This window comes from Thamnophis sirtalis, unplaced genomic scaffold, assembly GCF_051295495.1.
Source record: "Thamnophis sirtalis isolate CommonGarterSnake01/CBP01778 unplaced genomic scaffold, rThaSir2_p1.2 scaffold_2, whole genome shotgun sequence".
NCBI lineage: Eukaryota > Metazoa > Chordata > Lepidosauria > Squamata > Natricidae > Thamnophis > Thamnophis sirtalis.
In genome coordinates, this window is record NW_028261382.1 from 22,813,980 (window position 1) to 23,032,635 (window position 218,656).

General features: G+C 46.3%; 8 protein-coding genes across 17 annotated transcripts; 4 read left to right on the forward strand and 4 right to left on the reverse strand.

The window, feature by feature from the left end:
* Positions 1-1,908: 1,908 nt before the first annotated feature.
* Positions 1,909-37,071, forward strand: GLCE (glucuronic acid epimerase). Its single transcript, XM_014055194.2, has 5 exons — positions 1,909-2,177; positions 2,458-2,653; positions 32,256-32,845; positions 33,794-34,039; positions 34,933-37,071. The coding sequence occupies exons 3-5, from the start codon at positions 32,263-32,265 to the stop codon at positions 35,955-35,957; spliced, it is 1,854 nt and encodes a 617-aa protein (XP_013910669.2). The 5' UTR covers positions 1,909-2,177; positions 2,458-2,653; positions 32,256-32,262; the 3' UTR covers positions 35,958-37,071.
* Positions 8,243-22,097, forward strand: LOC148048493 (uncharacterized). Its single transcript, XM_087707603.1, has 3 exons — positions 8,243-8,947; positions 8,988-10,891; positions 22,058-22,097. Exons 1-3 carry the CDS (start codon positions 8,267-8,269, stop codon positions 22,095-22,097), a joined length of 2,625 nt encoding a protein of 874 aa, XP_087563729.1. The 5' UTR covers positions 8,243-8,266.
* A 16,473-nt stretch (positions 37,072-53,544) lies between the features above and the next one.
* On the forward strand, positions 53,545-96,281 carry ADAMTS7 (ADAM metallopeptidase with thrombospondin type 1 motif 7). The gene is made up of 24 exons (XM_014065206.2): positions 53,545-53,721; positions 54,203-54,567; positions 55,669-55,867; positions 59,276-59,463; positions 59,660-59,743; positions 60,303-60,427; positions 60,666-60,815; positions 62,852-62,995; positions 64,451-64,595; positions 68,360-68,452; positions 69,864-70,009; positions 70,858-71,027; positions 71,646-71,779; positions 73,409-73,529; positions 74,010-74,254; positions 78,120-78,261; positions 82,775-82,901; positions 83,239-83,452; positions 84,374-86,029; positions 86,428-86,580; positions 87,521-87,694; positions 88,169-88,315; positions 88,403-88,562; positions 94,541-96,281. Exons 1-24 carry the CDS (start codon positions 53,652-53,654, stop codon positions 94,702-94,704), a joined length of 5,316 nt encoding a protein of 1,771 aa, XP_013920681.2. The 5' UTR covers positions 53,545-53,651; the 3' UTR covers positions 94,705-96,281.
* A 1,880-nt stretch (positions 96,282-98,161) lies between these two features.
* CIAO2A (cytosolic iron-sulfur assembly component 2A) lies at positions 98,162-102,190 on the reverse strand. 2 transcript variants are annotated; one of them, XM_087704401.1, is made up of 5 exons: positions 101,977-102,190; positions 101,713-101,877; positions 101,137-101,186; positions 99,649-99,694; positions 98,162-98,722 (listed from the first exon to the last, which is right to left on the reverse strand). In XM_087704401.1, the coding sequence occupies exons 1-5, from the start codon at positions 102,107-102,109 to the stop codon at positions 98,667-98,669; spliced, it is 450 nt and encodes a 149-aa protein (XP_087560527.1). In that variant the 5' UTR covers positions 102,110-102,190; the 3' UTR covers positions 98,162-98,666. The 2 variants fall into 2 exon arrangements, with proteins under 2 accessions (XP_087560527.1, XP_013920682.1); XM_014065207.2 differs by having other exon boundaries at positions 98,162-98,685; positions 101,977-102,188.
* Positions 102,191-102,249: 59 nt separating this feature from the next.
* On the forward strand, positions 102,250-142,004 carry SPG11 (SPG11 vesicle trafficking associated, spatacsin). 2 transcript variants are annotated; one of them, XM_087704402.1, is made up of 40 exons: positions 102,250-102,475; positions 102,713-102,897; positions 104,366-104,593; positions 105,603-105,798; positions 107,206-107,343; positions 107,466-107,908; positions 108,084-108,229; positions 108,997-109,129; positions 109,405-109,560; positions 111,778-111,953; positions 112,776-112,952; positions 113,257-113,328; positions 113,639-113,766; positions 114,784-114,956; positions 116,062-116,260; positions 116,377-116,580; positions 117,032-117,138; positions 118,314-118,459; positions 118,692-118,844; positions 120,665-120,731; positions 120,866-121,031; positions 121,605-121,810; positions 122,306-122,414; positions 123,503-123,662; positions 124,064-124,297; positions 124,505-124,705; positions 125,051-125,158; positions 126,341-126,497; positions 126,818-127,032; positions 127,347-128,076; positions 129,290-129,432; positions 129,540-129,741; positions 130,079-130,216; positions 130,554-130,687; positions 131,259-131,366; positions 132,647-132,815; positions 134,241-134,329; positions 136,886-137,041; positions 140,467-140,618; positions 140,763-142,004. In XM_087704402.1, exons 1-40 carry the CDS (start codon positions 102,288-102,290, stop codon positions 140,941-140,943), a joined length of 7,173 nt encoding a protein of 2,390 aa, XP_087560528.1. In that variant the 5' UTR covers positions 102,250-102,287; the 3' UTR covers positions 140,944-142,004. The 2 variants fall into 2 exon arrangements, with proteins under 2 accessions (XP_087560528.1, XP_013920684.2); XM_014065209.2 differs by lacking the exons at positions 102,250-102,475; positions 102,713-102,897 and adding an exon at positions 103,095-104,055.
* Positions 141,954-146,605, reverse strand: EIF3J (eukaryotic translation initiation factor 3 subunit J). The gene is made up of 8 exons (XM_014065211.2): positions 146,463-146,605; positions 146,263-146,372; positions 146,063-146,138; positions 145,892-145,983; positions 145,653-145,767; positions 145,256-145,414; positions 143,614-143,687; positions 141,954-142,826 (listed from the first exon to the last, which is right to left on the reverse strand). Exons 1-8 carry the CDS (start codon positions 146,485-146,487, stop codon positions 142,695-142,697), a joined length of 783 nt encoding a protein of 260 aa, XP_013920686.2. The 5' UTR covers positions 146,488-146,605; the 3' UTR covers positions 141,954-142,694.
* A 2,802-nt stretch (positions 146,606-149,407) lies between these two features.
* Positions 149,408-188,742, reverse strand: CTDSPL2 (CTD small phosphatase like 2). Of its 3 annotated transcripts, none has more exons than XM_014065216.2 (14): positions 188,502-188,742; positions 187,392-187,484; positions 173,115-173,324; positions 172,253-172,391; positions 171,066-171,212; positions 170,388-170,606; positions 168,820-168,898; positions 168,342-168,453; positions 168,109-168,195; positions 159,322-159,384; positions 159,146-159,225; positions 158,221-158,347; positions 151,442-151,537; positions 149,408-150,170 (listed from the first exon to the last, which is right to left on the reverse strand). In XM_014065216.2, exons 3-14 carry the CDS (start codon positions 173,316-173,318, stop codon positions 150,105-150,107), a joined length of 1,419 nt encoding a protein of 472 aa, XP_013920691.2. In that variant the 5' UTR covers positions 173,319-173,324; positions 187,392-187,484; positions 188,502-188,742; the 3' UTR covers positions 149,408-150,104. The 3 variants fall into 3 exon arrangements, with proteins under 3 accessions (XP_013920691.2, XP_013920688.2, XP_087560529.1); XM_014065213.2 differs by having other exon boundaries at positions 149,410-150,170; positions 171,066-171,215; positions 188,502-188,741; XM_087704403.1 differs by lacking the exon at positions 149,408-150,170 and adding an exon at positions 150,207-151,070 and having other exon boundaries at positions 171,066-171,215; positions 188,502-188,741.
* An 852-nt stretch (positions 188,743-189,594) lies between these two features.
* GOLM2 (golgi membrane protein 2) lies at positions 189,595-204,744 on the reverse strand. 6 transcript variants are annotated; one of them, XM_087704404.1, is made up of 11 exons: positions 203,898-204,743; positions 202,496-202,550; positions 201,673-201,775; positions 200,814-200,904; positions 200,376-200,514; positions 200,010-200,090; positions 199,154-199,234; positions 198,893-199,051; positions 193,191-193,358; positions 192,329-192,380; positions 189,595-191,553 (listed from the first exon to the last, which is right to left on the reverse strand). In XM_087704404.1, the coding sequence occupies exons 1-10, from the start codon at positions 204,222-204,224 to the stop codon at positions 192,358-192,360; spliced, it is 1,227 nt and encodes a 408-aa protein (XP_087560530.1). In that variant the 5' UTR covers positions 204,225-204,743; the 3' UTR covers positions 189,595-191,553; positions 192,329-192,357. The 6 variants fall into 6 exon arrangements, with proteins under 6 accessions (XP_087560530.1, XP_013920693.1, XP_013920694.1 ...); XM_014065218.2 differs by lacking the exon at positions 192,329-192,380 and having other exon boundaries at positions 200,376-200,511; positions 203,898-204,744; XM_014065219.2 differs by lacking the exon at positions 192,329-192,380 and having other exon boundaries at positions 200,028-200,090; positions 203,898-204,744.
* Between the last annotated feature and the right edge of the window lie 13,912 nt (positions 204,745-218,656).

Below are 218,656 nucleotides of genomic sequence, written 5' to 3' on the forward strand. Positions count from 1 at the left end.
GATTTAGAAATCCCAACAAGATTATAATTTTCCAATATAACACACTTATAAATATCTGAATATATTATGTTGCTTTAACAGATTAAAAACATGAATATTGAGAACTGCAATCACAAGCCAATCATTGTCTTCCTACAATTTATTACAGCCCTTGTCCCCTTGGAATGGACGGCAAAGATGTTTATATGTCAACAAGGTTCCTATATTTACATCTCTATGGTTTCATCTCTCTTAGCTGTGAGTTAATTTCCGTATTGTTGTAACCAGTGTAAAATCATTAAACAGCAATCTAACCTAGAACTAAGGAGGTATTTCCTGACTGTGATAACAATTAACAAAATTTGCAGATGATACCAAGTTGGCAGGAATAGCGAACACTCCAGAAGAGGACACAGAAGGATCTTGACAGACTTGAACATTGGGCCCTAACTATCAAAATGAAATTCAATAGTGGGAAAAGTAAGATTCTATTTAGGCAAGAAAAAACCAAATGCAGAGATATAGAATAGGTGGTACATGGCTCAATAGTAGTAACTGTGAGAAAGATCTTGGGAGTCCTAGTGCACAATCACTTAATGAGCCAGCAGTGTACTGCAGCTGTCAAAAAAGTAAATACAGTCCTAGGTTGCATTAATAGAGGGATAGAATCAAGATCATGTGGTTAGTACCACTTTTTAAGGCCTTGGTAAGGCCACACTTGGAATATTTGCATCCAGTTTTGGTCGCCACAATGTAAAAAAGATGTGGAGACTCTAGAGTGCAGAGAAGAGCAACAAAGGTGATTAGGAGGCTGGAGGTGAAAACATAGGAAGAGGGGGTCAACCTCTTCTCCAAAGCACCAGAAGGCCGGATGAGAAGCAATGGATGGAAACTAACCCACGAGAGAAGCAACCTGGAATTAAGAAGAAACTTCCTAAGAGTGAGGTCCATTAACCAGTGGAACAGAAGTTGTGGGGGCTTCATTACTGGAGGCTTTCATGAAGAGACTGGACAGTCTCTTGTCTCAAATAATTGTACTATGGGGTCTCCTCCTTGAGCAGAGGTGGCTGGACTAAAAGACCTCCAAGGTCCCTTCCAACTCTGCTATTTTGATTCCGCCTCCAGCTCTCTTGACAGGAGAGGTTATTATGCCATCCAGGATTACGGCCTTCAGCCACCCACCCTGGGCCTTTGGCCTAGCGCTGAGGGGAGCGGAATCTGGCTGGTGTCTTTAGGGCGTTTAGCGTTTCTCGATTTGGGCAACTTTTAAGACACGTGGACTCCAACTCCCAGGATTCCCAGACGGCCGTTGAAGTTGCCACGGTTGGGATATGCTGGTGTAGGGCGCCGTGTGGGCAGAAGGTCCGCACCGCCTCTGCCTGCCTGTCCTCGTTCGTAGCGTCACCCAAGGCTGGGTGAACTCTGCCTGGTTTATTCGAGTCACCCAGCCTTTTCGCACCGCAGCCTGGCACAACCCTCCGGGGAAAGTAGGCCTCCCGCTGGAGACGTTTCCCCGGTGAGACAACCACCTCGAAGGAAGCCGCCCGCATGGACTCCCACAAGGCTCCGGGCCCAGCGAGTTCTGTCGCTGAAGAGAGTAGGCTCCGCCCCCAACGCTCTGCGATTGGCCACGGCTTCCTGTGCTGCACCGCGATTGGCTCCCTCTGGCCTATGCTCAAAAGAGAGGAACGGCATTGCCATTGGTTGCGGAGACGGGCGCGCTAGCAATTGGGCGAGGCAGGCTTTAATTGACGGCGCCCCGCAGAGGCCCTCCCACCGAAGTGCTCTCGCGGGAAGTCAGCGGGAAGAGGGCGGAGCCGCTTTCTTCAGGGCCCAGCTGGCTAGGCTGGACAGAGCGGCCAGTGGGGCGGGACGCGCTCCCTCCCTCCCTCCCTCTCTCGTCTGCCTCCCAGCGGGAGGGGCTGTGGCTCGTCTCGGGGGGGGGCGGGAGGTCCGCGTTGCTACGGAGACGGAGCAGCGCCGGCTACTCCCGCCGGGGCCTACCCCGAAAGGCTCCCGCGGGCGGCGGGACGGAGCGGCGCCCGGAGCGGCCCTTTCGATGCGGAGAGAGCGAGCGAGCGGGCGGCCGTGCTCCTGCTCCGCCCGGACCCCGTTCCACTCTCGGGTCATGCGCCGGCGGACGAACTTCCCTTAAGCCCGCCCCGACGGCGTGGAGCGGCCGAGCCACTCGGAGCAAGGTCAGCCTGGCGGGAAGGGCCGGCGGTGTCGCTCGGAGCCTCCGTTCCAGGGCCTGTGGGCAGCGGCGCCTGGGCTGGGCCGGGCCGGGCGTCTCCCGGGGTGCGAGGTCGTTCCTGCCCGGCTGCCGGCAGCCGCTTCTTAGTCCCCGGGAGGGCGAGGAGGCCCGCGGGGACGGAGGCTCTTCGGACCCGCGTTGAGCGGCTGATGGGAACGTCATTTGGGGAACCGAGAGATTGAAAACGTTGCCTGGCGGCCCTTCTTTCCCCCCTGTGCAAGCAGGTCTGCTGAAGGCTTCGCGGGCTCTGCGCCTCTGGCCGCCATGCCCTCGTCCCCCCAGAAGAGAGCGGGGCTCCTGGGGAAGAGCTGCTGGGCTCTGGAGCCGCCCGTTGACGCCTGCAAAGCTCCGTCCCAAAGTTCATCTTCTTACGGCGGCTGCTGCCTGAGGACCAATTACAATAATTCCGAATTTTAGGTGGTGAGTAGCGTGGATCCGCACGATGCCCTTTAGATCAGTGGTCTCCAACCTTGGCAACTTTAAGACCTGTGGACTTCAACTCCCAGAGTTCCTGGCTGAGGAACTCTGGGAGTTGAAGTCCATAGGTCTTAAAGTTGCCAAGGTTGGAGACCACTGCTTTAGATCAATGTTTTTCAACCACTGTGCTGCGGCACACTAGTGTGCCGTGACATAGTGTAAGGTGTGCTGTGGGAAAAACACTTTATATATAGTCAATATAGGCACAGAGTTAAAACTTTTTAACATTTTCTAATGGTGGTGTGCCTCGTGATTTTTTTCATGAAAAAAGTGTGCCTTTGCACAAAAGTTGAAAAACACTGCTTTAGATGAATGCCCCTGCCCTGTGTTGAGGTGGCCTTCGGCCGGGCCCCTGCATGTGGCCTGCTTCCTCCCTGCAACCTTCCTGCCTTGTGATGGAAGGGCCACCATCATTGGCACCTGAAACCAAGTCACCTCTTTGTCCCTGGAGCAGTGCAGCCCTCCCTCAGGTCTTGGCTCTGTCCATGGCCTACTTCATCTCTTGCTGCTTATTGCTTTTGTGCCTAGATTTGTGTCCTGCTTTTTGAAGCAAAGTGCCTTTCACTAGATTGTAAGTGTGACACTTAAAAACAATACAGTCCAGGAACTCTTGCTTTGATGGCTGCGCCATCCCTTTGATCTGTAGTCCTGGGACAGTTAATTGTCAGGTGTCTCGTGATGAGGAAAGAATGTTTTCCCCACTTGCCATAGTGTCCTTTCTTCCTTCCCACTGGGAGGCCTTGGCTTCTCTTGCTAATGAGGAGCCAGTGTATACTCTCTCATCCACCCTGTAATCATTTATAGCTCTTAATGAAGGAGTGAAGGCTACTTTAGACAGTGGATGGACTCTGTCATAGAAGTGGCTGGGTTTTACTGGTTCTTTATGGCTCACATCTGTTGGAACTTCATCTGCGGGAACATACGTTACATGTACCTGTAGCACACAATAGAGTGGCTAAACTATCCCAGCAAGTTTCCATCCATTCTTCCATATTTTTCCTTATTTTTCAGATGAGCTGCTAGTTGGAAATATTCTGCTACACTTTTATGCTCATTTTCAGGAGGAAAGCTATACATTGTTGGTACTATATAGCCAGTGTCACATGACGTTTTTCCCTTTGCGGAGCTGGGAAGGGCGTGGCCTGTACTTGATGTGTCCGGCCATGGGCCCCCAGTTTGACACCCCTGCTGTAGAGGAAACTGAGGCTGCAGTAGCTTCTTGAGGTTTGGGTGAATGATGCAGCCTTGGCAAATAGTGCAGACGCACAACAGGCTTGAGTCTGCTACTTATTGGGGAAAGGATTTTGTGTCAGCTGCTTCCATAGTGCGGTGTGTTTATTTGTAGAATGTAAATTGCAAAAGCCTATAGTGATTAGCAGCTGGCTGATAGCCCAGAAACATGCAAAGCTGGACTAGTAGTGCTTGACAGGAATTTTAGTAAAATAGCTATCCCTGAACTGTTTTTATTATCAGATCCTTTGACAATACAATATTTCCATTTTACAATCCTGATTCTGTCCAAATATTTTTCCTAGCATAAACAATGTTTGTCCTGTGGAATTGTCAGAAATGCCAGCTTGATGTTCTTTATTATAGGAAGCAAATTAAGAGGGAGCAGTGGCATCTCTATCTTACACAAATGTTATTCTTCCTATATGAAACATGGAAATTGATGGCTCACTATCTTTCACAGCATAGATGAATGAATGACTTTCAGGTTGGATATTACCTTAAAGTCATTTCCTTTGCTTCTGTTCCTCTAGTCTAGTTGTAAACTGAAATAAATACTATTTGATAAATCCTAGCAGGAACTTGGCTCATGGGTGCTAAAATAATAAGTTTGGTAAATCATAGTCCCATTCTTTGCAAAATAATTTAGAAGTAAAAATCAGGTAGAGTGTCTTTAGCTGAATCTCTCCTTAAATACTGCTATGTTAATGTTTCTTTCTTAATCTTGGATTTTATGGGATTACAGTTCCTGTTGTCCCAAATCACTGACCATATAATGTATGTTTGGCACCATGAGAGGAAAGGTTTTTGAGTATTTCTGACAAATAGTATTCTGAAGTATTCAAGACCAGTCTTGATCTTATGGCCCATGTGGATGAGAACTATATTGAGTTTAGATGTCTGGATTAGAGAATTTTTGTTCTTTTGAATTCAGAAGCAATCACTAATCAATATACAGTAGCCTTTTTTCTTTTTGCAGCTGAAAAAAAAACCCCAAAAAACCACACCATGAAAGCATATTAAGTTGTCAACTATCCATGTTGTATTATTGAGTTAAATATTAACATTTAGTCATTTTGTTCATAGAAGACAAATTAAGTAAATAAACTACTTCACATAAACCCAGTTTCTATGTAGTCTTCCAGTTTATATACTTATATACTGATACAGAAAGTATCTGTATTGTTAATCATCAGTGCACAATATCCATTTCTGTTGTCTTTCTCTTAGTTTCCAAACCATAGGCAAATAATGGAAAAGAACAGAAAACAAAATTTTTAAATGAAGAATTTCTGTCCAAAAGGGAGCCACTAAACCACATGACAACTTCATATGGACCCATGTTACTTTTGGAGCTCCATCTTCCCAGTAATTCAATCAAGGCACCAACTTGTTACAAAACCACATGTGGATGCTCATTATCCATGCCTGATTTTGTCCTTTTGAAATTCATTGTCAAACTGCAGAGTTTTTATTTGTAATTGACCCGAGTTCGGCAAAATACCATTCAGCCTCACAGCACAGCATAGCATATATATTGAATTATGGTGCTGATGTACCAATATTAATACAATACTGATTTCATGTAAAGTGAAATTCTTCTTCACATAAAGCTACCAATTGTTTTAAGTTCCATTGCAGTTTTTGACCTATTGCAACATGCTTAAAACTATAGTAATGATATGTCTGAATAAATGAGGTTTTAATTAGCCAGTTGTTTTTAAACACATTCTTGTTTAAAGCCAGTCCTTGTGGGGTGCAGCCTATCTCTTGCCAGAAGCCCTTCTTGTAAGTAATGTAAATTATGGTCTAGGAACCCAAAGTTCTCTCAGTGGCACCATCCCTTGAGCCAGTAGTTTATTTTTCAATCCTTTACGTTGGATGTTGACCTATAGTTAGCAGTATCGAAGACCACCTGGGCACCATATTGGTTTGCTTAGGTGCCTTGTTGCTCAGTCCTTGATATTATTTCCAGGCTCTCGGTTGTATTGCTCATCCCAACATGTATCAGGAGAAAGAGAATGATCAGTGGGCCTTGTTATTTTAGTAAGCCTCTGGCAAATCTCTGGTCTTACCTGCTTACCTTCCTCACTAAATTATCAGCTCTACAGATTGCTGTTTCTGTTCCTCTAAGAAGTGAGTTACCTATCACCCACAATGCCATTCATTCATTCATTGGTTGCAGAGCCAAACCAGACAGTTATAGAGGTGCAGATGACAGACTCAATAATTCCTCTGTAGAACTGATTCAGCAGTTCTGTGGGCAGTTTGAGCTTTCTGAGTTGGCGCAGAAAGAACATTGTTTTGTTTTTTGGATGACTTTTTTTTTAATTACATAGACAACAATGGGAAAAGGAGAAGAAAAAAAAGGGGGGGGAACCCCATCATCACATACAATATGTCATTTGATCACAGGTGCATCCCTACTAAGTTTATACATCCCATATCTCTCTGTTGTATATTTAATAAACACCACAATAAGCTAGGGTTTAAAAAAAAAAGGAGGGGGGGGAGGAGGGGAAAGACAAAAAAGACAAAAAAGTCCAAAAAAGAAGGGAAAAAAAAACCATCATCACATGCAGCATGTCGTTTGGTTACAGTTGTTTTAACTTCTGCATCTTCAAATAATATTTACCGTCTCAGATATTTCATCTAATATAACTAAAGGCCTCATTTTCATTCTACAATATATATTCAGTTAACATTACCATTATTTCCCCCCAGAAAGTATACTTCTATTCATTGTTAACCTTGCATTTCATACCTTCAAACAGAGATCTTATTCCTTCATTTTTCAACAAGGCGTCGCTGCCTATATATACCAGTTCTCCATAGTGAGGGGGGAGGAGTATCCAGAATGGGTTTGACCTTATCCTCTCGTGATTGGTTTGAGTCAGATAAGCTCTTTGGGCTCCGCCCCCTGGAAGTGAGCCTGCCCAGTTTTCTGACTCAAAACGATCGTGAGAAGTTGCTCATTCGAGAGCTCCAGGAATTCACTAGGATCTAAAGGAAAATTCATTTGGACCCGTCGAGTTTTGCCTCCCTGCTTCACACACAGCCTCCTCCTGCAGGATTGGGACTGCCACTAGCCCCCCTGGGGCGGCAGGCTGCCCTGGACACTGAGGAGATCCGAAGACTCTCAGTGAGGAGCTTGGCCGGGCAGCAGGAGGAAGGGCAGAAGCCTCTAGCAGGCAGCCCTAACCAGGAGGACGGGCAAAAGCCTCTAGCAGGCAGCCCCAACCGCTGAGGCTTGTAAGTCGCTGGAGCGCTCCGTTGCTCCCCTCAAGGGTTGAGCAACGAACCAGGGCTTTCAAACGCCCTGGAGCGCCCGTGCTGCCTCCACGTGGCCAGAGGATCGTGAGGAAGCCGAAGAAGCTGTTCCTGGCCACAGCGGCATCGGAGGAGAGGCAGGAGGAAGAGAATCCGGCTGGGAGCGCACGTGGCAAGCTCTCAGGAGCTCAAGCCTCGCTTCAGGCACTTTTAAATTTTGCGCCCCTTTGCAAGCCGGTCGGCGCCATTTTGAAGCCGGGAGGACCCACGTGGTCCAAGATGGCTGTGCCCAGCAACTACCAGGAAGGAGAATCCCAGGCAGTTGCAAGCAGGGACTGCAGCCCCACCGGAGGGGCAGAAGAACAAGCACCCAGGTCAGTGGCTTCCCCAGAGACTGCCCAAGGAGGGGGGGGGAGGAAAGGCTAAATGCAAAACCAAGCACCTTTCCCCCAGGGCAGATCCAGAGGAAGGGAGGGGTCACAAGCCCCCCAAGCCCTCTAAATACGAGCGGAGGAGGCATAAGGCTTTAGAGAGACTTTGCAACCAAGCAGCCAGCCATCAGAACGCCCCAGGCAAAGGGGGGGAAAATCCAGGCACTCCCTTATCCAGCGGAGGCTCAGGGGAGAATCTAGCCCTGCCAACAAGGATCCCTATAGACACCTCGGGGCTTTGGGGCTCCACTCAGGGGTGGCAATCCCCTATCACCCCTACTGTGGGGGCAGCCTTGCCTACTGGCTTTCCCCTTTGGGGCAGCCCCCCCCCCTGCTCAGGGGGGCTTCAGCCCCAACCCAGCGCCTCCCACAGGGGCCCCCAACTTCCAAGAATTAATGATGCAGGCTTTTCAGCAATGCATGGCTGCAGCATTCCAGCAGCCACAGCCTCAGGGGGCCACCCTCCCGCCCACCCCCACCCCCTCCCCCCCACCCCAGGGCTCCTGAATTCCCAGAGGCCCAGGAGGAAGAGATTCACAGCTCCTCAGATTCATCCCAGGAGGACAGTGACAATGAAAGTGAGGAAGGCGAGCTCAGAGAACTCAAGCTATCAGAGGATGAAGGCATGCCTCCTCCTAAACCCACATTCACTGGGTTGTTCCAGCCCTCACTGTTTGAGTCCCTGCTCTTCAAGGCCAAGGCAACGGTCAAGCTAGGCAACAGAGCAGCGGAGGCCACACCCCAACGCCAGGGCCTCTCAGCAGAGAACATCTTTGATGAGCAGGCCATCGAGGCAGACACTGTTCCTACGCCCAAGACCTTCCTAGGCCTGATAAGGCGCCAATGGGCATCTCCTACAAAGAGCCCCTCACCCTCCTCTTCAGACAGGATGTTCTTTAATGTGGACCAAGAGCTGGCTAAGCTACTTGCACAGCCCACCATAGATGATCCAATCGTGGCTCTTCATACATCCACCAACATGCCTGGGGAGCCAGAGGATGCCTTGAAGGCGGACGACAAGAAGGCAGACCTCACCTTGCAGAGGGGCCATTTAGCAGCGGCCTGGGCTGTGAAAGCCTCCACCACAGCCTCTTTCATCATCAGATCTTCCTTGCTGTGGCTGCAGGAGCTACAGCAACGCACCCCCATAGCAGATGCCCGGTCACATCAGGACATCAACAGGCTGGCAGCGGCCATCCAGTTCTCATCGGATGCCACCCTGGCTGCAGCCAGATTTGCTTCCAGGGCGATCGCATCGTCGGTGGCATCACGCAGGCTGCTGTGGCTTCGACAGTGGCAGATGGAGGTTCGTCACAAGTGGCGCCTGGCTTCAGCCCCCTTCACAGGGGACTCCCTCTCTGGCTCGGCTCTGGACCGGTTCCTGGTTGAGAACAAGGACAAGAGGAAGGTCCTCGCCACTGCCCAGAAGAAAGGCAGCTTCAGGTCAACTCCATACCCCAGACGCTCCTACTCCCGGGGTCAGGACTCTGGTTCCTTCTTTCGGGGTCAGGACTTCCTTAGGGGGTCAGAGGCAGGTTTCTCAGGAGGCAGGCAGTATCAAGGGGGATTCCCTGCTAGACAGAGGTACCCAGACAGACAGCAAAGAGGCAGGCAACAGAAGCGGCCCTTTCGAGGAGGCGGAGGGGGGCGCTCCTTCCGCAAATATTAAAGCTAGGTCCAGCGTTCTCCCCATTGGGGGGTGCTTAGCACACTTCGCTGACCGCTGGGACCTCACCTCCTCTGACAGATGGGTGCAGAAGACCATCAGGCATGGCCTTTCACTCGAATTTCTTTCCAGTCCCCCAAGCTTCTTCCAGATATGTCCGGTTTCTAAGAACCCGACCCGGAGGCTGCTGATGCAGGAAGCCATCCAACACCTGTTGGAGATCAGGGCGATCCAGCCAGTGCCTCCAGAGCAACAGGGTCAGGGGCACTATTCCATCCTGTTCGTCATCCCCAAGGCCTCTGGGGGCTGGAGAGCGATCCTTGACTTGAAACGCCTGAACCGTTCCATTCGCTATAGGAGGTTCAAGATGCACTCCCTACACTCTATCTTGGAGGGGGTTAGACAAGGAGACTTTCTCACTTCTATAGACCTCACTGAGGCCTATCTGCACATCCCCATTGCCCAGGATCACCGTAGGTATCTCAGGTTCTGCTACATGGGTCACCACTATCAGTACCGGGCCCTCCCCTTCGGGCTGTCTTCGGCCCCGAGGGTATTCACAAAGGTAATGGCAGCGCTGGCAGCGCACCTGAGACAGGTCCCGGTGCGCATCCAATGTTACCTGGATGATCTGCTCCTGCAGTCATCCTCCTTTAGGGGCGCTCTGCGAGACCTAGACATCACCATGACAGTCCTGAGGGACCATGGGTTTACAGTGAACCTAGCCAAGAGTCACCTCCACCCCTCTACTAGTCTGATTCACCTAGGAGCCAGAATAGACACCCAGGCGGGCATGGTCTTCCTGTCACCCGACAGACAGATAGCGCTTAGACAGCTAGCCTCCTCGATAGCCAGGAAGCGCAAGGTGTCCCTAGCCACTCTGTCTAAACTACTAGGCACCATGGTCTCCGCCATTGGCATCGTCCCGTGGGCTCGCCTCCACACCAGAGATCTCCGATGGTTCCTCTTGCCATTCCAGCGAAGGCGCACGAGCTGTTCGCAGACCAAGGTACTTCTCCCGCTAGACGTCTCCCGTTCCCTGGCTTGGTGGACATCCCCAGCGATCACAAAGGGCGAAACCTTCTGGACACCAGACCGCTTGACGGTAACGACGGACGCCAGTCTGAGTGGGTGGGGTGCCCATCTGCTGGCTCAGATGGCGCAAGGAGAGTGGACTCAGGCGGAAGGGACTCACAACATAAACTGGTTGGAGCTCAGGGCGGTCCGCCTGGCTCTGTTACGGTTCCAGAACTCGGTCAGGGGCCAGCACATATTAGTCCTCACAGACAATATCACCACCAAGGCTCACATAAACAGACAGGGGGGGACAAGATCAAGGGCCCTCATGAAGGAGGCCAAACGTCTGGGTCAGTGGGCCGAAAGGAACCTCTGGTCTTTGAGGGCAGAACACATAGCGGGGGTGGACAACACCAGGGCCGACTGGCTCAGCCGGGCCGAGGTGGACAACTCAGAGTGGAGGCTACAGCCTGCAATATTCGAGGAGGTGGCCGAGCGCTTCGGGCGCCCGGAAGTCGATCTGTTCGCCACTCCCCTCAACACTCAGCTCCCGAGGTTCTTCTCCAGGTACCGGACATGGGGGGCGGAAGGGACGGACGCTCTGCGGAGCTCATGGCCCAGGGGTCTTTTGTATGCCTTTCCTCCCTTGCCCCTGATTCCCAGGGTCATACGGAAGATCCTTCAGGAGGGGGCGGAAGTGGTTCTGTTGGCTCCTCATTGGCCCCGGAGGCCTTGGTTTGCAGATCTCCAGTCTCTGTCGGTGGAGAGGCCCTGGAGAATTCCCCAGGAGAGGATATCCCTCAGCCAGGGGGCGCTGGAGCACCCGGATCCTCAATGGCTCCAGTTGACCGCTTGGCGGTTGAGCGGAGCATCCTGAAGAAAGACCTCTTCTCCCCCAGGGTGATAAGGACTATCCAGGCCGCCCGCAGGCCCTCCACAGAGCACATCTATGGCTCCACGTGGCGGGCCTTTGACTCTTGGTGCAACTCCCGGGGGTTCAACCCCATCCAGGCTACGGTGCCTCAGGTTCTGGACTTCCTCCAGGCGGGCCTGGATAGAGGGTTAGCTCCTAACACAATTAGGAGACAGGTCTCAGCCATCTCATCAGTTCTCCTGTGTGGCAGAAACCAGAGCCTGACGCACCACCCCATGGTCAGGCAATTCCTTAAGGGGGCCTCCAACCTCAGACCACCTACGGTACACAGGTACCCTTCCTGGGATTTACACAGGGTATTGGACGCTCTAACGGGCGCCCCATTTGAGCCATTACAAACAGTTTCCCTTAAGTTCCTGACCCTGAAGATGGCTTTCCTGGTGGCCATCACTTCCGCCAGGCGGATATCCGAACTGCAGGCGCTGTCCACCAGGGAGGATCTCTGTGTCTTTCACCAAGATAGGGTGGTGTTACGGCTGGATCCATCCTTCATTCCCAAGGTGTGCTCCTGCTTCCATCGAGCCCAGGAACTGATTTTGCCCAACTTCTGTCCAGACCCTTCTCACCCATTGGAGAGGAAGTGGCACACTCTGGACGTTAGGAGGGCTCTGAGGATTTACCTCAGGAGAACCAGGCCAAACAGGAAATCCGAAGCCCTGTTTGTCTCCTTCCAACCAGGATCCCTGGGTAATAAGGTAACTTCCACCACTATCGGCAGGTGGTTGCGAACCTGCATTGCCACTGCTTACCAATCGCAGGGGTTACAGACACCAAATCATATCACAGCCCACTCCACACGGAGTGCAGCCACATCCACGGCCTGGGCCACACAAGCATCCCTGGCCGAAATCTGCAGGGCAGCCACGTGGGCTTCCCCCTCTCCCTTTGTTAGGAACTATAAGTTGGACTCCTTTGCCTCGGCAGAGGCCTCGTTCGGCCGCAGGGTGTTGCAGGCGGTTCACAGGGCAGGACCCGTGCCTCAACAGGCCTGAGTGGGGGACATATGGCCTCAGGGATCTCCCTCCCTAGGGACGTGCAGGCTTTGGTACGTCCCATTCTGGATACTCCTCCCCCCTCACTATGGAGAAAGGGCGTTGGTACTTACCTGATACGCCTCTTCTCATAGTGGGGGGAGGAGTATCCAGTCCCTCCCTGACTATGTTTTGTACAACTAAGTGTTATGTTCATTGTTTATATTGTTATTTAATTATTGATGTTGAAGACAATAAAAGCAAAAAACTGAATCAAGAGTCTGGAGTGAATGATGCAACGAGTCGGAGAGAGCTCTTCGTCATAAAACTGGGCAGGCTCACTTCCAGGGGGCGGAGCCCAAAGAGCTTATCTGACAAACCAATCACGAGAGGATAAGGTCAAACCCATTCTGGATACTCCTCCCCCCACTATGAGAAGAGGCGTATCAGGTAAGTACCAACGCCCTTTTTCATTTGTTCCCCTATTAGAATTGCTTTATCAGCAGCGAAATATCATTATAGTAAGTTCTTAACCTTATACATTATATCACCAGACCTTATATTAATACTTCATTGTATCATTGTTAGATTATTTCACAGCATAATTATATCATCATTTACTTTTTTCAATTAAGGCATAAATATATCATTTTTCATTTCCAAAGTTTTTTTTTCCTTAGCCACCAATAAAACAAGTCCCATATCTTATAAAATTGTTCATCCTCTTGCTCTCTAATTTCAAATGTCAATTTACTCATTTCGGCACAGTCCATTATTTTTTGGATAACTTCTTCCTCTTTTGGTATTGTTTCGTTTTTCCAGTTTTTTGCAAATGCAATTCTGGCTGCTGTTAACACATTTACAATCAGATATTTTAAGTCTTTGTTGTAGGTTTCTGGTATGATTCCCAATAGAAAGACCTCCGGTTTAAAGTCTATTTGTTTGTGTGTCATTTTCTCCAACCACATGTGGGTTTTAGTCCAGTATCTTTTAGCTTCAGTGCAAGTCCACCACATGTGGTAGTATGAGCCAGGTATCTGATGACATTTCCAACACTTTTCTGATTTATTCTTGAACATTCTTGCGATTCTGGTCGGGGGTAGGTGCCACCTGTAAACATCTTATACAAGTTTTCTCTATATGCAGTAGACATTGTCATTTTGTAATTTTGAGACCACAATTTCTGCCAATTCTCTAAATCAATCCCATACCTAAAGTTTTTTCCCCAAGCTATCATGGTTTCTTTAACTTGTTCTTCATGCAATTTAAACTCCAATAAATATCCATATAGTTTTTTAATTACTTTTTCATCAGTACCTGTTAAAATTTTGTCTAACTCAGTCATTTTGTTATAAAGACCTTTAGTTTTTCTATCTTTATTATATCTAGATTGTATCTGTACATATGAATACCAGTTCATTTCCATCCCTTCTTGCTTCAACTCTTGACTAGATTTGAGCTCACCCTCTGTATTCAATAATTCTGTATATCTAACTGTTTGTTCCTTTTTATATATTATCGGATACGAAAATGCTTCAATTGTTGATATCCAGACTGGAATTTTTAAATAATGTAATCTTTTAACCTTTTCCCAGTTTAACAACAATGCCTCCCTTATGTAATGTCTTCTAAAATAACCATGTGATTTAGTTCCCTTATACCATAAGAAAGCATGCCATCCCAACAGCAAATCGTGACCTTCTACATTCAATAATCTAGAATTTTTTAATGATATCCACTCCTTAATCCACATCAAGTTTGCTGCCTGATAGTATAGCTCCCAATCAGGTAACCCAAAACCTCCTCTTGATCTAGCATCTTGTAGTAATTTAAGTTTTATTCTAGCTTTTTTCCCTTGCCAAATAAATTTCAAAACTATTTTATTTAAATCTTGAAAAAAATCCTTACCCAATCTGATTGGGATTGTCTGAAACAGATATAGAATTCTAGGTAGAATGTTCATTTTAATTGTAGAGATTCTTCCCATCATTGATAAATGCAAGTTTTCCCATTTCTCCAAGTCAATTGCTATTTGTCGTTTTAATCTGGTATAGTTATCCTCTTTAAGAGTGTTACATCTAGGTGATAGATATATCCCCAAATATTTAACCTTATTTGTGTTTTGAATCTGGAACATTTCTGACAACTCTTCCTTTTGTGTTGCTGGGATATTCTTTGTCATGATCTTTGTTTTATCTTTGTTTATTTTCAAGCCCGCTACTTCTCCATATTCCTCTATTCTTTCTAGCAATTTGGGTGCGGTTTCTAATGGATCTTCAAGAATAAAGACTAAGTCGTCTCCGAACGCTTGCAATTTATACTCTTCTCTCTTAATTTTCATTCCTCTTATTTCTTCTTATTCTCTGATCTTTCTATTTAAGACCTCTAGTGTTAGGACAAAGAGTAGCGGTGATAGTGGGCAGCCTTGTCTTGTACCTCTCTTTATTTCAATTGGATCTGTTAGTTCTCCATTTACCATTATCTTTGCTGCTTGTTTCTGGTATATCGTTCGTATAGTTTGAGTGAATTTCTTGCCAAAATTCATCTGCTCCAGTTGCAAAAACATAAATTGCCAATTCACATTGTCAAAGGCCTTCTGCGCATCGAGGAACATCAGTGCCAATTGTTTTTCTGGATGGGCCTCATAGTATTCCAAGGTATTCAAAATCATTCTCATATTGTCTTTAATTTGTCTTTTAGGTAAAAAGCCATTTTGATCTGAATGGATAAAGCCATTTAAATATTTTTTAAGTCTCTCAGCTAGTATAGATGCAAATAGCTTGTAGTCTGAATTTAATAAGGAAATTGGTCTATAATTCTTAATTTGTGTTAAATCAGTCTCTTCCTTGGGTAGTAGTGTGATATACGCTTCTGACCATGACTTCGGTATTTGGCTCTCAGACATCACTTCATTCATGACTTGTAGGAGTGGAAGGGTCAATATTTCTTCAAATGTTCTGTAGAATTCCACAGGTAGTCCATCTGGTCCTGGAGCTTTCCCATTGTTTTGTTTTTTAAGTGCCTCTGTTAGTTCCATCATTGTTATTTTACTTTCTAACATTGTTCTAGTTTCATCTGGTACCTGGGGGAGATTGGCATCTTGTAGGTACTTTTTAACTCGTCCCTCCTCCACCTTCTCTTGTTCATAGAGTTTAACATAGTAGTCTTGTATAATATATTTTTTTCAGTGTTTCCATACTGAATTTCTCCTTGTTTATCTCTTAGTTGAAGTATTTTCTTTGTTTCTCTCTCTTTTTTCATCTTATATGCCAACCACCTGCCTGGCTTGTTCGCATTTTCAAAATAATTCTGTTTGGCACCTCTAATTTTTTGTGCCAGTTCTTCCTTTTCTAATAGGTCCATTTTGTGTTTAATTATGTCCATTTTTATTTTAACATCTTTTTTTTTTGTGGTGCTCTCTGTAGTTCTCTTTCAAGTATTTTATAGTCATTGTCTAGAGCTTTATGCATTTGTCTTTTCTTTGAGTTTCTCTTCCTTGTGTAGTCTATTGTCAAACCTCTGATAACAGCCTTCATTGTATCCCAGAGATTCTGCAACGACGTATCTTCTTTCCTATTTTCTTTAAGGAAAAGGACTAGCTCTTTTTCCATTTTTTGTACAAACTCTTTTTCTTTCAATATAGTGTTATTTAGTGTCCATCTAGATCTTGCCCTTTGGCCTTTCCATTTAATTAAAATTGGATTGTGGTCCGCCCAGGTACTTGCTTCAATCTCAATTTCTTTTATGTTGGAGCTCAACTCCGCTGAGACCCATATCATATCTATTCTAGAGAATGAAGAATGTCTATTTGAGTAGAAAGTATATTGTTCTTTTTTAGCATTTCTTTCTCTCCATATATCTTTTAGATTTAGTTCATCTATCATCCTAAAAAAAGATTTCGGCAGAGGCTTCCTATTTAATTTTTTTGTTTTATGTGTTTTATAGTCCATATTTTGATTCACAATGCCATTAAAGTCTCCCATCATACAAATATCAGCATAGTCTAGTTCCAAAACTTTTTTGTGTAGTTTTTTGTAAAATTCATCTTGTTTTTCATTGGGGGCGTAGATTCCAATTAGGAGTGTCTTTTTGGTATCCATAATTTCCACCATCAAAATTCTTCCCTCTTCCTCTGCATAGACTACTTTTGCTGGGATGTTGCCTTTAATATAAAAGACCACTCCTCTTTTCTTGCAGTTTGCCAATGATGAAAACATTTTCCCAAGCTTTGGTTGAGTAAATAAATGTTCATATTTCTTTTGAATATGTACTTCTTGCAGGCAAATTATGTCAAGTTGTAATTTCTCTAATTTATGGAATACTTTCTTCCTTTTAATTGCCGAATTAAGTCCATTAATGTTAATTGTAATCATTTTTCTTTCTTCCATGTTTATACTTTATATACAGGATTTATCGTTCTAGTAGATCTAGGTTCTCGTTTTTCTTTGCGGCTTCCATTCCCTGTCGCCCCTTCTTTCTCACTTCCACCTACTGCTCCTTCTGTTTTTTCGGTCGTGGTTGCAGGTGGTTCCAGTATTTGTACCGCTGAATCGTCTTTCCCAGCTTCTCAGCCATTTCTCTAAAGTATTCTTCGTAGAAAGCTTCTGCCTTCTCAGTTGTATCTATCCTGTGTCTTTGTCCTTGCCAAGTACATAGTAAACCTTCCGGTATGAGCCATCTGTAGTTAACACCTTTTTTTATCAATACTTTGGTCAGAAATTGATATTCTCTTCTCCTCTCTCTCACCTCTCTTGGAATTTGTTTGAGTACTACAATCTCCTTACCTTTATATTCTAATTTTCTATCTCTCAATTTCTGTAAAATTTGTGATTTAATTGTTTTCTTAGTAAATCTTACATGCACTTCCCTTGGGAGAGCATTTCTCATTGCATATCTTGTGTATACTCTAAAGCTCTCATCAATAGTTTCTATTATTTTGTCCTGGGACATCCCCAGAACATCTATCAAAATATTTGAAATTATCTGAACTAAGTCCTCTCCTTTTTCTTCTTCTATGTTTTGAAATCTTAAAAAAAATTCAGACCTGTCCATCTCCCATCTTAATATTCCACTGCTCTCTTTTTCTACATCACTTAGTCTGATCTCTAGCTTCTCGGTTTTCTTCTCTCCTTCTTGAATTTTATTTTCAATTTTTTGAATTCTGTTTTCGTATTTCAGCATCCAGTTGTGTATACTTTCTACTTTTCCTTCCATATTATCGACTTTTTGCACTATGCTTTGATTTTGTTGTTCCATTACCTCCATTTTTTTAACAAGGGTGTCTAGCTTGCTATCTTTACTGTCGATTCCTGCTTGCATTTTCTGCATCATTTGTATAAGTGTTTCAAAATTGGCTTCCTTCTCTTTTTCATGCTGGGACATCATCTGTGTTGACCTCTGGCCTCCTGCAGGTGAGGAGGCAGAGGTTGATGTAGAGCCAAAAGCAGCTGCTTTTCTACTCATAGCCAATTAGTATTAGAGGGTGGCGGGTTATAAGTATGGTGGATGAAGTACGTAAAGTACACAGAGGAGAGGAGGGAGAGATAAGAAAAGGGGAAAAAAAAGAAAAGAAAAGAAAAGGGAGAAGGGAGAGAAAGGGAAAGGAAGAAAAAGGAACTTTTTCTATTTTGTTCAAAATTTACATTGGATCATCTGTTTTTCAAATATATTTTATTCATTTTCACATTCCATTTTACAGTCACTTATATACTGGATATTTGCTATAAGAAAAGAAATAAAACAAAATAAAAAAGAAAACACAAGTCATCATCATTCACAACCCCACCTGACACTTCCATCTTCCATACACCCCATCTTCCCCCTCCAACTTTCCTTTCCTCCCTCTAACACTCCCATCCTACTTCCCTTTCCCCTCAAACCTTCCTTCTCCCCTTGCTCCTAGCATTCCCCTTACGCCCTCCTTACATTCCCCTTACTCCTTCCTTACTCCTCCCTCTTCTTTCCCTCTACCTCTCCCCTTGGTGTGTTCCTTTATACAACTGTTGTTTATTAATATAATATGATTTAAAAAAAAAACCAAGGAAAAAAAATATAAAGAAAGAAAAGAAAAAAAAGAAAGAACAACCGTATACAAGTGCATTCTTTTTCTTATTGAAACTATATTAACACCCACCCACCCACCCCCCATAAATCCCCATCCCTAATCCCCCCGACTTCCCAGGGCCCACACCTGGCACTGCCCTCTGTCAAACCCCTTCTAAAGTATCTTATGATCGTATGAATTAAAAATAAAAATAATATATATAAAAAAAATAGATAGAAAGAAAATACAAATTATAAAAAGGAAAAGAAAAGAAAAAAAAGAAAAAGAAAAAGAGAAAAAAAGAACTCTTTGTATTAAGCTCAGCCCCCCATCTTTATTTATGTTTAAATAGTATAAATCATTCTATATGTATTTTATTCTCGTCTCTTGCTTCTTTGTTATTTACCCCTACCTCCTGTAGACTCTCCAGTTCATCTTCCTTAACCTTATATTCAGATAAACATTTATACAAATTTGTGCAGACATCAATTTACAATCTAGCTCAAAATAATCTCACCAAACTTTCCCTTCTAGTAAAATTTAAGCAGCGTGGATCATTCCACATATTCAAATATTACTTTACACAAGAATCAGTTTGCATTCTATCTTAAAATAATCTCATCAAACTTTCCCTTCTAATAGGATTTAAACAACGTAAATCATTCCGCATGCATTTTACCCTCGTCCCTTGCTTCTCTGATATTTACCACTATTTCCCATAGTCCCTCCAAATAATCTTTCTTAACCTTATTTTCAAACAGTAATTCACACAAGAGTCAAAATTTATACAAATTTGTGCAGACATCAGTTTACAATCTAGCTCAAAATAATCTCACCAAACTTTCCCTTCTAGTAAAATTTAAGCAGCGTGGATCAAATATTACTTTACACAAAAATCAGTTTGCATTCTATCTTAAAATGATCTCATCAAGCTTTCCCTTCTAATAGGATTTAAACAACGTAAATCATTCCGCATGCATTTTACCCTCATCCCTTGCTTCTCTGATATTTACCACTATCAAATTTATGCAGACATCAGTTTACGATCTAGCTCAAAATAATCTCACCAAGCTTTCCCTTCTAATAAAAATTAAGCAGCATGGATCATTCCACATATTCAAATAATCACCCCACCAGTATCCAATTCCGCTTTTTCTACCGGAGAGAGGTCGCAAACCCCCATTCAATCCACAACTTTGACGAATATTTTGGAATGTCTAAGTCCTCGATCTCCGCTTTTCTGCTTCTCCGAGAGAGGGAGAGCTACCCCCTCCATCTTGCAGCCATGTGGTCTGCTGCTTGCCTTCTCCTTCGGCTTGTCTTTCCTCTTTTCCAAGTGAATCAGGAAGTCCCGCCTTCAAGGTCTTGTAGTAGAAATCTCGAGCCTCCGAAACAGAATTGAGACGAAGTCTTTGATTCTCAAATGTGACCGTAATGCCGGCTGGGGCCTCCCATTTATATTGAATCTGGTGATTTCTAAGCTCTTTAGTTAAGAAAGTATAGTCTCTTCTTGCTTTTAACATCTGGGATGGTATTTCTTTGAAGACAATCAAATCCTGCCCATCAACTCGCAACCTGTTATTGTAGAACTTTTGCATGATCGCGTTTCTGGATTCTTTTGTGGAGAAATATATAATTATGTCCCTCGGGAGCTGTCGCTGTTCCTCTACCAACGAATTCTGGCGATAGATTTTCCGAATCTGCCAGTCAAAATTAAGTCCCGGGCTTCCCACCGCATGGCTGAAGGCTTCAACAAAGGTCTGTTTCAGATTCTCTCGCTCCTTTTCGCGCAATCCTCTGACTTTTATTGCAAATGCCTTCTTGTTAAAGTTTATCATAACGAGCTGTTCTTGAGTATCTCTAATTTTATGTTGTAATGTTTGGATATTAGTAGTCAAATTAGAGTTAGCCTCCTCCAAACTTTCCAATTTATTCTCCATTTCAGCGGTATAATCTGTCAGAGTAGACACGGCTGCAAACGTATTCGCCTCCATTTGGGCAATCTTAGACTTTAAATTATCATATAGCTCCAATACGAATTCTTTAATTTCCTGTTTAAAATCATTAAGCATTTGGAAGAAAAATTCCTGTGTTAAGAATTCTCCAGTAGAGGGCGTAGGAGACAAGGGCTGCGATTTCATAGTAGATTCTTTAAGGACATTCGTAGAGAAACGCTTCGGTTTTGATCTGGGAGCCATTATAAATAGACAAATAAACAGCGCTCTCGCTCCCCTCTGTTTCCAAAAAAAAAGAGTTATTTTGTTTGTAGATTTTAGATAGTTAATAAGGAGTGGTCTGCAGGAAGGTGAAGCCAGCTAATTACATCCCCTATCAATCACCAACAGAAAAAAGTCACCATTTTGAAGTGCGCTTAAACAAAGAAGCCTCTAGGACAAATGAGGCTGGTGTTTAAGATAGTAGTAAAAGCAAAAATCTCTCAGGGGTGGGACCCGCTCGTATTAATCATAGCTTCAAACAACTTTGCTTTGTCCTGAGGGGGGGGGGGTCACCTGTCTAGGGCTGCAAAAAAAGCAGCTGAGAAGAACTGGCTGGAGATAAGAGCTCAGCTTACGCTGGATCTAATCTCCGTCCACAGCCAAAAAAAAAGAAAAAGGCTGTGAACTACGAATAGACCCTAGCCACCGAGCTACTCCCTGCCCCTTTCTAGCCAAAAAGGGGTGATATCTATGATCTTATTTAGATATACAGACCAGATCTCTGAGAGGAGCTCCGTTGAGCCCTCTTCGGCGACAGGCTCTGTTGATGTCCAATTTCTTCAGAGAAGAAAGAAATGCAGTAAGAATACAAAAGAAGATATATAGATATAGATATAGATATAGATACACACACACACACACACACACACACATATATATATATATGTAAAATAGTAAAAAAAAAAAAAAAAGACACCCTCCCTCCAAAAAGGGAAGGAGAGGCGCTTCAGCTACAAGTGGGAAAAAGAAAAAGCAGAAAAAATGTAAATAGTCAAAGGGTCAAAAAGAATGATCCAAAGGTTAAAAAGAATAATCAAAACAGAAAAAAAAAGTAAAAGATCAAAAAGTCAATAGTGATGATCAAAAAAGAAAAAATCAGTGTCGATGTCTCCACAGCAGATGGTGTGAAAATGGTGTTGAGAGATGAAAGAATGCCAACAAGCTAAAACAAATGATTTTTTTCGAACTCTTTCCCCCCCCCCCCCAGATAAAAGTCTTTCCAAGGTCACTCTCAGCTCTGCTGTTTTGTCTAGCAAGTTTCCAGCTGCGTAAATACGTAAATCAAATGCATTACAGGGGGGATTTTGATAACAAAGTTCAAGTCCACAAGATGGCAGTGTTAGCTTGTAATTTGTAGTTTATAGCTTGCTTTGGCCTGTTCCGTGGCGTTTGTTAATTACTAATTGTTAAAATACATCAAAAAGGCTGAAAGGGAACGAAAAACAACAACAACAACAAAAAACAAAAACAGATCTTCAAGGCACTTTAAGTTTAAAATTCAGTGTCCCCATTAGATTCAAAGTTAAAAATATCAACAACAAAAAGGAGGAACACAAGAGGCCGATTTAAATTACAAGAAAGTCCAGCCCGGCTTCCAAAGATTAAAAAAAGGAACAGAAAAATAAACTTCCAAATGGCAACATTTATCACCGCCGCTTTTCTCACTGGTCAGCCTTATTTTAAACTAAGTTTCCAAATTTAGAATGTTCTCTTTCCAACAAGAAAAAAAGATTTAAAACTCACACCAAACGACATGCTTATATCCACTCTCTCTCTGGGCTTTTGCAGTTGTAGTCAGCATCGGCTGATCCGGAAATCACTGGATTAGGAGGGCTTTCCTTAGGTTCCCAGAGATTTTGCGAACATCTCTGGGACCACTGGAGTTCCCACCATGTCACTGTCTCTCCGGGACAGCTTAGATTCAAAACGAATCGTCCAAAATAACCCCGGTATAGATGGTCTCTCAGGAACTGCCTGAAAGTCCGTCTTCTCACTGCTAAGCCCCGCCTTCTTCTCCACGTTTTTGATGTTAGGTATCCATTTTAAATTTCTTGAGATATGACAGAACCTAGAAACTTGAAGGTCTCTACTGTTGATACTGTGTGTTGTTTAGTATTGTAAGAGGTGGTAGTATAGGAGGGTTTCTCCTAAAATCTATTACCATTTCTACTGTTTTGCGTGTGTTTAGTTCAAGATTGTTCCTGTTGCACCACAAGGATAGTAGTTGAACTTCCCATCTGTATGCTGATTCGTTGTTGCATCCAATGAGACCAATCATGGTTGTATCATCTGCAAACTTCAGTACTTTAACAGAGGGATCTTTTGAGATGCAGTCATTGGTGTATAGAGTGAAGTGGAGAGAGCCCTGAGGACCTCCTGTGCTAATGTACAGGTATCTGATGTGATTTTGCCCAGCATCACCTGCTGCTTCCTGTCTGTTAGGAAGCTTATGATCCATTTACAAGTGTGGTCAGGTACAGCTAGCTGATTTAGTTTAGTTAGAAGAATATCTGAAATGTTGGTATTGAATGCTGAGCTGAAGTCTACAAAGAGGACCCTTGTGTAGGTCTTTGGAGATTCAAGATGTCGTAGGATGTAGTGCAGAACCATATTAACACATCATCTGTCGATCTATTTGCTTGGTAGGCAAATTGCAAGGGTTCTAACAGTGGATCCATGATGGTTTTCAGGTGAGCCAACACTAGCCTTTCAAAGGTTTTCATAATTACAGATGTTAGAGCAACTGTTCTAAGTCATTCAGTTCTTTGATGGAGGCACTGGGATGATAGTAGAGCATTTGAAGCAAGAAGGAACATAGCACATCTCTAGTGATTTTTTAAAAATATGGGTGAAGATGAGGGCCAGTTGGTCACCACAAGCTTTTAATCAAGAAGGAGGTATCTTGTCTGGGCCTGGTGCTTTTCATGGCTTTTGTCTGTGAAATAGATCTTGCACCTCATTTTTTGTAATCGCCAGAGGTGGTGGGTCTAATGAGGTGGGGTCACTTGTAGGAGGCTTGGCTGTTGTTGGTGTGTCTGAGATGGGGATTGTGGAAATGGATGGCAGTAGTTTTCTCTCAGACCTACAGGAAAACACATTCAGGTCATCTGCCAGTTGTTGATTTCCTTCAGCCTGGGAAGGAGGTTTGCTGTAACCGGTGATATTTTTAAGAGTTTTCCACATGTTTGCTGGTTCATTTGTTGAGAACCAATTCCTTAGCTTTTCAGAGTAGCTTCTCTTTGCTGCTCTGATCTCCCTTGTTAATATATTTCTGGCCTGATTGTACAGCTTCTATCGCCTTTTCTGTAGGCTTCCTCTTTGGTACAACGTAGCTGCTTAAGTTTTGCTGTGAACCAAGGTTTATTGTTACTGTATATTCTCAGTTTTCTGGTTGGCACACATAGGACTTCACAAAAACTGACATATGATGTTACAGTATCTGTGACTTCATCCAAGTCTGCAAAGGTATCTTCGAAAAAGGGCGTTGGTACTTACCTAATACGCCTCTTCTCATAGTGGGGGGAGGAGTATCCAGAATGGGTTGACCTTGTCCTCTCATGATTGGATGAGTCAGATAAGCTCTTTGGGCAACGCCCCCTGGCCAGCAGGACCTCCCATATTTGACGAAGAGCTCCATCCGACTCGTTGCACCATTCACTCCAGACTCTTAATTCAGTTCTTAGCTTTTATCGTCTTCAACATCAATATTTATATAACTTCATAAAACAATGAACATAAAACTTAGTCGTACAAACATAGTCAGGGAGGGACTGGATACTCCTCCCCCCACTATGAGAAGAGGAGTATCAGGTAAGTACCAACGCCCTTTCTCCATAGTGAGGGGGGAGGAGTATCCAGAATGGGACGTACCAAAGCCTGCACGTCCCTAGGGAGGGAGACCCATGAGGTGCAATGTCCCCCGCTCATGCCAGTTGAGGCGTGGGCCCCGCCCTGTGAACCGCCTGCAACGCCCTGCGTCCAAAGAGGCTTCTGCTGAGGCAAAAGAGTCCAGTTTATAGTTCCTAGCAAAGGGAGAGGGGAAAGCCCACGTGGCTGCCCTGCAGATTCCGGCCAGGGCTGTCTGCGTGGCCCAGGCCCTGGACATGGCTGCGCTCCGCGTGAAGTGAGCTGTGATATGATTGGTGTCTGTAAGCCCTGAGAAGTGTGCCACTTCTTTCCCAACGAGTGGGAAGAGCCTGGACAGAAGTTGGGCAAATCAGTTCCTGGGTTTGGTGGAAGCAAGGGTCCACCCTGGGGATGAAGGACATAATCCCACTCTGTCTTGGTGGAAGAAGCAGAGATCCTCCCTGGTGGACAGAGCTTGCAGTTCATATATCTGCCTGGCGGAAGAGATGGCCACCAGAAAGGCCACCGTGAGAATCAGGAACTTAAGGGAAACTTCGTAAAGGCTCAAAAGGAGCGCCTATTGGAGCGTCCCCTACCCTGTGTAAGTCCCAGGAATGGTACCTGAACGCTGTGTGCGGTTTGGGGTTGGAAGCCCCCTTGAGGAATTGCCTGACCATAGGATGGTGAGTCAAGCTCTGGTTCCTGCCACGCAGGAGAACTGGCGAGATGGCTGAAATCTGTCTCCTAATTGTGTTAGAAGCTAACCCTCTGTCCCGGCCTGCCTGGAGGAGGTCCAGAATCTGAGGCACTGAGGCCTGGCTAGGATTGTGCCCCAGGGAATTATACCATGAGGCAGAGGCCCGCCACATGGAGCCATAGATACGCTCTGTGGAGGGTGTGCGGGCAGTCTGGATAGTCTGCATCACCCTGGGGGGAAGAGGTCTTTCTCCAGGATGCTCCGCTCAAGAGCTAAGCAGTCAGTTGGAGCCATTGAAGGTCTGGGTGCTCCAGCGACCCCTGGTTAAGGGATATCCCCTCCTGGGGGATTCTCCATGGCCTCTTCGCTGAAAGCGACTGGAGATCTGCAACCACAGCCTCCGGGGCCAGTGAGGCGCCAACAGAACCCCTTCCACCCCCTCCCGAAGGGTTTCCCATATGAACCTGGGGATCAGGGGTAAGGACAGAAGGCATACCGACAACCCCTGGGCCAGGGGCTTCGTAGATCATCTGCCCCTTCTGCCCCCCCATGTCTGGTACCTGGAGAAGAACCTCGGGAGCTGAGTGTTGAGGGGCGTGGCGAATAAGTCGGCCTCCGGGCGTCCGAAGCACTCCGCCAGCTCCTTGAAGATTGTTGGCTGCAGCTTCCACTCCAAATTGTCCCCAGTCGGCTCAGATGTTCCCCACCCCTGCTATATGTTCTGCCCTCAGCGAATGTTGTCTAAATTCATAGGCTATCTGAGGTGCTTCTGCGATCTCTCATAGTCGGACATCCCATTCTGAGTTTGTGGTGGGTTCTGGCATGGGGACCAGCCTGTCTGACCCTTTTTTCCCCCGACCATAAGGGTGCTATGATTCTATGGCTAGGATTAGCGCAGAGATATTCTGAATGTAAACACAGACGGAGTTTAATGGGCGGCCACTAGAGTGCATGTAAAGATGAAGTGAGGGAAGCTAAGCTCACAATAAAGGCCTGCCACAAAGGTAAAATAATAATAATAACAAGAACCACCACAACAATAATAATAATAAAATAAAATACAAAAGGGGGCATCTTCCCACCTGATAAAACCAAGAAAGATTAAGGAAACGATAGGTCCCTTGCTGGGAGAAAGTGGCCCGAAGCTGACAAGCAGCAGGGGTAAAGCAGAACTATTTAACTCGTGCTTGGCAACTGTCTTTACCCGAAGGGATAAACAATCCAACCTATCAAGAACAGCGCCCCAAATTCAGATTAGGGACCCAAGATGAGATAGGGAAGAAATGGTAGCCTGTCTATCTTAGGCAAAGTCCAGTTCCCAGGACCGGGTGGGTTACACCCCAGGGATCTGAAGGAACTGGCGGACGAGATCTCCAAACAACTGAAACTATATCTATCAGAGATCCTGGAGTACCAGAGAACCACTATAGAATTGCTGATGTGATTCCCCCCTTCAGAAAGAGAGAAAAACAGCTCAAGAGCCCAAAGCCAACATGGGTTTGTCAAAAACAGATCATACCAGACTAGACATATTGCCTTCTTAGATACGGTGACAACCCTAGTGGACCATAGGAATGCCATTGATATAGTTAACTTGGACTTCAGCAAGTCCTGATAAGGTAGACCATAACCTACTACTAGATAAAGTAGAAGAATTTGGGTTAGACATAGTCACACCAGATGGCTTGGTAACTGGTTGACCAACCGCACACACCTGTACTCCTCAACGGAACTGCCTCTTCATGGAGGGAAGAATGCAGTGAGTGCCCCAAGGCTCTGTGTTGAGCCCAGTACTCTTCAACATCTTCATCAGTGATTTGAATGAGGGTGTTAGGTGTGTAAGCTAACAGTTGGCTTAGCAAAATATATGCCATGATAGTAGTACTGTTTCTTTAAGAACTGTTATCTCAAGCGGTCATAAGAAGGAGCCGGTATGCCGGTTAGCTCTCTGTTTGTTAAATGCTGATTGGGGGGGGGGGGAAGACTCATCAGGTTTGCAGATGACCCCAAGCTGGCAGGAATAGCCAATACTTCAGAATACAGGCTAAAGATACAGAAGGATCTTGATACACTTGAACCTTGGGCACTGCCTAGGAAAATGAGATTCAATGAAGTAAGGTTCTACCTTTAGGCAACGAAGGTGAAGTGCACAGGTACAGAATACCTTGCTCCACAGTAGTAACTGTGAAGGAGATCTTGGAGTCTTAGTGGACAACCCTTTAATATGAGCCAGCAGTGTGCAACAGCTGCCAGAACCCAACACAGTTTTTGGCTGCATAAACAGAGGAATAGAATCAAGCTCCCGTGAAGTGTTCCTCCCACTTTATAAGGCCTTGGAAAGGCCACAATTGGAATTCTGCATTCAGTTTGGTCACCATGATGTAGAAAGGATGTGGAGGCTCTAGGGAGAGTGCAGAGAAGAGCAACAGAGGGGATCGGGACTGGAGGCTAAAGCCTATGAAGAATGGTTGCAGGAATTGGGTAGGTCTAGTTTACTGAAAGGAAGGACTAGGGGAGACGTGATAGCAGTGTTCCAATATCTCAGGGGTTGCCACAGGGAAAAGGCAGCCTGATTATCCTCCAAGGCACCTGAGTGCAGAACTAGAAGCAATGGGTGAAAACTAATCAAGGAGAGAAGCAACTTAGAACTGAGGAGGAATTTCCTGACAGTTAGAACAATTAATCAGTGGAACAACCTGCCTCCAGACGTTGTGAATGCCCCAACATTGGAAGCTTTTTAAGCAGCTGTTGGATAGCTATTTGTCTGAAAAGGTATAGGGTCTCCTGCCCAGGCAGGGGGGTTGGCCTAGAAGACCTGCAAGGTCCCTTCCCCCTCTGCTATTGTATTGCATAGTATTGCATTGCATTGCATTTGCTCTTTGCCTAGTCACCCCCACCCTTGGAAGGCCTTGGGGGAGGGGGGTAATCTCTAACCTGATTGGAGGTTCTTCTATCTCCCCCTGGGAGCTGCAGTCTTTAGCAGCCAGGCTGATTATTCCTCCCCCTCTGTGTTTTCCAGGCTGCCGGGGGCTGCGGGCTTGGGCCACGTGGGGCCCCTCCTCCCCCTTCTTTCCAAATGGCTCTGCAGGGCAATTGCCATAGCCCCCGCCCTCAGAACTTAGCCACAAAAAAACAGCTTTTGCTAAGAGGCCAGCCTACTTCTCAGGGTCTTCTCGCCTCTCCTTCTCCTACTCAAAGGAAAATGCTCTTAAGGGGGAAGCAAGAATTAGCCACAAAAAACACAGCTCTTGCTGGAGCCTCTTTCTGAGGGCCTTCTCGCCCCCAACTCTCTTTCTCCTACTTAAAGGAGAGCGTCCTTAAGGGGGAAGCCTTCTCCTATTACTAGGCAGTTAGAAAGGGACAGAACGGGCTTTTAGGCAAGATTTCTGAAACACCGAAGCCAAAGGTGATCCTCCCCTGGGGGGGGAGGAGTTCTCAGGTTGGGGGGGAGGGTTCTTTCTGCAGTCTTGTGGCAGCTGCCTCTGTGATTCATCTAGGACAGTGTTTTTCAACCTTTTTGTGCAAAGGCACACTTTTTTCATGAAAAAAATCACGAGGCATACCACCATTAGAAAACGTTAAAAATTTTTAACTCTGTGCCTATATTGACTATATATAAAGTAATTTTCCCACGGCACACCTTACACTATGTCACAGCACACTAGTGTGCCGCGGCACAGTGGTTGGAAAACACTGATCTAGGAGGTAGGCTTGGGGGGCGGTATCCACCGCCTGCCTCTAACCTCCTTAATAAGCCTCCTTTTGGCCCTTTGCTGCATCCCCCGCCCTTGGCTAATGCCTCTGCGATGGTTTCTCACCTTTCGAGAGCTCCACAGAGCCTCCGGTTGTGGTTGTTGTTGGAGGGCCGAGAGCTGGGCTCCTGCCTGCCTCTTCTGAGCTGCTGGGGGCCACCATCTTGGACCACGTGGTTTCAAGATGGCCCCCGGCTCCAAATTCAAAAGGCTCCTCTTTGCTGGAGCACATGGAAATGGCTTTTGCAGCTCGCCTCCCCCTGCCTCCCGCAGCTCTTTCTGAGCCTTTCCGGCTCTCACCTTGTCCACTGGTGATAGCTGCCAGCGCAGGCTTTCCAGGGCATTTTAACAACCCTCGTGGCTCAACCCCTGAGGGGAGCAGAGGAGCGCTTCTGCTCCTGAGAAGCCTCTGCATCAAGGGCTGCCTCTAGGAAGCATATATGCCCTCTCCTCCTGCCTGCCCGGCAAGGGTCCTCCCTGAGTGATTCCGTCTCACTCAGTGGCCAGGGCAGCGTGCTGCCCCAGGGGGCTTGTGGCAGTCCAGTCCTTGCAGGAGGAGGCTGTGTGCGATGTAGGGAGGCAGGATTTGCTGGGTCCAAGTTTATTTTCCTTAGTCCTTTGTAAATTACTGGAGGTCCAGAGTGGTGCATCCTTTCCATTGAGTGGGATGAGTCAAATATGGGAGGTCCTGCTGGCCAGGGGGCGTTGCCCAAAGAGCTTATCTGACTCATCCAATCATGAGAGGACAAGGTCAACCCATTCTGGATACTCCTCCCCCCTCACTATGGAGAACATCAGTGCAATCAAGGCAAGCCTGTAGCTTTAGCTACAGTCCTCACTGATTCAATTGTTGGTTTCATGGTTTAAAGTCTTTGACTGTAAGTAGGTACAAGGTGAATCATGTAATGATCAGAATGTCCCAGAGCTTTTCATGATAAAGACTGATAAGCATCTTTTAATGTTGTGTAGCAATGGTCTAAAGTATTCTTGCTCCTAGTGAGACAATTGACATGCTGAAAATATTTGGTAGCTCTTTCCTTAAGTTTGCTTTGCTTAAATCCCCTAAAATAATTGAAAGTGTTTAACTTTAATTGAAAGTGTTTAAAGTATTTAACTTTAGCTCATATAATCTGGTCAGATAGAGTTCGTAATGCATTGTTTACACAAGCTTGTGGAGAAACAGACATAGCAATTAGGATAAATGAGGAGAACTCACGTGGAGAATAGTATGGTTTGCAATTAATAATTAATGTCTCTAAGTCCACATCACATAATTTCTTTTGTATAGTTTTATCCGTTCTTTTTACCCCAATTTTTCTGCAATTGTGTCTGCTCTTTGTATCTGAAACCCTGGGATATATGCAGGCTGCTATCATCAATTGGCTCATTTAGCCAGGTTTCAGTGAAGCAGAGAGCTGCTGAGTTGTAAAAATCAGAATTGCCTCTATTTAAAAGGAGTATTTCATCCATCTTATTGTAAGCAAGTGAGTATAATTTAGTCGGAAAGAGTGAAGGGAGAGGGTTTTTTAATTCTACTGATTTTGGAAATAATTGTGGGAACAGTTTTATCATTTTTTTTTCTTACTAACAGTTTTACTCTTGAGGTTCGTTTTCCCTGGTAGTTTCCTTATTGCTATGTTAAGTTTGGATACAAACTTCTGCCTTTACTGGGACTTCTTTGTGTTCAGGGATGCTAGACTCTGTAATTTCTCTTTTAGCACTGCAATTAATTACTTTGGATGCAGGTATCATTTGAATTCTCCCTGGGCAGGAATACAAACACAGCACAGACTTTGCAAAATACTTTCTCTATAACTTTGTTGTTGTCCATTAATGGTCCCAGTAAATTGAAGAATGGTTAGTGTTTTGCTCCCTCTTGTGGCTAATGTTCAAATTAATATTGTAGCCTTTGGTTCTCTTAAAAAAATTAAAATATATTTTTGTTTAAAAATGAAAAAAAAACTTTTTAAACGTTTCAAAAATTAAAAATGTTGGTTTTTTGCAAATTAAATCTGTTTTTCAATCTGAATTATTTTGTCACTTATTATAAATATTGTTTACTTATTTAAAAATAATTTTAAAAATTGTAAATAATTGTTTGAAAATAAAAAAATTTAAAAAGAAATCTATAAAAATTACTCAATTTGGAAAAAAAACAGGATTTACAGACATTAGCTGTAATGAAGTTACTTTTCCTTCCTTGAAAGGAATGGGAAAAAGTAAGTCCAGGCTTCTCTTCTTTTTTTATTTGTGTTCCAAACTTCACTCAGAGTACTAAAAGGGGAAAGGAGGTGTGCAAGAGTAGGCCAAAAAATTGAGGGGGAAAGGGGGAGGAAAAATGATGTAAAAATGAATAGAGAAAATAATTGTGAGCTGCTTTAAAAATTCTGTTAAAAATTAGTGATTTGCTCCCACTTGTGGCTAATGTTGAAAGCTTGCAGCCAGTGTAGAAAGGGAATAGAAAAAGGAGAATAAAGAACTGCTCTAGTTCTGTGTGTGTTTGTCATGAGTTTCTCCTCCCTGTTTTTGTCACCAGAGAAACTCCCTGAATAAAGTCTACATTTTATCTACACTCTCTGTGGATAAAGTCTATACATCCCTGTTAAAATGCCAGGTTATTGAGATATAAAAAGGATCAGACCAATTACTTCAGAATTCCATCTTTAATATAACTTAAGCTGTACAATTGAATTGAAAAACAAACCAATCTTTGGGGGTGGGGGGGAATAACACCCAAAAAGTCCCACCAGCTTATATATGATATTAAAGGTGGAAAAATTTCTTAAGTGATTTACCTTGGTCTAATATTTTTACATTTCAAAACCTGGCATTTTAACAGGGATATGTCGACTTTCTAAAGGGGTCTCCAACCTTGGCAACTTTAGGACTTGTGGGCGAACTTCCAGAGTTCCTCAGCCAGCTGACTGAGGAATTCTGGGAGTTGAAGTCCACAAGTCTTAAAGTTACCAAGGTTGGAGACCCCTGTTCTAAAGTGTAGTTTACCTCCAGCGCTCTGCACAAGAACAGCAAGAGAAGCACTTATTACACAGCAGAAATTCTGAGGCATCTCTCGAGCCATTTCAAAATCACTCCCTCAGATATGGGATCATCCTATCATTAGAGTCCCTAGTGATTCCCTGCTGTCAAAAATACCTGTTGTTTGCACCAATGGAAATTATTTGCATACTAATAATTTCACTTTTAGGTGACTCTAACATTCTGCCCATGTGCCTGGGACCCTAAAGGAGATGGAGCGGGTGCAAAATAGGTCCTGCCCACAAGCAGACCCTTTTTTGTGGTCCTGGATTGTGTTCTCACTGAAATCTCTGAAGCCAGTAGGTGCCTTTTGAAGATGTGACTAGGTGATCTAGTCCTCATTTTGTTTTTGTCCCTCCTTTTTTCACTGTATGTTATTTTTATATTATTCTTCATGCATTGTTCTAAGGTAGTTTAGATTTCACAAATCCCTGCAAGATTCTACTATGCAAGAAACGGTATGGAATATTGTTAAAATAGTGTTACTGTTCTCTCTGACATGAAGCTGCTGATGCAAAATACTACGTACTCTTTCCCCCAGAGGGATCCCTGGAGCAATCAGCTGGGGCTTGGAACTGTTCAGTTTGCATATTGTTTCATGTGCCCAATCTGCTCTTTCACTCTGACTTTTAATTGAATTGAATTTTTATTTTAGGTATGGTATGAATATGCGTTGCTTGGCAGCTCGGGTGAACTATAAGACTTTGATTGTCATCTGCCTTTTCTTCTCCTTGATCACTATCCTGCTGTGGAATCGGTGCACCAGTGGAAAAATAGCACCTTTCCCGCATGACTTGAGCGGCAGCGTGAAAGCAGATGGATCAGAGAAGCGAGTGGCTGCATCAGAGAGCAGCCAGTGTGTGAACAGACCAGCTAAGCAGCAGAGTGAGGAAGCATCGCCCCAGGAGCAGCAGAAGGCTCCCCCCATTGTTGGGGGCTTCCATGGGAACAAAATCTTAGGGCTGAAATATGAAGAAATTGACTGTCTAATCAATGATGAGCACACTATTAAAGGCAGAAGGGAGGGGAATGAGATCTTCCTGCCTTTCTCATGGGTGGAGAAGTACTTTGAGGTTTACGGGAAAACTGCCCAATATGATGGCTACGACCGGTTTGAGTTCTCCCATAGTTACTCCAAAGTGTACACCCAGAGAGCCCCCTACCATCCGGATGGTGTTTTTATGTCATTTGAGGGCTATAATGTGGAAGTCCGTGACAGAGTGAAGTGCATCAGCGGCGTTGAAGGTTTGTTATTTTTGTTCAAAATATTTACAGATCCATGAGGGTGTAAATATTGATAGCTAAATTTTGATTAAACACTTGTATTAAAACTTTAAAACTAGAGGTTGTTTTCAGTATTGGAAGTCAAAAGAAATAACCTCCAGGGAGTTTTGTTCTTTTTAAAAAAAAACATGATGGATTTTAATAGGAAATTTAATGAACTAGTTGAGATTTATGTTAATTATATTGTTTTTGTTCCACAGTGAAACAAAATAAATGTGACCTTTGAGAACACAGTAAATTTACAATAAGACATCCATGATGTAAAAGTAAACATAAAAAAATCAAGCAAAAGTTTTTTGCCCTCCACAATCCAATGTTTCAAAGCCAATAATGGAGAGGGGGCAACCTCTTTTCCATGGGCAGGTTGTTCCCTAATGCAATCACATAGGAAAGTTGCAATTGAGTTAAGCCAGTGTTTCTCAACCTTGGAGCTTTAAGTCATTCTGAAGGATTCTGGGAGTTGAAGTCCACATTGACTTAAACTTATCAAGGTTGAGAAACATTGGGTTAAGCCATCCCAACTCCCTTAGATAGTATTGCTTGATATCTGCGTACTTGAATAGAAATAGTCTGCACATCTGTCAAAGCTTAAATACAAGAAATTCCACTTTGGCATGCTTATTTGAAACCTTTAAAAATCCATATTGAGCAGTACCCTTATTGGACCAATTGGTGCTGCAACCTGTGAGGTTTAACATTCTCCACAACTGTTAGTCAGACAAGGGCATACAAAAACAGGAGATATGCCTGTTTTGAAACCACAGAAACAGACCAAGCTTCCCCAGACAGCCCCATTGGCAGATTCCAGGAGGAAAATGACCAGTTTGAAGGAAGACTGGGACTTTTCAGGAAGAAAAACCACCCTGAAGTTTGGTGTAGAGATGCACAGAACGTTCTCTTATGTTTCAGGTGTGCCGCTTTCCACGCAGTGGGGACCTCAAGGCTACTTTTATCCCATCCAGATTGCCCAATACGGGCTCAGCCATTACAGCAAAAACCTGACGGAGAAGCCTCCCCATGTGGAAGTGTATGAAACGGCGGAAGAGAGGGAGCAGGGCAGCCCACCAGGCAAATGGATGGTTCCCAAAGGCTGTTTGGTCACGACGTTGCTGGACAAATCCCGATTCACAAATGTCAAGCAGTTTGTTGTTCCTGGTGAGTCAAGTGGACAGCAAGTTGCCTTTCCTTTGGGTAAAGTTCGGCATTCCTGGTCCATGGTTCTTATTCTGGAGGCCCAGAAGGCAAGAGGAATGTACTCAGTTTTAGACGATGTACCTGGACGTCACTTCCCATCTGCACATCCTGTTCCCAAATCGTTGAACTGTCATGAGATTGATGGGTGCATGCAAAAACACACTTGGGACTGCCAAAATCTTCTAATTTGAATGTCTCCGATTTAGCATTGTACATGCCTGACTCCAAACTAATGACATATTGAGGAAGTCACATGATGCTTGATCTCATTGTGGCCTGGACAGCATTCACCATAACCCGTGGGATGACCAAGTGTTGTAGAATCTCTGGTCCAGAAATGTTCCCTTCTGATAATATTGAGGTTGGCAGAGTAAAGGGAGGGAGCACTGTCTGATCAGATAGAGTTATGGGAGGGGGGCCAGCAGGCAGGAAAGAAGAACTTTGGGGAGTTAAGTTGAGGAACAGGTGGAACCTAAAAATTGTGAACAGCAAGCATTGATGAGGCTGGGAAAGGAGATGGTGTGATCCAAGGCCAGAGACACCCATTTGAGCTGTGAGTTGGAAATTTCTAATTGATTTTTACCAATTGGGATATTGCTGCCAGATTTAGCTTTATAAAGCACAAACTTTTTGCCTGGCCTTCATGTTTTTAATGTGTAAATAATGAAGGGATTCAAGCTGATATGTTTATTTCACCCTACCGATTGAAGTTCTTTGGGAATTTGCTGAAACATGCATCTTGGCTGAAGAGCTAATTAAGGGAACTTGTGGGTCAGTCCGTCAGTACACAGGAAAAAAAACCTCTCACTTTGCTTCCTGACCACCTCTGTATTTCTTCCTTTGTTTCCCTTCAGAAAACTCCGAGGGAGCGTCTCTCCAGCTGGGGAACACAAAGGACTTTGTCATTTCCTTTGACCTTAAATTATTAACGAATGGGAGCGTTTCAGTGGTCCTTGAGACAACCGAGAAGAACCAGCTGTTTACAGTGCACTACATCTCAAATTCTCAGTTGATTGCTTTTAAGGACAAAGAGATTTTCTATGGAATCGGAGCCAGGACCAGTTGGAGCACAATCACACGAGATCTTGTCACTGATTTAAGAAAGGGTGTCGGACTCTCTAACACAAAAGTGGTCAAACAGACCAAAATTATGCCCAAAAGGGTGGTGAGGCTGACCGTGAAGGGAAAGGGCTTCATAGATAACATCACTATCTCAACCACTGCCCACATGGCAGCATTTTTTGCTGCCAGTGATTGGCTGGTGAGGAACCAAGATGAAAAGGGTGGCTGGCCAATCATGGTAACCCGGAAGCTAGGGGAAGGGTTTAAGTCTTTGGATCCAGGTTGGTACTCTGCCATGGCACAAGGACAGGCAATCTCCACCTTGATTCGGGCTTACCTGTTGACAAAGGACCATACTTTCCTCGGTTCGGCTCTGCGAGCAACAGCCCCTTACAAGCTCCTGTCAGAGCAACATGGCGTGAGGGCTGTCTTCATGGGCAAATATGACTGGTACGAGGAGTACCCAACCTCGCCCAGCTCCTTCGTTTTAAACGGATTCATGTACTCTCTAATTGGCCTATATGATTTAAAAGAAACAGCTGGCGAGAAGCTGGGCAAAGAAGCAAAGCTGCTCTATGACCAGGGCATGGACTCCCTAAAGGCCATGCTCCCCTTCTATGACACGGGCTCAGGAACAATCTATGACCTTCGCCACTTCATGCTGGGCACAGCTCCCAATTTAGCCCGGTGGGATTATCACACCACCCACATCAATCAGCTCCAGCTGCTGGGCACCATAGATGAGGCCCCCGTGTTTAAAGAGTTCGTCAAGCGGTGGAAAAGCTACCTGAAAGGCGGCAGGGCAAAGCACAATTAAGCCGAGCTGATAACCAAAACCACATTTCCTTGGTCTGCTGTGCTTAGGAGTTGCCATCTTTAAGTAGAAAAGTGGAACTTTGGGAACTGTGTGTCTATGTGTGTGCTTTTTTAAAAAGATTTATGTTTTCAAAGAAGTGGTCCTTAAAACCCCTTTATAATCAATTGCATTCCAGAGGATAAATACTTTAGAGATGGCACTAGAGCAGACGTCCAATGATTGGACTGAATCAAAACTTAACAAGTTTACTTTCCACAGTGATCCATGATGATACTTAATGCAGAATAGAATGTGTACTTCTGATTTCCCCTCTTCTTTTCAGAGAAATTCATTATGGATTCACAATTTTGTTGCCTGGAATTTTGCAGAAAAACAAGAATCCATTTTCCTTTCCTTAAAAAGAAAAAAAGTGAGCCTTTAAAAAAAAAAAGTAGCTTTACAACATAATTTCCTGTTTGCTTGTATTCTCCAGATTGGTTAGTGTGCTGATTATTTTTTTCCCCTTGTTGAAACAATATCAGAATGTTTTGGGTTCTGTATTGAGGGATAAATCCAACAGTGATTTTGTTGTTGTCTGTTTAAAATCTCTTGGGGATGAGACTTCTCCAGGAATGTTGGTGAAGCTCCATGAAAGCAGAGGGAGCTGCAGAAGATGCAAATGGTGCTTGTCCTCTTCTCATTTGCCTCTTATGAGGTCGGCCCCAGACGTTTCTGGTGGGATGGTATCCATCTGTACGTTTGAATGTTTTGTTCTTCGAGCACAACTACAAGCAGTTTGAGTTGATTGCACAAATATTGTAGCCATTTTGACTGTGTCCCTTGATCTGCATTTTTCCACCAAATCTTGATTCCGTTACTCTTTTACATGTAACACTATGGGGTTTTTTTTGTATGTACTGTATATGCAGTTTATTTTCTTGAGAAATTTGAACTGTTTCCTTTCAGACTTGTATTGTTTGAAATACAATGTATGTTATTTGGAAAAATACGTCTCTGATTTACCACAAACGTTTGTTTGTTTGCTTGTTTTCTTTTTGCAGCCTCTTGATCAAGAGAGTGAGTTGAATGTTTTTGTACTTTAAATTATATTATATGAATCAGATATTCATAATGACTACGGTACTTGTTCTACATTTTTCTTCTGCCCAGCCAATTTTCTAAACAGTGCTAGCTGTCTCTTAAACCTTACTAGATGGCAACTGTTATTTAAATTTCTGTTCCTAAAATTCTGCCTAAGGACATGTTCTTGAAGAATTTCCATAGATATCTGGAAATTGTTACTGTGTTGCCAGAGCAGTTCTGTGAAACTCACATGCATCCCTTTACATATTCTGAGTCGGTCCCTCTCTAAGCAGACTGATGGGACTTCCATTTGCGTGACCACTTAGAAGCTCAGGAAGAAAGTGAGTTATGTGAGTTACGCCATCTCTCGCAAAATGCCATTCTCACACTTAATTCTTGCTTATGAGCAGCTTTTCTGTGTTTGGCTGTTTCTGTATAGCTGATAGAAAGTGAATCTATAAATGATTTATTATTATAAGTCATGTTAAGATGCCTGCCTAAGAATCAGCTCAAGAGGTCAGTTTTTTTCATAGATGTTGAAATGTCACTGGATGATATTTTAGCAGATTAGCTAATCTTGACCAAAATTCAGTTTATAAGCAGTTCACAATCCTGTCTAAAATCTTTCCGAGCCTCAGTTCTCATGCAGCAAAACCAGATGCAAAATGGACAGAAACAATAAAAGGTGTATTTTAGTATTTTTAAAGCTATGAACAAGTTCTGACATTAAATTTCTTAGCATATACATTATAATATCAACCTCTCTGTTAGAACTGTTGTGATCATATGATTTCCGACCCCTTCCCAATGTTCATCTCTTTTCATTATATATCACATGCCTCATTTCAAACTTCCATACAGAGCTAAAATAGTTCTCATTTTTAGAAGTAAATCCCCAGGTCCCAACTATAAAGGGTCTTTATTTTTAAGAATCGGTTAAAATATTTTGAGGCAAAATATTCTTCCCAATATAGCTTCCAGGCACTATTTTGCTCCAATTCCCTGAATTCATGTGAGAGAGAGAGAGAGCTGTGTCTGTCTGAAGATACAGATCTCAGAAATCCTGCATGCAATTCTTGGAGCCAAGAATTTGGCCGGAAGAATATATAGACTATGAAGAGGAAGTGAATGTCTTACGAATACAGAATTTCAAAGTGAAAATTTAATATTATTGATGGAATCGACATGTAACTTAATATGTTTTCATTAAGATGGGCACAAATGGTAACATTTTCTGGTTGACAGGATCAAATAATTTTCTTCCAGAAAGTTTCCAGCAGAGCATATCCTCTCATCCTTTTGGCATTCACTACTTTTTCATTCCTCCCACCCCTATCTAGTTCTGTCCAGGAGAAAGCAGGTCCATTCCGTGCACAGAACATTGGTTGCTGCTGGGTTAAATAGCTGGAGAGCTGTAGACAGAACATAGATGGAATCTGGAAATGCTCACCCTTGCTGTGATAACAAAAGAGGACATTATAGGACATTTTCCAACAACTATGTATATATCCAAGCAATATATTAACTCCCCTTATTTTTGCAGTTGATGGCCACTTGGATTTGAAGCAGTGTGTGCAGAGTTTTGGATTGTACCACTTTGTTGATTTGTTAGTGCCTTAACTCTTGTGGCCATTACCCTCATGCAGTAAGAATACTGGACTTGCTCATTCAGTGGCTTCCTCGTGCAACCCTCTTTAGGGTATAGGTATCTTTCTAGGCCCATTGGGATAAAATTTAAATGCGACTTATTGTGTGTATGAAGGTTCGGGGTGGCTCCTTCACAGTCTTTGATTATCAGAGAGAAACCTAAAATTCTCCAGTAATGTTCATCAGGTTGAAACAGGTGGAAAATGACAGGGCTTCCCTTAAAAGATCAGAGGCAGCTGTTGACAAGCTGCACTGACTATGAGCAGGAATCACCATGTATGATGGGACAGATTCACCTTGTATGAGGCTGTCACCTGAACGTGGTATTTTCATTCTTGGCACGCTATTGATTTGTTACACTTGTCAATCTTTGTAAAATTGACAACTATTTGGTAATGCTTGTGTGATGCAGCCAACCATTTTTTTGCTTTGGATTTGACCACTTCTTCAGTGGCTTTTGTGAATTATGGATGGTGGCTGTCACTGGAGGCCGCTTGTTCTCCTTGCTTAAGAAATACCATGTCTGAATTAGGCCTCTTAATTATATAACAAAGGGTGTATGATAAGAAATTTCAGGAGACAAAGTAAATTGGGAAAAAAAGCCAGAAGAGAAGTTATAGGAAAGCCACGACATAGTCATTTCAAGAAACAAGGATTATTCCTTTGTGGTCTCGGATCTTGCAACTTTGCATCACTGTGCAGACAAGTTTGCATTGTGTTTAAGGAGACAGTGGCACAAGCACAAACATCATCACATGGTCATTTCCTGTGCCATTCTTAGTGATTCACTGCATGCAAGTTTTTCATCCTCCTAGTTGTGTGTTCCTTTTGTTTTTACTTCCGTTACATACAGGATTTACACAAATATGCAATAAACTGTTTACAGGATGCTCTTTGAAGGGCAGTGAATCCTTTGTAAAATTGTACAGACTTTGTGGTTTAAGCACAATGTGCACAGGCTAGTTTTCTATATGGCAGGACATGGGGTTTTTTTTTGCAGTAGGAATTATCAGATATATGGAATCAACTCTGTCCTTGTTGCTTTATAAAATTATAAAATAAAGGTTTTTAATGTCTCATTGTCCTTTCATGTGTGCTAATTGTACTGCAGTTCTTTTCATAATGTAAGACTGTCAAAAAAGTGTCAGAAAATAACTTTGGGTCTGGATGCACCAACCTGCTTCAAGATGTGGTCAGATACTGCTGGATTTTTCAGTATAGTTAAGCAGGAAGATTGCACAATAAACACTGTACAAGCCAGCATGGCTTTCTCAGAAAGAGTTTCTTTCAATATGTATGAAACAAGAAAAAAGTGAAGGAAATGATAGGTTTACTATGGAAAAGATGGCAAGAAGGTTATGGCTGCTTAGTTCATTCTTCACATCTATCTTCATGCAAAAGGAAAAAAGGATCCAACTTAATAAAAACAATACCGTAAGACACAGAATAGGATTGCAAGTCAAAATAGGCAGGAAAATGGTAAGACAGCACTTACCCACTAAATGAGTTCAAATCGCCATGACCAGAGGATTCACATCCCAGGGTTCTGAAGACATGATTTCTGAACCACTGAACAAAATCTTTCAAACCACCTTGGAACATTGGGGAAAAGCGAGGATTGGAAAAGAGCTGATGTGGTGCCAATCTACAAAAAAAGGGGGGGGGAATGGACCCAGGAAACTACAAGACCAATCAGCCACATCTATCTTCATGCAAAAGGAAAAAAGGATCCAACTTAATAAAAACAATACCGTAGGACACAGAATAGGATTGCAAGTCAAAATAGGCAAGACCAATCAGCCTGACATCAATACCTGGGAAAATCTTGGGAGAAGATAAGCAATACATTTAAGAAAACCCAGAAATTAGTAAGACAATTACTAGAAACCAGCAGAAGTTTGTCAAAAACAAACATGCCAAATGAACCTTATTGCTGCCTTTGACAAGGTGGACCAATGAAATGCTGCAAACAGTATACTTGGAAATCGTAAGGCATTTGGCAGAGTGGACCACAGCCTACTTCTTGATAAGGTAGAAATGTGGCATATACAATATTATCAACAGATGGATTCGCAACTGGCTGACCAACCACATCCAACACAGAGTCCTCAATGGAACTACAGGGGAAACTGGAAGCATTGTGGTGAGATTGATTGGAAAAATAGTGAGCTCCAATGAGCTCTGCGAAAATCCAGCCGGACAAACGGCTGTCGGGGGGGGGGGGTCTTCGGACCACACCCATCCTGTGGGGACGGGGAAGGAGAGGCATCTCGGATGACCAAGAGGAACCAGCTAGTTAGGTCAGAGAGAGCTCTTCAGACTGATGGCGGGGGTGGTGGCGGCCATTTCTAAATGACCATTCTGAAGCTGGGGCAACCAGACTAAGTTTTTGAGCAGGAGTTGTGCTGGAACAGAGTGTTGGAACCGGGTGAGTGATTGGCCAACTCACAGGTAAAAGAAAACTTTGAATTTGGACTTTAAAAAGGGTCCCAGAGCTGAAATTAATGGCTAATTGGCATTTGTAAAATTCCATTGAGGGAGAAGGATAAAGCGGAAGCTAAAACACCAAAGCTCAAGAAGATTCTTGCTTTTACAATTGAATTTGAAGAAATTAAAAATAATAAAAAGAAGAAAACCTGTGGAAAAGGTTTGTAGATTTAAAGTGTTTTTAACAGTTTTGACATATCAGCTGGTTTCTGTGTGTTGTGGATTTGAGAGAACCATCTGCTGGTGGGAAGAGAATATGGCAATACTTTGTAGAAGATAGAAGAGAAAGTACAGCTGGGAAACCTGACCTTGACCTACTGGAAAAGATAATCTGGAACTTTGAGAACTGCTAAGGAGTGTTTGTTTTGCTACATTTCTTGATTTTGATTTTCTACAGCAAGATAATAAATTTTCGACTTGGATTGGACTGGACTAATATTAGAATTGGACATTAGAAAGGGGGGAAGACTATGGACTTTAACTTCTAATTACATAATTTAAAAGTCTTAAAATTTATTAAATTTGTTAAATTGGCAATATGGAAGCTATATGATGAATTAATTGAGATGCTAAAAAATGCATGTGAAACTTTAAAAGGCAATTAAAAGTCAGAAATCCAGCTGGAGCACACAGAACATGAAACGGGAGAAGGGAGTAAAAAAGAGCATAAATGAAGTACAAGAAAATAATATTGAAGAAAAAGGAACCAAAAGTAAAAAACAGATAATTTCACTGGGATTTGCAGTGGCACAAAAAGGGTAGATGGGGGAATGTCCCCCCAAAAAGAATCAATCTAATGGCAAAGAGGGAAATGGTGGGAAGAGACTAGGAGAAGCCCTGGGGGAAACTACTCAAAATTAAAAATGAGAAAAAGGATTCAGAAGAAAAGATACAATAATTATAAAAATAAAAAAGAAGCTAAGGGACTGGGATAAAAGGAGAAAATAAGAAGTGGTGTCAGCACTCCTTCATTGAATATTTAGGAAAGAAAACCACGAGAGTCCATCGATAGAAATCAAGTGTACTTTTACTAATTATAAATGATTAGAAGCATAGCAAAGCGAAGACTGATTATTTAGGTGCGAAAGCAAGTGATATATAGAATAACCCATCCCCCACCCCTTGGCATCCCAGTTGCAGTCCAATCGTAATTCTCCCAAGTGTCAGGTGTGAGATAACTTCGAAAGGCATCACCAAGATGGAATGTTGGTGCTGTTGGCCTTGGCGGGAACCTCCTCCGCATGCGCAGTCAGACAGGCAGCAGAATTCCAGAATCTTCCTCCAGCACAATTAGTAATCCCCTCCCAAATACCATGCCCCCCCTCCCCGTTTCAATGGCAGCCGAAGCAGCAGCAAAGCAGAGGCTGACATCCGGCCGTCCTCCGGAAAAAAGGCGGTCAGGCCTGGAAAACGACAAAACACAAACAAACAGACGAACAACAAAAAACAGAAAAAGAAAGAAGAGGGGGAAGAGAAAGTCAGGAAGGAGAGTCAATCAGGGTTTGTCAGGATAAGTAGAGTAGAACTGGCAGAGTAGCTGGGGAGCGCGGAGGTGGGACTTGTCCACCCACTCGGCATGAGACGGAGGAAAATGCTTCCAAGCCACTAGGTACTGAATCCGATTCCTCTGCCGAGAGTCCAATATGTCTCGGACCTCAAAATGCTGTTCACCATCAATCAATAGGGGGACAGGTGGCGGGTCCACTGGTGGACGTAAAGACGAGAAACGAACAGGTTTAATGAGATTAATGTGGAAAACCGGATAAACACGTTTGAGGTGCTTGGGTAGCTGCAAGTGAACCGAAACAGGATTGATGACCTTGATTATGGGAAATGGGCCCACGTACTTAGGCCCCAACTTCTTAGACTTTTGCGTAGTTTGAAGGAACTTTGTGGATAAATACACTTGGTCACCCAGCTTGTACTGATAAGGTTGCGCACATTTCTTATCAGCCTGTTTCTTATGCACACGATGCACAGCATCCAAAGTACGAAGTGCCAAAGGCCAAATATGCCTCAACCGCTCACTCCATTCGGAAATGGACGAAACCTGTGGCTGTTCAAGAGGAACTTCGGGAATAGGAACAAAGTCTTGGCCAGATACAACTCGAAAAGGAGTGAATCCAGTGCTGCTATGTACGGAATTATTATAAGCCACTTCGTGCGGCAACAAGTCCATCCAATCATCTTGCTGGTAATTGATGAAACAACGTAAATATTGTTCTAGAACAGAATTAGTCCTCTCGCAAGCCCCATTAGTCTGAGGGTGGTAGGCGGAGCTTAGACCCTGGGCGGAGCCAATGCGCTTAAGAAATTCCTTCCAGAAAACAGAAGTGAATTGTACACCTCTATCAGAAATGATGCGATCAGGCACGCCATGCAACCGGTAAACGTGAGAAATGAAGAGTTTAGCAAGTGCCTTTGCAGAAGGAATCTTAGGGCAAGGTATAAAATGAACTTGTTTGGAAAATAAGTCAGTAACCACCCATATGACAGTGTGCCCCTGGCTCTCAGGAAGTTTGACAATGAAGTCCATAGAAATCTCCTTCCAGGGAGCTACAGGGCGAGCTACAGTCTGGAGTAAACCCTGCGGTTTCACCGGCGGGCATTTAGCGGCTGCACAGACTGGACAGCTGGCAACATAAAGTTCAATATCCTTCTTCAAAGAGGGCCACCAAAATTGCCGTTTCACCAAATGCAGCATCTTCACAAAGCCAAAGTGCCCCGCTAACTTGGAATCATGAGCCCATTGGAGAACAACAAGATGAAGAGAGGCGGGGACGTAAAGTTTCGCTCCAATCCATGGCAAATCGTCTCTCATTGTGCATTCACTTTGATGCTGCTGGAACCAGTCATCCTGGGGAAGGGCCTTTTTGAGATCGGACAGAAAATCTTGAGACACTTCCACCTTTGAGCGTGTCTGTTGCCTAGTAACAACAGGAGCAGCGAGGCTGGATGTGGGAACCACGGGCTGGATAAAGCTGAGCTTAGAGCAGTTGTATTGAGGGAGTCTGGACAAAGCATCAGCCATAAAATTCTTTCCTCCTGGGATGTACTTAAGTGTGAAATTGAAACGATTGAAATGCTGAGCCCAGCGCATTTGCTTAGGGGAGAGGCGCCTGGGAGTCCTCAAAGCTTCCAAGTTCTTATGGTCAGTTCACACCTCAAACGGGTGCTTAGTGCCCTCTAGAAAGTGGCACCACGTGGCCAAAGCCCAACGTACAGCAAATGCTTCCTTCTCCCAGATTGCCCAACTCCTTTCCGTGTCTGTGAGTTTACGGGAGGTGCATGCACACGGTTGTAAATTACCTTGGTCGTTAGTCTGAAGCAAGACGGCCCCTACCGCCACATCGCTGGCATCAGTTTGAACGACAAAAGGCTTGTCCATCTCCGGATGCTTCGGAACCAGTTCCGCGGCAAAGAGTCGTTTCAACTTCTCAAAAGCAGCTTGACACTCCATGGTCCAATTCAATGTCTTGCTAGGCTTAGGTTTAGGCCCACCTTTGGACTTCAACAAATTAGTGATGGGAAGTGCAATTTTAGCAAAAGAAGGGATGAACTGACGATAGAAATTGGCAAAACCCAAAAATTTCTGTAATTGCCTGCGTGTACGGGGCACCTCCCACTCAGTGACCGCCTTGACCTTAGCGGGGTCCATCTCAATACCAGCGGGGGAGATACGATACCCAAGGTAGTCTATCTTCTCCTGGTGAAATTCACATTTGGATAACTTGGCATAAAGTTCAGCGGCTCGGAGTTTCTTTAGGACAGTGCGGACCAACTTGACGTGTTCATCATATGTTTGTGTGTAAATAAGGATATCATCTAAATATATGATAACGCCCTGGTAAAGGTGGTCATGCAAAATTTCATTAATTAATTGCATGAAAACTGCAGGCGCCCCCTGCAGGCCAAAGGGCATCACTCGGAACTGGAAACAACCCAAGGGGCAGTTGAAAGCAGTCTTCCACTCATCCCCCTCCTTTATGCGGACCCTATAGTATGCTTCTCTTAGGTCCAATTTAGTGAAAATACAGCCCTTCCCCAGTTGGGCCAGCATGTCCTTCATCAGTGGTAATGGGTATAGGTTCTGAGCTGAGATGCAGTTCAAATTTTTGAAATTCACACATAATCTGAGGGAGCCATCTTTCTTTTCTCTGAACAACACTGGCGCTGCTACCTTGGGCCTCGCTGGCTCAATGAAACCCCTTTTCAAGTTCTTATCAATGAATTTCCTCATTTCCTCCATTTCTCTAGGGGACATTGAATATATTTGGGGCTTTGGAAGCTTTACTCCAGGTAAAATATCGATGGAGCAATCAGTAGGTCTGTGGGGTGGAAGTTTATCTGAAGATTTTTCACTAAAAAAAACCCTTCAGGTCCCCATACTCTTTTGGAATCTTTTCTTCCCCGTCAATCATCTCCTGGCCCCTGGCGGCCAATGTGGGACTGGAGCCAGTAGGCTCTGGGGCGTCGGCCTCCCCGTCTGGGGCTGTGCTGGTCCGAATACGCAGCCACCCCTCCCTCCAATTAATGCAAGGGTTCCATTTATGAAGCCAGGGGAGTCCCAAAATAAGGGGTCTGTCCATCCCAGGAGCCACAATAAAAGAGATCAATTCTACATGGGTGCCCATTTTCATCTTTAGGGGTTCAGTGTAGAAATGGGCTGGGCCACCCCCTGCAATGGATCCATCGATCTGGCAAAAAACAATAGGGGTTTTCAAAGTCCTCAATTTCAAGCCTAGTTTCTCAACCATTGCAGGATTAATCATACATCTAGAACAGCCCGAATCGAGGAGGGCGGGAAGCCGTTCTGTCTCCCCATCAGGTGGCACCCTTAACTCAGTTGGGATCAACATGGGGCCTTTATTCGAACTCACCCAACGAGGCGAAGCGTCGTCATCGGAGTCATCAGAGGAGCTGGTGGTCACGTCCGCTTCCTCCTCCGCCTCCTGATGGAAACGCTGGGGGGTGTTTTCAGCAGTGAAGGCAGCCTCTTTCTTCCTCCCTGGGGCCTTGCTAGACTTCCCTTCCCTCTTGGTAGGGGGTGGGGCGGTTGCAGGAAGTTTAACGCGGCAATCCATGGCGCGATGGCCCCCCTTTCCACAATGGGAAGCTTCCCTTCCCTTCACCCCTGATGCGGAATGGGGCCCTTTGAGCTGGGGGTGGTGGTGGTTTCTCTGCTTTCTCCTCTTTCACACGTTGAAGTCTAATCAAGTCGAGCTCAACGTCTGCTGCATTTTCATACCAAGCCGCAACTCACTTGGGAAGGTGTCTGTTAACGCATTGTTGGTAAATGTCCTCATTTAATCCCAAGGCAAACTGGTCGAGGAGCGCCTCTACAGACCAACCCCTCATATATGATGAAAGCTGCTGAAACTCCTGAATATATTCAGCCACCGGTCTATCTCCCTGCTTGAGGGCCATAAATTTCACCTTCCCTCTTTTCTCAATCAGTGGATCATCAAATCTCCTCTTTAGTGCAGTCATAAAGACATCAAAATTCCTCAGGAGGGGGGCGTTACATTGGTGTAAGCTGACCATCCAATCGGCCGCTTTCCCTTCCAAAGAAAGTAAAACCATTCGCACCTTCATCTCATCTGTTTCTAAATCGGGCCCATAAATTTCCATATAATTCCAAATCTGTATAACAAAGAGACCCAGGTCTCTGGGATTTCCGTTATATTTTACTGGCAAGGGAGGGACTTTTGCCATTCTGCGTCTTCTGGGGGGGGCCCTACTCTGGCAGCAGCTCTGGCTGGGGGGGGGAGGCTGTTTCTGGGTTTGTTTGCTCCCATCCCCCCTCGGCCTCTTCACCCTCCCTAAATTTATGCATAGAGTACCTTTGTTCAAATTCTTCCGTTTGCTCTCTTTCTCGGGACCTCCGCTCGGTCATAGCTTATTCCCAGTCGGCTGGTTTTTTTCTTTTGTCTTCTTCTGGTAACTCCAGCATCCAAATTCTCACAATCCTCCTTTTGCCCCACTCCTAAAGTCCATCCGGGCCGAACTGCAGGCTCTTCTACCCTTAGTCCAGCTAGCCTTTCAGGTAAAGAGGATTCTGCAGTTTCTCTTCCAGTCTCCTCATCATCGCTCGCTTGCAATGACATTTTTTCTCCGTTCCTTCTTTTGAGTACACCCCCCACGGTAGGTTGAAACCTCCTGGTGGGGTGTGAGTGAGTCTTCGTTTAATGTCAGCACTCCTTCATTGAATAATTAGGAAAGAAAACCACGAGTCCATTGATAGAAATCAAGTGTACTTTTACTAATTATAAATGATTAGAAGCGTAGCAAAGCGAAGACTGATTATTTAGGCGCGAAAGCGAGTGATATATAGAATAACCCATTCCCCACCCATTGGCATCACAGTTGCAGTCCAATCGTAATTCTCCCAAGTGTCAGGTGTGAGATAACTTCGAAAGGCATCACCAAGATGGAATGTCAGTGCCGTTGGCCTTGGCGGGAACCTCCTCCGCATGCGCAGTCAGACAGGCAGCAGAATTCCAGAATCTTCCTCCAATTAGTAATCCCCTCCCAAATACCATGCCCCCCCTCCCCGTTTCAATGGCAGCCGAAGCAGCAGCAAAGCAGAGGCTTACCTCCCAAAGACCCATTAGATCACACAGGGTTGGCCTCCTCCGGGTTCCGTCTACCAGCCAATGCCATCTGGCTACTACCCGGGGGAGGGCCTTCTCTGTGGCAGCGCCGGCCCTTTGGAACGAACTCCCCGCCGAGATTCAGACCCTCACCTCTCTCCAGGCCTTCCGAAAAGCCGTTAAAACCTGGCTGTGTCGGCAGGCCTGGGGTTGATGAGTTCCCTTCCCCTCTCGATTGTGTGTCTGTTGGTTATTTTAAATGCTTGTATTTGTAGTTCTTGTGTTTCCCTTCCCCTCTTGGGTTTGTGAGCCGCCCTGAGTCCCGCTGGGAATAGGGCGGCATATAAATAAAACGAAACCTGAAACCTGAATCTTTGAGAGACCAAGAGAAAATGGTTAAAGTGGAAGGGAACTAAGGTACATATTTGTAGATTAAAGGAAATTGTATTAATATTATTAATGGTGGATAGTTAATTAAGTTGTAAAGGAATTATACTAACATTAATTGTGGATAATTAAGTTAAATGTTTTTAATGTAAAATGTGAACTTGATGTATGTTGCTTATATCAAAACAGACCAACAGATGAAATGTGAAATGGCAATTTGGTTTAACTTTGAAGACAAAGTTTAAAGTTGAAGATGAAATGTTCAAGAGTGGGATGAGGAATTTGAGAAACATATTTAGCGATGGAATTGATGTTACTGTAAGAGATTAGAAATGAAGGGTGATTAGTGATCTTGTTTGTGTATTAAGAAGGAAATAAATTTAAGATAAAAAATATGGAAATAAAATAATATGGCTGAAATTGGAAACAGAGATAAGATGTAAAATGGATTATGTATATGACAGGGTGTACAAGAAAAGACCCAGACAACACTGTTCATAAAATACGTAAAAAATTTGCAGAAAAAGAGAAAACCTTAAAAAACATCTCCCTGGAGTGTAGCATACAGTGGGATATCTCAAGGTTTTGTCTTGGGCCCAGGATTCTTCATAAATGAGAAGATAGAAAGGGGAACTCATCATATTTGCAGATGACACCAAGCTGGGTCAACATTCAGCAGGAACTTGACAGTTGAACACAGCCTATCCTGCGAAATGCAATTAGTGGTGAGAAAAGTAAGGTTTTACACTTAGGCAGAAAAAAAATAAATACACAGGTATAGAGTAGATAATACCATTAAGGCTCACACCTTAATCCTAAATCTTCACCTTAATCCTAACCTCTTAACCCTAACTCAACTGTAGCCATTACCTCTAACCCTATCTCTCACCCTTAACTCAATCCCTAACCTAACCCTAGTCCTTGCTCATCTATTCTTCAATATATTCTTTATTTCATGCAGATCATATTGATAAATCATGATTTTTTGATGCATGATCTATACTAACTTTTAGACAAAGCTATTTAGGTCACTTCTGAAATATTTCCAGCTTAAAATATAAATACATTTTAATATATTTAATATATTAATATAAAATATGATTTCTCAATAGAGAGAGGTATAGAAATATAATCCAATAGAAAAGTATCTGTTTAACAAACCCATGCAAGAACAGATGGGTGGGAGCTACAAGATAGATCTAGCATTAAGGTTTCATCTGTACTTTTTGATATTATACACCTATAATAAATTGGTACTGTAGTAACTAATTTATTAGATACTGTATATAATCCTATGATTATATTTTAACAATTTAATGATGCTCTGGAAGAATTTTGAGGGATAAAACTTGACAAGAATATTTATGAAAATGATCTGCTGGAAATTGCTATTGCTAAATTTACATTGAACTATAATAACTATAAATTTATTTTTATATTTTTTTATAAAATTATAAAATTAAGTTGATCATGAATTTGTATCAAATGATGTACTGTTAGTATTGAACACCTGAGAAATTGTGAAATATGTATAAAGAGGTTTCAAATGTCTGTTGGAAATGTCATTATAAAGAAGGTATTTATCATGTAGCTGGCTTGTGACAAGACAAAGAAATGTGGGAACTAGATTTATATTTCAATCCAGAAAATTCTTAAAATACATATTCAATGGAAATCAGGTTTTTTCCTTTCAGGACTATAGGATGTGGACTTGGAAAAGAAAATGGAACTGCAGTTAGAATTTGATGCTTTCACAAATAGAAAGAGGCATCAAGTCCTCCCAGGGAAGAATGGATTGAGAATCCTTCAGCCTTGGGTGTCCCTTCGCTCAAGGAAGCGATCAGGTTGAAGACATGGATCTCTTCTTACTCACCTGCGAGCCAGCCACAGATTCCTCCTCCTCCATTAGGACCATTTCTAGCAACCCATTTTCAGCTGAGATGGACCATCCCTGACAGCTAGAGGAAGGGAAAGGGGACTTTCTCTGCTGAGGCCTGACCGTTTCCCCCTCCATCCTCTGCACCTCCACTACAGAGCAAGGATACAAATGCCCAGGGATTTCTACCTTTCTAGGTAAAGGGAGTCCTAGACTTAAAAAACATTTGTTTGTTGACCATTGAAAATGAAGAAAGTGATTTACAGCCAGTCTTCACACTTATGACCATTGCAGCATTCCCATGGTCACCTAATCAAATTTTGGGCATATATTTCAACAACTCGCAGCATTTTAGAAACTTCCGAATGCATCCAGTGTGTCTCTATTGCTTGTTGTGAGCGTTGTTTGCAATTGTGCCCTCAGTAGCAGCACCTCACTGGCCAGCTAAATCAATACCAGCTATAAAGATAATGATGAAGGAAAAGGGGGGGGGGTGTTTCCACAGTGTGTAACACAGTTTGATTAGATGATTATCCGCCTGTTTGGCAAAAGTCGTGTGTATTACTCAGTGCAAAGAGAAGAGCTTGGCAAAAAAAGGACAGTCTTATGTCCCCACCCACCCACCCACCCCACCTTACATGCATGTCACTCTTGTCAGTTACAAGGGTGTTTTTTTCAAGAGGCAACTGGATTTTCTTGTTTTTCTTTGAAGACGTTTCGCTTCTCCTCCAAGAAGCTTCTTTAGCTCTGACTGGATGGTGGGGAATGGAAGAATTGCTACTCCTTGCAGACAGCTGGTCATTTGCATCCTTTTAGAGAGTTGTTGAAGCCACTTGGAGGCTTCTCTGTGTCCTCAGGGTCAGCTGAGTAGTGCAAATGACTGTGGAGTCTCCCTGGAACTGCTGAAAGGACTGTGCTGTAGACTGATGTCAGATGATGTTAGACCCCTCCCCCTCGGTTGAGAGGGAGGCTGTTCAATTCTGACATAGATGGCCTCTGTGACCCCTCTTTCAAACCAGAGGTCCTCTCTGCCCAAAATGTGGACTTTGCTGCCTTCAAAAGAGTGGTCTTTGTCCTTTAAATGCAGATGCTGAATCTTGTCCTGACGGATTTGTTCTCCCATGCGACACCATGCATTTATGAAGTGCGGGTTTTGTTTCCCCAATATACAGATCTATGAAATGTCTTCAAAGAAAAGCAAGAAAGTCCAGTTGCCTCTTGAAAAAGCACCTTTGGGACAACCAGGACCCGGATGATTTGAGACTCTTCATAGACATCTTGTCAGTCAGTTTCTAGACCAGTGTTTCTCAACCTTAGCAACTTGAAGATGTCTGGACTTCAACTCCCAGAATTCCCCAGCCAGCGAATGCTGGCTGGGGAATTCTAGGAGTTGAAGTCCGGACATCTTCAAGTTGCCAAGGTTGAGAAACACTGTTCTAGACCATACAATCATAGGCTGGAAGGATTTACTATTTTGCCCCCAGAGCTGGAAAACATGAGTCAGTGCTCCATTCCACCCAGACAAAACAAATGAGCCAAATTATATGTTTACAATCTGAATGTGAAGTAAACCTCTCCTGAACACAGGAAGAGCGATTGCTGAGTAAGCTTGTGTATCTCTTTAGTTAGGCCTTACATTGCCTGCAATTCCATTTGTGCAACTGCCCCTCCCCCAGCCTGTCCTGCAGACCACAATGCAACTTTTGACTAGTCTAGCATATTACTTATCTATTTATTAGACTTGTTGGCCATCTATCTCACCAGAGGTACGTAAGCATAAGAGTAATAAAAACTATTAGGGGGCTGAAGAAACTTCTTGGATGAGAAGTGAAATGTCTTTGAAGACAAAGTTCAGTCACCTCTTGAAAAAGCACCTTTGGGACAACCATGACCTGGATGACTATGGAGAATCTCCATAGACATATTGCAGTATTAAAATTGCATTCTGAGATGCTTCACAAAGGTTCCACCACAAAACCGCGGACGACAAAATCGCGGTCGACGAAAGCGCGCATTTGACGTCATCACAGCGCGACGAAAACATCGCGCTGTGATCGAAAAATGTAAAAATAAAGCGAAAACCTTACCCTAACCCCCCCAAACCTAACCCTAAACCTAACCCTTAACCTAACCCTAAATCTAACCCTAAACCTAACCGTTAACGTAACGCTAAACCTAACGCTAACCCTTAACCTAACGCTAAACGTAACCCTAACGCTCTAAACCTAACCCTAACCCTTAACCTAACCCTAACCCTAAACCTAACCCTTACCTTTATGTGAATCGGCTTGCTTTAATTTAATTTTTATTTCAATTTTTAATTTTTTTCGTCGCGCTGTGATGACGTCAAATGCGCGCTTTCGTCGATCGCGCTTTTGTGGACCGCGGTTTTGACGGGTCACGCTTCACAAATGCCTTCAGAGGTTGTGGATGCTCGACACTGGAAGTTTTAAAGAAGAGATTAGACAAACATTTGTCTGAAATATTACCAGGTTTCCTGCCTGAGCATGGGCAGGACTAGAAGACCTCTAAGATCCCTTCCAACTCTCTTATTCTCTTCTGTTCAAATGTCCAAGTGGGTTCAGACGACATTGATTAGGGTGAAAAGGAAAGCAGCAAGGAGCACAAGCCAGCATTGCCTCTCTCTGGATTAGGTAAACTCTGGGTTTTTAGGCTGATATCACCGTGAGGCACACACCACACTGTCCACAGCAAATCAACATATCCCATTACACTATTGTTCAGCTAGCCATGGTTTAATAAATGTGGTACAGTTGGCTGAGTGTGCAGAACACACAAATGAGCTTAGCAACCAAGACTGCTGCATTCTCACAGGCTGTAAGCCATGAAGGTCCAACCTTTTGACTTGCCTGGGTTGCCTTGAGGAAAGAGGGATTCCCTTGGGCCACATATACATTATGTGATTTATATACATTAACTATATTATACGTTAACAGAGAATGTTAAAGGTTTATGGTCTTGTGAGGCCACTAGCTGTCTAGGTCCCCGTTGGACAAGCCTGGTCTGAACCTTCATGTGATTGATTCTTTTTTTGATAGTCTCAACCAAGAGACCCCCTGCTGCCTCCCCTATTGCTTGAACCTACGGGGGTGGTTTGGGGGGTAACGTCTCCCCCCCCCCTGAACCTGCGCAACGGAGGCTGCGGACTCAAGCCTGAAAGCCAAGCCGGGGGCGGGAAGGCGGCAGCCAGCCAGGAAACGGACTCTCGGCGTCGGGCTCGAGGACTGGGGGCTGGGCCGGCCAGGAGGGCCTTCCGCTTGCCCGGTTGCAAGGCGGGCCAGAGGAGAGCGGAGAGCGCGCCGGATCCCCCGACGGCCCCTCGTCCGCCGCCGCCCGTGGATCTGGCAGGCGCGCGGGAGCCTCCGACGGCGCTTCCGACGGGCGAGCGGAGCGGCGGCTCCAGCGGCCGCCTTTGGCCCCTTGCCCCGCTGAACGGCGGCCGGGCGGGAGGCGGAGGGAGGCGGGGGCGGAGCCGGCTGGAGGGCGCCGCCGGCATGGAAGAGGCAGCGCGAGCCGCGCCCGCCGCCCGGACCCAGCCTGCCCGGCGGGGCGTCGCAGCGCGGAGGTCCGGGGCGCCTCCTCCGCCCGCCCCTTGAGGCCGCCCCGCCGGCTCCGCCAGGCATGGCCCGCTCGCTGCTGGTGCTGGCCGCCGCCCTCCTGCTGGCCCGGGGGGGGCGCGCCGAGTCCCCAGGTGGGTACAGAGAGGCGGCCCCCGGCTGGCGAGGGGCTGCCTGGCGGTCCGACAGGCGCTGCTGCGGGAGAAGCGCCGCGGCGGACAAAGAGATGCCGGAGCCCCCCCGGCCCTCGCCCATTGTCCTCGCCCAGACTGCCGGCGCGCCACCTCCACTCCTCCCCGCCGGCTCAGCCCTGCAGGAGCCGCAGCCCCTTCGAGGGCAGCTCGCCCCCCAGGCGGAGGCGGGCCGGGGTGGTGGGAAGAACCCCCCAAAGTTGTGGCCTCTTGTAGCTGCAGAAGGGCGGCCTGGGACCCCCCCTCCCCCGGTGGGAGCAAAGCCCCGCACAAGAGCCCCCTCCGCATCCCACCCAAAGAGAGGGACTGGGACGTCTATCCCCCCCACCAGGAGAGCATCTGCCAAATGAAGACAAATGTGGGGTGCAGAATCCCTTGGAGGCTGTTTCCCCCCACCCTTCAACAGGGCTTTCTCCCGGTGCAGGATCCACTCAGGGGCCCGATCCCGGCTACGAGGACCAGGAGGTGGTGTACCCCGTGCGGGTGGACGAGAGAGGCGCCTTCCTGTCCTACAATCTGACCCACCGTCTGCTGTCAAAGAGGGCCATTTTCTCACGGACTCGGACCGGGACCTTCTACGCCCTCTTTCACCGAGGGCAGCAGCTGCGGTTCAATCTGAGCCTCAACCCTCACCTCCTGGCGCCTGGCTTTGTGACGGAAAAGCGGCATGGAGGTATCTCCCGGGCCAGGATTCGAGCCTCCGGGCGGAACCCCTGTCATATGATCGGGTCTGTCCAGAACCAGGAGCAAGGAAGTGGGATGGCGGCCCTCAGCACCTGCGATGGGCTGGTGAGTGTCCTGGGGTGAAGGGGGGGGCAGGCCAGCTTGGTTCTGGCCCCCTCTCTGGTGCTGCCGAGAGGAGCCGCGCTGGCTGAATTCCTTCTTTGTTCAACATCTGGTAGGGCAATCAGGGTTCTGTCAGCACAACTGCATCTCACAGTCTGGGTTTTTTTATAAACAGATGTTTCTTCAGGAAAGATTTTGCTTTGGAATCTGTTGCTGTGAGGTTACCTCCCTGGGAGCCGTCCTTGTGAATCCCCTCCCACAGAAGTCCTCCTTTGCTCTGACCCCCCCCCCCGCCTTCCTCCCCCTCCCCCCCCAGGCTGGACACAAGGGAGTAAGAGGGCAGAGGAGAACTGCTTGGGGCTCTGGATGGGATGGCAGCAAGGGGCTTCAGGGCTTTGGGGGAGCCTTGGGGGTCTGTTTCAGTGTCCATTTTAAAGCTAGCCTTGCCTCAGGATTAGCAAGGCTGCCCCACACATGGCTCCTGTAGACTCTGAAGCAGGGCTCCCCAACCCTACAAAACTACCCCCCCCCATCTGCTAGTCCTTAGAGTGAGAATGGTTAGTTAATGCTGCTCTAAAACACCTTTTGGCCTCTGGGTCTAAAGCAGCAATTTTCAAATCTTTTCAGACTCATTCATTCATTCATTCATTCATTCATAAACCAGAATCCCTGATGGGGAGAAAAGCTCTAGTGATAAAATTGGGCTGCATTTGAGTGGAGAGGATTTGTTTCCTTGCCCTTCATCTCTCAGGCAGCCTCATCACGTTCTTGTGGAACCAAGTTTGAGCCACCCTGATCTAGGGCTGAGATCCCGAGTCTTCCCAGGGCAGCCAGCTGTTCCCAATCTCTGCTTGTGGAGGCTGAATGGATTTGCCCAGCAATTTCAAAGGCAAAGTTTTCCCACTGCTTAGTTTTTCTTAGCTTCCCAAGGGTGTGTCCGTGTCTGTGTCTTCATGTGTGTGTGTCTGTCTGTCTGTCCATCCCTAGGAGAAAGGAGAAGGTGTTTCTTCCATCTCCTTGCTCATTGCAATCCCACATGCTGCAGTGGCCGGCCACTTCCTGCCGACCAAGAGCACTTAGGGACCGATGACATTTCCTCTCCAGAAAGGCGTCTTTCATCTGGCTGGCCAAGATTTCCTAATTGAGCCGCTGGCTCCCAGCAACCTGAGGGAGGGCGCAGCCCAACCACACAGGATATCTCGACGGCACATTTGGGAATACGAAGCCGAAGAGTTTATTTCGGTCCTGAGCACGAAAATAACCAGGAAGCAGCCAACTTCTGTCCGGATGTGCGGGGTGCAAGGTAATGTTTCCTGGTTCGGGAGTCCCTTGGCTCTTGACCGGCTCCTTCTCCCTTGAAATCCCAGTCAAATCCTCTCTCGCGGGAGGAACGGTTCTCTTTGGGACCGACCCTGGCTCTTCTGCGTGGGCACAATCCTCCAGCTCTTGGCTGACCTTTCCTTTGCCAAAGAATGGGGAGGCTTACAGCAGCTGGTCTCTGCAGCTGTGCTGCCTTTGGTGAAATTCCCCTCCCTCCAGCACCTCTAGCCATTCGGGAGACCGCCTGCCCAGGGGATGGGGGGCCTGGGACAGAGTCGAGCTGCTTTGCCAGTCATCCAGGGGAGAGGTCTCTGGTGCAAGAGCACTCCATTCAGGTTCCAATCGCCCAGCTGTTTTGGAGCCTGGTGGCCTGGTGGAAAGAAACAGCCTGGCTGTCTTTCTGTGGGATGGACAAGGGCTGCAGCATAGAGAAAGGGAGCGGTCTTCCTTCCTCTTCCACCTCCACCTCATGGACTCCTCAGTGCAGCTCATTCACCCACAGATCTACAGGTCTTCTGTCCTTCCCGATGGAAGGGAAGAGGCCAGAGCCTGGCCAGCCTCACCGGCTCTTGCAGTCTGTGCTGCAAATGTAGGAATGGCAGTGTTGAGGCAAGCAGCCGTGATGAGCCACAGCCAGAAGTCTCCTATGGGGACATAAAGTGACAATCCCCCAGCATGGGGCGCTGCTAACCCCTGGCCCACTGGAGGGGTGGGAAATGAGTAACGTGTCCTGTGTGACACCAACCAGCTGGCAGAAACCAAGGGCCTTTTTTCCCAGGGCAAAGGGACCTTTCTGTGCAAACAGCTCCAATCCTATTTCACTGCAGTTCTGCTGCTCTTGGGAAAGCCTGCTACATGTGACTTCAGAGCAGCTCGAATGGGCTTCCAAGAGACCTGGGCATGCAAAGAATGGGCACAATACCCCAACCTGGCTTAACCAACCACCAGTCAGAGCCAAAGGTGCTTTTTCGGGAGGCAACTTGACTTTTTCTTTTGAAAAGGTTTTGCTTCTCAATGAGAAACAAAACATCTTCAGAAGAAAAAACAGGGAAGTCCAGTTTGGAACAACCCTGACCTGGAGGACTGAGAACCTCTGCAGACCCCAGTCAGGCCTTATGTCGGAAGTGGTTGCCCAGACTGTCTCTGTTCTGCAGCTGAAGCCCAAAATGGCCAGGAGGGCAGTGGCCAGCAGCCATTGGGGAGGGAGTGGGGAGTTTGTAGCAGGTCCTTTGGGATGATGGGGCTCAGTTAGGAATACAGAGTAATAGGGGCCTTGGAAGGGACCTCGGAGGTCTTCTAGTCCAACCCTCTGCTCAAGCCACAGATCCTATACCACTTCAGACAAGGTCCGCCTGGGAGCTTCATCAAAGCTCAAGAGTTCCCTGCACAAAGAGAAGATTCCAATTACAGTTGTAGAAAACTTGGAAGAAACCACTTCAATCAATCCCATTTCCAGGGGTGGTTAAGGGAACTCTCACAGGAGGACCGGAGCTGGGTGAGCCCGGAATCCAAAGGGATCTGGGAGCACCTTTTCTGACTAATCCGTTTTATTAAAGGAAGGAGTTTGTGCCTTTCAATAAAATGTGCTAGACAAAAACGATGCTCCCTGATGATTGTCGTGGAAAATATTTTTACATAAATTGAAGTAGTAGTAAACTTTTCCTTTTATAAACTAGTTTCCTCCAGAAACCATTTTGATGGCACTCCCCCCACCTCTTTTCTCCTCGGACCAGCTGTGGTTCGGCCCCTCCCCTCCCCTCCCCGGCTCTGTTTACAGAGCAAAGGTCCACCCTGTTGGCCTCCATGCAGTCCCTGTTGCCTCTCCTTAGCCACTCATTTCCTTTCCTCTAGAAGAAACAAGCATCCTTCCTCCGCCTGATTGGCAGCAATGGAAGGTGGTGGGAGCAGCCCATCCTAAGACAATGCCCTCATTTATCCCAAATGTCCAACCAATCTCTGGGTGAGGGAAATGGTTTTCTTTTTGTTGTGTCCAAGGTTGCTGAAAGGGACGTAGAAGAAAGAGGATTAGACTTCTTGGGGAAAACACAGCTCAACAGAAGGATTTCCCTTCTTCAGAAATTGGGGCAGACAAAGGGAGGGAGCCCTGCAGCCGGCCACCCTTTGGGTCCCAAAAAGGGCCAAGTGTGTCCGAGTGGCCCTTTGCCTTGGCCCCATCCCCGGTGTGGGCGGAAGGGGGAGGAGCCAGTCTTCAGTTCTCCTTAGTTATCTGGTACTTGGGGTGATTGGGTGGTGAAACTGCCAATCATAGCAAGGGAATGTGGGCACCTCCTCTGAGTTTATGTTTGGAGGGAGGGGCTGCTCAGAGGGCCTGAGACTCTTGGGGGGAGTGGGAATGCATGAGAGCTCAGAAGGCTAAGCAACGAAGTCTATGGATGCAAACAAGGATTTCTAGACCAGGGAAGGGTTTGGTGGTGGCACCGAAACAAATAACACCCTTTAGGGACTCCCAGGATTATTGCAGTGGGATAAAGGGAGGGGAGAGGAGGGGAAGGAAAGGCCTTCAGCAGCCAAGTGGGATAAGCAGAGGTCAGGAGCCACAGGTCCCCCTTCTTCTCCTTCTCCTTGGGCAGCCTCAGGTGGGGCAAGTGGGTTGATATGGGGACCCATTTTTCTATGGAGGGAAGTTGGCGATGGGTGTCTGGCAGCATTTGTAAGAGAGGCAGAAAAGGGACCAAAAGGTTTCAAGCTGGGAGAGCTTTTGCCAGCCGTGGCAAGCAGCCTCTCATCCAAAGCTGTGGTGCCATCAAGCTGGATGGACTTCAAAAGGGGAGGAAGAGACCAATGGCCACCTCCTTCCTCTCTTTTCTTGCGGCTTAGCTCAGAGGTGGCCGTTTGGCTCCAAAGGAAATGAAAAGTGGCCCAGGATGGATCTGGAAACTAAGGTGGCAGTGGCTTCTGAGGCAGGAGCAGAACTGGGGCCAATCAGAGGTCAGAATTGAACCCGGACTGATCACTGACGTCACTGTGACTCCTGGATTGGTCAGGAACAGGTGGCAGAGGCTGAGTCCAGTTCTAACGTGCAGTGGCTGGGGAGCTCAGTCCCCCTGGAAGAAGGGAAGACCATGGTTGGGCTAAACTGGGAGGATATGGAGGTCCCATACTGGGAGGTCCTTATGTAGAGTGGTGCGGTGGCCTAGACATGGCGCTTTCATCTCACGATCAGGAGGCTGTGAGTTCGATCCTAGGTAGAGGCAGATATTCCTCTCTCTGAGCAAAGCTCCGCATTGGTGACAGGAAGAGCATCCAGCCATTAAATGCTCTGCTAGCTCCATTCAGTTGCCTGGACTCCACCCCACAAGGGATTATGAAGTCAGATGATGATGATGATATTGGGATGTCGTTGTCATCTCCTGTTTCCCCCAATTTCAAGGAAATGCCGAGGGCTCAGAGAAGTGGAGAGAACATTGGGAGGAGAAGCAGCAGAGGAAACGCCGAATCAAGCCACGCTCAGTCAGCAAGGAGAAGTGGGTGGAGACCCTGGTGGTGGCTGACACCAAGATGGTGGAGTATCACGGCAGCGAGCATGTTGAGAAGTATGTCCTGACGGTCATGAACATGGTAAGCATGGTGAAAGGTTGCTGGTTGTGGAACAGGCAAAGGGCATCTCTCAGCCGGGAGAAGGGCTGCGTTTCTGAGAAGAACTTTGGGCGAATTTGGTTGATTGAAACACTTGGGATACATTTGTGGCCCAGGAGAGAGCTTCTCTTCCTGTGTGCAGAACTCACCGAGCGACTCCACTTCTTCCCTCATGCAGGTGGCTGGTTTATTCCATGATGCCAGCATTGGGAACCCGGTCCATATCTCTATTGTGCGTCTTATCTTTCTGGAAAACGAGGAGGTAAGAAGAAGAGGAGGAGGAGGACATTATGTAGAGCTCCTTCTTCTCTTCTCTGTCGGTTCAGGACCCAGAAGAAGAGAAACCGGATGGTGTTCATTCTGCAGCCTCCACCGCTCTGTCTCATCTCCCTCTGCCATAGTCCATAGTCTGTGCGTCCTCTTGTTTCTCCTTGCAGCAATTTCACTGCCTTCTTAGGCTTCTTGCAGTGCTGGCTACAAAAAGCCCTTTGCAGTTGCTTTAAAGCTGATCCAGGCGGCCACTAAAATCCCTTTTGCACATGAATTCTTTGGGGTTTGCTGCCTTGATGTCTTCTTTTTTTAGGGCAAGGGGTGTTTCTGTTTGTTCAGGGTTTCTGAGATGGGTAAAATCTTTATAGGAGTTCAACAATCTCAGCTTTGGAGAAATGGGGAAATTATAATAATTATTATATACCCTGTTTTTGTTATAGGTCAAGTTTTTAATTGCTTTTCATGGTTTTCAATGTTTTGTCAGCAATAATAATCATAGCAGCACAACGTCTCTGTCTGTTAAATTGAGGGTTCTAATTTTCTTTCCATAGGAGGATCTGAAAATCAGCCACCATGCCGACAACACCTTGAGAAGTTTTTGCAAGTGGCAGAAAGCTCTCAACCCCAAGGGAGATGCCCACCCCCTGCACCATGATGTGGCCATCTTGCTCACCAGGTATCCCTGTGGCTTTAGTGCTGTCTGTAACATCTGTCCATGTCACTGAAGGTGTTTGAAGAGAGGAGATTCTTAATGGAGACCAGATTTCAAAGGAGCCTCACAGTGTCTTGAGATGCCCACCGCCCTGCTGTCCTGCCACTGGACCTGAAATGCTGAGCATGTTTGGGGTCTTGCTCAGTACAATGATCCTCTCTTTTGTTCTGTGTCTGTGTGTGCCTCTCCCTGACTCGGAAAGGAAGGATCTCTGCACTGCCATGAACCGTCCGTGTGAGACGTTGGGCCTGGCCCATGTCTCTGGCATGTGCCAACCCCACCGGAGCTGCAACGTGAATGAGGACACGGGTCTCCCACTGGCCTTCACCGTGGCCCACGAACTGGGACACAGGTAAGGCTGCAGGCGGGCATCTTGGCCTGAGCAGAGATTTGCAGTAGTTGATCCCTGGAAAGGGGTGTCCTAGCATGTTCACAGCTGGAGAGATTCTCAGCCCCAGGCAGATGGTTTGCCTCTTCACTGTTCACAGGGTCCTTCAATGGAAACCCCCCACCCCCAAAGTCTGCCCCTTGAATAAGATGGGAGATTTGGGGCTCTGGTTGTCCAGTTGCTGAAGTTTTTGTAACCTTGCTCCATTCCTTTTTTATGAGTCACATCAAGGAAATTGTGGGTGAAGTCTTGGTGTTGGTTGTGCTTGGCTGACAAGGACTTGACAGAAAACATTGAAAGCGTTATCTCCATCTAACAGAAAATGGGTGGAGAGGAGAGACACACATGTACAGTAGTACAACTGTAGACAAAACAATCCCTTTTGGGATGCTAGTGGACAGCCGTAAATCATCTGCTTTCTTTTAAAGCTCTCTTAAGCCACATGCTTGCATAGCATGTAAAAGTACACGTCTTTAGCATCCACAATTGGGACTGGCAATTCCATCACAAAATGAAGTGGTTACTGATGGGAAATCATGTGACCACAACCCTTTCCAGCTTGAAATTGATAAGACTAATCAATTTCAAATGTTCAGCTTTTGTTTGTCTCCTAACCACTTCCTCACCCTTTGGAATGCTCACCAGGGTGTTGGAATAATTAACAAGAAGTGAATTAATGTATGTATTTACATTCATTGGAGAGAAAAGGATTATAAGAGAGTAAGCAAATACACAATGGGGATTACACATTGAAAGGAATGCCCTGGTGCCACTAATACACTATGCAAACAGTCTGGTGTATTCCCAGGCTGTTTGTATAATATGCTTGTGGCTATTGGTGGCTGCATATTTCATTCAATGTGCACTTTTCATTGTATGCTTTTACTCTTTTGTCATCCCTTCCTCCAATTTTTCCACTGAGTGAAAGAAAGAATGGGTCATATACAGGAAATATTGCCTACAGAAATTGCTTAGTTCTTTTCTTCCCTCCCCTCCCAGGAGAGCAGAGAGATTGGAGAGGAAGGGATTACAAGAGAATAAGCAATGTGGAAAATAAATCTAAAGCAATGTGCTGACACCGGCAGACCCGGTGTATTTTTTATTGTGTCCTTTCTTACTCTTTTGTAATCCTTTCTTCTACAATCTCTGCTCTCCAAGGGGAAAAAAGGAAAACCAGGCCAGTCATGGGACAAGGTGTACTGACTATCATGGCGATCATTGAGCAGCACCACCATATGGGAACAGTTGCTGAACCAGGGAGTTGATAAGCAAGAACTGCCTATAAAAACGATTGGTTGTCTTTTGTTCAAAACCCATAAAAATGTGAATTGGTAAAAGTTATAAAAAATGGAAAATCGGAGCTTCCTTTGAGAAAAGCAGCTGTGGTTTCTCAAAGGCTTTGCCTATTTTGTGATCTGCAACTGCAACTCTGACCTTGGGGGGGGGGGGTCTGGACCAGTCTTCCTCAACCTCAGCAACTTCAGATCCGTGGGTCTCCCGGGATTCTCTAGCCATCTCACGAAAGGCCTTTGCAAGTTGTTTGGTTCTGAGTGTAGTTCTGGTGATCCTTTCTGGGTGGTCCCCCATCCCAGTAACTCCCGTTGATACAATTGCTACCACGTCTCCTGCCCCCAGGCTTCCTGCTTGCCCTTTTCAGCCACACACAAAATGACGTGAGCCTGACTGACAGGAGCCTTGGCCAGCTGGGGTCTTGCCTTCTCTGATAGCCACCATTTCCAGTAATGGAGGCGTAGATTGAAAAATCTCTCCCCTCCCAGCACTCTTGTTCAGCCCACTCAGGAAGGTCTCCTTCGCAGGAGGTGTAATGGGAGGTGTTTCTCTTGCACCCCTGTTACGTGCCTAGAAGCCACAAGGTGTTCCCCTCACCTCCTTCCAGGTCCTTCCTTTGAACCCCCTTCCCCCGAGGACTTTGGGGGGCTGCTTTGATGCTCCTTTGCTGTGCGTCTCTCTCACCTCCTTTGGGGGCTGTGCCTTTGCAGTTTTGGGATTCAGCACGACGGCAGCGGCAATGACTGTGAGCCAGTTGGGAAAAGGCCTTTCATCATGTCTCCACAGCTCCTGTACGACACTTCGCCCCTCACCTGGTCCCTCTGCAGCCGGGAATACATCACCCGCTTCCTTGAGTAAGTCAGCTACCCCCCCCCCACCTTCCTCAGAAGCCCCTTTGCTCTCAAGAGGGAGGGGAAGGGGGAGCCTCCTCCATCATCATCGTCTCCTCCTCCTCCTCCTCTTCCTCCTTTCTGCTTTTAGAGTACTCACTCAGTGCTACATTTAAAAATAAAGCAGAAGTTCCCATTCTGGTCAGCCTTCCGCTTCATGATTAAACAACTCAGTTGGGTTCTTAAGCAAATCTGAAGAGGTGAAGGGGGACACAGTTCCCATCAGTTGGGAAGGGGAGGATCTTGTCCTGGAGCTGTGTTTGCCTTCTGTGCATGCGAGGGATCTGGTTGAAGTGGGGATCTGTTTCTGCCTGCCACTGCCCTGTCTCTCCAGGAAATCCGCTCACCGGCTGTGGGTAGCGGGTGGTCTGACTGCTTCCCCCCTGGCTTCTGCACAGAGACCACCATCAACCCAGACAGCCTGTGGACCAACAAGGGGGAGACTCTCCCACTGGCAAACAAAGAACCCCATGGAATCTCCCATTTGCACCTCCTGTGCAGTTGAACAAGTCTGATTTTTGTATAAAGACATTTAAGACTCTTTTAATCTGGACTCCTCCTGCTGCAGCCTTCAAAACCTGTTGGGTAGCAATGCCAAGAAGACTCAGTGTTTGGCCCAGGGCAACTCGCCTCTTTGATGCCACTCTCTGGGCACGAGTGGCTTCCTCCAGGAGGAGGGGGGAGGGCCAAGTCAACTCTAAAGAGTGCCTAGGAGTAAATGCTGTGGGTCTCCACTGAGCCTCACTGAGCCCAAGTTTGGTTACAAAGGAGAGGTTGCGACTTTGGAAAAATGGCAGAGAAGAGCAACCAAGATGATCAAAAACTTGGAGACTAAAACATAGGACGAACCGTTGCAGGAACATGGAAACTGATCAAGAAGAGATTCAACCTGGAATTAAGGAGAAACTTCCTAACAGGGAGAAGAATTAACTAGTGGAACAGAAGTTGCCTCCAGAAGTTGTGGGTGCTCCATCACTGGAGGCTTTGAAGAAGAGACGGGAATGGTCTTGGGCTTCCGCCTCTAGCTAGACAAGCCCTCCAAGGTCCCTTCCAGATCTACTCTGGTTAAGAAAGCCCTGTTGATCTGGGTGGGCTGAGGGGGCCAGATGGAGGCTGCAGCAGAAGGCTGTACAATCAGGGAGGGGCTTTCCACAGGCTTCAGGTCTCCCTTTCCCCTTCCCCCTCTTGGTGCCCTGAGTCAAGAGCCATCCTAGGTGAATTGTTCTGGATCCTTTCCAGATTGTATTCTCTCTCTCCCTCCCCCCTTCTCTCTCTCTCTCTCTTGCTCTGTCTTTCCCTCTTTCCCTCTCTCTCTCTCCCCCTACCCCCTCTCCCTCCTTCTCTCTCCCACCCTTCTTCTCTCTCCCCTCTCTCCCTCCCCCTCCCTCCCTCCCGCTTACTTGATGTGTCTCTTTGCAGCCGGGGCTGGGGGCTTTGTCTGGATGATCCCCCAGCCAAGGATGTGATCGACTTCCCCTCGGTTCCACCGGGAGTCCTCTACGACGTCAGCCACCAATGCCGACTCCAGTATGGCGCCTACTCCACCTACTGCGATGACATGGATGTAAGGGGGGGACAGGTGACGGAGGGGGTGATGATGCCCTTGGGAGAAAGTCCCTCTGAAGAAGAGGGCCCACCTGTGGCAGAGGCCTTTCAGGAGTGTCAGCCAAGGACTTTGGACCTGATTAGAGCTTGGTCCCCTTGAGAGTTTGTGACAAACTTTAAAGTGAACAATGCTGGGAAACCCTGGGTCAGAGAATATATGACGTATGTATTTCTACATCTGCTGCTGCCTTTAAAAGCTTACACAAATGAATAGGAAACATTTCTTGAATTAAGAGCCAAGGTAGTTTTGTAGTTTGTAGTTTTATTAGAATTTGTAGGCCGCCCTTTTCCCTGAGGGGACTCAGGGCGGCTCACATAAAACTAGGAAAGGGGGGGATACAGACAACAAAATAGAGACATATACTAAAAATAGTAGGCAACATCCATACAACATTCGGGAGGGGCAACTATCCTTATCCCCAGGCCTGACGGGCGAGCCAGTTCTTCAGGGCTGTGCGGAAGGCTTGGACGGTGGAGAGGGTACGAATCTCCACAGGGAGCTCGTTCCAAAGGGCCGGGGCTACTGCTGAGAAGGCCCTCCTCCTTGTGGTTGCCAGCCGACACTGGCTGGCCGATGGGATACGGAGGAGGCCTAATCTATGTGATCTTATTGGTCGCAGGGATGTAATTGGCAGAAGGCGGTCTCTCAAGTATCCAGATCCACTGCCATGTAGGGCTTTATGGGTGATTAATAGCACCTTGAAGCGCATCCGGAGATCGACAGGTAGCCAGCACAGCTCGCGGAGGATAGGTGTTATGCGGGTGAATCGAGGTACACCCGCAATCACTCGCGCGGCTGCGTTCTGCACTAGCTGAAGTCGCCGGATGCTCTTCAAGGGCAGCCCCATGTAGAGCACATTGCAGTATTCCAGCCTGGAGATCACTAGGGCCCGAGTGACTGTTGTGAGCGCCTCCCGATTCAGGTAGGGTCGCAACTGGCGCACCAGGCGAACCTGGGCGAATGCCCCCCTGGTCACAGCCGTTAGGTGGTGGTCAAATGACAGCTGCGGATCCAGGAGGACTCCCAAGTTGCGAACCCTCTCTGAGGGGTATACAATTTGACCCCCCAGCCTGAGTGATGGTATACTAGTCAGATCTTTGGGAGGAAAACACAACAGCCACTCGGTCTTTTCTGGGTTGAGCACAAGCTTGTTAGCCCTCATCCAGCCCATAACGGCCTCAAGACCCCGGCTCATCACATCTACCGCTTCATTGAGTTGGCACGGGGCGGACAGATACAATTGAGTATCGTCCGCATATTGATGGTATCTAATCCCGTGCCTGCGGATGATCTCTCCCAGCGGTTTCATGTAGATGTTGAATAGTAGGGGGGATAAGACCGAACCCTGAGGCACCCCATAATTTAGGGGCCTAGGGGACGATCTCTGCCCCCCCACTAACACCGACTGCGACCTGTCCGAGAGGTAGGAGGAGAACCACCGTAGCACGGTGCCTCCCACTCCCACCTCCCGCAGTCGTCGCAGAAGGATACCATGGTCGACGGTATCGAAAGCCGCTGAGAGGTCAAGGAGGACCAGGATGGAGGAATGTCCTTCATCTCTGGCTCTCCAGAGATCATCCATCAATGCGACCAAAGCGGTTTCTGTGCTGTAGCCGGGTCTGAAGCCTGACTGGAAGGGGTCTAGGTAGTCTGCTTCCTCCAAGGACCGTTGGAGCTGGAAGGCCACCACCTTCTCAACAACCTTCCCCAGAAAGGGAAGGTTGGAGACAGGGCGATAACTATTAAGGACAGCTGGATCCAAAGATGGTTTCTTTAGGAGGGGTCTCACCACCGCCGCTTTCAGTGCGGCGGGGAAGTTCCCCTCCCGAAGGGAGGCGGTCACAACCGCCTGGATCCAGCCTCGTGTCACCTCACTGCAGTTCGTGACTAGCCATGAGGGACACGGATCCAGAACACAGGTGGAGGCACTTACAGCTCTCATGGCCTTGTCCACATCCCCGGGGGTAACATCCTGAAACTCAACCCAGAGTTGTTCTACTTGATCCCCCTGTGTCTCGGCTGGAGCTGCGGGGATGGAGTCCAAGTCCGACCGAAACCGAGCAATTTTGTCCGCGAGGAATTGGGCATACTCTTCAGCTCTGCCCTGCAAGGGTTCCCCCGTCTCCCTTTTGTTCAATAGGGAGTGGGTTATCCTAAACAGGGCGGCTGGACGGGACTCAGCGGATGCAACCAGGGTGGCTATATGTGATCTTTTTGCTGCCCTAAGTGCCCTGGTGTATTCCCTGGTGCAGGTGGTTACCATTGCTCGGTTCGATTCGGACTTATCGGACCTCCAACGGTGCTCTAGGCATCTCCTCCGGCGCTTCATCTCCCGGAGTTCCTCGGTAAACCAAGGAGGTCTCCGGGATCCGCTGCCTCGGAGGAGCCGCAGTGGCGCAATCCGGTCGAGGGCCTCCGACGCTGCCGAGTGCCACGCAGCAGCCAGAGTCTCGACCGGACTGTGGGCGAGAGTGTCAGGAATAACCCCAAGCTCTGTCTGGAACCTTAACGGCTCCATAAGGCGCCTGGGGCGGAACCACCTGGTCGGTTCCTCCTCCCTACAGTGGGGGTTTGGCCTCCGGAAGTCGAGCCTCAGTAGGCAGTGGTCTGACCACGACAGGGGTATGATGTCACTCCCCCTCAGACCAAGATCACAAATCCACTGCTCCGAGAGAAATACAAGGTCAAGCATGTGTCCCGCTGAATGGGTTGGGCCTCGAATTACTTGGGTCAAGCCCATGGCTGTCATGGAAGCCATGAACTCCTGCGCCCCATCAGAGCTTTCACCGAGCGACGGCAAATTAAAGTCCCCCAGGACCATCAACCTAGGGAACTCAATTGCCAGCTCGGCTACCGACTCGAGGAGCGAGGGGAGGGCTGCTGCAACGCTGTTGGGAGGCAGGTACGTTAGCAGCAGACCCACTTGACCCTTGAGGTCCAACTTTAACAGCAATGACTCACACCCGACAATCTCCGGAGCAGGGACCCTACGAGGAACTAACGACTCCCGGATAACGGCGGCCACACCCCCACCCCTTCCCTGGGCTCTTGGCTGATGTAGCACCTGAAATCCTTCTGGGCACAGCTCTACAAGGGGGACTCCTCCCTCTGGGCCCAGCCAGGTCTCAGTAATACATGCCAGGTCTGCCCTCTCGTCTAAAATTAAGTCCCGGACGAGAGGAGCTTTATGGACAACAGACCTGGCATTTAGCGACAACAGGTGGCGCAGTGGTTAAATGCAGCACTGCAGGCTACTGCTAGATCAGCAGTTCAGCGGTTCAAATCTCACCGGCTCAGGGTTGACTCAGCCTTCCATCCTTCCGAGGTGGGTAAAATGAGGACCCAGATTGTTGGGGGCAATATGCTGACTCTCTGTAAACCGCTTAGAGAGGGCTGAAAGCCCTATGAAGCGGTATATAAGTCCACTGCTATTGCTATTGCTATTAAATTGCACAGGTAAAAACTGTCCGCATCCCAGACAGCAGTAGGGGATGAAGCCTTCCTCCCCCAAGGCCTGGATCTCTCCAGAACATAGCAACCTTTTCCTTAGAAAGGGCAGCCCGAACCATCCTTTGAGCTGAGATGCCACCTCCTCCTCCTGTCCTCTGCCAGTGGGGAGGGAAATGTCCTCAGGTGCCCTGGTGCTGCTGCCTCTTCCTCTGTGCTGCTGCTCGGCCTCCCTGCCCTGACCACAAATTCAGAGCGTTTCTTTCTCTCCTCAGAGTGTCTGCAACACCCTCTGGTGCTCCGTGGGGAACACCTGCCACTCCAAGCTGGATGCAGCTGTCGACGGCACCAAGTGTGATGAGAACAAGGTATTTCCTGGGGCCTGGCACGGTGCCCGTCTGTGGGCAAAGAACCTGAAGCTGCTCCCCAAATGCCCCTTTGGCTAAAGTGTGCCATGTCGGTCTTCTTCCAGGGGGCATCAGGGAGGCATTTGCAGTCCAGCGCAAACCCTGGAGCCAAAGAGAACTTTGCTCAGAAGCTTCTCTTAAAAGCTCCCTCCCTGCACCCTCCCTGCCGCTCCCTTCACTGTTGAGCACCAGCTGGGAGTGGGGAGAAAGTGTCTGAGGGTCGACTGTCTTTGATGTCCCACAAGGAGGAGCATCTTTTAAAAGGCAGCTGCAATTCTCTCTCCTTGGGTGTTCGGGAGGGTGGCTGTTATCACTCCAGCCATTCTCGAATGCAACCAGTTTCCTTGAGCCCTTTCAGGAGGGGCTGCTTGCCAGTTTGGGAGTTGCTGGAAGAGAGTGTGTGTGATGGAGCAGGGTGGCAGAATGCCATCCCATGGCCCTCGTGCCAGCATTAGTGTCCTGGCTGATGCCCCCTTATGGATGGCTGCCTGACTCAAGCTGGCGAGGGGTTCCACTCCTGCTAGGTGGCCAGTTCCAGGAGGAGGCAGCGTTGGGCATTTTTGCTGTTCTCTGCAGCCCGATCTTCATTTTGGACCCTGGGCTGTCTTGTCTGGAGGCAGCTGGCTTCCTCTCTGGCCACGAGGGACGATGTGAATAGGGAGCTTAGCGGAATGGATGCATTTGGCATCCTGCAAAGCGCCCTCTTTTCAGCCCCTGGGGGAGATGCTCTGGAAACCTCAGCTGGTCAGAGGCCCAGTAGCATCCCGGTCCTGCCCATCAGTGGCCCTTCTGGTTTTCAGCCTGTTTCTGAGCCCAGCTCTCCTCTAGCTCTTGGCCCAGTTTCCCAAGGTCTCTGCAGGTGTTTGGCTCAGGCCTCTGCAAGACCCAAATGGCCATTAGCAAGCTGGGAGTCAGGGCCAAAGAGGATCATGAAAGCAAAGGGAGGATTCCTCCATAGCCACTTAAGGTCCTAAGCTGATGGTCGTTTGTCCATGTCAGAAGCCCTGAGGTGCTTCCGATTGAAAGGATTAACCAGTGACATCATGGTTGCCCAGTTGAGGCCTCCTTTCATGTCCCCATTAATGAGGCCACCGAAATGGTACCTATTTGTCTACTCCATTTGCATGCTTTCCTGGGTTGGCAGGAACTGGAGTGAATGACAGGACCTCACTCGGCTGCACAGCAGCACTCGGGTCTCGAACGGGGGCTTGCAGATTGTCAACCCAGCTTTCCAGCCGTATGAGCCACCGCCCTCCTCTTCACTGACAGTCTTTGGTGGAGGGAATGAGACTTCAAGTAGCTGAAAAGGGGGCCTGCCCCTTCAGGGAGCCCCCAGACCTCTTGGTCCCTGATGGGCCTCTGCTTGTTTCAGTGGTGCTTCAACGGAGAGTGTGTGAATGTCGGGTACCGCCCAGAGCCTGTCCATGGGGGCTGGGCAGCCTGGAGTTCCTGGACGGTCTGCTCCCGGACCTGTGGGGCTGGAGTACAGAACGCAGAGCGGCCATGCAACAATCCTGCGTAAGTGACTGGTCCCCTGCCCAAGAGGCAGGTCACAAAGGGAGTCCAGCTGCCCTGTCCAGCTGCCTTTGGCTTCAGTCCCTTGGCCTCTGATGTCCATCTCTCTCTTTGCTTTGAGGGAGCCCCAAATGCATCCTTTGGCAGCAATCATGTGGCGCTGAGTTCCAGGAGCTCATAGGAGCAGAGGCTGGTTCTTCCTGGCATCCGAAGTACATATTTCCACGTGGGGCGCTTGGCACGAGGCTTTTACTAAGCAGTTCTCCCACTTCCCAACCGACGTGGTGTGATTTGCATGCTTCCCATTCCTGCTTCCGTTTCAAAAGAGCCAGTGCAGCTGTTTGGGGCGGCAGAGGTCTTAGGGTCAAGATCTGGGAGGAGACCAGACCATCCTGTGTCCGGTTCTGGTTGCCACCATAAGGAAAGAATGCTGAGGAATTTGGAAGAATGTCGAGGGGGGACCAAGAGGGTGAGGGGCTTGGAGGCTGAGTAAAGGACCTTGGTCTCTTCATCCTGAAGAAGAGGGTGGAGAGGGCAGGCAGGAGGAGATGTCCCAGGGCAGAGCCATTGGGGGTGGTGGTCAGCCATTCGTTTGGGAGGGTAAGAAGAGGCTCCTGCCTTGGGCAGAGGGCTGGGCACTGTAGGATTCCTCTTTGTTCTTTGCCAAGAACCAGGTGCCCCTGAAAGAGTTGGGGAGGTCAAAGGTTGACCTGTGGGGCAATTGCTGGCCTCCGCATGGGACTCTCCCTTCAGCCTCCCCTCTGGCCTTCAACCTTTTCAGGGAAGCGGCACCAGCTGGCTTAACTGGGCAGACTGGTGAGGATGAGTTGGTTTTTCTTTCCAATCCTCAGCCCCAAGTACGGTGGGAAATACTGCCTGGGAGAACGGAAACGCTTCAGGGTCTGCAATGCCCAGCCGTGTCCGGCAGACGAGCCCTCTTTTCGGCAGATCCAGTGCAGCCGTTTTGACCACCGGCCCTACAAAGGGAAGCTTTACAAGTGGAGCCCAGTCCCCAACACCAGTAAGCCTTTCCCGAGCCTCTGTCCAGAGTGGGGGCGCGGGTGAAATACAGGCCTGGAAACGGGGGTAACCGCTGGGAGGGAGCATTTACCAAGCGGCGCCCTATGAGATTTACCTGTTGCCCAGAAGGCTCGTATGGCGGGCATAATCTGTCACTAAGCTCCCCTTTTCAGAAGATGAATGAACACTCCAGGATGGGCTCGCATCCCACATCCCCCGAGTGCTCTGTGACCCCCAGAGGTGGATCAGGAGCCCCATTCCTCTTCTCAGTGCTCCATAATTGGAGATTCTCAAGAAAAGATTGGACAATCATCTGTCTTGGATGGTCCCCTTCCTCAGGCAGGTGGTTGGACTAGAAGGCACCCTAGGAGGCCTCTTCCAGCCTTGTGGTTCTATGATAAGAAAGGTTTTGGTGGGCACCAAAATCCACATCTACTGCCCAGAGGTTGTGCTGGCATCTGTGGGCACCCGGTGGCCTGTAGCCTTGACTGCTTCAGAGCCACATCTGGGAATCTCGGAGTCTTCTTCTCATTAGGGCTTCTGTCCTGCAGCAAGCCATGCAGGTGGGCTTGGGGCAAGAGGTCCTGGGCCCTCAGGCTTTCTCCTCTGGCCTCCGCAGGCAACCCTTGTGAACTGCACTGTCGACCCAACAACGAGTACTTTGCTGAAAAGCTTCGCGATGCTGCCATTGACGGAACCCCCTGCTACGAAGGGAACAGCAGGCGGGACAGGTGCATCAATGGGATCTGTAAGGTAGGCATGTGGGGTTTTTGTCTCCCCGCCCCACTGGTATGTCTAAAACTCCATATTTGAGGGTGGATGGGGCTGTGGGCTTCCATGGCAGACTCCAAGGAAAAGATGAGGCCGTGGTTCTGTTAGCACAGCCTGCTTACTCTTGCTTAACTCAAGAAGGGCTGCCTCGGTTACTCCGGGGGCCCACCTTCTGTCATCCCCTGAGTCCTCTGGGGTTGGTTTCCATGATGCAGTAGCCCAGAGGTGCAAACAAGGCAGCTGGCGGTTGCTGGAGGTGAGCCAAGAAACCAACTGCTGACTTTGCCCCTTCATTGGGTAGCTCTTCCCAAGCAGTCGGGGGTCCGAAATGGAATCCTCTGGGACCCCATTTTGATGTTCCTCAGACAAGACTAAGCACGGAGGGCTTTTGCATTTTGTCTGTGCAGGTAACAAAAAGTCCCTGTTAATCATTGGCCAGGAGAGAGTGGATGAGCACCGCTTTGGTCCCCGTAGAGGACCTTTGGCTTTGGGGGTGATTAGTAATTAGTAATTTAGTAATTTAATACATTTATATGCCGCCCAATCCTGTAGGACTCTGGGCGGCTTACAGAAACAAGATAAAAAGTTAAAAAGTTAAAAATAGAAAGATAAACTATTTAAAAACAACACAGCATACATTCCGTCTAGGTGGGGCTGGACCTTGTTCATGAGGTCAACAGCCCCAGGCCTGCCGGAATAGCCAGGTTTTCGTGGCTTTTCGGAAGGCCGAGAGAGTGGGAAGGGTCCAGATCTCTACGGGTAGATCGTTCCACAGGGCCGGAGCAGCTACAGAGAAGGCCCTCCCCCGAGGGGCTGCCAGCCGGCATTGTCCGGTCGACGACACCCAGAGAAGGCCCAATCTGTGAGATCTTATTGGTCGTTGGGAGGTATGTGGCAGGAGGCGGTCTCTCAGATAGCCAGGTCCTAAGACATGTAGGGCTTTAAAAGTAATGACTAGCACCTTGAAGCGCGTTCAATAGGAAGCCAGTGCAGCTCGCGGAGGATGGGTGTAACATGGGTGTATCTAGGTACACCTGTTATCGCTCGGGTGGCTGCATTGAATGAACACTTTTCAGGGGCAGCCCCATGTAGAGCGCATTACAGTAATCGAGCCTTGAGGTGACGAGGGCATGAGTGACCATTCGAAGTGCCTCATGGCCCAGGTAGGGCCGCAACTGGTGCACCAGGCGAACCTGGGCAAAAGCCCCCCTGGTCACAGCCGACAGGTGGTGTTCTAATGTCAGCTGCGAATCCAGGAGGACACCCAAGTTGCGGACCCTCTCTGAGGGGTGTAAGATTTCACCCCCCAGGCTAAGGGATGGAATGTCTGGACTATCCTTGGGAGGCAACATCAATAGCCACTCGGTCTTGTCTGGGTTGAGTGCAAGCTTGTTCGCTCCCATCCATTCTCTGAGTAGGTTCACTACTGCATGAGGAGCATGGCTGCTGCTCTCAAGGGGCTGAGCAGGAGTGGCGGATGTTCCTTCCCGCCCTGGAAAGAGCTGCCGCCAAGGGAGCTGGTGTTCCTCGGGGGACACCCAGGACGGCAAAGCCAGGCCTCTCCCAGAAGTTGCTCAGGAGGTGCCCTTGCCCCTCCTCCATCTCTTTCAGAACATTGGTTGCGACTATGAAATTGACTCCTACGCTATGGAGGACCGGTGTGGTGTGTGCCATGGGGATGGATCCACCTGTCGGACAGTGAAGAAAACCTTTGAGGAGAGCGAGGGGCTGGGTGAGTGCGCTTTCATTTCGGGAAGGCTGGTGCAGACGGGAGACGATTTGTGAATCCTTCTCATTCTTTGCTCCTCTGTAAAACAGACATTCCAGATGTCTTAATATCTGAGCTGTACTGTGACAAAAGGATTTTGAACAAATGAGGATGTGGGGGAGAGAAGTTTGAAATGCAGTGATCCCAAAGGATTTGGGAAGGAAGTGGATCTCATAGAAGTGGCGGGGCTTCCCATGAAGTGTATGCTTCCATGTCTTCCTTTGGAGGATTTCCTGACCTTTTGCAGGTTCTGGTGAAAGCACATCTGCCTCTTTTTCCAGGGGCTGCTTGAGAGCAATTTCCCTTTGGACTAGACAGAAGCTCTTGAGAGACATTCAGGAGGTTCCCTGGGTAGCTGTCAGAAAGAGCGGGCTCTTTCCACTTGCTGGGAACAAGGACTTTGCGCTGTTGCCTGCTGTTGACAAGCATTCAACATCCCAACAGGTTATGTTGATGTTGGCCTGATCCCGGCTGGAGCACGTGAGATCCAGATCGAGGAGGTGGCCGAAGCGGAGAACTTCCTGGCTTTGAGAAGTGAAGACCCCAAGAAATACTTCCTGAATGGTGGCTGGACCATCCAGTGGAATGGGGACTACAAGGTGGCTGGGACCACTTTCACCTACAAGAGGATGGGAAATTGGGAAAACCTGACTTCTCCAGGGCCCACAGAAGAACCGATTTGGATTCAGGTAGGCAAAGGGGGGTTTGCCTCTGGGCTCTTGTGTCGGAGAATGGCAAACGCCATGTTTAGGTCAGTGCTTGGGCAAGGCTGCTTGCCCCCTAGATGGGCTGCCAAGGGTTCATTTTGCCCAGAGGACTCTTGGACAACAGCAGGAGCAGCACTGTTGCTTCCCAGCCTTCTTTGGAAAGTGTGAAGTCAGCCTGGGCTTTTCCATAGGCAGAGATGGGTTTCGGAGCCAGTGACCTCAGATTCGTTCTCAGGTTTTATATGTGTGTCATTGTTTTTACTTCTGGACTCAAGATCACAGAGTCTGGTGGGGTGGGGCAGCAGGCTGTCCTCTACTGCTTTTCACCACGCAGTGCCTGTCTTGAGACATTACCTGGGAGCTGGGTGGGGGCTGCATTTTTGGGGAAAGAAGAAAGTCTAGATACAGAAAACGTGGATGACAAAGGACTTCGGAGCAGAGAATCCCTTGGTGGGGGGGGGGAGAGCGCTGGGCAGAGCCTATTTCCAGCCCAGGCACTGGGGAGAGGCTGTGCTGTCCAGGGGTCTGCAGGGACTGAATTGAAACCAGACTTGGTCTCTGGCTGGGCAGCAGGAGCCTTTCCCTGCTCTGGATGCCTGGTTTGCAGGGGTCTGTGAGAAGCAGAGGGAGAGCAGGGCTGCCTCCCCCATCACCTCTGAGCTCAGGAAAGCCAAGCCGCTTCCCAGAAAAATGCAAGGGGGAGGAGTGGTGTTAAAGTGGTTCGGGGGCTGTTTCTGGATGAGACCCTCTAGTCACCTGGTGCTGCTGCTGCTTTTCTGTGTTTTGCAGCTTGCAGAGTTGCAGTTGAGCCCCTATTTCCCTAGTGACCAAGGTTAAGGTGGGGCCACTCTGAAACCCTGGTGATAATAAACCTCCTTAATCAAATAAACTACCAATGTTCTCGGTTTGGAGAGAAGGAAGGCCTGGATTTAATGAATTGGGGAACTTTTTTAATCTCACTGGGAGGAGTCTGCTTGGACAGGGTCTTCCAGCCAAGGAGCCTTCTGTCCCTTCTGCTTGAATAGCCCCTTGTGAGATGCAGAACAAAGGAAGGGATTTAAGAGATCCTTGGTGCTGGTCAGCTCTCTTCCACCCACGTAGCTAGTCCGGCTGTGGCCCAGGACTCTGAGATGCTTCGTAGATGGAGCTCCCACCACTCCGAGACTCTCGGCCTGGGCATCAGCTAGAACATGTCCTTCCCACTTCCCCACTTTCCAGAGTGGACTTGACTGACTGTGAAAAGCCTTGGAACAAATGAGACTTGCTTCCTCTCTCCTCTCCTCTCCTCACCCTCAGGAAAAGAGCCAGGTCTTCCATTCTGATTCTCCTTCTCTTTCTATGTTTATCTTGTGGAAAATATCTCACAGGTCAAAGGATCACTTCCCACTCAGGAAATTTGAAGGTGCATTAATTCATGTGATTAGGTCATCTCCAGTTTTTCTGGGAAGCCTATTGTACATTTTGTGGAGAGCGATGGAAATGGCCTTGAGGGGAATAATAAGGCATCGTTATACGAACTACAGGGAGCATTTCTGGAGACCTGAAGAGGAGACCATGTTGGGAAGAGGCTCAAGCTCATTCCTTCCTGACTCAATGGGGGTAAATAAGGAAGGGAGGAAAAACACAATCAGGCTTGGAAGATCCAGTTACTAGAGCTGATCTTCATGTGGAGTCTGTTCAGTGGGGTGGACAAACTTGAAGAGTAGACCCAAATATTCCTTCGGAGCTGGAAAGGGCTTCCCATGAATGGGAGCCTGCCTCCTTCTAGCCCTCCCGTTCTCCCCCTCTCCAAAGGCATGTGGCTCAGTTGCTACACCTCTTGGGAGAAATCAATCAGAATAGAACTGGAAGGGACCCTGGAGGTCTTCTAGTCCAGTCCCATGCTCAAGCAGGAGATCCTATACCATTTCAGATTGCCCAGTCTCTTCTTAAAAACCTCCAGTGATGAAGCACCCACAACGTCCGGTGGCAAGCTGGCTAATTGTTCTCTCTGTTGGGAAGTTTCTTCTTAATTCCAGGTTGCTTCTCTCCTTGATTAATTTCCATCCATTGTTTCTGGTCCTACCTTCAGGTGCTTTGGAGAAGAGGTTGACCTCCTCATCTTTGTGGCAGCCCCTCAAATACTGGAGCACTGCTATTGCCACCCCTTAGTCCTCCTTCTCTCCAGACTGGCCATCTGCCAGATCACAGGGAAAGATCCTTAGGCCAGGGAAAAAAGATGGGATTCAGGCAGGCTCCTCCTGCATTCATGGGATGTGAGAGCCCAGCCAGATTCTGTCTTCTGAGAGGAATTTTTCCCCTTCCACATGGATTCTCGGGGTCTCCTTGCATCAGTCCCTGGCCCTTTTCTTGACAAGGTTTTTCAGACGTGGTTTGCTATTGCTTCCTTTTTAGGGCTGAGAGGGAGTGACTGGCTGAAGGCCACCCAGATGGCTGCGCCCAAAACAGAGGTAGAACTCTCGGGCGCCTGGTTCTAGCCTGATGCCTTAAGCATTACACCACCTTGGCTCCCTCTATGTATGTAATAAAGCCATAAAACATGTCTATATATTGTGTAGTAGTTCTCTCTAGAACGGGGGGTCAAACTTGATTTCATTGAAGGCCACATCAGGGTTGTATTTGGCCTCGGGGGTGGTGGTGGTGGGTGGGCATGGGCGTGGCCAGCTCAACATCACTCCTGTTGGGGGGGGCTGTGGTGGCCTGAGTGCTCCAGCCTGCGGGGTGCTTACATCTGCCTGCTGGAGGGCTGCCTTGGAAAGAGTGAAGGACCAGCCCTCGGCCTCTGCCAGCGGAAACAGAGGTGGGGGTGGGGGGGCACATTGCCCTGCTGAGCTCCGCTTTTGCTGGCAGGGGGCTTCAGGAGGCCTTTGCAGCTGAAAACGGATGCGGCCTGTGGGCCTTGAGTTTGACACCCCTGCTCTAGAACATCACTTCTGCAGGAGTCCTCAATTTACAATCCTTTGTTTAGTGATCAAAGAAAACTCAGTGACCATCCAGAGTTGCAACAGCTCTGAACAAGTTGTACAAATGTCTTGTCCTAGAAATTGTGGTCATTGTGGTGATTTGGGTGCTTGGCAACTAGCTCGCACTTATGACGGTGGCAGCATCCCATGGCCAGATGATTGTTGGAAGATGACAAGTCACGCCTGCTTCTGTTGCTTTTCCTTCATCACATTTGCCTGCACACAGCCCCCTCCCCTGTGCCCACACTCTGCACTGCGTGGCGCATGGTTGTGCACACACTGCAACGCCTCCAGGCCACAGCAACCCTGCCTCACCTGGCTGAACATGCGCAGGGCTGCATCCGTGTACCTGCCCATACTCCATGGCCCTCACATCCCACCTGCACTTGGCCCTGCTGCAGCATCCCTTCCCTGTTGCACTTGTGCCGGACGGGCACTCTGGACCCCACTCTAGCACTCGCCTCTTTGCCGGCCTGCTCAGGAGTTGCCCCAAATAGGCTTTTGTCTGGGACTTCCCGGGGGCTTCCCCATTGGCTCTCCCTTTTCGGAAGCCAAAAGGAAGTCCCAAATCCTGGTCAAGTGAGGTCCTTGTTTAACAACCTTGCTTAATGGCAGCAGAGGGACTGCCGGATTGCCACTGCCAAGCGGCGCAGTCCCATCACATGGAGCTTTGTAACAGCACCAGTTACCAATGGAAATTCCAGTCTCAATCATTGTGGTTCAGTCCAGGACTGTCTGTCTGGTGATTTGCCCTCAGTGACAGAATCCCAGGCTCCCCCATAAGTGTGGGGTTGGCCCCATTTCACCTCTGGAGGGGCATCTTCACAATTGTGTTTCCCCAACACTGGTTGCCTGGCTCAAGGTGTGTCTCTGCTTGCCCTCAGCTCCTGTTTCAAGAGAAGAACCCGGGTGTCCGTTACCAGTACACCATCCAGCAGGAGTCCAGGAATCAGAGTTTGGTTGCTCCGCCTGAGTTCTTCTGGCACTACGGACCCTGGACAAAATGCACAGCTACCTGTGGGACAGGTGAGGAGTTGCCTGCTGGGCAGCAGGTTGCTTTCTCGGCAGCCTGAGCAGAAGCAGCAACTGTCCAGCTGCAAATCTGATTGGACTGGTTCTTGCATTGGGGCAGTCCAGAAAACCGGGGGGAGGGGGGTGGAAGGGGTTGAGGATCCACCACTGCAAGTGGTTTTCTAAAAGAAGAGTCAGGATCAGGATAGGAATGGGAGCTTCTGACATGACTGGGTCTGCTTTTGAGGCACCAGACTGGTGAAATCTTAGGCAGTGCAGGGAACTTTAAGTTTAGAGAGTTGCCCTCACGAAGCATTGCACGGCAGAGAGCGTGTGGCTGAGGTTCAAACGTCCTGCTCGGGGCAGGCGCCATCCCGGGGCTTGCGCCCTTTTAGCTCTTACCTGTCCAGGTGGCTTCTGCTGATGCCCGATGGGGAGCAACTGCAGCCCCATCTGACGCTTCTTCTCATTTCTTCTGCTGATGGGGGGAGGAAGGCAGCTGCGATGATGAGGATGGAATAGGAAGTATTTGGCAACACGAGGGCGATTGCCCGCCAGGTGCCATCGGTTCATGATTGGGACCAGCCGTTCCTCGGGTTTTATTGCCTGGTGTGCCTTCCTTGTCGCCAGGGGAGATCATGGGGCAAACAGAGAAAGAAAGAAAGAGTCCTACTCTGCATCAAAGTGGGAGAGAAATGCACAGGCTTGTTCTTGGGTCTCTGGACTTTTCTGTATATGCTCATAGGAAACTTGAGCCTCCGAGTAATTTAAGAGTTAGTTCAATTGGTTTGGGTCCAGACATGGGGGCTTGGTGTAGAGCACACCCTGCTTCTTCGTTCTTTGGAGCCTGTCCATCCATCGCCCTGCCTCCCTGTTGCGTAGGAGGCCGTGACAGCAAGAGGCAAATGGCTTGTGTTGGCAAACAAGTCTAGCTTTCTGCTTCAGACACTCCCGTTTGCAAGGTCGGGCCAGGAGGTGGGTGGGAGAAGCAGGGCGTGGAGTTAGCTGACCTCAGGAGGCCTTGCTGCTTTTCGTGTGCAGATGCTTCCTTGGGATCTGACCAGGGACTGATGGAGAAAGAGGCCTTGGTAGAGTTCCACTGAGGTCTTGACAGGGTGTGTATCTGCTGTGAAAAAAGGCAACAACACTTTGGGGCTAATAAGAAACGGTGCTGGAGACAAGTGTCATAATGTCCTGATACAAACTGATGGTGTGACTCCATTGGGAGCACTGTGTGCAGTTTTGGTCACACAATTCAAAAAGGATCTAGTGGAGCTAAAGGAGGTTCAGAGGAGGGCAACTAAGGTGATCCAGGGGCTGGAAAGGTTTAAGAAAAGCTGATTAATCTAGAAAAAAGGCAACTGGAAGGGGAAATGATTAAAGTATATATAATTAGATAGAGTTTCACTTCTTGGATGAGAAGCGAAATGTCTTCAAGGAAAAACCAGGGACGTCTGGTTGCCTTTTGAAAAAGCACCTTTGGGGCAACTGTGACCTGGATGTTGATAATCTCCATGGCTTTTTGAGATGGCTGGTAGGACCACCGACGTCTGATGATTTGATGAGGTTGCTCTTCAGCAGCCTGGAGCTGGAATTGACCTGTGGCCCTAGCGGAGTTCTCACGGGCTGTTAGAGGCCTGTTCTTTGAACGTGTTGCTTAGCTGGGCCACGTAGCTCATCTGAATCTACCTCTCAGACAGGGACTCTGGCCAAGTGCCAGCTCTCCTGGGCTCATCCTGTGGATGGTGTGGATGGCTGTCTTTTGGAGGGAAGCTGAATAAGGGATTCACTCCCAGCGGTGCCACCTTGTTCCTCTCCTCCACGGTTACTCACTGATGTCCTCTGGGATCGGAGAAGGTGGGGGGGCTGGGCTCTCTACGTGTCCCATGAAGCTGAGATCCGGACTTGTGCAGAGTACAAGCTGAGTGTCACCAGACATGCAAAGCTTTTAAAGGGAGTGGACACAGTCTAGCCAGGGGTGGGTTCCAGCTGCCGCTACTGCCAGTTCGCTCAGGGACGCTCACTGCGCACGCATGCGCAGTGCAACAAAAATTGCTCTGTGCTTGTGCAGAAGGCAAAAACAATATGGTGGCACCTATGGCACTGCAGAGAGAACTGGTTTGGAGGCGTGGTAGGCCTGGGTCACTGCCGGTTCCAGCAACCCAGGCCGCCAAATTATTAACGGTTCAGCCAAACTGGTAGGAACCCACCTCTGAGTCTAGCCAAGACCCCATGTCTCCCCCTTCCCCACTGAGGGGCAGCTTGTGGCACCTGAGGCTGCAGTGCTTCCTCTGAAGACTTGGTCCTCAAAGCCGGCTGAGAGAAACAACTCAAGGCCTCTGTAGCTTCTCAGGAGCCAGGATAGTGTTTACACCTTCTAGAAAGGAAACAAATGCATATTTTTCATCCGGGAGAAAGACAGGCCAATGGGGGCCGATGAACACTTATCTAACCGCTTCTTCATTAGCTGAGCTGAAAGGGGAGGTTTGCCAGCCAAGCTGATTCTGTAAAGATTTCCTGCCAGCAGTAAGAGCTGCCAAAAACACATCAGAATTTGGCTAGTTGCCTCCCTCCTGGGGATTCTCCAGCATCATGATCCCCCAGGAACATTTCCTGTTCATGGGGCCAATGTGCCTTCTCCCTCTCCAGGGAAGTGTGTGTGTTTTGGCTGCCTTGCGGAGCGTTTGTGGAAGGAAAGGCATTTGTCCAGAATCAGATGGGCAGCAAAGCTGGTGTAAACCTTCCCAGTCACTGAAGCAGCCGCAGCCCAGCAAGCTGTGCTCAGCGGCAGCAACCAGGGCAGGGCTTGGCCAGGGTCTGGGTTGGGAATGGGCTTCTTTGGCTCAGCCCTGCTCGTTGGTGGCCAGCAGAGAGATGACGGCAGCTGATTCCTCCGGAGCAGGAATGTCAGAGGTGTTTTTTGCTGAGATCTGGTCCACGGAGCCACCCTGGAAATGAGCATGCAAGAAGGGATAGGAAAGGAGAAAGGGAAAGAGGAAGACAAAGAAAAAGAAGGGAAGATGGGAAGAGAGCAAGGAAGGAGAAATAAGGGAAGAGGGGAAGGAAGAAGGAGAATGAAGAGGGAAGGAAAAAGAAGGGAAGGGGAAGGAAGGAAGGAAGATTATAATGAGAGGGAGGGAGGGTCTGAGGGAAGTCCTGCCTTAGCACTCGGCCACCACAGCATGTGACATCGAGCTGGCCATGCCCCCCACCCGCCACTCGAGGTCAAAAACAACCTTGATGTGGCCCTCAATGAAATCGATTTTGACACCCCTGCTCTGGAGAAACACACTTCAGAAATCTAAGATTCACTACTGGCTTTGGACCCTGAAGTGGCATTTATTCATAGATTTGCTCCTTGTGTGTTTTGTGGAAGACTAAGTCCAAATTGAATGCAATGGGTTTATTTTCTGTTTACAAGCTGGGCTGAAAGACCCAGTTTGGTTGGCGATGATGATGCTGGACCACAGGTGGTCCAAAGATATCTCCCCTGTCTTTGTCCCATCTCAAAATCTAATGCTCCTATTTCCTAACTCCTGATGAGAGTCATTTATAAATATGTGGACCAGCAGAGGGATTAAAAGAGAACCTTGTATCACTCCATCTGACGCAGAGTCCCTGTCCTCTCTCATTGGAGAGTTTTTCCACCAGCTCTTCATCCATCTGATGGCCACTTAGTGATGCCATTGTCTCTCTTGAAACCTCATTATATCTCTCATTGCATCGGGATGGAGTCTGGGCAACTGAGTGCTGAGTGTTTACTGGCCGGATGCCCTTCCTGTCACCTTTACAGAGTCTGCAGCAGATATTTCCTCCTTGTGGCCAGAGAGACAAATATCTGCCGCTGCCTAGGATCGAACTCACAACCTCCTGATTGTGAGGCTCCACTTCTAGGCGTGTGAGAGCACTACTCACTAAGTTACAGTTATATGGTTTATTAAATACATCTTGTTCAATGATCCAGGCTACTCCTGTACTTGTCTAGTTGTAATTTTAACCTGATTGTGATGACTCCAGTCCGCCCTCATGCCTGTCTGAATGGTCTCCTGACTGTAGCCTTCTAGGGCCATTCCCTCCTGGCTTCGAGGCTCTTGGCTATTTGCAGGCTGGGTGGGAAGCAAACTCTTTAGTAGACATTCATCCCTGCCTTCTGCTTAGGGAGCAGCTGAAGTAACAAATGGCAAAAAAGTGCAGGGAAGGGTGAGATAGAATTTAAGGCCCACAAGGGAATGGCATGTAACAAAGCCCTTCGGTCTGGACCCTTGCGGGGGGATCCCAAGTTGTGACTGAACAGACGGTTCGGGTTCAACTTGAAATGAAAATTAAGTTGCAAGTTTATAAATCACGGGGGATCTCAAATTTCTCTCCGTGATTTATGCTCACAGGTGAGATCCACAGCACAACACACAAGGATTTTGTTCCTCTTCCCAGACAAGCCATGCCCAACATGTATCCTTGCCCCTTGGCATGTGCCCAGGTGAAGCCCCTCTCTCCCTCCCTCCATCTAAGCACCTTCTCCCACCCTCAGGGGTCCAGAGACAGATGGTGCGTTGCCTTGAGAAAGCCGCTGGGTTTGTGGAGGAGCAGTACTGCGATGCTCTTAGCCGGCCTGATGACGAGCAGAGGAATTGCAACCAGGAACCATGTCCAGCCAGGTCAGCTCTTGGGCTCATCCAAAGCTATTCAGACGGTAGGATGCTCCACCACTGAAAATAAAGGCCTGGGAGAAGAATGCTGCTCTGCCAATTCTGCAGAACGCGGGGCTCAGACAAACCCTGAGGCTGGGCCTCTCCGGCAGCACTTCCCTGTGGCTCCAGAGGCCATCACAGCCAGCCGTGGTCTCCCAGACAACCAAAGACCATGCCACCCCCTGGACTTCTGATGACCAAGTTCAGTCTAAAGTGGAACAGTCCAGGACGTGGCAAGAGGTCCTGTATGGGTCCAGAGTGGACGTTGTGATGACCTAACCTTCCATTCTGTGTATTTCCACAGGTGGTGGGCTGGTGAGTGGCAGGCTTGTTCAGCCACTTGTGGTGACTCTGGACTGATGAAGAGGACTGTCCTCTGCATTCAAAGTGTGGCCCTGGATGAGCAGCAGGCACTACCACCCAACATGTGCCAGCATCTCACCAAGCCAGAAACCACAGCTGCTTGCAACCGTGAAGTCCTCTGCTTGGCACTGTGGGTCACAGGCAACTGGTCCAAGGTGAGAGTCACATTGCAAAATTATAGGAACCTTGAGGTGTCAGGAAGGAGGACAGAGGCATGGCGGGAACTGTGGGTTTTCTCATAGCTCTTTGGGTCTAGTTTACAGAATCCTTCATTCTTTTCTGTGGTTTTTTTTGTCCTTCATGCCATCTGTGCTTGGGCAAAATGTTGATCATCTCTGGGTTTGAACTGTGGGACCAGCCACAGTTCTGAAAATTTCCCCGTTTTCCTTCAGCAAAGCAGCTTTCTTTCATGGTAGTGGATCTAGGTACTTGAGAGACCGCCTCTTGCCAATTACCTCCTCACGACCCATTAGATCGCATAGATTGGGCCTCCTCCGAGTTCCATCCGCCAGCCAGTGTCGACTGGCAACTACGCGGAGGAGAGCCTTTTCAGTTGCAGCTCCGACCCTTTGGAACGATCTCCCCGTGGAGATTCGTACCCTCACCACCCTCCAGACCTTCCGCACAGCCCTCAAGACCTGGCTATCCCGTCAGGCCTGGGGTTAAAGATTATATTCCATCCCCGCCCGAATGTTGAATGAATGTTGCTTTACTCTTTTAATTATGTATTGTCCTATATGTCTTTGTATGTTTCCCCTTCCTATATAAGTTGTAAGCCGCCTTGAGTCCCCTCAGGGAAAAGGGCGGCCTATAAATAAACTTAACTACAACTACAACTTTCTTCTAGAGAGCAAATCTGTTTTTCATTCTCTATCTTTAGCTAGACATTTCTTTAAGTTGTCCCTTGACCCACAATCAGATTCGATCTTCTGTAGACCAAAGTTAATTCTGAACCCCAAAGCTGAAAGTGGAGGATTGAGCCTAGCTTGTTTTTTTCTAGCCCTTCCTGCCTGTGGCAAAAGGGCCTTCGCCGGGTAGCCACCCACTTTTGGAACTCCTCTGCTTTGCCTTTCTAGTGCTCAGTGACCTGTGGGAAAGGAACTCAGAGGCGCCCCGTTTTCTGCCCCACTGACACCAGAGCCAAGTGTGATCCAGCCGAAAGACCAGCTTCCGAGCGCGACTGCTGGGCCTCAGCCTGTTGGAATAGGATGGAGAACAGTGTCCCTGACTGGTCCGGGAGTGGCTCTTCAAGCCAGGAACTCTTCAATGAAATTGATTTCATTCCCAATTATCAGGCCCCCAAATTTAGTCCTTCGGCTCCCAAATCTCAAAATGTTATTACAGAGGAAATTCTCCTCCCCAACAACCATAATAAGGGAAATGTGTTTGTGGATGACTTTTATTATGATTATAATTTTATCAATTTTCATGAGGATTTGGCTTATGAGCTGGTTGAGGAAAAGAACAGTAAAAGGGAAGACTTGAAGCCCAACTTTGGGTTCAAGATTTTTCACACGATGGAGGCGGATCCCCAAGAAGCGCTTCCGGATCTTCCTCCCACCACAGACCTGGAAGTCAAGTTGGCTAATCGAGGCTCCACATCTCCGACTGTTGGGCAGGAAAATGAGAAGGAGCATGCTAATGTTCAGGACAGTAGCGCAACTGACACTTTGCAGGATCCCTTCATTACCCCAGTAGTCACCAGCTCTTCTGCTTTGGTTCATCGGGAAAGCTTCCAGCCATCACTTCCAGAAGTCCATCCTTCCACTTCAACAGTGAAGTCTCCTCCTTTGGGGAGCAGCAACCATGTATTTGCTATTCAAGAACCTCCTTTTATTAATACCTTTTTGAAAGACAACACCGCAAGGCCTGATTCCTCCATCAGCTCTCCTTCCTTGGATGTACTCACTCCGACAATGTCTTCTGTTGAGGACAGTTATGGCAGAAATGCATTTGGTACTCTTAGCAGCACAGAAGATCCTGGTGGAAGGATGCAGGGCCCCAAGATTCCTGAACTCGGCAATAGCAGCGATCATGGTTTATGGGAAATGGTGGAAGAAACCAGCAGGAAGCAGAGCAATAGAGACAGAGTCATTGTCAGTGGTGAAGGTAATATGGATATGGCTTATACAGTGAAAGAAAATCTGGCAAATACATTTGCCACAACAACTGGGGCATCCTACCCCCTTGCCCATTACTTCTCTGCTTCTGCTAGAGCCTCCTGGGCTTTTACTGTTCCGGATGCAGAGATAAGCAGCATCTCAGGACGTGACCGTCTCAAGAATACCCCTTTGCTCATCACTGAGCTTCCATCAGGGACATCTCCCTCCACTTCTGCCTACCAGTCATCTGGACCCAGCAGAAAGACGCAAATGCTTCACCACCCAGACACTCTGATACCACTGATAGCCACCGAATCAAACTCTTTGGATCGGAACTCACCTTTTCCCAACTTTTCTCCCTCTGCGTTGCTTCCTTCAAAGCAGAAGCAGTCTAATAGGATTGAGACAGATTTGGAGACTAAGTCTGTACCTTCCATTAAGGACCTGGAATTCTCCAGGGACAGAAACGAAAGGCCACCTCCCCATGTGCCAACTGCCAGTAGCAGAGGAGGTGCTGGGCGTGAGGTCAAATTTCAGGAACCGGAAGGGAAGATGGCATCTTCTGCCACTCCTCCTGATGCTGTAAGAGCTGCTCTCAATGCTAGCTGGGAAGCTGGAAACTGGAGTGAGGTAAGTTCTCAGAGAAGCCAAGGTTCTTATCGCTGTGGGCAGATCTCTGGCCAGTCGTTTTGCTCCTTCCGCATCCTGGCCTCAGCCAACCTTCTCTTTACGATATGGGTCATTTTGTGGACCAAAAAAGATAGAAAGTTAGAAGATAGAAATGGTTGGGCTGAAGACATATAGTTTCCTGCCTTGGCTGTGGGGGCTTGGCTTTGAAACCTGTCCAAGCAGTGTCCTCTCTCCTGGCCAGCTGTGTATGGTAGAAGGCCAGGGGGGAAGGAGGTGGGAATGGGATCCACAGGGGCCGCAGCTGGTGTGTTAGTGCTTTCTAGAGAGGCCAGAAGGAGAGGCAGCATGACTTCCTTTTGGAAGAGGGAAGAGGCTGACGGGATTCCTGTTGTTTCTAGTGCTCTACAACCTGTGGCCTTGGGGCTGTTTGGAGAGTTGTGCACTGCAGCACCGGAAATGAGAAGGACTGTGACTTGACTAGGAAGCCGGCTCCTGCCCGGCGCTGTTATCTGAGGCCCTGCTCCAAGTGGCACGTTGGAAAATGGAGTAAGGTAGGCAGACCTGATCCCAATTACAAAGACTGATGCGGGGACAGACTTTGGATGAATGGTGGATTTTTCCCTTTGCCCTGGGCTCTCTGCCAAGGCAACCTGTAAGTTGACGAGGGTTTTAGCTTAACTCTGCCTCCCTTCTAGTCTTAAGCACAAGGGGTAGATTTCATGAAGAGAAGCGGCTCAAAATCAGGAGTCCTTGTGGCCCTTTGATGTCCCTTCCTGCTCCTGCCCACCCCCACCACACAGGCGCCTTGGAGTGAGCATTGCCAGCCAATCGTGCGCATGAGGAGCAGAGGAGATGTTTCCATAGATGTTTTCTTGGACTGAGGCAAAGGCGCTACTCGATGAAAAACATCTTCCAGGAGAGAAATGTATTAGCTCCAATTCTGAGGGGAAACGGGAAGCCTTGTTTGTATATCCAGAATGAGGATCTAACTAACCGTAGTTAGTTAATGTCTGTGAGGGACTTTGACAGGAGCTGGAGATTCTGGCTGGGAACCAGATGCTGAAATGTTAGAAAGGAGACTCGGCTTAAAGGATTGGAAGATCTCCCAAGCAGGAACCAGTATGGAGAGTTTTCAGTTATTTCCAAAGGCAGGCCTAAAAACAGCAAGTAGAAATGGCAAAACAGCAGCTTCCAGCCAGCTTTTGGGGGGAACTTCCATAAAGTCAGTTTGTGGGGGAGCCGGTGGCCTCCAGAGGGAGGGGATTCTTTTGAGTAGCCATCTGCAGGGCTGCTCTTCTTCCACCCTGGAGGGTAAATCCAGCACTGAGCAGGGTTTGGACCGGGTGGCCTTTATCTGTATCCCAGAAGATCAGAGGGTTTCTGGCATTACGGCAGACCAAAACGGTCCCTTGTCCTTGGCAGCCGGGTTTCTGCTTTGTGCCACTTATCAGAAGACGTGGCTCCTTTTCTGCTCTTTCTGGTTGTCACCAGTGCTCCAGGACCTGTGGAGGAGGTGTGAAAGTGCGGGGCATCCAGTGCATCGACACCCGGGGCCAGCGATCTCTGCGACCCTTTCACTGCCAGACTGCCTCCTACAAGCCTCCAGCGCAGATGCCGTGCCACACCAAGCCGTGTCTGAGCTGGTACACCTCCACCTGGAGAGAGGTGAGCCGAAGGTCACTGGAAGTGGAGGAGGACTCTGAATGCAACCTGAACCCTTATTCACTAGTCATGTTCCCCCAACACACACGGCCAATGTCAGAGCAGCCAGCTGGGCTTCTTGGACAGGCTGGGATGCTCTCTGGGGAGGGGGACGGCGAGTTTGGCATTCCAGACCTTTGGCTCCCTATTGTCCTGCTGGGCGATGATTCCCTCTGAAGGAAAGCCCACTGCATTCTCCTGCTTTAGCCCAGCACATCCAAGGAGGAGGATCTGGTGCTGCAGAAGAAGCAGCTCCTGCAGTACCAGAGTATCTTCAACTGAAGTTGAAGCCAGCGCTTGCTTACTCCTGGGGGGGTTTCTGGCTGCGATGGCTCCACCGTTGAAGAGTGGCCCAGGGCTCCAGAGAGGGCTTAGCAGGAAGGGAGGCCAGGCCATCCCGGCTGCTTCTGACCCCGATGCCTCTTTCCACCCTTCCAGTGCTCTGAGCTGTGTGGAGGAGGTGAGCAAGAGCGCCTGGTGACCTGTCCCGGAACGGGGAGGTGTGACTCAGCCCTCCAGCCGAACAGCACAAGGCCGTGCAACACCCAGCCCTGCGCCAAGTGGAGAGTGGGATCTTGGGGGCAGGTAAGCCCCTGGCGGTGAGCGGCCCTCGGCCTCCCTGTGCTCTCAGAGAAGGGCAAGCGGGGGCTCAGAGAGCTCTGTTCCCTGCAGTGCACGGCCACATGTGGCGAGGGCGTCCAAAGGAGGCAGGTGAAGTGCCTGAACACCAAAACTGGACAGGCAGAAGAAGACAGCAGCTTGTGTGAGCACGAACCTTGGCCGCAGAACACCCAGAGGTGCAATTCCCAGGACTGTCCTGCCAACGAAGAAAGTAAGTGGGCGCCTAGGGTGACCTTCTTATAGCTGAATGACCTGGAGCCCCCTTATTAGGGCATCGCTTGGCGTTTGGCTCTTTGGACAATTATCCAATGGGGTCTGGCTGTGCGTTCGGAGGGTGCCAGTGTTGGCTGCGTGTGCAGTTGTTTCAAATGGAGGTGACTGGGAGGTCTTTTTATGGCATCTGGGAAAGTTTTTGGGTTGGCATCAGTGAAACCTGCTGGCAAAGGTTTGGCTGTGTCATGGTTGTGTCCGCTTGGGCAGACTTTCAGAGAAGGCCTCTTTAAGCCACGTGGCAAATGACTTGATAGTTGAGGATTATCTCTGGTCTCTGGACTGGTTACCTAGTTTGTCTGCATTCACCCACAACTGGACTCCCTCTATGACAGGGGTGTCAAACTTGATTTCATTGAGGGCCACATCAGGGTTGTCTTTGACCTCAGGGGGCCGGGGTGGGCGTGGCCAGTTTGACATCACTCCTGTGGGGGGGGGGTGCGCCTGTGGTGACCCAAGCGCTCCGTTTTCACTGGGAGAAGGTTGCAGGAGGCCATCCCAGCTGAAAATGGCGCTCAGGAGTGGCAGAGGCACCAGGGGCTGATCCTTTGCTCTTTCCAATGTGGTCTCGTGGGCCAGATCTAACCACCCCAGGGACCAGATCTGGCCCCCGGGCCTTGAGTTTGACACTCCTGGTCTATGACCTCTGGCCTCTGCGAGCCCCTGGATCTGAGACAAATGTCCAAGCAGTGGGATGTCCCAGGTTGACCCTGATTCTCGTTTTTGCTGACCGTCAGGCTTTTCTATTCTCACAGGGGATGATTCTGGTATTCCAGCCTCTTCTCCTTCCTGGGCCTCAGAGGCTCTTTGCTGGTTCAGAAGGGAAACCCGAGAGAGGCCTCTTCCTCCGGCTGCATTCCAAGGTTTTATCTCCACCAGGAATGCTGTCAACAGTGGCCCCATCAGGGTATTTGGCAAGCAGAGGGGAGGGGAGAGGGGACCTTCTGCTTCAGGAGATGGAGGGGAAGAGATTGGGCATTCAGCTGTGGACCTGGTTGCTTCTGCTGGTCCTTGGTTGAAAAGATTGGCGAGATCCCAACCTCTGGGTCCTTTCCTAAACACGGTGTCATTTTTCTGATTTAACTGGCCTGTAGTCCCTGAGGGGAGGGGTGCTGAGTGGAGAGGGGAGGATTTCCCTTCGCCAGGTGTGTACAAAGGGAGGCTGGACAGGCTTCTGCTGGGGAGGCTTTGACTTGAATTCCTGCCTTGGGTGTGTGAGTCCACCCTTCCACTCAGTAGCTGCATGATTCTTCAGGAGCACAGCCATCTTCCCTGGGAATTCAGGGAGTTGCAGTTCCTACATCTGGGGAACGCTGAGGGACAGAATAGGCTTCCTTCATGCACGGTTTCTCCTGAGAGGCCTTGCTTTCTTCAAGATTATGAGCGCACCTCGCATGGATGCCAAGGCATGATCAGAATCTCTCTGGTTTTTAAATTGTTTTATTTTATTCGATCTTATGCAATCATCCAGACAGCAGCCCGGCCACTTGTGAAACACCTTGCAGGGAAAGAAAGTCTGTTGGTTGTCAGGCAGCTCTTCCCATTCAGAAGGGTTTCCCCCAGTCTTCCCCAGCATCTGCTTCAGGTCTACCACTACTTGTCCTGACTGCTGGAACCACTCTGAATCATTCTGCCCAACTTTTCCAGGACGGGAGGCTTGACGGAAGCCAACCTCCCCGTGATTGTCGCTTCTCTTGGCTAACCACCTCAAACTGTTCCCTTTTAGTTTTTCCTCCCACCATTACAGTGCAATAATGCAACCATCACACAAATCAGGATACCATATTTTTCAGAGTATAAGACGCACCAAGGTTTTGAAGAGGCAAATTTTTTTAAAAAAGTTTTTGCACTCTGCAAACCTCCCAAAAACAGCCCGTTTTCTGTGAAAATGGGACCAATTTTTTTTAAAAAAGAGGGCGTGAATAGTCCTTAAAAGGCTTATAAAGTGTTCCTGGGCTCCCCAAAAACGAGCAAAAAACTGCCCGTTTTTCACAAAAATGGACCCGTTTTTTGTTTAAAAAAGGGGAGGGGCATTAGGAAGCTTATAGAGTAGGGGTGGGTTTCAACTGATATGGACTGGTACGGCCATACTGGATGGTGAAATTTAGCGTGCCCCATACCCTCCCCTCGTTCACTCTTTCACTCGCCCCGCCCATCCACACCATGCTGCCGAAAAGTTCTCAGAAGAAAAACCAGAAGAAGAAAGAACTGGTGAGTGGCTGGTGAGGGGGAGGATGTTGGGGAAGAGGGAAGAGGCAGAGGGGCTGCTAGAAGATTGTGTCCGTGTGCACAGGCTGTGGGTTTTAAGAAACGTCTGAATGAATCCAGGAAGAGGGAAGAGGCAGAGGGACTGGAAGTGTGGGTTCCTATAGTATCTTCCAGCCCCTCTGCCTCTTCCCTCTTCCTGGATTCACTCAGACATTTTAAAAACTCACAGCCTGTGCACACACAATACTTTTTTAAAACTCACAAACTGTGCACACACAATACTGTGTATGTGCTGTGCACAGGCTGTGAATCTTAAAAACCTCTGAGTGAATCCAGGAAGAGGGAAGAGGCAGAGGGGCTGGAAGAGTGTATGTAAGGTGGTCAGTAATGTTGAAGACCGGCAAGGACAGCCATATTTCCTCTGTTTTATTGTTTTGTGTACTTGTTATTTAAGTAGTAAGTGCACAAAATAATAAATTTCCTTTTTTTATGTCTTCTTTTTGTAGGTCATTCTTTGGGGCAAAGAATTCAGTGACATTGACTTGGCCAATCCCACTCAGTCACATGACTGCCAAGCTACTCCCACCTGGTCACATGACCACCAAACCACTCCCACCCAGTCACATGACCACCAAGCCACTCCCACAAAACAGGCCACACCTACAGAATAGGTTCTAAACATTTTTGAAACCCACACTGTTACAGAGTGTTCCTGGGGTCTGTGGAGGGGCAGAATTGAGCAAAAAATGGGCTTTTTTTCTCATTTCTGCCCTCCCCAGCCCCCAGGAGCTCTCTGAAAGCCTCCTACAAGCTATGCATCACCATTTTGGTGAAGGGGTAGGGTTTCAGGAGGCCAAAAATGCTGTATTCAGTGCATAAGACGCATCCAGATTTTCAGCCTCTTTTGAGGGAAAAAGGTACGTCTTATATTACGAAATATACGGCAGGTTTGTTGCAATCAACCAGATGTTCAGATTGGATTTGGCATTTTTCTCCCCCTACTGAGCCCTTCCCAAGGATTTGGGACAGGCAGATGAATGTTGATGTTCAGTGGTGTTAAAAGATATCATGGCAGGATGTGAAATGTTCCACATAAACCTGCCTTTTGCAGTTGATTGATGGTGAATTTGTCAAGGCTGATAATATTCAAGGGATGCTCCACTTGTTTTGGGATTACACCCAAAGAGCCTATGACTATTGGTAAATACCTTTGATTTTTTTTGCAACAGCCCTTCTATTGTATTTGCAGGTCTTTGTATTTTGTTATCTATCCAGGTACTGCCACACCCACTATCCAAGCTTTTTGGTCTGTCTTATTGACAACTGGGATGTTAGGCAGCAGGCGCCTCCTGTTCGTCTGAATTCTGAAGTCCCGGAGCACTTTAACTTCTTCATTTTCTATGACTTTCTCTATTTTGTAGTCCCACCAGGTGTTGCTTGCAGACAGATGGTATTTCTTGCAGATCTTCCAACACACCACTATTGCTACTTTGTCCTGCCGCTGCTTGTAGTCAGTTTGGGTGCTCTTCTTGAGAAGCTAATAGTAGATGCTCTACTATTTCTTCAGCTTCTGTGCAGAGGCAGCATTTGCTTTCTGTTGCTGTATTCTCAGTTCTGCTTTTGTATGCATTCGTTCCTAAGGCTTGGTCTTGTGCAGCCAGGATTAGTCTCACTGTCTCTTTCTTCAACTTTCCTGCTCTTAGCCATTGCCAGGTCTTGTTATTATCTGCTTTGCCTGCTATTTTTTTAACGTACTGGCTATGCAATGTTTTATCTTCCCATACCTATTTTCTATTCTTCATTTGGTCTTTCTTGTAGGCCAATTTGTTCTCTCCAGTACCAGTGACGTGCAGTCAGGGGAGGCAGAGCCTCACCACTGTCATCATGAAAAGAAAAAAAATGTAAAAGGAAAAAGGCTGAGCTAGTTGCTGCCAGAGTCACAGTGGATGACTCTGCTTAGTGCTTCGTTGTGATGATATTATGCCCTACTGATTCAGACCCCACTGGCCTAGGAGAAGGTCTCCCGTGCGTTTCCTCTTTTAGAGAAACAAATCTGGCAGCCAATAATAATGGCTTATTTTCTTACAGGTCTTTTTAAAAAAAGTATTTTGAGAAATTATGCCAGAAATCCTGTGAATCGGAGGGACCAGAGTAGGCTAAACAAAGATGGATTAAAGTTCATTTGTATTAGCCATTGGAGGTGACTGACACTCCACCAAAACAGATAACAAGGGACTCTCCTTTTCTGAGTCTCCAGCTTCCAGTTCATGTGTTTCTGCTGAATTCAGGCTTGTTTAAAAAAATAAAAAAATAAATAGAGGACGCAACCACTTCCCTGTTTTAAGCTGACAGAGAGGCCACTTTTGTGTATTGGTTTGGTGCCGGATCACTAGTGCTTACACAACAAACATTTACTTGAATGGCAGAGAAAAAGTATAGAAAAAGGCAACATCCTGATGGGGGGTTTGTGAAACACAAGGCAACATTCAGCCTTTGACCGAGCTGGCCTAACCTTTGCTTTCTGGTGGATTTCTAAACTCCATGGATTAGAAAACAACAGGCATTTGAGGTGCCTCATTTCAATGAGAAAAATAAACTTTTAGCCCCTGGCTAATGCTCACTTCCTGCAGCAAAGATCCTTTTTGTGGGGGTGATTGTGGCCCTCCTCAGAGGGGACGCTTGGCCTCCTGCTTGATTGCAGCCTTTCCGGCTTCTGCACTCTAAAGAGGTGTGGAGGGATGAAAGGATGCTTCTTCAGCCATAGAAGCCCCGCACACACTTTGCAAGGCCCCGAGTTTGTTTTCATTCTTGAGGAAGTGGAGACAATCCACATACATCTCAATGAGCTGACTGGGGCGGGGGGGGGGGAGGAAGGAGCCTGACAAAAGGGCTTCATGGGGAGCATTGTGTGATGAGATGGTATCACAGCCTTGGATGTCATCGGGGAGGCGCCTGCAATTTGACAGAAGGCTCCATCCTGACGTGTCATCTGATCTTTGAGCAAAAATTGCTTCCTTTTCATTAACCTCTGGTCCTTGTCTCGCCTTTTGGAGTAGTAAAGAACACATTTGTTTAAGCTTTGCAAACCTTCTGATGACATGCTTCCTACTCATTCCAGTTTTGATATGCTCATCCAAGTCTCCCCCATATGATTTGACAGCTTGGATTCCGCCCCCCCCCCCCCACTCCAACCCATTCCTGCTGCATTTGCAGAATAGGTCATTTGGCTTTGCTATTACTTTCTCTTGCCATGTGGTTCAAGTGGTTTACAAACTGCTTTAGTCACCTGGGACAATTAATGGTTTAAAACTGTTGGGGCAAAGAGTATGCAGTTGTAGATATCCCAGTGGTGGTGGAAATCCTCTGCATCCAAAGGGAGTTTGTATTAAGTGGCAAACTCTCATTAGCAGTATTGGCCAAAACACTCATTCTTGGTACTGTTGCTATTTCGAAGAAAGATGCAGAGGTCAGTTGGACTCACACGTGCTTAATGATGGGGCAATAGGTTGGGTGAAGCTCTAAACCCAGTTAGGTGAGAAGTAGGCCAAACCAATGTTTGCCACTCAGTGCGATTGTGGAAACTCCACACTCCGTATCTGTGAGACAGCACCTGTGCCCTGCTCAGCCTGTCTTCTGAGGTGGAGAACTGGACACGTGGGGAATATGACCGGCCCTCCATTTCAGAGGATCCTGCCTTCTCTTCTTTCCCAGGCTTCATCTGTGACGGTGACCGCCTCTCCTTTGGCTTCTGCCAGACCCTGCTGTGGCTGGGAAGATGCCACCTCCCCGCAGTCCGTGTCCAGTGCTGCCAGACCTGCCACCCCCATGGCCTGCTCCATCGGGATCGGGGTGATGAGCGTTCCTCCCGGAAGTGAACGCCTCTGTGCCCGGGAACCTCTGGTGGGCGAGCGCTGGAGGAGACCCACTTCAGCCAGCCAGCTCTTCCGTCCGTCAGAAACCAACCAATATTTTCTGCCTGGCGTGATGCTCAGTCTCGTGGCTGAGCTGTTTCTCCAGGCAGCCGAAGAGAAGCCTTGCACCCACAGTGCAGGAGGGAGCTGGTGGGGGTGAATGCTGTCTGGCCCCAGGAAAGCAGCCTGTGGAAGCCACCTCAGACATCTCCCCAGTCTACAGTTGGTCATAGTCACTCAGTGTTGGCAGGCCAGCACAAACCTCCTGAGGAGTGATTTTTTAAAAAAAGAATAAAACCAACTATTTTTATATTTTATGCCAATGAGCATGTAGCATTCCACAGAATGTCATTTGATCAGTTGGTTGTGTTATAAGTAAAAAGGTTTTTCTTGCTATAGGTGTAAGGAGCTTCGGACAGTGAAGTTAAATATCCCGGTGCTGGCTGCGCATGCATGTAGGCAAGCATGTACACACACACACACACAAATGGTGCTACTGCTCGAGACGGTCAGGTGTTTCTAGTCTGCCCAGCTTTGGGCAGGTTAGTAGCTCCTCCAGCAGGGCTGCCAGTCCTGTGCCAACCTGTTCTGCCATCTGGTGGCACCTGAGAGTTGCAAGCCAAAAGGATGCTGGTGAAGGACAGAGGGCAACCTGCCCAAGATTGCCAGGTGAGGGACTAAATGGAAACTTGTCTGACTACGCAACTGTTCTGCCTCCTTTTGTCGCAGTCAGTTCTCCCCGAAGCATTATTCCCTTTCCCTCGTGAACTAAGAATGCTTGATATCGGATCTACCTTTTCTGCATTTGTAACTTAACATTGTTAGCCCCACTGACAAAAATGTACCTGACTCAAGATTATGTGTTTGCTCTCTTGCTTTCACCTTGAAATTGGAGAAATGGTGCAGAAGTTCCCTTAAAAGTCTACACTGGCCACAAATCTAAACTTTGTGTAATCTACAAATAACATAAAAGATCAACCTGTTTTAAAGGAAGGATGGGATGGCTTCGCTTGTTGGTCTGTTCGGGGAGAGGGTTATTTTGCCTTTGGGCCCATCTGGACTCCTGGTGGCTGCATGGAGGGGGCCCTGCCGTGTTTGTAGCAGGCTGTGGAAGCAATTTGCCCTTGTTTCTTCTGGGATGTGTTTTGACACCCCTCCCTCCCCAGCTCAAGGGCTAAGAGAAAGGGACTGGCGTGTAGTTGCCCTGCTGCCTTTGCTGCCTCCGGAGGGCTAGAGCTAACGGTCCCCAGGGCCTTAACCACAAGGCCAAACTGTTGCTCAGAAGTTCTGCTGACTTGGCCATGTTTTAAGGCCAATTTGTCAGCTTCTGAATACCGAATGTCGTCCTCATCCCAAGATGAAAGTTCCCAATCAACATATGAGAAAAACTGAAAACTGATTGCGAGAAAAATATTGTAATACCTTTCTAAATTTTTAATGGCTGTAGCTCTCTAGTGTGTTAAACTGCAATAGCATAGTTACATCTAATCCTGTTGTATTTTTGTTTTTCTGCTAAATTTTTAAAATTTGTACCCATCTCATCTGAGTCTCTATGTGCTTGCTTAGCGTGGCTACAGTCCACTCAGAATATCACAGCGTATTGTGCCTCTCTGTTTGCTCAGTAAGTTTCAACTCCTCCCAGATGGCTTTGGACGGCAGCCAAGGTCAATCAGGACCTGGGCCAATTTTGTTGTTTCTCAAAGATGCCACTCCACATCTTGGTGAATGGGACTTTAACGGTGCAGATGCTTCCTTTCCCTGGAAAGTCTCACCCCACGTCCGGTTTGCCCTCCTGCCTACTTGCAGTGAGCAGCATCAACCTGGGAGGCCCCCCAAAGCCCTGATGCTTCTTAAGCCAAGAGGATAGGTGGAATAGGAAAGGCCTCTAATACACCTTCCCTGAGTGGAGACCATCCCCCAATACCTCCCTCTGCCCCTTCCACTCTTGTGTTAACTTCTCCATCTATGGGGCCTCTTTAATTGGGGTTCAGTGCCTGAATGGCCCATTTCAGCTGAGGGATTAAAATTTTTGAAGGGGTCATCAAAACATTTTGCTTCAAAGCAAAAAACAAGTAAGCAGATTTTAGGGACTGCAGAAATTGTCACTAAATGCTACTTAATGTGATAGAATTAGAAAATTATTTGATACATAAGTGGACGGTGATTATATTAGCCATATCTGAATTTATCATAGAGCTTGCACCAAAAGAAGACAGCCTAGAAAATATTGGGAACCTTTGGTTTAAGGGTTGTGAAGAATTAGTTTAGTTTAACTTGTCTAAACCATGGAGTTCAGAAATGTCATCAGCCGTATCAAAAATCAGAGTATATTGGAGAACATTTCTTCTATGAAAAATTACATCCAAGGCTAGTTTTATTATTTGGGAAAGCTTCACTCTCCTTCAGGATCCTTCCCTATGTCCTGCAGACACGGCATTTCAATGTTCAGGTGGCCACCCGCTTTGTGTCTGGGCCTGGGGCCAAGCAGCCCATGAGTGTGGCTGAGGACTTGGCCCAGGCCTGGATGCCAGCCGACCAGGGAGAGCCGAGCTGCAGCAGTCCCAGCGGGACGCCAGGGCCATGGGCCAGGAAGCGCCTGATCTGAGGGAAAGGCCCTCTGCAAGGAGCAGTTTGAGGACCCAGCTTATTTCACTTGCCAGAACCATCTATGGTGCTGAGGAGTCCCAGAAGGGGCAGAAATTGCGGGCAGGACAAGGAGTGAAATTAAAAGAGAGGGGATCCCTGACAGTTTCAGCTGTTAAATGGGGAGAGAGAGTCTGCTTGGAGTCCCCTCTCTGGCCATTTTGGGGGCTGGAGGGAATGGCTTAGTGTGGTGATGGCAAACTTATGACACACGTCAGTGTTGACATGCCAGTCTTCACCCATAGCCAGCAACTGCTCTTGTGCAATTTTCAGAGGCAACACCAGACTGGAAGGTGCTCATTCATGGCCTGCAGAGACTTCAAAAACCAGGCAAGAGCCAGGGTGCTTTCGCAACATGTTTAGAGGCTTCTCGGAAGCTGCTTCAAGAACGAAGGCCTCATGCGACCCAGAGCAGCCTCTGGTGAGCCACAGGTCCTGAAGGGAAGCTGGGTGTAGGGAGCCATGGGGCAATGGCATCATGCCATGAGGCTCGGGCACCAGCCTGGGGGAATGGCACGAGGCAGCCTTTGTGGGTGGCCGGAATGGCACCAGGGCTGAGGTCGGTGCCAGGGCCTTGGCAGAAGATTGCACCAAGCTCTCTGTGACTCAGAAAAGGCCTTTCGCTCTATGGCTGTCCGGCTATTTCATTGCCAAGTGCCAACAGCATTGCCACCATGTGGTTATGTGAACCTTGCCCGTATGGATTCTGGCATATTCCTCATCTGTTTTGACACACCCTCTCCTCTTTAGAGGCAAAATGCAATGATATCAAAAAACATTTTCCCAACAATTCTGTATTTTGTCCACCCTTAACAGAGTAGCTATTTACATATACCCCCAATAGGGAAGTGGAAAAATCAACTAAAATCACATTTTAAAAATTACAACGCACATTCATAGAACATAGGAAGACTGGAAGGGACCTTGGAGGTCTTCTAGTCTAACCCCCTGCTCGAGCAGGAGACCTTATACCATTCCAGACTGGTTGTCCAATCTTTTTTCATAAGCTGACAATAAAAATTATTCACATTTAGAAATATCAACTTTAAGAGAATATTAACCTTTCATTCAACAGTTCATCTGAGGTTGATCAGGTCTGTTCACTTGTTTGCAATTAATTAGATGCTTTCAAAATGATGTTTAGTATTAAATTCAAGAGAAAGTTATATAAAGAAGTTGATGCAAAGGAGGCAGATATTCCGAGTCAGTCGGGGTCCAGCACACACTGGTCCACAATCTCCCGCAAACTGGGATTCTCCATTGCTGCCGCGACTCTCTCTTTATCATTGATTTGTTTGTTGACTGCAACACAATGGAAAAATTCTCAAGAAGCTTTTGGCTGGAAACCAAGCAAGTTTATCATCAAAGCAACTGCAATCTGCCCCATAATGTTCAGATAAAAGGTTTATGGAGATTCTCAGCCATCCAAGTCATGGTTTCCCCAAAGGTGCTTTTTCAAAAGGCAACTGGGCTTACTTTGTTTCTGCTTAAAGACATTTCGCTTCTCATCCAAGAAGCTGCTTCAGTTCTTATCTAAGCTTCTTGGATGAGAAGCGAAATGTCTTTAAGCAAAAACAAAGTCCAGTTGCCTTTTTAAAAAAGCACCTTTGGGTTAAGAGGGAATGATCAGGAGGCTGGTTTTTTTCACTGATTATATGCCATCAAACTGGTATTGACTATTAGCACCCACAGTACACAGATTTGTCTCCATGAATTTCTCTTCATGCCTTTCTTAACTGTTCTTTTTATTTTTTCTCAACCATCAACCTTCCTCTAAATGAAAAATTATGGTAGCAAGCATAATTACTACATGCAGTGGTATAATGCAACAGTTAAGGTCAAAAATGTGCCACTTTTAATCTATGTTTTGCAACAGTATGAAAGCTGAAGCAAATGTCTTACAGTGGGGTTCACTTAGATGCATCAGCTCCTACCTGGTGGAAATCCTACCTGCCCTACTGCCCCAGGAAACCTTCTTCTAAAGGACAACTTGGAGGGAGGGCGTGGCTTTAGGAAGTTCACTGCAAAGGTTCAACCTCTAACAATGTCATCCTTTTCTAATAATGATCTGTAGGCAATATTTGGTGCAGCAGACCAGGGAGACCTGAGGTCTACCCCCTTACCCTTAACCACCCCCAAGCATGGAACATTCTCAGTGCAAACCACCTCTGGGTCTTGTGGGGGGAAATGGAGGCAATCAGTTTTAAACTGCTTTTTCCCATTAACAATATTTCAATCTTAAGCACAACCTGAAGGTATACTTACTGTCTTCCTCAATAGAATGTGCCCCCTCTGCTATGTAGATTTCCAGCTAGATGAGATAGAAAAATGTCAGCTTAGAAACACCTGTACATTGTACTTGCTCTCTCTCGTTCTCTCTCTGCATTCAACTATGCTGAATAAATAACCTACCCCCAACATTTCTGCTTTAAAAGCAAGGAATTATTTGTCATGTATACTGTAATAGTTACATATCTGAATGAGTATGATAAATATGCAAGTACTTCCTTCCCTTTTGAAAGGCCCCTTTAAAACCCAATTTCAACTCAAAATTAATGCACTTTTAAATACTTATTTACCCTTTAAATTGTCTTATCTACTTCCATGCCAGAACTACGCTTGACAGGACAATGTGCTAGTGAAGAATCTGAATCCCAAGGGGCTTGTTTTTTTTTAATGCAATGAGTGAAATTCTATTGCTTGATAATCAGTTCCAGTTTGCACCCTTTCGAGTTGTGTGAATTCAGAGTTCAGCTTAGCACAAAACAATACAACACATCATTCACTCGTGAGGATGGGTGCATTGCTCCTTGCACACTGCAACAAACCTGTTGGAAGCTACTGATCCCTGGCTGTGGTGTCAGGCAAAGGTGAGGCTAAAGCAGCCAGCAAGCTCTTGCAGGGGGCTGGCTCTTCTACACAAGCAGGCAGGCCTGGGGAGGCCAACTATTGGAGACCTAATGGGGGAGTCCCACACCTCCCCCTTCACTCCCTGCTTCCTCACCCGCCCATTCTCACATCTCTATATTCTCATTGTTTTTTGCACTGTTTATTGTTTTGCAACTTTGCTACTGTTACATTTACACTTCTTTTCATTTCTGTTTTATTGTTGTAAGCCACCTACAGTAGTCCTATGGTGAGATAGGTGTCAAATAAATTTAATAAAATCAAATCAAATCCTGCACCCCGAAGTGAGGTTGGCCCCACCCTATCCTTTTGTAAGAGTCTAAAGACCTGCTCTGCCAATTGGCTGGGGCCCAATGGGGGAACAGTAGAATGGAAATGATTGATCAAGTAACAAGAGATCCCACCTCCCCCATCTGCCTCTGCCCTCCCCAGGTACCCTTGATTTTTAATTCCTGCATTTAATTTATGTTTTAATGTATATATAACTTTTGACTGGTGGCTGCCTAGTTACCATAGGGTAAGAAGGGCAGCCAATAAGACAGATAGACAGACAGGTAATGATAGGTAGGTAGGTAGGTAGGTAGATAATGATTACATGCCCATCCCAGGCCGCCATCTGTGAATCACTTCACTATAGTGTGCATATCAGTGATGGCTGCCTAGAATCACCTCAGGCCTCTCCATTGCTCCCTTCTCGCAAACCACCTCCTTCCTCTGTGGATGAGGACATTCAAGGTGTCGCTTGCCACCATGCAATTCTTACATAGCTCAAGTAGTGTCATCAACATGGGTCTTCCAGGAGACCCCATTCCCAGTTCAATGCAGAGAAAACCACAAATCACATACCTTGTGCTTGAAAGGTAAACATCGCTGAAGTTTGATCCTCAAACACAGTCCTAAATTTTCATAAAAAATACTTCAGTTTGCTTTTCAAATGTAAGACTTATCCTGTCTCTCTATTATCAGAAGAGCAACTGACCACAGAGGAAAGTCTGCTCTAACCTTTGGCAGACTGGCTTAGCAAACATTTTGGGAGAACCTGGCTTAAAAAAGGTAAACAACTGTACAAAGTCCATTTTTTCCTCCGGCTGCAAATAACATAGGGAGAGCAGCTGTTTCCAACCCGCTGGAATGCTTGTCACTTGGGCAAGAGCCTCTCCAGGCCTCTGCTCCACCCAGCCGGGCCTTCCACCTGCACTCAGGGGAAGCAAAGCCTTGCCTGACAATCCCTGCAGTTGAGCGCAGCAGGAGGGGCTGCTGCAGGGCAAACCCAAGGAGAGCCCCGAGGTGCAAGGCTCGTAAGCGGCCTCGGTGGTTAAAACCAGTGACTGTGGCCGCCTAGAGGCGCCTGGGATGCTTCGGGCGGCTGGCGGGGCCCTCGGGGCAGATGCTGCGCAGGGGCGGGGGGTACGGGCGGCCTACCGATGAGCGTGGCCAGTGAGCAGTGGGGCACGGTGGGCGTGAAGCGGATGGTGATGAGGCTCTCGCCCGGCCCGATCTCGGCCACCTCCACGCAGCTCTCGCTCACCACTTCCAGCTCCTCCAGCGTGTTGGGCTTCTCGGGGTCGCGGATGGTGCGGATGAGGTCTGCGCGGGGCAAAGAGAGGCGCGGCGGCTGAGCGAATTCCCTGCGGGACCCCCGGAGCCCCCCACACCCCGCCCCCTCCGCCGCCCCCGGAGACCCACCGTAGACCTCCAGCGCCCGCTCCTGCTCCTGCGCCATGGCGGCCGCCCGCTCGCTCTCGCCCCCGCGCCCAGGCGCCGCGTCCGCATAGCCCGCGCTACCGAGCGCCCGCCACAGCAGCCCCAGCGCCAGCATCGCCGCTCCGGGGCTTCCTCGGCAGGGCGGCCGCCGGCGGCAGACAGGCCTCCATGAGCGGAAGTCGGCGCGCGCGCTTCCGGCGAGGGCGGGGAGGCGGCTGCGCGGTGGGGCACGGGGCCGGAAGTCGCGGAGGACTACAGCGCCCGGCAGGCCTCGCGCGGGTCTCTCGGCGGAGATGGCTGAGGCGCTGCGGGTGCTGCTGTTGCCGCCGCTGCCGCCTGCGGAGCCCCCGGCCGGCCGCCTGCGGGCCAAGCTCAGCCGCGGGCGGGGAGCGCTGGCCGTGGCCGGGCCGGACGAGCTGCGTCTGTCCAGGCTGCCCTCGGCGCGTCTGCCCGCCGTCTCGCTGCCCGGCGCCTGGGAAGAGTAAGCGGGGCCTGCGGTGGGGAGGGACGGAGGGAGGAGGGCCAGGGTCCCGCGAGGCTCTCCTCCCCAGGAAGAACCCGGCCCGGCCGCTGACTCCCCGGGCGGAGGGGCTTCCGGGGTGGCCGGCGGGGGCTCCGCTCGCTCAGCACTTGGGGGGGGGCAGACGGGGGGGCAATTGGAGCAGGGGGGGAGATGGAGGGAGGGCAGACCCGATGGAGAACAACGCGGCTCTTGCAGCTTCGTGTGGGGCAGCGGCGAGGCGGAGGATCCGGCGGGGGACCGCCTGCAGCTGCTGGCCGTGGCCGAGAGCCGGGGGCTTTTCCTCTACGAAGCCGCCTGGGAGTCCGGGAAGTGGGGCGCGACCCTCCTGCGCAGCGTCCCCGAAGAGCGACTGCGGGTCCTGCTGGCCCCCCGGGAAGCAGGCGAGTCTCTCCTCTCCAGGGGGGAGGGGGAAGAGGGGGCTGCCCCGGGCTTCTTCCTGGCGGAGGGAGGGGGGAGGTTTTCTCTCTCTGGCAGCCGCTGGGTTGAGGCCCCTCGGTCGGCCTCCCCAGCAACTGCAGACCTGAGCTTGATCTCCGTCCGGTGAGGAACCGTCCCAGCCGCCTGGTCTCTGCAGGAGTTCCCGGTGCCTCAGCTGGTCTTCAGGTGCTGCCGCTTAAGGAGAAGGGGAGCTGCTCCGCTCCAGAGCTCTTCTGGATAAACAGCCCCTGTGGTTGCCTGGAGGTTACTAATTGGGTTCCACCACTGTTCATCCAGGCCCGTCTCTCTCAGGGCCACTTTATGTACTAATTTCCTCTAGCTCCCCCCATATGCCCACTTGTGCTTTGTCCATGGGATAAGGAGAGAGAATGCACTGAATGGGAATCCAGGTAAGATGGAAATGCTGCTGCTTCTAGCAGATGAGCTAATTCGGCTTTATTGTAGGGCTATGTTAACCAGATCTTGCAAGTTTGAAAGTACAAATGTTTATCTTTCTCTGATTGTTCCCTCGCCAGCAATTCTTCCCAAGGTCATTCCCAACCCTTGCCCTTCCAGTGTTGATGGGGGTGTGGTCTTCTCCATATTTCCTTGATTAGGGTATTGTTTTCTGCTTTGATTGTTTGCCAGGTATTAATTCCTGCTTTATCTGGGTGTGGAGTGGTGGAGAGGATCTGTTTATGCTGTATGTTGCAGGTGACTCCTATGTTTTTTTTCCTGGGGCTGCTAGGTCCCCTGATCCACTTTGGAGAGTTTTAGTTGATTTGTGCCATGTGGTTTTAATAATCTTTTACTTTTTTTCTGAGATGTTTCTGGCATTGGCAGTGCTATCTTTTTCATCGCTTGTGTTGATTGTATTGTTACTGGATTGATTGGTCAGGCACTTTGATAAAATTATGGGTATCCATTTCACTGGAAGGGTTTGTATGGGTGGTCTGTTTTCTTTTTTGGTTGTTCTTGTGTAGCAGCTGTGTATTTGTGCTCATCCGAATAATGTTCTTACACAGCTTCTCTTTTAGGAGGTTGGGTTGTTTCTTCGATAGCGGAACACTTCGTGTGGGTGATTAATTCTATGCTGAGTTGGATTCATAATGGCTTATATAGTTACGTATAAAACATTCATCAATATAATAGTAAACAAAATGCAATAAAATATAAACAAGTATTATAGGCATTGGAATAGATTGATAGTTTTTTAGTAGTTGTCTCAAAATTGCAGGAAACAGTGTTATCAATTTTTGGAAACGAGAGGTCCATGGGGCTGCAAAAAAAATCATAATTATTTATGAAGATTGAAATTATCTAAGTGCTGGGTTAACAATCTAGTTGAATATGCTTTTTTTAAATCAGCGTTTCTCTGCATGTTATTTCTCCTTTACAAAATATGAAATATTCCTTATTTCTCTTTTACAGGCGTACTATCTATTTCCTCCTTGCAAGTGCTGTCATTTAAAAATGGCAGAGCTATACTGCTGCTCAACAATTTTGTGATTGCACATCTGATTTTTCCTGGAGGAGAACTGGGGGAAGAGGTGGAAGGCTGCTTTAGACTTGATTTGCCCCCACAAACTTTGGAAAGGACAGTGAATGTTACTTTCTGCAGAGGTATCCTCTTCTTGCTGGATGAGACCGGATGGATACGTATCCTTTAATGTAAAGCCGGTGTTGGGTGAGCTTCCAAGGATTGTTTGGCCATATCCCAGACTGGGTAATGCTGAAATCTAAGAATGAAAATTGACCTACTAGACATTTAGCATATTAATTCCCAGCTTTACTGTGAAAAAGGCAAAAAGTCCCCTGTTGATCCAAGGGTGCTTGCAAGGTGAGTGAGGAGGACAGAGAAGGGCGGATGGGATTCTATATGCCCCATGACTTGTAGTCTGCGAGGTGCCCACCCTGCTTTAGGTTACTGTTTGCTTCTGGCCTGACCCAACCACACTGCTCTTGTACTTTTCCAACAGCTTCTCTTCTGGGGGCCTTCCTTGACTCACAAGAGTCTTCAAGAATTACCAATAAAACAAATAATTTTTCCTCTTGAGACTCATCAGTGGCATATATAATCATGAAGAGTTAAATGTTTGAAATCCTTTCATTCACTTTCCAGGTCTCTGGAGGAAAATTGTGCATGCTAATTATACATCTTCATTGACTTAAAAACTACAGCACTAATATGTTTCCACTGAAAGCAGGGAGAGTGAGTTATTTCAGCCATTGTTAAAAGACATAAGAAGTTAAGAAAAGAGTATTTCTTCTTATAATTAGATTTATGGTGGAGGTTGTAACCCTGGTTGTGTCATCTTTCCCTAGATGGGAATTCAGCAAACTAGCCCTGTCATTTGTCTGGCCTTGAACTCTGGCCTTGATCTTTAACGGCTGCATCCTGAACATAAAACAGAACACAGAACATAAATGTCCTTCACAGAACATAAAAAGATTGATTTTTAAAGCATAGTAGTATTTTCCCAGCAGCAATTCTATTGTATTTATAGTTTACTTGATTTCCTGTGCATAGTTACTCTAAAATAAGATGACTTTGCCCAGTGAGGCTTAATCTGAAGCAGGAATGTCTACAATCAGGCTCTTTGAAGGGCAGGTTTCTTTTTGTCCTATTATTTCAACAGCCTTTGAAATTCTTTCACTTTTTACAAAGATATATTTGGCGCTAGCGATGGTGCCTATTTGGCCCACATCAGTGTCGCTCTCTATCAGTCACGGGGGCAAGAAGAGAGGAAGCAGGACATGCCGTTTCCTCTTGGGCAGCTGAGTATATCATACGATCTCAGCACCGCTGTGGTTGTCAGCCACTCCAGTTGTGTGGCTGCTGTTGACCTCAACTTGTACTTCAGGTAGGTGGATTGAAATGATCGAAGGCTGCTTCTCGAAGGCTGCCTGATTCCCAGCATAAAATTTTTTTTTTGCAGATGATTTATATGGCCACCCATTTTACTTCAATGGTTCTGAATGGTATATAAAGATTAAGAGCATGAAAACCACACATATAACTGCCTAAGGATAAAACGGTAACCCCTCCCTACAAAAAAAACCCCACATCAACAGCAGTAGAACTCACCTGTGATAAGAAAATGCGTGAATATTTGGAAATTTAAAAAGTCTTCCTGCTCCTAACAAGTAAATATTTCATAGCTGCCTTGGGCAGGATTCCAGGTCTTTCCAGAGAAAAGGCTAGTTAGAAGTCTTTCTAATTACATTTTTGTAGCACTCAGTAGCTGAACTCCTTTAGCAGTTCACAGAATCATGGTTAAACCTCTATACATACATTAAAAACCCTTGGTGCTTTTCTGTCAGGGTTTACTGTCTAGCCTTACTAGATAGACAAGAGCAGGAAGCACTAATACAAGCAGTTCTTGCTTAATGATGTAGCTAAGTAACGGGGTCATAAAATACAACACCAGGTGACGTGCCACTTAGCAACAGCAATTTTGGCACTCCTGGATGCTCTCATTAAGCAGAGCACCATGGATTGCTGAGACCATTTGTGACATCCTGCTGGCTTCCCCATTGAAATACCTGTGTTGTGAAGCCCAGGCTTTGATAGTGAATACCCACTATTTGTTCTTTAAATAAGACAGGATCTCCCACATTCACATCTGATTTTCACCCTATTGATTAAAATGCCTGAGTCCATTCCTGTCTAATGAACTGAGAATCTTAGGGCTTCCATGCTTTGGTCATAGGCAAATCTATAGTTTTGGATCATTTTCCTCAATGAAAAAGTATAATAATATGGATTTCTTTGTTTATTTGAGTGTATATCTATCTATCTATCTATCTATCTATCTATCTATCTATCTATCTATCTATCTATCTAAAGATGATTAGGAGATTGGAGGCTAAAACATATGAAGAACAATTACAGGAACTGGGCCTGGCTAGTCTAGGGAAGAGAAGGACCAGGGGAGACAGGATAGCAGTCTTCCAACATTTGAGTGGTTGCCAGAGAGGAGGGGCTCAAGCTATTTTCCAAAGCACCTGAAGGCCAGACAAGGAATAATGGATTAAAACTGACCAAGGAGAGGTTCAACCTAGAAATAAGGAGGAACTTTCTGACCATGAGAACAATCCACCCATGGAACAGAAATTGCCTTTGAAAGTTGTGGGAGCTTCATCCCTGGAAGCTTTTAAGAAGAGACTGGACTGCCATTTGTCAGAAATAATGTTGGGACTTGGACTTAGAAGATCTACAAGGTCCTTTCCAACCCTGTTCATCTGTTTAATTTGTTTAATCCCCCCAGAGAATTCCCTGACCATTTGTTTTGCAAGCGAAGCTTTGAAAATTTTTCTGCGCAACAGTTGGAGGGAGTGGATGAAGATGACCTCAATAGTTCAAGTTACAGCATGAAGTTCTTGCAACCTTCATTCCAGACTGACAGGTTAGTTGGCAAAAGCTACTTTTATAGTAACAAGAAAAGTTGTTTCATTGAAAAGTCTAATTCTTACATCTTCATTGTATGCATCATTGAAAATATTAAGGTTTCCCCCCTTTTTTTTCCAGATCCTGGAAGACACACGTACTATCTCTGGATGATACACGCGCAGACAATTATTTTCCACATTTGTGTTCAGATGTTGAGTTGCCTTGGTATCAGCATCTTCTGCACTTAGAGCCAATGAAGTCTAAGGCTTTGGACACTTCTGCAGCGTCCCTCTTTCAAGAGGTTGCATTTGTTCTTTCAAGCTCCAGAGGGAAAGATAATAAAAGCACTGAAGAGAGGCGATGGAAGAATGTACATTTGGGTGACCTAGAAAAACGTGGGAGTCTTGATTGTAAACACGTGACTGGTTTTCACGTGCTCTTCACTGCCTCAAGTGAAAGTGAAGGACTGACTCTGGTCCTGTGGGATTTGGTGACACAGGGCATCACGCAGTCTTGTGTGGGGAAAAACTCCTTTTTCGTGGAATATACCAGGGAGGAACCGCTATGGCTCGTCCTTTCAGGTGAGCATCTTTGATTTTAGTTGCAGATAAATATTTTCCCTCTAGAAAATTTCAGAGTTGAAGTTGTTTTCTCCTCTTGACATTAGGAGGGAGCTGTGTTCAAGTCACTAGAACATCTTTTCTGTAGACAGTGAGCAATATGGAGATAACCTCCCTCCTTTGTGATCCTCCTTAGAGACTGGCCTCTTTTTGTTCCTGTTTGGCTTTACCCAAGAGGAATTCTTGACCAGGCTGATCATCTACGGAAGCGCCAGCACTGTAGACTCCCTTTGCTGCCTCAATAGGTGGGGGAGGTGTTCGATTCCTGTACATGCCTTAGAGGTAAGGAAAGAAGCCTGGTTGGGGGTAGCAGAGTCTTTCTATCGCTGAGGTTTTTCTAAATGACTCCAACTCTTTCCCTGGGGCCTCTGAAGCCGTTGAGGCCCTGGCCATCCATTCTAGAGCAGAAAGATTGATTCCCCACACTTTGTTGTAATTAGTTCTGGTGCTCAGCCCGTGGAGACACAAGATCTCCTGCTGACAAGACAAGAAACTTATTTGGCTAATTCCAGCACAATTCTTCATATTGTGAAGATTGTTGTGTGTTTTTTTAAGTATTACCATTTGCATGTTTCATCTATCATTTCTTATCTTTAAAGAATCCTGAATCTTACATAACTACTGGTCCTTTGCTCTATATTACAAAGAAATATTGACTGTTCCTTGGTTACAGTCAATGTTAATTACAAATCTGTATAAAAGTAAGCTGTAATTAACATATCATCCAGCATTTATTTTGGTGTATTCAAATATATACAGAACAAATATGTTACTTAGAATAGATCATATCCATGTTAAGGAGTTTCTAAGCGGAGAAAGAATGCTAGAGCTCAGCTTCTCAAGAACAAATTCCTGTGAGATTGGACAAAGGTTCGTCTCGGTGTTGTTACAGCCAGACCTCTGAGAAGAGAGCTCAGGAAGTGAGAAGCACAAGCCATGGGTTGGTGCTCCCTTGGACACCCAGGCTAGGAGCTAATTAAGAGGGAGGTCAAAGTTAATGGTGGATCTTTGTATAAATATAATATAAAAATTATATTTTTAATGTTTAGGCTGGCTTAGAGAACCGACAGTTGGACACTGTGGATTTTTTCCTAAAGAATAAAGAGAACCTTTTCAGTCTGTCTACAGCAAGCTCTCTACAGGATGAACCTGCAAATATTATGTCAGACTTTTACTTGAAGAGTAAGTAAACTATGAATATTCACACTGATATTTTATAAATTGCAGTATAAATCCAAAAGAAGCGTCACTTGACTGAATGCAAAGTAAGCTGCATGGAAGGCAGGGAGAGTGGGTCAGGGCACATCCCTGCCAATCAGAGATCCCTGGGTCTTCAGAACGCTTAATGGAATGAATTGCATATGTCACCCTGGCATCCCTTTGAAAGCAAATGCAAACTTGTGCATTTCTTAATGTGATCTTCCCTTTTGTATTGGTTTTACCCTTTTCTCCTGCAGGTGTTGAAGAACTGAGGCCAGCATTGGATTTACTGTGTAAGGCAATTCAAGAAAATGATGTGGAAACCCAGAGCAAGCATTTCTCTGAGCAGCTGTTGAACCTCACCTTATCTTTTCTTAACAAACATCTCCGTGAGATTTTTACCCACAGAGAAGGTAGAGTCAGTATTTTGTATCTATTTTACTTGAATTGGTATTCTCTGGGCCATCATGTAACAACAAAATTTCTATTTCAGGAATGGGTTTATTTACAAATTTTGTGCTCCTAAAATCATGAAGGGAAGAAAGCCAGAAACAGGGCAGCATGCAGGTTCAGCCTTAATACCCACTTACTCAGTGGGTATTAAGCGTCTATGTCAGAGTTTTGGCAGTGTGACTATTATTATGAGATAACCCCAGGAGCAAAATACAGCACACAGAGCCTTTAGACAATTAATAGTGGTTTATACATACATCTATACAGACATATACATGGTAGATAAATCCCTTACCACTCAGCTACGGACACAAGGAGAGAAATGAGATACACAATGAGAGAGAGAGAGACGGCCTCTAATGGTCACCTATATGTAACACTAAACAACTTGTGTGGCCCCCACCAGAGTCGTAAACCGGCGATACCTGTATTGCTGAGTCATCCTCATTGCATCAGTTTACAGCTTACATCCTTACATCAGCTGGCAGCTATTAAATCCTCATTACCTGACAGTCTATAAAGCATCTAAAGATATATTACGGACTGTGCAATACAGGTAGTCCTTGACTTACAATCATTCATACAATAATACAAGTTACAATAGTATTTAAAAAGGTAACATCAGTTTCCACACTTGTGACCCTTGCGGCATCCCCCTGGTCACCTGATAAAGATTCAGGCACTTGGCAACTGGCATGTCCTTGTGGCAGTTTCGGTGTCTGGGGGTCTCCATTGGTAACCTTCCCAGGCAGCTTCCCACAAGCAAAGTCAATGGGAGGAGCCATTTGCGCAGTTAAGAATTGTCTGATGACCACATGGTTCAACTGCATGATTTCCCCAGATTTCAGCCATGGGTAATTTATTAAAAGGTCTTCTATTTCAATTGTTTAAAACGGATGGATGGATTCCTGTGACATAGAAATCAGTTGAAAGGCCCCTTCCTGTTTTATTTGGAAATACGCTTTTTCTAAGAGTTATTACTACTATCGTCCATTTTCTTTGAATACCAAAGAAAATCCAGAGCAGTACAGAAAAACAGTGTTGCAAACCTGCAATTACTCTGATCAGGTCTATACAAAATGCTTCTTTAAAAGTCTGTTTTAAAAAAAGTGACTGCATCTGGCAACTTGTCTGGCTGGGTTGGAGATTATTTCCTGCAGAATATTCATGTTGATACTGAAGAACAGGGAAAATTGAGCTCTGGGAGAGACTGTAGCCCGAACCTCAAAGGCAAACCAAAATTTCTCCTCCAAAAGTTTTGAGCTGTGATCCTGAAGATAGGAATGATCTACCTAGCACAGGCATGGATAACCTTTTTCTAAAGGTGTGCCACAACTGTGTGTGTGCCCACCCCCTGCGCATGCACGAGCGACCCCCCCCCAGTGCATGCACGAGCCACCCCCCCTTCATGTGTGCAAGTGACCCCCGCACATGGGGAGGGGGGAATGTTTGCCCTCCCCAGGCTCCAGAGACTTTCCTGAAGCCTGGGGAGGGCGAAAATGGCCTCACCCAGCCCTCCAGAAAGCTGAAAATGGATGGCCTGCATGCGCATGCTGGACCTGAGGGCTGCCGTGCTGGCAAATATGACTCTGCGTGCCAACTGTGGCGTGCCATAGGTTCGTCATCATGGACCTAGCATAATGTAAGAGTTCCACAAGTCTCTCATGGCCGTTGGGGTGGAGGTGGTTGAGAAATTCAGTAGAATCAGTCCTGCAGGCTTCCCTCTTTCCTCAGCCAGCACTAATAAGGCTGCCTCAGTGTTAGCAGTAGGCCTGAAGCCAGACTGACAAGAATTCAGGTTTGTTTCTGTAGTGATGGGTGTGTAGCTAGGTATCGCACCTCCTGTATCCCCTTTGCCCCAAATGGGAAGCTGCTGCAGGACAGAGGTTATTTGAGAAGGAGAGCCTGCTGCCCTCAGCCCTTTCCATGGAGCTGACTCCTCCTCTGCTGGCCATTGGCAGCCAACAAGCAGGAGAAGAACCCAGGGAACAGCATCCCGTCCCTTCTGACTAACGGCTGCCAGCAGCCCAGATCCTCTCAAAGTGGGGGTGTGGGGTGTGTGTGCAGTGGTTTTGTGGTGGTTGTGATGGATAATTCTGCAACCTCTATATTTGCCTTTCTCCGCAAGCAGCCTTTTCAGTAGCTTTACATGATTGCCTTCCTGATGCTCTTCACAGAATTGGATGAAAATATGCTGCAGTGTGTTGACATTTTCACCAGCTACATCATTAAACTCAGGACGTTTATGATCAGGTTTCCTCATAAGCCATCCGGTGCCATGAGCCAGCCCTGGGATTCTGAAGACAACCTACCCCAAATGGAGCAGAGCCACTGGGAAAAATTTGATTCAGAGGTAAGCGGAATATATGGTAGCTTAAATATCAGAATATATTTCACCCGTGATCTCAGTTTATTAAACCATTTCCTTATTACACATATACACAGCAAATTGGAGCAATGTATGGAGCCTTTTCTAAGTTCAGCGCTTGAAAATAATTGATTTCAGTGTGAAAGAGCAAAGTGGGGTTATAATTATTTTAGCAAGAGAGCATTTTGGGTGTGGATGAGAGAGAGAGATGATATAGCTATGAAAATATCCTGGTTTGGGCTAAAGGCATTTGGAGAGGTAAATCTGCCGGGCATTGTCTCATAAGGGGATTATAAATGAGCTGGAAAAGAATACAGGAGGCTTCTGGCTTCATAGGCTGGGTAGTCTTCCTCCTTCAACAGAACTAAACTTGGAGACCTTGCCTGAAATGGAGGGGTCAGGGGCAAAGGGAAGAGCTTTCCGCACCAACCTGAATCACTTCATGGAATTTACGGTCATCAGTTTAAGTATTTTAAAATGGCGGCAGCAGCTTTATAGAGGAGAAGCTGGTTAATGGCTTCTCTTTCATCTGACTGGTGCAGTAGCTTCTGTGAAGTAGCTGGCTGCTGAATACAGATTTTTTGGAAGACTTTTAGATCTGTTAGCCTCTGTGCTGTTGGCTTAGTTTGACTATCAAAACAGCTAGTAACTCCCCGTGTGCCACTCAGCAGAACTGCTGCTCATCTCCAGCCTAATGGAACATTGTCCTGAGCGGCTCTTTTCAAGTTGTAAGGATGCCTTTCAGAGCAGAATGCAACACTCGGGGGGGGGGGGGCTCTTCAAATGGCTCATCGTTTTATTTCTCAGCAAGCTGTTACTGAAGCCCTTCTAAGCAACAGAGTGCCAGAGGCACAAATCTTTTTCCGTCTGACTCACAACCCTGCCCAGGATCTTGGGCAGCTAACCTGGATAGGTCTGGAGATGGCCTACAAAAGCCTCCTGAAGGATGACATAAATGAAGCTTCCAGACTTTTAAGGAACATGGTGAGTAATATCACAACCCCACTGAGCTCCATTTAAATCTTTCCTGTAGAGTATTTTCACCTACACAGATTTTGTACCTTGGCACCCTGAGGATAATTATTTGTTCCTCTGGGCTAGGATTTAAATGGGAAAGGGGATCCATAATCCCCAGGGGCGTTTCTGCCTTCTTCAGCCGCTGAGAACAAAAGGCTGCATCCAGGCCTCGGGTCCTTTCACACCAGTGCAGAGAACTAGGGCAAGACTTTTCCTTATGCATGTTTTTTGCAAACACTCCTGCAGGAGAATTTCTTTTTCCTTTCGGTAGGGCCTCAGTGTGAAGCAGCAACTGCACAAAATATGTTTCTACACAACTGATTACCATGTCCGGGACTTTCTAGTAAGTTTAAGCAAGAATCTTTGCCCACAAAATGACTTCAATTAATTGTATTTTTCCCCATGTATTCTGCTAACCACCTCAGATTGATAATTTGTACTCAAATCTCAGAAATGGTCAGAATGTAAATGGGTTCCAGTGCAGAAATTCAGCTGCACTGACATCATTTTCTGATCTTACGTAAGCGACTGGCAGCATTCCCATATAATGTTGTCCTTCACCTTGTTCAAAATTTAATTGAAAGGAAACTTGAAAAGGTGTATGTCTGTTGGATGGAAAAGAGACAAACTAAAATTTTGTTTTGACTCTGTAGGTGAGCGTGCTACAAGATGAAGATGTTCTTCCTGAAACAGAGAAGGAAATGATAGACTTTGTGCATGAGGTAGAAAATATTTATTCAGGCACCTTCCAAACACAGGAAAAGAATGCAGCCTGTTGCAGGTAATGCATCTTCAGTTCAGTCACAGGTGGGGAACAAGCCTGGGATGAACTGAACTCCCAGCATGTAAGCCAAACAAAAATGAGCTCCTGTTTTTCTCTTTGTCCACCTTTCTGTGATGTGGGGGAAAGTGAGATTGGTGAGCTATTGCGGGATCCAATCTGGGTTGGTTACTGGGACCAGAGGTTAGCCTTCCGATCTTTTGGACTCATGCTAGAGCCCATCCTCAGGGAACTTCTCTGACCAAAATGTGTGCGTTGGGCTGTTCTTTGTGTAGTACTTATGTGGTGCCTGGTTGTGTGGCTTTGCAGCTGTTGATTGGGGTGTTGATGGCCAATTATTAAGTTGTTGGCTGTTGTTTCCTACTCCTAAGTACCTGATAAAGTGCTGGTAAATCAACCCATTTCCCAGGCTTCAATCGTTTCTCTGGCTATTTTTGTACCTACTGGCCAACAATCTTAACAGATGCGAAATTGAGCATATGTTCTTGTTTGTTGCAATGTGAGGCTACTAATGAGTTTAGGTCTCATCTGACAGCTCACTTGTGTTCTTACAATCTGGTGGTTAGCTTTCTCCCCATCTGTCAGGTGGGCAATCCATGCAGGGGATCCGGTAGATTATATTAGAAGTTTCTTCCACCTCCAAGCGATCTTAGCAATGCACTTCCAGGTGATCATTTGTTTGAGAGATACTCCCACACACAATCAGGTACCACATAAATACTACATGTAGAAAAGCCCAAAGCACACCACCTGATGAGAGAGAAGTTCCCTCGGGATGAGCTCCGCCACGAATCCAAAAGCTCAGAAGACTAACCCTCCGGTCCCAGTGACCGACCCAGATTGGATCCTGCAATGTTATCCTGGGACACGTAAATTTGCCTTCATTTGTTGGTGAGCTATTGGCCAGGACAAACCTGATGGGGATTTGCTATTGAATAGGGCTCATTTTGTTGTTTGGGTTTGAAGGATTGTGCTTTGGTGAGAAATTTCAAGGAAATGCTTAATTATTATTTCCAGATCTTGGAGAAAAGAAGCAGACTGTATCGATGTTACTTCTTTGGATTCCTTTCTGAATTGCACTCAAGACAGAATTCATAACCGGGAACACAGGATGATGCTAAACTGGGCTCAGGGGTGGAATCCATCCACACGGGAAAGGATCCTTCTCCCCGCGAGAGCTCAGGAAGGGGGTAAGTATCTGTTGCCATGGGAGCATGGATTTGCAGCTTTTTTCCTTTTGGTTTGTCCTGGTTTTATGCCGCCTTTATTATTGATATAAATACCTCAAGGCGATGAATGTATCCAACACACCTTCCTCCTCCTATTTTCCCCACAGAAACAACCCTGTGAAGGGATTTGGACTTTCATGCTTGAACTGAACAGCCTCCGCTTTCTAGCCCAGAGCCTTAATCACTAAACCAAACTGACAGTTTTGTTTTTGGAAACAGTCGCTTCCTTGGGGGAGGGGGGGGAAGGGAACGACTCATGACTTGCAGGGAAGCCTCAGCCCCCGACCCTTCTTCAAGAGGAGAGGGCAACTCCCTTTGTGGCATTTTTATGGGGTTACAAGCAAAATTAAGACACTGCAGCCCACCCAGAAATCAACCTGAATTTTCCGATTTGGACTGGATTTAAGTGGGGAGTCAAAGCAGCCTTCAGGTTGCCCCCTGAATAGGGAGCAGGAGGAAGACCTTCATTATTGTGGATGGAAGAATGATGAAAAATGTTTAATAAGAGAAATAACGTCCAAATTGTTTCAGATCAACACAAGGATAAACATGCATGCACGCACACAAACACGATTTAGCTTCTGGAAGTTTGTTTTAGGGATACAACTGGCCTCTCAGTGCATTTATTTCACTTAGTGGGTCTAGCAACAGTTAGAGGATGATAGCCATGTTAAAAGCGTCATGAAGAAGGGAATAAAAACCGGCCCCTTTTCTAGAAATCATAGACATAAATCTGTTGGAGGAGCAATGCAGCAGGAGCAAAGGGGGCGGCAGGGGTGGGGGTTCTGGCCAGAAAGAGGCAGGGTGTGTGTGTCTCCAACTGCTTTGGCTCAGCTGCAGCTGGGATGTGGGAGGATGGAGTTGGGCAGAGCCCTCCAGCTAGTTCCTTTGCCACTAATGGCAGCAGCTACACATATGGGCATCAGCTGGAGAGTGGTTGGCCAGGGGATTCTGGGATTCTGGAAAAGGACCCGGCCTGAGGAAGACCAGCCTCCATGTAGGCAGAGTTCCTAATGTCCACCCAATGTCTGTACTTAACTCATGTATTCATTTCTTTAAAAATTAGAATTTCAGTTCTGTAATCCTGAGGCTCTCTGGATGTATTTGTCGTCTTGGCACGATTGGGAGAATATCAGATGGTGGATTTCTGATTCTCAACTCGAAGGCAGCCCTGCAAAATGGCCCCCCCTCCCTTTAGAAGCCATCGGTCAAAGTGCCTTATGCAGCCCCTACTTGCGCAATGAAGTCTTGGACACCCTAGCTAGGTAGGCGCCTTGTCTGTATAATCCTCTCCGTTTCCATCCAGTTCCCCACCTGCTCTTTGAACAGAGAGGCTGCCTAGTGGATCCCTGCTCTTTCTGCTCTGCTTTTTCCTTGACAGAAACGGGACTTTTGTGCCCGCAGAACTGGAAGACTTTGAAGGCCTCTTGCAGAGGACGGCCTGTGCCGGAGGGGTGATGCAGGAGCCCCATCCTCTCCCGGACTACGTCTCTGCAGGCGGCTTAGATTTCCACACCTGCTTTGTCCTCTATTGCTTAGAACGGGGGTTGGACCATCTCCTCTACTCCTACTTGGATTACTATCGGTAGGTGGCCGTAAATGATTCCAGCAGAGGCGTTTGGAGGACGGGGAAGCTGTGACAGGAGCAGCAGATTCTGTGAAGGGGGGGGAGAAAGCTTCAGAGGCTGCTCAGACATTGGTATTGCTTATGAACTAGACCAAGCCCATCCTTTCCTGGTGTGTGTCTTTCCTGCCTCCGGTCTCCATGATGCCTTGTGGGAGAAACAGGTTTTTCCTTGTGCTGGACAGCTGTGAACGAGGGGAAAAGGGGAGTCGTGCTGGTGGGATGGTGGGAACTGGCTATTGCCCTCCCCAAAGAGGCCCTTCTTCCCCTCCAGCCCTTGGAGGTAGGGCAGTTTTCTCACAAGGCAGCTGATTGTTAAGCCACGTTCACTGGATTGGCTCACATCTGGTTAGGAGAGACGAGGCTTTGCTTTGTCTTTGTAATTTTATGAAATGTCTTTCTTGGTTTTCAGTTTATTTTCATCAGACTGTCTCATTTTGAACGATACAGACCTGCGTGAAGCACACCCTTGGTTTGAATTTTTAGTGCAATGTTGGGACATTGCCAACCATCCTGGAGGTAGGTTGTGTCTTTGTATCTCATTTGGACAAATGTTTCTCAAAAAGCCTTCCCGCCTAAGTGGTCCCTATTTATCTACTTGCAGGGAAATCAGGGCTGCCTCAATGGCCTTGAAATAAAGATGAGCACCGCCTGATAGTTGGCAACGATTAGCCGAGAGAAATTCTGAAGGACTCCTCTCCCTTTACTTGGCCAGGAAGGAGGGCAGGTGCTCCAGGGCAGTTGCAGTCCCTGGCCTGCCCATGTCACGCTTTTCGCTCCTTATGGGGCAAAATGACCTCAATGGCATGACCTGGCAGGCCTTCCATTTCGGGGAAAAAGAGTCCTGTCCACTCTCCCACAGTCACTGGTGACCCCTTGCACTGAAGTTTACCTTCTTGACCACCTTTGAAATGGGCTTGAAGCTGCAACAGCCTGGAATGGAGCAATCTCGGGGTTCACAGAATCAAATCTACTTTGGGATCTAGTGGGTTTTCAGCTCTTCTTGGTTTCTGGATCAAACTGATTTGGATGTATAAAGCTAAACATAAGCCCTGTGTGTGCTCATCCTTCAGACCAAGGGCTGTTTGCACTCTTGACTTGCTAGCTAGTGGGCTGCCCTTCAGGAAAGTAGGCAGCCTCAGGACAAAATGTCCTAACTTACATCCTTCGACCTTAGAGATCCAAGAGATCACCAGATCCTGTGAATGAGTGGATTGACGTCTCTTTTTCCAAAATGAAAATCTTAAGTGGAAACAAAAGGGGGGGGGGGTTGTGTGTTTAATAATTTCCCTCTTCTATCAGATTTAAAATCATTGGAGTGGGGGGAGAGAACTTTCAGAGCAGCCCTGGAAACGCAGAGGGGTGGGCTGCTTGTGGTCCTCTCCCGCCCTGGGTGACCCTCAAAGGCCAGCAGGATCAGCGTGCCCTCTAGTTCCTTGCCAAGCGAGGGTAATTGGGGTTGGCAGACCTTCATTTGCCCACCAATCTTTTTGGTAGATTTTTGAGAGGGAGGAAAATTACTTTTTACTGGGGTTGTGAATGGGACCTTTGGAAATACCTACCAGAGTTGTGTATCTGTGTACTTAAAGGATGTTTAGCTTTGGTTAATCTGATTATGCTAAATCTATTTTGAATTTTCTTTTGGATAATGTTCCCTCTGTTTCCCTTTTTCTCCCCTTGCCATCCTGCCCCAGATACAGACAGGATTTTCCAGGCTAGCCTAGCCAATGCCCAGATCTCCATTCCCAGCAACCAGGCCAGTGTGAGCACCATGCTGCTGGAGGGACGCACTCTCCTTGCCCTGGCTACCACCATGTTCGCCGGGGGAGGGATTGACCAGGTATGCCAAGTGCAGGAGGCTGGCAACTGCCCAGCCCCCTCTACAAAGGGCTAAAGGCCTGAAGGAGGCTCACTGCAGCCAGCATCCCCTCTCCCAACCACAAGCCGGCTGCCTTGGCCTGGGCCCTGGCTGGAGAAGCAGAGGTCAGCCCTTAGGCTGCCTCAAAGGCGTGGAATGGGGAGTGCCAGAAAACCACCTGTGGAAGCAAACCTCAGTGCTTCTTCTGTTGCAGATGGTCCAGAAGGGAGATGGAAGAGAGAAGGTGGATGCGCAGCTCTTCAGGATGGCACTTGCTCCTTACCCCAAGCTCAGAGCTGCCCTCTTCCCTCAGACCACTCCTCAAGGAATCTCCCCTTCCGACCTTTCTCTCTATCACCTTCTTCAGGTAGGACTCAATGCCACCCGGAAAATGTGGGCACGGTAGTGGATGGGAGCTAATTTGGGCAGGCTCAGGACTTGACCTGGTCAGCAGAGTCTCTGAAGCAGTGTCCACCTTGGATGGTCCTTCCCCAACCCTGCAGCTCTGTCGCCAGGCAGTCCCAGGCGAACACCAGGCAGGCCATTCCTTAGATGGGGCCATCTTCCGATCCTACTCTGTCACCTGACGGACGCATGGCTCTTCTGAACAGCTTCCCTTTGAGGCCCTCCACTCCATGTGGAGCAGACCCCATTTATCATAGCAAAGTGGAGGCAAGCCTGAAAACTGCTCTGGGTCCTTCCAGACCCTGGTTCCCCCCCCCCCCTCGCTTTAGTACCTAATTGCTTGACTTCCCACAAAGACCCCTAAAATACAGCAGTCAACTTGATTAGGTTGCATCTACGATAATCTTGTCGAGTTTATTGTAAAACGTTTTTCTCCAGGGCGTCAAATGTATTTTCTATAGATTGTACTACCTGTGCAAAGTTTTTAGCAAATTTTTCTAGAAATGCTATAATGTCAGTATTTCCAGATCTTCCCCTTTGAGCCTTCCTTGCAGCCAATACTTCAATGTCTGGTATCCCATAATAACACCAATAGCACCCTCTAGTGGCCAGGCTAAATCCTGAAACTATTAGCCCCTAAGTAAACCTCAAAGCCATCTGATGTGTTTCGGGTTACAATTACACACATTTAGAAGTCCAGTCTGATCCAGTTAGATTAAAAAAGGATTAAGCCCAGCATGGCTGATCCTGTAATTCCTTCGTCAAACTTCTGATGGACAAAGTTGCCTGCTAGGTTTGTCTGGAATTTGTTTGATATATATATTTATAAATAAATATAAATAAAAAAATTAAATGTAGATTTACCAAAACAAAAAGAGAGAGAGAGAGAGAAAACTTAAAATTTTGATATAATGTAACAGTTTAGTCCCAAAGAAAGGAATCTGAAGTCCCTACTTTTGACCTCTTGTTTATAAGTGAACTCTACCAACACATTTTCCCCAAAAACAAAAAGTTTCAAAAATACTGATAAGTTGTTTGGCTGGTAGTCACCAAGAGGAGAATCACTGTAGCAGAAGAAAGCCTCCCATAAATAACAGGAAAAAACCATTAAAAAGTTACTACAAATGAGGAGGTCAGTTCTAGTGTCCATTTAAATTTGGGGTGCTTTGTAGCGGTAAATTGTTGGCCATCCTGCCTCTCAGCCAGCCCATCCCACAATCCTTCATTTCATGGTCCCTCTCCAGGGCAGGAGGGTTGCTGTTTTTTCCCCTGAACCCAAAATCTGTCAACAGAGACCCTTTTGCTCACAAGAGCCCTGCCATGGAAAACGCCCTTTCCACATGCTCCTTCCTTGATGTGGGGATGCGGACAAATTAGGCTGGCTCTCCAAATTTGATATGCGGACAGCTCAGTCACAAACTGAACAAAAGTGACAGGACTCCCTGAGCTCTGGACTTTGCCTGTTGTACTGTTCCAGGGGTGTCAAACTCAACTTCATTGAGGGCCACGCCATGGTTGTGTTTTATCTGAGGTGGGCGGGGTGGGCGTGGCCAGCTTAACGTCATTCGTGTCGGCGCCTGTGGTGGCCCAAATGCTTTGCCAACAAAAACGGAGCTCAGGAGTCCGTTTTCACGGGCAGAGGCCCCAGGGGCTGCTCCTTCACTGTTCCCAGGGCAGCCCCACAGGCCAGATCTAAGCAGCTCATGGGCCAGATCCAACCCCCGGCCTTGAGGTTGACACCCCTGTGCTATATGGTCTGAAATGAATGTTTTCCCTTTTTAGTGCTTAGCTCCATTTGATTCCACCAAGTTGTTTGGCTGGCAGTCGGCAAATACCCTGGCCATTCCTGGTAAGCAAAGGTCCACCTGCAGCTGGAGTCTAATCTAAGCCCTGTTGTGGGGTGAAGAGGAAGCAGGCAAAGCCAGGGGCTGCTTTGTTTTGTTCCGGTTGCTTGCAGTTCTGCTCTTTTTCTGTCCTCTTCAGATATTTGCAGTGACCTGCCTCACTTCTCATGCTCGGCTCTAGTAAGCAAGCATGCCGTCATCGAGCATCTTGACTTCTCCTACTACTTGTATCACGAGCGCCCTTCGTTTGCCTTCGGAGCGTTTTTAGCTCAGCAGCTGTCAAAGAGCAACCGCCCAAAGGAGCTGTAAGTAGTGAAAAGAAGCCTGTGGGACTCTCTTACAGTCATCAGGATTAAAAGTATTTCATTACAAGGGTTCACCTGTTTGATTTCTGTCCTGTGTTTCTTCCTGGAGACGAGGGCAGCGCATGCCTTCCTGCCTGCCTGCTCTTCTCCCCAGTAGTCCCTTGGTGGGCCAGTTGGGTTGGGAAGGAGAAAGAGAGAAGGCTGAGCCTGAGGGAAAACTTGAGCCTGCTCTGTCCTTCCTCCCACGGCTCTTGTCTTTATTCTGTTAGCCCGAAGCAGGAAATACTGATTTAAGCACTTGTGACCCTTGACAATAGAAGCGAAGGTAATAAGTGCTGTAGACCCAGATGGTGCCATGAATGCCCTCTGGGCAAGCACTGGTTCTCAGAGCGATACGGGTGGACGAGGCTGCTGTCTAATCAGCCCACAGTGACCTCCGCCCCCTCCCTCCGAAAGTCACAACCTTCGTGCAGGGGAAAGTGGTTTCTGTGCTGGGAGTCTTTTCATTGCCTGCCTCTCATCCCCATGAAATGTCTGGGATTGGTGCTGAGAGCGAAGTGGTCCCTTTTCTAGGCTTCAGCAGGTGGCTAAGGAAGCCTCCTCCGTGGCCCTCTCCCTGTTCTATGCCCCTTCTCTCGCTGCCACCTCCGTCTGCTTCTTGGAAATGCTGGGCCTGTCGAGTCTGGAACTCCGAGTGGACATTAAAGCCGCCAACGTGATTTTGCGCTTCATGTCCAGGAGGGAGGAGCCACAGCACCACTCCATCCGGCAGTCCTTGGGTAAGGTTTGCATGTGATTCTCCCTTGGGGTAGCTGGCTTAAGGTCTGATAGAACAGCTGTGCACGAGACGTCCATCTCCACGGGCTTCTCAAAAACATTCCAAGCAAAATCTGCTTTTATGTGCCTTTCCGTTGGAAGCATTTGTGCTGATAAGGAGATGCCGAACTGACGGGGGGGGGGGAAATCGGATGAAGGTATATTCTGTGGAGGGCAGGTGAGTGAGGGGCCCCTGGGGCTCAGGAAGAAGCAGTGAAAGCACCTCACTTGAGTGAAAGTCCCAGAGGAAGAGGAGGGGTGGGAGAGACTCTGGCTGTTCCATAACCCTTATTTGAACTTATCCATGTGTCTTATTAGTGTTCTTTGCCAGTGATTGCATGACCTCCGTAGATGCCATACGCTAAACAGTCCTGGCCTGCAGTGCGGGGGCTTCTTGGGAAGATCTGCCATGTTGGGCTGAGGGCCTTAGCAGAATGCCTGGCCTCTTCTCTTTCCAGTTGAAAAGCTAGGAGAGCTGGCCGATGGAGAAAAAGCGGCAGCTGAAGATCTTCTGGTCTGCTTAGAGGAAGCCGTCTGGGATAAGGTTGACCATCAAGAGATTAAAAAGTGAGTTTGTGGTTCGAGATTGTGTGGCTTGAGAGCAAGAAAAACAATTGTCATGTTGCTGTTTCATATAAGACCATTCGGAAGTCATTACAAAATCTGAGATCTTGCATGACTTTTGTGAAGGTAGAGAATAGGAATAATTAACCTTAGGCAGGCTGGACTGGGCTTCCCTGGGATGGGGACAGAGTCGGTTGGGCGAGGGTCCATCAGAGCCGGAAGGAAGAGCTCATGTGCTGCACTGCAGGAGGAGCTCCTTCTAGGCCTGGGGCTCTTTGAAGGATTGGGAAATGCGTTCTCAATCCAGACGACGGAAACTGCCATCAATAAGCAGTGCAGCTGTGATATTTTGCTCAACAACTGCTTCACTTTAACGGTGGAAGTCCCAATTTGGGTCATTAAGTGAAGAATGTGTACCTCCTTTTCCTTCACTTACTGTTTTGTTAGTTGTTGCTATTCTGCCAGCTAACAGGTTGAGATGGTGGACTCAATCAATCAAAGAAGAAATCATGTTTGCCTTGAAAGTGCCACCTCCTTCCTCCTCCTTCATGGTCTAGGACAGTGTTGGCGAACCCTTTGGGCACCGAGAGCCCATCATGGGATGGGAACCGGAGGAGCAGCCACCCGGCACACATGCACACACTGGGAGGATAATCTTCCGGTTTCTGGCAGGCGCATGAGCCCCAGCCAGCTGGTCTTCATGCACGCATGCACGGAAGACCAGGTGGCCAGTGCACATGTGCACACCGGAAACAGGAAGATCATCTTCCCAGCACACGCATGCACCCCAAGCGGCTGCTCTTCCGGTTTCCAGCACTCCCGCGTGTGTGAAGGCCAACCGGCCAGTGCGCCAGAGCCCAGAAAAGCAACGGGTAACAGCTAGCATGCCCAGAGAGATGGCTCTGCATGCCACTGTGGGTTCGCCCTCCCTGGTCTAGGAGAAGGAGTAACTCCAAAGATGAGCTGTGGGGTTTCCCCCTGTACCCTTGGGCTCCTTTATTGACTGGAGGGGGGGTGAGAGCAGCATGGCTTGCTGCCATGGCAGGGGAGGGCGAGGAGAGGAGGGGCACCTAAAGGCTCCTTCCTTTCAGGACCTCGAGCGAGGCGAGGAATCACTGGTCCTTGGTCATCCAGTTTTGCCAGCTGCACCATATCAAGCTGAGCACGTCATACCTGAGGGCCTGTGCGCGTTCGAAAGAATGGCTGCAATTTGTGACTGAAGCACAAATGTACAGCTACCAGCCGGCGGAGGTGAGGAGCTGCTGGATGCTGAGCTGAGCTCCAGGCTTGGGAGGTTTGGGTGGGAGATGGCCCCCCTGGGGAGAAAAGAGCCCTCTAAGGCCAGGGAATAGTAAAGTCACAAGGCTTTCCCAAGAGGAGAGGTGGGAAAGGAGCGGGGCAGAGGATTGTGGTGAGCGGAAACAGGCCCACTCCTTCCTGCCCATCCTTCCACTCTCCGGGGGCTCTCCTGACTCTGAATTCCCCACTCTGGAGCTTCAGTGTCCCAGGAAGTCCACACACCCTCCCCCACCCCCACCCCTCCTGGCCGCCTCTCCATCTCCTGGGAGGTCTTGCAGCTTCCCTCTTTGGCATGGTGGGTTCCCGGTCAAAGCTTTACGGAGCTGCTTGCTCTCCTTCCTTCCCTCTCCCAGGTGATCCCTCTCCTTCGGGACTTCCCCCTGCCCCTGCAGGACCACTTGGAATTGGCCCTGGGGCACTTGCAGCCTCCGAGGCAGGGGGGCTTGCAGGGGAAGGAGCAGAAGTCGCAGGGCCTGTTCCAGGTCCTGCTCCAGAGCCAGGAGCAGCCGTGCCCTTGGCGACACCTCTTGGCTGCCTCGGTGAAGCACCACTTGCCCGTCCTGAGCGTGCTGGCTGCTGGCTTCCAGGTACGAGTTCTCCAGGACGGGCATCCGGGCTCCTGTGGCGACGGAGAGGGGTGGAAGGTGATCTGGGACAATGGAGGCGTTGTGCATCGGGGCCAGCCTGGCTCTGATCGCTTGGGCTTTGGCGTGTGGGTTATTCAATCCGCTCTCTGCTTTTTTTAAAATACCGATTTCCCTTCCTTCTTCCCTTCACGTTCAACCATTGGGCAGGACGCCAGCCTCCTCCCCTGTCTCTGTGTTTGGATAATAACTTCCCTGGACAGTTCTGCCGCCAGTGAGGTGATCGGGCACATTGAAGGCAGGGCTGAAACCCACCAGTGGGGCCTCCCGGACTTGGCCCTCCTCTGGCAGTGGCTGCTGAAGAGGCAGAAGGCCAGGATCCTCCTTCACGGCTTCCAGCTCTTCCTGGAGGTGAGCTGGCCGGGGTTGCACTCGCGGCCCTCAGAGGCACCTGGCAGGTGCCACCGAAGCACATGTCTCGCGGGTGGGGTGGGGGCAGATTTCATGGAGGGGTGTGGAAAAGCCAGAATCCTGAGACTGGATTTGTGCTCTCTGCAAGAGTCTGGCAACAGCTTCCTTCCTACCAAACATCAGCTGGAAGACCTCCGGCAGACGAGACCTCGCCTCTCCCTCTGAAGGGATTCTGCCCCCTCCCTCCCTCCCTCCCTCCAGCTCATCTTTTTCCTTCCAAAGATGGGCAACCCACTGTGGGTAGAATTTGGGCACACACTTCTTCATCTCTCTGCTGATATTCAGGACTCCCCTCTGCTGATAATGCTGGAGGTGTATGAATTGTGCATGGACTACAAAAATTACACCCAAGCCAAGATCAAACTGCTCACGTTTCAAGACAACCTTTCAAAAGTAAGCGGAAATTTTATGTGGTCCGTGTGACTTTTTACAAACTGAACAGACGGATTTCCCCTTTTGTGTCCTGAATCCTGCCAGCCCTTGGAGGCCACCTGGCTCCCAGGGGATCAGAATTCCCATGGGTCCTGTCAGGGTGGCCATTCTTGGCTCCTGGATTTGTGCCCTTTCAGCCCCTGTGGATGAGATGAAAGAGGCAGAGCCCCGTGTTGATCTTGCATAACCATGCCAGGATTCTGACCTTCACAAGCAGGGCCAATCAGGGAGCTCCTTTCCACTCCGTCTCCTCCTCTTTCTTGTGGCCAAAGGAGAAAGGTGGCTATTCAGGGCAAGGACTGTTTTGGACTCATGCTTGTCCCATATGGGGGCAAAGGAGGGTGGCCTGCTTGTGCTTGTCAGTAGGCCAGGTAGCGTAAGGCCTTGCCAGTCTTCTCAAGGAAGCAGAAGTCATTTCAAAAGAACACTTTTATGGGAAGGTTGTGATAGCAAGAGATCTAGGCAGGGATTAACCAGGAATTAACTTTTCCCGCTCGAAAAGTTAGATTAAACTAGTGCAGACAGAGCCCCCCCCTCCCCCCAAAAAGTCCAATTCATCATGGAGACTATCCAGAGGTACGAAGATGTTATGGGAAACTCCGGCCGAGAAGTTGGTAGCCGGCGTCTCCAGGGCAAGGTTGCCCCTCTCCTCCAGAGACCAGATAAGGCAGCTGCTGCTGGAGGCCCCTTCCTCCCCCCCCCCCCCGAAGGCCCCGAACGTTACAGCAAAACAAAGCCAGGAATAGAAAGAGAGACCCCTCCCCAAGTCTCCCTCCCCCTGAATGACGGCCTCCCTATAGGAACTGATGGGACCTGTCAGGTAGTGAGAAGAACCAGTGCGAATGAGAAGGGCAAATTCTGCTCCTGAGGAAGGAAGGAAGGAAGGTTGGGGGGGATTTGTACATTTGGAGGGCGAAGAGGCTGCTTTTTCTCAAGGAAGAGGCATCACTCAGCAAAGCAGCTTCTTCAGTGGAAGGAGACTCCATCTGGCCCCGGGTGCAAGCATTTTGTTGTGCACAGAGTTCCCAAGGACCAAAATGGCAGCTGCTTGCGTGGCTTTTGAGACAAACGGTTTTATTTTGGCCCAGAGCTGCAGAGGAAGGTTTTGAGACAGTCTTGCCCAGTGACCTCTTCTTCCTGCAGCTTCAAGCCCAGGGCGAGCTGCCCGTCCTCCCTGGGCCCTGGCTGGAGATGCAGGCCTCCTTCCTACTCGACCTGATGCTGCACCAGTGCAGGACAGAGTACGAATTCAGAAAACTCCTCCAGCTGCTTGCAGATGCAGGAACTGCTCTTCTCCATGGCAAGGACCCCTTCCTTCTCTTCCCTCCTTTGCGGTGGCTGCCACGGCTGGGGGCTCAGGACAGCCTCACCTATGTCAGGTGGCAAGGATGCTGGATTCAGTGGGCTCTCTTGGTTGATTTAGCCACAGGGCTTCCCTGGTTTTGATGTTAGGTTTTCTCCCAACTGGGGTGCCTCAGCTATGCAGCCCTGGGACGGGGGGGGGGGGGCAGGAGGAACTCAGGAAAATCCCCTTTTGCTCCCTTCCCAAAGTCTGTCTTGTGGTCCAGCTACAGGTTGCCCTTGTCCTGTGGCTATGGCTCTTCTCCTTTTTGGGTGCAGGACCAGACCTGAAGAAGCTCAGTGCCCTCGGTGCCATCCTGAAAGATTCGCCCACCTGCATCAGCCGGACTCTGCTGAGGAGCTACAGCTGTGAGGGGTTCCGGGAGGAGTGCCGGAGGATCCTGGAGCAGCTGCAGGAGAGCAGCTCTTTCTCTGTGGCTCGCAGGGTAGCAGAGCTGGCAGCACTGCCAGTGGACAACGTTGTCATTCAGGAGGTGCCTCCCCTTGATTGTGTTTATGAGTGTCATCCCTGTCGGCTGTTGGAGGCTGCTTTCCCCTCCCCCACACCTGGTGCAGCTGTGTGTCCGGATCTGCAGTGGCACAGTGGGCAGCCTGCTTCCCCAGCACTGTTTGGGACCCCTGCCAAGGCAGCCCGGCCTTCACAAGCCACCCTCGGCTCCCCAGAGATCACTGAAGCTCTGCCAGGAAGAGGGGCTGAATAGGAGGGTGGGGACTAGCCATCCCTGGGATGGTCATTTCTGTGCAGTGGAGTTTCTGGGCTTCTGATGGGTGTTTGTGTCCTTTCCAGGTGCTCCAGAACCTCCTCCTCTTGAAACAGGTTGGCCACTGGACTCAAAAACGGACAAGAGTTGAGTTCTGGAAAAAGTGCCACGAGACCTACGTGCAAAACGCCATCTCGAATCAAGCAGCCTCCGGCTTCTTCTCAGCCCAGGCAGACTTGGTCTCGGAGGGCCTGGAGGATGAGAGGGCACCCAGCATCTCAGAGAGGCAACTCCTGCTTACGCTGGCTGGATACTGGCTGGCCAGAAGCGAACCGGTTCCTGTGGGTGATCTGGAGAGGATAGAGAGGGAAATTTGGCGGTGCCGCATCAGGCGACAAGGGCAGATGGAGGCCAGAGGTTCTCCCCAGATTTCCATCAGCAGCGAGCCGTCCTTCGACTCCTTGGCCAAGGAATTCTGCTTTTCTAAGGTCGCTGCTTTAAACACCCCGAAGTTCCTGGAGCTCAGAGCTTTCCCTTCCCAGGATGCGACCCCAGTCGGGCTTTCTGAAGCTGAAGTGGCGTCCCTGGCTTTCCTGATTGGGCGTCTTCTGGATGAAGGAAGCGTGCATGAAGTTGCCAGGGTTTGCCGCTATTTCAGCTTCTACAGCAGAGACGTCGCCCTGATTTTGCACTGCCGCACGCTGGCCTTGGGGGAGGAGGCCCAGGGCTGCTTCCACCCCCAGATCCAGGCTCTCCTGGCAGCCGAGGATAGCCAGAGGCGCAGGGAAGCGGCAGCGGAGAAGAAACGGTTGAGTTGTAAGTTGCACTCGTGGGGAAACATCCGAGGGGGGCCAGGTAGTCTCTGCTCTTTCCTCACAGCCACTGAGGCTCCTGTGTGGCTCCACGGTGGTGTCCAGAATCAGCCTGTGGCTCCCAACAATCCAGGCCCTCTTTTACCCACCTGGGGAGGATGGGAGGACGGCTGCGTCAACCTGGAGCCAGTCAGGATCTGATTCCTGGCTGGGGGCAGAGTCAGCTGCCCAGCTGCCTTCTAACCACCTTCCGGCCGTTTGCTCTTGTCGGCCAGCCTGCCCCTGTAGTGGGGCCGGGTGAGGGGTGGCCATGGGGTTTTGCCCTGGCCGTTCTCTTGGGGAGGTGGGCCTCCTGTCCCAATTTTGAAATCCCCAGAGGTAGTCCTCGACTTATGACCATGCAAAGTTACAGCAGCATTGAATGAATGGTCCTCAGAGTTCCAGCCTCCCCACTGTCACACGATCGCCATCTGTGCACTTGGTGACCGTCTCACAGTTATGACGGTTGCGGTTCCCAGCGTCCTGTGATGCCCTTCGCAGCCTTCCCTGCCAGCTTCCTCAGAAAGTCAGTGGGGAAGCCAGCAAAGAAAGTTGCAAGTTATAGGGGTGGGTCTCCTTCCCCAGCCCCCCTGCGCTTGGCCCACCCGACCCCTCCCCCAGCCCTCTGGGCTTTGGCTGAAGCTCCCTTCCATTCCTCTTCTCCTGGAGCCCCCTGCACCCCCTCACAGGGCCTCCCTTGTGCACCCTCCCCAAGGCTCCCCCTGCCACCTTTGCACCCCAGTGCATTCTGCACCCTCCACCCACCCACCCCCAAACCTTGCATGCACCCTTCCCCACCCACCAGCAGCCACTTAACTGCTTAGCTGGCCTGCTTGCAACTCCTTGGCAACAGGAAGTTTCCTCCCCTAAAGATCGCGGGATCCTGACTGCAGCATCACCTCCCTTAGGAAGAGAAATTCCCAATGACTGTTGTAAGGCGAGGACCACTTGTGCCAACCCCCCCCCCCCAAAAAAAAAATAAGTGAAGAAGGGATGGTGCCGTTCAGCAGCTGATTTGCAGGTCCAGAGGTTCTGTGGGTTCAGCGTTTGCGAGTGGGGGAAGTGGGGGGGGGATGCAGCTTAGGCTCTCTCTAGACAGAGCTGGATGTGTCCTGGTGTATTGTGATGCCCTCCCCCCAATCTATTGCTCAACTCCAAGATCTTGGTTTTCTTCTCAGCTTCAAGCCTCGATTCCTGGTCCTCCATGGGGGGCTCCTCTCCGGATAGCGGAGTTGTCGGCAGCCTGCGTACTTTAGTTGCCGAATGTGTGCATGGTCGGAATTACTGCCGGCAGACCCTCTACCTTTACCAACTCTCCAAAGTAGGTGGCTGGGCTCTGGAATCAGGGGGTGGAGGACAGGCAGCCCTCGTGCCTCAAGCGGGAAGGGAGGGGATCTGACTCTTCTCCCCCCTCCTGGCGCTCCGCAGGAGCTGGGCTGCTCCTTCAGTGAGATCGCCGTCCACGATTCAGAGAAGCTGCTCCGGGCAATCCTGTCCTCCCAGCAGCCAGACTGGTACAAGAAGGCCCAGGCCTTCATCACCAACCAGGGGCTGGAGCCAGGGGCCGTGGCTGAGCTGGTGGCAGAGGAAATCACACGGGAGCTGCTGGAGCCTTTGGAAGGAAGAGGCAGTGAGTCCACGCGGGGTCTCTGCTTGGGAACACAAAGCTGGACAAATGGCTTTGGCTCTGGAGAGGGGCTGCTGGCTGGACTTTGGCCCAGGCTTCTCTTCTGATGGGGGTGGATGATGATTATGACAGGGCCTCCTGCTCCACGGTCCCTTCCAACCCTCACTGTTCTAGGCGTTTCTGTTTGCGCTGCATTTGCCTTTCTAACCTAAGTTCTGTCGTGACTGTAGCTCACAGGAACGTTGTTTAATCCCAAGTATGTCAGGCTACTGAAGGGATGCAATAGGATTCCTGGAATGGGACCAGAGGGGAGGCTCAGCCTGTCTTGTTTTATGTGCAGAGCAAACTCCGGCCCTGAACCCTGCGGAGGAGAGCCAGAGGTTCCTGCAACTGGCCAAGCTTTGCCAGGACCACACACTGGTCGGCCTGAAGCTGCTGGAGAAGGTTTCCTCTGTGCCCCACGGGGAACTTGCCTGCAGTAAGTTTGCAGTGGATGGAAAATGGGTCCTTGTGGAGGAGGGATTTAAGGTGAGGTTTGTGAGGACTTCTGGGTCTCGGCTGAGACCGAAATCCAAAATATGTACATTTTGGCAAAGATCTTGTGAGGATCTATTGGCAGGGGAACATGGATCTCCTTCGACCTCCTCTTCATGTTGGGTCTCTTGGGAACTCTGCTCCCCCAATTGGCTGAAACCCGACTCCCAGGGTCTCAGCTGTTGCCCCTCTTGGCTGGATTGCTGGGGGTCGTAGTTGAGTGGCATGGGGGAGGGGGCCAGGATGACTGTGCAGCACGAGCCTTTGTTCTCCTTCCTCAGCCGTGGAGCTCCTGATTCTGGCCCACAACTGCTTCAGCTTGACGTGTCACATGGAGGGCATCACCCGTGTCCTCCAAGCTGCCCGGCTGCTCACGGACGATCACTTGGCACCAGAGGAAGAGTTCGGCCTCGTGGTAGGTGGGCTCCTCCGAGAGGACGGAGAGGCTGCAGCGAGGGTCCCTGAAGGGCTTTGGAGCAGGAACTGGCCCCTCCCAGTCCGAGAGTCTTTGGGGCTGTCAGCTGGAGGGAGCAGCTCCTTCCAGGGCACAGAGAGTCTCCTCCCCTGGCCTTCAGCTCTGCTCATTCTCAGGTCGTCGTTGACTTACAACCACAATTGAATCCCACATTCCGGCTGTTAAATGAGACAGTTGTTAAGTTAGAAACAGTGTTGTTAAGTGAATTTGGCTCCCCCGTTGAGTTTGCTGGTCAGAAAGTTGGAAAAAGGCGATCACATGAAACACCCCTCCCCTTGCAGCTTGGCTTTGGCCCTGGGGCCTTTGAGCGGCTGCAGGGGCTACAAGAGTGGAAAAGGGTCTTCAGGGCCGTTGTGACTTTGAGGGGTCCCTAAATGAGCTTTTTTAAGTCGAGGACCACCTGTGTTGACTGGGAAGCTGGCTGGAGTGTCCTGGAGCCCCCATGCCCCTCGCGGGGGGAGCGGAGTTCCTGGGGTTGGGTCGGCTGAGGCTCCTCCTTCTCTCCCCAAAGGTTCGCCTTCTCACCGGGATTGGCAGATACAGTGAGATGACCTACATCTTCGACCTGCTGCATGAAAAGCATTACTTTGAGGTGCTGATGAGAAAGAAGTTGGACCCGGTAGGCATTCCGGAAAAGACCCGCTTTGGCCGAGGGGCCTGGTGTGCATCTCCCTCCCCTTATTAGACCACTTAGAGAGGGCTGTGAAAAGCCTCGTGAAGTGGAATAAAGCAATAGCAATAGCAATAGCAGTTAGACTTATATACCGCTTCCTAGGGCTTTCAGCCCTCTCTAAGCGGTTTTACAGAGTCAGCATATTGCCCCCAACAACAATCCTAGGTGCTAGTCTTAGGTGCTGTGACTATATCAAAGAGAGTCAAGGTGGGGCCCTTTTGAGTTGCTTCCCAACCCCATCCTGTCCTCTCTGCTGCCTTCAAAGTCTGGCATTTCTCCCTGGCAGGATTCTAGAGCAGATCATAAAGTTTTAAAGACTTAAAACAAGGCCCTCATCACCAGAAATCAACTTGGGCTTGTTAAGAACTTCCTCCTCCTCCTCCTCCTCTTCCTCCTCTATGATCAGGTAGATTGTGCTAATGCTTGTCTATGCGATGTCTCTCGTCTTCAAGCCTTAGTTCTCATATACATGGGCTCCTAGGCAGATGGGAGGCCTCCTTCAGAAGGTCCATCGTCCCACCACCCCTGCCCTCTCTTCCTGCCATGGCACAATGGATTACATGAAACGATGAGAAGGGTTTATTAGGTTGGATGCTTTTATAATTCTGCTCCTTCCATCCACCACTTCTATTATCTTCCAGCTTCGACTGTGACTTGGGAACGCTGGGCCCAGTTTCTCTTTTCAGTAGGATTATCTACACAGAGGATGATTTGTTTGAAGTTTATTTTAGAAAGGAGAACCGAAACTCTTTTGGAACTTGGGAGAGCAGCATGCCAAACGTTAAAGCTCAAAGACATAGAAGCCTAAAATATAATCAGAGGTTTAAACTCTAAGAGAAACCTGCGATGGCATTGATTTCCTACTAACCAAGGGAAGTTTTACTGCCTGGAGTTTCCAATTATTTCCTTGAAGGAAGTCAAGGGCTAAGCATGGAATATTGGACTGAAGTAAAAAGGAAGGTTGATTCTGAACCAAAGTTCGGGAAAACCTTCCTGCTTTCAGCAGTCCAGTAGGGGAAGCCTTGGTCCAGAGGGAGCCCCTGCTCGCTGGACAGGCTCAAGGTAGCAGCCCCCAATTTGGGATGCGCTCAGTCGGCGCTTAGGTTGGGGTGCCTCAGCCCCCCCCCCTTCTGATGTTCTGCCATTGAGAAGGAGACCCCCTGAGCGGTGGAGGAGGGGGAGGCCTGGGCCACTGACAGATGCCTCTCTCCCTCTCCCTCTGGCAGAACGGGACCCTGAAGACGGCTCTGCTGGACTACATGAAGCGCTGCCGGCCGGGAGACAGTGAGAAGCACAACATGATTGCCCTCTGCTTCAGCATGTGCCGGGAGATCGGGGAGAACCACGAGGCAGCAGCCAACGTCCAGCTGAAGCTCATTGAATCTCAGCCATGGGGTAAGGACTCCCCTGTCCAGATGGAGCCCTCTGGCGGAGGCTCTGGGTGGGTGGGAGCTGCCCTGGTGGATCCGTTGGGCTGGGTGGGTCGAGGCTTTGCGTGCTGCTTGTTCTTCCCTGCTTCTCCTGAGGGAGCAAAGAAGACGGAAGGCCCGGCTCCCCTCTCCCTTCCCTTCAGGCGTTGAGGAAAGGGGGAAAACACGCCTGGCTGGTACCGGCCAGATGGGCAGCAGAGACCCCTGCAGGGTTAGCCAGAGCCAGTCGCTCCTCAGAAACTGACCCTCCCTTATGGCCCCCAAGGGTTGCCCACCTGAACTCCCAGGCAGAAGGTCCGGGGATGAGGCTGGTGGGGCTGCCTTTCACAGGTGCCCCTTCAGCCAGGAGCCCCTCGTGGAGCCAGCGGCTTCAGAGGCCTCTAGGAACAGATCTCCAAACGGAGCTGCTCTTTGGCTGCTGCTGGGAAGGCCAAGAGCCTCCACCAGCAACTGCAGCACAATTGCACTTCTCAGCTCTTGTAGCTTGGATTCCCCCGGCCTCACCAGTCTTCTCAAGAAGCAGAACCCTCGGAACAAAAGGAGGCTTCTGTTGGGAGGTTCTGTGATAGCAGGAGATCGAGGCAGGGATCAACTTTTCCCAATCGGAAAGTTAGATTAAACCAGTGCAGACAGAGCCCCTCCCAAAGCCCAACTCATCATGGAGCCAATCCAGAGGTTCACAGATGTTATGGGAAGCTCCAGCCAAGAAGGTGATAAGCATAGGCTGTCCTCCTCCTCCAGAGATGAGAGAAGGCAGCTGCTGCGGGAGGCTCCTTCCTTTCCCTCTCCCAGATCCCGAAAGTGACAGCAAAGCCAAGCCAGGAATAGAGAGAGAGAGACCCCGTACAAGGATCCCCTCCCACCAGAATGGGAGCCTCCCTATAGGAACTGATGGGACCTGACAGAGACCAGGAAAGGGCAGGGGTTGCTTTGATGCCCCTATTTCCTTGGAGTCTGGTCACGTTCATCCTGTGCCAGCCGGATTTCCCCACTGCGGTTCCAGGGGTGAACTGGTGAGGAAATGAGGTTGCTTCTGTTGCCGGATTTGAAGGACGGCTGGTGGAGCAGTTTCCAAGGAAGCCCCTCCAGGCCTGAGCTTTTCCAATCAGGAGCTCGGTTGTTGTATTCTCCGTTGAGCTTCTTCAGCATCTCCTCCTCCAGGCAGGACCATGGCATCTGCTCCGGGGAGAGAGGCTGGTCGCCTGGGTCCAAAGCAGCTGGAGGAGGAAGAGGAGGAGGCTCTTGTCCTTTGGGCCTGGTGAAATGCCTCTGATCCCATTTTCGGTCGCTTGCTGCCCCCTCCCTGCCCTCTGCCTGGGCGTTTTCATTCCACAGTCCTGGGTGGGATGGGCACGGTGGCCCAGGCTGCCAGCTGCTCTCTTCCTTCTAGCCGAGAGTCTTCAGGATGTGCCAAGCTTGAAGAAGCTCCTGATGAAAGCTCTGACCCTCTTCCTAGATGCCACCGAGAGCTACTCCAAGGTGAGATGGAGAACAAGAAGGGGCCGGGCGCATGGGTGCCTCCGAAGGTCTCTGGCAACTGGGGGTGGGATCTGCAGCTGAGGCAGGGGTGGAGTGCAGAGACTGCCTGGCTTGACTCCCTGCAGAGGAGGAAGCAATGGAGACCTGAGCTCCCTTCCTGGTGGAGGCTATTCCTGCAGTACTTGGCTTCTTAACCAAGGTGGGAGGCTTTCTAGCTCCATTGTGGATCCCAGTTTTCTGCTTTCCTGACCCTTCTCCCTTCTCTGTACGTGGGACACAGGAAGGACGGCGGGGGTTTCCTTCCTCCTTCTCCTGTTTGCTCCTGCATTGTTCACCCAGGCGACTACCCTGAAGTTCAAGGGGTTCAAATATTTCTCCTTGCGGTTTGTTGATGCCGTTTCCTTTGTATGCCAGGGAGTCCATTTAACAGATCATGAGAAGGAAAGCAGGAACAGTAACACAATTTGCAAACACCCCAAAACTTCTCCTGGTCACTGTTTTATCAGTGAATGAATTAGAAAGATTTCGCTTGGCAAAGAGTGATGATTGTGCTCCTCCCGTGCCTAAAGGATGGCTGCCCTCTGGAATGAGCTTCCCCTGAGAGCCAGAAGGCCCCCCACTCAGCGGAGGTGTAAAAGAGCCACAGAGACCTGGCTATGGCTTAGTTCCAGGTTGGATCTCTCTCGAATGAGCTTCTTGAGTTGCCTTCTGGTGCTTTGGAGAATGGGTCCCCCACCCTCTACAGCAGCCCCTCCCAATAGCAGAAGCCAGTTTTCACGTCACGGCTGCCTCTTTTCAGCAGGGTAGAATTCCCTGCCCAAGTCCTGCCACTGTTCTTCCTATGTTTTGGCCTCCAGACCCCTCCTCATCTTCGTTGCTCTCCTCTGCCTCCTCTCCAGGGTCTCCACATCTTTTCTCAGGAGGAAAAGTAGGAGAGTTTTGTGCAGCCAGAGACCAATTAGTCCCTCTGCCTCCTTTCAGGTCTCCTCCTCAGCCATTGCCAGATCTTGTTTTTTAGCCTGCTATTTTTTTAAAAAAATATTTATAGGGAGTCCTCTGTTTATAACTGGTTGCTTAGTGAATGTTCAAAGTGACAATGTCAGGCCTTCCCCTGCACTCACATGGAGGCCTTTGGGGCACCTGGCAACCAGCGGGCACTTGTGGCTGTTTGCAGAGTCTACCCTCATGGAACTGCAAATTATAAAGTTGTTTTTTGGCAAAAAGTGCCCTATTGTGGACAGTGAGTTCATTTAATGGCCTTGGGGTTCACTTGGGGTTTACAACTACCGTATTTGCTTATTGGTCACCGCAAAATAGCTCATGAACTGGAGGCCAGTCATACGCTTTACGAGCATCAGGACATCCAACCGGAATTGGAGGGCTGGATTTTAAAAGACTTAAAGGTTTCCCCTGTCCAGTTGTGGCTTCAGGGGCCGGGGCTCACGTCCACTTCCTAGCCAAGGGAGCCAGCCGTGTCCAAAGAGGCTTCCCCTGTCCAGTTGTGGCTTCAGGGGCCGGGGCTCACGTCCACTTCCTAGCCAAGGGAGCCAGCCGTGTCCAAAGAGGCTTCCATGCCATGTGGCACACAGAATGTTGCTACTTTCCCACAAAAGTGGTAACTATCTACTCACATTTGCATGCTTTCAAACTGCTGAGGTCGGCAGGAGCTCACCCCATTGCTCCGATGCTCACCCCGTGGCAAAGCTGGGCTGCCAAGCTCAGCACCTTAATGGCTGAACCGTTGCACCCTCTGGGCCTCAATTACTGTAGTGTAATGTTTGGTCTTTTAAACTTTCCAGTACTCCGTAAGCTTGGTATGCTAGCGTTTCAGTACATCATTTTCACTGTCCTTCCGATATTCTTCGAAAGCCCCTTTTCCTTCTTCTTCTATTGCATATAGAAGGTTTGTTCTCTTATCCTGAAGAACAGGACATGGATGCAGCAGATTTAAATGATGGGCAAGTGTCTCTGCCTGCGTGCTATAAAACTCTCAGTCATCCCAAAGGGGCTTTTTCAAGAGGCAACCAGACTTCCTTATCTTTTCTTTAAAGATGTTTCACTTCTCATCCAAGAAGCTTCTTCAGCTCTGACTGGATGGTGGGGAAAGGAAGGATTTATATTCAGATAGTAAAAACGGTGCGACCACTTGGGTAAAGCTACGGTGAATGCCCTTTAGCGGGAGTGCTTTACGTAGAGGAAGGCAGGAGAAAGAGGGATGTGAGCCCCTCCTTGGGGCAGGGAAGGCATCCCAAGCGGTGCCCTCCGGCTCTTCTGCCCTCAGACATTCGACACGCTTCTCTCAACACGCTTGTTGCCAGCCAAGCTTAGATGCTCCCCTTTTCCTCACAGAATGAACTCCCAGCACAACCACTTCAGCCAACCAGTTGCCAGTAACGTCACCTTTGATTTGCCAAATGCTCAAATGTTTTTGGAGCTGCCGGGTGGATGCTGATGCCTCCCTTCTGGGTTTGGGGTGTGATGAAACGGGCAGGAGAGGCGGTTGCTCCCGGAGCTCCCTCCTTGCTCCGCCTGATGCCCCTCTGCTCCTGCCTTTAGGACTTCTGCGTGTGCCAGTCCTTGCGCTGCAAGAGGTTGACCAGGCTCATCACCCTGCAGCTCCACTTCCTGGCTTCTCCGCACAAGACCCAGCTGATCAACCTGAGGCGGGAGAGCTTGCTGCCCTGCATCCTGGCCCTGCCCAGGTTCTACCAGGTGAGCAGGGCCTTCACCCCCTGGAAGGGCGGTTGGCTTTCTCTGTGAAGAGATGAGAAGACAAAGGCCAGGAGGTGTCCTCTGTCCTATCTGGGTAGTTCAGAAATGCTAAAAAATTAAATTAAATACAAAACAAGCCTTTTACCACTCAAAATTACATTAGGGCTGAAGCAGTGGTACTTGCACCCAGTTCTTGAAGTCCCAGCTGCCACAGCATTCTCACAATCTCATGGTTAGGATCAAATGAGATCACATGATCATCATTTGCAAGCTCCCCCAAGGAAAGTCAGTGGGAAGCCGGCAGGGAAGGTCTCTGGTCGCTCCAATCAGCCTGGCCAGCCTCCCTGCGGCCCTACTCGCCTCTCCATCCCAGCAGCATCACTCAGCTCCCACTTCTGGTCCCCCTCCTTCAATTCCTCTGCAACTTGTGCTGGCCCTTCCTGGCCTCCCCCACCCCACAGAAGCACCTCTCTCCCCCCTCTTTCCCAGAGGCTCCCAGGGCTTCCCACTTAATGGCTGTTCCTCTTGATAAACACATGACTTGGCGGGACTGCCAAAGTTGCTGCGCCCAAATCACGCAGTGTCACCCCTTGGGACCACCTTGCTTAGCAACGGCAATCCTGGTCCCAATTCTGTCGTAACAGGGAAGCTAATTATTTATTAATAGCATTTTTTTTACTTCCGACCACAATTAAGACCATAATTTTTGTTGCTAAACAGGATTATTGAGTCATGCCCAATATTATGACCCTTTCTGCCATGGTTGTTAAGTGAATCCAACTTCCCCCATTGATTTTGCTTGTCGGAAGCTGGCTGGGCAGGTTGGAAGTGGGGATCCTATGATCTGGGACACTGCAACTGTTGTGAATAGATGCCAGTTTTCAAGCACCTGAATTGTGATCTCACAACCTTGGAGATGCTGCAAATCACAAGTGGAAGCCCCAGTTGTAAGTCTCCCCTTCAGTGATGTTGTGTCTCCAAATGGTGGCTAAACTTGTGTCTTTAAGTCGAGGACTATCCATTATGTTGTGTAATGAACAAAACCCCCTAAAAATCCAAATTCTATAGCTGGGTAGCATTTGTGTAAAAAGCCACCAAAGGACACAGCTGTAGAATTTCCTCCTCCTGTCAGTGAGAAATTGCCCAAACCAGGTGGGCAAAGGAGGTCCAGGAACGAAGCCAGTTGGCCCCACACTTCAGCGTCCGTCTCAGGCGAAGGCCGGGCGGCCATTGTGGTGGGAGTCCTGCTGGTGGCTCCTCTGGTGTTGCTTCCCAGGAGGGGAAGGAAGGGACCCAATAGACGTTGCAGAGAATCCCTTGGGATTTCAGGGGAGAAGCCAGCCACGGATTGGAGCCTCAGGGCCACCAGGGAAGAGCCCGGTCGAATCAGGAGGACTCAGAAGACCTTTGATTGACAACCTCATTGGTAGCACCTAGAAAGTCGAAGTTAGCTCCAAGTCATTCCCGCGCTTTACAGTAGTTAAAAGAATAGAACACCCACCCACCCCCAAGGAGTCTTAGGTCACATTAGCCAATCTGTCCGTCAGCAGCTCCCCCCCACCCCCCTGTGACCTTGGTTCTCACACGGATCCTGGCTGATGTTTTGTCTGGCCGGTTAAGGCACCACATTCCAATACCTTCTAACTCCCCCCCCCCCCCCCAAGAGAGGCAACAGAGAAGCGTAACAAAAGTAAGCAGGGCTGAAGTTCTTTTGAGGGTTGACAGCAGACTCTTCAAAATATGCAGATGACAGAAAGTCTCAAGGTTGAACACACACACACACACACACACACAAACTGCCTCCGCCAATCAGTAGTTAAGACGCTAATTGAGCCTGCTGATTAGGTTCGGAAGTCAGGAGGGCATTAAGTGATTCATGTTAAATGAATGAGCCCCATCCTGGCTCTCCCCCGTGCCTTTGTTAATCAAGCGTGCGAGTCATTAAGTGCACAGAGGGTGAATCGGGTGGAGAAGACACAAGCGTAGGAAGACCACCACCTGCCTCTGCCCCCCTCAATGAGGTGCCCCTTGCTGCTCTTGGGGTCCCCACAGACACTTGGACCTCTTCAAGTCTCCTTGGAGCTCCAGAGCTTAGGACATTGGGGTATGAAAGGAGGGCAGGCCGTCCCACCACTGGTTTGCGTGGCAGAAAAGCGGCCCAGCCCTCTGTTTTCAGCAGAACTCTTCCCTCAATCCCCCTCTTCCTCTTCTGTCCTGCAAAGACAAGTACAAACGTGGCCACCTGCTCCCCTTCCCAGTGACCTCACCTGGCCACGCGCTCCAGGGGTGGGTTCCTGCCAGTTTTAACCTCTTCTATAGAAGAGGTTCCACAAATCTATAGTGCCGTTTAGAACCGTTCCAGCTCCCTCCCCCCGCCCACCCGCACATCATCAAGATGAAGAGCGAGAGGAGGAATTCTGGGAGTTGAAGTCCACAAGTCTTAAAGCTGTCAAGTTTGAACACCCCTGGAGTTGTTTTTTTTTCTAAAGGCTTAGGGGTGCAAGGGTCTTGTAACTTGACACCTTTAAGACTTGCGTGCTTCAAATGCCAGAGTTTCTGAGGCAACATTTTGGTTGCTAAGCAAGAGCGTTGTTAAGTGAGTTTCACCACATTTTACAAGTTGACCATGCCCACCCAGTCACATGGCCGGCAAGCCACTCCCACAAAGCAGGCCACACCTACAGAAGACATTCTAAAATATTTTGAAACCCACCACTGACCCGCTCCCTCTCTCCCAGCATCAGAGGAAAGTTTGCCAGCCTGGTGCATTCGCTGGGAGACCGAGGGAGCGTGTGGCCAGGCAAGTTCACTGGGAGAGGGAGCAGGTGGCCACATCCTTACCTGCCTTTGCAGGACAGAAGAGGAAGAGGGGGGCGAGGGAAGAGTTCTGCTTTTCTGCCATGTGGACCAGTGATGGGACGGCCTGCCCTCCTTTCATACCCCGACGTCCCGAGCTCTGGCCATCTCTGAAGGGTAGGCGAGCAGTGGGTGAGGCAGTGGGCTGGAGCATGTGGAACCCGGTGGGGCAAGTGGGGTGGGGGGAGATACGCTGTGTGTGTGCATTGCAGCGTCTCTGCGGTTGGTCCCAGGTCCGGTCGTAAGGGTGAATGACCACAGGGGCTGCTGCAACACACTAACTTTGGGATGGAGTCAGAAGTACTTTTTGTGTGTCATAACTTTGAACCATCACTAAGTGACCAGTCATAACTGGAGGACTATCTGTACAAGTTTTGCTTCCTCGCTCCCTTATGTTGCTGCAGTTTTCTGTTCCAGGATAAGGTCTGATGCTTCCTGAAGCCTTGGTGGACATTGGGCACCACCACTGCTTCTCCCTCCCTAGCAGTGGGGAAGCGGCCTGGGGTCCTGTAGGCTGTGGCTCAAAGGGACCCCCGGGATTCCCTCTGGGTGCTTCCCTCTTTCTCCAGGCAGCTGTGGTGGCCGAGGCCTATGACTTCACTCCAGACTGGTCAGAGGTGCTCTATCAGCAGGTCATCCTGAAGGGCGACTTCAACTATCTGGAGGAGTACAAGCAGCATGAGCTGCTCAGGACTGGCACCTTCGAAGAGATCACCCACAAGTGAGTCTTCGGCCTGTTCTATGCAGCTGGGAAGGCGGTTTGTGGCTTCGGGAGCCGAGAGGAAGCGATGGGGCAGCAACTTTTTGAGCTGGGGAGGGGGGAAAAGGGGACGTCCTCCGTTAACTGGCAGCCCTTCTCTTTCAGAGTCAAGCAGCAGGCAGCAAATGAGTCTGCTGTGAGGAACCTGAAGCAGCTCTTGACCCACTGTGAGGACATTTATGTCTATTACAAGCTCGCCTATGACAACCAGTTCTACGATGTGGTCCACTTGCTCTTGAATGATGCCCAAACAGGCTGCTGTCTCAACGATTTACTGGCCAATTAGCTTGTCCTGGCTGGCCAAAGTAGAACTGCAAACAAACTAGACAAGCCAGAAAAAAGCAACTTAGGGAGTTACATTTTCAGCCATTCAGAGGAAAAAGATTAGCCAAGATACTCTTTTTCAAATGGCGTGAACTACACAAAACAGAGGATCATTAATCTGGGACTTGGTGTCAAATACATTGACTTCTGGAGTCAGGCTGAAACGCAGCTGCCGTGGGATTAAAACAACTTCACATTGAAGACCATCGTCCTTGGCTGAAGCTTCGAGATACTTTTGAATGATCTCGTGACCAGAGAGCAAAACGTAACTAAATTCGACTTGGGAGTATTTCAGAACTATTTTTTCTTCTATACCAGAAGACAAGTAGCTTTTTCAGATCTATTTTTGGAGCTGTGAGTTGAAGCATTATAGCTCTGTCACTTTTTCAGGAACTTGCAAAGGTGGGCAGCTCTACCTTGTGGTGGTAGCTGTGTGCAAGGATGCGTCGGGCATATATGAATGGCTCAAAGAACCAGAAAATGCTCTTCTGCTAATTTGGAGTGTGGGAAAAGCTGGTCAATTTAGACACTGGGAGAGGTGGCTAAGCGGTTGCAGCCTAGCATCCAAGGCTGGTTAGATCTCCCGCCCTGGGAGGCCATGGCAGTAAAGGATTCCCCGTTGCTTTTTCCTCTCCCTTCAGAACCATTGGGATTGGTCTTGGTGGTGGCTACTGACTGATTACTGTCCTGTCCTTAAAGGTAATACAGTTTAGCCATCTGCATGTTTAGAAAGAGGAGCCATTACTGGATTTGCTCATGTCTTGAGAAATTACCTGTGGGCTTTTTTTGAGAATCATTCCAGTCACTGGCTATTAATGGGGGGCAGCCTCAGTCCGAAGATGGGTGTGGCCAGAACTGCCCAATCCACATGATCCCTTGAGTGGGGTGAGAAGAGTCGCCGCTTCCCTTGGCAATTTGGTCCCTTGTCAACAATTGTTACTGTCCATGGGCAAAGCACAAGCTGACCAAAAATCTCAGTCCTCACAATAGTGATTTTATTAAATTAGTTGCCTTTATAAAACATTTGCAGATGTCATAATTCTGAACATAACAATTTGCCCAACTACTGTAACTGTTGCAGTTTGCTAAGCAGGATTCCTATACATGAAAAAATCCGCAGTCTTGTGAGAGCCACCAAACCGGGTGATAAGAAACTGTCCCAAAGAATCAGCAAAGTGTCAGCTGAACTGCTCAGAGAACGTCCTTTCCCCCTCCCAGGGCACAAAAACAGCCCCTTTTCAAGCTTGGGAGTCAGGGAGATTTATAGCTACGTCCCTCAAGCCACTGAAAAACCAAATTCTAATAGAAAAGCCATTTTAATACTACTGCAAACCCATGCAATTGCTGCAAACTGCCTTTGTTTTCTGGGTAGTTTCTTGTAAAAAAAACATAGTTAAGATTGTTATTACTAACTCTGCTGGTAATGACTTCGGCCAGGTCAAAATTAATGTCCAATTTAGTGCTGCTTCGCTGCCATGAAGACACACTTTTTCAATATTCCGTTATTTCCTATCATTGAATAAAAAAAATTGAGCTTCATAATTTTATTCCCTCGGCATCAAGACAGGTATTCCAATGTGTCAAGTCGTGACAGGATAACCAACAGCACAAAGATACTGCACTGAATGATTGTGGCATTTGGCAGAATTGAAAGGAAAGGAGTTGTGCTACAGTTAGGGGAGTTTGGGCAAACCAACAATCGGAAAGAACGGGTCACATGAAGTCTTCGAAGTCTTGTACATAGCCACCATCGTAGCCACCATAGTCTTCCAGGTCATCTTTCATTGTTGCTTTTAGACCCCCACCAGGCACTACACCTTTTTTCTTCTTTTTGGCTTTATTTTGCTGGAAAGAAAAAGGGAGAGCTCAGATTTAAGAACATAACTGGACCTCGCCAATCCTGGGCTAGAAAAGGGAAAGCAAGCCTCAATTCCCTTACACACCCCTGTGCTATCCACCCCCCACCCACAAGAAACAACCCAGGGTTGATGAAAGCTGAAATCCAGAATGCGTGGAAGGTACCAAATCAAGAAAAAACCATTTGCATTTATTCTGACATGCAGTATTCTGTACCCGATGGAGTATTTACCTTCATCAGGACCGGGGGTGGGTTTCTTGCCCTGTTCCAACCGGTTCGGTTGGAACGGGGCCGGCGGTGTCCTCGTGCACGCATGCCTACTAGCGTCTGCACGACGCTCCAGCTGCTCCTGGAGGATCGTGCAGGAGCTGTATGCGTCCTACGCATGCGTAGAAGCGCAGAACTCGTCAAAACCAGGTAAGGACCGCTGGCGGGTGCGCCCTTCGCCGTTCCCGGAAGTTACTTCTGGGTTCGCCGACCAACCAGTTCACAGGGACCGCCGCAAACGGGTTGAAACCCACCCCTGATCAGGACCCTGATCAACGTTTACAAACTGCTGTGTAAAGAAACTAAACAGCTTGCCAGAATAAGACAAAAGGGGCTTCTTCAGTTGTAGAAAGTCTAGTAGGAGCAGATGTTTTCATGGAGCCGGTAGAAGGAAGCTACATTAGCTGCCAAGTGCCTTTCCCCCCCCCACTTCCTCCCCCAGATCAAGGAGAATATCACAGTGGCTGCCAAAGCTTGGAAGCACCCCCCCCCCCCAAAAAAACCAACCTTCTCCTGTTTTTGCTTCTCACTGCATAGCACCGTCAAGGAATTGGTGATCTTTTTCAAGTCATCGACTTCCACTAAAGAAGGAACAAGGAGGGGAGGGATTATTTGCAGCTTGCTTTTTCTGCTCCAAAAAGGGTGGCAAAGGAATTTTACATTACAAGAAAACCCCTGGAATACTTGGGGAAATACGTTTAGGGAAAATGCGGATAAGCTGGCAATTTATGGATAGGCAAGACACCACAGTTGTAGGGAAGGTCATATCCGGGTTATGACCTGAAGCATAAAACCGAGAGTCTAACCAATGCCTGGCTCTATTATGAGCAGCCCTACCTTCTTTCACTGAAAACTAAGGTTAACTATGTGGCTCATAGAAAAAAATTAAAATCCAATTGAGCAATAATTTTAAAATGTTCATTTTTTCCTGAATGTTTTATTTGGCATGCCAAAGATGACCTCTGTACATTTGTTCAAAATGTCACAGCAGTCTAAGTGTCTGAAGTGAGCCTTGGCTCAAAAGCCCCCCCCCCCCTTTCCATCAGGCAATCTTCCTCCGATGACTTGGGAGTGTAAAAATCCACAGGCTCCTGAAGCCAGACAGCCCCCCAGGAAATCCCCAACTGACATCACAGCTCTTCCCCAGTGCCTGTCTCCTTTAGGCCTCCAGGGAGATGCCCCTTGGGCTCTGCTCCTTTCCCAAAACCAGAACAAGAGGACAAAATGCCCTCCTGGCCAGATTTCTTCTCAAAATAAGAGATGACACACTGCAAAATATTAAGTGCTAAAACAAATATTCATTTAACTGAGTAGACCGAAGGCAAGTATGCCTTCTTTCTCCACTGCTTTTCCTAACATTTAAAAATATCCAAAAGACTTGATGAAAGACAACACATTCAACATCTGCTATCAACCTGAGATTACTATAAAGCATCAAGGAGAAATGAGGGACAATTAGTGTGAATGTCCATATGGGATACCAATAATTCATTGGCTCAATTCTGTTGTAATAAAGTCAACACTGGCTAATATGTTAAAAAATGGAGGGCTACCAACACCCCCGGTTTCCCAATGAAAAACGGTATTTAATAAGGCCATTCTGACTTATCAGATGTAGGTTAAATCCTAAACTTTATCATGGATACGGCTTTTTTCTCTTCAGTGAATTTTATGTTACATACATTTTTAACACACGTTATTAGAAATTATTTTAAGTTTATGAAGTGGTCTGGCTGCATCTTTATAGAATACAGTGGCTAGTTAAAACTTTGAAATTGTAACCAAGCCAAATGGACAGAAATATTAAATATGAACTGTTTAGGAAAATGAACACACTTTTCTCTTCCAATGATCCTGCATTAGGGAGGTAATGCATATTTAGATATTTGTTGGGAATTACCCAGGTGCTTTTCTTGTAAGATAAATAGATGATCAGATAAGCTGGTTGTGGAAGGAATGTTCTACTATCTTAGCAGCAGCATTAAAATAGAACATAGAATACATTACAAAACCTTTTCTAGATTGAGTTAATAAATAATGAATTCAATCCCATTAACCTAGTCTATTTTACTGGAGAATTGTTCTAATGTGTTCTTCATTTCCAAGCTAAGCAGGGTGCAAACAATAGTACTTCACTGAATGTACTTACATGAAATGCATATATCTCGAACTAACGTTTCCAAAAATCCAGCATAATATAGGGATTTCTCATACTGTGTTATTTTTTCTTTTAACAATTTCTCAAATTCCGTAAAATCATCTTTTGAGGATGGATTCATACTATCTATTCCACATATGCTATTTACACCTGTAAGAAAAGAGCAATGTACAGAAAGGGCTGCTGAAGCACATAAAACACACTGACAACACACTGAAAGAAAAGAAATGGTCTCAAAGAGGCTGGTCTGGGCCCGCCCTGACATTCTTAAAAACGAGGGAGGACCTGAAAGTGCTTTGGGTCATGGAGACCCTCTTGGTAGAGAACTGTGGGGGCATCCTTGGGCCAAAGGAAGGGAAGCGGCTGCCGGCACAGCCTACACGCTCACCGAAGGTTTCTTTTGCTAACTCCAGGTCTGCCTCTTCCTGCAACTTCTGCAGCCGGAGCTTGTCTGCTAACTGCTCTTCCGGCGTCAGGTCTTTCGAGTCTTCCGACTCCTCCAACTTCAAAAGGGAGACAAAGCAGAAATGCAACCGGCCGCGCCGCCCAGGCGCCGCAGAAAGGCAGCGGGGCGAGGCTGCGGGCCGTTCCCCGTTGGCCTTGAGGGAGGCCCGGCCCTTCCATTACCCTTTTCATCGCCTCCTCCTGCTTTTTCCGCTGCAGCTTCTCCCGCTCCTTTATCTTCTCCGCTGCTTTCTTCTTGTCGGAAACTTTGGATTCTGCGGAGAGGCCCAAGGTTAGCGGCGGCTTCCCGCTGGCGGCGCGGGGCTCCCGGGGACCCGCCGCCCGACCGCTCACCTGGCTTGGCCTCGGCCTCCTTTTCGTCCGCCTGCTGGTGCTGCTGCTGCTCCTCTTCCTCGTCGTCCCAGTTGTCCTGGCCGGGGCAGAGCAGAAGCGCCGGTCAGCCGCCGGGAGGCCTCCGCCGCCGCCCGCCTCCCCCAACGCACCGGGGAAAGGCCCCGGGGCCCCCGCCGCCGCCCCGCCCCCCTCCCGGCCACCTTGACGTCGTCGTCCTCGTCCTCGCCGGCCCAGCGGTCCCTGGTCACCACGGCGGGAGTGGGCCCCAGACGCCCGGGCAGCGGGTCCGGCGCCTCGAAGGTGTCCGCGTCTGCGGGGACAGAGAAAGGGTGAGCGGAGGGCCCGGGCCTGCCTGGCCGGAGGGAGCGGGAGGGGGCAGCGCCGGTGGCGCCCGACTTACCCCAGGAGTCCGCCTCGGCCGCCATCTTGCCCGCCGCCCTCTCGCTCTCGCGGCTCGCCCAGGCCAGCAGGCAGAAGGGGCCGCGCGGGGCACGCCGGGACTTCCGCCCCGCCTCCGACGCGCTTTCTGCTTCCGCCGACGTCCCCGGAAGAGGCGGGGCGGGAGCCGCCCCCTCCGGGCGCTGCCGGAGGAGGCGAGGCCAGGAGGGTGTGGCCTCGGTCCACCTGCCGCGTCGCCCCGCCCACTGGACGAATCGGGGCGGCTGTTTAGCGCCGGCCTCTTCCTGGAAGATAGCCCGAGTCCTTTTGGATGTTCTGCTTGTTACCTGGGCTCGGCAGAAGGCCGCGAAGTGGTTCCTCTTTAGGGCCTCCATGCGCGGCTCATCCCGAAGCCTGTCTGTATCCCGAGGGCTCTTGCACAGCCACACTCGGCCAATGTTCTAACACGGTGTTAGCTGGCTGGGGGATTCTGGGAGTTGAAGTCCACAGGATTAAATTCGCCAGGGTTGAGAAAACTGTTCTAACACAAGACGGAGCCTTCATTTATCAAACACTTTCACGTTTCTACTGAAAATTAAAAACCAGACTTGCACCAAATTACAAAATGATAGTTTAATAAGTATTTACAGAGGAGCCGGCAGCGGTTGATTTTGGTTGTCCTAAATAGGATTAAGTTGCCCACATTACCCATCATTTTAGACCATAAAACTTCACATTCCTTTCCCCCCCCTCCTCTCTTCAGGGATCGGTGTTGTTATTTGCAGTATTCCACCTTAACAAAAGCAGCGGGTTTATTAATCTTGTTCATGAAAACGCACATTTGCTTTAAAAAGTTACTCTAAAAAGATGCTGTACAATTCCCTTGAAATAACAGAGAAACGTCCGTTGTATTGTTCAAGGCAAGGTCTGCTCTTCAATTTACTTGTTAGTGGATCTGCAGAAAATAATCTCTGAATGCCTCATAGCAAACTATCGTAATAAGAAAATCACCCACTCGCTCTCTTATCCCCCAAAGTTCCAAACACGGCCGGCATCCGCTGTTCCTCCGAAGAGAGCCCTTCTCTTCACAGTTGTTTTTTTGAAGCTGGGGAAGATCAGTGGGCTGGCTTTCTACACGAACCCGGAGCCCCTTGCCCACTCCATGGGCCCAGGCTCCCTTCTGTAGACCACTGGCAAAGAGTTGTGAGCTATCATTATTAGAAGAAGCAGAGGAGTAGCTTGGACTAATTATTACTAGAGTTACCTTCTCTTAAATCAAAAATAATCTGAATCAAGGATACTCCTACATTGCTCATAATGATGATAATCCACTTTCATAGATTTGAGAGCATTTAACATTTTCAAAATCAAAAGTATCAATAAAGCTGTTACTAGCAAAACAAAAAGTGGTACAGGGATCACCTCTGGGAAAACACACATACACACGCTTACTTACATTATATATAGTGTGTGTGTGTATGTATATATTTATATATATATATATATATATTATAGTAACATTATGTACATTTTATTTCAATAAAGACATTTAAGACAAAACAGCGTAAAGATGCCCAGATGTCCTAAAGATAAATACAGTTCAAAGATTCTCATTAAAATGAATCTGTAGCATTTTCCCACAAGCAAAATACCTTTCTTTAAATACAAAAAAAGTCAGCATTTTGGATAGCAAATGCCTTTTTTTTCTCTTTTCACAGAAAATTCACCATAATTCTGTGCTAAATGAATAATGATTTCCCATAAAGCAGGCTTGCTCTACATGCTAACTTTTTAACAGTTCAGTGACACATCTGCTAGCTACATATATAACAGATAATATAGTAAGAAAACACTCAACCTGATGAAAAGTTAAAATTTTCATTAATACATTGGAAAAAGTTGATATAATTCATGCCTTTTAAAATCAAAAAATACAAAAATTAAATGTTTTCCTAAAAAGATTTTCCTTATTTTAAGGACTCATTCAAAAATGAAGCTGCATGTAATTTGTACAATAAAATTGTACAAGTAAACAGGTAATATACATAAAAAATTAATTGACATACTTCTCAATTATCAGTTGTCCACCTTTAATTTCCAATACTGTTCTTTCTTTAACAAGCATACAAAATATCAAACTTCTCTTTAGAAAAAGTGCCATTCTGCAACATCCTTTACATAAAAACAGCCCAAGCCTGTGGCGTATGCGGTTTAGAGGCAAAGCTTACTAACTTCTACAAATTTTTCCCTTCCATAAAAAGCCTCCAAAAAAGGAGAGTACGCTCCATTAAAAAAATATCAGCCTCTTGTGTAACCTGCATTAGAGAACCAAGGCTTGAAAACTATTTCCATATAATATAGAAAACCACTATGATAGCATATCAGCTGCGCTGGCAGCGAAGAAGTGTCCAGGACCACAAGAGCAGGCAGGGTGACGGTGGCGCACAGACAAAGCCACTCCGAACTTTCAAACTGACTGGCGCTACCTGCAGGGTAGAGGGCCAACCCATGCAAGGCTTGATTGCTCTTCCTATTCTCATTTGTGGAGATCCTGGTGCGGCAGGAACTGAACTGCACTACACCAAGCAAATTCTCAAGGACTCCTACAGACAGGAGACTGAGGCACCGCTCTCTCTCTCTCTCTCTCCTCTCTTTCTGAGCTGTGCACACCACAAGAAATCATCTGTCCACAAGTACATGCCATCACGATGGTTTAAATATTCTGCATATTAGTAATTCTTATATTTTTTATCTAGCCAGTCTCTTGATTTTTTTTAAAAAAAGATTTCCACTACAGTAGATTACAGAGTGTGTGTGTGTATGTATATATATATATATATATATATATATATATATATATATATATATATATATATATATATATATATATATATATATATATATATATATATATATATATATATATATATATATATATATATATATATATATATATATATATATATATATATATATATATATATAGTACATAGAATAAAACTAGATGATTTTTAAAAACAAATATACAGTATGCAGGCAGACAAAGCAGGAAAATGGCCTTTCAAACGAATAATAAAAATGAATAAAACTTGGCTATTCCCAGAAAGATATGAAGTCACCTCAACTAAAAGGAATGCATAATGAAATTCTAAAATTGAATACAGATCAAAAATGTAAAAAGGTTATAAACCTTAACAGGAAAAAAATTACTGGCCATTCCTGTTGAAATGAGAATTTTAAAAGTAACACAAAGTGGCTACAAACCCACTTAGAGAGCACCAAACAGAGAGAAAACCAGAGTCCATTTTCAATCTCTGTGATTTCATAAATCCTGTATTTTTATAGGAGAAACTGCTGGTGGCAGAAACAGAATTCTTTAAAAATGGCAGGTGTTCTGTACATTAAAAATTATTGGAGTTGCACTAGATCTAAAGACTTTTCTGTTCTAGCCTACCTACTATACTGCACGTCTTTTTTCCATTTGGCGATATAGAAAGTTCTTCTGTAACCCTTTTATTACTGATGGGCACCAGAGATAAGAAAAGCGAGAAAGGGTACAAAAATGCAAAAATTTCAACAGTAATGGCAATGTTTTTGTTCTAGTCCAAAAAGAAAAAGGATCCTGCATTTTCTTTCCCTTCAGCTCTTTGACCAAAGATTGAGTTTAATCAGGGGGTAGTAAGTCATGCAAGCGAAATCTGTCTCGGATGTGCGGTCGAACATCTTCATTCTAGAGACGGGGAGAGCAAAACAAAACTTTACCATCTCTCATGTATTACAGTGAAGCTAATTTGTGATAATAACCCTTGAAATTAGGAGCACGCTCAGAAACTGCTGCTTTTTATTGCGGAGAAGAAAGGGAGCCAAGAGAGGCTGAAATCCCGTCTGCGTGGCCTTTTTCAACCAATTGCCACATTAAAAGAAAACAAGATACCAGGTGCTAAAATATCCTCCTCCATTTTCTTCCAAACCACGATTCCTGTTATGTCCCTCCTGTAACAATTTCAGATCTGTATCCAACATTTTATGTTAGCTTATGGTTACTGAAATATCTGCAAGTTCTTACAGAATTTCTATTTAGTGAAGTTAGTCCTACTGGCAGTTAGCAGTGTGCACCAGCTTTAATTGTTCCCAAATTCATACTCAGGCTTGTCAAGAAATGTGGCTTTACTGGTCCCTGTAATCTCACTCCAGGTAATGGCTTACAAGCACTGCAGACATCTTCCAAGCCCCAGATGTTTTTCTGTGGAGATACTTCTGTGAAGTTGCATTATGAAACCTTCAGCTCTAGTCGACATGCTTAAAATTCTGATTAAAATGTGCATTCTAAAAAAATAAAATTCACTCATACATTGAGTATGGGCAGGAGATTACAGATAGTCCTTAACTTGTAAGCACAGTTGAGCTCAACACATTTCTGTTGCGAAGCGAGTCAGTTGTTAAGTGAATTTTGCCTCATTTTACAGTCTTTCTTGTCACAGCTGTTAAATGAATCACTGCAGTTGTTAAGTTAGTCACATGGTTGTTAAGCGAATCTGGCTCCCCATTGACTCTGCTTCTCAGAAGGTCACGTCATAAATGTGAGTCAGTTGCCAAGCACCTCAATTTTGATCACGTGACCCTGGGGATGCTGCAAGAGTCACAAGTGTGAAAAACGGTCATAAGTCACTTTTTTCAATGCCATTATAACTTCAGTCACTGAACTATTGTATGTTGAGGACTACCTGTACTCTAAAAGCTCTACAAAACATCATCTTGCTTGACCTCTGACAGAGGATTCACCTTGAAGAGGCTAGAAAAAATGTATTCAAACCTATTTTTGACATATCAGGGAAACTGTGCTGCTCTAAAAGGGAGAGAGAGTGCTCCCTAAAGGAAGGTGTCATGTAATGCAAAGACATCTGAAGGTGTTTCCTAAGTCAAAACCTGCTATCCTGAACTGTGCGATTTTGATCTATGAAGTTTTACGAAGAAGAAAAAATGTATTTAAAGAATACTTACCAGTTCTACAAGTTTTTCCAGAAAAGGAATCAACTTTAGAAGTTCATTGTCATTTTTATCCATGAACCAGCTTTCTATAGGAATTCCATTTGAAAGCTAAATCAGTAAAAAAAAAAAGAGAGAGTAATTAGTAATTTAATAGATTTGTATGCCGCCCAATCCCGTAGGACTCTGGGCGGCTAAGGTAAAATAAGGTGCTACAGTTGCTAGAAAGCGATTCCCTCATCAATTCAAGGTTTTAAAAACTCTTGCCAAATGTGAAAGGGGTTGGGCAGGATGGGGAGAACAACTGAAAAAATCTCTGCACATGTTCGTTTTGCTCAGGACAGATGGCAGTGATCATTTACATAAATTACACGCTCAATTCATGCCAAATGATCATAAAAGAATATTCAGGGTAAGAAGGTGCACCAAAAAATTCACATTTGGAAATAAAAAAAACATGACACCTATTCCAATGTTCAACAAAGGGGAACAGGATGAGCAGTCTGTAGACCAGACAATCAAATGAGGGAGGTGTGCTGCCTCCCTGGAGTGAAAATAAAAGATGTGGCTGAGAGCCTGACTAAAATAATCAAGCCAAAAGATGACTATCCTTTTCTTCTCATTCATGTGGGGACAAATGAAACGACAACGAACCTGAAAACAATATCAAGACTGTAAGTAGCTGAAGAATATGACTTTACATTTTTCTCCGATAGACATCAATCCTTTTCTAGGATTGATTTACTTTCTGGGGTAAAGAAGATGAAGAGCTTTATCAGATCATAAGCTTTATCAGATCATAATCCGGGTTGGATGAAGTTGGAATTTGGGACGCAAGCAAGAAGGACTTGGAGATTGAATGAAAACTTACTTAGATATGAAAAAAAAAATGAATGTAAAAAATTGTTAAGAGAATATTTTGTTTTTAATATGAATAAGGGTACATCTATGGAAATGGTTTGGGATGGAAGTAAAGCATATATGTGAGGAGTTCTAATAAATTTAAATAGGTTACATAGACGTAAACAGGGGGGAAAAAGAATCGAACTAGAGGAAGAAATCAGGAAGAGAGAACAAGAGTTAATACTAAACCCAGGATATAAGAAGAAGCAATTACTTTATTAAGAGAGCAATTTAATATGCTGATGTCAGACCAGGTGGCTACTAACTTGCTATACGCAAGACATAACACTTTTTGTAATGCAAATAAATCTGGTAGATGGTTAGCATATCTGATTAGGAAGAAACAAAAATCTCGCAATATATCAAAATTACATTATAAAGGGAAGTGTATCAACAGGATGAGATTCAAAAAGTTTTTCGTGAATTTTTCACAGGATTGTACATGAATGACAAAATACAAGGTTTAGATATAGATAGATACCTGGATAAAGAAAAAATACCCATAGTTAAAGATGAGCAGAGGGAGAGATTGAATCAACCAATAACTTCGGGGGAAATTCTCCAGGTAATTAAACAGCTAAAGGTAGGGAAAGCACCAGGTACAGACGGGCTGACATCGGCTTATTACAAAAATTTACAATTAGAAATGGTAGAACCTTTTAAGGAACTATTTAATAAGATCCAAAGGGAAGGGAAGGTACCCCCATCTTGGAAGACACCCTTCATATCTCTGATACCAAAAGATCAAGATCTTAGTCAACCAAAAAATTACAGACCTATATCATTACTTAACATAGATTATAAAATTTTTACTAAAATACTAGTGAATAGGTTAATGTTGGTTATTCAGCAACTGGTTCATAATGATCAAACAGGTTTTATACAAGGGAGACAAATGAGAAGTAATGTAAGACAAATTGTTAATATACGGGAATATTTGGGAAAGAATAACCAAATCCCTGCTGCGCTTATATTTCTAGATGCCAAGAAAGCCTTTGATCGAGTGAATTGGCAATTTTTATTGGAAATAATGCAAAAAATGCAAATAGGAGAGCACTTTTTACAATCAATTAAAGCAATATATCAGGAACAAACAGCTCAAATTATAGTCAATGGAAGCTTAACAGGTCCATTTAAAATCGAGAAAGGTACAAGGCAGGGTTGTCCCCTATCCCCATTACTGTTTATCATAACTCTGGAATTATTGTAAAATACAGGGATCAGATGATTTACAGGGAATCAAGATTAGGCATCAAGAATATAGAATACGTACTTTTGCGGATGATTTGGTTATAACATTAACCCAACCATAGGAATCTAGCAAGGTTTTAATGAATATGATTAATCAATACGGCCAAGTGTCCGGATTTAAAATAAATTTTGGGAAAACAAAGATGCTAGTTAAAAATATGAACACTAAACAAAGGGAAGAATAGAAGGAATGACAGGATGTGAAATAGTTTAAAAGGTTAAATATCTAGGAGTTTATTTCTCAACCTCAAATGGGAAACTATATAAGTATAATTATAAGCCACTATGGCGCAGCATTCAGACAGAGATGAAAAATTGGAAAAAATTACAATTATCTTTGTTGGGAAGAATAGCAGCAATGAAAATGAATGTTCTACCTAAATTTTTATTTCTTTTTCAAATGATATCAATACATATCAATGCAAATTTGCTAGAATGACAGTAGGGCATTAATAAATTTGTATGGGCAGGGAAGAAGCCGAGAATAAAACTAAAAATAATGCAAGATGTGCGTGAGAGAGGAGGTTTGAAATTACCAAATTTAAAATTATATTATGAAGCAGTAGTTTTATCAGTAATCAGTGATTGGATTAACTCAACAGATGATAGAGTACTTAATATCAAAGGGCATGATTTAGTACATGGTTGGCATGCTTACTTGCTATATGATAAAAAGGTGGATAAGAACTTTAAAAGTCATATTTTAAGGAATGCTCTACTGCGGGTCTGGAAAAAATATCAATACAAACTAAATGATAAGACCCATGTGGGCAATTCCTAGACACGCAATAGAAAACATAAATATACTACAAAAACAGGATGTAATTACATACAGACAGCTTCTCACCTTAGAAAGAGGTGTATTACAATTAAAACCCTTGAATGTACTAAAAGAGGAAAAGGCAATTCAAATATGGTTTCAGTATGGGCAGTTACAGGCCAGATGGAAAAAAGGATCAAAAAATCAGTTTTACGCAATAATTTACTAAAACAAATTAGGGATCAAAGTCCAATGCATATAAAGAGACTATATAATGCATTAATAGAAATGGATTCAGAAACAGAATTAGTTAAAGACTGTATGATAAAGTGGGCACAAAATTTTGAAGAACCAATAATGTTGGATACATGGGAAAAGATTTGGGTAAGAAATGTAAAGTTTACACAAGCCCAAAATTTGAGAGAAAACTTTTATAAGATGTTTTATAGATGGCATTTAGATCCTAAAAAACTGGTCTCTATGTTTCCGAATTTACAACCTAAATGCTGGAGATGTGATGCTACATACTAGAGCCAAGGTGGCGCAGTGGTTAAATGCAGCACTGCAGGCTACTGCTAGATCAGCAGGTCAGTGGTTCAAATCTCACCGGCTCAGGGTTGACTCAGCCTTCCATCCTTCCGAGGTGGGTAAAATGAGGACCCAGATTGTTGGGGGCAATATGCTGACTCTCTGTAAACCGCTTAGAGAGGCCTGAAAGGCCTATGAAGCGGTATATAAGTCTACTGCTATTGCTATTGCTATTGCTACTATCATATATGGTGGACTTGTAAAAAGGTTAAAGCATTTTGGATAAAAATATGGTGGATTATGCAAAATGTTCTTTAAAAAAGGATAAAGTTTACCCCTCAAATATTTTTGTTAGGTATAATTACTGATTGTACAGCTATAGAGACTAACTTGATTTTGCATTTAATAACCGCAGCAAGACTGCTGGTGGCGCAATACTGGAAGAAGAAAGAATTGCCTACTATTCAAGAATGGACATTAAAAGTAACAAACCTAGCAGAGATGGCTAAAATATCACCATATCTCAAGGACCATTCAAATGAGAGATGTAAACTGGAGTGGAGAAGATGGATTGACTATACTCAAAATAAATATGGGACTAAGAAATTCCAGATAGTTTATGACTGAAGAAACAAGGAATGATATAATCTGTTTAGAGCTAGCCTAGCAAAGAGTTAAAGCTCAAATGAAAGATGATACTAACTTTTTTTATAAGTTTATCTAAGAATATCGTTGTTAAAGATTTATACCCTGTATTGGTTCTGGGAAGCTGAGGAGGGGGGAGGTTGGGGGGGAGTTGAGGGGGGGAGGGGAGAGGTAGGTAGGTAAATATTTGTAGAAGTTTTTTTTTCAAAATTTTCAATAAAAAAAGACTGTAAGTAGCTGGGGAAGAAAGTGAAGGAGTTAGGAGCACAAGTGGTGTTTTCATCAGTACTTCCAACAAAAGGTCAATATCTGTTGACATTCTGTTCCCAACAAGGCAACAGAAATAAACCACTAGCTTAAAGGATTGTGCCATCGTGAGTTTCTAGACCACAGTCTATTCTACCAATATGAAGGTCTATGGAGATTCTCAGTCATTCAGGCCATGGTTGTCCCCAAGGTGCTTTTTTCAGTCCATTTGCCCTTGAAAAAAAGGACCTTTGGGACTACGAACCTGAAAGGCTTCTGGCAAGAGATGGGCTGCATCTCACAAGAACCGGGAAAAATTTATTCAGAAAACATTAAATCATAATCTGTTGAGCGTGTCCAGGTTAAGACAGGAGGAGAGTACTCCATCAGGAAAGGTGGAAGGATACGTGCATGAGGGGTTAAGAAGGATGGCCTGTACGTTCTAGGAAGGCATGAGAATAGGTGTGCACAAACCAGTAGGAATGCTCTCACACATGACAATTGTGTACATTTGTTGGATAGAAGAGTGGAGCATGTAAGTTTCAGAGGGCCGCAGAAGATGTCAGACCTAGCTAGGTGGCATAAGCCAAAGCCAAAGCAGTGCAAGTACTTAAATTGCTTTGGAAGAATATTTGAAGGATAGGGAAGAGGATGCATTGAAGCGAGTATACCAGGAAACACTACTGAGGGCCCGAGAGACCATACTGGCCTATAAAACAGACCAAATGAAGGCTAGAAAAGAGACATGGCAAGAAAAAGCATTACACAAGCACATAAAAAATAGTAGGAAAATAGTAAGGATCTGGGAAAATTGAAGAAAGAGACAGAGGGGCTAATTCTGGCTGCACAAGTCTTAAGAACAAATGCAAGCAAAGCAAGAATTGAAAAGACAATGACAACAAATGCCACCTCTTCCAAAGAAGCTGAAGGAACCGTGGACCATCTGCAGGAAGACTCAATACAACAGCATGACAAAGTGGTGCATTGGAATATCTGCAAGAAATACCACCTGCCTAGAAGCAAGAACTGCTGGGACTACAAGATAGAAGATGAAGAAGCTAAAATGCTGTGGGAATTTGGAATTAAAATGAACAACCATCTGTCATATAAAATATCCCAGATACAGTATGACAATTGTTGATAAAAAAGACAAAGACCTGGAGACAGCACAATAGAAGAGAAAGAACTGTAGAAAATGACAAAATGCAAATACAAAGACCTGCAAATAGAAGTAGAATGACTCTGACAAAAGAAATAAAAGATAGTACAAGTAGTAAATAGGTACCTTGGGTTCCCCGTCGCAAAACATGAGGGGCATCACTTGAAAACCACTGATATTGACAAATTCACCATCAGTCAATTGCAAAAAGCAGCTTTACTTGGAACAGCTTACATTTTGGGAGGATACCATCAAACATCTGCCTATCCCAGATGCTTGGGAAGGAGTCATGGGTGGATAAAAATGCCAAACCCCATCGAAACATATGGCTTGCTGTGCGATCAACCATCATAAATTTATAAGTTGCCTGACTGTCAGCAACTCTGGGCGGTTTAGAAAACATTAAAACTTTAAAAACAAGTTAATATTAAAAAAAATAAGATAGCAAACCAAATGATCCTGGACGTGGCAGGAACAAAATTTGTGGATCCTTTAGAAATATCTGTAATTGTGCATTATTGGTAGTACCATGTGCTCAGGACAAGAGGCCCTCATGGAGATTGATGGAGATTCTGGTTAAGCAAACAACACAAAAAGTACTGCACCACAGCATGCAATTTTACTGAGCCAGCATTGACTGTGTTTTGGAAAAGGTCTGCAAAACTTTGGCTGAGCTGCCAACAGGAGGCAGCAATCTTCTTCTGGTTTGGTGAGCAGGAAAACCCTTTATCTGAAATCTGCAAGGATTTATTTAATAAGGGTATTATTCACTTCCAAAATCTGTGTCACGAAGAGTCTGGTCCCTTTAGTCTCCACTTGGATTGTCACCTTCAGTTTGGGGTTTCTCATTTCTTCCCCAAGATCAATGCTGGCTGGCTCAGGTGTTCAAGACAGATCTAGCACAGTGCAACGTTTGTGTGCCGCTTGCTTTACCAGAATCTCCCTTCTTGGGACATAGATGATGCTTCGATTGCACTGTAGTTCATGGTACCGCAAGAGTATGGCTGCATCTATGGGGGGGGGGGTTGTTTCGCACCTTTCTCTTGCGCTGTCTCTCCGTTGATTTCTGGGTATATGAGAGCACAGAGGGTGGACTGGCCTTGAAGTGAAGACCGATTGAATCTGGGGACTCCAGTGGGGAGCCAAAAATCACCATGGAAGAAGGCATCTCTGGATGCCTTCCACACTGCTGACCAGAAAACAATTTAAAAATGCCTCAACCGATGCAGGGAATGATTTGAAGGAGACTTTGTTTAGTATTCTAGAGAAATCAGAAACATGACCTAGAGGAAATAAACTCACCTGGTAGGCAAAGGCTTGTGGTGAATTGTCAATGATGATCGTTTTTGAGAGATCTCTACCAAGGATATTTAAATCTTTTATGTAGTTCCCTTGCACACAAACGCAATGTTCACGGAAAAGTCGATGCCTATATTTAAGAACACATTTAGGTTGCATACAGACAGATGTAGATCAAGAAAATACTGTTGTCAAATACCCTTCTGTGCTTTAAGGACAATCTTTTGGATAACAGCTTTGTTATTAAAAAGGAGATTAAAAATGCCAAGATGAATTCTTTCTCAATTCAGGGATTCAGCTGGCTAGCCATGGCAATGCAATAGGGTCCTAGCCTAGGGGCTCAAGCAAACCAGCCCTGACCCCCACCCCCACTTGCTGTTCCTTCTCTTCCACATGCTCTCATTATTACACAGAACTAACCTGAAAGCTTGTGGGGGACATAAGGCAAAGAGCCTATCAGTCAGAATTAACTGCAGTCCACTTATAGAATGGACCTGCTCCTAATTATCCTAATGAGGGCTGGGTAGTCTTTGGACAAGCAGGAGCAAGAAGCTAGTCCAGTGGCAAACACTTTAAAGCAAGCCTCTTCTCAGGCCTGCATCACTTGAAATATTGGGTCTGCTGGGAGCAAGAATATTTGGCAGGCCTCCCTGAAGCAATTTCTAGCACGTGGAGGAAAAGTAAAAATCAAGTAAAGGACTATTATAGGCTAAAGTTACTCTGCAGGGCTTGGTCAGATACTGGTGAAAGATTGAAAAATCCAGGTTGAAAAATTTTAAGGATGTGAAGACATGTTAAGAGCAGGGCTGTTAGCAGCTTATTATCCCCACTACACATTAGGTATTACTTTGATGCTAAAGTAGCATTAAATATACCTATTTTGTTATTCTGGTTAAATAACATCTGACAGCTTTCAATTCAAGCTTACCTGACCAGCTGCTTTTTAGGGTCCAATATATTCAGCAATTTGTCTGCATAGACCTTTTTAGAAGCAGTAAAAAGAATGATCTAAAGGACAGAAAGAGAGAGGCAATTGCAATCCATACTATCTAAAAAAGTAAAGAGCTTAAGTATCACACAAAAATTTTAAGCATCTTCCATTACCTCATAAATTTGGGACATACATTCCAAGAATTCTCTGAAAAATGGTCTTAACCGCACATAAACCTAAAAAGAGAACAAAAAGTAATTTAACTATGGAACACAAAGATTTATTTCAAATGGCAGAGTCTTCAGAAATTACAGAGTACGGTACACTGTTTAATATATTAACATTATTTATTTTAATTTTTAAGAATCTATGAAAAAGTAATAGTAATTAGTATATTTGTAGAAAGACAAAGCTATAATAGCCTTTTTGCTTTGAACATTCTGTTTATTAGAACAGAAACATAACAGAGATAATCTTTTATAAATACAAACTTTTGAAATTTAATTCTTTTTCAGTCAGAACTTTCACCAGACTGATTAGACATATCTGACAAGTCAGTTTTATCAGAAACAACATTTTTATATCCAAGCAATGCAGAATTCCCAGGAAAAGCACTTTTTACGTCACTAAACAGAAATTTGTTTTTCAAGTACAATGCTCAAAACTCAATTGAATGAATTTATGTAGTTAACACTTTTCTTTGTCTACCTTTTCCACCAGAAGTCACCAGCAAAGACATGGTTTAAGATAAATATTATTCTTAGACATCAGATGCTGAGATCATGACCATTATATCAAAGGTCCTATGACTATATTTGCATGCCTGCACCACTCAGATCATAAATACAAATAAAAAGTGAGTCTACTTTGGTCGTGAAAACTTCAAGACTTTTTCCACTTGACAAGCACCTACCGAAGGCACAAAAGACCAATTCTGTTTTGGTGAAATGCTGAGCAGAAACTGGCTCAGGCCCTTGGGAATGGTTCTTGCCTTTGAAAGTGTCCCCACCAACAGAGAACAGTAACAAATCAGGATCTCCTCACAAAGACCTCCGCCAAGCATGGTAATAAATTAACCCGACTGGTCCAAAGAATAAAAGAGGCATTACAGGTAGTTCTCAACTTATACCAGTTCGTTTAGGGACTGTTCAGTTACAATGGCACTGAAAAATATGACTTTTTTGGGGGGGGGAGGGGGGTCCTGGGGTCATGTGATCACCTGACAAGCAAGGTCAACGGGGAAGCCAGATTCACTTAACAACCAAGTTACTACCTGCAGTGATTCACAACAACTGTGGCAAGAAAGGTCATAAAACAGGGCAAAACTCCTTAATAAATAACTTCCTTAACAGCATAAATTAGCCCAGGCCTACCTCCCGTCCTGGAATGACTGATATAAATCGCCTGTCGGAAGGAGCGAAGGCTGTGAGGGGAAATGGGGTCTACGGGCCGGAGCATTACGGTCATTACGGGGAGGGGCAGGTACGACGGGAGCTTCACAGCTAGCCATTACCGGGGAAGGAGGATTCGCTACGTCACAGCAATCCCCTCTTCCGGCCCTGTTATCTCCATTCCAGGAACAGATGGCGAGAGTTGTCAGGGCCCTGGTCTCAGGCTGTTGTTGCTAAATGCCAGGTCTGTGGTTCACAAAGCTCCCCTCGTCCGGGACCTAATATTAGACGAGGGGGCAGACCTGGCATGTATTACTGAAACCTGGCTGGGCCCGGAGGGAGGAGTCCCCCTCACTGAAATGTGCCCAGAAGGGTTTCAGGTGCTTCATCAGCCGCGACCCCAGGAAAGTGGTGGGGGAGTGGCCGTCATCATCTGAGGGTCATTGGTTCCTCGTAGGATCCCTGCTCCCGAGCTTGTCGGGTGTGAGTCCCTGCTGGTGAAGTTGTACCTTGCGGGTCAAGTGGGCTTGTTGTTAACGTAACTACCTCCCAACAGTGTTGCAACAGCCCTCCCCTCGCTCCTCGAGTCAGTAGCCGAGCTGGCGGTAGAGTTCCCCAGGCTTATGGTGCTGGGGGATTTCAACCTGCCCTCGCTCAGTGAGCACTCTGATGGGGCGCAGGAGTTCATGGCTTCCATGACAGCCATGGACTTGACCCAAGTAATTCGGGGTCCGACTCACTCAGCGGGTCACACGCTTGACCTCGTATTCCTCTCAGAGCAGTGGAGACATGATCTAGATTTAAAGGGCATTGAGATCTTGCCCTTGTCATGGTCTGATCACTCCCTACTGAGGCTTGACTTTCGGAAGCCAATCCCCCACTGTAGGGAGGGGGAACCGATTAGGTGGTTCTGCCCCAGGCGCCTGATGGACCCTATGGGATTTCGGACGGCGCTTGGAGAAATACCTGACGCTCTCGTCCACAGTCCGGCGGAGTCCTTGGTCGCTGCCTGGAATACAGCGGCGGCGGGGGCTCTAAACCGGATTGCGCCTTTGCGGCCCCTCCAAGGTTGTGGATCCAGGAGGCCCCCTTGGTTTATCGAGGAACTCCGGGAGATGAAGCACCAAAAGAGACACCTAGAGCGCCGCTGGAGGGCCAGTAACTCTGAGTCAGACCGAGCACTGATGAGAGTCTATATCAGGACCTATCTCGTGGCAATACGGGTGGCGAAATGTGCGCATTTTGCCGCTCTTATTGCATCCGCTGAATCGCGCCCAGCCGCCTTGTTTAGAATAACCCGCGCCCTCCTGAAAGGGAGGGAGGCGGACGACCCTTTACAAGGTAGAGCTGAGGAATTTGTTCAGTTTCTAATGGATAAAGTCGCTCGGATTCAGACAGATCTGGACTCCAATTGCATGGTACCAGCTGAGGTACCGGGGGAAGGTCTTGAGCGGATTTTATGGAGAGAGTTTCAACTTGTCACTCCTGAGGAAGTGGACAAGGCCATGGGAGCGGTGAGTGCCTCCACATGTATGCTGGACCCGTGCCCCTCCTGACTGGTCTCGACCAGCAGGGAGATGACACGTGGCTGGATCCAGAGGATAGTTGACACCTCTCTCCGGGAGGGTTCTTTCCCGCTCCTCCTAAAGGATGCGGTGGTGAGACCCCTCCTGTAGAAGCCTTCCCTGGACCCAGCCATTTTAAGTAACTATCGTCCAGTCTCCAACCTCCCCCTTCGTGGGGAAGGTTGTTGAGAAAGTGGTGGCCTTTCAACTCTGGCGGTCCTTGGATGAAACCGATTATCTGGACTCCTTTCAGTCCGGTTTCAGGCCTGGTTACAGCACGGAAACTGCTTTGGTCGCACTGATCGATGATCTCTGGCGAGCCAGGGATAGAGGTCACTCCTCTATCCTAGTGCTCCTTGACCTCTCAGTGGCCTTCGATACCATCGACCATGGTATCCTTCTGCAACGGTTACGGGAGGTGGGAGTGGGAGGCACCGTCCTTCGGTGGTTCTCCTCCTACCTCTCGGACAGGTAGCAGTCGGTGTTGGTCAGAGGACAGAGGTCGACCCCTCAATTATGGGGTGCCGCAGGGTTCGGTCCTGTCCCTGCTCCTATTTAACATCTACATGAAGCCCCTGGGTGAGATCATACGACGGCACGGGATTAAATACCACCAATACGTGGACGATACGCAACTGTATCTGTCCGCCCCATGCCAACTCAGTGAAGCAGTAGAAGTGATGTGCCAGTCCCTGGAGGCTGTTAGGGTCTGGATGGGAACGAACAAGCTTGCACTCAATCCCAACAAGACTGAGCGGCTATTGATGCTCCCTCCCAAAAATGGTCCAGCTATTCCATCTCTTAGCCTGGGGGGGGTGGGGGGTGGGTGAAAGCATTTGCCCCTCAGAGAGGGTTCGCAATTTGGGAGTCCTCCTGGATCCACAGCTGACGTTAGAACATCACTTGTCGGCTGTGACCAGGGGGACCTTTGCCCAGATTCGCCTGGTGCACCAATTGCGGCCCTACCTGGACCGGGAGGCCCTTCGGACAGTCACTCACACCCTCGTCACCTCAAGACTGGATTACTGTAACTCACTCTACATGGGGCTGCCCTTGAAGAGCGTTCGAAGACTTCAGTTAGTCCAGAACGCAGCCGCGCGAGCGATTGTGGGTGCACCTAGGTACACCGATGTTACACCTATCCTCCGCGAGCTGCACTGGCTGCCCATTGGTCTCCGGACGCGCTTCAAGGTGCTAGTCGTTACTTTTAAAGCCCTGCATGGCATCGGACCTGGGTACCTGAAAGACCGCCTCCTGCCAATTACCTCCCAAAGACCGATTCGATCGCACAGACTAGGTCTTCTCCGGATTCCATCTGCCAGCCAATGCCGGCTGGCGACCCCCCGGGGGAGAGCCTTCTCTGTTGCAGCTCCAGGCCTCTGGAACAATCTCCCCGCTGAGATCCGGACCCTTACTACCCTCCTGGCCTTCCGTAATGCTATTAAGTCCTGGCTGTTCCGGCAGGCATGGGGCTGTTGAAGTATCCAGCCCCACTTTAACTGTGAATGTTGTGGTATTTTATATTTTGTATTGTCTTATTTATCCCCCTTCCCTCTTTTATTGTAAGCCGCCCGGAGTCCTTCGGGAGTGGGCGGCATACAAGACCAATAAAATCCAAATCCAAATTTTGGGTCTCAATTGTCATCATAAGTCAAGGACTACCTGTATTTAATTATAAAGTGTGAAAAGCAAATTTCTTGTCCATGATCATTAATTCATGATGGATTCGTAACTGGCTGACCAACCACAATCAATGTGTAGCCCTCAATGGAACTGCATCTACATGGAGGGAAGTATTCAGTGGGGCACCCCAAGGCTCTGTTTTAGGCCCAGTTCACTTCAACATCTTCAACAATGATTTGAAGGAAGGGATAGATGGGGAACTCATCAAATTTGCAGATGACACCAAGCTGGCAGGAATAGCAACACTCCAGAAGATAGGCTAAAGATACAGAAGGATTTTGACAAACTGGACATTGTGTGCTTTCTAACAAAATGAAATTCAATGGTGAAAAGAGTAAGGTTCTACATTTAGGCAAGAAAAACGAAATGCACAGGTACAGTACATGTGATATTTCACTCAATAGTAGTAACTGTGAGGGATCTTCGAGTTCTAGTGGACAATCACTTAAATATGCGCCAGTAAGTGTGCTGCAGCTGCCAAAAAGCCATTGTCAACACTGAACTAAACCTGCTAGAGGCCATTTTCCTGGTTCATCATTGTCACACTGTATGGGAGCAGGAAGGAGGTTGGAATGCACTACTAGACCCAACATTGAACTTCCTCGTGAGAACCAAGGCCATCTCCTAGGTCAGTGATGGCGAACCTTTTGTGGCTCGCGTGCCAAAAGTGTGGGGGGGGGGGTTCGTGCATGGGCGTGTCACACCCATGTTATGCACACGACCCCAGCGCGCTTGCGAGCACAACCAGTGCTCCCCCCCCCTTTTTGGTGTGCTTTCTTCACCCACACCAGGCTTCAGAGGCTTTATAGGAGCCTGGTGAGGGCAAAAACAGCCTCCCCCGCCCCTCCAGAGTGCGAAAACCAGCGCTATTGGCAAACCGGAAGTCTGTTCCCAAACTGGTTTTAGCCCTCTGGAGCCTTCAGGGGCCTTCAGGAGGCTTCCCTGAAGGCTCCGGAGTGCTAAAACCGGAAGTAAGTTTCCAAACTTCTGGTTTGCCCATAGGGCCGGTTTTTCACGCTCCAGAAGCTCCTGAAGTGGGCGGAAAATGGCCTCAAAAGAAGGCCAAAGTCAGCTGGCCAGCACCCGCATGCATACTGGCCAGCTGACAGGGCAACACCTTGCGTGCCCGGACAAATGGCTCCTTGTGCCATCTGTGGCATAGGTTCGCCATCACAGTCCTAGGTGATGGAGGGAAAGCGAGAAGAGTGCACGAGGAGCCCACCAATTAATCTAATTGGCCAACGTGACCAGCGACACTGGATTTATGCTTATACATTTAATTATGCTGAAACAAAGATTCAGAGTTGGATTTCAACCAAGTGTGGTCATATGATTTTCAGAAGTTCTTTGAGGAAGTGCTTGGCCTCAAAGTTCCGATTTTCTTGGGTTCATTAGTTGGAACCTTTTCAGCCAACACAGTTCTAGGCTACATAAACAGAGGGATAGAATCAAGACCACGTGAAGTGTTAATACTACTTAATAATGCCGGTAAGGCCACACTTGGAATCCTGCATCCAGTTTTAGTCACCACGATGTAAAAAAAAGTGTTGAGACTCTAGAAAGAGTGCAGAAAAGAGCAACGAAGGTGATTAGGAGGCTAAAACCTATAAAGAACGGTTGCTGGAATTGATTATGTCTAGCTTAATGAAAAGAAGGACTAGGAGTGACATGATAGCAGGGTTCCAATATCTGAGGGGCTGCCACAAAGAAGAGGGAGTCAAGCTATTCTCCAAAGCATCCGAGGGCAGGACAAGAAGCAGTGGATGGAAACTAATTAAGAAGAGAAGTAACCTAGAACTAAGAAGACAGAACAATTAATCAGTGGAACAACTTGCCTCCAGAAGTTATAAATGTTCCAATCTCTGGAAGAGATTGGAGAACCATTTGACTGAAATGGTACAGGGTCTCCTACCTGAGCAGGGGGTTGGACCAGAAGACCTTCAAGGTCTCTTCCAACTCCCTATTCCTATTCCATTCCATTCCATTCTTTGAGTCTTGATTGTAGACAACATCTACATACTGTTGAAAAGGGAACATTAACATGCCTGAAAGAGAACAAAGACCGAAACACCTCCCCCACCAACAATCAAAACTCAGAGGAGACTAGATTAACATCAAACCAACAATCAAGAAGCAAACAATACCCCTATCAAGGACCTGTCTAACAAGGTAACAGTAAACGGTCCAACCAAAGAACCTCCGAGACTACTCCCACTAACACACTGCTGGCACGCCACCAGAATATAGATTGAGAGCGAGCCCCATTCCTTACCAACACTGATGATGTCACCTAGTTTGGTTAATGAAACATCTGCAAGAAAATAACCAAGTTTAGAGCACCAAGGACCCCTCATGTCAACCGTGAGCTACGAATATTCTTTTTGTTGATATCAGTCATTCATATTAAGCAACAGCTACATACATTTCAGTTACCAACTTTGGCCTTCATAATAATTCTAAACGGCATATTAGAGAGCAAAAAAAAGAAAATTCATGATCCAGAACTTCAAGTCATCCCTCTGTCGTTAAGACACACACATTCAATACTGCTTGAGGACCATGAAAAACAACTGAAGATCTTCCACCATACTCCATCCCTACCTAGACTTACCAGAGGTCATTTCTCAATTGCGCCTTCCTCTCAGGTTACACAGGTTGTAGTGGTGCAATACTTTAGCACTATGATTGATCACTACACCACAATGTATTATTTATATTAAAGGCAAACAAATTGAGCTAACGAAGTAGGTCAATTACTCAAGACTCCTGCTGAAATAAATGCATTTGTGGACTTATTTAAGAATGCTGACATTTCTTCTTCATGTATTCAACCATTTTTCAGATTGTGTAAAATGTTTCAAGAGTTAGCAAGAATAATAAGACACTAAGATAAAATAAGTTAAAAGGATGTGACTCTTCAGAGGCATCCTCAGTGCTCACTCTGGTCTTAGATGACAACAAATGCTCCCTAAGCACAGGGACTTAGAAACTGGCTTACAGGAAACTCTACCACATACAACCACTTGTCTTGAGCTCCTCAATGACATATTGGGACTGATTCTGAGATATTCACAATTGCAGCTTACTCTGGGGAAGTGATTAAGAAGCCCCAGATGACGTCCCAGAAAAATGTCCCTGAATATCAAAGTGAGGTTGTATGGTACAAGGCCTGCACTTATTAAGAAAAAAAGGGCTAAGAATCAAAGATAGGCTTCCAGCAAGATTTAGGGTCTGGCAAATGCAAATTTTACATTTCTTTTATTATTTCAAAATAAGTATTCTTTTGTAAATAATCCAAGAAAGACATGGATATTCTGAATAATATATACCATAGGCAAGAGATGAAAAACATTCTAACTACAATACAAAAAAAAGGCATAATCCACGTATTGGCTCTTCCTTTTACTATCCAGAATGGGTAACTACATTTTCTAAGTGCGTGTAAAGGAAGAGGATTTTGACTACTGCCATAACCAGAGAGAAGCTAAGAAACCCATGTTTGTGTGTATTTTGGAAGATCTCATGTTATGTTTCAGGATGTTGAAGGATTGTAAATAAAACAAAAGACAAGTTTTAAAATTAGGGTAAAATACCTGGACAAGTGTCCGTTTAAGATGTCTGATGTCATTCTCCAAAGTTACTAGAGGGGTCCAATATCGTGCGAACTACATGGAGGGAAGCTGTTGCTACTCCCAGGTACATCACACAATAGGGACCTGAGAACAACAGCTGGGGTCAGTGCAGCATCTTTGGCAGTTGCTGGAATACACCTCCTTCTCCTCCTCCTCCTTCCCCTGTTCTTCACTGGCAGAATTGTTGAATGCACCGTAGATGAGAGCAAAGAATATGTTGCGAAGCACAACAACCAACAGCTAGCAATCTGGCAGGCTTCATCATCCACAAAGCAACTCTGGCCACATAACAGCACCCAACTAGGAATGAAGGAATGGATCTACTTCTAAAAGCAAGTCATTCCCAAGGCTAACTTCCCCTTAAGAACCTCTTGTTTTATCAAATAAACATATAGATTTAGAAGGCCTTTTTCATCACCTCCAGGCAAGGAGGAAAGCTGCTTAAGAAAAATGCTTCGAGCTTCCTAATGGATGACAGTTTTTCAATGGAATTATATGGAAAGTGTCAAAGTAGTAATCCATATGCCACAACTCCTCTAAGATCTGACGGCTTGCTTAACAATACTTCATAGAGCATAACCAATGCCGCTAAATTACCAACCTTTTAGGAGAGCAAAAAGATGTCAGATTCATAATGTTTTTCCTTTAGTTTCTTAGGAGCCACTTCACCTTAACATGATTTGGATTACCTGGTAAATGACATCCTGGAAAAGGACTGGAAACGTGAGTGCAGCATCTTCCAATTCATTTAGACTACAGTGGACTAATGTTTCATCCTACAAATAGTTTAAAAAATGAGTCAATTTAGCAGAAGGACAGAAAAGAAGGTGTTCTCTGAAATAGCCCTATAATTTACAGTTTGCCAAAGAGAGACTATCTTTCCTTCAAAAGTGAAGCAAGCAACCAAATAGGCTTTTCTTACCAAGTCTAGAACTAACGAGAACTCTGGAGTACTTCTGGTTTTCAATGGAAGAGCAGGCTTCCGATTAAGTTGTTCTTCTGTTAGCGGTGGAACATGTTTGATGAAGTAGTACCTAAAGATGAGTCACATCATGGCTTGATCATTTATCAGAGAATACTTAAACTATGATAAAGGCATATATAATAATAAATCTACCCACAGATTTACTAAATGAACCATGTAACTATACAGTTATATAACTATAACTACAGAACTTAACTTATTCTACCTAGACCAACACTCCTTTTCCTATGGTTCTTCTCTTATAAATATACCCTCCCCCCAAGACTTAGGGCTCTTCAAGTATGCTATTTCTCCCTTCTTTGGTTTTACAGAGGGACAATCTTAGCTACTGTTCCGCCAGCAGGCACCAGCTGAATTCATTATCATAAATATTTTCATTTATGAAAAGACACAGACACAGACTATGGACACATACGGATCAAAGACTTCCCAGTCTTCTTCATAGGTGGCTTCTGCATGAGCTGATGAATAACCACTGTCTGGAGATACTGGTGCTAACAAAACACAAAAAGTTCCTCATTACTTTATAGGAAGAAAAGGGAAATTTTATCTCAACAATAGTCGATCATTTAGTTACTAAAATATTTCTATTTGGTATGGAATGTTTTGTCTTCCACTTTTCTTAAGAACTAATATCAATATTTTTAAGGCTTATAATTTGACTCTTAAAACAGATATATCTATTTTACATATCAAGCTCTAAATGGTTAGGAATATTTGCAGTGAGGGCCGGGTATAATTTCACAGGTGGGTTTTAATAGATGAAAGTTACCGACATGATGAAAACTATGTGCAGAGTCAAATATGAGTCTTTTTAAACCAAACCTTTGGCAGTTTAAGTGCCTACTAAGGATATGGTTACCATCTGTTTTCTTTCACACTGCAATATTATGATGTCCTATTGTATTGTAGAATTCAGTTTTGATACGTCATTTGATCGGTCTGATATAAATGTTCCATTAAGTAAATAAATACAGACCTTAAACTGAAAACAATATTATCAAGTTAAATTCTTATTAGCTTTAGTGATTCTGCCCTTGGCTTTGAGGTAGTGTTTGTGGACATGTGTAGATGAAGTGGAATGCAATTGTTTGTCAGAATATATTCATGCTCAAGTGAGTACAGGTAGTTGACAATTAAGCCCAAAATTTATATTAAGTAAGACATTTATTACCGAGTTTTGCCACATTTTACAACTTTTTTGCCACATTTGTTAAGTGAACTTAAGAGCCAAGGTGGCGCAGTGGTTAAATGCAGCACTGCAGGCTACTGCTAGATCAGCAGGTCAGCGGTTCAAATCTCACCGGCTCAGGGTTGACTCAGCCTTCCATCCTTCCGAGGTGGGTAAAATGAGGACCCAGATTGTTGGGGGCAATATGCTGACTCTCTGTAAACCGCTTAGAGAGGCCTGAAAGGCCTATGAAGCGGTATATAAGTCTACTGCTATTGCTATTGCTATATGAATGACTGCAGTTGTTAACTAAGTAAGACAGTTAAGTGAATCTGGTTTCCCCTTGACTTTGCTTGTCCAAAGGTCACAAAAGGGGATCACGTGACCCTGGGATACTGCAACCGTCATAAGTATGAGTCAGTTGTCCAGCATCTGAATGTAAATCACACGACCAAGGGGATGCTGCAACAATGCTAAGTGTGAAAAATGGTCATAAATCACTTTTTTCAGTGCCATTGTAACTTCGAATGGTCACGTAACAAACTGTTGTAAGTCAAGGGCTACCTGTAGATACAAACAACTAGAATTTCCAAATATCCATTTATTTATCATTTGTTAATCCCATTTATAGACTGCTGAATTCCTAAGGACTCTGGGCATAAAACAGTGAAGGGAAAAAAGTCAATCAGGAGAAAGACAGGTTTGGCCAAATGTTTTCTCTGCTCCCAACCACTTGGGGCTGCCATGTCTCCTGACTCTCTGGCTGGGGGAGAGGTCCCAGGCTGGAGCCAACCATGGTGCTTCCTCCTTACCGGTCAGCGGAGGCAGATCACAGTCAGCCACATCCTCCACTTCTTCCAAGACGGTGCTGATGGCTGTTCGGACCTGGGCTGCCTGGCTGGCGTAGGGCGCTCCTCCGTTGGCTGAGACAGCAGTGCTGGTAATGATCTCATCCACCTGCTCCATATCGAGCTGCTTCACGATTTCTTCAGCCTCCACAGCTTGGCCGGGAGAATCCGAGCCCACTGTTCCTGCAATAGAGCTCTGGCTTAATATTAGCGCTCTCAACTTAAGAGGAGCATCTTCACCTGCTCTTCTGTCTCTAGATTGAACGTCTAAGTAGAAACCCAACAGAATATATTCCTACCGGCCTTTTTTTCCAAACAGGAAACAACTATTTCATAATAACAATTGTATATTTTTTTAGATCAGGAGTGCCCAACCCCAGGCTGTGGCCCATTACTGGGCTTTGGCCTGTTTGGAACTGAGCCGCAGAAGCAGTGGGAGTGTGTGTGCATTGCTTCACTTGTGAGCGGCAGGACACGTGCCCGCTGCATGCACAAATGAAGATGCACGTGTGCCTGCTGCTCACAGAACCATCCTCTCCCCAACCCACCCTCACCCCCTGGCTGGGCTGCCAAGATAGAAGGATTGGAGGCCGCTATTTTAGATGCAGGTAAGAGCTAAATGCAGTTTTGTGTAGTACTTGCCATTTTTATTTGCTGGTGAGAAAAAATTGAAAACAGGAGAAAATATGGTCCCCAATAATGTAGTCCTGGGGGGGCTGCAGCTGGTGGGATTATCATCCAATTTTCCATTTTGCCGGACATGCTGGTTTGCCATTTCATAATTCCCAGCTTCTGGAACAGACAAACAAAAAATGCACCAAGTTTCTAGTGTGATTTTTCCAAGATAGGTAGGAGTGACAAAGTTTCAATTAAATATCAGATTCCTAGATGTGCATAAACTGCAGGAATTAAACCTTAGAAAGCCAAGGCTGATACGCTTATGGCTCATGGTATCCAAGGCAATGGAGATTCAGAATTGGCTAACTTGTAGTCTGGAAAACTCCGGTTGACTTGCCATGCAGAAATCTTTAAGAAACACACAGAATACTATAAGAAAGTGAGCTAAAAGCTGCAGGTGGTGTTTTACTGTAAACTGTTAATTCAGATCATATGAGCAGTCCTTCGGTAAGGGAAATGGCCGGTCACTATAATTGATAAATAAAATAAATGAGTTATCCTGGGATAAGATGAGCAGCCAATAAATTTTATATAAATAAACACGCAGATAAGTATTTGTAAATAAATCTGACATTGGCATCATTTTTTTTCATCACATTGTTATAAATACACTGCTTATTACATTAGTTTGTGCTGAGAGGTAACTGTAAATAGGTAATTATAAACTGCTTATATGGCTAGCAAAGCAAAAACACAGGGTCCCTTTACAGTAGGGCTCCCCAATCCCCGCTCTGTGGATTGGCAGTATTCCAGAAACTGGGCCACGCAGTGAGAGGTGAGAGGCCACTGCTTTACAGGGAGGCTCATTTTCATGAAAGAGAAATTTATCCTATTAATTGTGTAAAGGGAATAATGTGGTCATACGCATACGTGAGTGTTCATTCTCTTTCTCTGTGCTCTGGAGACCTCTTTCTTAAGCATTAGTTTCCAATCCACAAACTGGGCATCATGGTTTAGCTCAGATGTTTAAGAAAATTAGTTTACACAATAAGGAAAAATGTTTAAAGTAAAACAAAAAAACCAGAGTAAGCTCCTGCACATTATCAGGAGTTTTGCAATCGTTCCCTTCTTCTCCGAAGCCAAGGTCCAAAGAATCAATGCCGGAAGGACCAAAGCCCTCCCTTCAGCTACAGACTGGATTATTTACAAACCTCCATTTGCTTGACTTTTCCGCCTAACTCGAGAAAGCTGTTTATTAGGCTTTTCTCCTGTCCGAGGAGTGGATGCAATTAAGTTGTCCTCTATGTCACGTTCAATTCTACTTCTCTTTGCAGCATGTTCTCGTTCATCCTTAACAAAACAAATACACCAAACTATACCTTACAATTATTAGCAAACTTTCTCTGTTCATTTGCACTGCTTTCATGAAAATCAAATTTCCAACATTTATCTTTTTTCACCCTTTCACTTCATAGGCTTTTGGCAGAAAATATAAAAGCAAAAAACAAACAAACATATCAAGCCTAATTCAAATTTAAATTCCCATTTAGATCATACTATTTGTTCCATTTTTTTCCACTGCTGTAACATGCCAAAAAAGAGGGAAAAATAAAATTCCAAGCCCATAAAAATAAAGAAATATATATTCTATATAGAAAAATCACTCTGCCCAATTTTAAAATGTCAGCTACACTGATCACTTTTTCTGTCCCCCCCTTAGAGAGATTTAGCGGAGGGACAATTTCCTAAACAATTTTTTTTTTATTTCACATTAATTTCACATTATTTTTCTATCAAGATTATTTCTGTTTCTTCTAATATTACTGTTTTATCTTGTTTCATCTGCAAATTATATACTTATATACCTTCCACTTTTTCAGCCATGCCATTAATAGAAATGCTAAAAACTACAGGGCTGAATCTTGTGGCATCCCAGTTCATACCTGGTACATACTATTTGTGAGTACAGTTTTCAAATTATTGTACCATATATAACTTGTTAATTGAAATGGGGTATTTATCAAATGGCTGCATGAAATCAAGATTTTTCTCTTGCTTATTTCCACAATATACCTTTTGGGTACTTCCTTTAATGAACTTTTTAATTGAGGATAGTAAACCAGTTTCATTTTTCTGAAGTTTTCCTCCACCAACGGTTATGTTCTCCTCCACATCTGAGTATTTCCTCTTTACTCTCAATGCACGCTGTGTGTGATTTTGATTTGACTGCTGAGAAGCTTTCCGTGTTCTCAGCCTCATTTTTGATGGTATCCACATGTAAAGCTAGGTAAGACAAAAGAGAAAATACATTAAGTTTTAAAACTGTAGAAATCTTTTTTAATCTTCTAAAATAACAACAGTACTTAATTAAAAGTAGAATTAAGTGTATTCTGCAATCAATATAAACAATTATCACCTTTACAACTGGATTCTAGGCACTCAAAAAATTAAGCTTGGTATCTAGCAATTTGAGAAATGAAGCCATTGTTTACAACCTTTTCTTTTTACATTCTTATACAATCAGCCCTAAGAAAATTAGAGAACTCAATGAATCAGCCACACAGTTCATAATTCAGGCAAGTCATGCATACAAAGCAAACAGTAGCACATGGAATTTTTCCCCCTAACCTGTCTTTCTGCATTCCATTCATACATGCTTTCCTGAATAAAAAGCCTTCTAGGATAAGCAGGTGCTAAAGGAAAAGCATCTAACTTCTGACACAGCTATAGTGGAAGCAGATTGATCCCACCTATTTCTGTCAGGTACAGTAAGCCTGTAGGAAGCTGCCTTGTGTCATCAATTGGCAAAAGCTCCCTGGGATTTCAAGAAGGAATTACTCAAGAGTATACAATTACAGAATAACAGAGTTGGAAGGGATCCTGGAGGTCTTCTAGGTGATCCTGGTGAAGCAGGAGACCTTATACCACTTTGAACTAATGGCTGTCCAGTCTCTTCTTCAAAACCTGCAGTGATGGGAGTACCTACAAATTCTGAAGGCAAGTTGTTCTACTGGCTAATTGTTCTCACCATCAGGAAACTTTCCCTTCGTTCTACGTTGGATCTCACTTGATAAGCTTCTATCCATTACTTCTTGTTGGCACATTGGATTACTGCTATCATGTCACCCCCTAGTCCTTTTCTTCTCTAGATTAGACATAGCTAGTTTCCGCAACCATTCATCATATGCTTTAGCTACCAATCCACTAATCATCTTCGGTGCTCTCCTCTGCACTCCAGTGTCTCAACATCTTTTTCGGATTGTAATGACCAGAACTGGACACAGTATTCCAAGTGTGGTCTTACCAGTGGTCAATCCAATGAAGTGTTAGTAGCACTCTTATTACTAGCCTTCTGTTGAAGTACCTAGGACAGCACTGGCTTTTTTGGCCCAGTGATTGTCCACTAGGACTACTAGATCTCGCTCATAGTTACAGCTGTTGAGCTAGTACCACCAATTCTATACCTGTTGATTTGGGTTTTCTTGCCTAAGTGAAAGATCTTACTTTTCTTACTACAGAACTGCATTTTGTTGGATAGGATCCAGTGTTCTAATCCATTAAGACATTTCTGGATCTTCTAAGCATTGGCTATTCTACCCAGCTTGGTGTTATCTGCAAATTTGATGAGTTCCCCTTTTATCTCTTCATCTAAATCATGAAGATGTTGAAGAGTACTGGGCCTATGACAGAACCTTGGGGTATCCCACTGCACGCTTCCCTTCAAGTAGATGTAGTTCCATTGAGGACTATATGTTGAGTGCTGCTGATCAGCCAGCTACAAATTGATCTGATGGTGACACTGTCTATCCCACATTTTTCTGTCTTACCAAAAAGTAGGTGATGGTCTACTTTTCAAATGCCTTACTGAAATCCATGTATATTATGTCCACAGTATTTCACTGGTCTACTAATTTAGTCATTTTCTCAAAGAATGCAATGATTTGTTTTTGACAAACCCATATTGGCTTCTAGTAAGCTTTGCTTGTTTCCAGGTGTTCACAGATCCATTGCTTATCTTTTTCCAGGACCCTTTCCAGATATTGATATCAGGCTGATTGGTCTGTAGTTTTCTCAATCCATTTCCCCCATTTTAAAGATGGGAACCACATCAGCTCTTTTCCAGTCTTCTGATATTTCCCTGGTGCTCCAGGATTTTAGAGAAAGATATGGCTGAATGTTTCCAAGATTAGGTGTACCAGCTCCTTCAGAAATCTGAGATGTAATCTATCTAATCTTGGCAATGTGAACTTGTCTACAGTGGATAGGTATTTTACCATTTTCTTGCCTATTATTACTTGTATTCTTAATCAACAGATTAGGTTTTACAGTACTGCTTTTTATTAGATTGAACTATTTTATCTTTTTATGCAAAGACAGAAACAAAGAATGAATTACGCAATTCCTCTTTCTCCCTACTGCCCATTACCTTCTTGCTATCCCCATTTTGGCTGTCAAAGTGCTGCAGAAGATATATGTTCCGTCTCTCCCCCCTCCCCAGCAAACTACAATGCTGATCTGGCACTCGAAGAAATCCAGTTTGACTCTCCTGGTTTAGGATTTGAAAGTTCTCTTGATGGCATCATTCTTTAAGTCAGTGCTTTATTACAAAAGTTCTCCATTCCCTCATTCAATGACATTTCTTTTTCTGAGGGAAATTCAGACTGGGGTCCTTAAATAATTTACATCTATTACCAGATCTTCTACAAACTGTCTACAAAATCAGAAACCAATCAAACTGTTCAGGTTCTCAGCTTATTATCTGGTAAAACAACAAAAACCAAGAAAAGATGCTTCCACTGACGGGAAGCTATGAGGATGAAAGGTTAAAAGACTTTACCTGTCAGCTGCCATCTTCACTACTTTGAAGCTTGCTAGCAACTGCCATAACCAGGGGGGAGGGGGCATTTGGGAGGGGAAGAGGCGTGAAAGAATGCTATGGGAAATTGGAGAGTATGGACACTGACAGCAACCAGAGGTGCCAAACCATGCTATGTTTTCTTGCCTTCAAGGATGCTAGCCCTGGGAAAGGAATGTACTGACCAGGGGGGCATTCGCCCAGGTTCGCCTGGTGCGCCAGTTGCGACCCTACCTGAATCGGGAGGCACTCACAACAGTCACTCGGGCCCTTGTGACCTCTAGGCTGGAATACTGCAATGTGCTCTACATGGGGCTGCCCTTGAAGAGCATCCGGCGACTTCAGCTAGTACAGAACGCGGCCGCGCGAGTGATTGTGGGTGCACCTCGGTTCACCCACATAACACCTATCCTCCGCGAGCTGCGCTGGCTACCTGTCGATCTCCGGATGCGCTTCAAGGTGCTATTAGTCACCCATAAAGCCCTGCATGGTAGTGGATCTGGATACTTGAGAGACCGCCTTCTGCCAATTACCTCCCTGCGACCAATTAGATCTCACAGATTGGGCCTCCTCCGTATTCCATCGGCCAGCCAGTGCCGGCTGGCAACTACAAGGAGGAGGGCCTTCTCGGTAGTAGCCCCGACCCTTTGGAACGAACTCCCCGTGGAGATTCGTACCCTCACCACCGTCCAGGCCTTCCGCACAGCCCTTAAGAACTGGCTAGCCCGTCAGGCCTGGGGACAAGGATAGTTGCCCCTCCCGAATGATGAATGTATGTTGCTTATTACTTTTATTATATGTGTCTATGTCATTGTTTGTATTTCCCCTCCCTGATTTTATGTGAGCCGCCCTGAGTCCCCTCAGGGAAAAGGGCGGCCTACAAATGTTAATAAACATAAACAAACAAACTGTGGTGCCTGCAGTACCAGGTTCCCGAAACATCGGAACAGGATCTGATTGGACTATTCTCCCAGAGGGGAGCAGTTTTGACATTGAGGGATTGCTTTCAATATATGATTTCCCATGTTTATTCTTCAGAGCTTGCCTTGCTCACCTAGCACTCAGCATCTCTAGTAAAAGGGCCCTTTTCTAACATCAATGGAGTCAAGGGTAGTTCTTTCCTAGGGAATAAGCTGGAGCCAGTGTGACAGTAGGCAAGCTCTGCTGTAACTGTCAACCAGATAGATCTACGAACATCTGCTGCAGGAGTTAAAGCTGAATTGGGAATTTATTCATGCACTATCCAAAATCAGAGTATTAACTACTGGTACAAAATCAACGAAATGGAGACTGACAGACAAATTATGCTTACTAGAGCAGGTAAAATCACAATCATAAACCTCTAGGGTCACTACACTGAAAGATTTTGTAAGGAGATGTGGCCTTCCTCTTGTGTAACAGGGGCTGCCCAAATAATCAAGGATATAGAAGCGCAAAAGGATATAGCTATCCTTAGTAAGGTTCGTAACTTGAAATGGCGGAGTAAATGCAAACATACTTTTCAAACAGACAGCTATTTAAAGTTACGACTCCCGCAAGATTCGAACAGCTTGACATCATGGTCAGAGACAGGAGATTCAATTCTATACCCTATAATAGACATCTGCATTTTTGGGGCGGAAGAAGCAGAAGACTTGGCTCACATCCTATTTGATTGTTGCCTGTATAAGAGGGTGAGAAACAGGGAACTTCTCGGCCTATGTACTAAACAAATGATTCATTGGGAACCTCATATCAAAACAACTTACCTTAACTTTGAGAGTGGGTGGCATACAAAATTTAATAATAATAATAAATAATGTCTGGTCAGAATTTGAAAACATTTAATACAGCACAGGACTTGAGCAAAATGGTTCGGTTAAGATCAGCATAAGTGGGACTGATGGGGGTAGATCACGGGTGTCAAAGTGCGTCACGTTGCCATCGTGGCGTTTCACGATAAATTTTCCCTTCGTGGAGTTGGGTGGGTGTAGCCTGCGTGTGACGCACCTGGCACACAGGCTGCCAGTTTGACACCCCTGGGGTAGATTGTAGGGGTGACACTGAAATATAATTTTATCATATTTTATTTATCCATATATTAAATTATTGTATTTTATTCCAATTCCATTTAAATTGTTATCAGATTTTAGTAACAATTTGTGTTTAGAACTCTGCACTTTGTTACGGCCCATTGGCTAATCAATAAAGTAAACTAAACTAAGTCAACCAGGAGACCAATGAGCAGGAAAACCCAAAGGGTACTGAAGGATGTCTCTGGGAACCAACGAGCCAAAGAACCCATTGCCCAGTTGGCTGCATCTCCACCCATGCTGGGACTAGCAGGAGATGGCGCTGCAATATGGCATAGAGCTTAGCTTTTAATAGTTTTCTTAGCACCTCCCATACTAATTTTACGTGGTCTTCCATTGTCTCAGAATAAATGAAGATATCGGCCAGGTACATCACCACTCCCTTATGCAAGTGCTCATGCAGCACTTCATTGATTAGTTGCATTAACACTGCAGGTGCTCCTTGCAACCCGAAAGGCATCACTCAGAACTGGAAGCACCTTAAGGAGTAATTGAAAGCAGTTTTCCACTCTTCGCCTTATTTTATTCTTATTCCAGCTTGTCCTTCCTAAGGGGGGAAAGGGTGCATGTTTTCCACACAAACACTATTGATCCCTTGAAAATTCACGCATAATCTCAAAGACCCATCTTTATGAGCCATGGTGGCGCAATGGTTAGTGCCGTACTGCAGGCTACTTCTGCTGACTGACTGCAATTTGGCAGCTCAAATCTCACAAGGCTCCATGTTGACTCAGCCTTCCATCCTTTTGAGGTGGGTAAAATGAGGACCCAAACTGATGGGTGCAATGTGCTGACTCTGTAAACCGCTGAGAAAGGGCTGTAAAGTCCTGTGAAGCGGTATATAAGTCTAAGTGCTCTTTGAAAGAGCACTGGGCAGCCAGTGAATTGATGGGCTCTATCTTTCCCCTCCTCACCAGTGGGGTTTTGCTACCTTTGCACTTCACCCTTATGCGTTGCGGTCCACCTGCTCCAACAACTCCAGCACCAGTTGTTGTCTTTCCAGTCAACCGCTGGGTTCCACTTCTTCAGCCATGCCAACCCCAATATTTGGGGTCTTTGATATTTTCAGGACCACTATCAACTGTATAGTTTCCTTGTGGCTTCCTGATCTCAGCTTTATTGGCTCAGTTAGATATACTGCTGGCAACCCCCCAGTAAGGGAGCCATCTACTTTTTCAAACTTCATCGGTTGTCTCAATTTTTTAAGTCTCTGTCCCATCTTTTCCATAGTTTGCAGGCTAACCAAGCAAGGGTGCAAATTGAGTCTACCAGGGCCATGAAGACCCCTTCTCACCCGAGTGGGGCACTAGCATCTCCACCTGGTCAGTCAAAGAGGCGATGGTTCCACTTACCATCAGATTTGCTGTTGCTTTCTTAGAAGACCAGGTTGAGATTACTGGCGGTCAGAGTTCTCTCCCTCTCACTAGAGGGGGAAGAGACTTCCATGAGCTGCTGCACCACCCGCATCTTCTCTTTTCCCTTCCTCAGTGTCTTCTTGGCCTTTAGCTGGCCCGGGCCCCTCACTAACCACATGGGTTGCAGGGCCAGGCAGTTGGCTGCTCATTGGCCCTCTTTTCCATATCGGAAGCAGGCTCCAGGCAGGTGCTGCGGGTTCACCCTAGGGCTGTTGATTCCTATTGATCCCTAAAATATCCCTTATTTAATAATAATACATTATTTTAGGACCACATTTTTTCTAGTACAACAAATATGTTCAGTGAAGTCTGACTAGGAATACTATTTTGAGCATTTCTTATTTAATCAGAATCTCCTGGAGAAGTTCCCATCACAATGTGAGCGTTAAGGCACTGCAGAACTTTAGATAGTTCTAAAGAGTTTAGAAATTTTTTAAAAAGTTAAACAACTGTCCACCTTTGTTTTTAATTTATTAACTGAATAATTTTAATTTATTTTTATTAAATTTGATTCCATTATTTTAACAGTTCTTTAGCTTATTATTTTTTTCTTAATGATTAGCTATCCAGCTTGATTTTGGCCCATCTGAAGATCCTGATTTCTAAAACTCACTGCCAGCTTCCCACAAGCAGTCAACAGGCAGGAAGTCAGAAGTCACTCCCACTCCTAGGGCCTTTTTGGCTGCACATGGTCATTCTGTTTCGCTGTTTAAGTTAGGAAATTTTAACTTATTATTGAACCTTGTTTGCCACCGCATTTATTTTTCTATTTATGACATATACTTTTCATAGATGATCTATGAGTCTATCCATCATAAGGGTAAAAAAATATGGTCAACTTAAAATTTAATGTTCATTCTAATCACACCAGACTGCACTACCTTTCTCTCAAAGGATGACCCAACATGTCACAGGGTTACTGTATGTATGTATGTATGTATGTATGTATGTATGTATATATGTGTGTGTGTGTGTGTGTGTGTGTATGTATAGGTTTTTGGTTATTCGGGTTTTCTCCTGCGTAAAATTGGAAGTGTCTTGGCAACGTTTCAATGAAGTCTCATTCGTCATCATCAGGCTGGTTTGCTCGGCTTCGTGCTTCCAGGAGCAATGTGAGATTGCAGCTGTTTCTTCCTTTTAACTGCCAGTTTTGCTCGCACAGGCGCGAGGCCAAAGACACCAGCCTGAAAATAACGATTGGGACCTCATCGAAACGTAGCCAAGATACTCTCAATCTTACACAAGAGACCCAAAACCTGCATACCTGTACCCATGAAAATCTACGAACACACACACACACACACGCGCACATATATATATGAAACAGGGATGAAAACTATGAAATACAGAACGTCAGATTGGTATGAAATGTATAAATTATACATGTCAGGAACAGTATCCATTTGCAAAAACAGCAGTTACAAATGGATAAAGATATTAAATATTCTGGTTTAGTCTTTCACAGTCCGTATCTGTTAAGCAGTGTTGGGTTTCAGCAACTGTGGTCTAACCAGGTCAACACCAGGAAATCTGTTGTCAAGACTACAATTATTATAAACCCTGAAGTTTATAATACTGCCCAATATTAAATAGTATTAAATATATAACAAGCCCCTCTATTCTTAAATGGAGCCTCAAAGCCTCATTAAAGGTAGGTATCAAATTGAAATTGAAGTATGATCGATAAGGAAGATTATTAAACACACAGGAAGTAAGTATATACGGTCCTGCTGTACAGAGAGCAACATGGTGGCTCAGCAGTTAAGTTGCTGGGTTTGTCGGCTGGAAAGTCAGCAGCCCAGGTTCGAGACCCGAATGCCACAGAACAGGGTGAGCTCCCATCCTCACTCCAGCTCCTGACAACCTAGCAGTTCGAAAGCAGGCAGGCAAATGCAAGTAGATAAATAGATACCACTTTGGTGGGAAGGTGCTCTGTGAAATCATGCTGGCTCCATGACAGCGGAAATGTCTTCGGACAGCGCTGAATCAATGGCCTTGAAATGGAGATGACCTCCCTACAGTCAGCTATGACTAGCAGAGTAAAACCCATAGGGACTTTTTTATTTGAAGATAAGCTATTCAAGTTGAAAAAGTTTTGCTTACCAATTATGGAGCAAAACTATAATGTAAGTTAGAAGCACTAAGGAACTTGATATATAAGGGTCCAGAACAATTTATAGTTTAGTGAATTCTGTATTAGGAGGTTCTTCTCAAAATATATTCAGAACTGAACCTATCCAGAAATGTATTTGTGTATGCTTTAATCTTATTCTAAAAATTTTATAACTGGGAAATTAATAAGACAATTGATATTAATGAAGGAAAATAATGGGAAACATTAACTGCAATTCAATTTTAGAATGAAGTAGCTTCCTTTTGGATGCTCACAGTAGGACCTTGTATCAATCATTTGATCAGAAATACCTGGAATTTAAAAGAGTTTGCTTTTTTTTGTTTTTTTGTTAAAACAGGGCTCCCTCTTCATACCCCAAACATTAGCTTTTATCTTGGTTTAGCATGGTTTGGAAATTCAATTACTGTAGTTGGCTAATTATGATTTATGGCTTAGTGCAAGAGTTCCTACACTTTTTGCCATCACACCTCTGTTTAGTATAATCTTAATATACACACCTCCTCTAAAAGTGTAACTCCTAAAATGAACAAGTCCACAATTGAGCCTCTCCATTTATTCTCCTTTGACCATGAAACCCCAGATACCTTTTGGCCAGCAACTCACTCTCATCTAATGAAACTGTTACTTTGGGGCAAGAATGAGGGAAAGAATACACACACTTTAGTTCCCAGAAGAAAGACAGGCTATAAATACAATAAAAACTCACTATCTAGAAAAGTAACCATCTCTTCTTCTCTATAATATTCTTGCTGCAAAGCTTAGAGAAGTGTTTGCGGAATAAAAAGACATTGAAAGCTAAAAGAAATTATTTATCAGGCTTAGGAGATAGTATCTCTATTTAGTATAATCTTTAGTCTATTTATTAAGTCACAGCAATTTCAAAAGTGAATTTCTCCAAAATAAGTATAAGAATTGAGGTTCCTGGCTTCTTCAAACTCAGCTGCAACAGGATGACATGGGAAGAGCAGTTAAGGTGGACATAGCATGAGTCTGAAGGAGGTGAGAAATTACATTATCAGGAAGAGAGAAGAATCTACAATCATATAAAAAGCGAGTAGATGCCGCTGACCTTTTTTTACTTTTTCAACATATTTCCACATACAAATATTTAATCGAAATAATAATACAATTAGTATTGTTGAATACTAACAGATAAATGGGATATAGTTTAATAAATATCTGCATCTTTCGCAAGTTGGAGTCCTTTGTGGTCTTTATAAGATTCTATAGTACATGTCAAACTCGTATCGTCATGTTGTTGTCACATGACATATTGCAACTTTTCCCCCTTTTCTAAAACAGGTGTGGGTGTGGCCAGTGTGTGATGCATCCAGCCCGTGGGCTCTGAGTTTGACTCTCCTGTTATAGTAAGATATAAAGGCACAATGTGCATGTGGAAATAGTAAGTACACTTTTACTACCTCAAATGCCTAAAATCAGAATCATGATGATTCCGAATGATCAGACCATTGTTAGAAAGGACCTAGGACAAACATGAAACCTCAGATATTTACTTTGATTTATTTTAGTGCATGGTATCATCAGTTCAAAAGAGCTCTCTTAAAGCCTTCAGAAATGTTATAGATGCCCAATAAGGGATTATGAACGTTTACCAAAAGTAGACATCAATCATCCCACTGTCCAGAAGATCATCTACAAGTGAAATTTCGAGCTGTCAATTTGCCCCGGCTAGGCTGTCCCAACCCGTTTATCCTCAGAGTAGAAACCAAGATGCTGAAAGAAGTTCATCATGTGGCCCACCGGGAGATGTTGCCTCTACTGATGTTAAAGGCATGAATCTACCATTAGAAAGAAGCAATACAAATTAGATCTTCATGGGAAGACTGCCAGGAGGAAACTTTACTGACCAGAAAGAACCTCAGAGTGAGAGACTCAACGCCTAAGAAAAGACAATGCTGGCTTTGGACAGACAAGGCAAATATAGAGTTAATCAAAGTTGATCTTCTGGGAAAACCAAAAACAGCATTTCACCCAAAGAACCCGACACCAATTGCAAGGCAAGGCAAAACTTTGTATGAGGGCAACTCACTATCACTATGAAAACAATAGTTGTACCAGGGGGTGCTTGAGGAGAATGTAAGACCATCTGTCTGGAGAAACATCAAATCAAATCAAAACATTTATTACAGCCAGCACAAAAGGGGTGGGGTAAAAGATACAAGAGAATAAAAATTAAACATAAAAATCTATAAAGTATAAAAACAAAAATCTAAAAAGAATTTAAAAGGAGGGCTAGGAGAAGTAGGGGAGTATGGCAAACCAAATCTACCATAATATAAAACACTCCACAACAATCTAGATATTCATTAAAACTAATTTGTAACACAGGTTACCTTCTGACATATTTAAACTGCTGCTGCACAGAACCTTGCAACACCATCTTACAGGAGGTTGGCATCTGAGAGCAACAGGAAAATATAATGCCAGTTGGGCTCACTGGCAAATGAAGGTTGGGGACCTGGCTAAGTCCACTTGGCACTCTGCTACACGCTGTTTAATGAGTGCTTTGGCCTGGTCCCATGCGCACTAGAAGCACAGGAATGAGATTTTAGTTTGCCATTGTCTTATTCCATGTGGACTGAAAATCATCCCTCATAGTTTCTGGAACAAGGCCAAGGGAAAAAACGGTTTGGTCTGAACCAGAAGTATGGACTATAACTTTGTTGCTTGTTTCCTTACGATTTATATTGATATTGTTTCCTGATTGCTTATTTGTACCCTATGACTATCATTTAGTGTTGTACCTTATGATTCTTGATGAAAGTGTCTTTTTATGTACACTGAGAGCATATGCACCAAAGACAAATTCTTTGTGTCCAATCACACTTGGCCAATAAAGAATTCTATTCTATTGTCTTGCCTACACGCTAGTCTCTACCTCCATGAGATCCTTTAGACATTGCAGTTCAAAAAAATCTGCAGTGAAAGGGAAAATATTCCTCCTAGTGCATGGTAGAATTATTGTTCTGACTGGCAGTGGCTCTCCAAAATCAAAATGGCAATTCTTTCCCATTAACTGCCCTGCAATTATTTCACTTGGCAATTATCTCCTAGACCTTTTGCATGTACCTATGTCACAGTTTGGGTAAAAGAAGTCTTTGAGGAGGTCTATTGGGAAGGTGGACTTATGCTTTGAGAGTATTGTGTGTTTCCTTGTTGAGCACACGTAAAGGACAAGGGCACACTTTATTTGCTTTCTTACAAACATTTGTAGCCTTGCTTTCTGTACCTTTAGGGAAAATATTCCTCCTAGTACTAGCATGATAGAGTTATTGTTAAGGATAACTCTACTACTTAAGGATGTTTCTTTTCTTGTATATAATTTGCATTAAATACATTTTGTAACAAAAAACAAAGGGAATTAGTAAGTAAAATGTAAAAAAGGGTGGAATAGAGTAAGTTATAAAGAAGTGGGCTTTTTTTCTTAATAGCAGTTACATTTATATTTTACCTTCTCTAAGATTACTTGGGCAGCAGGATGGCTCAGAAGTTAAAATGCTAGGCTTGTCAGCTGGAAAATCAGCAGCCCAGGTTCAAGAGCCAAGCTCCCTATGAAAGAGTGAACTCCCGTCCTCACTCCAGCTCTTGCCAGCCTAACAGTTTGAAAGCATGCAAATGCAAGTAGATAAACAGGTAGTACTTCGGTGGGAAGGCAACAGTGTTCTGTGATGTCATGCTGGCCACATGACCATGGAAAAATCTTCAGATAGCACTAACTCAATGAATGGTCTTGAAACGGAGATGAGCAGCGTCCCCTAAAGTAGGCTATAAATAGTGGACTAAAATCTGCCATAATTTCCTTTTGTTCATTGTTTACTCTTTCCTATCATCGAACTCCATAAATCATGTTTTTTCCCTTTTTTCAGCAACAAATCTGCCTATTTAAGGTTGTTTCTGCCAAAGGGGCAACCAGGTATTAGAGTCAAGAAGTCTGCTTACTTCTTCTACAGAACAAAATGACATATTTCTTAGTTTTTTGTTGAACGATTGCAAAATCAGTGTTTCTTTTTTTTCTATTACAGGTAGTCCTCAACGTACAACAATAATATACCCAATATTTCTGTTGCTAAGCAAGATGGTTGTTAAATGAATTGTGCCCCATTTTACAACCTTTCTTGCTTCAGTTGTTAAGTTGATCACTGCAGTTGTTAAGTAACTCAATTGTTAAGTAAATCTGGCTTCCCCATTGACATTGCTTGTCAAAGGTCCCAGACACTGCAATCGTCATATAGTCCAGGTGCCAAGCATCCAATTTTAATCATGTGGCTATGGGGATGCTGCAATAGTCATAAGAGTGGGGAAATGGTCATAAATCACCTTTTTCAGTGCTGTTGTAATTTCACTAAATAAATAGTTGTAAGTGGAGGACTGCCGGTATATTATCTTTGCCTTTTATATACTTTAAAGATAAAATATTGATATTTTTAAAAATATTTCTCTTAAAAACAGAAAGCAACTTTACATGATGTATATTTATTTTTTGACATGATTAAGTACATTAATGGAGTACAACATTACTTAAAAAGCTGAAGCAGAATAAGATTTCACAAACCAGTACCAGTCACTTCTAAATAAAAATAAAACCATCGACCAACTAAAATAGTGTTTCAAAAAAGTTAAGAATATTTCATTTTCTAGCTAAAAAGAAAACATCTAAAGAATCAAAGCAATTACCCAAGTCAATTGAACTAACTGGCATGCAGTCCAGCAGCCAAGCCTCTAAGAGAACAGGGTACCTGAAGGTACAGAAAGCAAGGCTACAAATGTTTGTAAGAAAGCAAATAAAGTGTGCCCTTGTCCTTTACGTGTGCTCAACAAGAAAACACACAATACTCTCAAAGCATAAGTCCACCTTCCCAATAGACCTCCTCAAGGACTTCTTTTACCCAAACTGTGACAGAGGTACATGCAAAAGGTCTAGGAGTTAATTGCCAAGTGAAATAATTGCAGGGCAGTTAATGGGAAAGAATTGCCATTTTGATTTTGGAGAGCCACTGCCAGTCAGAACAATAAAGGGTAGATAATGTAATATAACACAATTTTCCAAGTTTATTTTTTTCTGGATTCTAATTTCCTTCTTGGGGGAGAAAAACCTATTTTTTTCTTGTCCACTGGAGCTTTCCGTAATCTGGGGGCCTCAAAAGATGTGGTACTATATGTCCTACAACCCTCGGATCCCTTGGCCACTATGACATCCAACATTTCTGCAGTGCATTCTGCAGACTCCATCACTCCTTTTGGGTGAGTTGCCTTCCTTCCTTATGAACTTCCCTCACTTCCCTTTCAGAGGGGACTAACTTCCTTCTGTGCCCTCCACTGGGATACTGGGGCCTGGCTAACCGGGACCAGACCCAAGGGATCACGGCCAGAACTCCAGCAAGTTTAGGAGAAAAAGCAGCAGTAGCTTATGCTTTTTTTTCTATTCAGTTTGACAGCAGGCACAAACTACAACAGCTTTAGTCAGCCTCTCTCTCTCCCAATGCCCAGAGCAAACTGAGAGACTCCCAGTTATTTGGCATACACAGAGGATATGGTGGTGAAGAAGGATTACTCATGGCCACAAATTATGGCCAGCTACCATGCCAAGTGAAAATTCATAAACCCCTGATGACTACATTTGTAAAAACTATTCCTTGAAGCGTTAAGTAATAGCTCAGGAGAAGGCGTAATGCATGCATGTCACTAAAGCAACATTTAAATTAGGCTTACGATGAACAGGAAAGGCAAAACACACAGTGTTTATTCTTCTCCCACCCAAAAACAACATTCATCACAAACTCCATTTCTTCAAATATAGAATGAATAAAAATCACTATTACACTTTAATGGCTAATATGAACTTTAGTAACTTACTTGTAGGGCCTTTTTAATCTTCGAATCCCTTTATAATATTAAGTAATTAACCCTTGCAGCACCAGCAGTTTGTGATGAATTATTCCCATTTTACTAGTGGAGAAATGGAAAAGAGAGATTAAGTTATTTGTCCAGTAAACGCAAACAATAATTGGTGAGCAAATAGATTTGAAAAGCACCCTAGAAGAGTCTTTAAACTGTCCTGTCCTTATGCACAGCGAGGGAAGCGCCGCTTCCTTAGCTCCAGAAACCTTCCAAGCTAAACTCTCCCTGCACTTCGGTCCTCATTCTCCAGGCACGCAGTTTACTCGCCCCACCTCCCTCTCCCACCGCCTAAGTCTCCGCCAAGCCTCCATCGCCCTTCGCTTCCCGTTTCCACTTTTCCTCCCCGTTTCCTCCCTCGGGCCAAATGCTGGCGAGCCGGTTTCTGTGCGCGGGTGGACGGAGTGAAAGGGCCGGGGGGCTTCGGGGAGCAGTCGGGGCAACACTGAAATCGAACCATCCGGGCAGCGCTTTGAAACTACCGGCTTGGCCGCCGTCCCCCACCCGACGGCGAGCAGGTGGAGCGGCCCGAGAGGGGCAAACTCCGCGCCGGCTCCTCCTCCGGGGGTCTCGGGCTCCCCGCCTACCGGGATGGCGCCATCCCCGCCCCCCCCCCACCGGCGTCCCGGCTACCAGGCTCATCGGGCCAACCGCCTCCCGGGCGCTGCGCCGCGGGGAACAAAGGCGGCTCCCCGGTCCTGAGGTCTCCCGCCGCCGCCCGGGAGGCAAGAGCGCTTCCCCGGGGCTCGGCGACCCTCCGGGGGCTCCTGGAGGGATCGGCCGGCGGAGGCTCCCCGCGCGCCGATGACCTTGGGGCGCCGCTTCCCGCTCGCCTCGCCGGCCCCGTTGCTAAGTGCCCGCCGGGACCCACCGGCCGCGGCGCAGGCGGCAAGCGCGCTCACCCGCCCGGCGGCGCCCGCGGGCAGAGCAATAGAGACGGCCGCGGCGGGAAGCTCGGCCTAGGCCGAGGGGGCGGCGCAAGGCCTGCGCGGGAGCCCCGGGCGAAGGGCGCGCTCCCCGGGCCCGCCGCGGCCGCCGCCTCCCTCCCGCGCCGCTGGCGGCCGTTACCTGTGAAGCGCCGAGGGAAGGTGGGGCAGTCGGGCGCCTCCCCGCCGCCGGAGACCGGCCCCGCGGCGGCAGGGCAGCCCAGGCCCCGCAGGCCTCCCCCGCCGCGCGGCTCGCACAAAGCGCCGGCGCCGCCTCCGCCGCTCCCGCCGGTCTCGGTCGCGCTCAGCAGCCCCCGCAGCCGCCGGTCGCCATTTCCCGCCTACCGACCTGCTGCACCGCGCGGAAGGACCCGGATGCTGGCGGGGGAGGGGAGGCGCGAGCCCGGCGGCCTGCCCGACGCCCACACTGCGCAGGCGCGGGGGCGGGGCCAGCGGCGGAAGAAGCACTTCTCCGGCGGCGGTGCTTTCGGGGAGCGGGAGGGCCGAGGCCGCCCGGAGCCCACTCTGGCCCCCGCGGAAAAAGACTGCTCTCGGAGAAGCCCTTGGCCGCCAGGGACGCTGCCCCTCGGAGGGGGCGCAAGGCGGGAGGAGGGCGAAGGCTCCCGGGGAGGCTTTGCAGGAGAGGAGCCTCGAGCTCAGGGAGATGCTCCAGCAGACCCGGGGGCGCCGCCCGTCTTCAGCAAGCCTTCCCCTGCTGGAAATGGGTGGCTGAGACCCCCTGGGGGCGCCCCGGGATCTGGCGCCTCTTTCCTGGGCGGGAACCGGAGCACGGAGCGCCCTGCTAGATGCCCTGGCAGAGGCTGCGCCTGCACGATGCGTGGCCAACCCCCACCGAGCCGAGTGGCAGGCAGAAGGGCCAGACGTGCACCGAAGCCTCCTGGTCAACACGAATGGCTGCATAGGGAGGTGGAGGAGGAGTGACCGATGGGGCTCAATCTTGGGGCCAGCATTCAACTCTTGCAGTGAGCAGGACAATGAAATGGAAGGGAAATTAGGGAAATGAAGTTTGTAATTAATCTGGAGAGGTTGGAAAACTGGGCAGAGTTGACCAAACACACATCTACAGAGAGAAATGTAAGGGGTTATATTTAAATAAAACATGTACACATAAGCAACTGTGTTAAACACAAAATTTTGTTGAAGATGTGGGAAATCTTCATTTCCCTTAACTGCATTGCCAGGAGGAGAAAGTAACACAAAGGCAGACACAGAAGCTATATTAAGCTTTTATTAAACTCTATTAAATGTTCAATTTCAACAGCAGATTCTTTACAAAATTACACCTAGCTTTGGAAATAGTCTTGTCAGTTCAACAGTTGCAACATAAAGACAGACTGGGGAGTGAGGGGTTTAGGAAGAACAGGACAGGGCTGCAGATTCAGCCTTATATTTATGTGTAAACACAGCAGTTTTTTACAGCATAAAAAGAAACATTTCAGGCAGAACAATTCCCCTTGAGGGGCCCTGCTTTCGTCTTATGGCTCAAAAGAATCCCAGGTAGAGACTTCTATTTTAATTGTCAGAAATGAATGATTTTCTAATGAAATTCAGTGTAATGCAATGATCACAAATGGACTTTATTCATCAAAAATGAACTTTAACCTGAGCACAGAAATACAGGTGGTCCTCGCTTAATGACCACTCATTCAGTAACCCAATTTACAACAGCACTGAGCCAAGCTGTCCTTGTACTTACAATGGTCAAAGCACACCTGCAGTCGTGTGATCTCGATCTGGGTGTTCAGCAACTGACTCAATTATAATTTTGCAGCATCCCATGTTTCTGCAGTCACTTTTTTTAAAAAAAATTAATAATTACTATTTGTGGTCTTCACTGCTTGCTTCCGACAATCAAAGTCAATTGGGAAAGCAGTAGGAGGGTACAAGGGGCAACCATGTGGATTGCAATTAACACCACCACAGAATTCATTTAACAATGGCAGCCTGAAATGTTGAAGCTGCCAACCTAAGTAGCATGTTCATGTCACATTACACTTTATGACTTGCTTAGCAACGGCATTAGGAATTTCCACTCCCAACCACTGTCATTAAGTAAGAACGATCTGTAGTGAAAGATCAACCCTGTTCATGGAGGGCTTAAAGGTTTTATTCCCAGTAGCCCTTGCTGATAAAATTGTCTGGGTTAATAGCCTGTCACTGTCAGGACGTGACCGTTGCTCTGAACGTCCAAAAGTACTCGCTGCATCTGGCCCTCCCCTACCCAGGAGACGGAAGATGCCCTTGGCTGTACATGCATGCCTCTGGGCCCCTTTCCCATTTTCATGCAGAATCTCTCCAGCAGTACTTTCCTTAAAAAGAACTGAGCATCACTCAGGAGCTGGATACAACAGGTTTCGAGAGAACAAATTTAAAAGATGCAAGGTGACAGTTTTAAGCAAGTTTAAATAAATTAATCTATCATTGCATACAATCAAAGGCCACTGCTGTAAAGAAAAACGTGGGTTAGCAGACTAGCTTTCGAATGCTCAAAATACTGTTTTTCGATTTAGAGCCTAATAAAATATATTTATATATAAAATGAGAATAGTTTGCAAAACATTTGCTATGGGTAACATCAGTCACTCTCCTAGGACGAACTTCCCGTATAGTGTCACTGCCACACAGACCTTGCAGAGTTGTGTTAAACAAAATTCCTTCATAAACACCTATCATATATTTTCAGTCTTATTTTTTCAAAATGAATTGTTATCATATAATACAAGTCACAAGACAAGAGAAAACAATTTGCTTGCATGAATTCAATGCATTGCTGCTTCAATGTTCCATCTATATATTTTTTCTGCAATGAAGTCATGACTATGTATGTGATACAAACTGTACACGTTCACTTTATTTCAGAAACATGTAAAATTATTTTGCAATGTTAATTATTAACACAAAAATTACAGAAAAGGAACAGTCTTACAGCCCAGTCCAGTAACTATCCACTGCTCACCTTCTAGGACAAAGCATCTCTTACTTGCAAAGGGCTGAAACCCACCATATGCACATCACTGCATGTTACCTTTCAGGTCAAACAGCGCACTGTCTCTGGCCTCCTGGGTCTTATGCGCCATCTCTCAGAAGAAAGACATCAGGCCTTTAAAGGACATCATTGAAGCGTGGTTTCCCATAGTCCACCAGATCCATTTGGAGCTCCCTCTCCTCATCATCTGCAACGCAAGGAGGAAAACCAACCTTCAGTTTCTCTCCCACCAATGGGGGAGAAGAGGGGAGGCATGGAGGAACATCTAGCTGCAAAGGCTGCTTTTCCCTTTCCACACCTGAGTGGGATTATTGGGGTGCTGTACTACTGGAACATCAATGCAATGGATGAGTCCAGATTTCTCAGCCCTCCCCCTTTCCCCCCACCTTGGTTTGGGAATTAAACAATTTGCCCATTAGACCTGTCCTTAACAGAAAACTGGACCGGTTGGTTTTGGGGTTTTTTACTTTCCTATCTAACAAAACAGAAAATAAATTATGTAAAGGAGGCTGGGACTTCTCAGTTTATCTGATTCAAAACTGAAGAGAACAGGATGCAATGTGGCATGCAGGAATAAGCTGGTCGAAGGAAGATGCAGTCTGAAGTTGGACTAGAAAGGAAGATTGAGACCAAGTTTCCCCAATGACCCCTATGGGAAGGCCATGATTTGGCACCTGGCCAGCTGCTCCATCTGAAGCCCCATAGTCACATGACCCAGAGCAAGTGATTTCAAGATGTCTCCTGCCTGGTCTTGAGGGGACAAAGTTGCTTTATGTTTTATAAAACTGGCTGCCCCTCCCCCCTTTTGCCTTACACGCTTCCTTCCAAATGAGTCCAATTTTCAGACCCAGCTGCTCTGGCTACAGTGAGGCACATGCCATCTGCCAATTACTCCCCCCTGATTTGGCCAGACATTCCAGAGAACAGAAACATTTCAGCAGTCTTGTGTTTTATAATCTCACCTTTCACTTCATCATTTAATGTTCCCCTCTCATCCTATTAGAGAGATCCTTTCTAAATCCAATAGAAGACAATATTTGAAGCTCAGGATTGGTGTTTTCTTGCGGAGATTTTATTACTCAACTAGCTAATATTTTCAGTGCTAGCGGGGAATGAAGTTTGCTCTTTTTATATGCTAGTGGCTTGTTGTGTCAGTATTGGTGGATTTTTAAATCCATGAACACTTGTGGATCACTGGGTTCCCTCTGCCCTTTGGGTTAAGTGTCTCACAGGGGTTTTCTGCAGCAAATGCACTCTGTGGCACCTTGAAGACTAATTAAATTGTCCTTGCTTATTCCAAAGATGTTTTCCATGAAGCTTCTTCAGCTTAGAGCTGAAGATGCTTCTTGGATAAGAAGTGAAATGTCTTCAAAGAAAAACTAGAAAGTCCAGTTGCCTCTTGAAAAAGCACCTTTGGGACAGCCATGACCTGGGTAGCTGAGAATCTCCTTAGACCTATCCTTGCTTGCTTTGAAAGATCACAGTCTACATCGTTTCTGCTAGAGTGGGCTCAAAATCCCAGCTAGTTGCTCCAAAGCAGAGTACTGTAAGTTCAATTATACACTCCAATTTAAGATCAGCTGCTAGATCTACCCTTTCATACACAATGCCAAACTTCATAAATAAATTTGATTTTTTAAAAAGCAGTTTCAAGAAACCAGCTTCAATTTTGGAAACATTCCACCCCAATAGTACTCCAAAAGATAGTCAAATCTCAGGTGTCAAAGTCTCTTCCTATCAGCTAAATAATGGAAGTACACAAATCTCAGAGTTTTTTACATGATGAAGTTAAGTGAATGGGATGGAGACAAGGCCCAAGCTCACCTTGGACGTCTTCTTCACCACCATCACCATCCTCTTCCTCATTGTAGGCCAGCTCAGCCTGCTTGTCTGCCTCATACTCACCCACGTTCCCATCATCCCCATTATAATCCGCCAGTTTAGATCCATGCTGAGGATCAACAGGGGTCTCGTTCTCATCAAAGAACCGGCCTGTGAAGTAGGCAAAGGAGGAGTCAGAAGCCAGGAGAAGGAGGCAGGGGGGCAGGGAGAGCGGGAGAGGGGAGGCCTCAATGTCATCTGTGGGTAAAGCTGTGGAAAGGGAATTTGCAGCTCTTTCAGCACCAGAAACCCCTGGAAAGTTATTTGTTATACAGAACTTCATAGGGAAAAAAATCACAATATGAGTCAAGAGTAGACATTTTACTTCGTGTTACACGATCTTTACTTCTGTTGTGAGGAAAAGGACTATCACCTTTTTGGCTAAATAATTAGAAAGATATGTCTAAAATCTCACATATTATACAACTCCTATTTTTGTCACAGAATGGTTATTTTCCAAAGCTCAATGTGCTGTGTTTTTCATGCAGAGATTTTAAATGTTTGCTTTAAATGAAGGCAATTTATACTGGTTGAATACTTTTTAAGCATACCTTGACTTCCATTTATCTGAGCTGATGAAATGCCTGATCACGAGCTAAATTTACAATAAGTAACATACTCCAGCCTATAGAAAAATTTCCAATATTTTAGAAAAGTACGAATTGTGAAACAAAATTTCACAATGAAAACAAATTAAGCTGAAGAAAACTACTTCTTGTACATTGCAAGAATGGTGCCATATTAAGTGGATGAACTGGAGCAGTGGTGGGGTTTGGATCCCATTCCAACCGGTACGGTTGGAAGGGGCCCGGCGGTGTCCACATCGACACGCGCAGCGTGCGCATGTGTCTTACCGCCTCCGCGAGCCTCCACAACGCTCCAGCTGCTCAGGAGAGCGTCATGCAGGCGCTGTACATGCCATGCATGTACGCGGAAGCTTTAAAAGACAGGTAAGGAGCTCGGGCAGGCAGGTGGGCCCTCCGGAGCATTGTACCGGAACGGTATCCGGTGCTCTGGGCAGGCTCCAGTGCGCCTGTACCGGGGCATACCGCCTGCAATCCACCACTGAAGTGGAGCCCAATGCCCATTATCAGATGGTGAAAGAAAGCAGGCTGGGAATGCTTACAAAATCAACTTGCAAATCCTTCCAGGGTTCCCTCCAAAGCATCTCTTACAAACTTTTGAGTCCAACCACTTTCTCACATACATACAGAAACAGTCAAGCAGAGGGCATACATGTTATGAGTTTCATAAATGTTGTACCAAAATTTGTGGTAAATAAATATAATGTAATTCTTATTTCTAATTATCTACAAAGATAGAAATCAATCAAACTGTTCAAGTCCTCTGTTTACTATCTGGAAAAACAACAAAACCCGAGGAAAGATGCTTCCACTGATGGGAAGCTAGGAGGGTGAAAGGGTCAAAGACTTTACCTGCCTCTTTCTGCAGCTCTACCACCGCCAGCCCTCTGCCTTGAGTTTGGAGGATGGGGTGACATAACATCTCCAGACATGTCCTGTTCTGATAGAGTGGCTGGATTATTTAGCTCCAGCCTAAAGCAGATGGGCCCTAAAAGCAGAAGCACTAAAAAGGTTCGTCTTTTGGATGCACTTCCAGGACTGATCACACGCTCTTTCAGTAGGTCCTGCATAAGAATGGGAATCTTTTTTGCTTTCCCAAGGAAGATCATTTTTTGTTCATCCTCTAGGTGAGAGCAGATGGGCTGCCTTAATGATGGCAGGCTGAGACCCCAGCCAAAGGAATGGGCAAACTGGTGCATGTACGGAAGCTCTGGATAAGTAGAATTTTCAAACTACAACCGCTTTGTGAAGCCCAAAGAGCTGTAATTAAAAATACCAGCAGTAAAGAATTGCTAGCTTTCTAAGTTTTCACCACTAACATAGTTTAACCTTGCAAACAAGGCAGGTTCTGAGTGGTATTCGTTTTTGGAGGCAAGAATATTTTGAGAGCTTTTTATATGAAGTTCTACTTGCTGACAGAAGCTGCTTGACCCACTAGGTCCCAGGAAATGCATCCACATCCATTAGCTCCCCACAGGAGAAAGCTGGTTTCATCAAGTTTCAGAAGGCCAAGTATGATTCAGGTGTATTCATGAGGATCCTAGAACGCAGGATTAGGCATGATTTGTAAGTAAAAGCTACTTCTGAAAAAGACTTAATTGCAACACTGACACTTTGGGGAAAAGAAAGGGAAAAATTGGGACAGAAATAGAAACAGGAGTCTAGTTTAATGAAAAGGAGGACTGGGGGTGACATGATAGCAATGTTCAAATATCTCAGGGGCTGCCAGAAAGAGGGAGGAAACCTATTCTCCAAAACATCAGAGGGCAGGACGAGAAGCAATGGATGGAAACTAATCAAGGAGAGAAGCAACCTAGAACTAAAAAGAAATATCCTGACAGAACAATTAATCAGTGGAACAACTTTCCTCCAGAAGTTGTGAATGCTCCAATACTAGCTGTTTTGGCATGCAGTGCCACTATAGGGCATTGCATGGCAAAAGAACTAGACAGAGTTTCTCCCCATATGCCCTCACTCTGCTAAACACCCAACTCCCACAGCACTGTCTGACGCCTGAAGATAGTTACCCATGTAGTAGGCTGTATTGCCTTGTCATCTTCTCAACTTCTCACTTTTCCTACTATCTTCTCCTATTAGTAACTTATGATTTCCCACTTGTTTTTTAATCTTATGATTATATTTAGTGATTTATGATCTATAAGTATGGCATTGTTATTTGTCTGTACACTGAGAATATATGGACCAGAGACAAATTCCATGTGTCTAATCACACTTAGCCAATTTATTCTATTGCTATTCAATTCCATTCCTTTCTATCCCTTATCCCTATCCCACTAGGTTTTCAAGAAGAGACTGGACAGCCATTTGCTCAAAATGGTACAGGGTTTCCTGCTTCAGCAGGGGGTTAGACTAGAAGACCTTCAAGGTCCCTTCCAACTCTGTATTCTGTTATTATGGTTCGTTGCGTAGTCAGTCAAATGTTCAGACTGGATTTGGCAATTTTGTCCATTTATTCAGTCCTTCCCGAGGACCTTATTATTACTATTACTGAAATACACAAAAATGGCATTTTATGTTTCAAAGATCGTACAGTACAAAACGTCTCAAGCTGAGCTTCAGATCAGTTTTATCTAAACCCTGTTAATCAGAATCTAAGTGCAGAGGGGACCCAGAGATCATTCAATCCAACCTTCTGCTCAAGGGCAGGAATCCGCTTCTACAGCATCCCAAAGAGGGAGCCCTCCAGGCTCTCTTTAAAGGCCTCTCTTTAATAGGCACCCTCTTCCATTGCTGAAAAGGACCTACAGGTAGTCCTCAACTTATGACCAGTCATTGAGCATTTGAACATTTGAAGTTATGACAGACTCTCTTGGGGTACTTACAGCCTGGATTCAAACTTCCGACAGTTCCCCCCCACAATCATGTGGCCCCGTGGCTGAACGTCTGATGCTCAGCTACTGGGCCTTATTTACGGCCATTTGCAGTGTCCCATGGTCACATAACCATGTTTTATGTTGGTTTTGCTGAAAACAGGCCTTTAGTTTTGGTTTTCAGCAAAAACACACCCAGAGCAAACCATTTGCTTAATCCCCACTGTAAACAAGGTTGTAAAAATTGGGTCAATCATGTGGGTGACTAAACTCTTCCCTGTACCTATTGCTGACACCCCTTTAAAATACTTCAAGAAATAAATCACATCTCCGCATAGTATTCTCCAGGTTATACTCAACACCTTCAACTATTCCTCGAGAGTTTTCCCCATCCTCGTTCCCTTAGTATCTGGTATATTGCCATCGGTCAGAGTCTTTCCTTGAATGCTGTGCCAGAATTGGATACAATAGTCTAGACCAGAGGTCCTTAAAGTTGCTAAGTTTGGGAACCTCTGGTCTAGACCAGTGATAGCGAACCTTTTCGGCACCAAGTGCCCGAACCGGAATGTGTGCGTGCATGTGCACACTGGAAACCCAAAGACCAGCTGGACGGTGTGCATACACACACCAGCCACCTGGTTTTCGGGTTTCTGGCACTCTGGGTGCACAAAGATGAGCTGGCCGGCACACATGCGCGTGCCAGAAACCGGAAGAGCAACTGGTGATGGCACACGTACTCAGAGAGGGCTCTGTGTGCCCCTCTGGCATGCGTGCCATAAGCTCACCACCACAGGTCTAGACCAGGGTTGTCAAACTCGATTTCATTGAGGGCCGCATCAGGGTTGTGTTTGACCTTGGGGGCTGGGTGGGAGTGGCCAGAGTAGGTGTGGCTAGCTCGACATCACTCGTGTCAGGGGCGCCTATGGTGGCCCAAAATGGAGAGGGTTGCAGAAGGCCGTCGCAGTCTCCTGAGCTCCGTTTTTGCTGGCAGAGGCACCATAGGCCGGTCCTTCACTGTTTCCAGGGTAGCCCTGTGAGCCAAATCTAAGCATCCTGTGGGCCGCATCCAGCCCACGGGCCTTGAGTTTGACAACCTTGATCTAGACAAAGATCTAGCCAGTTTGGTCTAATGGTTAAGGCTGCAGACTAGTAAGAAAATTGTGAATTCACATCCCACCTTAGCCACAAAAGGCTGCTGGGTGACTTTGGGCCCAGGTACTCTCTCTCAGCCCAACTCACAAGTTTGTTGTTGTGAGGAAAATAGAAGGAAGAAGTACTGTATATGTTTGCTGCCTTGAGTTGTTTATAAAAATATTAGGTGGGATGTAAATAAATAAATAAATTTCATCAACACAGAATCATTTCCCTTGATCTCCATGCTAAATTTTGTTAATATAGCCTAATACTGCATTTGCATTTTTTTGCAACTGAATCACAGAGCTAGTTCATATTTCGCTTGTGAAACACCAAAACAACCAGAAACCTATACGGCTTTCTTCATTTTATACCTGCCGTTTTTTCCAATCCAAAGCTTAGATTCTGAATTTGTCCTCACTGAAAAATCTTGCTGATTTTGCCAAGCTGTTCCAGGCTTTGATTCTCCAAGTCCCACACCTCACAGGCAGCATGCGGTTCTTTCCTTGAATTGCAGTTTTTGTTTTCTTCAAACATGATGTTTCTAAGCTCCAATGCATTTAGTAAGTTCTTTCCTTATTGGCCCACAAAACGTTGTTTCAGTGACTGGCTAGGTCACCCAAGTGCTCTCTGGCAAACTCGAGCTGAACAGCAATGTGCTTTCTGGAGTCTGGTGGCTTCCTCCTTGGCATCTTCCCATGCACCTTTAGCTCTCATCCAGTGTTTTTCTTATGGCACATGGTATCATGCGCACTGACATTAGGCAGCGTAAAAGTGGTCTGCAGATCTTTTTGTGTTCATGATGTAGATTTGCAGCTTCCACAAATTTACATCATGAATTCAAGATTCTGAAGAAGGCAATTAATATGTGAGGTGGGAGGAAGGTTTTTTTTTTTTGGTCAGGTATGAATGCTAGAAGATACAGCTCTGAGCTTCTGAGATGGATTTATAGTACAGCAATTAATGGCTAAGATTTTTAAAAACAAAGACATCTGAATACAAATATACTTAAAACAGCCAGCTGGTAGATATTAGGTGTTTTAATGAACTTGAGATAACACATGCAATTATGCTCAATTATCATGGACTGACTCACTTTGCTTCATTCTCTGAAAGTCGTTGACTCTCTCCTTGGAAGTCTGTTTTGCAAGCTGTTTTTTGGGTTTTGGAATGTCCAATGTGTGATCAGGAATTGCCCGCTGAAGGTAGTTTGGTGGCACCTGGTTTACCATATCAGTATTACCCTCATTTGCACCTGGAGCAGACAAAAATGCAAAGCCAGAGTTGAAGGTCACAGAGAAAAGCTCATGATGAAGGCCAAATCAACAACACTTTCACTCAGGACACACGATCTCACCTGTACGGGTTTTCTCTGTGAAAACATTTCCACCAGGCAGATGCTGATTTTGAGATGTTGAAAAAAGTGGCTTCTTCAAAGCTAAAAACACAAATCCATACCATGACTCACATCTGTAAATACTAATTAAACATATTAAAAAGCAATTATTTAGCACTTGGTTCAAAGAGTTCAACTGAATAATTCTGCTAAAGGCCAATGTTTGCCACATGAAACAGACTTACAGATCCAGCTGTGGCCCTAAGCAAATGTAGATGTTCACCATAAGCCTCCCTAGTTATAACCATCATAATACCAATTCCTGGGGGGAAATCAGAGAATCACGTCTTTATCCTAGTAGCCCTGAAGGATTTGCTGATTACAGCATCTACCAGTATTAACAATCAATGAATAAAAATTCCAGATTTGTAGAAAAAACACTGCATATATTAATAAATATACATTGCCTCAAACTTGGGACCGGACAATACACAGAAGTCCTCTGTCAACATAGCAATCTCTCACAAGTTTTAAGGATCAAAAAAGAATCTAAAAGGTTCTTCTTCTTACTACAACCCATTTAAAAAGGAAGGTCTTAGAACATTTCCTAACTGGTGTCAGGATTTCCATGAAGAAGTCCTGCCTTACAGCCCATATCTCTCATATTTCAGATCAGGATGGGACATTAAGCGGTTAGTGCCAACTGTGAACATCAACTGAAAAGCAACATAATTAAGAACCCAGAAACAGTGCTGCCAATCTTATTTATCAGAGTAGCATTTTTAAGTATCCTGGGGCCCATTAATCAATTCAAGTATCTGTCTATGGAGTGAGCAGAAATGCAGGAGACAGCCAACATTAGATTTGAGATACCAACCAGTGAGTGTATCTTCACCTTTGGCAGGGTCATTCTCTTCTATTCCAGGCATGCCTGCGTCATCTCCGAGTTTAATCTTTTCTGTCAAAACAAGATATTTTTCCCTTTGCTGCACCATCCACTGAAGCTCTAAGATGAGGAGCCTTCAGTCTGTTCCAGGGAAGGGAATTGGAACGGTAACAGAGGAGAGTTACCTCGCCTAACCTCAGATTAAACCCCCTCCCCTCTTCCCAAGCTCTGCTGATTGAAGTGTGCAGTGCCACCAAGTCTGTAGCCTGGCCACGTAACGTGCCAGGCAAGTATTTGCCATCCTCCCATGAGTGCCAGAGGGACCCTGATGCCTTACCACAGTTGTCCCACACAGACCTTTGCCATCTGATATATTGTTGGTCGATGGTGCTTCATTCTTAACTTCGTTCAGTTTTTGAGTTGTTTTCACTACTTTTGGACTCTCACTCAATCCTCTCTCAATGTCTTTGGTGAATTGGCTCCTGTGGGTGGCCTGCTGTGAAAATGTTCCTTAAGCATTAAAAGCTAAACTTACAAGGAAAACATTATCTTTCAGTCAATCCAATGCTTTATATTTCATTGTTAGAATCAACGTATAGAAATTGTCTTTCTTTTCACCTTTGCCTCATCTACTTTCTTACAGCCCAAGTGTAACAAAATAAAAACTCTACCCCGATACAGCAACTAGTGTTACCAAGTCTGCTCCTTGCCAGTCCCATCTTATACCCATGTTGGGAGGGAGCAAAAACAGGCAGAAGACTCCTGGATTCACCCCTCGCAAAGAGAACGATGTACCTTCTGGTCCTTCATAACTTGTTCCTCCATTTTTTTCATATCTTCTTCATGTTGTATTCTTAGTTCCTTGATTTGTTGCCCACACTGAAAACTAGAACCAAGATGGAGTGGAATTTAGAACTGAGATTGACATTTTTTCTAGGCTTCCCACTGTATCATTTATGATCTGCCTAGTATAGTTCTTTTCTGCATAACATACTTAATACATTAAAAGACCTTTATAGGAAACCAAGACAACCCGATATCCATGGGTCATTGTTTCAGGATACTTCCTTACCAGATTCCTCAATGCTTTCAAAAATGGCAGAGGTCCTAGTATACTTGAAAAGTTCTTTTTCAAAATTCAGGGCGATTGAGAGCTGTATCTGCCTTGAAAATAGGCTATGATGAATTGTACGGCAGAAAGATCAACACTTGACCCAGATAAAGGTCACAGGCAAACAGGAGAGTTGTGAGGCAGACAGGCAGGGTCTCTAACATTTTTGAGGAACTCCTTCACAAAAATCTTGATCAGTCATGAACTCAAATACAGCGGCATACTACTGCAGCACTCTCTGTAAACACCAGTAAATTGATCATTTTACATTGTCTATTTACTTTGGAGAACTGTATTCTACTTGCAGATTTTATTTGTACAAACAAGCAAAGCAAAATGTGTTCCATTCTCCTCCTCCTTAATTATAAAGCTGTACTGACGCATCAAACACAGCTGAGGCCAAACATCTTAACCTATTTTATACAACAACCGTGAAAGATTATTACTCAACGCTGATCCTAAAGGTCATAAACAAATGAGCTGACCTGGCAACAATAAAATGTCTTATAACTGGGTTACTTTTGTTCACATTTAAACTCTCACCTTTCATACTCCAATCTTTTAAGGAGTTGTGTATTGTTTTTCTTGTATTCATGAAGATAGTCCTCTTGCCGTAAGAATTCTTGACGCAATTCAGCAAGTTGTTCTAAGCCAAAGTAAAATCATTTGAATAATTTTTAAAAAGTGCTCCATACTTTAAACTTAGCCTTGTTTTTGGCTGGGTAATTTTCCACAATAGTACTGTGTTTTCCTGAAAATAAGATAGGGACTTATTTTCTTTTGACCCCCAAAATAAGAGCTTGGCCTTATTTTCGGGGGGGGGGAGTATTAATTTTGAGGTGCAGAAGGCGGTGAGCGTGGTCACCTCATGGCTGCTGCTGTGTTGCAATATTTTCGAGGCAGGGCTTATTTAAGTGCATGTGCTCAAAAGCCCAAATGGGTTTATTATCCAAGGAGGTCTTATTTCAGGGAAACAAAGTATATATGTAGATAATGTTTTACACACCACACACACACACCATATCTATGTTACTGAAGTAAAATAAAACAAAATATACCTTTCTGAATCCTTATTCCAAAGCTACTTTGTTACAAAACAATAGAGGCTGTTTTGATACTTGAGGCCCATTTTTAAAAAGTCCAGAAGATAATGGATATTTTTCAGAGATGCTGCCTATTTTTAATGTTTCATATTCTAGTACATTTATACTATTTATGTAGGCAAATATTTAAAAGAAAAATTACAACAGTCCACAAAAAGTAGGAGAGGTTACACTTGTAGCTGTCTTCCAAAACGTCAAGTGAGCATCTTTTACTGTTCTGTGTTATTTAGCTATAAAATCATATTTGCACCAAGAACATTTACCCTTTAAGCGACGTATGTCTGCCATCTGGTATGATATGTTGCTCTGAAGTTTGACCTAAAAACAAAAAATAAGTAGTGAAGTAGTACAGATTCCTGTTCCGAGAATAAAATTCTCTACAGCGAATGTTTCTGAAGACAGCTCCGACTAGGGGCAGGCCATTCTTTTGCCGAGAGTCTCAGAGGTAGATGGGGTGAGAATGTAAGTCCTCGCTGGAGGGATGAGACTTTCAGATCCTTTTTTTCCCCCTTTGGCTTAAACAAAAGTATTTCACTTGATGTCTTAGAAAACACATGCTGCTATTTTTTTTATGGCTCGCCTCTTAAGGGGAGGCAGGTATTTTAAACTGACCAGGGCAGCTACCACCTCACACCCTGTGCCCGAGAAATAATTTTCAGAAAGCAGCATGCTTTCCCTGCAGATGCCTAGAGTTGAAGTAGGGACTGAAATCCTTGCTTCACAAGAACGAACTGAAGCATATCCTGAACTATATCCTGAAGCATATCCTGACCCCAGGGGTTGGGGAGCTGGTGGGGCAGCTGCATTACCTCCCTTCCCCTGTTCGTTTTGTTTGGTTACAGCATCTTACACTTAGGACCACAACTGAGTCCAAAATTTGTTAAGTGAAACATTTGTTCAGTGAGTTTTGCCCTATTTCATGACATTTCCTGCCGCAGTTAAGTGAATCATTGAAGTTGTTAAGTGAATCTGGCTTCCCCATTGACTTTGCTGATCAGAACATCACAAAAGGGGATCACATGACTCCTGGACGCGACAATCATAATTAATATGCATCAGCTGCCAAGCCCTGAATTTTGAGCACCTGAATGTGGGGATGCTGCAAAGGTCTGCTACTAACCGTGAAAAACGGTCATAAGTCACTTTTATTCAGTGGCACTGTAACTCTGAACAGTCACTAAATAGCAGTAGCGCTTAGACATATACCACTTTACAGCCCTAAGTGGTTTAGAGTCAGCCTCTTGCCCCCAACAATCCAGGTCCTGATTTTACTGACCACAGAAGGATGGAAGGCTGAGTCAATCTGGAGCCTGATGAGATTTGAAGTGCCAAATCACAGGCAGCCGGCAGTTCAAATCTCACCAGGCTCAAGTCTGACTCAGCCTTCCATCCTTCTGAAGCAGATGAACTGTTGTAAGTTGAGCACTGTCCGTAGTGCTGGTAATGATTTTAGGCATCATTTTCCTGCCCACTTGCCTTGGGATGGGGCCCATACCCATTAGATCAAGAGGAGGAATCTTCCTGTCCTCCAGGGAAGCCACGCTTAGTATTGGAAAGGCATCAAGGCATCTCTGGCCCTCCACCACCACCTCTCAAAGGCCAGGAAAAACCGCCTTTTCCTTCAGCAGCCCCACTGAACCCCGGGGGTTGAGGTGGGTTTCTCACCTTGCCATCCTCACACTTGCGGACCTGGCCGTCCTTGGCCTGCAGCTGCCCGCTCAGTTGGCTGTGGTCGGCCTCCCTCTGCTCCAGGGACTTCTTGTGGGCCTCCACCTGCAGCAGCAGCTCAGAGTTCCTCTTCTCCAGCCGGCCCCGGGCCACATCGCCCCGCTTGGCCTGGCCCTGCAGCTCGGCCACCTCCTCCTGCAGGACCGTCTGGCGGGACGACGAGCTCCAGGAGTTGAAGGCCAGCGCCGCGATGACCAGCAGCAGCGCCGCGAAGAGGAAGGAAGGGAGGCGGCCGCCCCGTCGGTTGCCCCCGAACCCCACCATGGGGCAGGCCGGGCGGCTCTTTCAGCACCTGGCAGCGCGGAAGGGCGCCGAGCTCATCGGCCGCCGCCTCGACCCCGGGCCGCGCGGCAGCGCAGGGGCCCCTCGCCGGACGGTCGCAGCCTCCGCGCCCCGGATCTGGCGCCGCTCCCGAGCAGAAACCCGGCAGCGCCCGGCAGCCCGCGCCGCCTCTCAGCCGGCACCCAGGGGCCTCGGGGCGGCGGGCTCCGAGGCGCCGCCGCCTGAAGGGCGCGCAGGGGGGGCGGCCGCCGCGGGAGCCTCTGAAGAGCGAAGCGCAGCGCCCGGTGGGCAGAGCCGGGCGAGGCCGGGGCAGCTGCCGCCCAGGGTGCCGGCCGCCGCTCCCGCCGGGCGGGCCGGGGCTGCGGCGGAGCGCGCGAGGCTGGGCGGCCGCCGGGAAGGAGAGAGCAGGAAGCCCCGCCAAGCGGCCAACGGCGCCCGCCCGCCTCTCCGCCTCCGCTCCGCCACTTCCGCGTCGCCTGGCCGCCCGGTCCCACAGCCACGCCTCTCGCGAGAAGAGAGGGTCGCGCGCCGTTGCTGCGAGGTTTGTGAGGGACCCGCCCAGCCGCTGCGTCAGACGGTGGGGGTGCAGCATTTGTGGGGCGAGGCTCCCCGGCTGCCGGCTCGAAGGCGGCGTGTCCGTCGATTCCTGCATGCCGTCGGGGGCATTCTGGGAGCTGAAGTCCACGCGACTTAAAGTCGCCGAGTTTGGGAAAGGCTGGTTTAGCTCAGCGCTTCTCAACCCTGGCGACTTTGAGGTGTGTCTTCAACTCCCAGAATCCTCCAGCGGCGAATTCATGTTGAAGGCAGGGTGGACGTTGACCTCCCAGCATTCCTGGGTGCCAGCTGGGACATTCTGGGAGCTGAAGTCCACACATTTTAAAGTTGCCCACTTCAGAAACACTGGGTTAGCTAAGTGCGGGGAAATCTGACTGGGAACTCTTTATTTTTATTTAAACATAATTAATATAAATTTATGTATTAGAATTTAATTTAAGAGCTGATACTCCTTTCGGGTTTTTTTTTCCTCTAACGAAACATCACCCTGATAGGTTTTACATTGCCTGCGTTTTGAAATCGGAGCAAATTTACTTTGAAATTTGCTGAAGTGTTTTTTTTTTAGTTGCAACATGCATTCATCAAGGTTTAGTCACCCACTGTATTATTTGTAAAGTGAGACTTGCTTCAGGTTTAATGGCATATAGATGAGGTTTTGGGTTTTTATATGTAGTATAAATTGAATCTGAATAAATGTTGTAGCAGTTGGAAGATCTAGAATAAAAGAGTAACAGTACTCCATAAATAATTATATAGCTGAAGGCTGAAACTATTGTACTATTGTTCAGCATATTATTGTACTGAAAAAGGGCTTTGCAAGGGACAGATGGATGAAGACTTCAACCTAAATGTTTTACACAAGTTTCAGTAAACAATGGCCAAATTTCTTTATAATCATCCAGTCATAATCTGCAATGGAAATTATTTCCATTGTTCTGCAATTCATTTTAGTAATAGGTATATACTTCAAATTTGAAAATACTTCAAAGTCCCCATCTCAAAATCAAGTTAAAATGTTTCATGACATCTTCTCAAAACATAATAATTTTAGGAAATTGCAAAATAGTTTAATAAGCCTTATTTTCATAGCATCCAACAACTATTCCTTTTCTAGACACAGAGATTCACAGTTTTGATAAAGCAATTAAGACACTTTCCCATTGTGTAGGCAAAATGGAAATCTCCAATTTGTTGTTCCATTTGGGCTTTAAAGTCTGCATATCAAATGTAATTATTGATTAAAATGTTTTTATGATTAAAGTGGGGGGTTCTAAGATTTAATGATCATATCGAATAATTATTGCTGAAGATGCCACCCACACCAACTGAGAGGTTGGCATAGACTGCAGTTCTTAATACAGCCAGTGGGTGGCAACAAATCAATGACATTTTTTTAATCCCTTAGCAAAGGAAATTATTGTTCTGTTATGGATAAAGAAAAAAAACTTAAAACTTAAATCTTCCACATCAGGGTTTTTTTTATTTAAAAAAAAATCATGTTTAAGATGCGTATTTTCGCAGTATGATTTCACAGTATGATTTTTGTATAAGAAAAAAATGAAAAAATGCTGTTTTACACCACTGGCATGCCACCATTACAAATTGATAGAGATATAGCAATAAGGGATATATCTTCAACTATAAAAAGACCTTCGTGCTTTAATCTACATCTTTTTCTTTGCTCGCAGCTTGATAATAACAGGGAGGGGGTGGATGGCATCCAAGCTTCCGAAGGCCCTGGGAGACATCTCAAGGGCCACCGAGCAAATGTCCCAGCATGGCTGTCTTGTTTCCTATTTAAAAAATGAACAGGCGTGATCAGTGGATGTTTTGGGCTGTGGGTGGCCCGTTTGGAAAAGGGGGAAGTAACTATGCTTCCTTTTGAGTGAGAAACTCAAAGCTGGTTTCTCTTCTTCTATGTCAATGTGGTTTATACAGTAAAGTTTTATACTCTTGGTAAAATAATGTCCCAGGAGTTCCTTTTCTGGATTTGCCAACTGGACAGTTGACATTACCAATTAATTAGAGGTGTTGTGTATGAATATTTCAAAAGTTCCCAGGAAAAAGAGTGCATCTTAGGAGTGCATAAGTTGTCCAAAATACAGTGCTTGTTAAAAGACATACTTAATATACTTAAAAGACATACTTAAGAGCCAAGGTGGTGCAGTGGTTAAATGCAGCACTGCAAGCTACTGCTAGATCAGCAGTTCAGCGGTTCAAATCCCACCGGCTCAGGGTTGACTCAGCCTTCCATCCTTCCGAGGTGGGTAAAATGAGGACCCAGATTGTTGGGGGCAATATGCTGACTCTCTGTAAACCGCTTAGAGAGGGCTGAAAGCCCTATGAAGCGGTATATAAGTCTACTGCTATTGCTATTAATGACATGAGTAGTGTTACTTTTATTTACAATAACATAATTGTTGTGTCCGAACCATGGCAACCGCGAGGTCCTTAAGCTGAATACTTAATAATAATCAATACCAATAACATAAGTATATAGTGTCAGATTCAGGAAACTCCGCCCCTTAATTAACAATTAAAATGATACCTTCAGAATTTAAGACGTTCACAAGGATTTATAGAATAGAACAGTATATTGAGCTTTTAACATTTATCTAGGCAAGGGAACTCCATGAAAAGTATACTTTATTTTTATATTATTTATTATATTTTATTAATACATAGAGAGCCCCAGTTTGATCCAGTGGTTAAGGCACCAGGCTAGAAGCGTGGGGGACCATGAGTTCAAGTCTACCTTAGCTCTGAAAGGCAGATTGGGCTGGTTGCTCTTTCTCAGTCAAACCCAGATCATGTGGTTGCTGCTGTGGGAAAAATAGGAGGAAGAAAGTGCACTGGGTATGTTTGGCATCTTGAGTTATTTGTAAAAATAATACAGGCAGGATATAAATGAACAAACAAATAACATATCTTAAAAATAACATTCATGTTGAGCACATAGGATAAGACTTAATAAACCCCTCTGTCAATATCCAGATATGTATCTGTATATGTAATTTATTTAATGTAATTTAATATAATTATTTGGAAAAGATATGGAATAAATATACCTAAATTAATAAATTTAATCCAATAAAATAATGAGTTTGTAATAAATACCTCCCTACTGCAATAATTTCTAATGATTAACAGAGTATCCCACAGTCCAAATGCATGAATCAGATGCAACCATGCTGGAATCTAAGTATGATCTTTAGAAATAAATATATCCTTTATCAAAATGAAATGGCAGAAGATAAAGAGTTCTAAATAAACAACAAAAGTCAAAGAAAAAGCAGGCGTCCTTTTACAGTATAAAAGCAGAAGAAGAAAAAGAAAACTAGATTTAAAAAATAGGGCTGTCTGCTGCCCCACATTTTTTAAGAAATTCAAATTTAGACAAGAAAATATACAGAATGATTTTTTCCCCAATAAGATAGGATGTTCTATGATCTTGCATAGTTACTGCAACTTTATTTCTTGGTGTTTCTTTTCCCAGTATAGTAATATGAATTATTATTATAGAGGAGTGCACAGTCAGCCAGTTCTTTAGATGGGATTTGGCATTTTTTTACTGTTTCCAAATTATCAAGGACCGAGACACAGGCAAATGTTGTTGATGGGGTTAATGGTATGTTCGCAAGATACAAAATGTTCCAAATAAAGCTGTCTTTTGAAATTGACGTGGTGGTGGTTTTGTTAATGAAGATGGTATTCAAATAGCGCGCCAGTTGTTTTGGGATTGCAACCAAAGCACCTGTAGTTATTGTCAGTACTGTATATTTATTTTCTTTTGCCACATTATTCTTTTTCTATTTGCAAGTATTTTGTGATTATCTCCAGTTCTTTCTTTTCTACACTGTTCTTTCCAGTACTGCCGCATCCACTATCCAGACTTTTTTGTCTTTGTTATCAACAATTGTGACGTCTGAACTTTCTGTTTGAATTCCTTATTATTTCATTCATTATTTCAGCTTCGAGGTCATCCAGCTCCATAGCAATTCTTTACAGCTTTCTGATAAAAATGAAAAGAAAAACAGATATGCCAAGAAAAAATAAAGTAATTGACTGGAAGCCAGGGAGGTAAGTGCTCACAACCAGGCCTTTAACAGTCTAGGAAAGTCAAATGGTCTCTGCTGGTAGGGGTAGAATTTCAGAGGCAGAAGCACCACCAAAGAGCCATTTCCTAATTCCCACAAGATGATATTGAGTATTTGAGTATTTGAGTATTTATTAATACTTATAGGCCGCCCTTTTCCCTGAGGGGACTCAGGGCGGCTTACATAAAATGAGGGGGGGGTATACAGACAATAGACACAAACAATACATAGAAGTAAAATAGTAAGCAACATTCATTCATCATTCGGGTGGGGACAGTTATCTTTGTCCCCAGGCCTGACGGGCTAGCCAGGTCTTAAGGGCTGTGCGGAAGGTCTGGACGGTGGTGAGGGTACGAATCTCCACGGGGAGATCGTTCCAAAGGGACGATTGCTTAATTGACAGGAGCTGGAGTGTGCCCACTTTTGCTGACCTTACTTAATGAGTGAAAACTCATGATGTAGACGTGATTTTGGAAGCACTGAACAAACTCTTTCAAAGATTCTGGAGCACCAGGGAACTACCAGAAGGCTGGAAAAGAGCTGATGTGGTTTCTATTTTCAAAGAATTGAGGGGAGGGGAAAGGAACTCAGAAGACAATCAAGCAACACCCCAAAACAAGCAAAGTCAACATAAGTCTGTGAAAACTAGACAATGCCAAACAAACCTTACTGTATTCTTTGACAAAGAAATTAGTGGACCAGTGAAATAGCAATAGCAATAGCAATAGCAGTTAGACTTATATACCGCTTCATAGGGCTTTGAGCCCTCTCTAAGCGGTTTACAGAGTCAGCATATCGCCCCCACAGTCTGGGTCCCCATTTCACCCACCTGGGAAGGAAGGAAGGCTGAGTCAACCTTGAGCCAGTGAGATTAGAACCACTGAACTGCAGATAACAGTCAACTGAAGTGGCCTGCAGTACTGCACCCTAACCACTGCGCCACCTCGGCTCTTGTGGACATAATTCAGAAAGGCATTGGACAAAATAGATCACAGCCTACTTCTTAGCTGAGCAACCATGCTCAGTGTGTAGTCCTCGATGAAACTACATTGACATGGAGGGAAGCAAGCAGTGGGTCTTAGGCCCAGTGCTCTTCAACATTTTCTTAAACAATTTAGATGAGAAAGAAAAGGGAATTCATCAAGTTTGCAGATGACACCAAGATTGTGCTGGTAGGAATAAGCCAACCAGGGTTGGGATTTAACCAGTTTGGACCGGTTTGAGCGAATTGGATGCTAATTTTACATCTGGTTCACCGAACCAGTAGTTGCAAGGACTGGCTGGTTCCCCCCCCCCCCCGCCCAGGAGTCTCCAAGTGGCCCATTTTGGATGCTAGGTAAGTGCAGGGCTCACATGAAGGCCCCTGGAGGGTGAAAAACGGGCCTTCCAGAAGTTCCGGAAGTCCAGAAACAAGCCCGTTTCCAGTCTCCGGAGCATGGAGAAGGCCACTTTTGCCCTTCCAGAGGCTTGAGGAAAACCTCCAGAGCCTGGAGAGAGTGAAAATGCCCCCACCATGGCCACATCTACCCAGCAACCGGACAGAGAATCAGTTGCTAAAATCTTTGAATCCCACCCCTGAGGCCAACACTTTAGAAGATAGGTTCAAGATCCAAAAGGATCTTTACAGACTTCAGTGCTGGGTCATGTGCAACAAAATGAAATTCAGTGATAAAAAAGTAAGGTTACACTTAGGCAATATAAACCAAATGCACAGGTGTCAAATAGGTAGTATCTGGCTAAAAAGGAGTAATTGTGAGAGGGATCTAGAAATCCTAGTGGACAATCAGTTAAGTATCAGCGAACAGTGTGCTTCAGGTGCCAAAAAGGCCAATGCAACCCTAGGCTGCATCAACAGAGGGATAGTATGTAGATCACATGAAGTGTTAGTACTGCTTTATATTGCATTGATAAGACGACGACAATTGGAATATGGCATCCACTTTTACATACCACAATGCAAAAAAGATGCTGAAAGAGACAGAGAAGAGCGAGAAAGATAATTTGGGGGTTAGAGGCACAAACATATGAAGAATGTTGCCAGAACTGTGTGTGTGTCTAGTCTAATGAAGAGAAGGATTAGGAGTGACATGATAACAGCCATCCAATATTTCACAGAGAGGAGAAGGTCCACCTATTCTCCAAAACAACTGAGAGCAGGACAAGAAGTAACAAATGGGAACTAATCAAGGAGAGAAGCAACTTAGAAGTGAGGAGAAATTTCCTGACAGAACAATTAATCAGTGGAACAACTTCTCCCCAGATGTTGTGTGTGCTCCATTACTGGAGATTTTTAAGAAGAGATGAGACAGTCATTTGTCTGAAATGCTATAGGGTCTCCTGCTTGAGCATAGGGTTGGACTAGAAGACGTCTAAGGTAAGGTTCCATCCAACTCTGTTATTCTGTATTCTATTGCTTCTGTTGGAAGATTTGAAAGAGTCCCAATGTCCCACAACTTTGGCATAATTCAGTCTTCTACATCTAAAGATGTAATTGTTGATTTGCTTAATCTGCTCTTAAGGAAACCGTGTATGGATAATCTGAACTGTCATTGTTTTATGTTGAAACATGAAAAACACACTATGTGATTATTTCAAGCCTTACCTGAAATACTTCAAAAGAGGAATGTGTGCCTTTCTCCAAACCACATGAAGGGCTTGGTATTCACCTTTCATATAATTATCATATTACATAACATATGCAAATTTTGATTTGTAATGTATTAACCAATCCTCCTGCTTGGTATGATCTGTATATGAATAAGCATCTTTTCTATTCTACCTGGTGAGTCATTTCTACAGAGGTTGAGCATCACCAAATGGAGGAAAGAAACTGGGGAGACCCTGTGTAGGACTGGCCATGGATATTGCATGGCCTCCAGCCCTCTGTGGTCTTCCTCCACAAGGTGAATAATATGCTTGATATTAATGTTTTCACTGTGATAAGGAACAATGGGGAAAACCAGATTTAAACATCACAATAATTCATGTTTACCTTATGGCTTGAAGTTGGGAGCCAAGGACTAGCAAATGATTTGGACAATTGTATAAAACCACAATGCACATTTAAAAAAATATGTAAAGTGTTCACTGTGGTTTTATCTGGTTAGCCAGTCATTCCTTATGAGTGATCATTTGTCCTTTTTTAATGGCCAATTACCTGAGTTCCAAATTAGTCAGCATGAATGGATGCATCTGTGCCAAGCTGTTCCCTTTCAGAATGAGCAGTGTGATGCAGGAAAGGGATACAAAATTGTAAGCAAAAGGTATTAAAGACCCAGGGAGAAAGAATAAAAGAGAACAAAGCTAAAACTAAGCAATAAGATTTGCTATGTTTCTCGGAACCTCTCAGCCTTCACAAACCATTCTTGCTTCCACCAAATGTGTCCACTCTTTCGTATGCTTCTCCCCAAAACCGGCCTCGGTTTCTTTCTTTTTTTTTTTAATATTTTTTTTTTATTTTTTTGTTACATAAACAACACATGCCCACAACAGTGGGGGGGGGGGATCAAAACAAAAAAGAACAAAAAACAAGACAAAGGGAAAAAAAACACAAGTATATGTTATAAAAAAGTATATCAGCTGGTTACAACAAGTTTTTGTGCATCTCTTCCATTAATTCATATTAATTCAAATATCTTAACTCAAATGTTTATCATATTAACATCATCATACCTCCACTTTTAGTTGACTAGAGTTGTTTAAACATCCTTCATCCTTAACTATGCCAAAGATTGAATCCATAACCACTCCGCGAGCTGCGCTGGCTGCCTGTCGGTCTCCGGATGCGCTTCAAGGTGTTACTAGTCACCCATAAAGCCCTACATGGTAGTGGATCTGGATACTTGAGAGACCGCCTTCTGCCAATTACCTCCCTGCGACCAATAAGATCACATAGATTAGGCCTCCTCCGTATTCCATCGGCCAGCCAATGCCGGCTGGCAACTACAAGGAGGAGGGCCTTCTCAGTAGTAGCCCCGACCCTTTGGAACGAGCTCCCCGTGGAGATTCGTACCCTCTCCACCGTCCAGGCCTTCCGCACAGCCCTTAAGAACTGGCTAGCCCATCAGGCCTGGGGATAAGGATAGCCGCCCCTCCCGAATGATGAATGTATGTTGCTTACTATTTTATTATATGTCTCTATGTCAATGTCTGTATTCCCCCTCCCTGATTTTATGTGAGCCGCCCTGAGTCCCCTCAGGGAAAAGGGCGGCCTACAAATATTAATAAAATCTACAAATCTACAAAATCTACACACGCTAGCATTTCATTTACTTGTTTATAAAATCCTCCATTAACATCAAATCCTCATATCCTGTTTTAGCTAAGCATCCATAATATTTAATACCAAAAATTCCATCCTCCATGTATATAGTTTATTATCATTCTCCTTTCTTTATGTAATTATATTGTATATCATAGCATTTTCCCCATATTAGTTAAGATTTAACTGTATATAGTTTTTTTTCTAATAATAATTATTATGATTAATAACCTTTATATATAGTCCAAGAATATTTCTAACCTTCCCTTCTCATATCCAATTATTATTTATCATAGCAACTCAACATTATATACATTACTATCATTATCAATTATTATTCAACTATATCTATTACAAATGAATTTAACTAGGTTTAGCTAGTTTTAAATTGTATTCTTCCATCTATCAGCCTGTGTCTCTCCAGTAACAAAACCTCCTTAATCCTGTTGCCATTCGTAGGTCGAATTCTCCAAACATCTTTATGAGGAAGTCTATACAAAAAAATCCTTGCACCTTTTTGCTTATGTTGCCTCTCATATAATGCTGCTGTCCTCCATTTATTTCCTTTATCAGCTTGTCTTTAATTCTCAGTGGTGGTATCAAAAGTTTTGCCGATGGTATTTCATAAAGTATAAATTCTTTAATGCTTCTCACTCCTCCTGCACCCTGTCTTTCGAAGTAAATCTTCTGTGTGGCTGCCTCCCCTTCAGACATTCCATCTTTTTCTCCCTCAGAGGTAAACCAGTTGCCCCGAATATCAGCAAGTTGAAAATCTTTATCTCTGACATCCTTCGTTTGTATTTGAAGAACATTCAAACATTCAACATTCTCATTTTTTCCTTCATGTTTTGTTGCTAGAAACAGCAGATAATCCAGTTTCCTCTCAATTCTATCATGTGTGGCAGATAATTTTTGTAGTGCCAAAGAAATCATTTGAATAGAGGCTTGAATAGATGCCATATTTGTACGCAGTTAGTATTTTTTCTTTGGAAACTCTGAGGTATTTGCAAGTAAAAACAAGCTGGGAACTGTACAATCTTATCTGATCTTAGACCAATCCAGCCAAGCAATAAAAGTGTCAAGTTGTAAGGAGCCAAATTATAGTGAATTGGTTTACAGCCCACTTGCAGAGGGTCAGAGGAGATGTTGGAGTAATCTATCCTTTGTCCGTGTAACTAGCATTTAAAACATTTAAAAAATAAGGTAACCACCGTCCATAAACCAATAAAGAGATCGACATCGCCGCTAGATTCTTCTGTTCTTTGATTTAAATTAGCTTGAATTTTTATGCAGACTGTCTTTCTCTGAGTAATAAAATCACCTTACCAGCTGGAAACACTTCGCCATTCTTTGGAGCTATTTGCAGTTTCAGTTAGCCTTATGGCTAATCCGGAAGTCACTGGCAAAGGAGGTTAAATTCCAAGCCCCCAGAGACTTTGCGAACGTCTCTGGGGTCACTGGATCTCCTCCTACCTTTCACTGTCTCTCCGGGACAGCTTGGATCCAAAAAGGAACCATCCAAGTGCTTTGGAATAGAGGAAATTCAGGAGTAGCCTGAAAATCCGTCTTCTCACTGCTAAGCCCCGCCTTCTTCCCCTCCGGCCTCGGTTTCTGAGGATGCTGTCAACTAGACCTGGCTGTCCCTTTTACTCTCCTTCCATACTGGGCTATCAATACGACCACCAAAACCTACCACTTTTGAACTGGCTCATCCCTTTTTTCTTTTTCCCTTCTGGTTTGAGTACAGTTTTCGTAAGTATTCCAGGTACTCAATTTCTCCTTACCTGCTTCCTGGCAGAGCCAGCTCCCTTTTCCTTTCCAAGTGCCTTGGTTTTTGAGACCCTGTCTTGCCTTACATCATCTGTCTGTGGCTGCAGAGATGTTGGTCTCTCAGTCAACAATGCTTCCTTGGCATCGCCTGCATAGAAAACTCCATGCACTTCACACCCCAACCAGCAGGCTTAACATCCCCACTTACATTCCTCACATATTTATCCATAAATATGTTAAATAAGCCAGAGTGCAGCCCACATCCTTCCCTCCTCTCTTCTTATTCTCGGACACGCTTCACTCTCTCCATCACGTTGGGCTTCACGCAAGAGGTTGCCTAATTGAAGCCTATTCACTTTATCATGCACTCTCCTATGAAGAAGAAGAAAACTGACCTAACTTTTCTCTCAAGAACTGAAAAGCCAAAAATATTTACATTAATCAGTTTCAATCTTTGAAATTTTTCCACTCAATTGTAAGGATGACAATAAAGGCTATTTCTGAAATGGGCAAGTTAATAGAAGTATTTCACCCCTTTATATTATTTCGCTACCTGAAACTGGTAGGAAAGGAGGGGAATTATTTATTTACGTATATCCCATTTCACTGCTACGTTTCCCAATGAGAAGCAGCTTTTATGAAAAGACCACATGGGGAACCCATGGCGTTCTAAGTGGCAAAGTGCCTGGGATTTTGACTGGCAGATTCTTTTCGTGTAAACGCTCTGCAGCAGATGGACAGCCGTGTTTAATGTTTCCACAATAAAGAGAGATGCCATCTGAAGGGGAGACCATTCTGCAGCTGCAGGTGCGATGGGGAAGTGACAGCAATATCTCCAAGAGACCCCAATGCAGGGAAATGGAAAAGGTCCAGCTGTACTGAAGACCACTTTATCATCCTATGACACAGACCCCTCCAACTTGCATTTCCATTGTTTGGTGATGTTTCATTCCTTAGCAATAAAAAAGAGATAGGTGATGGATAAAATAGCTGGAATTATTTCAGATCATGTTTGTTGGGGGCAATATGCTGACATTTGTAAATTGCTGAGAGGATGATGTAAAACACATGGAGCAAGTATGTAAGACTAAGTGCTGTTGCTATTGCTACTCATTTTGTCAAAGAATGTCCAGCAGATTTGTCTGGCATGATCTGCTTTTGGAAAATTCTAGTGGGCTTCTACTAATAACCTTGCTTGCTTCTAGGTATTTGCAATTCATTGCTTGGTTATCTTTTCCAGGATTCTTCTCATGTATTGATGTCAGGCTGATTGATCTGTACTTTTCTGGAGTCATTCCCCACCCCCACCCCACCCCATTTTATGACCGGAACCATATAAGCTCTTTTCCAGTCCTGTAGTAGTTTCCCTGCTTTCCAGTATCTTTAAAATATTTAGTGGTTCCAAGATCCCGTCTTTGTCTTTTACGGTATGAATTTTTAATAGGTTGGATGATTTTTCCCCCTTTTGTGTAAAGACAAATGCAAAGGCTGAGTTATGCAGTTCCACTTTCTCCCTGATGCCTGTTTCCTCCTTGACATCTTCTTCCAATAGTGGACCAATCATTTCCTTGACCACTTTTTTTGGTTTTTTTATTTGGATTTAAACTGTTCAAAGGAAACAGGCCTAACAAAAGAGGTGGAGTTTCATTATTAGTGTGTGTGTGTTTGTGTGTGTGTGTGTACATACAAATACATACATACACACACACACACACAGACACATATATATATAATATAATGTTATATTATACTATATTATAGTATATTAGAAATAACTATACCTCTATAGAAATTTTAAAAAATGAAAGCGTTCTTGAATGCATTTGGGTAAATATAAAAAGAAAAAGAAATGACACTGTCTTAGGTTTTTACTATAAACCAGGGGTTCCCACACCCCAGCCACAGATTAGTACTGGGCCATGGATCGTTGGGAACTGAGCCATGGGAGTGATGGGTGAGCATGTAAAGCTTCATTTGCACATGCATAGAAGCTAGGTTGTGTGTGCAAAAACTATTTCCTCTCCAGCAGTGGCATTCAGCAGGTTCTGGAGAACCAGTAGCAGAAATTTTGAGTAGTTTGGAGAATCAGTAAATACCACCTCTGACGGGTCCTGGCCCATCTATTCTCTACCTCCAGAGTCCCAGCTGATCGGGAGTGAATGAGGATTTTGCGCTAACCTTCCATGGAATGGGGAGAGAATGGAGATTTTATAGTATCCTTCCCCTGCTACTCCTACCAAGCCACAGCCCACTGAGTCAGGCCCACAGAACTGGTAGTAAAAAAAAAATGAATCCCACCACTGTCCCTCCCCCACTGCCTTGCTTTGGCCCTTTACTTTTTCCTGTAGCTTGTTAACTTTTTCTCAAGTGTTTCAATTAATTTACATTTGGTAGAGATTTAATTTGGGTCTTCTGAGAATATGAGTACATACATGGGAGATATTTTTGCAAATCAAAACATTGTTAGATTTGCAAAATATAATTAAAGATCTTAAAATAGATTTTCTGCTTTTTTATTTAAAACTTTATAAAGATGGTATAAAATATAGTATAGTATAAATCTAATATAAAAATGTAAAAGTATAAAATAAAAATATAAAACTCTAAATACAAATTTAAAATTTGTATAAAAATGTGAGAATTAAACTTACAAAATTCATGTTTACTTTTAAAAAATTAGAATTTATTTTAAAATAATAAATTTTACAACCTATATAAAGTTTTTTTAATTAAAAGGTAAATTTATTTCGAATTTATATTCCAAACATTCGTTTGGAAATAATAACAATTTTTGCAAATTATAAAATTAAAAAGCCTAAGTTTTTTAAAGTTTAATTAAAATTAGGTTTTTAAACATGAGACTGGCCATATGGATGGTTTTAATCTTTAAGCTGGAGTAATTCTTTTTTTAGCGTCTCTTGTAGCTGGTGTTGAAATCATTTGCAACATATACCAGACCCCCTGGGGAACCCAAGTCACCCTAGTCCATATGAGGCACTACTACTGGTAGTCTATCAGCTAGTTCTGCCTTAGCTTTCAGCAGGAACAAACATCTGGGCCCCTGGAAGCCCCACTGCGCTGCCCAAGCCCTCCCTCTGCATACAGATGGACTGGATCAAGAGAAAAGACCCAGGCTCCCAAACTGGACATGGGAACCCAGAAACACAAAGCTGCACGGGGGAAACAGCCACTCTCCCGGGCAAAAAGCACCCAGGCCAAGAACTCTGCTTCCCAATCCAAGTGTTGGGAAAGGTGGCAGTCAATCTTCCTGCAATCTCCACTACCTGGTTCTTCAGAGGATTTGATTGGTAGCTCCCTCACCACGTTAGCTGCATGTTAGCCAAGTGGGATTTGATTGGGGCAATGTTGGGGGGGGGGGGGCAAGCAGTTGCTTCCTGTGATCTGGACTCCATGGTCCGGTTAATGTATCTCAAGAAAGCATTTGTCCTGTAGCATCTGCAACAACCCTGTTGACTCACATTCAGCTTTGATTTCTTATACAGATCCTTCTCATGTGAACCAACCCCAGTCACTTTGGGAACAATATTCCCATTTGCCTAGACCTTTCTATTTCTCTTCTCTATGTTCTAAAGTCTCAGCCACTCTTCCTGGTGCTGGCTCCTCTGAAAATATGATAATCTTCCCACAACTCTTCACCAAGATTATTTTAAAATATATTGAATACAGTCCTCAGGTGGCACTTTATTTAGTGGCGATTATCAAGTCAGTGT

Excerpts from the sequence above, each read along its gene's own strand:
- LOC148048493 (XM_087707603.1), top strand. The coding sequence starts at position 8,267 with ATGCCTCCTCCTAAACCCACATTCACTGGGTTGTTCCAGCCCTCACTG. Across the intron at positions 8,948-8,987 it reads TTCGACAGTGGCAGATGGAG|GGGACTCCCTCTCTGGCTCG; the intron begins GTTCGTCACAAG and ends CCCCCTTCACAG. Across the intron at positions 10,892-22,057 it reads CTCCCGAGGTTCTTCTCCAG|TTGTAGTCAGCATCGGCTGA; the intron begins GTACCGGACATG and ends GGGCTTTTGCAG.
- GLCE (XM_014055194.2), top strand. The coding sequence starts at position 32,263 with ATGAATATGCGTTGCTTGGCAGCTCGGGTGAACTATAAGACTTTGATT. Across the intron at positions 32,846-33,793 it reads GTGCATCAGCGGCGTTGAAG|GTGTGCCGCTTTCCACGCAG; the intron begins GTTTGTTATTTT and ends CTTATGTTTCAG. Across the intron at positions 34,040-34,932 it reads CAAGCAGTTTGTTGTTCCTG|AAAACTCCGAGGGAGCGTCT; the intron begins GTGAGTCAAGTG and ends GTTTCCCTTCAG.
- ADAMTS7 (XM_014065206.2), top strand. The coding sequence starts at position 53,652 with ATGGCCCGCTCGCTGCTGGTGCTGGCCGCCGCCCTCCTGCTGGCCCGG. Across the intron at positions 71,028-71,645 it reads GAGCCCAGTCCCCAACACCA|GCAACCCTTGTGAACTGCAC; the intron begins GTAAGCCTTTCC and ends TGGCCTCCGCAG. Across the intron at positions 73,530-74,009 it reads TGAGGAGAGCGAGGGGCTGG|GTTATGTTGATGTTGGCCTG; the intron begins GTGAGTGCGCTT and ends ACATCCCAACAG.
- CIAO2A (XM_014065207.2), bottom strand. The coding sequence starts at position 102,109 with ATGCTGGCGCTGGGGCTGCTGTGGCGGGCGCTCGGTAGCGCGGGCTAT. Across the intron at positions 101,878-101,976 it reads GCGGGCGCTGGAGGTCTACG|ACCTCATCCGCACCATCCGC; the intron begins GTGGGTCTCCGG and ends TGCCCCGCGCAG. Across the intron at positions 98,686-99,648 it reads ACATTCTATTGAGGAAGACA|TCAACAAACAAATCAATGAT; the intron begins GTAAGTATACCT and ends ATTGTGTTGCAG.
- SPG11 (XM_087704402.1), top strand. The coding sequence starts at position 102,288 with ATGGCTGAGGCGCTGCGGGTGCTGCTGTTGCCGCCGCTGCCGCCTGCG. Across the intron at positions 124,706-125,050 it reads GCTTCCAGCTCTTCCTGGAG|GACTCCCCTCTGCTGATAAT; the intron begins GTGAGCTGGCCG and ends GCTGATATTCAG. Across the intron at positions 128,077-129,289 it reads GGAGAAGAAACGGTTGAGTT|CTTCAAGCCTCGATTCCTGG; the intron begins GTAAGTTGCACT and ends TTTTCTTCTCAG.
- EIF3J (XM_014065211.2), bottom strand. The coding sequence starts at position 146,487 with ATGGCGGCCGAGGCGGACTCCTGGG. Across the intron at positions 145,415-145,652 it reads GTTAGCAAAAGAAACCTTCG|GTGTAAATAGCATATGTGGA; the intron begins GTGAGCGTGTAG and ends CTTTTCTTACAG. Across the intron at positions 142,827-143,613 it reads AGAAGCAAAAACAGGAGAAG|CAAAATAAAGCCAAAAAGAA; the intron begins GTTGGTTTTTTT and ends TTTTCTTTCCAG.
- CTDSPL2 (XM_014065213.2), bottom strand. The coding sequence starts at position 173,318 with ATGTGGATACCATCAAAAATGAGGCTGAGAACACGGAAAGCTTCTCAG. Across the intron at positions 170,607-171,065 it reads CTCACCAGCAAATAAAAATG|GAACAGTGGGCTCGGATTCT; the intron begins GCAAGTACTACA and ends GCTCTATTGCAG. Across the intron at positions 159,385-168,108 it reads TCCAGGATGTCATTTACCAG|GTTTATGTGCGGTTAAGACC; the intron begins GTAATCCAAATC and ends TTCTCTTTTTAG.
- GOLM2 (XM_014065217.2), bottom strand. The coding sequence starts at position 204,224 with ATGGTGGGGTTCGGGGGCAACCGACGGGGCGGCCGCCTCCCTTCCTTC. Across the intron at positions 200,905-201,672 it reads AAAAGATTGGAGTATGAAAG|TTTTCAGTGTGGGCAACAAA; the intron begins GTGAGAGTTTAA and ends TCTTGGTTCTAG. Across the intron at positions 191,554-193,190 it reads TGGTGAAGAAGACGTCCAAG|ATGATGAGGAGAGGGAGCTC; the intron begins GTGAGCTTGGGC and ends CTTGCGTTGCAG.